We start from the raw sequence: 259,908 nt of genomic DNA, 5'->3' as shown, positions 1-259,908 counted from the left end.
GAGCCCATCAAGTGTTAAATCATATTAACGTCCCATTGCTCTCTCCCTTCTCCCCCTCCGTTCCCCAATTAACAGATTTCTCTAATAAAGTTGGCCACAACAGAAAGAGTGGTGTTTCAGGGGTTATATCACAGGACAGGCATCCAGGATGCTGGGTTACAAGCTCAGCTCCATTCCCAATTAGATTTGCTTCCCAGGAGGAGCCATTCAAACCCTTTGCAACCCCCCTTTCTTTGGGGCTTTCATTCCAGAAGGAAACCAGCCCCTTTGGAAATGCTGATAATTTCTGCATAGAACAGGTAGGGGATGCGAATACAGCCACTCTAATGAAAAGACATGAACTCTTTGAAAGAAAAGCAGAAATGCCCAATGAGGTCAGCTAGAATGCTCTCAGAGGGCCCAGGATATCTTGGGTGCCCAGTCAGCCTGGGTCCTCCTTTCCCAACATTCTGTTCATTTGTTTGTTTGGCTTATTTGCTTGTTTGGTAATACCTTTCCGTGGACCTTGTTTGTATATTAAAGCAAGATTGTTCATTCTTTTATTTGCCCCTTTCCCCCCAGACATTCTATACTCTTACATCAAAGGAGTTGTTTTGCCTATAATTATGTCTTTATGTACACAGAGGCTGGTTAATTACTGAGAAGGTGATGGATGCGTTGCCATTGAGACCTCCCCACCTTGCGTTGGGATGGGATGCTCTTCCCTCTGTCATGGACCATTTTGGCTCTCTTGGGTTCGTTAGTGTTGCTCTTCCTGCCTCATTTATTCCCCGCTCACCAGCCTTTTCTGCCTAAATCTATCACTCTTCCACCCTCTAGTTTTCCTTTGGACCTTGCCAAAATGTCCTAGTCAGGTTCTTTCTTGCTCTCTGCCCTGTGGTCTTTGTACTCAGACTTGGCAAACACCATGAAGAGCTCTTCTGTCCCCTCCCTTGTCACTTGAGTCCTAATTCTCACAGCTTTCCCAGTCACAGTTTTCCAGGGTACCTTTCCCCTTTGGAAAGGAAACATCCAGCAGTTAGATGAGGAACTGGCTCACAGCTCCTTCTCCTTGGAGGTCTGACTCTTGCCTTCATTTGTTAGAAAGGAGTGGCCCTGTAGAAAGCCCAAGAATAGAGGGTTAGGAACTGTAAGACACAAGCAGAATGGCAGGAGCAAGTGAGACTCTCTCCCACTGGCCTAAAAGTGCTGACCAGGCCTCCTCTAACCACTCCCCATACCCCCCACCACCACCCACACACTCACCAGTGGGTATAGACATGGGCAAGCAATAAGTAGCCTCCACCCTACAGTGGTGTTCACTGGGTGTCACCTGCTCCTGGAGGCATTATCTCAGCTCTCCTGGACTCTGCCCTCCTTTCTTCTAGAACTGTGAGTCTGGCAGTCTCTTCCTGGTTCAGCAGACTCCTGGGCTTCTCCTGTCCAACACCCAGTACTTAGAGGGCTCATTAGACTATGAGCTCATCAAGGGCAGGAAGCACGCCTTGCTCCTCCTAGAATCCCCAGGCCCTGGCACCTAGCACATGCATGGCACAATACTGGGGCTTAGGTCACGAGTCAAAGGCTTGAATGCCCTTCCCTGCCTGGTCAGAGCCTCGGTGCTGGCCGTTCATGGCTTCTTGCTCCAGTGGTGAGAAGAGGCATTTGATGCTGTCTGCAAAACTATTCCTGAGTCACTCACATTAAAGTTTAAATATCTAAATGCTGTCTCCGTGGGGAAGCCAGAAACCCATTGAGCCAGATGGTTGAGGTTCCATTACAAAAAAGTGCAGAGACTCAGCTGCCCTTTCCCCTGTCCTTACTGCTGGTGACAGATCTGGTGACAACATGGGTCTCCTGTGTTATAAGATGCCTCTAATGGAGAATTTTCAGGAATCACCAGGCGGTGAAGGCAGTGGCCTGAGACTAAATTAGAAGTCAGATGGAGCTTTTCTCACACCTCCCCCATTCTAGGGTGTCTTCTCAGTCTTTCAGGACCCGGTTCCTTTAACATCTCCTTATTTTTTAATTAATTCAGCAAAAGTTTCTAAATTTGTGTACATTAAAGTGGCAGGTATCAGTGACAGACTAGCTTAAATATGACTTTCCCTGGAGGCATTTGGAATTAAAGATGACCAGTGCCTTAAGCTTTAAGGAATAACATTCTAATGGTAAAATATTAGGCATCAAGAGATGAAAGGGCAAGGTAGTTTGCAAGTGGCAAAGGGTTTTCCTCCTGATTATTAGCTAGCTGAACTTGTATAAGTCACTTAACCTCTCAGATAATCCGTGTTATCATCGACGAAGTGGGAAGAACAATGCTTGCCTTGCTGAAGGGGTATACATGAAGAAACTTTTGAAACTGTAAAGAGTAGTGTGCGTGGCTGGGCGTGGTGGCTCATGCCTGTAATCCCAGCACTTTGGGAGGCTGAGGGGGGCGGATCACAAGGTCAGGAGTTTGAGACCAGCTTGGCCAAGATGGTGAAACCCCATCTCTACTAAAAATGCAAAAAAAATTAGCCAGGTATAGTGGCATGCACCTATAATCGCAGCTACTCGGGAGGCTGAGGCAGGAGAATTGCTTGAACCCGGGAAGCAGAGGTTGCAGTGAGCCGAGATCACACCACCGCACTCCAGCCTGGGCAACAGAGCTAGACTCTGTCTCAAAAAACAAAAAACAAAAACACAAAGGTTCGCATGTCAGGATAGAATCAGGCTACAAAAGTCCTGGAGGATTTTTAGGGAAAACAAAACCAAAAATGACAAGAAGATGGGAGAAGAAATTAGAAGACCAGGGCTTTGGGCCAACTCTTCTACTGAACTACTGTGTAATTTTGAATAAACAATCTCATCATCTGGTGCCTCAGTGTCCTTGCTGATGAAGAGGGTATTCCATTGCCACAGAGTCTGCCTCTCTCCACTATTCCAGAAAGCTTCATTAATTCATCTCTCCTATGTTCATGAATCACAGACTGGGATGTCACTGCCCAGAAGTATTTGGAACAGCATGGGAGAACCATTGTGACCACACCGAGCTGGTAAAATTCTAGCCCAAGGCAAAAAGATTGGCATTTTAGGTCACCCAATCTGCCTTATCTCTGGAAAAGACTGCTTCCCATTGGTTCTTTTTTGGAAAGAAAAAAAAGAAAGAAAGGAAAGTTGAAGTAGCCTCATTCCTAGTCTAGGGGCCCAGGACGCCTGGACTGAATAATCTGGAAGACAGCCCCCCACCCAACTTTGGAGGATATACAAAATCTGCTGCTTCTAGTTCCTGACCTTCTGCCTGGGCACCTGCCTACCACCCACCCTGTCCTCACCTCTGAAGTCTATGTTCTCTTTCTCTTTTTTCTGTCTCTCCTACCAGTAGCCTATAAGTTGTCCCTCTCCCTTTCCTTATCCAAAGCACAATTTTCATGGGTGAAAAAGTTGATGAGCACTGAAGTGAGTATGTTTATCAGGGATAACAGATCCAGGAGCACATACTCTACATATACGTTAATTCATTCCATCAGAGGATATTGAGAGTCTCCTGTGTGCCAGGCTTGTTCTAGGTGCAGGGACACAGCAGTGAGCAAACAGCCAAAACCTTCCAACCTCATAGGACTTATTTCATACCCAGGCATACACATGCAGATGCATATACAAAAGCAGGCCCCTTAACTGCTGTGTCTTTCAGATAATGAAATGTAAACTCAAAATTAGGACCAGAGTAGCAGGATTTATACAGAAGGACGACTATATATCCTCTCCACACACCACAGAAATAGTCATAAAAGTGAGGAATGGTTTGTTTTCATGTTTTCCTTTTCTTTCTCCTTCCTTATTCAGGAAATTAACTTTTGTTTGCATACAGCTGACCCTTTGCATGTTACCACAGTACCAAGGCTGGGCACGGTGACTTCAAGCCTATAATCCCAGCACTTTGGGAGGCTGAGGCGGGAGGATCACCTGAGGTCAGGAGTTCGAGACCAGTCTGGCCAACATGGTGAAACCCCATCTCTACTAAAAATATAAAATCAGCCAGGCATGGTGGTGCATGCCTGTAATCCCAGCTACTCAGGAGGCTGAGGCAGAGGTTGCAGTGAGCCAAGATCGTGCCGTTGCACTCCAGCATGGGTGACAAGAGTGAAACTCTATCTCAGACAAAACAAAACAGTATCAAGACACACTACCTCATGTATAGTTTAAAATTTTTCATGTCATTCTAATTCAGAATTCTGAAGATCTCACAGATATGTGTGCCTCGCCAAAGAGTCACGTCAAAACAACTGTCTGAAATTATAACCTACCTGGAAAAGTCAGAAACATAATCAGAGGCTATTTCCATATAACTACACCCTAAAAACACCCATCCCAGACAGGCAGGCACATGAGAATAACATGTTGGCATACAGTTGCAAGAACCTGCTCTAGACTTGGGATACTTATTGCATCACTGTGAAAGTAAAATTTAGTAGAAAATACCAAACAGGGAGACTAGAATTGGGAAATTCTTCTCCATTTCCTGTGTCATGTTTCACAGTCTTCAAAGATTTAGGCTCTATCAAATCCTAGACTAAACTGGTGTTAAAGGAAAGGTCTTCTCTTGGTAGCTTTATTCTTAAATTCTTTGGACATGGACACTTTTGAGTGCATTATAAACATGGGTAATATGGTCCCATATTGTCTTAGAGATGCTGTCATTATAAGAGCTAATATTTATAGCATGCTTAGTACAGGCACATCTCATTTTATCGTGCTTTGCTTTATTGCATTCCCAAGATGCTGCATTTTTCACAAATTGAAAATGGGTGCCAGTCCTGCATCGAGCAAGACTATTGGCGCCATTTTTCCAACAGCATGTGCTTGCTTTGTGTTTCTGTGTCACATTTTGATAATTCTCAAAATATTTCAAACTTTCAAATAATTATTGTATCTGTTATGGTGATCTGTGGTCAGTGATCTTTGATTTTACTATTGTAATGTTTGGGGCACCATGAACCACACCCACAAAAGATGGCAAACTTAATCAATAAATGTTGTGTGTATTCTGACTGCTCCACGGACCAGCTAGTCCCCCATTTCTTTCCTTCTGCTGGGGCCTCCCTATTACCTGAGACACAACAATATTAAAATTAGACCAATTAATAACCCTACAATGGCCAGAAAGTGTTCAAGTGAAAGGAAGAGTCACATGTATCTCATTTTAAATTAAAAGCTAGAAATGATTAACCTTAGAGACAAAGCCAAGATAGGTTGAAAGCTAGGCCTCTTGCACCAGTTAGCCAAGTTGTAAATGCAAATGAAAAGTTATTGAAGGAAATTAAAGGTGCTACTCCAGTGAACATGTCAATAATAAGAAAGTGAAACAGCTTTATGGGTGCTATGGAGAAAGTTTTTAGTGGTCTGGATAGAAGATCAAACCAGCCAGAACATTTCCTTAAGCCAAAGCCTAATCCAGAGCCCTAACTCTATTTGATTCTATAAAGGCTAACAGTAGTGACAAAACTACAGAAGAAAAGTTGGAAGCTAGCAGAGACTGGTTCACGAATTTAAGGAAAGAAGCCATCTCCATAATAACATAGCCATCTCCATAACATGTGGAAGCTGCAGCAAGTTATTGAGAAGATCCAGCTAAAATAATGGATAAAGATGGCTACATGAAACAACAGATTTTCTCTTTTTTTTTTTTTTTTTTGAGACGGAGTCTCGCTCTGTCGCCCAGGCTGGAGTGCAGTGGCCAGATCTCAGCTCACTGCAAGCTCCACCTCCCGGGTTCCCGCCATTCTCCTGCCTCAGCCTCCCGAGTAGCTGGGACCACAGGCGCCACCACCTCGCCCGGCTAATTTTTTGTGTTTTTAGTAGAGACGGGGTTTCACCGTGTTAGCCAGGATGGTCTCGATCTCCTGACCTTGTGATCCGCCCATCTCGGCCTCCCAAAGTGCTGGGATTACAGGCTTGAGCCACCGCGCCCGGCAAAACAACAGATTTTCAATGTGAATGAAACAGCCATCTATTGGAAGAAGATGCCATCTAGGACTTCCATAGCTAAAGAAGTCATAGAAAGAACAAGTCAATACCTGGCTTCAAAGCTTCGAAGGCCGGGCTGACTGTCTTGATAGAGACTGATGAGCTAATGCAGTTGGTAACTTTAAGTTGAATTCAGTGCTCATTTACTATTCTGAAAAGTCTAGGGACCTTAAGAATTATGCTAAATCTCTACATCTGTGCTCTATAAATGAAACAATAAAGCCTGGATAACAGCACGTCTGTTTACTGTTTTTGAGCCCACTGTTGAGACCTATTGCTCAGGAAAAAAAAAAAAAAAACATTCCTTTCAAAATATTGCTAATCATTGACAATACACCTGGTTATCCAAGAGCTCTGATGGAGATGTACAAGGAGATTAATATTATTTTCATGTCTGCTAATACAACATCTACTCTTCAGTTCATGGATCAAGGAGTAATTTCAACTTTCGAATCATTATTTCAGAAATATAATTCATAAGCCTGTATCTGCCACTGATCATGATTCTTCTGATGGATCTGGGCAAAGTAAATTGAAAACCTGCTGTAAAGTTTTCACCATTCTAGACTCCATTAAGAGTATTTGTGATTCATAAAAAGAGGTCAAAATATCAACATGACCAGGAGTTTGGAAGAAGTTGATTCTAATCCTCATGAATGACTTTGAGGGGTTCAAGACTTCAGTGAAAGAAGTAACTGTAGATGTGGTGGAAATAGCAAGGGAACTAGAATTAGAAGTGGAGCCTGAAGATGTGACTGAACTGCTGCAATCTCATGATCAAACTTGAACAGATGAGGAGTTGCTTCTTCTGGATAAGCAAAGAAAGTGGTTTCTTGAGAGTGAAACTACTGCTGGTGAAGATGCTGTGAACATTAATGAAATCACAACAAAGAATTTAGAATATTACATAAACTTAGTTCAAAAAGCTATGGCAGGGTTTAAGAGGTGACTCCAATTTTGAAAGAAGTTCTACTGAGGGTAAGGTGAAATCAAGCAGTAGCACATGCTACAGAAAAATCTTTTGTGAAAGGAAGAGTCAATCAATGCAACAAACTTTGCTGTTGTCTTATTTTAAGGAATTGCCACAGTCACTCCACGCTGATCACTCAGCAACCATCAACATCGAGGGAAGGCCCTCCACCAGCAAAAACATTATGACTCCCTGAAGGCTTAGATGATTGTTAGAATTTTTGAGCAATAAAGTTTCTTTCTTTTTTATTTTATTTTATTTATTTATTTATTTGAGGCAGAATTCTCATTCTATTGCCCAGGCTGGAATACAGGGTCATGATCTCAGCTCACTGCAACCTCCTCCTCCTGGGTTTAAGTGATTCTCCTGCTTCAGTCTCATGAGGAGCTGGGACTACAGGTGTACACCACCAAGCCTGGCTAATTTTTTTTTTTTTTTAGGAAAGACGGGGCTTTGCCATGTTGGCCAGGCTGGTCTTGAACTCCTGACCTCAGGTGATCCACCCACCTCGACCTCCTGAAGTGCTGGGATTAGAGGAGTGAGCCACTGTGCCTGGCCACAATAAAGTATTTTTAATTAAGGTTTGTGCATTTATGTTTTAGACATAATGCTATTGTACACTTAATAAAATACAGTATAATGTAAACATAACTTCTATATACACTGGGAAACCAAAAAATTCATGTAAGCGGCTTTATTGTGACATTTGTTTTATGAAGGTGGTCTGGAATCAAAACTCCAAAGTTGCAGTATCTCTAAGGTGTGTTGGTATTCCAGCACCCATACTCCATGCACAGTTTCATTTCACCGTCATACTCTCTCCATGACCTATTATCATCATTTCCTTTTTTTTTTTTTTTTTTTTTTTTTTTGAGACAGAGTCTCACTCTGTTGCCCAGGCTGGAGTGCAGTGGCGTGATCTCGGCTCACTGCAAGCTCTGCCTCCCGGGTTCACGCCATTCTCCTGCCTCAGCCTTCCGAGTAGCTGGGACCACAGCAGCCTACCACCTCGCCTGGCTAATTTTTTTTGTATATTTAGTAGAGACAGAGTTTCACCGTGTTAGCCAGGATGGTCTCAATTTCCTGACCTCGTGATCCGCCCGCCTCGGCCTTCCCAAAGTGCTGCGATTACAGGCGTGAGCCACCACACCCGGCCTATATCATTCCCATTTTACAGATGAAGAAATGGAGACTGAAGAAAACTAAATACCATGACCCAGATGGCATAGCTAGTAAGTGGTAGAGCTGGAGCTCTTCTTGGTCTCCAGCCTGAAATGGCAAGACGTTCCTTCTTCCTGCTTACAATGCACATATCTTCATTCAGTTCTGTACAGGCACCCATTGGTTGGGTATAAGTGTATGCAATCTTACTAATTGGGTTTATGTGCATAAAGGGGTACTGGTTCCAATCTAATCCTCATTAGATTGTAGATTACAATTTCTAGTAAAGGAAACTCGGATTCTCCCTTCCCAGTTTGTGAGTTCTTCTAGAGCATCCATGGCATCCCCTGCGTGGCCTAGCAAGCATCATGCATACAGTAGCTACCCAATAAGCATTGTTCAATTACTAGGAACTCCATACAGAGCCAGCCCAGGGAGTAGATAGCACCTCCAGTTATTTATCAGACATTACCAACCTCCCATGAGCACCAACAGTGACCTCTCACGGTGTCTGTCTTCCCCTTCACATGATCAGCCCCACTGCTGCCCTAGTGGGCAGACACTAGGCCATTATCCACAGAAGACCCTAAGAAAATGCATGCATTTGCTGCCCTGGACAGAGGTTGTGAAGCGGAGAGTAATGCATAAGTGCATTTGCAAGGACTGTGGATCGCATATGGCAGATTCTCAGCCTGTGCCTGTACATCAGAATCACTTGGGGATAGGATTGCCAAATTTTTCTAGCGAAAATACAGGATGCCCAGTTCATTTAAATCTGAAATAAACAACAAATCATGTTTTAGTATAAATATGGCCCATGTAATATTTGTGACATATTTATGCTAAAAAGTACTCATTGTCATTTGGAATTGAAATTTAACTGAGCGTCCTATATATTATCTGGCAACCTTAATTGGGAAACAACTGAGAATAATTAAATCGGAATCTCTTGAAATGCGGTCCAGATACTAACAATTTTAAAAGGCTTCCTAGGCTATTCTAGTGGGCAGTTGTGCTTGGGAATCACTGATAGAAGAGAGCTAAAATCTTGGAGATCATAGGAGGGAAAATGGGGTTTGGCCCAGAGTGGGCAACCCCTACGTAGGAAGGGAGTGGAGACATGTGACAAATGTCACCTACCCAAAGTTCTGCCTTCAGGGAGCTCTGCTGGGCCACATCCCAGAGACGAAGTCAGCCACAGTCAGAGTGGAGCTGGACTGTGCAGCCATCATGTTTTCAAGGTCACACCAGAGTGCCCAGTACCATCTCGAGGGAGCTCAGTGCCCTCCAAAGACATCAACCCTCCCACTAACCACCTCTATCCAGAAACAGCAAAGCCGGTATATGTCAAATTTCATTTCCTTTGTGTATGTGAGTTAAGCAGCCACCCAAATGTCTCCTGTGACTTGAGGAGCTCAGAGTGAAGTCCGTCTTGACAAGTCACACAACACAGGGTCCAAAGCTTGAAGTTTAGAGCCAGACAGAGATGGGTGAAAATTATATTTCTGTCATTTACTTAGGGGGTATATAAGCTTGGGCAAATTACATAATTCCTCTGAACCTCAGTTTTTCGTCTGCAAAATGGGAATGATAATTATACTTCCCTCACAAGATTATCATGAGAATCAAATGAGATAATGCCTATAAAATGCCTACTTGGTCCAGCGTCTGGCATGGACAAAGCGCTCAATAAGTAGTTGTTATTATTTTATTGCTGTTATCTTTCCCAGAGGTCCCCTACAGATCCTCCTCTCCCAACGTTTGGCAGCAGCAGGAGAGCAGGGGACATTGGTCCATGCAGGTGGGAGTGCAGTACTATAAAACCTGGAGCTCCTCAAGGAGTCCCTCTGCTGAACAGAATGTAGGCTCAGAACGCCCTGTTCCCATCTTTCAGCTTTTGAGGGAAACACATAGTCCAAGCCTGTTAAGATAGTATCACTCTTTAAAAAAAATTTTTTTTGAGACAGGGTCTCACTCTGTGGCCCAGGCTAGAATGCAATGGCACAATTATATTTCACTGCAGCCTCAAAATCCTGGGCTCAAGTAATCCTCCTGCCTCAGCCTCCTAAGTAGCTGGAACTACAGATGCAGCCACCACGCTTCCTGGAGATACATATATATATATATACACACACACATATTTATTTATTTATTGTAGAGACAGGGTCTCACTATGTTGTTGCCCAGGCTGGTCTCAAATTCCTGGGCTCAAGCAATCCTCCTTCCTCATCCTCCTAAAGTGGCGGGATTATAAGCTTGAGCCACCATGCCTAGCCAAAATAGCATTACTCATAGCATAAAGAAAAGGGCTGGGGTGGATAAAAGCGACCTGACTCCCTGATTTCCAGCTGTGACTTTGCCAATAACTTGTCATGACCTTAGGCAGGTCATTGCATCACTTAGGGTTCAGTCTCTTCATCTGTTTAATGAGTATGGGCCAGATGATCACTTCCATCCATAATACTCCTTGATAAGCTCCCTTATGGAAATTCTTGCCTTGACTTTACCGCCACCTTCCCCAGATAATTAATATTCTTTCCCTACCTATTCCCAGGGTTGCGAAGAGGAGAACTGGGGCTCACGCAGAGTTGTGGGTTTCCTGCCTTTTCTTCAGGTACATCTGTACATCTGTTTCACTGAAAAGTACAACATATGATCTTTAAGTTCTGTTTTCCCGTCAAAGAATGGAGAGAAACTTCTTAGCTCATTCCGTCTTTTGCCCATCTTTAAGATGAGCCCAAACTCACCCAGCACTGACCATTGTTGAAGTCCAGAGTACAAATAGAACTGAAATGCAAAAGGACTATTTTGAGGGTGTCATTCAAACGCTGAAGCCCCTCCCTGCTCACTGGAGCACCCTGGATGCACCTGTTCTTTTTCTCTTAGGTAATCCGTTCCTAATCCTTTTTCAAATTTCACCTGCCATTGAGAGTCCACTGTTGTCATTTTTGAAGGACAAAGCTGTTTTTCAAGTGATAACTGCATTGGCCATCTGTCTCCATTAACCATCCCCCACCCCATCCTCTTTCTCCAAATCCCCAAATAACTAAAATAATAGTGAAATAAAAGACAATATATTATCTGGTTGCAACACACAGCATTTTGTCCATGTTTGATCAGTATCAGGACGAACCTAAGGGCAAACATGGTACCAACAGAAAAGTTCTCTGGGTTTCCAGAAGTTTTCCTGCCACAGGGTTCAGAGCTGGATAAATAGCTGCCTCTCACCTCTAATGAAGAAAATCATTTTATTAGTGTGTAACCCAAGGAGAGGTTATGTTGCTTTTTTTTTTTTTTTAACAAGGCTATATAACTGGCTAACATTCATACACGGGTATTCTGAGAAAACGCCTGTCTCCATTAGGATTTGAGATAAAGTCTTAATCAAAGTGGTCGTGAACTCCTTTTGAAGCTGCACAGGAAATCTCTGGGAAACACAGTTAAAAAGACTCAGTTCAAAGGAAACTTCTTTATTCATAATATTCAGAGATTTGTTTCTGATTCGACTTTGGTCACTTGCTTTGCTGAAAGAAACATAATAGGAATTTAGGCCACATCTCCAGGAGATCAAATCTAAAAAGTGGGATGTGGGCTGCAGATACTTAATTTGGGGACATCACCAGCCACCAGTCGGAGTTTTGACATGGTAAAGCAAGACCCAACAGCTGGGCATTTTGGTGTTTTTGGGACAGCCACTCGGAGTGTAAAACTATCTTCCCTCTTTGAACTATGGAGATTTAACAACCTTTGATGGGGTTAATTTTACTGTGATAACAGATTTACCCAGAGAGGATGCTTGAATAACTCAGGCCTGATTAGCTCTCTGGAAAGATGGGCCCAAAATATCTCATGGAGACGTTCTATTAGCAAAGGATTTTGATCGCTTGAAAATGTTGATGAGTTACACTGAAAGTTGGAATGATACTGAAATTTTAGTGAGGTTTTGCTTCGGTTAAGAGGTGTAAATAAAAACGGGGCAGAAAGAATTTCTACTTTCAAAAAGAAGGGGTAGACATAGTTTTCTCTATTCCTCCTAAGCACAACCCCAAACCTTAGACATTATATATAAAACAAGCATAAGACAACTCTAAAAGGTGGAGAGAGAAAGGAAGACTGCCCAGAGATCTCAGAAGCCTAGGAACAACACAGTGATTAATTCTCTGGATTTTATGTTTGCCTTATATGTTCCAGGCTTAGAGCTGAAGAAGTCAGTAACCTGGACACTCTAAAAAGTGCAGAGGTTAAAACAATCTCAACAAAAGCCTATTCTCTCTAGCCAAAGGACCAGGAAAGGGACAGCCTAGCAAGACAAAAACTTTTAGATAATAACCACTCTACTCCAGCCAAGTACCACAGAGAAACTGTGACCCCACCCACGCTCTCACCAGCAAAGGCCAAGTGGGGAGCCTCAACTTTCACCCTAGCCAGGCTGTAATATGCCTTCCCCACTCCTCCACCAGAATGATGTCAGAGAAGGCAGAATAGGCGGCTATGACCTTCAATCTTACCAGCTGGTAATAAGGGCCCTCCCCCCTGTGATTAGTGGAGACCACAGGGGCGCTCCCATTCCTGCACAATTTAACAAAGTGCCCCCTCAGGTGTCCTTGGAGACCAACAAAGGAACTTGGATTTCTATCTCCACCTAGCAGTAACAAGGCAGTACCTTTTCTTCCCCTGCCATGGTGGTGTTAGAGAAAGCCACATGAAACAGAAGGTCTAAATAAAATGCAGAGCCTTATAACATAACAGGAAAATTTCCAGGTTTCCATAAAAAAAAAAAATCATTCATCATTCTAAGAACCAGCAAGATCTCGAACCAAATGAAAAAGACACTCAAAAGATGATGGGAGCAGGAGAGAGAATTGAGGAGATGTTGGCTAAAGGATAAAACTTCTATTAGGGCTGGGCATAGTGGTTCATCTCTGTAATCCCAGCATTTTGGGAGGCCAAGGCAGGCAGATCACCTTAGGTTAGGAGTTCAAGACTAGCCTGGACAACATGGTGAAACGCTGTCTCTACCAAAAATACAAGAATTAGCAGGGCATGGTGGTGCACACCTGTAATCCCAGCTTCTCGGGAGGCTGAGGCACAAGAATCGCTTGAACAGGGGAGGCGGAAGTTGCAATGAGCCAAGATCGTGCCACTGCATTCCAGCCCAGGCAACAGAGCAAGACTCTGTCTCAAAAAAAAAAAAATTTCAGTTAGACAGTTAGAATAAATTCAAGAAATCGATTTATAACATGGTGCTTATAGTTAATAGCAACATACTGCATACTTGAAAATTGCTAAGAGAGTAGATTTTATGTGTTCTCACCACAAAAGATGATAAATATATGAGATAATGAATATGTTAGTTCACTTGATTTGGTCATTCCACAATGTATACATATTGTGTATATATACATATATACAGAACATGTTGCACATTATAAATGTATACAACTTGTGTTTGTCAATTTTAAAAATAATTTAAAAATAGATGACAGTGCTTAGATGAAAGAGAAATAGCTACAATAAAATGCTTCAATGAATAATTACAAACATACTTGAAATATATGAATAAGGCCAGGCGCGGTGGCTCACGCCTGTAATCCCAGCACTTTGGGAGGCCGAGGCGGGCGGATCACGAGGTCAGGAGATCGAGACCATCCTGGCTAATACGGTGAAACCCCATCTCTACTAAAAATACAAAAAAATTAGCCGGACGTGGTGGTGCACTCCTGTAGTCCCAGCTACTCGGAGGCTGAGGCAGGAGAATGGCGTGAACCCGGGTGAGCCGGTTCACCGGCTTGCAGTGAGCCAAGATCGCACCACTGCACTCCAGCCTGGGCAACAAAGCAAGACTCCATCTCAAAAAAAAAAAAAAAAATATATATATATATATATGAATAAATAGAAAGTCTCAGCAAAAAAGGAAGATATAAAAAAGAACCAAATGGAAACTATAGAACTAAAAAGTATGATAACAAAAGTAAAAAGCTCAGTAGATAGGTTTAACAGCAGAATGGAGGAGGCAGAAGAAAGAAAAATGGAGCTGGAAGATGGAACAATGAAATTACTCAACTGGATAATTGAGACAAAAATAGACTGAAAAAAATGAGCAGAGCCTTATGGGACTATAACAAATGATTTAACATTCTTATCATTGGACTTTCAGAATGAGAGGAGAAAGACAGCAAGGCTGGAAAAGTATTTGAAGAAATAATGATTGAGAACTTCCCAAATTTGTCAAGAGATATAAAGTAGCCTAGTGAACCCCAAACAGAGTTAATCCAAATAAATTCATTCCAAGATACACCATAATTGAACTAAGCTTCTGATTCCAAGATACACCATAAACTAAGCTTCTGATTCCAAGATATACCATAAACTAAGCTTCTGAAAACTAATGACAAACTCTTGAAAGTAACTAAAGAAAAATTATACTTTATCTGTAGGGAAAAACAATTCAAGTGAGAGTACGTTTCTCATCAAAAACCATGGAAGCCATAAGGAAGTGGCACAATCTTTTTCAAGTGCTGAAACAGCTGTCACTTGAAAATCCTATGGCTACTGAAAATATCCTTCAGAGATGAAGAGAGTATCAGAACACATCAGATGAGGAAAGCTAAGAGAATTTGTCACCAGCAGACATACCCTAAATGAATGGCTTAAAAAGTTCTCTAAACAAGAAAGTAAATGATTTAAAAAAAAAAAAAAAAAAAGGAACTTTGAAACATCAGGAAGAAAGAACATGTAAGCGAAAATATATGTAGATATACTAAGTTTTCCTTCTCCTCTTGAATTTTTAAAATTATATGTTGATGGTGAAAGAAAATACAGCTGTCTGACATTGCTCTAAATGTATGTAGAGGAAATAGTTAAGATAATTATATCACAGGATATATAATCCTCTTAACTATATGGTATATATGGAAGATGGCAAAGAATGGAGGAGGATAAAGATAAGTAAACAGAGGTAAGGATACTGTGCTTCATATGAACTGGTAACGTGATGATATAAGTAGACTGTAATAAAACTCCATAAAAAGCTACACAAAGAGATACGCTCAAAAATACTGTAGAGAAATCAAAATAAAATTCTAAAAGATGAAAAACAGAAAACGGAACAAACAAAAAACAAAATATAAAATGGCAGAATTAAGTCTAACATATCATGAATTACATTAGATATAAATTGTAAAATACACTAATTAAAAGATAGAGATTGACAGAATGGATTTAAAAACATGACCAAACTTGCTGTCTACAAGAAACACTTGAGGCTGGGCATGGTGGCTCATGCCTGTAATCCCAGCACTTTAAGAGACCTAAGCAGGCCAATTGCTTGAGCTCAGAAGTTTGAGACCAGCCGGGGCAACATGGTTAAACCCAGTCTCTACAAAAAATACAAAAATTAGACAGGTATGGTGGTGCACGCCTGTAGTCCCAGCTACTTGGGAGACTGAGGTGGAAGAATTGCTTGAACCTAGAAGGTAGAGGCTGCAGTGAGCTGAGATCATGCCACTGCACTCCAGCCTCAGTGATAGAGTGAAATCCTGTCTCAAAAAAACCATAAAACAAAAAACAAACCACCTCACTTCAAATGTAACACTATAAGCAGTTTGGCAGTAAAAAGATGAAAAAAGATATATCGTGCAAGTATTAATCAAAGAAAAGCAGATATGGCTATTTGAATATCAGATAAAGTATACTTCAGAGGATAAAAAACACAAGAGACAGAACAGAATATAATAATAAAGGAGTCAATACATAAGGAAGATGTATCAGTCCTAAATGCACATGCACCAAACAACAGAGCTGCAAAACACATAAAGCTAAAACTGAAAAGAGATATAGATAAATTCAATATTATACTTGTAGATCTCAGTAATCTTATCTCAATAATTGATGGAACAGTTAGACAGAAAATCAGGATATATAGAAGAATTCAGTAGCATCTTCAACAAATATGATCTAATCAACATTTACTCAACACTTGACCCAACTCTAGCAGGATACACATTCTTTTCTTTCTTTTTTTTTTTTTTTTTTTTTTTTTTTTTTTTTTTTTGAGGCGGAGTCTCGCTCTGTCGCCCAGGCTGGAGTGCAGTGGCGCGATCTCGGCTCACTGCAAGCTCCGCCTCCCGGGTTCCCGCCATTCTCCTGCCTCAGCCTCCCGAGTAGCTGGGACTACAGACGCCGCCACCACGCCCGGCTAATTTTTTTGTATTTTTAGTGGAGACGGGGTTTCATTGTGTTAGCCAGGATGGTCTCGATCTCCTGACCTCGTGATCCGCCCGTCTCGGCCTCCCAAAGTGCTGGGATTACAGGCTTGAGCCACCGCGCCCGGCCTTTTTTTTTTTTTTTTTTTGAGACAGAGCCTTGCTCAGTCGCCCAGGCTGGAGTGCAGTAGGGCGATCTCGTCTCACTGCAAGCTCCGCCTCCCGGGTTCACGCCATTCTCCTGCCTCAGCCTCCCTAGTAGCTGGGACTACAGACGCCCGCCACTCCGCCACTATGCCCGACTAATTTCTTTTCTTTTCTTTCTTTTCTTTTTTTTTTTTTTTTTGTATTTTTAGTAGAGATGGGGTTTCACCTTGGTGGCCAGGGTGGTCTCGATCTCCTGACCTCGTGATCCGCCCGTCTCGGCCTCCCAAAGTGCTGGGATTACAGGCGTGAGCCACCGCTCATTCTTGAAAAGCCACACATTCTTTTCAAGTGGCCATGAGAGATACCAAGCTAGATCATATTCTGGGCTGCAAAAAAAGTTCAACAAATATAAAATCATAAGATCCTACAAAGCATGTTCTTCAACTATTATAGAATCAAACTAGAAATTAATAATAGAAAGATAACAATAAAATCTTCAAACACTTGCAAACTAAACAACACACTTCCATATAATCCATGAATCAAAGAGGAAGACACAAGGGAAAAGTAAAAATACATTGAACGGAATGAAAATTCAAATGCAATATATCAAAATTTGTGAGGAGAAGCTAAAACAGTACTGAAGGAAGTTTATAGCTCTAAATGAATACATCAGGAAAGAGGAAAGTCTGAGATCACAAGCTCTCACTTCACAAACCTAGAAAAAGAAGAACAAAATATCCCAAAGCAAGCAGTAGGAAGAAAATAATATAGGGTAGAAATAAAATTTAGAATACAAAATATAGAGAAAATCTACAAAATAAAGAGTTGTTTCTTTGAAAAAAATCAATAAAATTGACAAATTTTTTCTTTAGAGAAATGCTTAGGTACAAAACAACAAATAGCTCTGGACTAGTATGGTGAATATGACACAATGCTGATGAAAGATATCAAAGATAAGCTAAATAAATGAGAAACATACCATGTTAATGGATTGGAAGACTCAACATAGTAAAAATGTCAATTCTTCCTAAAAGGAGACACAGATTTAATACATTTTCTATCAAAATCCTGGAAAGATTTTTTGTAGATATGAACAAAATTATTCTAAAATTTATATGGAAAAGTAAATGAGTTAGAATAGCTAAAACAATTTTGAATTAAAAAGTATAAAGTGGTAGGTATCAATCTATTTGATTTCAAACCAGATTTTAAGACTTTGTGTGTATATAATATATATAGTCATGTGTCACTTAATGACAGAAATACTTCCTGAGAAATGAGTCATTGGGCAATTTCATAACTATGTGAACATCATAGAGTGCACGTACACAATCCTAGATATTATAGCCTACTACACACCTAGGCTATCTGGTACAGCCTATTGCTCCTGGGCTACAGACCTGTACAGACTGTTACTGTACTGAATATTATAGGTAATTGTAACATAATAGTAAATATTTGTGTATCTAAACATAGAAAAGTTACTGTAAAAACACAATATTATAATCTTACACCACCATCATATATGCAGTCCATGGTTGACCAAAATGTTATATGGTACATGAATATGCACATTTATTTATGTATGTATATAGACACACATATACACATGCATACTGGAGCCAGTAGCCACCCGCTATGTTTCGCAGCTACAGCTCTCCTGCACAGCAACAGTTTTGGTTTCCTTTGTTATGTATAGTAAATCTTGAAAATCTTGGCTGGGCTAGGTGGCTCAAGCCTGTAATTCCAGCACTTTGGGAGGCCGAGGCGGGTGGATCACAAGGTCAGGAAATCGAGACTATATTGGCTAACACGGTGAAACCCCGTCTGTACTAAAAATACAAAAAATTAGCGGGGCCTGGTGGCGGGCGCCTGTAGTCCCAGCCGCTCCGGAGGCTGAGGCAGGAGAAGGGCGTGAACCTGGCAGGCGGAGCTTGCAGTGAGCCGAGGTCGCGCCACTGCACTCCAGCCTGGGCGACAGAGCAAGACTCCGTCTCAAAAAAAAAAAGAAAAGAAAAGGAAAAGAAAAAGAAAAAGTAAAGAAAAGAAAATCTTGAGAATTGGCCGGGCGCGGCAGCTCATGCCTATAATCCCAGCACTTCGGGAGGCTGAGTTAGGCAGATCACTTGACTTCAGGAGTTGCAGACCAGCCTAGCCAAAAGGGTGAAATCTTGTCCCTACTAAAAATACAAAAATTAGCCGAAGGTGCTGGCACGTGCCTGTAGTCCCAGCTTCTTCGGAGGCAGAGGCAGGAGAATCGCTTGAACCCGGGAGGCAGAGGTTGCAATGAGGCGAGATTGCGGCACTTTGCAGCACTTCACTCCAGCCTGGGCAACAGAATGAGACTCTGCCTCGAAAGAAAGACAGAAAGACAGAAAGACAGAAAGAGAGAAAGAGAGAAAGAAAGAGAAAGAGAGAGAGAGAGAAAGAGGGAGGGAGGGAGGGAGGGAGGGAAGGAAGGAAGGAAGGAAGGAAGGAAGGAAGGAAGGAAGGAAGGAAGGAAGGAAGGAAGGAAGGAAGAAAATCAAGTAGATTTATGCACACACACAGAATAATCAAAACTGTGTGGTAGTGGCATATGAATAGACATGTAGATTAATAAGACAGTAAAGAATCTAGAAATAGACCAACACAAATATGCTCAGCTGATTTTTGACAAAGGTGCAAATGCAATTCAACGGAGGAAAGACAGACTTTTCTTTTAAACTTCTGTATATATACAGAAATTCTAGTCGTTCTCCAAAAGTATAAAAATAATTATTAAAATGAAACTGACCCTCCCAGGATAGCTTTTTCAATAAATGGTGCTGGAGTAATTGAGCATTATAGGAAAAAAAAAAGAGAGAGAGAGAGAACCTCAACTTAAGTCTCATACTTTTTATAAAAATTAACTCAAATGGATCACTGACTTATAGGTAAAACATAAAAATATAAAACTTCTGGAAACAAACATAGGAGAAAACTTTTAGGGTCTAGGGCTAGGCAAAGAGTTCACAGACGACATAAAAAGCATGATTCCTAAAAGGAAAAACTGATAAATTGAGTTCCATCAAAATTAAAAGTATTTCCTGTATGAAAGACCCTGTTAAGAGGATGAAAAGACCAGCTACAGACTGGGAGAAAATATTCGCAAACCACATATCTGACAAAGGACTAGTATCTGGAGTGTATAAAAATCTCTCTAACCTCAACGGTTAAAAAAAAGCAAACAATCCAACTAACATATAGGCAAAAGATGTGAAGAAACATTTCACAAAAGAAGGTATACAGATGGCAAATAAACACATGGAAAGATGTTCAACACAAATTAAAAACACAATGAGATAGCCATCATACGCCTATCAAAACAGCTAAAATAAAACAAAGTGACATCTGATGAGGATGTGGGGAAATGGAATCCTTCACACACTGCTGGTAGGAATGTAAAATGGTACAGTCACATGGTAAAACAGTTTGGCAGTTTCTTTTTCTTTTTTTTCTTTTTTTTTTTTTTGTAGCGGAGTGGCGGAGTGTTGCTGTGTCGCCCAGGCCAGAGTGCGGTGGTGTGGTCTCAGCTCACTGCAAGCTCCACCTCCCAGGTTCACGCCATTTTCCTGCCTCAGCCTCCCACTAATTTTGGGGTTGTTTTGTATTTTTAGTAGAGAGGGGGTTTCACCATGTTAGCCAGGATGGTCTCGATCTCCTGACCTCGTGATCCACCCGCCTCGACCTCCCAAAGTGCTGGGATTACAGGAGTGAGCCACCGCGCCCGGCCGGCAGTTTCTTTCAAAACTAAATATCCAACAATCATATGACCTGGCAATTGTAGTTTTGGCCATTTAACCAAGAGGAAGAAAAACTTGTGTTCATACAAAAATCTGTAAATGAACGTTTACAGTGGCTTTATCTGTAATCGCCAAAAACTGGAAACAACCCAGATGTCCTTCAACAGGTGAGTGGTTAAACAAACTGGTACATCCATAGCATGAGATGCTAGTCAGCATTGAAAAGGAATGAAATTCTGAAACAAACAACCTTCTGGATGAATCTCAAAGGAATTGCACTGAAAAGAAAAAGCTAATCCCAAAAGGTTACACACTACATGATTCCATTTCTATATCATCAGAAATACCATCCGACCCAGCAATCCCATTACAGGGTATATACCCAAAGCGTTATGAATCATTCTACTATAAAGACACATACACACGTATGTTTATTGCAGCACTATTTACAATTCCAAAGACTTGGAACCCACCCAAATGCCTATCCATGATAGACTGGCTCAAGAAAATGTGGCACATACACACCCTGTAATACTATGCAGCCATAAAACAGAATGAGTTCATGTCCTTTGCAGGGGCATGGGTGAAGCTGGAAGCCAGCACTCTCAGCAAACGAACACAGGAACAGAAAACCAAACACCACATGTTCTCACGCATAAGTGGGAGTTGAACAATGAGAACACATGGACACGGGGAGGGGAACAACACATATTGGGGCCTGTCAGGGGTTGGGGGCAAGGGGAGGGAGAGCATTAGGACAAATACCTAATGCATGCGGGGCTTAAAACCTAGATGACGGGTTGATAGGTGCAGCAAACCACCATGGCACATGTATACCTATGTAACAAACCTGCACGCTCTGCACATGTATCTCAGAACTTAAAATTTAAAAAAAAAAAAAAAGACATGATAAAATTAAAGAGATTAAGAACAGATTAGTGGCTGCCAGGGATTAAAGAGGGGATGGATGCAGAAGAGAAGAAGTAGGTGTGGCTATAAAAGGTCAACATGAGGAATCCTTGTGATGGAAATATTCTGTAGCTTAACTGTACGAAGTGTCAATATCCTGGTTGTGGTATTGTATGATAGCTTTGCAGGATTAGAGAACTGGGTAAAGGGTAGACAAGATCTATAATTATATCAAAATAAAAAGATTAATTAAAAATAGGGCAAGAAATAAACAGAAAGAAGGAATCAGAATTACCCTTGGAAGATATAACTATGTCCTCCACTCATAGGTGCCGAATATATATATATTTGTCAAAATATACCTTATTCCACTTCAACATGGGTAGCCTCTTGCCCAGAAACAAACTACAGTTATCTTACTGTGATATAAAATTTTAAAAAGAAAAAAAAATTCATTAGTGTTGTTTAGAGTTCCTCTAACACAAATGTTTGGTATAATATACTTATTCAGTATAACGTTCTTATATTCTAATAGTTGTCACTGTATGTTTTATTTACTTATTTTTATATATGCTTATATTCACTTTAATGGCATTTTCATAAAATATTGGTTGCAGCTAAAACACACACACGCACGCACAAGGCAGGAGCTGTCTTTTCTGCGCACTGTTGCCTTGGGTTGAAGTTCTCTTTTTCATGTGTCCCCCCGGTTCCCATTCACGTTTTTCCGGTGCAGCAGTGGTTTTGGTTTCCCTTGTTTTTTTCTCTTTTCCAAGCCTAACCAAAATGAGGTGGCCACGTGGCAGAGACCCAGTGTCTGCTCAGAAACAGAATCTAGCACGTGGTACTTGTCCGCACCATCACCCCAAGGAGATGTGACCAGGGAAAAGAAGGCCTGGCAATTGGTGGCATGTGTCTCTTTAAGAGAGTCTCTGGAAATGTCAGGGGCATCGGTCCCTGAGGGGCTGCAGATGAGATTCTGAGGCAACTGGAGTTTATTGCTCTCTCCTCTCCACTCCCCTCCCCTCCCTTTCAAGTCTTGTAGAACTCTGGCCATCTAGATTTCCATTAGTCTTTAAAGAAAAAAAAAAAAAGGCCGGGCGCGGTGGCTCAAGCCTGTAATCCCAGCACTTTGGGAGGCCGAGACGGGCGGATCACGAGGTCAGGAGATCGAGACCATCCCAACATGGGCTAACACGGTGAAACCCCATCTCCACTAAAAAATACAAAAAACTAGCCAGGCGAGGTGGCGGGCGCCTGTAGTCCCAACTACTCGGGAGGCTGAGGCAGGAGAATGGCGTGAACCCGGGAGGCGGAGCTTGCAGTGAGCCGAGATCCGGCCACTGCACTCCAGCCTGGGCGACAGAGTGAGACTCCGTCTCAAAAAAAAAAAAAAAAAAAAAAGACTTAAAAAATTTCATAATAAGTAAATAATCATTACAGAAATACAAAGATGAAAAAATTAGATACAGGCCAGGCGTGGTGGCTTACACTTGTAATCTCAGCACTTTGGAAAGCGGAGGTGGGTGGATCACCTGGGGTCAGGAGTTCAAGACCAGCCTGGCCAACATGGCGAAACCCCGTTTCTACTAAAAATAGAAAAAATTAGCCAGACGTGGTGGCAGATGCCTGTAATCCCAGCTACTCAGGAGGCTGAGGCAGGAGAATCACTTGGACCCAGGAGGCAGAGGTTGCAGTGAGCCGAGATGGCGCCACTGCACTCCAGCCTGGGCAATAAGGCAAGACTCCATCTCAAAAAAAAAAAAAAGAAAAGAAAAGAAAAAAGAAGATGATAAAAATTATCAAAATCCCAGTTGCTAGTGATAACATTTTTGGTGGATACATACACACAAACACCTATTTTCCCACTTAGACTCCTTGGTTTGTACCTCCCCAAACCTTCTGGGTAAAGTAAAAACATGTTATGTGAAAAAGCTGTGTTGCCATAATGCAGAAACATTCCACATAAGGCCCTGTATTACATGTTCTCCTAGCAAAGTCCTCTGTAAAAAAATGCTCTCCCTACCTACAAAGTGTGCATGTATGTATATTTTTTTCTTGAAAATTATATACCATACAGACAGTTTTGTAACCTCTTTTTTTTTCACTCAATAATGAATCATGAACATCTTTCCAGGTCAATAAGTATGCTTTTATGATATCTTAATGGCTGTACAATATTCCATTGTATGGCGGCACCAAAATTAATTTAACTATTTAACTAGTCTCCCAATGGTGGACAATTAAATTGTTTCCAGATATTTTTTGCTGCTGTAAACAATGTTCCAATAAATGTTCTATAGCAAAATCTTTGCCCTCATCCTTAATTATTTCCTTAGGAATCCTCCCTGAAAGAGAATAGCTGGATAGACATTTGTACATTGTTGAGGTTAAAGAAAGGTTTTATCCAATTGTCCTGGAGTTTATTTGCTCCCATCAGCTGTGTATGAAGATGTCTACTTCCTATCCCTTCTCCCCAACACACAGTGTCTTCATCACTTCAGTGTCATTCTAATTTTCAAGAAGCTGCCAATTAATTTGTGATTTGCTCTTAACATATGCATAAAGGTTTATGCTGATGACTCTCCCGTGACAATTGGCACTTTATTTTTAATTGTTTTATGTTTTATTTTTTGAGACTGAGTCTCGCTCTATTGTCCAGGCTGGAGTGCAGTGGCATGATCTTGGCTCACTGCAATCTCCACCTCCTGGGTTCAAGCAATTCTCGTGCCTCAGCCTTCCAAGGAGCTGGGATTACAGGCGCCCACCACCATAACTGGCTAATTTTCGTATTTTTAGTAGAGATGGAGTTTCACCATGTTGGCCAGGCTGGTCTCAAACTCCTGACCTCAAATGATCCACCCACCTTGGCCTCCCAAAGTGTTGGGATTATAGGCGTGAGCCACCATGCCTGGCCAGCAATTGGTACTTTAAACATGGGTGTCTGAGAAGGGTCGTGTGGCCTCTTTAGTGGACTATCCCTCTGTAACATCTGCATCTGGCACTAAGAGATCGGGTGTCCCTCAGCGACCACTGCCTCAGTAGATGATTTGCAGGGAGTACTTTACTCCCTCACCCCTTCGGGAAGAAATGATTCCACTAAAAACTGCTGAGCCCAAATCTGAGCAGTGCCAACCCCTAGGGACAGACCCAGGTCATCTCTTCTCAGACTTCCAGGTTCTCCACCTTCAGTGGTGGCAGTGCCCACTAGACCATCTCAGGTTTCAAATTCCAATTAGGAATCCCTGCACTTGCCACCTTCCCTCTTGTGAGACTTATCCAAAGCTGCAGGCAAGTGGCACTCAGTCCATATCACTGACTATCAGGCCAGTGCCTGGAGCCACATTGAGAGAAAACAGCATAGGTCTTGAAACAAGGGAGATGAGAATCTTGGGCCTCAACTTTCCAGCAGGGGCATCTGGGACATGGAATGAAACCTCTTCCCTCTTTATTTTATCTGTCTGGGCAGGAGGAAGAAGGGAATCCTGTTGCATATCTCTTTCAACCTAACAGGATTGGACAGTGAGAGAATGCGTGTGGGAAAGAAGACTTCAAACCCTCAGGACGTACTTACCTTGTGGTTACCACCATTGTTATCAATAGTAGCAGCTAACATGTACCAAGCCCTGACCGCTTTGGGCCAGACATATGTCACTTAACAAACATTAGCTCATTTAATCTTAGCAACAACTCTACCAGGTAAGTACTAGCATTGTCCCCATTTTACTGATAAGTAAACGAAGGCATGTAGCGGTCAAGAGATTGCCCGAATTCCATAGCTAGTCAGTGAGGGAGCTGAGAATCTTACCAGGGTGGTCTGAGCCTAGAGCCCATGTCCTTACCAATGTGTGGAATTGCCTTTGTAATAATCACAGTGACATCTGCCACTAGTCACTGAGCAGGGACTAGGTGCCTGGCACTGTGCTGAGAACTTGAAATGCAGAGTCTCGCTTAATCCTCTCCACCCCTGGTGAGGTGGGGATTACCGTCGCCAGTTTACAGATGAGTAAACTAAGGTCCTGACAGATTCGATGGCTTGTCCAGGGGCTAGGAGAGCCCTGGCGGTAATAGCTTATACACTGCTTCTCCAGCAGCCTGCGAAGCCCTGATCCGCCCTGACCACAGGACACGGAGGACAGCATCTGTGTACACTCTCCCCAGGACCCCTGGCAAACGACACCCCTCCCACTGCTCCCTGGCTTATCTCCTAATTAAGCATTTTGTCAGGGCAAGTGGCTTTTTGTCCTCAAAGCAGAATCCTCTTTCCTACAGAAAAGAGCAATTTCCCCCATGTCAAAGTTGCCAATATCTTTTCATTGTTGCTTCCTGGAGCCAGGACCCGGACGACACCATCAACAAGGTGGTTTCTTGCAGGGCCCCCAGCCCTCCCACTCACTCCAGCCTTCCCGGGGGCTTTGGACTTATCTTCAGGTACAGTGTTACCAGTTTTCAAAGCCGACAGGCTTGCTTTATTTCCACAAAAGAGAAGCTTTTAGGCCCTGACTAGATTTGGAGTGTCTGTCTTAACCAGGGCCAGAAGTAGCCTTCAAAGGCCGTGGAACTTCACCCTGCCGGGAGAGGGGCTCTGAGACCAGCCATGGTCTCTGGCTTCTTTTTCAAGATTCAAGTTAATTTTTACACATAAAAACATTTGAAATAACACAGAAATATATAAGATAGTGTAAAAAGTGTAATTCTCATTCATTCTGTTATACCCCCATACACGCACTACAGTCCTTCCAGATTTTTCCTTCCATGTTTGCATTTAGCTATGCAAACATTTAAAAAAAATTTTTTTTAGAGATAGGGTCTCACTATATTGCTCAGGCGAGCCTCAAACTCTTGGGCTCAAACAATCTTCCTGCCTCAGCCTTTTGGGTAGCTGGGATTACAGGCACTCACCACCATCTCTGGGATTTTAATCATTTTAACCTTACTTAATTAATTAATGTTTTCATCTATGCAAACATAGACATATAGGATTTTATAGATGTACACTTTTTTACATGCAGAAAATAATACAGTATACATTATGATTTGTTTCCCTACATAAAAATACATTTTCGAATGTATTTATATATGTATATATCTTTGTATTCTTCCCATCCTTTTGAATAGGCACATAGTGTTCAGTAGTATGGATGTGACTTTTCCCCCTCTATTTTATTTATTAAAATAGTTTCTTTTTTTAAAAAAAACAGATTCTTGCTCTGTTGCCCAGGCTGGAGGGCAGTGGCGTGATCTTAGCTCACAGCAACCTCTGCCCCCCAGGTTCAAGGAATTCTCCTGCCTCAGCCTCCCTGGTAACTGGGATTATAGGCATGCACTACCACGCCCAGCTAATTTTTGTATTTTTAGTAGATACGGGGTTTCCATGTTGGCCACGCTGGTCTCTAACTGCTGACCTCAAGTGATCCGCCCACCTCGGCCTCCCAAAGTGCTGGGATTACAGGCGTGAGCCACCATGTTCAGCCTAAAATCATTATTTATTTATTTATTTATTTGAGATGAGTCTCGCTCTGTCGCCCAGGCTAGAGTGCAGTGGCATGATCTTGGCTCACTGCAAGCTCTGCCTCCTAGGTTCAAGCGATTCTCCTGCCTCAGCCTCCTAAGTAGCTGGAATTACAGGCGTGTGCCACCACATCCGGCTAATTTTTTTTTTTTTTTCTTTTGAGACAGAGTCTCTCCCTGTCACCCAGGCTAGAATGCAGTGGTGCGATCTCAGATCACCGCAACCTCCGCCTCCAGGTTTCAAATGATTCTCCTGCCACAGCCTCCCCAGTAGCTGGGATTACAGGCGTGTGCCACCACACCCAGCAAATTTTTGTATCTTTAGTAGAGACGGGGTTTCACCATGTTGGTCAGGCTGGTCTTGAACTCCTGACCTTCTGATCCACCCACCTCAGCCTCCCAAAGTTCTGGGATTACAGGCATGAGCCACTGTGCCTGGCCTAATTTTTTTATTTTTAGTAGAGACGGGGTTTCACCATGTTGGTAAGGCTATTACTTATTTTTTGTAAAGAGAACGCACACATGGGAAGATGTGAGCTGTACAGAGGGGTGCCTAAAACAGTACCTGACAAATTGTAGCTCAATAACAATGAGATACCTTTTGTTTATTGACTCAATGAACAAAAGGTGTCTCTCTCTCACTCCTGGACTCCCACCACCCCGCCACCTGGTTTCCTGGGTATCCTTCCGGAGATATTCTCTGCACGCACAAGCATATCTCCAGTACCGTCTGTGATTTAGATACAGCCCTTTACCACCTCCCTCCCTCCTCCTATCCCCATGAGGATCGACCACGCTTTGAGAGTGGGAGACAACAGCCCACTCAGGAACTCCTCTGCTGGTCATCCCACAAGCAGTAGAATCAAGTCTGAAGAATCCTGGCTGAGTCAGGAATGGGGACCTGGGGGCTTTGGAGAGCTCCTCTTGGTGAGCTGTGAAGAGGATGGGCCCAGCCAGAAGATAGATGGGAAACCCTTCAGAAGGCTGATGCAACTGTTCAGGGGCAAGAAAAGGAGGGTCCCAATAAAGCTGGTGGTTTTGGAGATGGAGCAGGCAAGTTGTTTTGGAAGAAGATGTGGAGACGTTGAAAATGCTCTTTCTAAAAACCTACTGCAGAACAGAAGAAAAGACGGAGCTGAGGGAAGAGTTTGTTGTTGTTTGTTTGTTGATTTGTTTGTTTTGAGCCGGGGTCGCCCCCTGTTACCCAGGCTGGAGTGGAGTGGCAATCATAGCTCACTCCAGCCTGGAACTCCTGGGCTCAAGTGATCCTCCCACCTCAGCCTCCCATGTAGCTGTGACTACAGGTGCACACCACACCTGGCTTTTTTTTTTTTTTTTAAATAGAGAAGAGGTCATGCTATGTTGCCCAGCCTAGTCTCAAACTCCTGAACTCAAGCAATCCTCCCGCTTTGGCCTCCCAAAGTGTTGGGATTACAGATACGAACCACCACACCTGGCCAAGAGTTTTCTTATTTGCTTGTTGGTTGATCTTGTTTTATTTCTTTGGATGGTGAAGTGTAAGCGCAATTTTCGGCTGAGGGAACAAGACAGTGGACGAAAAAGGAGATTTTGAGGAAATAAAAGATTGAGCTGTATTATGTAATTCTTCAACTCAAAAGGCTTGTGTTTCCAGGGTCCCTCAGCTAAAGAATATCCTCATTTTCTTTCATTTTGCTCAAAACTTCCTGTTCTAAGATTAAACTTCACTGGAGGATAATTCTAAAGAATATTCATCTGATATCAGTTTCAGGAAAGGCGAGTTTATATATTGTATATAGATGTGTGTGTGTGTACATATATATAAAATTCGTAATCTTTTTTATTGGCTTCTTCAAAAATCTGAGCTAAAGGGCCAGGTGCAGTGGTTCAAGCCTGTAATACCAGCACTTTGGGAGGCTGAGGCACGCAGATCACTTGAAGCCAGTTCGAGACCAGCCTGGTCAACATGGCAAAACCCAGTCTCTACTAAAAATACAAAAAAATAGCTGGGCAAGGTGGTGAGCACCTGTAATCCCAGCTATGTGGGAGGCTGAGGCAGGAGAGTTGCTTGAACCCAGGAGGTGGGGGACACTGTGAGCCAAGATCAGGCCACTGCACTCCAACCTGGGCAACAGAGCAAGATACCATCTCAAAAAAAAAAAAAAAAAAAAAAAACAAGAAAAGACAAAAATCTGAGCTAAAGGTAACCCAAGCCCGCTAGTTGCAGAGCCACAATAACATCTCAGCCTGGCCAGGAACGGTGGCTCACACCTGTAATCCCAGCACTTTGGGAGGCCAAGGCAGGCAGATCACAAGGTCAGGAGTTTGAGACCAGCGTGGCCAATATGGTGAAACCCCATCTCTACTAAAAATACAAAACTTAGCCAGGTGCGGTGGTACACGCCTGTAGTCCCAGCTACTCAGGAGGCTGAGGCACAAGAATCACTTGAACCTGGGAGGCAGAGGTTGCAGTGAACCGAGATCGCACCACTGCGCTCCAGCCTGGGTGATAAAGCAAGACTCTGTCTCAAAATAAAAATAAAAATAATTAAAAAAAAATAACATCTCAACCTGATGACTGATATGCTTTATGAAACCATCACAACACCTTCCATTTCAGTAGGAAAAGCCCTGGAGTTGGAATTGGAGACCAGAGTTCAAGTCTCAGCTCTAAACACACATCTGCACTATGTGACCTTGAGCAGGTCACTCACTCTTGGAGTCTTGGCTTTCTTCTCTGTGACATGAAAATAACTATAATTCCTGTTTGCTTGCCTTGCAGTGTTGTTAAGAGAGAATCCGTTGGAACAGGGTTCCCAAAGGGCTGTGTAATTGGTAGAGCACCATACGATTATGGGGGTGTTATTATTATTTTTTCATAACCAGACACTTACTCTGTGATTTTTCCTGTACTCTCTTCCATCTGTAAGTGGAGAAAGGTGCTTTGGGCAAAGCCAGGTAAATCTGACCCGATCATCGGGAGGTGGAGAAGGTTCTGGCGATTGCTCCTCCTCCCCTTCCTCAGAAGGGCCCTGGCCTGGAGTTTCTGACCTACTGTGCTGGGTTCTCTGCCCCAGGTGGGAGGGGAGAAGTGAAGTGATGTGGTCAGTGTTGCAGATGTCAGCCCAGGGCCTGCACAGAGCACATTTCTCCAATATAGGGAATCTGAATCTGGGGACTGGTGGCCAGGGCTGGATTTTAGGAAGGTGACCATAATGCTGAGTTCAAACAAATGAACAAGTAGAAAGAAAAAGAAAGGAGAGAAGGCACTCCAAGTGGAAGGAACAGCAAATGCAAAGGCAAGGAGGTTTTTAGACATATAATAGGTTCGGGGCTGGGCGCGGTGGCTCACGCCTGTAATCCCAGCACTTTGCAAGGCCGAGGCCGGCGGATCACCTGAGGTCGAGAGTTCGAGAACAGCCTGACCAACGTGGAGAAACCCTGTCTCTACTAAAAATACAAAATCAGCCAGGCATGGTGGCGCATGCCTGTAATCCCAGCTAGGCAGGAGGCTGAGGCAGGAGAATCCCTTGAACCTGGGAGGTGGAGGTTGCAGTGAGCTGCGATCGCGCCATAGAAACTCCAGCATGGGCCGGGCGCGGTGGCTCAAGCCTGTAATCCCAGCACTTTGGGAGGCCGAGGCGGGTGGATCACGAGGTCAGGAGATCGAGACCATCCCTGGCTAACATGGTGAAACCCCGTCTCTACTAAAAATACAAAAAACTAGCCGGGCGTGGTGGTGGGCGCCTGTAGTCCCAGCTACTCGGAGGCTGAGGCAGGAGAATGGCGTAAACCCAGGAGGCGGAGCTTGCAGTGAGCCGAGATCTCGACACTGCACTCCAGCCTGGGCGACACAGCGAGACTCCGTCTCAAAAAAAAAAAAAAAAAAAGAAACTCCAGCATGGGCAAGAAGAGTGAAACTCTGTCTCACAGAAAAAAAAGAAAAGAAAAGAAATATGATAGGTTCGGGACCTTGAATGGGACAGCGAAATTCGCAAGACCGGCCAGCTCATACTCAAAAGCTCAGATTACATCTCAGTTTGTTCTTATCCAGCCTCGAGGTCCTATAGTCTGTGTCCCTGCCCCGGAGCATAACTCCACACACGTAGCGGAAGCCAGGGAGCTCCAACAGTTGGCCAGTCAACCTTGACTCCTTTTCCATAAAGGATTTGGGCTGCAGCTTCATCTCCTGAAATACATCTGCCTTGTGAACAGCCAGTCTGCCATGAAAGAGTTTCTCACTGAAGGCAATTTTGTCATTAGGAAAAAAAAAAAAAAAAAAGCCCCTGTCACCCCTTTCCTCTCCCAACTCCCTGACATGAGTCCGTGTCATTAGTTACTCGCTTCAGCAGTTTTATTATGGAAATGACATATTGAAATACAAATTGGGACGCGTACAGTATAATTACTAATACTGCATATTCATTTCCTCCCTTTGTTACTGTTGAGTCCCCATAAAGCCCTCTCCCCAGCCACGTCCCAGTCCTGTGTGCAGTGGCTTCTGTGTCTCTTTTCTTCTGAGGGCCAGGCGGGGCTGAGAGGGGAAATGCAGCCAGAGGAAGTACCTACCTTCCCCAGAAGGGCTATTTTTGTTACAATGCTGAGCTGACGCGGCAATCGGGGCCTCCGAGGTCCAAGGGCTTCCCAGCTCGTCCCAGACAAACAGCTCTCTGACTGAGCCAGACATGGAAAGTCCCAGCCAGGGGACGTTTTTAAAAAATTAAATGCACCAAAACAAGCATTTCCAGTGATATAAGGGCCAGTGGCCCGAGCTGGGCTATGCCATCCTCCAGGGCCCCTTCCCTCTCTTCCCTCGGCATCTTCTCAGGAGAAGGAGGTCACAGAAGCTGGGCAACTTGGGTGCCTATCAGGGTGGCACAGGCAGGCATTCAGTGCTGTGTAACCTACCCCATCTCCCTCAGCAGCCTTGGTGTCCGCCCCTCCCCGGGGGAGCATCATGTTGCAAATACTGTAGGCACAAGTGGCTAAGAGAGTGACTTCTGGGCTGTAATCTCAACTTTCTGCCACTTCACAGAGAGTGCTTCTTAGGGAAAATTTGCTTTGTCCCTTTGTAACTCAATAGCCCCACCTGTAAAGTGGGACTACTAGCAGTTTCCATCTCAAAAACGTTATTATTAGGATTAAATATTTTAATTTATGTTAAACATAAATATTAGTTTTTTTCCCCTTTGGCCAGCAGGAAACATTGCCTCGCCTGCTCCCCTGACCCTTGCCCCCAGCCTTCGGCCAGCAGTGACAGGTGGGCCAGTTGTGAGCTTAGGCCCCAAGAGGTCTTACCCACTCTGCTCTCTCCTGGAACTCTGTCTCTGCCTTGGGAACATGCCCAGGCTAGCCTGCAGGATGATAAGAGACTAAGTGAGGCAGAACTGAATCAGCCTCATTGTCCCAGCTGAGGCCCTAGATATGTGAGAAAGCACAGCCAAGGTCAACAAATCAACCTACAGATGACCAATAGCTGAACACAGGTGCACACACAAAGTTGTTCTAGACCAGAAGAACCACCACATCAACCCACAGACTCAAGAGCTAAAGACAAGTGAATTATTTTAAGCCACTACATTTTGCGGTGGTTTGTTACGTACAATAGCTAACTGATGCATATAGGAAGCTATTATTGTCCTTTCTCCCTCCTCTAGTACCTCCTGTCTATGTCTCTTGACCTACTGCCCATCTACACTGAAGTCCTAGGGACAAAGAGGTAGCAAAATATCAAGGCGAAAACATAGGCCCTGGAGTCAGACAGAGTTCAGGTCCCAGGCTGTGGCATGTACAGAGATGTGACTTTTCCCAAGTAATTTCTGTTCCATTATAGGGGAATAATAGTACCTATCAGGCAAAGTCATGGTAAGGATTGAATAACATAATGGACAGGGAAGAGTCTCCCACACAGTGAGTAACTCTCTCTTCTCTTTCCACAGAAGCTCAGAGTCTTACACATAAAATAGCATTCAACTGGCCAGGGATGGTGGCTCACGCCTGTTGAGAGGCCAAGGTGGGTGGATCACTTGAGGTCAGGAGTTTGAGACCAGCCTGGTCAACATGGTGAAACCCAGTCTTTACTAAAAAATATAAAAATTAGCTGGTCGTGGTGGCAGACGCCTGTAGTCCCAGCTACTCAGGGGGCTGAGGCAAGAGAATTGCTTGAACCTGGGAAGCAGAGGTTGCAGTGAGCGGCGATCATGCCACCACACTCCAGCCTCGGTGACAGAGCAAGACTCTGTTTCAAAAAGAAAAAAAAAAACTGACATTCAATCATGATGATTGAAATCATATTGTTTTATGACTAGGTTGAGCTGTTAAGCTCAGTTACCTGATATTCAAAAGAGAAGCCATAGGTCACAGCCTCCATTCAAAAGCACAATGGACGTGTTCTCCAATTAGCCAACGATGATCATCCAAATACCAGTAACAGAAATCCTTGGCATCTGCTTCTTATTTACAAAGCACTTTTCATATATTACATTGTTTAATTTCACAATGACTCTGTGGAGTCCCTTAGCATCAGCATTGTCTCCATTGTGTAGCCTCCAAGGAAATCACTGGGGTCAAGTGGTTTGCCCATTGATGCACAGCTGATAAGTGCCAGGGCAGAGACTCTAAGAGCCCATCCTGCCCCCACAGACCAGTTGTTACAGTGTTGAGGGCCTGTGAGGAGTCCCACTAATGGGACATAATCTCTCTTTTTCTGTTTATTGAATACATATAGCTTAACATGAAATGTTCTTGATCTCCTGGAAACACAATCAGACTTGACCTTGGCTCAGCACCGAGGCCTTTGACTTTTTCGGTCCAGGACCCTTTGTGCTGGGGTGAAGAACCACTCCTTGTCTTCATCACTCACAGGTCAGAAATAACCAGACCCGCTCAGTTCTAAAGGAGCGCTCTTCACGTGAAACTCTGCCGCTGATGTGTGGGCAGCCGGCCTCGTGTACTGGGCAGTCCTTCTTTCCATAATTCCTGGGAGGGTCTTTCTCCAACCACCATTGGACAATGTGTCCTGGCAGCCAAATCTGTTAAGGATTAGGGTATTTCCTAAAGAAAGATCGTCTATCTCTTTCTTTAAGGACAGTAAGAAAGACAGGGCTATCCCTCTGCAGTATCAGTCAGCAAAAGCATAGAGCGCTCGGGATGAGCAGATTTCTTTCCTGGGTGAGGTCAGGGGTTGAGAGGTGCACATAAGAAGTATGACATGTCATGGCCGGCCACAGTGGCTCACACTTATAATCCCAGGACTTTGGGAGGCTGAGGCAGGAGGATCACTTGAGTTCAGGAATTTGAGACCAGCCTGGGCAACTTAGGGAGGAGGCCCTGCCTGTAATTAAAAAGAAAGAAAGAAAGAAAGAAAGAAAGAAAGAAAGAAAGAAAGAAAGAAAGAAAGAAAGAAAGAAAGAAAGAATAGGAGTATGCAATGTCAAAGAAACAGCAAGTGCAATCCCTTTCTCCCATGAACTCAAAATCCAAAGGGGTTTTGGGGAAGCCATCCCCAGGATGTTGGTCAAAAGTTAAAAAGCTGTTTATATAAAGCTATAACAGCAAGATCCACAGTGATAAAAACTTGGAAATTGCCCAAATGTCCAACAAAAGAAAATAGTTAAGTACACTTGTTTTATTAAATTGATGGAATAGCACATTACTGTTATGAAAGATAATAAGGGGCCAGGCGCAGTGGCTCACGCTTGTAATCCCAGCACTTTGGGAGGCCGGGGCTGGTGGATCATGAGGTCGGGAGTTCGAGACCAGCCTGGCCAACACAGTGAAACCCTGTCTCTACTAAAACTACAAAAATTAGCTGGGAGTAGTGGCGGGTGCCTGTAATCCCAGCTACTTGGGAGGCTGAGGCAGGAGAATCACTTGAACCCGGGAGGCGGAGGTTGCAGTGAGCCAAGATTGTGCCACTACACTCCAGCCTAGACGATAGAGCAAGACTCTATCTGAAAAGAAAGAAAGAAAGAGAAAGAGACAGAAAGAGAAAGAAAGAAAGAAAGAAAAAAGAAAGAAAGAGAAAAAGAAAGAAAGAAAGAAAGAAAGAAAATAAGGAAGTTTTTGAGTTATGATGCCTTCTCCAAAGAAAAATAAAAGAGGTAAAATAATATTAAATAAAAAGGAAAGATAATACAGAAGTTTAAGTAGATCTGTGGAAAAGTACATATGAAACAATTTCAGGTAAATAAAGAATACAAAACAGTTTCCAAGCCTTGATTACACCTGTGTAAAATCGTATAAGCATAGTGACAATGACAGTAGGGGGACATCATAACATAAAAATAACAGTTGTTTTAAAGTAAATGGGCATTACTGTCATTTTTAGTCATGTTTGCTTAATATGCATGAGAAATCTTGAAGGTAGCAAGAGAGAGACGCGTGACATCTGGCTGTCAGAGCACTGCAAAACAGCAACAGTGCAGATTGGAAGAAAACAAGTGCACGGTAATGGGAAAAATCAGGAAAAGTTGTGGTCATTCGAGTTGGAACTTGAATGACTTCATGGTAGACAAATGCTCAGCTGGCACCCTGGAACTATTTCTGGGGACCCCAGAAATACAAAGTCAAACCAAAGAATGTGCAGCAGAACCTATGACAGAACTTCAGACACAGAGCCAGCATGCTGGGGGAGAGTTTTAGGGTGCAGGGCGGCCTCTTCCATGTCTTTCAAATCACATCAGGAACTTGGATGCCCACTAATCACATGAAAGACAGGTCCTTAAACTGTGGTCAAGTCATTCTGCGATGTTTAAAAACTATAAATAAGGCCGGACATGGTGGCTCACTCCTGTAATACCAGCACTTTGGGAAGCCGAGGGGGGCGGATCACTTGAGGTCAGGAGTTCAATACCAGCCTGGCCAACATGGTGTAACCCCCTCTCTACAAAAATACAAAAATTAGCCAGGCATGATGGTGGGTGTCTGTAATTCCAGCTACTTGGGAGGCTGAGGAGGGAGAATTGCTTGAACCCAGGAGAAAGAGGTTGCAGTGAGCCAAGATTGTGCCACTGCACTCCCGCCTAGGTGACAGAGCAAGACTTCATCTCAAAAAATATATATATGTGTGTGTGTGTATATATATTTATATGTGTGTGTGCGTGTATGTGTGTGTATATATATTTATATGTGTGTGTATGTGAGCGTGTATGTGTGTGTGTGTGTACTCTCAGACTAAAAGTAGATTTATTAGATGGGTTGAGTTTCAAGCTGTGCGGTTTAGGGTAAAGATGGTTTGTCGAGAGGATGGATGTGCTGGCTTCCTTTTGATCCCCAAAACATCCTACGTTGACCTTTCTGATAATAAAACGGCTTCTATGAAGCAAACTGGATGCACACTCATCTTCATTCTTTCCTTTTATTTTGTAATGTCTAATACATACATATAGATCCGTTGTTGCTTCCAACATCACATAGTGGCAATTTGCGCACAGTTCTAACTCTGAAACATGAGGTGTGACATCCTCCTCCGGGGAGAGGAAAGGTAAGGTTCACTCAGCCGTGATCTTAGGTGAGTCATTTCCCTTCAGATACTGCATCTATAAAGGCAAGGTTGGGCTCCCAGCGGACGACTGGGGTTCTCAGCTCAGAGCCTCAGGGAGTCGCTGGACCTGAAAGAAAAGGATGGTCTGCCCCCGACCAGGGGCAGCTGCCTTCCAACAAGCAGTCATTGCGAGACAGAGCCCAGCCCTTTGTGCAAATTACAGCAAGCCCTCCAGGAAAACAGTCTGGGTTTTTAGTGGTTTTTTTTCTGGTTTCATATTTTGACTCCTGATCTCCCATTTCTGTTAGAAAGTGTATAGTTCCTCAGTGCAGTGTGAGATAGAGGAAGTATTCTTTGTTAGCAGATTTTAAAAAATGTTTTTGGCCACTGATGGACCCAGCAGCCCACAAGGGCTACACAATAAATGGGCTGGGGAGGAAGAGAGAAAGGCGGGGATCCTCTCCAGGAAGGCCTGGGAGGACCACACATCAGGCTTAATTTCCCGGAGCCCAAATGCAAACAGAAAGAAAATCCACCCTGGGTTGTTTAAAGTCCCTGGCTCAAGGCTGTTAGGGAGAGGAAGGATCCCCTCCTGCAACCCACAGGCTGCTAGAAAACTTCTTCTTCGGCAAAGCCACACCCATTCCTGCCTCCAGGGTGTCCTCCTGCTACAAGTTGAGAGAAAAGGACAAGGAAACTGACCATCTCCTTCCGGGGGGGCAGCCGCCATGGCCGAGCCCAGGGTCATAAAGGGCTCAAGGGCAGCTCCAGGGTCGTCACTTCAACTGTACCATGTGAGCAGCTGCTCTGGGTTGGGGATGTGGCAGAGCCCAGCCCCTGGTCCAGAAACATTGATCTCTCCTCATTGACAAACAGCTGCTCCAGTCCCCCCACCAGGCTTTAGGCTCTAGGGGACATCGTGCGAAGCTCTGACGCCCAGGACATTAAACCAAATCTGTCACGGCTGTGGAGACCCGCTGGGGCTGGTGAAACCTTCCCATTTGTAGCGCAGGAGATCACAGTAGCAAAGGCTTGCAGGATACTTTCATATGGATTATCTTATTTATTCCTCAATGTAACCATGTGAAGTGGATATTCGTGTTTTTTTTTTTTCTTTCTTTCTTTCTTTTTTTAACAGACGAATAAACAGAGGCTTAGAGAGGTTAAGTGGTAGATGGGAGATCAGTGCCAAGGCAGTCTCTGCAAAGCCTGAGCACTTAACCTCTACATCACGGGAAGATACTGGGCTCCTCTCAGAGTTGCAAAAAATGCACAATGTCCTCCATCCCCTGAAGGCCATCCAATGGGACGTTTTCAGCCCTCTCTCTCTCTCCCTTCCTTCTGAAAAATGTGGAGTGGGGGCAGTTATTCCAGAGGCTTTGAGGTACAGGTTCAACACCAGGAGAGAGAAGGGAGCTGAGGAGGGGGTGGGTGAGAGAAGCAGATGCTCAGTGCAAGGAGGATGCTTGGGATCCAGCCACCTTGGCTGCCCTGTGACCCTCTTCCTGAGTATCTTGCTCCCCGTTTCTAACACATTCCAAAAGCTGTTTTGTGCTAGTGGCTATTGACTGCCATTAAGTCACCATCACAAACATTTTTACTAGGGGCCTTCTAGAAATAAAGATGTGACACTTTGGGTGATTTGTGGTGCCTGGAGGGTCTGAGGGGGAGAGTTCTACTGCGTTCTCAAATTGTACCTGGGAGGTTGCCACCCAGCCTTAAGAATTCTCATATTCAAAGGGAAGAAAAAAAAATATCGGGGAGAGGAGAGTAAGTGGGATGTGGTGCTGCCTTCAGATACCTGCAGGGCTGCCACAAAAAAGAGATTAGGAAGTGGGGCTTCAGAGGGCAGAGAGAATCCCCTTGGATATACATCTTAGAGAGGGAGATGTTCTTTTAACATAAGAAAGAACTACTTTCTCGCTGTTGTTGTTGTTGTCATTGTTATTCTAGCAACAGCCATTTCTGGAGGACAATGTCAAGTTGTATGCTAAGCACTTTTATCTACACTGGCTTAAGTAAACCTCTTGACCACCTGGGAAGTAGATGCCTGCAATTAATTACTGCCCCTAGATCACAGATGAGAAATTAAGTTCAGTGAAGTTAAGTAACTGGTTGAATGTGGCTGAGCTAGCACCTGGGAGAGCGGAGGTCCCTACCCGCTGCTGGTTCCAAAGTCCACACTCTTAACCATTAACTCCATCCTCACAACCTTGGGCAGCCAAAGGTGAGTTCCTCATTCCCAGAGGTATTCAAGAGATGCTATAACTTATTTGACACATGAATTGCTTAGATGCTTCTCCACCTCCAGATTCCAGGCCTCCCCCTCCAGAACCACAGCTGAACCTCCGGGGGCGGGCAGGCGGGGTGGTCCCCAGAGTTTGCTTTTAGCAAGCGCTAAGTAGGTGTGGGAGGCATGGCCTTAGGGAGCCCCCACTGAGAGGAAGCTCCACCCGATACTCTATCAGGGCTTCCGACTCCTGTGTGGCCTGAGATTTGGAGATTCTATTTTTAGGCAGGTCCTTCCTGAGCCACTGTGTCAGACTTTCTGGCACCTTCTGACGGCTCCAGGGCACCTGAGCTGTCTTCAGAGCCGCCCTGATGCCCCAGAGATACCTAGAGCAGGGCTGGGAGGAGCCCTGGGAGCCAGGAAAAAGCAGAGGAAAGCCACATTTGCCAGCTGAAGGGGAGGAGGTGAAGCTCGGAGGGTATTCAGTGATTCTCTCCACACCGAGGCTGAGAGGAGGGAGCCTGTCCTGGTTAAAACTCTCCCTTGCAGAGGAGAAGTTACCCGTTTGGAGACAGTGTGGATGGATGGAGAGAGGTTTTCGTGGACCATTCTCCCGACTGCTTTGGTGGATGGTGTTTTGGGAAGCTGGCAAAGGAGATATTATAGAGAAGTCTTGTCTTTTGGGAACCCCTGCTGCAGCAAAATGATGGTGATGGCTGCTGAGCCTTCACTGATGCTTGCCGGACGCTGTGCTGAGCACCCTAAATCCAGCCCCCTAGTTAACCCTCACAGAAGTCTCATGAAATGAGTGCCATGGTTGCTGTCAGTTTAAGGACGTGTTAATAGGCTTAGAGGGGTACAGTTAGTTATTTGTCCCCAGCCTGGCTGAAACTGACAGAGCTTTCAGAGCTCGTGGATGGGACTACTAGACTCTTAACCACCCCACGATCCTGCCTCTTGGGCCCCAAGAGAACGTCAATGTTTCTTAACCTCCTTTTGGAACATTGACTTTTGAAGATGTGCCAAAAGCTATTATTTTGTCAGCTAATGATCAGTAATATCTACTGCAGGCCAAGTGCTGTTCTAGGTGCTTTACATGTACTGATTCATTTAACCCTAGCAACAACCCATATGGTAAATATTCTCATTATCCCCATTTTGCAGATGAGAGAGCAGAGCCTCAGAGAGGTTGAGTTACTTGTGTCACTGGTTGTAAACTGGTATAGCCAGGTTTCAAACGTGGTGAGTGTGACTCCACAGTCCACGCCATTAACCATTATTAAGCACATGAGCGTACATGTGCATTTACACACACAGAGGCACAACTGTGTAGTCAATTTCAAGGGTTGTGTGACTCTCCTAAAATCCTATTTTGGGGTCCAGTTCCAGGTGAGCAACACTTCAGAAAGAAAAAAAAAAAAAACCTCAAAACAGGCCAGGTATAGTAGACCACACCTGTAATCCCAGGACTTTGGGAGGTTGAGGGGGGGAGTATTGCTTGAGCCCAGGAGTTCAAGAACAGCCTGGGCAACACAGCAAGACCCCATCTCTACCAAAAATTTAAAAATTAGCTTCACATGGTGGCATGCACCTGTAGTCCCAGTTATTCAGGTGGCTGAGGTGGGAGGGTCGCTTGAGTCCGGGAGGTCAAAGCTACAGTGAGCCGAGATTGTGCCACTGCACTTCAGCGTGGGCAACAGAGCAAGGACCTGTCTCACAATAAAAATGAAAGAATAAAATAAAAACTCAAGACTAATATTGGGGTTTACACTTCTGCAAAGACCACATGCTGGAAGAGGGAAGCCCCAGGCCAGGGGGTCTTTGGCCAGGCTGCTCTGGAGCCAACTTTTCCCCTTCACTAATTCCAGATTCTAGGGTCTGTCCCAGGCTAGGGAAGGGGCTGGCCTGTCCGCATCATCCGTTTGAAATGACCATGCTGTTGGGCCACTCGCCCCCCACCTGACCCCCTGCTCTGAAATTACTGGGTGGGCCGACATTTGCTTCTCCAGTAGAGTGTGAGCCAGGGATTGAGTCCAGGAAAGGTACCTGGGAGTGGAGCAGGTGAAGGAAGTTCTACAACTAGATCATGGTTTCTAGATTTTAGTTGACGTCAGAATTACCTGTTCAAACGCAGATTCCTGGGCCCCATCCTGAGGATTCTGATTGATTACAACCAAGGTGGAATTCAGGAATTGATGATTTATTTTATTTTATTTTATTTTATTGAGATGAAGTCTCACTCTGTCACCCAGGCTGGAGTGCAGTGGTGCGATCTCAGCTCACTGCAACCTGTGCCTCCCGGGTTCAAGGGATTCTCATGCCTCAGCCTCCCAAGTAGCTGGGATTACAGGCATGCGCCACCACGCCCAGCTAATTTTTGTACTTTTAGTAGAGACGGGGTTTCTCCATGTTGGCCAGGCAGGTCTCGGACTCCTGACCTCAGGTGATCCACCCACCTCAGCCTCCCAAAGTGCTGGGATTACAGGCGTGAGCCACCACGCCCAGCAAGAATTAGTGTTTTCAAATAAAGGTCACTACCGTTCCTGATAACATGGCCCATTGAGCAAGACTGGCTCAGAGTCCACATTGTCATCTCTGTTGATGGTTCTAGTCAAAAGGACTCTCAGTTAATTCTACTCATGTCTGGGGCCATGGCATCCATGTAGAATTCCAGAGGGGCGGGGGGCATCCTGGGTTTGTGAAATGAGCAGGGAGGAGAGGAGGAGGTGATCCCTGGAGCTGCTCTCTCCTGATTTTGAGCCAACTGCCCAGCGCTCAGTCAGGCGCCAGTCCTCCCCTTCAAGTGGTGGGATCTGCTGAGGGGCGCAAGGCTGAATTTATGACAAGACAGAGTCCCTGGCCTCAAGGGACACAGAGATTAGTTGCGAAGGTGGATGAGTCAACTGAGAAATGCCAGTGAAGCTGGGGCCTTTGAAGCCAGGGAATGAGGGAGCCAGGGCCCAGGGAGCAGGAAAGCAGAGAGTGTACATGTGCGCGAGGGTGGGGGATTCCAAGTGAGAGGCTGCAGGGAGTCCTGGGTGGGGGATAAAGGCCACCAGAGGGGGGCCTGGAAAGTAGGGTGACTAACTGACCTGGTTTGCCCGGGATGGAGGAGTTTCCTGGGATCAGGGCCATTCAGTGCAAAAATCAGGAGAAAATCTTAAGCAAAACCTACAGGGAAGGTAAGTTGAGGTCCCTTCAGAGGGCCCTGTGTGCTCTCCCAAGGCACAGAAGAGCCTCCCTGAACTCTTCATGACACTAGACTCTCTCTTTCTACCGAAGGAGGAGGTGACAGGAAGCTTGGGAGTCTGGGCAGAGACCTCTGCAGGTTTGGGGACTGCTTCCAAACGCTCAAAGCTATTTTACAAACCTTGATGGGCCCGTTGAAAGACACAGAAGGGTGGATCAGATCACTTCAAGCTTCAAGGAAACAGATGAGTTACACTACAAAGAAGCAGTGCGAGGAGCAGTGACTCAATTAGTTCTCATTAGCAGGGCGTGGTGGCACGCACCTGGAGTCCCGGTTGCTTGGGAGGCTGAGGTGGGAGGATTGCTCGAGCCCAGAAGGTCGAGGCTGCAGTGAGCCGTGATTGTGTACCACTGCATTCCAGCCTGGGTGACAGAGCAAAACCCTGCCTTGAAAAAAAAAAATTCTTAATTGAGCCCTTACTATGTGCCAGGACTGTGATAAATGTCTTGGAGAAACTGTGTTATTTAATCCTCATTACCTCCCTGGGAGGCAGATTTTATTACCCCCACTGAACAGATGAGAAAACAGAGGCACAGAGGGAGAAGCCCACTTGCCCAGAGTCAAACAGCTGGCAGTGGCTGTGCTGGAACTTTGACAAAGCACCCCTTAATAGAGAATCAATCAATCACTAATAGAGAATAAATAAATAAAGCTTCACAGGATATTTGCTCCAACTGGTCAATATGAAACTCCTCAAAGTTATTTATTTACTTATTTAGAGACAGGGTCTTGCTGTACTGCCTAGGCTGGAGTGCAGTGGTGTGATCAGAGCTCACTGCAACCTTGAAGTCCCAGGCTCAAGCGATCTTCCCACCTTGGCCTCCCAGGTAGCTGGGACCACAGGTGCATGCTATTACACCTATTAATTTTTAAATATTTTTGTAGAGATGGGTCCCACCCTGTTGCCCAGGCTGGTCTCAAACTCCTGGGCTCAAGTGATCCTCCCACCTCAGCCTCCTCAAGTGCTGGGATTACAGAAGTGTGCCCAGCCACTCCCTGAAGTTTTAAACAATACTCACCCATCACGGAGAATGAGAATCAGGGCAAGGAAAGGACTTATACCCACGCACAATGTTTTAAGAAAGAAAAACACAACGGCTGAAGAGAAATGTCCAAGAGTCAAAGTCAAAATGAGTTTTCAGAAGGGAAGGCATGGGAGTTGCATTCTGGATGTCTAAGTTGAACCTAGAAGCTTAAGCCCCAAAAACAATCCTGTTTTTCCCAGGGGGAAAGGTGCTTCTGGTCGGGAAGGCTGAGCAGCATTTGAAAAAAGAATGAAAGATCAGTTGCATTTCTGGGGCACATTGGGTAACAAAGGGGGCCTCTGTCATTCTCTGGGTCCAGTGAGGTGACACTGCTAATCCTAAAATCTGTCCTGCAATCACACAGCCAGAGAGAGGCCCCTGTCCCCAAAGCCCTCAGCGGGCGGTCCCACAGGTTCAGCTGGGAAAGTAGGGAAGCCCTCACGTGGTAATTTCCCTAGCACTGAAAGAGGAGCACTAGAGCAATCTCTTTTTGAATGTTTTGACTATAATCCACAGTAAGAAATACATTTTTCACCACAAACCAGGGCATACATGTGTGCATGTGTGCTTCACAAAGCAAAACTTACCCGTGTTAAATGCCATACCGTCTGTTATGTTCTGTTCTATCCCAATTCATTTGTTTTAAAGCTAGTTGTAACCTACTACATTGATTTCATTACCCACAAATGATTTATAGTCTGTAGTTTTAAAAACACCTAGCATTGTGAGCAGGGCCAGGGAAACTGAATAGGAGGTTAGAATGACAGGAATTTATATTGCAGTCATTATCTCTACCATTGTGCCTTTGAATAGTGGTTTGTGTTTACCCTACTTTCACCTAATAAGCACTTCTCAAACTGTGCTCCATGGGTTGTCTTTATTCCAGGAGAGTTTAATAGGTGTTTTCCTCCAAAGTGCTTCTGAGGTCAAACAAGTTTGGGAAAGGATGCATGGGATAGCCACATCTGGCATGTCCCGGTGCTGTTAGCATATTTAAGGCTCTGAGAAGGTCTGCAGTGAAGGTACCTGATTTCTTTCTCTCTCTTTCTTTCTTTCTTTCTTTCTTTCTTTCTTTCTTTCTTCCTTCCTTCCTTCCTTCCTTCCTTCCTTCCTTTCTTCTTTTTTTTTTGAGGCGGAGTCTCACTCTGTTGCTCAGGCTGCAGTGCAGTGGCGCCATCTCGGCTCACTGCAAGCTTCGCCTCCTGGGTTCACGCCATTCTCCTGCCTCAGCCTCCCGAGTAGCTGGGATTACAGGCACCCGCCACCACACCCTGCTAATTTTTTTGTATTTTTAGTAGAGATGGGGTTTCACTGTGTTAGCCAGGATGGTCTTGCTCTCCTGACCTCATGATCCACCCGCCTCAGCCTCCCAAAGTGTTGGGATTACAGGCATGAGCCACCGCGCCCGGCCTCTTTTTTTTTTTGAGATGGAGTTTCACTCTTGTTGCCCAGGCTGCAGTGCAATGGCATGATCTCAGCTCACTGTAACCTCTGCCTCCCCGGTTCAAGCAATTCTCCTGCCTCAGCCTCCCGAGTAGCTGGGATTACAGGCATGCGCCACCACACCCGGCTAATTTTGTATTTTTAGTGGAGACAGGGTTTCTCTATGTTGGTCAGGCTGGTCTCGAACTGCCAACCTCAGGTGGTCCGCCCACCTCGGCCTCCCAAAGTGCTGGGATTACAGGTGTGAGCCACTGCGCCCGGCCTCTGCTGCTTTCTTTTGTTAATTTTTGGAATATGCATTTATTTCTCTGGATACAAAAGAGACATGGGGATGTACGATAAACATTTCTCTCCTATCCCTTGCCAAATCACCCAGTTTCTCCCTGGAGTCAACCAAATGCACTAGTATCTAGTATCTATGCAAACACTCCTTTTCCCTACACACACACACACACACACACACACACACACGATAAACAAATTAACATACTTTGAACACTGTCTGCACCTTATTTTTATTTATTTATTTTTTTGAGACGGAGTCTCACTCCGTTGCCCAGGCTGGAGTGCAGTGGCCCTATGTTGGCTCACTGCAAGCTCCGCCTCCTGGATTCCAGTGATTCTCCTGCCTCAGCCTCCCGAGCAGCTGGACTACAGGCGCCCGCCACCACGCCTGGCTAATTTTTGTATTTTTTAGTGGAGACGGGGTTTCACCATATTGGCCAGGCTGGTCTCGAACTCCTGACCTCATGATCCACCCATCTTGGCCTCCCAAAGTACTGGGATTACAGGTGTGAGCCACTGTGCCTGGCCTCTGCACCTTATTTTTTAACTTAGTGATGGATCTTAGAGATCATTCCTCCTTAGTACATACAGAGCTTTCTCATCCTTTTTTTTTTTTAATTGTTATATATATTATGGCCCTTTATGAATGCAGCATAACTAGGCCCCCACTGATGAAGAGAGATTATCTCCAGGGCTTTTTGTTATGAACAATGCTGCGGAAGATAACCACACCCCTAAGTCAAGGGGCACATGTGTGCGTGTGTATGTAAAGTTCTAGAAGTGGAATTGCTGGGTCAAAGCACAGGCACTTCTTTAGGTGGTGCTGTGTACTGCCTGGTGCCCCTGCTCCGGCGGCTGGGATCCCAGGAAGAGACGAGGGTTTTTCCTTTCTCGTTGGATGTTTAATCCCAGCCAGTTTCACACATTGATACTGGACACAGGAAACATGAGGTTTAGTCCTGCCCTGTCTTTGCATGTGGATCTCCATTTGCACCAGCACCGTTTGTTGAAAAGACTCTTATTTTCACCATTGAATGGTCCTGGCATCCTGGTTGATAATTGATTGACAGCTGGGCATGGTGGCTCACGCCTATAAATCCCAGCACTTTGGGAGGTCGAAGTGGGAGGATTGCTTGAGCCCAGAAGATCAAGACCAGCCTGGACAACATAGTGAGACTCTGTTTTTATTTTTAAGAAAAAAAAAAAAAGAAAATCAATTGACTATAACTGTGAGAGTTATTTCTGGTTCCTCATTTCTATCCCATTAATCTCTATGTCTTTGTCTTTAGACAAGTACCACACTGTCTTAATTACTGTAGCTTTGTAGTAAGTTTTAAAGTTGAGAAGTGTGAATCCTCTATTTTTCTATTCAAAATTGTTTTGGCTATTCTGGGTTCCTTGCATTTCCACATGCATTTTACAAGCATTCCACATTCATTTGACCAGCTTATCAACTTCTGCAAAGAAGTCAGTTGGAATTTTGATAGGGATTGCATTGAATCTGCTACATCAATTTGGGGAATATTGCCATCTTAGCAATATTAAGGCTTCCAATTCACAACTATGGGATGTTGTTCTATTTATTTAGGTCTTCTTCAATTTCCTTCAACAATATTTTACAGTTTTGAATGTACACATCTTGTACTTCTGTTAAATTTATGCTTATGTACTTTATTCCTTTTGATACTACTAGATGTGAAATTGTTTTCTAAACTCTATTTTTGAATCTTTAGTTGCTAGTGTATGGATATACAATTACTTTTTATATGCAGATCTTATATTTTGAAATCTTACTGAACTTGTTTATTAGCTCTAACAGCCTGGTGTTTGCGGGTAGATATCTTAGTGTTTTCTATAAAAAGATTATTTGTCAACAGAGATAGTTTTACTTCTTCTTTTCCAAACTGGCCTTTTATTTCACTTTCTTGCCTAATTTCCCTGGCTAGCCTCTCCAGCACAATGTTGAATGAAGTGACAAGAGCAGATACCCTTGTCTTTTTCATGATCTTAGGGGAAAGCGTTCAGTCTTTTACCATTAATTATGATGTTAGTTGTTAACTACGCAATTTTAAGTTTTCTAGTGCTCACAATTTTAAAATGTAAGAGTAAATGGTAAAATTAATTTTACAGATAAATTGTATTTAACCCAATATATCAAAAATATTTCAACATGTAATTATTATAAAAATACTGGCCGGGCGCGGTGGCTCAAGCCTGTAATCCCAGCACTTTGGGAGGCCGAGACGGGCGGATCACGAGGTCAGGAGATCGAGACCATCCTGGCTAACACGGTGAAACCCCGTCTCTACTAAAAAATACAAAAAAATAGCCGGGTGAGGTGGCGGGCGCCTGTAGTCCCAGCTACTTGGGAGGCTGAGGCAGGAGAATGGCGCAAACCCGGGAGGCGGAGCTTGCAGTGAGCTGAGATCCGGCCACAGCACTCCAGCCTGGGCGACAGCGCGAGACTCCCTCTCAAAAAAAAAAAAAAAAAAAAAATATTAATGAGATATTCTACTTTGCATACTAAGCCTTTGAAATCTGATGTGTGTTTTATACTTTCAGCATATCTCGAACTCCTGACCTCAATTGATCCACCCACCTCAGCCTCTCAAAGTGCTAAGCCACTGTGCCTGGTCCTTTTAGCATATCTTCATTCAGAGTAGCTACCTTTTTGGAGGGGGAGCGCTGGGGAGTAGCTACATTTTAAATGCTATTCTCTGCTGTATTGGACAACACAGATCTGGAACGTGGCTGGCTCAAAACAAGAGGAGCTAATGTTTACTGAACACTTCTCATGGGCTAGGGACTCTTCTAAACTTTTTCATGTATCAACTAAATTAATCTTACAATGAGGAAGCTAAGGCATGGAGAGATTATATTACTTGCCTAAAATTGCCCAACTAGTGAAATAGCAGAGCTAGGATTCCAACCTGGGAAGTCAGACTTCAGAGCCTGAACTTTCTACTTTTAATAAATTTATGGAGATCTAATTCACATACCATATAATTCATTCATTTAAAATATACAATCAGACAGTTTTTAGTGCATTAACAGAGTCCTGCAACCATCACCACAATCAATCTTAGAACATTTCATCATCCCAGAAAGAGAGCCCATACCTGTTAGCAGTTACTCCCCATTTCCCCCCAACCCCTCAGTCCCATCTACTTCCATCTCTATAGATTCGCCTCTTCTGGGCATTTCATATAAATGGGGTTATATGATTTGTGGTCCTTTGTGGCTGGCTGGTTTCATTTAGCATAATGATTGCAAGGTTCGTCCCTGTTGTAGCATCTGTCAGCACTTCCATTACCTTTCATTGTCAAAAAATAGTCCATTGTATGGATAGATCAACCTTGTTGATCCATTCGTCAGCTGATGAACTGGGTTGTTTTCACTTTTTCAGTATTATGAATACTGCTGCTATGACCAAGCATGAGCAAGTTTTTGGATGGACATACATATTCATCTCTCTTGGATATACACCTGGGAGTGGAACTGCTGGATGATAGGGGAAATTAGAACGTATGTTTTTAATAGTTAGAGGAACTGCTAGACTGTTTTCCAAAGTGGCTGCGCTATGTTACCTTCCCACCAGCAGTGTATGGGCCTCCAGTTTCTCCACACCCTTGTCAACACTTGTTATTGTCTTTTTGTTTCTAGCCATCCCAGTGGGTATGAACTGGCCCAGAGCTTAAACTTTCAGCTGTTATTCTAGACCGGAAGCACTTAATGAACATGTGTTGAATGAATGAAAGAATAAACACATCTTGTCATTGTCCCTTGTGGGGCATTCTGAATAATGGAACAAGATGGCTCAAAACTTGCCAACAAGAAGCTTTAACAGAAGAGCAGGGTGTTTTCCTTTAAAATGGTGATCTGCTGGCTGGATCTGAGCCGCCTGAGGGGCATTTTAAATGTACAGATTCCCAGGCCCCATTCCCAGAGATTGATTTGGTAGGTAAGGTGGTGTCTGGGAATCTGTTTTTTTGTTTTGTTTTGTTTTTTTAAAGAAAGCGTCCTCAGATGATTCTGACATGCCACCAGGTTTGGGATCAGTCACCTAAAAGGGCATTTTGGAGTACAGTTCCTGTATTTGCAATAAGCCAGTCATGTAAGTGTCTGCCAGAAAAATAAGTCTGTGGGAAGAACTGCAGTGACACCTGGCTGAGTTTTGGAAGCCGAGGCCCTGCTCAGTGCTGCATTCCACATGATGGGGGCAAGAAGAAAAATAACAAGTAAGACTCGTTGAGAGCTTACTTCCTTCCATCTAAGTCTCTACATGCAATACCTCCTTTAATCTTCAAAACACCACCCTATGAGAAAGGTACTCTTAATGATTCCTTCTTTGCAGATGAAAACACTCAGTCTCAGAGGAATTAAGTTGCCCAAGGTCTCACAGCTCAGTCGAGTTAGGCTTGCAGCAAGGTCTGTCTGGCTCCCCTCGGCCGTTTTTCCTTCCTCGCCATTTCACTAGCCTTGAGGCACTCCCGGGATTCTGGAGGAGTCAGGACACAAATGAAAGTACGCAGTAGCTAGAAAGGTCAACCAGGTAAGAACAAGATGCCTGGTGGGGTGTGCAGACAGGTTACGGGTGAAGTATTAGGAAGGAGGAGGGGTGGGGGCTCAAACAGAGGAAAAAGAAGTGGTTCTTTGTGGCAGGGCCTTAGGACAATTGTTGCCAATTGTCCCCCAGCTGACCCAGCTCCTGCTGCATCACGAGCTTCCTCTGTCCCCTGTGCCTTCCACCAGTCTGGGTGCTAATTTGCACGCTGGCCTTGCTTGCCCCAGAATGCCTTTCCACCCACCCTCACCAGAGAGACTCAGATACAGCAAATATCCCTTAGATGCTTTCAGGTGTCATATCTCACTTAGACGCACTTTCAGATGAGGAAACTAAGGCTCAGAGACATTAAGTCACTTGCCTAAAATGCCACAGCAAATCAGTTGCAATACTGAGATTCAAACTTTATTTTTGACAACCTGATATGGTTTCAGTGTGTGCTCCTGCCCCCAGTTTTTGTGTTGAAGCCTAATCCCCAACGTGGAAGTATTAGGAGGCGAGGCCTTTGGGAGGTGATGTGGGTCATGAGGGCAGAAGCCTCATGGTGGGATTATGACCCTTATTATAAAAGAGGCCAGAGAGAGAGTCCTTGCCCCTTCCATGATGTGAGGACACAGCGAAAAGATGGCCATCTATTAGCCAGGAAATGGGTCACTACCAGACATGGAAACTATTAACCAGGAAGCAGCCAGGCTGGAGTGCAGTGGCACGATCTTGGCTCACTACAGCCTTGACCTCTGGGGCACAGATGATTCTCCCACCTCAGCCTCCCAAGTAGCTGGGACTACAGGCATGCACCATCATGACCAGCTCGTTTTTTGTATTTTTTGCAGAGATGGGGTTCTTGCTATGTTGCCCAGGCTGGTCTCAAACTCCTGGCTCAAGCGATTCTCCACCTCAGCCTCCCAAAGTGCTGGGATTACAGGCGTGAGCCACCGCACCCAGCCTTATTAGTGATTCTTAATTTGGGGTAAATTGTGGGGCCTTTTGGATCCTGTCAAAAGCTCCCTTCCCCGTGTTGTGAGCACACCTCTGTGCGTGTGTGGGGCTCACTCACAGAGCATGCGCAGGGCCGTGTTCACACACTGGTTAACATGCTCTGCTTTATTCGTGATTTGAGGGACCCCTCGCGGCAGTAGCAGTTCCACAAAAAACATATGAGAATCTCTCAAAGACAAAGGCAACTTAACGTACTGGTTTATCACAGGGGTGGGCTGCTTCTTCGCTGGCCCCCGGGGACCCGGAAACCATCAAAAGCTGAGGCTGGGAAACCCAGCTTCCTGCTTCTGGCCTCAATTCCCCACCGCTGTCACCACCATGACCACTAAAAATAAGACCAAACCCAGCCCACGCCCTCTCGAGGTCGTTCTCCTCATGATTTAGCTCCCTGCTTCCTGTTGATCTTTCAGGTTGTTTTATTTCACAGCCTCTGACTTCTGCTCACAGCCCACCAGGCATCTCCCCAGCATGAGCGGAAACAGTGTTTAACCAGAAAGAAAAGGGGAAGGTGGAGGTGGGAAGCCGCAGGGGACTGAGGGTCCATGTCCTGACTCTCTGCATCCACACTTGCACCCTCCACCCAGTGGCTGCCCCAGGGGACTCTGGTCCAGAGCCCATTCAAATGCTGCCAGGCGAGTTTGATGACTGCCTGCTCATAGGTTTTTGACAAATGTACTCAATCTCCCACCAATGGTTGTAGGGGTATGGAAGGCACAATCTCTATCCAGAATTATTCAATCACAAGAGGCGAGGACTGGGCCACACAGGACACAAAATCTCTGGAAGCAGTTGATGAGAAATGCCATTTGCCCCTTCCCATTTGTCTCCTGGACATTGAGGGTCATAGGCTCAGTTTTCTGATGTTGCCCCCAAATGCTTCTTCCAGCCATCCTTCCCCCGCCCCCCCCCCAGACAGAGTCTCTCTCTGTCGCCCAGGCTAAAGTGCAGTGGTGTGATCACAGCTCGATGCAGCCTTGACCTCCCAGGTTCAAGTGATCCTCCCACCTCAGCCTCCCTAGTAGCTGGGACTACAGGCGTGTGCCACTACACCTGGCTGATTTTTGTATTTCTTTGGTAGAGACGGGGTTTCGCCATTTTGCCCAGGCTGGTCTTGAACTCGTGGGCTTGGGTGATCTGCCCGCCTTGACCTCCCAAAGTCCTGGGATTACAGGTGTGAGGCACCATGGCTGGCCTCAGCCATAATTTCAGACTCCATCCCTCACAGGAGAGGTCCCTGGAGCCCTTCAGTAAAACCGAACTCCACCCTCTCCCAGTCTCCTGGCTGCCCTCTGCAATGTTTGTATTCGTCTTCTTTGCTAGATTGTGAACCCTTGGAGGGGCAAGAATGATCTCTTAATCACTCTTTTTAGAAATTTCACAACTAATAGATGTTTACTATGTGGAAATATTAGAAAATTCAGATGGCTTCCCCACCACCTCCCCAGAAAAAGGATAAAATGTACCCTGATGCCCAGCTGGGACCTGTAACATTTTGGTGATCTGTCCATTTTGCTTTTCTTTCTTTTTTTTTTTTTTTTTTTTTTTTTTTGGAGACGGAGTCTCACTCTGCCCCCCAGGCTGGAGTGCAGTGGCTGGATCTCGGCTCACTGCAAGCTCCGCCTCCAGGGTTTACGCCATTCTCCTGCCTCAGCCTCCCAAGTAGCTGGGACTACAGGCGCCCACCACCTCGCCCGGCTAGTTTTTTTGTATTTTTTTAGTAGAGACGGGGTTTCACCGTGTTAGCCAGGATGGTCTCGATCTCCTGACCTCGTGATCCACCCATCTCGGCCTCCCAAAGTGCTGGGATTACAGGTTTGAGCCACGGCGCCCGGCCGATCTGTCCATTTTCTTATGCAGACGCACACACACGCACGCACACACATGCACACGCATACACACGCACGCACACACATGCATGCGTGCACACACACACAAGGCATGCACACACACGTGCGCACACGCGCATGCACACACACGCACGCACACGTGCGCACGCACACACGCACATGCACCCACATAGATGCTCACACACTTGCACACACATGCACACACACATGCACACACATGCATACACACACGCACGCACACACGCACACACATGCATGCACACACACTCGCATGCACACACACACACGCACACACATAACAGAATGGAAATCAATACTCTATTTGGAGTCTATTACTCCTTTTTTAACTCTTCAATGATCTTAAAACATTTTCATACCAACATTTTGTATCATTGAAAATCACTGCAGAGTTGTCTATCAGTTGTATCACAGTTTTCTCAATAAGCCCCTATTGTTGGACATTTAGGTTATAGTCATTTTTTTGAGACAGGATCTCACTGAGGCTGGAGTGCAGTGGTACAAACATGGCTCACTGCAGCCTTGACCTCTTGGGCTCAAGCGATTCTCCCACCTCAGCCTCCCAAGTAACTGGGGCTACAGCCATATACCACCACGCCTGGCTATTTTTTTATTTTTTTATTTTTTTTTTATTTTATGGAAAGGAAGTCTCACTATGTTGCCCAGGCTGGTCTTGAATTCCTGGCCCAATTTTTTAAAAACAGCTTTGTTGGGATGTAATTCGCATACCATAAAATTCACCATTTTAGGGTGAACAATTCAGAGGTTTTTACTATATTTACAGAGTTCTGAAACCGTTACCATTATCTGATTTTAGAACATTTTCATCACACCCAAAAGAAACCCCACAGTCATTTCTGTCACTGCATTTACCCCACACCCTGAGGCCATGGGAATCCTTAATCTTCTTTCTGTGTTTATGGATTTTCACTTTTTTTTTTTTTTTTTTTTTTTTTTTTTGAGACAGAGTGTTGCTCTGTCTCCCAGGCTGGAGGTGCAGTGGCGCGATCTCGGCTCACTGCAACCTCTGCCTCCTGGGTTCCAGCAATTCTCCTGCCTCAGCCTCCCAAGTAGCTGGGATTATGGGCACCTGCCACCACGTCCAACTAATTTTTTGTATTTTTAGTAGAGACAGTGTTTTACCCCGTTGGCCAGGCTTGTCTCATCTCAAACTCCTGACCTCAAGTGATCCACCTGCCTCAGCCTCCCAAACTGCTGGGATAACAGGCATGAGCCATAGCACCTGGCTGATTTTTACTATTCTTGACATCTCAAGATATTCACATATAAATGAAATGTTACAATAGGCGTCTTCTTTCACTTAGCACAATGTTTTCACAGTTCACCATGTTGTAGCATGTATCAGTACTTCATTCCTTTCCATGGCTAAATAATATTCCTTGCATGCATATGCCACGTTTTGTTTATTCATTCATCAGTTGATGGACATGTGAGTTGCTTCCAGATTTTGGCTATTATGAATAATGCTGCTATGAACACTTGTGTGAACATTTTTACACGGACATATGTTTTCATTTCTCTTGGGTATATACTGAGTAGTAGAATTGCTGGGTCATATGGTAACTCTATGTTTAAGTTTTTGAGGAACTGCCAAACTGTTTTTCAAATATGGTTGTACCATTTTACATTCCCATTAGCAATGTATGAAGACTGGTTTCTCCACATCTTTGCCAACATGTTATTGCCCAGCAATTAACTTTTCATTCTGTACAGCACCCAGACACGTTTGTTGAATACAGGAACTGCTGAATCTGTGTTTGCTGGATTTATCATGCACTTCCCCTAAACAGAAACTTTTTGCATCTCTGAAATTCATTTACGTACTCTGTCCCCTAAAACGCCAAGCCAGATCCAGCCTCCACACTTGTAGTGGGGGAAGGTTTCATGAAGGAGGAGGCATTTGAGCTGGGAAATAGATGTAACAGGAAAACATGGATATAGGATCATAATTGATCTAGGATTGAATTCTGTTTAACCACTTGAGACTTGGTTTTACCACCTACTAAGTGGGGATAATAGTATCCATCTTATGAAATAATGCAAATAAAATGCTTAGCACAGTGACCGCCACATAGCAGGTCTCCTTCCTCCCCGGAGGATGAGAAGTTGGCTTTCAGATGAGCTGGGTAAGAACCTGTCAAGCGGAGAAAAGAGCATGTGCAATGGCCTGGTAGTGTGAAAGCAAGTGGCAGAATGAGGCGACTGGTGGGAGGGTAGCAACCAAGCCAGGAGGCAGATAAGGCCAGGGCACCAATGGACTCTCTCCCTGCAAAGGAAGTTGGATCTCATCTCTCACAAGTCATAGGCAACTAGGTGGTGAGTGACAGACCGTGATTTACATTTTAAAGAGCTCGCTCTCCAGCAGTGGGAGGCTGGACTGAGGGTTGAGACAGGGAGCAGTAAGACCAATAAGGGGGTCAATGAATTCATTGTTTAAATGAATTCAGGTGGGAAACCAGGGGATTAGACTGGGGCTGTGACAATGGCGATAGAAAAAGGAGCTGAATGGGAGAGAGGTTTCGGAGGTGGTGTCAATGGGCAATGGTGGCCACGTGGCCTATGAGTTACGGTCTGACAAGCTCTCTGTACACCTGCCAGGGAGGGAGGGCAGGGTGCTCTCCAAGTCACACCTTATTAAATCCTCACAACACCTCGGCAAGGAGGCACCCACTTTCCCAGTGACAGATCAAGAAACCGAGGCTCAAAGTAAGTAAGCAACTTGTCCAAAGTCATAAAGAGCAGGGATGAAGTTTGAATCCAGGTTTGTCTGCTTTCTTTCATCTTGGTGTCTCTCTGGGAAGGACTTAGCTGCACAGGAAAGTCTGGGATGGATTTGGACAGGGAGGGAGAGGAGGCAAAGTCAGTTATTTTTCATGGTGAGCAGCCTTGGTGTGATTGGCAGGTCAGAGCTCAGGGGATCCAGCTGAGGCCTGGAAGAGTTCTGTGAGGAGCCAAGGCAGAAATGTGGAAGTAAGATCATTTGTCCGACAGGAGGTTGGGATGTCTCCGATCATCTCTCTTCCTCAGGGTGCTGGGCACAGTAAGACGCCTTGGGAACAGAAGTGGGTTGAATGGAGTGACCATGCTGGCGTGAGGGTGGTACAGGGGCCCAGGCAGAGAGCAGGCAGTTTCCTTCCTCCTTCCCCATTCAGAACCCCATCCCGTGCTGGGAGTCTGGATCCTCTGGGTTTGGGACCATGCTGGAAGGGAGTGGAGGGTGTTCACAGGGCTGGTGGCCACAACCAGGCTCTCCCAAGCAGCCTTGAGCTTGTCCCTGAGCTCTGCCACCAGTGGGGCTGTTAGAGACCACAGCTCCTTGCAGGAAAACTCAACAGTCACACTGCAAGGAGCTGTCCCGGGGCCGCCGGCACAGGTGAGCTGAGAGCCGGTGTGGAGAGGGTGCGAGATCCCTCCGAACAAGTTGGGAGCTTGGATTCCTCTCCTGGTGCCTGGGGGAGGGGACGCCAGGCCCAGACTCTCAAGCTGCCAGGCCTCACACAGAAGGGGGAGCCCCTGGCTTCTCCTCTCCCCCAGGCCACACCTCTCATGGCCCCCTTCATGTGCACATTGGCCTTTGTCCACCAGGCCCTGCTCACTTGGCTTAAAGTTAGCAGAGGCCCAGATGGGGACATGGCAGGGAGCCATCTGGTCTTCTCCCAAGACTTTCAGCCCCCCACCCTCCCAATGCCTCAGCCTGCCTTGTCCCGACGACCCCCTGCTTCTCTCTCCCAAAGTCTTTATCCGTGTTTACTATCTGTCAATTAGGCGGCCTCAATACCCTGCACATGGAAAGCCAGTCAACCAAGCGTGGTAATCCCTCAGCCCCCTCCCCACGCCTCTTTCCCTCTGGGTTGGGGGAGAGGGCAGGAGGAGGAAGGCAGTTTGCAGTTTCTCCTCCAGTGAAAAGTGACCGTGGCATGGTCTCTCTGGTCAGCGTTTTCTCCCCCCCTGCAGACCCCTCCCAGGCCACAGCTGGAGTTGGGGGAGGTCGGGGTGAGGAGGGACGGCAGCAAGCAGGTACCTGTGAGTGAGGGGTGGGCAGGGGCAGAGGCATGGGGTGAGGCTGCCGTGAGACGCAGGCTCCTGACTGCCTCGGGGCTGGCTCGGTTCGCCTTTCCAGCTGGAAGAGTTCCAGGCCATGGACAGGTGTGTCTAGCGGCTCCTCCCCAAGGGAGGGCCAGGCTCAGCACATCTCTCTGGCCACTCGGAGACCTTCATCCACGTAGAAGGAAGAGGGAAAGAAAGAATGAAAGTGGAAGAGGAAGGAGACAGGGAGAGAGGTGCTGCAGGGGGACTGGGGACAGAGGACGTGTCCCAGGAGGGGCCTCTGTGCCCTCCAGGGACAGCATCTGGATGCCTGCCGTGGAGCCCTCCAGCCCTAGGCACCGACCCACACTCCCTTCATCCCAGCCTCAGCTCCAAGAAGAGGAGGGGCTCATCCTTGCAGCTGAGAACACTGAGCTCAGGGAAAACACTCGGCTGGTGCTTGGCAAAGCTTCTGGCTCCATGGTTCTTCCTCCCCCTCAGCCTCCATCACAGCCCAGTGCCTCCCCTACCAGGTGGGGAATCCACCTTCTTGCGGGACACAGGCAGTCTGATTTCAGGCTCCTGATTTGTTCTGGCAAAGCCTGTCTTGCTGCAGGAATCACATGAGCTGCCCTAACAGCTTCCCAGGGCGAGAGGGCCCAGGCTCCGTCCATCCCCAGGGAGGGGGTGGAGCACGGCAGAGAAACAGAAGAGCCACGGATTGGTGGTCACAAACTCTGAAAGGTGACTTTTCTCAGGAGAGACACAGTAGCTCAAAGGGCTCAGGAGTCAGAGACACCAGCCTTTGAGTCCTGAACCCCACTTACTGGCCACCAGTTGGAGCAAGATGTTAGCCTCCCCGTGCCTGCAGTTCCTCCCCCCTTAAGGCAGGGTAGGTGGTAATGGTGCCTACCCCGTGGGGCTGTCCTGGGAGGGCGATAGTCCAGGTAAAGCCTCCAGAGCCATGCCTTAGACTTGAGGGTGTCCCACACGTGCTGGTGGAATTGACCACTTTTGTACTTTCTCCCCCTAGGCTGACCTCTCCCAGGGCCCACGCATCACACCAGGCAAGACTTTTTTCATCTGCACACAACACGGACTGGCACTGACTCCCAGCTGCCCTCCAGGCAGGATGTGGACTCCCCCTGCTTTGTTCATCAATGTCAAATGTCCCAGGTCAAGTGAGGGATAAACCCCATCTAAGAGGACAGGAAAAATTCCGGTCAAATTGCTGGCCTTACAGCCAGCATGCAGGTCTGAGGGGAAGGCGGACAGCTGGCAGGGCAGCTAGTTTATAGTCTTGGTCCCCGCAGAGTCTCCCTTTATCCCAGTCAGTGGTGGCTCTGATCCATCCCATAAAGCCCCTACTCAGAGGGCAGCCTGCCCCACACGTGTGCTACTCCAGCCAGGGCGGGCCGAGACCTGGTCCTTCTATTTGAACTAACAACTTGGTGTCCCGGCCTGCTGATACCCTCTCAATATCTGTTACTTCTTTTTCTAGAGAGGGGTTGAGCACAGAGAGAGGGGTGGAGGGCCAAGTGGGGTGGGGTGGGAGCGGCGATGGGCTTCCAACACACAACCACACCCAGAGAGAAAGGCCCTGCTGTAAACCAGATTGTCATCTTTGGCAACCAATGGATGCTAGAGGTCTTAATGCCTTCCTCCACCTCAGAGTGTTTCATCAGAGTCTTCTTTTTTAGAAAATAATTTTTTTTTTAATAGAGACGAGGTCTCGCTATGTTGAGCAGGCTGGTGGAAATCCTGGCCTCAAGTGATCCATCCGCTTTGGCCTTCCAAAGTGCTGGGATAATAGGCATGAGCCACTGCGGCCAACCATAGTATTCTTTCAACCACAGACAGTAGACTTCCTATGAGGAATTCCAGGAAGTTGATGTTTTTCATCCTCTCCACCTTTATCAGAATGGATTTTAAGTCCCTTACAGACTGGCATGCTGGCTAACAGCTGTTGACCTGCTTCTTACTCCAGCTCTGGTTCCAACAATAACACTGGCTCCTCGAACCTCCAACCCAGGGAACGGTTTCTGCCAAGACAATGTGCCTTAGGAGCTGAGACTACCAGGGGACCAGAATTCCAGCAGTTCCCCAGGTATGAGCTCCCAGCAGAAGGGACAGTGTTGACTAGAGAAGCCATCAGAAAAGTTTGTTTTCTGGAAGGACAGGACTGGCTGATGCTGAGAAGGGAGGGGAGTAGGAGAGGCAGGAACTCTCAGCACAGACCCCAGCCACTCCACCTGTCACCCCAAAGAGCTGGTCATGCCCCGGATCACGTTCCATCTCCCAGTGGGGAAAGGCAGCCAGCCACCCTCAGAGGAAAGCGTCCATGTGGCCACCGATGGCAGGGAGAGCAGTGTGGGGAGAAATCTCTATTTGGAAGAGGAGACATAGTTGGGTGGGTGGTTCCCTGGCCTTATCAGGCCTCTGCAGTCCAGCATGGCACTGGGAGAGATGGGCCGTCCTATCTCTGCCCTGCTGGGCTTGGCTCAGTCCCCACTAGACGGAGGGCTTTGCCCTGTCACCCCTGCACTCCATGCCACCCTGCTTCGTTGACCCCACTGGCCTCCAGGCCGCAGCCAGCTGTAGTGGGAAGAGGAGTGGGCTGACTCTCAAAGTCAGGGGTGAGGACAGGCATGGCGCTGCCTGGACTGGGCAAATACTGGCAACGGCAGAAAGCAGGAGAGGTGCGTCGAAGGGGAGTTAAGATCCAGAACATTTAGAGACAAATTAAACAGCTCTTATAGAATTCACTCAGCTGGGGGTATTGATCACATTTCTCCCTGGTGGCAAAATGGACATGGCTTAGATAAGTCAAGGTAGCACGTACTTGGGAATGCTTTCCATTTTCCACTGAGGTAGGTGATGGCACAGCTGTGGCTTCAGGCTATGTGCTCGACATACTCTGACACTAGCGACGTGACCTCAGGCAAACCGTATCTCCACTTAGTCTCACCTTCCTCATCTGTAAAACTGAGAAAAAGTTTTCATGAAATTAAACCCAGGCCAGGCATGGTGGCTCACCGTTTAATTCCAGCACTTTGGGAAGCCAAGGTGGGCAGATCACTTGAGGTCAGGAGTTGGAGACCAGCCTGGCCAACGTGGTGAAATCCTGACTCTACTAAAAATACAAAAATTAGCTGAGAGTCGTGGCGCGTGCCTGTAGTCCCCAGCTACTCAGGAGGCTGAGACATGAGAATCGCTTGAACCCGGGAGGCAGAGGTTGCAGTGAGCTGAGATCGCACCGCTGCACTCCAGCCTGGGGGGACAGAGTGAGATCCTGTCAAAAAAAAAATAATAATAAACACAATAATGTGTGTGAAGTACACAGCCTAGGACACAGAAGGTACTCAGTCATTGTTCCTCCTGCTGAAAGTACCTTCCCATCACTTTCCAGTTGACTAATCTGATATTGAATAATGGATTATCATAACCCATGGTGGTTTTAAAACATGTTCATGTTTTTGACATTCCTTTCTTCGAAAGGTAGAAACTAGTGTCCCTCCCCTTGGATTTAGCTGAACTCAGTGACTTGCTTCTAATGATGAGAATGTGGCTGAAGTGCGAGTGTGTGTTACTGTGGTTTCTGCTTTGTTCTGCCTTGGATCGTCTGCTGCAGGGGCTGCCCTGTCGCGAGGGCACTCAAGCTGCCTGCGGAGAGGCCCATACGGGGAGCATCGAAGGTCCCACCAACAGCTGGCACCAACTTGCCAGCCATCTGGGAAGAAGACCCTCCAGTCCCAGTCAAGCTTGCAAATGGCTGTGGCTCTGGCTGATGTCTTAACTGCAACCTCTTGAAAGACTCCAAGCCAGAACGTTCCTAAATTTCTGACCCCCCAAGACTGTGAGATATATTAAATGTATATTGCTGTTTTAAGTTTCTAAGTTTTGGAGTGATTTGTTACATAGCAATAGATAACTAACATATATCCTATTGCCTTCCAAAACGGTTTTGAAACTGCATATAGGTAAAATCATAGCTTTAACTAAATGAAAAGCTATTAGAACAGGATTTAAAAGAAGACAGAGAAATAACAAATAGGGTAGGTATAGGGAGGAGTCTGGCTGTACTAGAAAACCTGGCTAAAGACAAAACATAGCTCTAGGCTCCATGCAAGCCAGGGCAAAAATGGAAGCTTGATGGGCCACAGTAAAACTTTTTGTGGTGGTGGTGGTGAATGAGGATGTGCATTTGACATGCGGGCCTTTAGGTAAATAGCATCACACGGTCTGGTGGGTGGTAACGTGCAGACACTCCGCCTACTGTAGATCAGACTGCGTGTTTGAAATGGTAAATACAGTAGTGCATACAGTTCACGTATAACCGTGCACCTTCTGCCAGTTTTCAGGAACTCCTGGCATCATAAAAATAGAAAAAATATATTAATATATACATACATATTCAAAAAATATAACTTTTAACATAGGTACTAGTTTTTGTTTTTTGTTTTTTTGAGACAGAGTCTTGCTCTGTTGCCCAGGCTGGAGTGCAGCGGCACGATCTCAGCTCACTGCAACATTTGCCTCCCAGGTTCAAGCGATTCTCCTGCCTCAGCTGCCTGAGTAGCTGGGATTACAGCTGCCCACTACCATGCCCAACTAATTTTTGTATTTTTAGTAGAGATGGGATTTTACCATGTCGGCCAGGCTGGTCTCAAACTCCTGACCTCAGGTGATCCGCCCGCCTCAGCCTCTCAAAGTGCTGGGGTTACAGGCGTGAGCCACCGCTCCCAGCTCATAGGTACTAGATTTTTTAAAAGGCATAAAAAGGTTGCTAGTGGAAAGAAAGTCTCCATTCCACCCATCCCTTACAGGTCAGTTTCCTTTCCCATGGCCAACCCTGTGTGATTTCTGACTTAGACTTCCAGGGATATTTTATACACATACAAGCAAGTCATGTAAATTGTTACCCCCTTCATTATACTATTATACTAATAGCAGCATACCACAGGCATTGTTCTGCACTGCGAGCTTTTTATTACTCCATATTGACATGACTCCAAGTAACATCTTCCCCTAATTATCACAATTTTTGATTTTCTGAGTTTCTACTGTTTCATTGTTCAACATTGAGAAATATAAAAAAGTTGATGGTGTGGCTCATGCCTGTAATCCCAGCACTTTGTGAGGCTGAGGCAGGAGGATCATTTGAGGCAAGGAGTTTGAGACAAGCCTGGGAAACATAGCCAGATCCCGTCTCTACCAAAAATATTAAAAAATTAGCTGGGCAAGGTGGCATGTGTCTGTAGTCCTAGCTACTCAGGAGGCTGAGGTGGGAGGACTGCTTGAGCCCAGGAGTTCGAAGCTGCTGTGAGCTATGACTGTGCCGATGCACCCCAGCCTGGGTGACAGGGAGTTCCTGTCTCTTAAAAAATTTATATATATATATATACATGCACACACTCATATACATACATGAGTTAATATATACATATACACACACGTAAGAGTTAAGAGAATAGGCCAGGCGCGGTGGCTCATGCCTGTAATCCCAGCACTTTGGGAGGCCGAGGTGGGCGGATCACGAGGTCAGGAGATTGAGACCATCCTGGTTAACATGGTGAAACCCCGTCTCTACTAAAAATACAAAAAAATTAGCCGAGCGTGGTGGTGGGTGGCTGTAGTCCCAGCTACTTGGGAGGCTGAAGCAGGAGAATGGCGTGAACCCGGGAGGTGGAGCTTGCAGTGAGCCGAGAACGTGCCACTGCACTCCAGCCTGGGCGACAGAGCGAGACTACATCTCAAAAAAATATATAAATATTTAAAAATTTTTTAAAAATAGACTTAAGACAATAAAGGCACTTGTAATTCCACCAAGAAATGACTGTTAAATCTATGCTGTTCAAGTGTGTTCTTTCCTGTCTTCCCCTTATAAATATGAATTTGTGTACTGCGTTTAATTTTCAAAGTAAAATTGGCACCAAAGTGTAGAAATAATTTTATAATCTGGCTTTTTTCCCCCATTTACTATACATACGTCCCCCCCTCCCCAACCATTATATTGTGAGTATAAATAGGGTTTTCTTTCTTTCTTTTTTTTTTTTTTTTTGAGACGGAGTTTCACTCTTGTTGCCCAGGCTGGAGTGCAGTGGCGCGATCTCAGCTTACCACAACTTCCGCCTCCCGGGTTCAAGTGATTCTCCTGTCTCAGCCTCCTGAGCAGCTGGGATTACAGGCATGTGCCACCACGCCCGGCTAATTTTGTATTTTTAGTAGAGATGGGGTTTCTCCATGTTGGTCAGCCTGGTCTCAAACTCCCGACCTCAGGTGATCCACCTGCCTTGACCTCCCAAAGTGCTGAGATTACAGGCGTGAGCCACCATGCCCGGCCATATGCAGGGTTTTCTTAATGTTCTGCCAGCGCGCAGGACCAACATGAACCTGCCTTTTCTGTGTCTGCTCCAGACTGCTGAGAACAGCTTGGTCTAACCTGTGACCAGAGCATCCCCAAGATGGAAAACTTGGTATCTGTAAGACACCAAGAAAACCGAAATTGTGAAGCATTAAGCTTGTTCATACAAGACTTTTCTAGATTTCCAAGATGAAATAGCCAGGGCCACACAGCCTTCAGATGACCAGCCCCCTGTGCCTCCTCAGCTTTCAAGGGCAATGAGAGCTACAAAATGTCCTTTCCACAACAGCCTGAAAGGCGGCTGCTTCCACTGAACACATCTTAGAACCATGACTTGTCTGCCATATTCCTCCAGGATTCTCCAGGAAGCTGTTTGCGGTCTAGGTATTCCCATTGATCTTGAAGCTGCTGCTCTAGACCATCTTTGTCTGAGGGGAGTCATCATAATATTTTCATCCATCACCTTCTCAAGGCACAAATCATACTTCCCAACAATGGGGTTTCTCACTGGAAAATAGTAAATTACATAACTTATCTGTCCATTACTCATCTTCTGTCCTTTTTCAAAGGCTAGAAAACTGGTCACAATTCAGCAAAGAATTCCATAAAGAATATGAATGACAATATTTCAAGTGGATAACTGTGAGAGATAAGCCAGTGATTGTTTAATCTGTCTCCTAATATGCATTCTCTTCTAGCAGATTGAGATAGAGAAAAGTGATAATACAAACAATACCAACATCAGTTGAGGGCTTCCTGATACTGGGGTCCATGCTAAGTTTTTTTTTGTATATTATAATCTTGCTTAATTCTTATTACAACCCTAAGAGTTTAGCATAATTATTATGCCCATTTCATAGAAAAGTGAAGAGGTAGGAATCAAACTCGGGTCTCTATGACTCTAGGGCAATAATGCTTTACTATTGGACAAAGAAAAAGAAATGCTACAACAATTGCAAATGTGGAAATTTCATGGTATTATTGGTATAATTGCTTAATGAGATAACATGTGAATATCATGTGTCATAGCTATTCTATCATCAAATGGAGTGGGAAAGAAAACACAAGCCCAGTATAATGTAATGTTTTATTTAACTGATGCCTGCTGTCCCTGGAGATCCACAGTAAACTAAGATGATGAATAAGACAGCAAGTATTTTTGGGAATCAGAGAAAGAGGAAGTATAAACTCTCAAGTTTGATTGCTTAGGTTTGAACCCCAGCTTTGACACTAACTATGTGATCTTGGGCAACTTCTCTAAGCTTTAGTTTTCTTCTCTGTAAAATGGAGATGATAACAATCTACCTCAGAAGTTTGTTGTATTAAATTAATGCATCAACTTAAACTACCTGGTGCTCAGTAAATTCTAGCTATTACATTTTACTCACAGAGTTAAAATGTGCCAACAACCTCTATCGATGACAGCAGCCCTCAGTTAAATAAACAATTAGTGAAGATCCAACGGACAATACATGAATCAGAAAACCACACTACTGATCAGAATAGTGAAAGTGTGCTATCACTATTCATTTTATCAGCATACTTGTAGTAGGATTTGCTAAGACCAGCACCCAGTCTTTTATCCTTTTCACATTCCCAAAGTTATCCTTGGCTACCTAAAAGAAGCAACACTGTGGTGCTCTGGAAGGCCCTCGGCACCCTAGATTAGCGAATGCCAGTGGGGGTGCCAACTCTTTCTCACCTAGAAGCCACTTTAGCCATGAGAGAAAGTTGGGGAAGGCTTCTGCGACATTGCTACAAGCTCTAATACCTGATTTTCCTACCAGCTGGAGAGAAGGCTGCACTCAGTGAATAACCTGGCATAACAGAAACAGACTTGAGTCTGAATCCACTTATTAAGTGGTGAAATGAGAAAAATTCCTTACCCTCTCTCTAAACCTGTTTCCCCCTTTGGTGGAGATAACCATACAGTGCAGGATTGAGGATTAAATGAGATAATGTAATTAAAACATGTAGTACAAAGCCTACATGGTAGGCACTTGATAAACTGTAGTTATTATTATTATTAGCTTTATAGATCAGACTAATGGCTCCAAGGATTTTCACCGAGCCACTTCCTGACTTTCACTATTTAAGATATATGAGATTATCTTTCTGCTATGTACATGTTACTAACATGTCACCAACATCAACAGTGTTGTCCATTGTGAGCAACAGAAATGCAGAATCTATTTTTGGCCAAGGATGGTGAAGGACAAAAAGATGAACAAGGTATGTACAGTCCCTGCTTTCCCAGAGCTTACATCTTGTAGGGGAGACAGATGCATAATCAATAATGCTTACAAGACAGGCTAAGCATGATCCTAAAGTGCTACTGGAGTTTGGTAAGGGAAGAAGTCATTTTGATGAAAGGAAACATCCTTTATCAGTGTGCCCAGATGGAGAAGGGTGCCTGGAGAGCTAAGGCGGTCACTGGGAGAGTATATGCCTTCTGCCGGGTACCCAAGTTGGGGAAGATGGGGACGGAAAGAGGGCCTGCTTGCCAAGTGACAGGGCTAGGTGTTCTATGGACAATTGTGGGAGTAGATGACTGGATGACTCATACAGCTGGCTCCTGAGTCCCCTAGATGATGACAGATCGCAGCTCCTACACGTACGGTCCTAAGGAAGCCATTCTCTCCAGAAGCAGGTTGGAGGAGTGAACTGAGAGGTCATTATTTGGGCAGATGTGGCAAGACAAATCAGAGGCCTCTGACTCAGTGGCAAATGGCTATTGCCACAACCAGAGGGTTATGGAGGATGCCATGTGGAATCGAAGGTGTTTTGCCAGTATAAAATCATACCCTCATTTTTTATAGGAGGAGGAAACACAGACCACTGTCTTTGATTCTCTTCTATCCAATTAGTGTTCTTGAGGTGCATCTCATAGTGACTCCTGATAAGAGGGTGGTGGGGTCGGGGGTGGGGAAGGGCAGACATCACTGGTGATAAATTTTCCTATAGTGAAACTGCCTCCAGATAGGAAAATTAGTTCACAGGAAACATGGGGCCATCTTCACAGCGTTTCAGTAGCACTTGGCCTTTGCTTATTCATCTTTGCTAGTCCTCAGGTAGGTTCTGGTGTGAAATACTAACTCATTCCTGCAGCCACTCTTACATGGCTGTCTTGTTATCACACAGGGTTGCTTTCATTGTAAAAGCCAGATCAGGGCCCGTCCCTGTCTCTGCAGTGCGCCTCTCCCACAATGACTAGGGCCACTTGACCGGCTTACCTGGCTTTGGTGTCCAGGACTAGTCCTAATGAGGCCAGCAGAACTGAGGTAGCTCTGGCTCCTGGCTCTGGGACTCACTCAGCACCAAGCCAAGCCTGTCCCCAGGCCAGTCGTGACCTTGTCTTGGCTCTGAGCACTGCCTGGCTCCCGGGATTCTGAGCAGTATTGTGCACCTCAGTTCTGATAACAGGATTCCCATCTGTCATTTTCCTTCTATCCGAGTTCTTGTCTCGAAGAACTGCTAACTATACCCAGGCCCCTTAAGCCTGAAGTCCTGCCATGATCTTGCCATTACCCCACAGGAAGTAGCGGAAGCGCTGCTCTTAGAGCTTAGCCTGCGGCTGGCACTCTTACACATGCTACTGGGCCTCTGCCGCCCTGCTTTCTTACTCCGGAATCCTGACTGGGACTCCCTCTTCCCTGATGCAGACCATTTACCAGACTACGCTTTTGGCTGATGGCTGTGTTCTCCAGGCTCCATGTTTCACTGGCTGGGCTGGGCTTCCTACTAGCTCTCCAGCTCAAGCTCTTCCCCAAGTGCCTGATTTTGCTCAGTGAGTGGGTAGAATTCCCGAGCTAGCCCCACCCAGCCTGCCCTGTTCCTCTGCAGTTAATTGAGCCATGCTCAGCTTGGCTTTGGCAAGTACATGTGCATATACCCTTGCTCAATATTAATTTAAAGGTCAAAATGGAGACACACGACCATACTTACATACCAAAACATTTCATAGTATGTTCTAAAGTAAAACACTATTTTAAAAATAATTTAAAAACAAAACATCTCAATTATCACAGAGTATATTTTAAACTAAATAATTTACAAGGCTTAAGATACCCAAACGTCTGGGTGCAGTGAGTCTTACCCCCTCCCTGCGATGTGGACCAGTAGATAATATTCGGGATACAGTCTTGGTTGTCCTGATAGCCTCAAATGACCTTTATTTCAGTTGAAACAATTGAAGCCAACATTTCCAAAACAGAAATCAGGTAGGAAGAAATGTTGAACTTTAACTCCTTAGTCCAGCAAACACCTTTGGAAGAGATTGCCTGTGCATGCCAACAAGCTGGCTGTATCTACATGTTCTCTCATAAAACTAGGAGCTCATCTACTCTGAAGTCAAAGTCTAGCAAACCAGTTGCCACTGAATCCAACCTCTACAGCATTACTCAACAGGAAAGGGGTGAGTTATAGCATGCAACAACTACTTCCTCCCTAGCTCCTGCTTGGTGAAAATCTTCAGAAGCTATTGCTTTTGGAAAAAAAAAACCATTAGTTTAGATCTTGACTGTCTATGAAAGAAAATAGTAAAGGAAGGACAGAACACAACCGGAAAACCATTGAGAAGAGTCTAGCAGCACTGTAGCTCCAGGTCCAGGCTGGGGACTGTCACTATATTTGTTCTATAAACCCAGGAAAGATAAGTCAGGAGTACCAGAAGGAAATCCAAAAGAGCCTGCCTTTTTTTTTTTTTTTTTTTTGAGATGGAGTCTTGCTCTGTTGCCAGGCTGGAGTGCAGTGGCGCAGTCTCGGCTCACTGCAACCTCTGCCTCCTGGGTTCAAGCAATTCTTATGCCTCAGCCTCCCGAGTAGCTGGGACTACAGGCATGCACCACCATGCCTAGCTAATTTTTGTATTTTTAGAAGAGAGGAGGTTTCACCACGGTGGCCAAGATGGTCTCAATCCCCTGATCTCATGATCCGCCCGCCTCGGCCTCCCAATGTGCTGGGATTACTTGGACCTGGCTGACTCTGCCTCTTAAGGCCTGCATTGTGCTGGGTGCAGTGGCTCACGCCTGTAATTCCAGCACTTTGGGGGGCCGAGGCAGGTGGATCACCTGTCGGGAGTTCGAGACCAGCCTGGCCAATATGGTGAACACTCGTCTCTACTAAAAATACAAAACATTAACCGGGCGTGGGGGTGGGCATCTGTAATCCCAGCTACTTGGGAGACTGAGGCGGGAGAATCGCTTGAACCCGGGAAGCGGAGGATGCAGTGAGTCGAGATCATGCCACTGCACTTCAGCCTCGGCGCGACGGTGAGACTCTGTCTCAAAGAAAAAAATAATAAAGCCTGCATTTTATAACTGTACTACTTCCTCATTTCCATCCCCATCTACTAGGATATGTTATATTGCTTTGGGATATCCAAGTTTTTCTAAAAACTTTCAAGTCTAAGTATCAATCTGAAGGGACATTGTTTGGTCTAAGAAGTCCAAATAACACTCTGCCACGATCTTTCTATAGGGCTCACATATTTATCAGCTTTTTGAGTGCGAGTCTAATATAGACAATGAGGAAAATCTTGTCTATAAGTCCTTTTATCTGGTGCTGCAAGTTTGTACTACATATTGATTCTGCCATTTCATAAACACTTTCAAAAAAATCCTAGAGTTTCTTAGAAATTTAATATTCTTCAATACACATTCAAATTAGATGAATACAATCAATGCTATTAAAGCATGTTGGTTAGCAAGAAACAAGTATTTTGCCTAGTGACAGCAGTCATATACCACTGGAGAGGTTTTCTTACCATCAGAAGCAAGGTCAGGACTGGCTCTGGAGAATGACAAAACTGTTTGTGTAAAAACAAAATCTAGAAACAAAAAGGCAAGTTAATAACTTTCAAAGGCTGGGCATGGTGGCTCACACCTGTAATCCCAGCATTTTGGGAGGCCAAGGCAGGTGGATCGCCTGAGGTCAGGAGTTCAAGACCAGCCTGGACAACATGGTGAAACCCCATCTCTACTAAAAATACAAAAATTAGCCAGGTGTGGTGGTGGGCACCTGTAATCCCAGCTACTTGGGAGGCTGAGGCGGGAGAATCACTTGAACCCAGAAGGCGGAGGTTGCAGTGAGTCGAGATTGTACCACTGCGTTCCAGCCCGGGCACAGAGTGAGACTCCATCTCAGAAAACAAACAAACAAAACAACAACAAGAAAAACCCCTTCACCATAGCTTCAGTACAAAGACTTACCCAACCAGAAATTATACAGGCCTTAAAAATAATTGTGGGCCAGGCCTACTTTGGGAGGGTGAAAATTGTGTATCATGGCAGCTCTGAGTCCGTGGAGTCGACATCACGAACAAGGATCTCCTTCCCGAGTTGAAAAAATTTACAGACAAGAATTATTGTTGGATTTAACTGGTGGCAGACATGTCCAAGGAATATTGCAGGGATTTGATCCCTTTATGAATCTTTTGATTGATGGATGTGTGGAGATGGCAACTAGTGGGTAACAAAATGATATTCCTCATGGTGATATGAGGAAATTGTATCGTGTTAGAAGCCTTGGGATGAGTATAAATCAAGGCTGTTTTGCAGATAAATCCACAACCTCTCCCCAAAGGGCCTATTTTACCATGATGTAAAAATTGGGTCATGTGTATTTTTATATTAAACTTTTTGTTAAATAAAAAAGAATTGTGGACTGGATATATATCCATCTATTTTTCTGCTGGATAAAAAAAACTTTTTTTTTTTTTTTTTTTTTTTGCTACAGGAGTATCAAAATGTGCCCGTTTGTCACTTTAAGTGTAAATGGCATTTAAATTAGAGGTTCCAACAGTAAAGAAATTAGCAACTTGAGACAATACTATAAAGACTTACGGAGCATCTAAAAACTTGAAATTTTAGGAATTATTGAGAAATATTAATTAGGCTTGGTCTTGTAATGTGTTTCTCTAAACTGTTCCTGTAATAAAGTTTTAAACATCACAATTTGCAGTAAACTTTAGAAAATGTATCTATTTTATCTATTCCTAGGTTATTCCCTGATGGGTTTCCAAGGAAAACTGTGGTATGAAAAGCATGAAATACAGACTTGAAGACCTTTTCTTGCATCCGGGCTTAGCCCCCTCCATGAAATGTATGACATTAGGTAAGCACCAGCTCTCAGAAGGGTAATTCTTAGAAAGTCAGAACAAGATAACCAGGCTGTAAGGAACAAATAATCTGGTATCTATAAACTTTCCTCAACCTTAGACTGCACCTAGCAATGCATAATCAAAAGAGTTCTAAATCAAGCCCAGATACTTAAAGGAGTTCCCTCAATGAACTAAAACTAAATTTGGATCCAGTATTGCCCCCTAATGGTCAGCTCTTAGAAATGAAACCCCTTTGAAAGTAAGAGTATGCAGGCCGGGCGCGGTGGCTCACGCCTGTAATCCCAGCACTTTGGGAGGCCGAGGCGGGCGGATCACAAGGTCAGGAGATCGAGACCACGGTGAAACCCCGTCTCTACTAAAAATACAAAAAATTAGCCGGGCGCGGTTGTGGGCGCCTGTAGTCCCAGTTACTCGGGAGGCTGAGGCAGGAGAATGGCGTGAACCCGGGAGGCGGAGCTTGCAGTGAGCCGAGATCGCGCCACTGCACTCCAGCCTGGACGACAGAGCGAGACTCCGTCTCAAAAAAAAAAAAAAAGAAAGTAAGAGTATGCAAATTCAGGGTTTTTTTCTATCACGTTTCCCCAAAAGGCTTGTACATTAGATTTTTCTCCAAGACAGACCATCTTCAATTACATTCACTTAAATAAAATTGTAAATACAGGATATTTCTGATCTTTAAATTGACTTCTGTAACTAGATTAAGCTACCTTTTCTGGTTTTAAAACCATTTGCCTTAGAATGTCTCTCCTGTTTCCAATAATGGAAATCAAGAAAAGAAAAAGGGCTTCTTCTCAAGTCTCTGCTGCACCTTAAGCAAATGTATGATACCTTGTCTTCCAGGTGTCATGGTGAAAATTAAAGAGCTGGTTCTTCATCCTAAAGGATGCTCTCACCACCCCTGCTTCTCAGGTATCCACTAATTTCTTCACTCTTGAGGTGACTTGTTAGGGAAAAAAGTCTTCCAAAGCAAAAGTCAATGTTTGATCCCAAATCTACTTATATCAAAATACAAGTTCACCATGGCTTAACTTACAGTCCAAACTAAAGATAACTAACTGCCTCTTCCTCTACAAAGATGTACTGCAGCCACACAGGGTCTGGCACACAGATGGCATAATTACAGAAGTCTGAATCTCTGTGGGTGGAATCCTATCACCTACTTTTCATCTTCTACAAGCCTTAGTTTCATTACCTACAAAATGGGGATATTATCATCTACTTTGTTGGGATACTGGGAAGGCCAAATGAAGTCATATGAAAAGCATTTAGCCTAACGTTTGGTACACAGAAGGCATCAACAAAAAAAATTATCAGTTAACTCCTTGGTAAAAAAAAAATGTCAATTATTGAAGGAGGCATTATCTTGCCACTCACAGGTATGAAAACTCTGAGGTGTCACATCCTATCACAGCCTCTGAGAGCACACAACAACTTTCTATGTGTTCTCCACTGTGGGTGATATCTGTAATGGGACCTGCTAAGGAAACAAAGTCGAGAACAATCTGAGGCAAAGAAGCAACAGAGGAAATGCCTTCTCTTTCAAGTTCTGGATATTTCACAACAAACATGGTGCCTACAGACTAAATAGGGAAGTTGAGTGCGAGGACTGGAAACATTGGATTGTTAGATCTATTACTCCCTCTAGTGGCCACAAACAAGACTGCTTTTTTTCAAAATCCCATTTTGGCCAAGATTGCAACTTGGATATGTGTATGTACCACACTTGAGTTTGAAAAAAAATAACCAGTTTGTATTTTCTGCCTATGTGGGGGAAAAAAGGGGCCTGATGTTAAGAGAAGCCAATGGTGTCACAAATTTTATCAGTTTGGTTCTTTTTATTCCCTGCTGAATGAAAATACTAATCAATGGAAGAAAAGGTACATGCTAACTTTTGTGCTATATTGACTCTCAAGTGAGAACTGAAGATAATCGTCTTTGTTGCTTTATGAAAAGGAATTTTGAAATGAGCATCTTTCTAAAATAGCAAGTTTTTACCACAGGGTTATTTACAAGCCAAGGTAATAATTAAATATGCCCAAGACTATGACTATTTTTCTCTGACCAAACCCTTCATTTTTATAATGGGTAATTACAGTAAAAACTTCAATTAACCACAGCCCTCAATTAACATGTTATCCTCCTCTTGTACTGTATTTTTAGAACAAAGTAGAAAAATAATCACAAGAAATTATTCATATGACAGATTTAGTTTGAAAATCTTCTAGATGGGTTATCTAAGGAAGAAAACAGAAAAATCACATTCACACCATAATATATAAAAAACACCTATATATAAATGATATATATAACTATATATCTATATCTATCTATCTATACATATATATACACAACTAGATAACAGCTGGAAGGGAATATAATTTTTAAAAATGTAAATATGGGCCAGGCGTGGTGGCTCACGTCTATAATCCTAATGATTTGAAAGGCTGAGGCAAGATTATCACTTGAATCCAGGACAACACGGTGAGTTCCTGTCTAAACAAAAAGCAAATAGCTGGGTGTGGTGGTGCATGCCTGTAGTCCAAGCTACTTGGGAGGCTAAAGAAGGAAGACCACTTGAGCCCAGGAGTTTGAGGTTGCAGTGAGCTATGATCACACCACTGCACTCCAGCCTGGGCAACCATCTCAAAAAGGAAAGAAGGCTGGGCGCGGTGGTTTACTGCCTGTAATCCCAGCACTTTGGGAGGCCGAGGCGGGTGGATTGTTTGAAGTCAGGAGTTCAGGACCAGCCTGACCAACATGACAAAACTCTGTCTCTACTAAAAATACAAAAATTAGCTGGGCATGCTGGCACACACCTGCAATCCCAGCTACTCGACAGGGTGAGGCAGGAGAATTGCTTGAACCTGGGAGGCGGAGGAGGTTGCAGTGAACCAAGTTTGTGCCACTGCACACCAGACTGGACAAGAGTGAGACTGTCTCCAAAAAAAAAAAAAAGTGAATGTGGTGAAATTGTAAACTATTTTTTACTCTTTCTGCTGTTTTTCTGTTACATCGTTATTTGTACAACAAATACATTAAAAATCAAAGACAGAGGTACATATCTTGCAACATGTATTCTACATTAATACAGGCCACCATACCCTATTATCAAGACCAAAAATAGGTCTTTTAGGGAATATCTCCTCCAACATACGCTGAAACAAGACAGGTTTTGTATATATATAATTTTCAACTAATTTGAAAATATATTTACCACGATATTCTTTATTCAGAAGCATCAATAACTTAACCTGTGAATGGAAACCTCATGATACAAGTCTGTATATTTAAAATACTGTTTATTTGTGATTTAACATTAATTAGCATTACATCTAAGAGCAATATCAGATAACATTTATACATTTTTCCACAGGACACAGAGGTTCATTGGCTCATTCTTTATGCCAAAGCAAGTAAATAGAGGCATTAGCAAAAGGTGCAATAGTTCACTGTTGTGTTTAAAAAATATTTATGCACATTGCATTCATTTAGATATATGTATTTTCAAAAAGTTATGGAAAAGCATAGTTCACAGGTTACTGTCTCTACATACATCGTAATACAACATAAATGATGTAGAACATTAAAAAAATCTTCCAATAGAGAGTTAAGCAACTGAAAGTTTCCACCAAGAGATTAAAACACTGATTCCAGTAGTTATTGAGATCTAGAATGACATTTCCAGGCTCTGGCTCAACTCCGCATTATCATATGCACGCAGTCAAACAGAGCCAGCTCCAAAACACACTGTAATCAATGTAATTTTTTGCATGCCAACTCACCCTCAAGAAACACTTTGAATTATTTTTACCCACTGATCATTCTGGATCATTGATTTTGCATCGAACTGACATCACTTGGGTGAAAGGGAAAAAGCCTATATTAAGCCTAGGTTTAAATTTGTATTTACATTAAAAAGAAAGTTAACTGAAAAGATTTTTTTAAATCTGTAAAAATCAAGAAGTGGTACTTTTCTTATTTGTGGGATTAGACCTGCTGATTTCTTCTAGTGCTGCCCTCTAAAAATACACAAGGTTAGAAAGATTTGATCCTTTTAAAACTCAAATATCAACCAAGAAAGACATTGCTTTTGGCAGAGAAACAGAATTTTAGAAATTTGGGACATGTTTCCAACAAATCACACTTTGTATCCTATCGTGAATATGAGTCACTATCAAACTAGAATTCTTCTTTTCACATCCCATCTTTTGTTCCCTTAATTTTTCACTTTCCCCTTCATTCTTTTTCATTTGGCTACCTTATGAGACTTTTCTTTACTCATTAGCAATACTAAGAGAAAAATACAGTATAAGATTCAAATATGAATCTAGATGTACCTTTATATGCTCTAATCCTGTTTTGACACCAGGTCCCTGGATTCTTGAGTTATATTTAAGTATATTCAGTACCAAGCAGCCTTAAGTATGCTCTACTGTGAAAAGACTGGCTAATATGCTTAGGACACTTTTATACTGAATGGTATACAAACATCAACATACAAAAATTGTGGTTTTTTTGCCAGAGTAAACTAAATAACCCATGTTATGTGTACAAAATCCCCTTTGTTGAAAAATAAGGGGCTTTCTAAACTAATAAAAAAGGAAGTTTTCAAAAATTATAGTTTATTAAAACAACTTTTTTGGCAAACAAAGTTACTTCAGGTGAGGAAATTTTATACTGTGAATAAAATTCCAAATGAATCTTTTCTTAAAACTTTTTAAAAAATTATGTGCCAGTGTATACTAATGCTATAGATTCTTGTCTTAGAAGCTTTTAAAGCATTCTGTTAATGCCCATTGAAACAATGGGACTCCAAAAATACAGTCAATAATCATGACAAAAAATTATAATCTGATTAACCAAGTGAAGCAAGTATTGAGAAATAAAAATTCTCACTTGCTCACTGGCAATTTCTTTCTAACAGATATTATGGAGAAGGCCTGAAGTAATTCAGACAGATATCTGTTTACGGTGAATTATAATAATACTTCATGAGGGCAGAGCTAATTAAAACTAGTAATTGCTTAAAATTCAAAGCCATTTTTGGACATATAAAATGAGAGATGAATCTGAAAGTTTTTATTTTGTAAAACCTCTTTCCAGTTCTTAAAGTCCAGTTTGCTATATCCCCCAATCTGATCTACCATTGCATATTAATGATCAACTTAAATGTGGTATTTAAATGTGCAATGTCACATTGTTATAATAATAATTATAAAAAGACTTTACTTAGGCCTCAACTTTCTCCTTTTTTTTGTTCTTTTTCAGAAAAGAAGGAGTGCGGAATTTCTTCTTTTTCTTGGTCGGCGATTTTGAAGGGGAGCCTTCAGGTGACAGGACTTCTTCGATTTTCTCTGGAGACTTAATAGTAATCTCGACGTTTTCTATGGTTGTACTTGTGGTTAACCTACTTACTCGCTTAGCAAGCTCATCTTCAACATCATGCATATCATCCTTGCCATTTACTACCATAACAGGCACTTCCATGGAGATGAAGCTCTTGGAAAACAGCTCATGGTTTTCTATGAAAGGGGAGGGTTTTTGGGGGGTTATTTTACATACTTAACATTTTTGCTTTACTTTACAAAACTGAAATATTTTAGCAATGTAGTAAGGCATTACTTTAATTCCAATGAAGACAGATCATTATTTTAATAAACTGTAATTAGCAAGAAGCTAATTTTCTTTAATGATATAAAGGGGAAACGAACAAAGTTGTTAAAGCAAAGAGCAAAAGCTAGATAATCCCAGTTAGATGAAATGACAGTTTCATTGTAAATCAAATCAGCATAAATGAGGAAGACAACATATTTTTCTTTAGTTTTGGGATCATTTGGCAATCAATACTGAAAAATATTTCATGCTGTTGATTGGGACATGTTTATTTTAATTCCACAAATTCTTAAGAACTATGAGTTGCCAAAATTCAGATTAAGGTAAATCAATATAAATGTTGAACAAAAGTAGTGCCCCATTTTTAATGATATAAAATATGCAATTATTGGGAGATTTAAGTAAAATACGGAAAACTTACTGTGATGAGGTGTTCAACATCCTCACATGAAAACAAAACACAGAGGCACAGACTCAAGACTAACTCAGTGAATGCTATGAGGGAAATTACATTGAGTACCTTCTAATTTTTCAGGGACATTTTGCGGTGACTGAGTTTGAGACTGAATTTGTGAAACAGATGAAGCATCATCTGAGAGTAATTCCTGCTCAGCATCTGTTGGATAAGAGTTTAGTTAAAAGCCATGCAAAACAAAAACAAAGCAGCATATGATTTTAGGGAGGTTAGTGCATATATCAAATGCCCGCATACACAGAGATGATAAATTCTTCAGCAGTGAGCTGAGCATGCTAACAGCTATCCCATATATCCATAATTACATATTAAGAGGAGGTTAATGTGTTAACATTTCTGGCTGCTAATAGTTATTTTATATACAAGTTACAAAAGATGCACAGCTACTGGCAGCCCAGGGAAATGGTATGTCGCATGTAGCTTTTGCTAGCATTAGAAAACCAAAGCATACTGCACAGCCAGATGAAAAGAATTATAAAGTCTCACCAATGATGCTACATTAATGAGGCAGAATGCTTCATGGAATTTTTGAACAATATTTAATTTGTGATTCTTGTCAGAGCAATGTTACTGAGCTAATTCATAAGTCATAATAAATGTGGAAGAAACAACTTAGAAAGTTATATAAAAAAGGTGATGGTTCTAGAGTGCAACATTTGTTACCTGGCATCTTTAGGCTTTCAAAAAACAAGAGATTAAAGAGGGACATTTTACAAAATATGAAAAAAAGACAAAGTTCCCAACTTTATGTTAGAGTAAACAAATTCAATAACACCACTTAGAAAATTTAGTATAATTACATTAATGAGTCAGGATGACTCCCTTTTGTGACAAAGGCACAAAAAACTTCCTCGGATGATCCAGATGTCATTAGTTCTTCCTACATGGTATCTAACATGGACAAAAATTCATTAACTATTGGCTTGTTTTGCTTTGCATAAAAATTTCAACTATGTGTTGTGGATGCTCTAAAGCAGAGGCTCTTAACCCTCTTTTTGGGTGACAGGCTTCTTGTTCCTGACCCTGAACCCTCCCCTCCCTAAATGTGTATCTTAAACAATTAAGCATATATTTTTCAGGTGGCTCATGGACTGCCTGAAGTTTATCCAAAGACTCAAGATAGAGAACTCCTACTAGCAAGAATCTCTTATTCCAGAGAAAAAGGGAGCTAGTAGTCAATTGTTTAAGATGTTTTCATTAACAAGTCTTAAATATAATCCTAACAATCTACTTACTAAGGGTTCCGAAGCTAGAAAACTCAACCTACTAGAGTGTCCGTGTGCTTAAGGAAAGTCACATGAAAATTTTAGCAGTTAGTTTTAAATTTTGAAGTGACAATGTTAGCACCTCGAGATAACCAGAAATAGAGATTTTACAAAGCATCAAAACTACATACTTATCACTCTATAATTATTTAAAATTAAGAGAGTTAAAAAGCCACATACTTATGAAATGTATAAATCCATTAATTTATCTACATCTACTTTGGCTAGTAATTCTTTACTCATCTGGGAATCTCGCTTTCTAGAAGATTTTATTATAAAATAGTAGCATTCAGATTGTTTTATTTTTCTTTTTTTTTTGAGACAGGGTCTCTCTCTGCTGCCTAGGCTGGAATGCAGTGGTGCGATCTCAGCTCACTGCAATCTCTGCCTTCCAGGTTCAAGTGATTCTCCTGCCTCAGCCTCCTGAGTAGCTAGGACTACAGGCATGCACTACTATGCCCAGCTAATTTTTTGTATTTTTTAATAGAGATGGAGTTTCACCACGTTGGCCAGGCTGGTCTCAAACTCCTGACCTCAAGCAATCTGCCTGCCTTGGTCTCCCAAAGTGCTGGGATTACAGGCGCGAGCCATGGCGCCCAGCCACACTGAATATAAAGATTAACTAACCTTCTAAGCCTTGTTGTTTACGTTCGATTGTCTTCTTATACTCTTCAAGTTCTCCTTCTGTAAGATGACTAAATGGGTTAGGAGGAGCCGGTGGGCCATGATCATCATCTTCAAACTGCATAGTCTTACAGAGAAAAAATAAAAATAGATTCATTACCAAGAGTTTTATTTATGTATCTATCCATCCATCCATCTATATACACACAAATTCACATATGATGTTTGTGAAGCCTTATTTCACAACAATCCTAAGAAATGCAAGGTAACATGCTTTGTTTAAAATGTTCTTGTAAGATTAATGCTCTTAAACTACTGATCCAATTGACTAAAATTGCCAGTGATATTTCCTCAATAAGCCTGTATAAGTAAATTTTATAATAATTTTTAAACACCATTATGCCAAGTTTTAATAAGCTTCACATAAAAAAAAAACTTGAAAAAAAAAAAGAATTGCTCCATTTCAAAGACCTTTGTAAAAAAGGCTTACAGAAATGAAACTGTACCAAAAGTAGTTCTTTAAATTTGTTACGAAAATAAGCTTGTAACTGTTTTCTCCAGGAAAGGAAATAATGAGAATTTCAGTTGCACTTGGCATATGGAACCCATATATTTATTTTTCATCCCTCCCAAAACCCCACTAAAATGATAGTAAAGGAATAGAAAAAAGAAAAAAAAAAAAAAAGGATGCAAATGAGAAGCATGCTTATTTGCCCTGAAGAGGTCTGGTAAGGCCCAGAAACTAGAGGCAATAGGTACCATAGAAGGTGGTGGTAAGGAAAAGGTGAAAAGAGAGAAACAAGTTAAAAGTCTGAATAAGAAACAGATTCCCAGGTTCCCTTCCCTATTCCACAGAGCAAAACATTTCCCTCTCTCTCATCTCTGCAGAATATCAGAGGCTTAAGAAAGAAAAACTAACTAGGGGACACAAAATACAGTTGCAGGCTCCTAGAATGACGGTTGGAAACTGGCAGGAGACTGGAGTTCTTTTCCAGATAAACGAAATAGTCCCAGATAAAAGAATTACAGAGAATAATGTTTGGGGATTCCCCAGAGAAACAACCTGGTCCACATCCAATCACCCTACAATGAAGCTCACCAATCCTCGAGCTCTGTATATATCCAGAGCTTCTGATAGGCTTTAATGTCTCATTTTTCCATATAAACAGACATAGCCAACTCAGAATAGACAAAGACAAGAAAGGCAAATAAAGAAAATTTAAAATTGATACCCTTGGAGCAATAAGAGAAAGTGTAAAGATTAGGATGTTGTTAAAAAGGAACATTCATGGAATACGAACTCCTAAAAATAAAAAAAGTTGGCTGGGCGAGGTGGCTCATGCCTGTAATCCCAGCACTTTGGGAGGCCGAGGCAGGTGGATCACTAGGTCAGGATATCAAAACCATCCTGGCTAACACAGTGAAACCCTGTCTCTACTGAAAATAAAACAAACATTAGCCGGGTGTGGTGACAGGCGCCTGTAGTCCCAGCTACTCAGGAGGCTGAGGCAGGAGAGTGGCGTGAACCCAGGAGGCAGAGCTTGCAGTGAGCCAAGACTGCACCACTGCACTCCAGCCTGGGCGACAGTGCAAGACTCCATCTCAAAAAAATAAATATAAATAAATAAGATAAAATAAATTTAAAAAGTTAACATCAAAATAAAAAATTAAAAGGGTTAGAAAACATCAGGAAGGTCTCCCAGAAAGTAGGATACAAAGATAAAGGTACAGCAAGTAGGAGTGAAAAGAAAAAAATCAGAAGCTCAAAGAGGCCCAACATTCAAACTAACATAATATACTGGCAGAAAAAGAAATGGGAAGAAAACACTCTTGAAGAAACACTTAATAAAAACATCCAGAACTGAAGGACATGACTCTGTAGACTGAAAAGGGTTACTAATTACTTAGAAAAAAGACTAAAAAGAGATCTATGAAGCACACAATCATAAAATTTCAGAACAGCAGATATGCAGAAAAGCTCTAAAAGCAAAAACAAAACAAAACAAAAACACCTAAACAAAAGTTCAGGAATTCCAATGCCTTCCTACTTCAACAACAAAATAAGGGACAGAATGATGCTTTTCATGTTTCAAGGGAAAATTATTTCTAAACTATTCTATATCCATTATATGCACATTTGAAGGTAGAATAAAGGCATTTCAGACTGTTACCGCCTATGTATCCTTTTCTCAGAAAGCTGAGGGTGTGTTCTATGGTAAAGGAGGAAATCAAGAAAGCAGGAGACACAAGGTATAGGAAACTAAATTTAATGTAGATCAGCAGCACAGGAATCTTCCAGATGAACCTGTGCAGCTGGCCTGAGAGCAACCAATTTAGATTTGGATTAGAATGAAGGGGGGCTGGAACATAGAGATTACCTGTTGCCTTTCACCACATGGAAAATAATACTAGGACGGATTTTATGTTATTTTTAATTTTTTTTGAGACGGAGTCTCGCTCTGTCACCAGGCTGGAGTACAGTGGCGCAATCTTGGCTCACTGCAACCTCCGCCTCGTGGGTTCCAGCGATTCTCCTGCCTCAGCCTCCTGAGTATCTGAGACTACAGGTGCCTGCCACCACGCTCAGCTAATTTTTTTATTTTCAGTAAAGACAGGGTTTTACCATGTTGGCTAGGATGGTCTTGATCTCTTGACCTCGTGATCTGCCCGCCTCGGCCTCCCAAAGTGCTGGGATTACAGGCGTGAGCCACCACGCCCAGCTTGGACTTTATAATTCTGTTAAAAAGTTTGGGAAGAACTAAGCCAATGTACCCCAAATAATAAGCCAATGACAAAAAGGCAAGGTGAGGGTAGGGAGGGGTAACTTATGTAAGAAAGGAAATACTACCTGGCTCAGTAGCAAACATGTAGTAATATAAATAATGAAAGCTGATCTAACACACACACACACGAAAAAAACTGATGTGTCCTTACTGGGAGAATGGGGAGAGGGAAAAAGGGAAGCATTGTATAAACAGGATAAATCCCCATCTTTCAAAAATATTTCATTAATTCTAAGATGAACTTTTTCCATCTGTGAAATTGGGAATCATCTTATGGCTTCCTACAATTATAACTGGCCATGTTTTTTCTCTTTTAGTGACATGTATAACAATGGTATTTCTTACAATGGGTAACACAGATTTGGTGAAAAATAGTCCAGGTCTAAAACTGATAGATCAAGAAAAAGCAGAAGATGCTCTTTAGAAACATCAAAGTAGGACCAGGAGCAGTGGTTTATACCTGTAATCCCGATACTCCAGGAGGTCAAGGCTGGAGGATCACCTGAAGCCAGGTGTTCACGACTATCCTGGGCAACAGAGTGAGACCTCATCTCAACTAACTTACTAGAAACATCAAAGTAAACATTAGAAGCAATGAAAAGAACAGAAAGTCGCTGTATCTGGAAACTGGGAATTATGGGTGGCATTTTAAATCTTGTGGGTTGACTTTTTGTGCTTATATTAACCTTAGTAAAAATAAATATTCATGTTTAAAAATCAATGAAATTAATGTGGTAGATCAAAAACAAAGATCATATTGCTTCATAAACTTACAGGAGGTGGCTTATCCACAACAATTCCAGCAAGCAACTGAGATTGTGGTCCTGCTGTTTTCAAGTCATATCGATTTTGTTCCCGAATCTGAATTGAAAAACAATTCAATACAAATTTCTTGAGGGCAACTAGGCAGATGACCTTTGTTTTATCTTTTCATAAAAGCTTACTACTTGACATTTCCAGAGTGAGAGTCTCTTCCATTCCCACCTTCATGAAGACCTCTTTTACCATCCTAACAGCTCGTATTAGTCTCCTCCACTCTTCCTGGTAAGTGATTTCCTTTCGTCTTAGGTTGTTAGAGAACTGCATTTTCCCCTAATAGCAGGGTTCTCTAAGGCAGAAATATGTTTAATACATCTTCCCCATGTAGCCTGTTCACCAATTACTAGCACAGAGCTGGAGGCATTCAATATAAGCTAAAATTATACTGAATTAAATTACAAATACTTCTGTATTCAAACTTCTAAGTTTGACATTAACCAGATTCAATCACTTGTGATTTAAACATAAAACAATTAAAATGTCTCCCCTGGCTATAGAAGACCATGTCTTACCTTATTTCTCTTTTCTAGTACCTCATTCGGGTTTGTGTTTAAAGGAACAAACTGATTTGGATCTTCAATTTTGATAGGTGTTCCACCACTAACTTTAGATGAGTCTTCTGCTTTCATCCACTAAAGAATCAAAAATTTTCTAAAATGAAGCTTTGTGTTAAGAAAATATTAGTAGATTGCTAGATAACTGCTTATAGTCTCAAGAGGGGCATTGCCAATGTTTAAATAATTTCACTCAGAAATATCTTAGTGGTGGGCCGGGCGCGGTGGCTCAAGCCTGTAATCCCAGCACTTTGGGAGGCCGAGACGGGCGGATCACGAGGTCAGGAGATCGAGACCATCCTGGCTAACACGGTGAAACCCCGTCTCTACTAAAAAAATACAAAAAACTAGCCGGGCGAGGTGGCAGGCGCCTGTAATCCCAGCTACAAGGGAGGCTGAGGCAGGAGAATGGCGTAAACCCGGGAGGCGGAGCTTGCAGTGAGCTGAGATCCGGCCACAGCACTCCAGCCTGGGCGACAGAGCGAGACTCCGTCTCAAAAAAAAAAAAGAAATATCTTAGTGGTGAATTAGTTTCATCTTATACTAGTTCCAAAAGGCTAAAAATCAGCATTCACTTAAAAAATAAATGCCATTATGATTCACACAAATATTCAATTATACTGCTAATTAAACTTTCTCCTGTCAAGTGAAAACACGATGCTGAAGCTACTTCAAGCACAGAGAGCATGATCTCACATTCACTCACATTCAGTGTTCTGTCTTCTTCATTGAAGACAGAAGTTGGATGAATATGGCCAAGAAGTCAAAACAAAAAAACAAAAAAAACCCTTAAGAAATATCTTAAGATTTAGTTTATCAGACTTCACTTTTTATTTTTGGCTGACAGAAAAGGCCAAGCCCTAATCAGCATTTTATAATGGGGATAATCTGGTATATAATAGCAAAATAGAATCATAGGGTTGGAAGGAGCTTACATAATTTTTTTCATTTACCCCATATTATAATCCTTAAAGAAAGCAAATCTCAGCCGGGCATGGTGGCTCAAGCCTGTAATCCCAGCACTTTGGGAGGCCGAGATGGGCAGATCACGAGGTCAGGAGATCAAGACCATCCTGGCTAACATGGTGAAACCCCGTCTCTACCAAAAAATACAAAAAAAAAAACTAGCCGGGCAAGGTGGCGGGTGCCTGTAGTCCCAGCTACTCGGGAGGCTGAGGCAGGAGAATGGCGTGAACCCGGGAGACGGAACTTGCAGTGAGCTGAGATCCGGCCACTGTACTCCAGCCTGGGCGACAGAGCGAGACTCTGTCTCAAAAAAAAAAAAAAAAAAGCAAGCAAATCTCGATCAAGATTAATGATGGCTAACCATCAATCTCTGTCAACAAAATGAATTCTGAGAAACCAATGAGTTTATGTTCTTTTACTGGGAGGCAAGAAATCTTACAGACTACAGAAAAGACATTCTGATGCCTAGGTATTTTCGTATTGAATGCCATTAGTTTATACAAGATGAACTAATTCTGAATATCTAGAGCTGTGGTGTCCAATCTTTTGACTTCCCTGGGCCACGCTGGAAGAAGAACTGTCTTGGGCCACATATAAAATACACTAACACTAATGACAGCTGATTAGCTTAAAAAAAAAAATCACAAAAAATTCTCATAATGTTTTAATAAAGTTTACAAATTTGTGTTAAGCTGCATCCAAAGCCATCCTGGGCCATGGATTGGACAAGCTTGACCTAGAGAATGTTTGGTGGTATGCACTCCAAAACCAAACCAAACCAAATCTAATGCAAACTTCTGAAAAAGATAAAATAACCCATTTCTCTACCCTACAAGATCTTGCCTAAGGGTAGCTATATGTGCAGTGATTCATGCAGCTTTGGTACAATTAGGTATTGATAACTTTTATAGTTTTAATTCACTGGTGAATTAAACTACTGGTGTAGTTTAACAGAAACTACAAAGCAGTATCATGTAGTGAGCAAGAACTGGGCTCAAGAGTCAGACTGTCTTCATGCAAATCCCGAGTTTACCATTAAAACATGATTAATTAACCCTTTTTGCCTTGGTTTTCTCATCTATAAAACAGACAGAAAAACAGCATCATTCATATTAGGAGAATTAAATGATATGATCTGTGTATGGCACTTAGAAGAGTGCCTTGCACAAAGTTAAAGCCAGATAAGTGACAGTAATATTTTTAATATTTTATTTTCCAAATATTTTCAATATAGAACATTCAATTCTTGAGTAACTAGGCAAAATATTTAGTAAAGGCAAACTATGTAAAATACTGGCATACCGTGATTTTGGTTCGGGGACTGGTTTCTCCGTTCCGAGACTCCTCAGGCACATTCACTTTCATGTAAGTATTTGGTGAGTTCAGCCATCTTGTTTTTTCACGCTGTTGCCTCTGTGCCATGTATTTGAGAGGAGAGAGTGGCACCGTATCGTCTTCAAAGGAAAAGGCAGTCACAGTTGCTGGGATTTCCACATCACTCTTGTGCCTAGGCTTCTCTCGAATGAGAGGATGCCTGTAAGCATAGCCTGTTCTATACCCCTGAGGGAGGGAAAAACCACATTTAAAGCATTAAACGTGTATCAACAACAGCATTTGGATCCTAATTCCTTATACAAATGATTTAAAAGACTCCTTTGCTGAAAAACAAAGAAAAAAGCATCCTTCCAAACACCACATAACTCTCACGTAACACTAGAGTTGAAATTACGCAAATTTCAAGACCCAGTTAAAGCTGATTACAGCTGATATTGCAATTTCCACTCACACAACTGTTCCTGACAAAGAACAGTTTTAAGTTGCTGACCAGAAGTGCTTTTCTGCCTATAAACCTGTTTTTGGGAAGCAAATCTCAGTGCTCATTTAAGTCTTTGTTCCTAGGTCTGAAGGTAGTCAGCCTTCTGAGCCTTCACGGAAGAGAGTAAAATCTAAGATAACATTTGCCAAACCATACATCTTTTAAGGGGTCACTATCCAAAATATATAGGGAACTCAAAAAATAGCAAGAAAAGAACCCAATTAAAAAGTGGGCAAAGGATCTGAATAAACATTTCTCAAAAGAAGACATACAAATGGTCAACAAGTATATTAAAACATCACTAATCAAGAAAATGCAAATTAAAGCATGAGATATCATGTCCTATCTGTTAGAATCGCTATTATAAAAAAGATGAAAGACAACAAGCATTAGAATGTAGGAAGAAAGGGACCCTTTGCACACTGTTGGTAGCAATATAAATTAGTACAGCCATTGGGGAAAACAGTACGGAGGTTCCTCATACAATTAAAAATAAAACTACCATATGACCCAGCAGTCTCACTACCAGATACATATCCAAAGGAAATGTAAGCAGTATGTCAAAGAGGTATCTGCACTCTCATGTTAGGTACAGCATTATTCACAATAGCCCAGATATGGAATCATCCTAAGTGTCCACTGATGGATGGGATATCAATGTTGTACATATAACACAATGGAATACTATTCAGCTTTAAAAAAGAAATTCTGTCAAATGTGACAACATGGATGAACCTCGAGGACATTATATTAAATGAAATAAACCAGGCATAGAAAGACAAATACCCCCAGGCCGGGCGCGGTGGCTCAAGCCTGTAATCCCAGCACTTTGGGAGGCCGAGGCGGGCGGATCACGAGGTCAGGAGATCGAGACCATCCTGGCTAACACGGTGAAACCCCGTCTCTACTAAAAATACAAAAAACTAGCCGGGCGCGGTGGCGGGCGCATGTAGTCCCAGCTACTCGGGAGGCTGAGGCAGGAGAATGGCGTAAACCCGGGAGGCGGAGCTTGCAGTGAGCTGAGATCCGGCCACTGCACTCCAGCCTGGGTGACAGAGCAAGACTCCGTCTCAAAAAAAAAAAAAAAAAAAAAAAAAAAAAAAAGAAAGACAAATACCCCCATGATCTCACTTATATACAGAATCTTAAAAAGTTAAAAAAATATTAGCCAGGCATGGTGGCACACACCAATGGTCCCAGCTACACAGGAGGCTGAGGTGTAAGAATGGTTTGAGCCCAGCAGGTTGAGGCTGCAAGTGAGCCCTGATTGTGTCACGGCACTCCAAGCAAGATCCTGCCTCCAACAACCACAACCACAACAACAACAACAAAAGTTGAACTCATAAAAGTAGAGTAGAATAGTGGTTCCTAGGAAGTGGGGGTGGGGAGATGTTGATCAAAGGATACAAAATGTCAGTTAGACAGGAGGAAAAAGTTCAAGAGTTATATACTATGGTGACTATGGTTAATAACAATATATTGTAATCTTGAAAAAAAAAAAAAAAACTAGGCCGGGCACGGTGGCTCAAGCCTGTAATCCCAGCACTTTGGGAGGCCGAGACAGGCGGATCACAAAGTCAGGAGATCGAGACCATCCTGGCTAACACGGTGAAACCCTGTCTCTACTAAAAAAATACAAAAAACTAGCCGGGCAAGGTGGCGGGCGCCTGTAGTCCCAGCTACTTGGGAGGCTGAGGCAGGAGAATGGCGTGAACCTGGGAGGCGGAGCTTGCAGTGAGCTGAGATCTGGCCACTGCACTCCAGCCTGGGCGGCAGAGCGAGACTCCGTCTCAAAAAAACCCAAAAAGGACATTTTAAGTTCTGTTTAATTCTCAAAGGTGTGGTTAAATCACACTGAAATGCTTTCCTAGGGCCAAACTCAGCTTCTGGAGGAGTATGGAGCATGTTCTACAAAAATGGAAGCATCTGCTCTTGAATCTGAAGACATTAAATCCAAGTTTTATTTCAATTGTGCAACGTACCAAGTTGTCCAGAGTCCTCATAAGCCCTTCAAACTCAATTTCGCCAACCTTCCATTTTTGATGGGAAACCATATTCACACCTCCTCCACCAGACGCTGCTATAGTGTAAGTGAAAGCTTTATACTTCTGAAAGTCCAGTATGTGGAGATTGTCCACTCCACCTGCTCCCGCTAGGGCCCGCACCTGTAATCAATGGTAAAATATACAGAGATACAAAACTATAAAGACTGTAATGAGTATTTTACTTTCAAAAAGGCACAATTTCAATTTGACAAATACGTATAATACTTGCTCAGGCTACTAACAACAAAGACAAGATGACACTCTTGTGCCAGCAGACAGCTGAAGTATCTTTTCCACCTATCTGAAAAAGAAACTTTCCAAGACTCTGATCCTCCCTGATGGAAAACACATTTAGAGCCATACCTCTTAATATTTTTTTATTTATTTATTTTTTTTTTTTTTGAGACGGAGTCTCGCTCTGTAGCCCAGGCTGGAGTGCAGTGGCCGGATCTCAGCTCACTGCAAGTTCCGCCTCCCAGGTTCACGCCATTCTCCAGCCTCAGCCTCCCGAGTAGCTGGGACTACAGGCGCTGCCACCTCGCCCGGCTATTTTTTGTATTTCTTAGTAGAGACGGGGTTTCACCGTGTTAGCCAGGATGGTCTCGATCTCCTGACCTCGTGATCCGCCCATCTCGGCCTCCCAAAGTGCTGGGATTACAGGCTTGAGCCACCGCGCCCGGCCTTAATATATTTTAAGCAACTGAAATCTGTTGCCAAATTTTAAATTTCTTTTCTTGAAGTTTCCCCAGGGTTATCCAGTTAATACTTTTGCTAAAAGTTATAATTTTAAGGGAATACAAAAACACCGTACTTTGAATTTAAACATATTTAGGCAGAAGCCATCGGCTCATTATCTTAATTTAATTAAGTTTTTCATAGCCCCATTTGACAAGAGGAGGAGGAGCCATCAAAGCAAAAAAGAAGTTGATTGTTAGGACAAGTTAATGTTGCTAAAAAAAGGTTTTGTTGTTTTTTTCTCCCCGTTTCTTGTGGCTCTTCCAATAAATTAAGATTATTACCATTTGCTTCATGAGAATCTGCTTTATTTATTTGTTTATTTATTGAGACGGAGACTCGCTCTTGTTGCCCAGGCTGGAGTACAATAGCACGATCTCAGCTCACTGCAACCTCTGCCTCCCGAGTGGCTGGGATTACAGGCACCTGCTAATTTTGTATTTTAGTAGAGATGGGGTTTCTCCATGTTGGTCAGGCTGGTCTCGAACTACTGACCTAAGGTGATCCACCCGCCTCGGCCTCCCAAAGTGCTGGGATTATAGGTGTGAGCCACCACGCCCGGCCAAATCTGCTTGATTTAGAGAAAATTAGGGCCTTTAAATACATTCAGCATCTCTGATGAAAAAAGTGGTTAATAAATATCCAACCTCTCATCATAATGAGGTTGTGGAAGTGTTGAAAACTGCAATTTCATAAAACTTCTGGCCCTAGTTAAACTTTTTACAAAAGTGACCACAGCACATTTGATTCTTGATTTGCAGCTGTTTTTCTTTCTTAATTAGCACCATCACTAGAGGGTGAAAACAGAGAAATATACAATTGTACTAACTTTTTTTTCTTTTTTTTTTTTTTGAGACGGAGTCTGGCTCTGTCGCCCAGGCTGGAGTGCTGTGGCTGGATCTCAGCTCACTGCAAGCTCCGCCTCCCGGGTTTACACCATTCTCCTGCCTCAGCCTCCCGAGTAGCTGGGACTACAGACGCCCGCCACCTCGCCCGGCTAGTTTTTTGTATTTTTTAGTAGAGACAGGGTTTCACCGTGTTAGCCAGGATGGTCTCGATCTCCTGACCTCGTGATCCGCCCGTCTCGGCCTCCCAAAGTGCTGGGATTACAGGCTTGAGCCACCGCGCCCGGCCCACAATTGTACTAACTTAAAAAGCAGGATTGTAGGGATAATGATGTTTATGAGACCCTTAGATTGAATGTGAGAAAATTTTAATTTCCTTTACTTCTATTTTCAATTCAAGAGATAACTGAGTTGACAACCCTCTCTACATAAGTAGAGCAGAACTTCTCTTAAAAGACAAAAAGCCACTAACTAATACATATTTGGAAATAAGTACACAAAATCCAACTAAACAAGCAAACAACAAAGAATTAAAAAGGGGGAATAATGTTTCCTACCTGAATCTCACAGGCTAGCTGCACATTAAAAATATAATGAAAAGCCTCCTCAATTGTTTCTCCAAGTGCAACCACACCATGATTCCTGAGTACCAGCACCTAAAATAGAATGCCCACAGCAATCACTTGAAATAACTGGCATAGCTCACACTGTTTTCATCAACAGCAGCAGCAACAAAAATATCTCTTTAGACAAACTCTATGACATACCTTACAACTTGGCCCCAGAACTTTCTGCAGCTGAATTCTCTCCTCCTGTTCTTCAAGCGACCCTTGGTAGTCATAATAGGCAACATCTCCCAGAATAAGAGACTCTTGAGAAATGGGAAGGATCCCACATTTCATGGAGGATACCTATTTGGTTTGGCCCATACCAAGATAACACATTTCGTTACTACATACATTTTCTTTTTTTTTTTTTTTTTTTTTTTTTGAGACGGAGTCTCGCTCTGTCGCCCAGGCTGGAGTGCAGTGGCGCGATCTCGGCTCACTGCAAGCTCCGCCTCCCGGGTTCACGCCATTCTCCTGCCTCAGCCTCCCGAGTAACTGGGACTACAGGCGCCCACAACCGCGCCCGGCTAATTTTTTGTATTTTTAGTAGAGACGGGGTTTCACCATGGTCTCGATCTCCTGACCTTGTGATCCGCCCGCCTCGGCCTCCCAAAGTGCTGGGATTACAGGCGTGAGCCACCACGCCCGGCTACTACATACATTTTCATAGGAACCTGATTGTCTGGTCAGGTCAGGAAAGCACTGGCCTATTCACTGTGTTCACCATTGCAGCCCACTTTCCACTTTATTCACTTCCCACTTTGTTTCTTACACACACACACACAAAGGACTTAGGGAATACAACTCAACTTAAATGCTGTGTCAAATATTATGAAAGAAGTTTTGCTCTAAAAAACTCAATGACCCAATTTTCAAACTGGTTAGTTTTAAAATCCAAATGCCTAGAATGGTAGCATTTGGTTCCAAGGGCCTTTCACTTTCTGGTTATGCAGATTATTATATCAAATATGATTTTGAAAAGCAGATAGTAAAGCATCCTGTTGAGAAAGCCACAAAAATAATACATCTTCCAGAGTCACTGTCAGTTTTGGCCTTTCATTGACTTACAGCTGCTGTTGCAAGGGTATGGATGTGTATCACACACTTAACATCAGGACGTGTTGAATAGATTGCAGCATGGGGACTGAATCCTGTATGGTCAATTTTCAAATTGGTACTTCCCTGGTCAACCACTTCTCCTATTATATTGACTTTTACCTAGAAAAAATCAGAAAAACATATTTAACTGGTACATATGTATCAAAGTTTGTGTTTCACAAGCTAAACCGGGGGTAGCAAACCTTTTTGTAAAAGGCCAGATAGTAAACATTTCGGACTTCGTGGGCCTCTGCTGCAATTATTCAAATCTGCAGCTGCAGTACAAAAGCAGCCATAAACAATCTGTAAGTTAGCAGGTACAGCTTTGTTCCCATAAAACTTTATTTATAAAACAGGTGCAACAAAACTTAGTACTTGGCAAGAAGTAGTTTCCAAGAAACTGAGAACTTAAGCTCTTCATTGGAGGTCTGAACAAGTCTGGCATGTATAGAATTGGCTAGAAAACTTCTATTTGCTAACATTACAGCAAGCACCCAGAACCAAAGTAGCTCCTGTCACTCTGTAAGCTGGTGACAGTGGCTAGGAGTACAATCATGGAAAAGATAAAATACTAAGAAGGTCAGATCCTATATTCTTACCAACTGAACTTTGTTTAAATCTAGCTATGAACATTGTGTGTGTGTGTGCGTGTGTGTGTGTGTGTGTTTAAGATGGAGTCTTGCCCTGTCGCCCAGGCTGGAGTGCAACGGTGTGTTCTTGGCTCACTGCATCCTCTGCCTCGTGGGTTCAAGCGATTCTCCTGCCTCAGCCTCCCGAGTAGCTGGGATTACAGGCGTGTGCCACCACACCCAGCTAATTTTTTCTATCTTTAGTAGAAATGGGGTTTCACCATGTTGGCCAGACTGGTCTTGAACTCCTGACCTCGTGATCCACCTGCCTCAGCCTCCCAAGTGCTGGGATTACAGGCGTGAGCCACCGCGCCTGGCCGTGTGTGTGTGTGTGTTTTTTAAGACAAATTTCTGAATGTATAGGGTGGAAAAAAAAATCAAGATTCCCTTCAAAACATAGAAAACTGGTAAGACCAACTCATTTATTAGTCTCTTCAATTACACTACTCTCTAAAACTTTTCTTTAAAACAACAACATAGTTCAAATTCCCTTCACTGTTCACTAGTAAATGTTTTTCCATCCATACCTTCTTATTCTGTCCTGTACTAAAAGCTAAAAACTGTCAGAAAAGCAGAAGAAAGCTCAGAAAAAGCAACACAGGAATGGAAAATTATACCAAATTGGAGGCTGTAGCTTCAGAAAAAGATAGGCCTCTGGGAATTATTATAATGTGGTCTTGCTCCTTACTTATTCTTACCTGGAAAAAAAAAAACCAACAACAGGGAATTACTATGAAGTGGTCTATATTTTGCAGTGGAAACATAACTACAAATATATTTACAATGACTAATTGTGAGAGATCAGGAAAAAAAAAAAAAACCCAACAAAGCAAAAATTAAAGGTCTACAACATGAAACTCCTAAAGTTTCCCTCAAGTACTTGCTTAAAAATTCTGACTTTAATTTCTTATTTACTGGACTTATAAAAGTGCTATTTTGGGCCTCTAAGATTATTTAGGGTCAGCTATGTTCATGGAAAATAAATGCTAATATTATTCAAGCCAATATGGCAATGATTATAACCTTAATTTATAACTTGGAAGTTAAGGCAAAATGGGCAAAGGAAAGCAAACAGTATCTCTTCCTAGGAAGGAATTAAAATACAGATGGAAGGTGGAAATGAAGAAAGGTTCTCTGTGGACTGCATCTATACCATTTCCATTGTACAGTATTTTAATACTCTTTTGCTTCCAAATAGCATCTTTTTCCAAGTGTGGCAAAATAAAAATATGATGGTGAATGGCAAGAATATATTTAAAAAATAAAGACCAGGGAGGAAATTTCCCTGACCTCCTCTATCTTCCTTGCCTCAAATGCTTATAAAGCCACTGATCCACTGATGCTCAGACATAATTATCATGGAGAGGGACAATTTTGACAGAAGGATTTCTTCCTGGATAGATTCTACACTTGGTCTGAACCAAAGGAACAACACAGATAGTAAGGGGAGAAGAAAGGTGGGGGAACTGTAGCCTCTCCCTTGGGAATAAGGTTTAAATCAGTATTTGGCTGCGATCTAGCATACTAGGTTTAGAGAATAAGTCTGAAAACTGGACTTCCAGGTAAAGGTAAGAAAAGTATAGTTGCCTGCTAGTTGGAATTTTTTCAAAAAGGAATTGAAAGCTGAAGAACTCACTGAGATATAGGTATTTGCCAGGTGTGCCCATCCAAACAAGTCTACAAGTCTGTACAGGCTGGCAAGTTTACAGCGAGTAAGTTTTTCTCCCTTCACATATGAGGATGTATCTGCACCAGGAAGGTCATTGATAGGTGTGACCATGCCAAGACCTAAAAGAACAAAAAATGTGGAGAGAGATACAAGTCATGCAATCCCTTACCTGGAAATTAGTTGCCAGGAAGTAGCCTGCATCTGGGAGTATCCCAGCCTTGTATATAATGATCTGAAATTTATCAGCCCATACAGTATTTTATTAGCTTATTCTCCTTCAGAGAGGTACACTGAGAGTAAAATAAGTATCAGCTATCTTTGATTGCTTAGTAAAAGTTGCTTCATCTAGTGCTTGCTAAGGAGTGACTATATCAAAGGCTCACACCACTGGGGAAAAATTGTTACATATATCTCCAAGGGTAAAACTGTTAAATACTGAAGTTATTGCTAGTTTTATGATGAAAAGACCTCAACAGAAAGCTACTTTTCTATTATCTCTCTTGACTTTTATTCAAACACACAAAAAAATTTGAGATGGAAAATAATGCATGCAAATAGTAGTATGATTTCTGTCCTACTGAAGATCTTGAAGGTCTCTGATGATCTAATTGCCAAGTTCAACTGTTACCAAGTTCAACTTTTGCTCAGTCTTCATTCTCCTTGACCTTTTTACAGCTTAACACAATTTACACTGCCTCATTCCTAGAACTCTTCTCCAGGCCCATGCGATACTATCTCAGATCTCTTGTTCCTTGTCCACCTGCTTTTCTCCAAGTTCATCTGTTTCCTTTGCCCAACTGTGGCTCTTTCCCAAAGCTCAGTCCTCCACTATGTTCTTTCTCATTTTACATTTCCCTGCAAAAACATTACAGACTCTTGAGCCTCCCTACTGTTATTTTTGTGTAGACGACTCACTCCCTGGTCTTTAGTTCTGATCAGCTCCTCCTCCCCATTTTCCAGCCTGCTTCTCTTTTCTTTTTTTTTTTTTTTTGAGATGGAGTTTTGCCCTTGTTATCCAGGATGGAGTGCAATGGCGTGATCTCAGTTCACCGCAACCTCCGCCTCCCGGGTTCAAAGCAATTCTCCTGCCTCAGCCTCCTGAGTAGCTGGGATTACAGGCATATGTCACCATGCCCAGCTAATTTAGTAGTTTTAGTAGAGATGGGGTTTTTCCTTGTTGGTCAGGGTGGTCTCGAACTCCTGACCTCAGATGATAGATGATCCACCCGCCTTGGCCTCCCAAAGTGGTGGGATTATAGGCCTAGGCCACTGTGCCTGGCCCCAGCCTTTTTTTTTTTTTTTTTTTTTTAAGAGGCAGGGTCTCACTCTGTCCCCCGGGCTGCAGTGCAGTGGTGTGATCATGGTTCACTGCAGCCTTGAACTCCTAGGCTCAAGCAAGCCTTCCACCTCAGCCTCCTGAGTAGCTATGACTACAGGGCACGCTGCCACACCTGGCTAATTTTTTAATTTTTTAGTGGAGACAGGGTCTCACTATGTTGCCCAGGCTGGTCTTGAACTCCTGGCCTCCAGTGATCCTCCTGCCTTGGCCTCCCAAAGTGCTAGGATTATAGGCATAAGCCACTGTGCCCAGCCTAGCCTGCCATTTCTTACTGCCTACAACACAATAACATCAAAATTAAAAGGGTCTAAAGGTGATTTTATCTTCTCTCTCCTGGTTTTTCTTACCTTCTCTCTTCTCTTTACTTTGCTTCTAATATTGATATTACCATTCCTGTAGGCTCAAACTGTAAGTAACCTCTACCTCTTAACCTCTCCCGGGTTACCATATATAATTTGCCACCACATTCCATGACTGTTTTCTTCATAAGGTCCCTCGTTGTCCACACTTGAGTTCAGCCCTTAACTCATGCCCTGCAATAAGCCTCATTCTTGTCCTTGGCTGTAGCCCCTTTCTTTGTAAATTCATTATGCATAAAGCCATTGAGTTTTCCAAAGCACTGCTTTTAACCTGAGAATATGAGCAAGAACTTTTAAAGAGAATATTTCAATGTAAAACCTTTTAATTTTGAGATGTTCTGAAGTAATTTGAATAGTTTTAATATATAAGCCACACAAAATAGTATAATTTCTGACAAAATTTTAGAGTCAGTCATTAACCTGTCTCCTACTCTCCCCGTAACTTTCCAACTTCCGCTTTTCACAACACAACGTTAAGTATTTCAGGCAACTGGTTGCTATTTCCTGACCTCCGAACAGTGGCACACGGCTTTCCTCCTGCCGTGCCTTTGCACATTCCAGTCAGCAGGCCAAGGTCTCCTGTAGCTCCTTGTTCCCGCCATGGAATCCAGGACACTTGCAGGGCAGCTTCTTTTACTATTTCTGTCTTCTCTGACTAGTCTTCCTCTTTGAGCTTTTGAGGTTTTCTCTTTGGAATCTTTTGTCAGCCCATACCCTCTTGTATGATTATTTAATCAATGTCCACGCTTTGAGTACTATTTCTCTATGTCTATTTGCCAAATGTTTCTCCTAAGCTGACTGCATTTCCAATTGCTGCAATGTCTTGGCAATGCAAATGGAGCATGCCCAAAGTTGAACTTCCTCCATTTCCCAAGCCAAACTAGATCTCCAACTCTGGACTATTCTATTTTTGTTAATAGTACTATGAAATCTCCCAGTTCATTCTTCACACAGAAAATATAGTGGTCTTTTAAAATCATCCTTCTGCTTAAAATGGCTTCCCATCAAAGTTAGGAATAAAACCCAAACTTCCAAATCCAACTGTGATATGATTTATATCCAGCCACATTAAAATCAGATTATTTTAGAAAATAGAGACAAGCGTGGCCTGGTGCAGAGGCTCATGCCTGTAATCCCAGCACTTTGGGAGGCTGAGGTGGGCGGATCACAAGGTCAGGAGTTCGAGACCAGCCTGACCAACATGGTGAAACCCCGTCTCTACTAAAAATACAAAAAATTAGCCAGGCATGGTGGCATGCACCTGTAATCCCAGCTATTCAGGAGGCTGAGGCAGGAGAATCACTTGAGCCTGGGAGGCAGAGGTTGCAGTGAGCCGAGATCAGGCCACTGTATTCCAACCTAGGTGACAGAGCAAGACTCTTGTCTCAAAACAAACAAACAAACAAACACGAACAACAACAACAAAAAAAAACAAAAATAGAGACAAAGTTTTCACTTTGTTGCTAGGCTGGTCTCGAACTCCTGGACTCAAGCATTTCTCCCACCTCAGCCTCCCATGTGGCTGGGACTACTGACACATGCCACAGGTCCCAGCGCAGACCATGTCTTATATCATCTTATAATCTGTATAAAGTGTAGTAAATGCCTGGTTGATATGAAAAGGTAGGAGGTTCTAACACTATGTTACTCTAAGTATTAGATGTTATAAACTTAAGAACTGAACCTGAGCAGAATATGTTGCTAGAGATGTACACTGTTCCAAAGTGGAAGTAAAATTATAATGTTTAAAACTCTGCAAAACTGACATACTGAGGGGAGGTGAAGAAAAACCCGAGAAAGAATTGGCCATGATGTAATCTGCAATCTGTTGTAATGCTAGTAATCCAGTTGGGTTGTGGCCTTTCTTCATCTGTTCCTGAATAAGGCATTCCAAGTCTTCCCGAAAGGCCTGTAATACACAAAAATAACGACTGAGCAAGCATATCTCACTTGCAGCAGAATGGCCCAAAAGTAACTTGCTCCGATACAATCAATCTTTCCCCCATCCCTCTTCTGAATAGCTTTTACCTGTACTATTTAAAAACAAATATAAAACACAAAACAATAAAACCAAAGCACTGGAAGAAGCAGCAAGAAGCTTGCTTTAAGGGGGAGGAACCACTAGGCATTCTTAATGTCAATGAAAATGAGATATTGTAGTATCTATACTAGACAGGCACAGATACAACTCCTCTTATTAATATACAATTCAAGCACCAAGAAACTGCTGTAAAAAACGGTGACCCACTCCTTGCTTACCTGAGACAGAGTCCCCAGCCGGGCACGGTGGCTCACGCCTGTAATCCCAGCACTTTGGGAGACCGAGGCGGGCGGATCACCTGAGGTCGGGAGTTGGAGACCAGCCTGACCAACATGGAGAAACCTGTCTCTACTAAAAATACAAAATTAGCCAGGCATGCTGGTGCATGCCTGTAATCCCAGCTACTTGGGAGGCTGAGGCAGGAGAATAGCTTGAACTTGGAAGGAGGAGGCATGCAGTGAGCCAAGATCGTGCCATTGCACTCCAGCCTGGGCAATGAGAGCGAAACTCCGTCTCAAAAAAAACAAAAAAACGAAACAAAACAAAACAAAAAGACAGAGTCCCCATGTGAATGGGGCACAACTTTGAATACAGAGTGACTCAATGGCAAAAGTTTTCACTGAGACATACTAAATCATCATTTCTATTTTATTATTTCCATGGCAATTCCTTAGCTCCATAAACTCTGAAAACAAATTAATAAGAGTTGAGTTCTAATTACTCTTCTGCAACACTGTGATACATGGCAGTTTTTTAATGGAACTTTGGGTTCCATATGTTCCTATTCTGGAGTTCTGTATCTTTTTGGGGGTGGGTTGGGGTGAGATAGTGGCAGAAACAGTATTTATATGGATCAAAATCCTGAACATTAAGAGAACGCCCCTATTCCAGTAATCCTCAAGTTACTAATATGGTTCATCATCTGAAACTTCTCCCAGTCCTTCGCATCACAAATAGTTGGTTCTGACTTTCCATCAAACCCAACTGACACTTATTTTAATAAGTCTGTCATTTGTTCTCTTGCTCATGTCTATTTCATTTTAAAGATGAAGGCTCTTGCAACGTAAGTCACTTAACCCTTGCTCTTCCATTTGAGATCAGCTACTTATGTAGCAGGATGCCCTGCCAGAAATTAAGTTCCATTTCCCCCACTTTGCCTAAGAGGGAGAAGGCAGAAAATTATTCTGGAATCGCTACCTCCAAGAAGGGTAGGTATGAATACCTGGGAGATAAAAAACCTCCTTTAGAAGAGTGAATCTCTTTTGAGTCACTGACAGTGGTCTGCCTCATGAGGGTAGGAATAAAATCTCCTGGAGTCTCTGCTTAGATGGAGCCTTTCTGAGAGAGTTTCCCAGAGGTCTAGGAAACTTTTTTTTTTTTTCCTCGCTCTGTTGCCCAGATTGGAGTGCAGTGGCATAATCTTAGCTCACTGCAACCTCCACCTCCTGGGTTCAAGTGATTCTTCTATCTCAGCCTCCCAAGTAGCTGGGATTATAGGTGTGCACCACCATGCCTGGCTAATTTTTGTATTTTTAGTAGAGATGGGGTTTCACCATGTTGGTGAGGTTGGTCTCAAACTCCTGTCCTCAAGTGATCCACCCGTCTTGGCTGCCCAAAGTGGTGGGATTACAGATGTGAGCCACCATGTTCCTCCAGGAACTTTTTTAAAAAAAAAAATAGCATAGGAACACATGGTGGTAAGGGGAAATGTGGCTCTAAAGGTATGAGGTGGTAGATGTTAGGACCAGTTCTGATTCAGTGTTTGCAGTGCACTTAGAACAATAATTGAGAGGTTTCCATGATGTGAACTCTAAGAACTGGGTGCTAATAGTTGTAATATTGGGTGCTCAACCATAAGGGACCATGGAACATCCTAACTGAGCTTAGCACAGGAAGATCCTTCCCTGATGCACTGTGGTGGCCTGCACAAGCATCTGGGTCAACAGTGAACCTATAGCTCCTATTGAACAGTTTTAAGACTGGTTTTCAACATTCTATCATGGGGAAGGGAAGTACAATAGCAGTGGTGGGCTGAACAGACTCTAGTGTGTCTCCCTCACATACATATATACAGATGCATGATTACACGACCCACACCCATCTTGGATATGGAGGCCACTGATGAACCTAGTCAGTGTAAGTCACTAAAGTTCTGGAAGAATTCAAAGAAAAGCAGAAATTCCAAGAGAAAGATGGTGTACTTTCTGCTAATAAGGCAAGTGGATATTTGAGTGATTAATTTTTAAAAATACTCATTGTGACCACATTTGAATCCTAAGTTCATGGAGCAGTTTATGCAAGTTAAATATGGCTTTTCTTTTTACAAATTCAAAGCTTGTTAAGTATAAATCATTCACATAATATAAGTTGAAAAACATCTGGTTCTACTGACTGTATCTAGTTCATTTAAATATACAATTTAAATCAGAAAAACTGTCCTGTAAAATATCCTCTACAAAGACATACTTCATTTATCAGAAAACTCCATTAGGGAGTTTTCTTGTTCATCCAAGACTCTGTGAAGATAAGATGGCTAAGAGCTGTATACAAGATAGATGGACACCTTCATACAGATAAGTAACGTAACTATTTTACCATGCTTAAGGCTGAAAGGAAAAAATCTTCCAGATATCCTCATTTATCTTTTAAGTACAGAAAACTTCTGGACACATGGCAACAGGCCAGTCTGCTCTTCTGGAACTCTATCTTCCCTTCAGAACTAAACTATTTAAATTTTTCTCAGTTCAAAGTAGTTATAACCAATATTCTTTGATTCAGTTTTAAAAACCCAAAATTAATGATACCTACTATGTGTATCACTCATTACATATATTACAATAGCTTTGAAAAGTAGGCATTATCTATTTTATTAAATGTCTTGCACCTTTCTTCCAGGAAAAATTTAAGGCAACTTCTATAGATTAAAATGCTACAAAAAAACATATAGGTAAGAAAAATAAAGCTGAAGAGAGAATAAGCATAAGGAGGGTAGATGGAGCCAGGAATGAGGTTAAGATACAAAGTGAATGCCATAAAATTGTATGCATTTGCTAGAGATGGAACAAATTTTATCTCAACTCTGGCAGCCAACACAAATTAAGACAGCCTGCTCAGTGTACTGATTCACAATGGTTTTTAGATTAAAAAAAAAAAAAAAACAACCAAGTGCTCAAGAGAATCACAACTATTTATAAAACTGGTGAGAAATTTCTACTGGGTAGTATGAGAAAGTTAAAAAAGAAAGGTTGAAAACTTGTTCATGGACATACAGCTAGTAAATGAGAGAGGCAAGGACACAGGTCCAATGCTCTTTTTACATTAGTGAAATGCTTTCTTCATTACCATATATCCCACAATATGTGAGTACCATTCTAAAACCTTTGGGATAGCTATGGTGTCATAGAGGCATGTATAAGCCCTTCTGAAATCAAATTAAAAATAAGAGGGAAAATACGAATGTCTCCTTCAAAGCTGACGAATAGCTTCTACGCAGTACAGGTTAAAAAAAAACAACAGTTTTCAAAGTATATGAAATCTCCCCAGCCTTTTTTACAGTTCACAGTGCTTCAACAGATAAGAATTCTTCCAGTGCAAAAAAGGTTTAATATGTTGTCATGAACATTTATAACTCATTTTTACATGTTTCAAATGTTTCTGAAATATTGTTCAGATAATTACCTAAGTCTTACAACAGTAAGTGTAAAAATTACTAATATAAGACTAATATAAAAAATGACTAATATAATTACTAATTTCAGCTGATTTTTAAAATTTATCAGTAAATTTATTGAGCTTTCATTAAAATATTAAGATAAAAATTTTATTTATCTTTGAGATGGGTAATCATATTTTTACTAAAGTTCAATGTTAGTAATCCTTTATAGTTGATTCATTTGAGTCTCGCCACAAAGCCCTGAGATAGGCAATGACTTGCTTGAGGTTACAAAGCTAATAAGTAAATGGAATAAAGATTCAAATCTGGAACCCTCAACTGGGCACAGGATCTTTTCCTAATTTTAATCAGAGTTGGGTTGTATCTCTGAAACCAAAGTAGCAGGAATGTTGTGATCTGAAATGTTGAGTAAACCTCTTAGGCTAGATTAGAGCATTAGATTGCAATGGTAGATAAAGCAAAAATACATATATAGAGTGGCAGATTATGGTGATCCTGGAATACCAGGTTAAGTACTTGCCCTCTTGTAGCTAAGAAATCATCAAAGCATAATGAGAAACTTAATTTCTAATCACGGTGGTGAGGCCACATACTGTGCTTGTCAGATTAGCCAACAGTTCCCTGGAGTTTCCACTAAAGAAGAGTTGGGTTAGAAGATCAAACAACATATACACAAAACCATGGCATAAACTATGTCTTCTTTCTCAGATACAGAAGAGCATAGAAGAGGAGGCAGTGGTAGTTGTTAAATTTTGTGAAGATGAATAAACCAGAATGCCAGCAGGGTGACAGATTCAAGACCTTCAAAAACCAAAATATAGTCTAAGGAATTAAAATCTTCAAAGTGTTGCCACAAAAGCATAACGTACTTCAAATTAGCAATAAATACATAATTTCCAAAAAATAGTTGCCTACTACGTGCTACATGCTGTACTGCATGCTCTTATTTTAATTGTCACAACCGTGTAAGGTATTTTCCCCATTTTACCAACAAGGAAACTGAAGCTGAAGTTCAATGAGCTTCCTAATGTCACATAGCTAGTAAGTGGTAGGCAAAGCAAAATTTGAACCCAGATCCAAAACAAACACTTTCATTAAAAAATTGTGTAAACAAAATGGGCAATGACGAGAAAATGTACTGACTCCTAACCTAGGTCAAAATGGCTTGGTACTGCAAAATTTCCATAGTCTGCTGCTATGTAATTTTTTCGCCATTACTACCTCATGCTTTAGCCTATGAGGTTCATGCAGCATTCTCTGATCGCAACTTGCACTTCTCGAGCCCTGCTGGATCTCCTTCGTCCAATGGAAGTATTGACTTCCACTGTTCTTCTTCCTAATGAATTATTTCCTTTATTCAACACATCATAAATGCTACCTTCTCCTTGAAGTTACCTAATCATCCAAGTTAGGAGGAATCTCTGTATTTTTTCTCTTCTGCACTTCACTGTGAATGTTTCCCCATACTATACTTAGGGTACCTATTGTATGACTGTGATTGTTTAACTATTTTCCTACTCTGCTATACCATATTATCTGAGGACTGAAACTGTGTCTGTCACATTTCTAGATTCTCCCTGAGTGTGTAGTTCAGTGCTCAATTAATACTAAGTTAGAGTTTCTTTTCATTTTCCTAGATACAAAGAAAGTGAAGAATTTGATCTCAATCTGGATTCAGTTAAGGTAGCAAAGATCCATTTCATAGGTTATTAGCTAGAAAACAGTCTTATCAGTCTATTACTTGAATGAGAAATCCTTCCTGTGTAATTAGTCCTGCCCATAATCTACTAGGTAAGATTTATTTTCTTTAAATAAGAAATTCATCATCATTGAATGTTATAAACTTTTAAAAAGCCATTTAATTCTTCAACTCAAACAAAATTCTACTCGAAAACTTAATTTGCCCCCAGAACATTATAGTTTGAACAGCTCTTCAAACACAGGTCCAAAAAGTATGGGAAAAAAATCACTAGGTGAAAAGCAAAACGTTTAAGTTAGAGACAGGGTGCCTTAAAAGCCTTATCTGAATCTCACACCCTTTTATTTTATATATCTATCAATGTTGAGGGAGTGAGGCTATAAACTTTGAATTAATAAAGTATGGACAAAAATGAACTTCTAAAAATGTCAAATATTCAGAGATTTAAGATTCATGTAGGCTAAGAATACACTTTAAGTACTCATATATTCCAGAATACTATAATCCAAAAGTAGAATTCACTTGAGGTGTCACATTTTAACGCTCTGTATCCGGTCAGAACTTTCAGGAGAAAGTGGCAGGAGATAAAATATTTAAGTCACAGAAAAGAGAACCAATTTGAGTTTGTAAGAAAACCTCACCTGATAAAATTATTTCAATTAATGCTAAAAAAAACAAAAAAACTCCATGTTGGCTGATTTATCAGTAATGTCTAACTTACACTCAGATAATAACACTGATAAATATTGGAGACATCAGAGATGAATTTTAAATATCCACATCTGGATGTTTTACCTCAAAATTACTAGAGAGGAAAATTGGGGCAAAAAGTAAAAAAAAAAAAAAAAAAAAAAAAAAAGATTTACAGATTTGCTGCTCCCAAGGCACCCTATAATTATGTTATTAGAGCTCTCCTAAAGCAGAATTAGGAGCATAACAAACTTAGTTAGAATTCCTCCATTAAGAAATGTACTCATTTGGAACTAGAATACCACTGGCCCTGCTGAAAGGAGAAAAAACAAATAAACCATATTTTCTTCTGGATGGTCTTTCTCCTATATCTAAGTCTTAATTAACATGAAGTTAAAGGTTAGAATATTTTTCTTGAAGCTGTGTACAACAGAAATGTAAATAAAGAATATCTGCATCTTAAACTTCTCAACTGACCACAGATCATGGTGACTTTTGACCAATTATTTGAATTAAGGAACACTGTTAACACTCAGGCCTTACTTCCAGTGATATCCTAAAATGTATATGGCTTTGACGTTTCTCCTTGCATCAAAATAAGCTTGCAGCAGTATGCATTGCCCTGTTATTAAAAGCTATTAGTATGTCATGTGCCCAGGCTACCACCACATACACTCCTGTTATTTTTCAGAATAACACTGCACATTTGTGTCAACCAGTCTAAACTGCTTCTCATGGTGGTAAGGCTTACGAAGCCCAGCAACTGTTTTCCTTATTAAGCAGTCAAGTTCAGTAGGAGACTGTTGGACAATATTCAAATGTTTAATGTTTCAAAGCCCACCCAGCTATTCACTATCCGTTTATCCATGCATTCAGAATTTAATAACTCTCTTGTGTTCAATGTGCTATTGCTTAGTTTTTCAACTTATATGCTTCTTTAACTTTGAAAAGGCATCACTTAATTCCAAGAGTTTGTCCTGGACACTTCATTTTGAGAAAAGGGGATAAATTACAACTTAAGGTCTCCACAGACGTTATATACGAGTACAGCGGACACAGAGAACTTGTGGATTTTCTCTACTGCAACAAAATTTCAAGCCAAATTAATTTACCAAGTGGTATTTGATTTCTAAGATAAATATTTTATTTAAAAATTTAAATATGATAAAAAGGTTGTGAAATTCCTAGAAATAAGTAATACCTGAGGGCCAGCATAAGAAAAATTGTTATTTTCTCAGCTCAAGGCAAAAAGGGGTGATTTTTGTCATCCAAATTTACATTTACACCAAAATGTCTTGTGATTATAAACTCTTCTAGGCTGTGTTGAATTAACTTGAGCATCAGGCTTTGAAGATAAGATGATATAAAAACATATAGGCAGAATTTGTTGTCATTGAATGCTATAAGTTGTACAGCCTAGTGATTACAGGTGTGAGCTTTGGAGTTTAAATTCTGACCACATCATTTAACTAAGCTGTAAAACTTCAGCAAGTTATTTAATGTCTCTAAGTTTCAGTTTACGCATCTGTAACCTAGGCATCTTAATACTTCTTTAACTGAATTGCTTTGAGGATTAAAGACACATAATAGGTGCTTGGCACATAGTACGTGTTTAATAAAAAAGTATTATATTTTGCTTTTATTAATTTCTCTCCTGATTTCCCTTCTACCTAAATTAACTGAGAATTTTAAATAGAAGGTGTACAAATTTGTCACTTACAAACATGAATTAGTAAAATCTGATTTTAATCTTTATTGGTTATGGATTTTGTCTAACAGAGTGAATCCCAATATTTACAGAGGACTCACAAAATTTTTAAAAGAATTATATCAGCAGAAACACTGTAAGCTTGGGCTGAAAGGAACAAAGACAGTATAAAAGGAAAAGGGGCCTTTGGACCCCTAAAACTTCTGTAAGAAGAAAGCAGATTAAGAAAAACACAAAGTGGCAAACACAGGTTACCTTTCAAGAAAAAGGAGGATGATTTAGACAGTGCAACCAAGAACCTAGTGATCAGAGCCAAGCACCAGGGAGGTTCAGTCCTGGTAAACAGCAGGACTGAGTCCTAATCAAAAAACTTCCAAACATTTGTCCAGATGGATTTACAATTGCTTTCGACCAGTGACTCCTTTGTATCTCCCAATTTTCTCCTTTTTGAAGAGGAATGTCTATAGCAGCTATCTTATGCCCTCTCCTGCCACTGGGGAGCAGATAACATGAATCTTTATTTCACAGATCAATAGATTGACAGGACCTGTACTTAAGGTTCTACACCCTGAGGAGGATCATCTGCAGCTGGACCACATTTAGATGAGATTCTAGATTCAAGCTAATGTTGCAGTGGGACAAGACTTTTTAGGAGGTGCTAGGAGAAGATGAGTGTATTTTGCATGTAGGAGGAAGAAAAATAAATTGTAGCGGAAGGACTGCAGCTCCTTTAAAATAAATTGTGACCTGCCAGGCATGGTGGCACATACCTGTAGTCCCAGCTACTCAAGAGGCTGAGTGAGGCAAGAGGATTGCTTGAGCACAGGATTTTGTGTGCTATGATTGTGCCTGTTAACAGCCACTGTGCACTAGCCTGAGCAACAGAGTAAGACCCTGTCTCTAAATAGTAACCAGAGAGTAGACAATTCTCTCCTCAAAAGATGGAGCTTAATTTCTCTCCCCTGGAGCATAGGGAGAATTAAATGACTCACTTCTAACTAATAAATACGGTAGAAGTGATAGTGTGTGATGTCTGAGATTAGTTCTAAAGCAGCACTGCAGGCTGCTCTCTCTTGGATCCTTGCTCTGGGGAAGAACACTCAAGCAGCTTTAGAAAAGGTCCACATGGCAAGGAATGGTGGTCTTTTGCCAACAGCATGTGAGTGATCCATCTTCAGAGTGGATACTCCAGCCCCAGTAAAGCCTTCAAATGACAGCAGCCCTGGCTAACATATTGACTGCAACTTCATCAGAGAACTTGAGCCAGCTAAACTGTCCTAAACTTCTGACCCACAGAAATGGTGAGATAATGAATGCTTGTTTTAAGCTGCTAAATTCTGGAATAATCTGTTATTTTAGCAGTAGATAACTAACACAAGCCACCAAGCATCACTTCCCTTGGTGAAGTTTCTGTTGCATTAAAAGAAACTTAAAAATCACTGTCCTAAAATATGGCAGGAAGACAAAATGTATACACTTTCCTAAGTCTTTCACAAAGAAGATTTTAAATTCATTAGCCAAGATCTAGGAAAAAAAATATCAACTTTTAATTATTTTAAATCTCAGCCTTCTTTGTACCTCTCTGGGCAGAAAATGATCACTCTTGTTAAGTGAATAAGGAAATGATAAACTATGTGTTTGCCCTTTCACAGTATTTCATCAAGTTCCCCAAGGCATAAGTAAAATTGCTACTTTTAGGTCAATTTACAGATAGAAATACTAAGTATAAAAAATTATTCTACTTAACATTGTGCACCTTTAGTGTAATGGGTAAACTATAAGACAAAAACCCTGGCATAAAAATGGAGTTTAGTACTTTTTTTCATTTAAACTCTACAGTTAGAATTCAGTGGTCTTCTTTGAGATACTTCCTAAAGAAATCTCAATATTTAACAACTTTAACCAAAACTGAAACTTCATTTCATTCTTTCAGTTACTATATGCTATCTGTTACTACAATCATTTTACAATCATTTGGTTGATAAGTTCTTTAAAAAATTTTTTTGAGACAGAGTCTTGCTCTGTCATCCAGGCTGGAGTGCCATGGTGTGATCACAGCTCATTGTAGCCTTGATTTACTGGGCTCAAGTAATCCTTTCACCTCCTAAGTATGAGACACAGACTCACACCACCACACTCTACTAATTTTTTAATTTCTTGCAGAGACCGGGTCTCACTATGTTGCCCAGGCTCGTCTCAAACTCCTGGGCTCAAGCAATCCTCTCACCTTGGCATCCTAAAGTGCTGGGATTACAACAGGCATGAGCCACCATTTCCGGTCTAGTAAGGTAGTTCTTAAAAATGGGGTTTCTTCAGAGAAGGAAACAAATCTATTTTGATCTAAATAATTAATGTGCTCTTCAAGTCTTTATAAACCTAGACGCTCAAGTTTGCATAAAGTAAGGCACTGAACATTTACTCTCTCATCATGACTTTTCTGATGAATCTTCCCATTTGGAAAGAGTTTCTTTAAAGTGGGCACTATAAAAAAAATAAAATTACACAAAGCTTACATTGTTCTTATAACTTGTACTTCTATGCTTTCACCAAGGCCACTGATATGGGAGAATTAATTACTCACAGTTGATTTCCCCTTTGGTTCTGGGCTCACCTCTATGATTAAATTCACAAGGACATAACAAAAATGATTTACCAGGGCTACTTCAGGCAGCTCTATGCCTTGGTGCTAACTTTGACACCCAAGTTGGAAACCTAATATAGCCCTAACCTAGGCATCATGTATCTGTGTGTTGAACTCTGTCTTAGGGGTGCATGATCTTCATTATGCATAAAGTTACGAATTCACTTTGCATTTTAAATCAAGCTGTTCTCTCATTTTCCATAATGTATTAATACATTTCCACTAAGGTTTTGTAAGAAAACAGATCACTTGAATATGATTCACAAAGTCTGAGTATTGCTGTGCAGACAGGATTTTCGGCTTGAGTTGAATTTTTTTTTTTTTGAGACAAGGTCTCACTCTGTGGTCCAGGGTGGAATGCAGTGGCATGATCATGGCTCACTGCAGCCTTGACCTTTTGGGCTCAAGTGATCTTCCTGCCTCAGCCTCCCAGGAGTAGCTGGGACTACATGTGCACACCACTACACCCAGTTACTTTTTAAATTTTTTTGTAAAGAGAAGGATTCACTATACTGCCTAGGCTGGTTTCAAACTCCTGTGCTCAAGTGATCCTCCTGCCTTGGCTTCCCAAAATGCTGGGATTACACATGTGAGCCACTGAGCCTGGCCTATAATCCACTTTTAATTTAGTTAATTTAGTGTGTATGCACATGTGCCTGCAGTAGGCATATGTAATATTAGGCTGCCAAATCACAGACTTCCTCAAAAACCTTAAGTCTTATGCTGCTCTGAGTGTCAAGGTACCCAAAGGAAGAAGAAAATAGTGCATGGGATATACCTAACTTATTTATTGGTCCCTATGACTTGAGTCATGCCTTTCTTCTCTTTACATATTCAGTCTGAATTGGGTGTCCCTGAATTAAGTAAAATCGTTTATCCTCCTTTAATAAAGAGCTATACCCAGAAAACACAAAATTTAAACCACCAAACACAATACTAGTTTGTCGTTAAGGCTCTGTTGTTAAGACTGGAAGCAACCAGTCGCCACTCTCCTCCACCCCTCTTTTAACCTGAGGGTAGTTTCAGAAACCTTCTACCTTATTATACTAATATTTCTAAAGAGGGAGGAAAATTACAGCCTTCTAATTCAACTCACAGGACTTTGCAGGATCTGAGTAACTCGTTTCCTCTGCTCCATCATGTTGAAGTCTTGTCGTAGATCAGGAGACATATTCCTCTCCCTAATGTATTCTGGGTCATTTTCATTGATGCGGTCAAAATATCTCTCTTTGTGAGGAATGCTGGGAGGAGGGGGAGTGGTAATCACGCCTTGGCTGGCATCTGAGCTCATGTTTTAAGTCTGTGGATTACTCTTGTTATCTGCATTAATAAACACAAAGAAGGACATTCATGATAAATTCATTAAATTCAAAATTTACATGGGTGAAGCAGAACTTTTACATTTTGCCCTCAGAGTAACAGGTGCAACTTTGAAAAGTAGCTTCTCAAAAATATTAGAACAATTTTTTATTCTTATAAAAAGATCTTAGGGCCAGGCACGGTGGCTCAAGCCTGTAATCCCAGCACTTTGGGAGGCTGAGACGGGTGGATCACGAGGTCAGGAGATCGAGACCATCCTGGCTAATACGGTGAAACCCCGTCTCTACTAAAAAAATACCAAAAACTAGCCGGGTGAGGTGGCGGGCGCCTGTAGTCCCAGCTACTCGGGAGGCTGAGGCAGGAGAATGGCGTGAACCTGGGAGGCGGAGCTTGCAGTGAGCTGACATCCGGCCACTGCACTCCAGCCTGGGCGGCAGAGCGAGACTCCGTCTCAAAAAAAAAAAAAAAAAAACAACAACAAAAAAGATCTTAGATTATAACGCTTGATTGGAAATTGATACTTTCAGAGCTAACAGAAACTTATGGTTCAATCATGTTAATGTCACCAACTGTGTGGTTTTTTTTTTTTTTTCTTTTTTGAGATGGAGTCTCACTCTGTCACCCAAGCTGGAGTGCAGTGATGTGATCTCTGCTCACTGCAACCTGTGCCTCCCGGGTTCAAGAGATTCTCCTGCCTCAGCCTCCCGAGTAGTTGGGGCTATAGGCATGTGCCACCACGCCCAGCTAATTTTTGAATTGTTTTTAGTAGAGATGGGGTTTCACCATATTGACCATGCTGCTCTCGAACTCCTGACCTCGTGATCTGCCCACCTCAGCCTCCCAAAGTGTTGGGATTACAGGCATGAGCCACTGTGCCCAGCTGCGCTGAAGTGATCCTCCTGCCTTGGCCTCCCAAAGCGGTAAGATTACAGGGCATGAGCTTCTGTGCCTAGCCCCCAACTCTTATTTTTAATACCACATATGCAAAGGCATACTTTCTAAGTATTTCAGAGTAATAGGAACTAGTACAAACCAGTATGAATTACATTGGGAAAAAAATAGTCTTCAATAACAGTCTTTGAAAATGCTTCAAAGAACAAATTTTTAAAAAGTAGTTATAAAACTTGTGAACACTAAGGGTTTCCCTCTGATGTAGCCTTTGGCCATGCAGATTAGAAACAAAGTATCATGTTGGGAGCCGTGGTGGCCCAGGCCGGTTGCCCTGGCACTCTGGGAGGCGAGGCTACACATTTGAAGCCAACCTGGTCAACACTGATTAAAAAAAAAAAAAAAAAAAAAGAAACAAAGTATCATGTATATACAAAATTCTAGTTTTAAAAATTTTATGCAAATATTTATGCAACAACTATTCAACATGCATATTTAAAAAACATTAGGTTCAAGATACAAATAGATGAAATACTCTAGAATGGTGGCTTTCAAACATTTGATATTGTATTCACATACAAACATATAAGATACATAACTGAAATAAATTAATGACATACTTCCCCTTACTACGTGGTACATTCCGGTATTTTCTATTTTAATCTATTTCATTTTAATAAACGCTAGTCAAATAGATTCATGATCCACTAATGGGTTGTGACCCACAGCTTGAAAAACAATGCCCTAGAAGTTATGGTCAGGTAGGAAACGGAAGGGAGAAGGGGTAGGAAATGCTAATTGAGAATGAATATATGCCAGAGAGGAGAGTAAGACTGATTTTTTTGAAGAAATATTGTAGCTTATTACATATTTCTTTACGTGTTAATATTTTTAAAATAGTACTCTTACAGTAAATCACATTTTTGCATTTTTTTTTTTAATAGAGTTTAGGCTGGGCATGGTGGCTCATGCTTATAATCCCAGCATTTTGGGAGACTGAGGTGGGAGGATCACTTGAGCCCAGGAGTTCCAGATCATCCTGGGCAACATAGTGAAACCCTGTCTCTACAAAATAAATTGAAAAAAAAAAAAAAGCCGTATGTGTTGGCAGGCACCTGTAGTCCTATAGTCCTAGCTACTCAGGAGGTGGAGGTGGGAGGATTCCTTGAGCCCAGGAGGTTGAGGCTGCAGTGAGCCATGATCACACCACTGCATTCCAATCTGGGCGATGGGTGAGGCAAAAAAGTTTCTGTATTCAGGTCGGGCACAGTGGCTCATGCCCATAATCCCAGCACTGTGGGAGGCCAAGGCGGGCAGATCACAAGGTCAGGAGTTCGAGACTAGCCTGGCCAACATAGTGAAAGACCGCATTTACTAAAAATACAAAAAATTAGTCGGGCGTGGTGGCAGGTGCCTGTAATCCCAGCTACTTGGGAGGCTGAGGCAGGAGAATCGCTTGAACCCGGGAGGCGGAAGTTGCAGTGAGCTGAGATCATGCCATTGCACTCCAGCCTGGGTGACAGAGTGAGACTCCATCTCAAAAAAACAAACAAACAAACAAAAAACAAAACAAAACAAAAAAAATTCTGTATTCATGCAAAAATAGTTTACAATTTGCTTTAAGAAATATGGGTGTTAAAAGAACTTTAGCCAGTCACAGATAAAATGTTACAATTATCTGCTTAGTTTAGATAGAAGGCTTTGCAAATAGCACAATGTCTACCCATTTAAAACACATCAATGTCAGCACTGCAGAAAGATAAAAACATTTTCAAGCTCTCTGAGGATATTACAAAGGACTGTTTATGACTCTATGAATTACATACCTAAAAGCACATTTTTGGGGGAGGATTTTTGAAAATAAGCACCTATTAAACAGATACTCTAAACACAGAGCCACTTAAAGATACTGCCAATGATTACGTTTCTATCCAGTCCCTCAACCATCCAACCCCTAGGATTATTATTCACAGGTAAGAATATTTCTGCAATGTTTCAGTATATTCAACCATTTCAAAGCAGAACTGCAGAAGACTATGTTACTCTGAATCAAATCAATTGACTGCGCCTTAAATTGAGGATCATTCTACAAAACTGGCCAGTACTCTTCAATCATGTCAAGGCTGGGCGCGGTGGCTCACGCCTGTAATCCCAGCACTTTGGGAGGCCAAGGCGGGCGGATCACGAGGTCAGGAGATTGAGACCATCCTGGCTAACACAGTGAAACCCCATCTCTACTAAAAATACAAAAAAAATTAGCTGGGCGTGGTGGCGGGCGCCTGTAGTCCCAGCTACTCGGGAGGCTGAGGCAGGAGAAGGGCGTGAACCCGGGAGGCGTAGCTTGCAGTGAGCTGAGATCGTGCCACTGCACTCCAGCCTGGGCGACAGAGTGAGACTCTGTCTCAAAAAAAAAAAAAACAAAAGAAAAGAAAAAAAAAGAAAAATAAAGACTAAGGAACTGCTCCAGATTAAAAAGACAAAGGAGACTAAGACGTGACAATTAAAGGCAACATGTAATCTTGGATCAGATCCTAGACCAGGAAAAGGACATTAGTAGACAATTGGTGAAATTTAAATAGAATCTGTAAATTTGATAATGGTATTTACATCAATGTTAATTTCCTGAACCTGATAATTACAACGTGGTTATGGAAGATATTATCATTTAGGGAATCTGGGTAAAGGACAAACAGGAATTCTTTCACTATTTTTGCCATCTCTTTTGTAAGTCTGAAATGATTTCAAAACAAAGCAAAAAAAAATCAAAAACATATACATAAACATTAATCCAATATAAAACAAATTGAATCTCAACACAAAGGAAAATATTAATACCACAATTTTCAGGGCCCTCCTGAATTTTATAGTACAGCATGTTCTTTCCTCACCTAAGAATTTTTTTTGTTTTTTTTTTTTGGAGACAGAGTCTCGCTCTGTTGTCCAGGCTGGAGTGCAGTGGCCGGATCTCAGTTCACTGCAAGCTCCGCCGCCCGGGTTTACGCCATTCTCCTGCCTCAGTCTCCCTAGTAGCTGGGACTACAGGCGCCCGCCACCTTGCCCGGCTAGTTTTTTGTATCTTTTAGTAGAGATGGGGTTTCACTGTGTTAGCCAGGATGGTCTCGATCTCCTGACCTCGTGATCCGCCCGTCTCGGCCTCCCAGCGATTACTGACTGGGATTATAGCCTGTAGTCCCAGCTATTTGGGAGGCTGAGGCAGGAGAATGGCGTGGACCCGGGAGGCGGAGGTTGCAGTGAGCCCAGATCGCACCACTGCACTCCAGCCTGGACGACAGAGCCAGAGACTGTCAAAAAAAAAAAAAGAATATTATACAAATGAAAATATGCAATATAGAAAACCTTTGGGGATTGGCTTTTTTCACTCAGCATCACTTACTGAAGATTTACAGAGGCTGTCGTATCAATAATTTGTTCCTTTTCACTGTTGAATGCTATTCTATGGTATGGCTGTATCATTTGTTTAATCATTTGCCCACTGAAAGACGACTGGTTATTTCCAGTATTTGACTATTATGTAATTATAGCATATTTTTTCATTACTAGCAAAAAGTAGAAACAACCCAAACATCAACTGATAAACACAAAATATTCTGTCATATGGTAATCCAGAAAGTGGAATATTACATAGCAGTAAAAGGAAATGGAATACTGATATGTGCTTCAACATGTATGAACCTTGAAACATTGTAAGTGAAAGAAGCTAGTCACCAAGGACCACATATTGTATGACTCCATTTATATGAAATGTTTAGAAGAGGCAAACCTATAGAGGTAGAAAACAGATTAGTAGCTGCCTAGCGCTATAGGAAAATGAACATGTTCTAAAATTATTGTGGTGATAGCTGTACAACTCTGTGACTATATTAAAAACTACTGAATTATATACTTTATATGGGCAAATTGCATGGTATGTGAATTATCTCCATAAAATGGTTATTTTAAAAATCCAATCTGAGAAGCCACTGACCACCTTGTAAGCTTGGGAATGGGGACTATCTTGTAAGTCCTCACAGTGGAAGAGAACTCCATAAATGGGGGCTGAATTAAGTTACTTTACTATATCACAACTCCTTCCAAATAAATCTGGTTTGCATTATTTCTAAGCTGGGAATAGTAAAAACAATCTTTTGAAAAGAAGTTACTACTTATAAAAAAATCTTTCCAAACTTAAAATTCTTGGCAGTTTGAACAGCTTTCTCTAGAATAAGCAAAGAGATGGTTGTACTTTCAAGTACTAGACCTATTGTTTCACACTTAAAAGAATAATCAAAGACATGCCAAGACCTCAAAGCAGCATATTTGGTTAAAAAACAAAACAACAAATGCTATTTTAGTTTTTCTTGATGAAAGTTACTATGAAATTGTAAAGTTAGTTGAAATTCTAGAAAACAACTTAGACCCTACACAAACTATGACAAGCTACCATCCTTAGATCAACTAGTGAAATTTTCTTCATTTTAAGTTCAAAAGACATGAGCTACTTTTAAATGCTAGCCAAAATTTTATACACAACTGACATGGAAATCGACAGATCTGAAAACTTGAAGCAGACATAGATAAAAATGAAGAAAAATGGGAGGAAAAAACTCAAATGAACATGGCATTGAGCAGCACTGAGTAATACAGATGGCACTAAGTGCGCAAATGGAGAAAAATTTAATTATCCCACAAAGTACTAGGATCTTATTCCTAAAGGCTGTTGATTTTATATGAGCTTCTCTTGAAATATTTCAGACTAGATTCAACGATTACTTTTTACAGAGAGGAAACTATACTCAGTGGTGTTGAGTGACTTTTCTAAAGTTACATTGTTCAAATATCATATTATAAAATCATAATAATGATGTTTATTAGCATTACCATGTCATCCAGATTGCCCCATAATCAAAATTTACTCCTTCAATGAAATTTAAGAAAGAAAACAGGCCTATCACACCATGTTTATGTATGTAAGAAGGGCTAAAACTCTAGTGCTTGTCATAGACTTAATGGTCTATTTGCCTAGCATGCACAGAAAAATAGATGTACAAGTGGGGTAGTTGTATAATGGCGGTTTATTTGACCTAAATACCAAAGGGACAAGTTTTAAGTAACTACATCATTAAATATTAAAAAGTACCCATTAACATTTTATCAATACGGTATTCCCCTCAACTGCAGTTTCAGTTACCTGTGGTCAACCACTGTTCAAAAATAGGCGAGTACAGTACAATAAGATTTTGAGATAGAGGGAAAGACCACATTCATATAACTTTATATTTTTCATACATACATACACACACCCACACACCATAAAGACACTTGGTATCTTTGCCAAAACATATAAATAAGATGCATAAAGACAAAGACTATTAAGAGATGGGCAGACCAAGAAGTCGATGAGGCAGGCAGATAAATGGTATAATAAAATATCATGGAACATTCCACACAACTTTGAGTTCCAAACAAAAAGGAACTACACGCAAGGTAAGGACCGTTAAATTGGCTCAAGTCCATCTGAAAAGGAGACTATGTTGGCTATTGATCAGTATCTAGGAAGTCCTAACTCTTTACCTGACAGATGACCACTATGTCTTAATTAGAAGCTATTGACAAAATGACATTGACTGTGCTCTGGGTAATAATAAATTGTATTTAAGTTTTACTTTTGTTTCTAAAGCTAATTTAGCATCATATTAAAAGAATTGAGGGCTTTATTATGAAACAAAGAAAACAGAAAAAGATTCTGTTGGGACCTAAAGAGTTAAGACAAGTATAAAACATCAACTGAATGAGTGGTAATTGAAATTGTTCTAAGATAGATACTAAATAGAAATGCATGTATACATAAACATATCTAAACTACAAAATCAGTAATTTAATGAAACGTTTTAAAGCAATCACAGAATTTCAGGTACTATGCTCTACACAGATTATCTCATTTAATATCCTTTACAACTCTGGCCAGGTGTGGTGGCTCATGCCTGTAATCCCAGCACTTTGGGAGGTCAAGGTGGGCGGATCACTTGAGGTCAGGAGTTGGAGACCAGCCTGGCAAATATGGTGAAACCCCATCTCTACTAAAAATGCAAAAATTAGCCGGGCATGGTGGCATGCATCTGCAATCCCAGCTACCCAGAGGCTGGAGCAGGAGAATTGCTTGAACCCAGGAGGTGGAGGTTGCAATAAGCCAAGATTGCACCACTACACACCAGCATGGGTGACAGAGTGAGACTCTGTGCCCCCAACCTCGAAGAAAAATCCTTCACAACTCTATGAAAAGGTGACCAGTATCCCCAACTTTATAGATAAGAAAACTGAGGATTTTTTTTTCCAGTTTTAAAAACAAATTGTAGTTAAATCATACAACATAATGTTTCCCCACACCTTTTATGTTAGGTTCAGGGGGTACATGAGCAGCTCTGTTACATGGGTAAATTGTATGTCATTGGGGTTTGGTGTACAAATGATTTCATAAGCCAAGTAAGTGAGCAAAGGACCCGACAGGTAGTTTTTCCACCTTCACCTTCACCTTCTTCCTACCCTCCCCATTCAAGTAGGCCCAGTGTCTATTGTTCCCACCTTTGTGTCCATGTGTATTCAATGTTTAGTTACCATTACAGGTGAGAACATGCAGTATTTGGTTTTCTGTTCCTGTGTTAATAATGCTTAGGGTAATGGCCTCCAGCTGCATCAATGTGGCTGCAAAGGACAAGATTCCTTTTTTTTTTTTTTTAACTGCTGCATATTATTCCATGGTATATATGTACCAAATTTTCTTCATCCAGACTACTGTTATGGATATCTAGGTAGTTGATTCCATGTCTTTGCTATTGTGGATAATGCTGCAATGAACGTACTTGTACTTGTGTCTTTTTGGTAGAATAATTTTTATTCCTTTGGGTATATATTGAGTAATGGGACTGCTGGGTCAAATGGTAGCTCTGTTTTAAATTCTGTGAGAAACCTTCACGCTGGCTGCACAGCAGTGTATAAGTGTTCCCTCTTCTCTACAACCTCGCCAATATCTGTTATTTTCTGACATTTTAGTAACAGTCATCCTGACTGGTATGAGAAGGTATCTCCCTGTGGTTTTGATTTGCACTTCCCTGATGATTAGCAATGTTGAGTATTTTTCCATATGCGTGTTGGCTGTGTGTATGTCTTCTGAGAAGTGGAGGTTCATGGCCTTTGACTATTTTTTTACGGGGTTGTTTACCTGTTGGGTTAAGTTCTTTATAAACTCTGGATATTATATCCAGATGTATAGTTTTGGATGTACAGTTTGTAAATATTTTCTACCATTCTGCAGGTTGTCTGTTTTCTATGTTGACAGTTTATTTTGCCGTGCAGAAGTCTAATTACGTCGTACTAGTTTTTGTTTCTTCGTAATTGCTTTTGGAGACTTCATTGTGAAATCCAGGTTTTCTCCTAGAGTTTATAGTTTTAGGTCTCACATGTAAGTCTTTGATCCATCTTGAGTTGAATTTTGTATATGGTGAAAGGAAGGGGTCCAGTTTCAATCTTCTGCATATGATGGCTAGTCAATTATCCCAGCACCATTTATTGAATAGGGAATTCTTTCCCCATTGCTTGTTATTGTTGACTCTGTCAAAGATCAGACGGTTGTAGGTGTGCGGCTTTATTTCTGGGTTCTCTAACCTGTTCCATTGGTCTATGTGTCTGTTTTTGAACCAGTACCATGCTGTTTTAGTTTCTGCATCTTGTAGTATAAAAATTGAGGTTTAATAATTTGTCTCAGATTACCAAAGGTTCTTCACAAATAAGGAAATTCCTCATGGTTATAGATCTTGACAGGCATGGTGGAGTTAGCCAAAAAAGATGAGATGGCTCAAAGGACTATCATATCCTAGAGATATATCTAGCCATTAGATCACTGCCTTTATTTGGGGGAAGGGGGCTGAAAATATTATATCGCAATATTCAACACAAAGTGGAAATAGTAAATATTCTAAAAGTAGCAATAAAATTTGCACAAAGTCTTCCATGGCTATCAAACCTACACATGCGGAAACCTACCTACCTCTCTGGCCTATTGCCGGAATTGTCAGATTGATCCATATCATTCTTAAATTTCTGAACCTCCTTTTAGTTCTTTTGAAATGACTTCTGTTATCTTTAAAATGAGACTAAATTCTAAACCTCAACATAAAGTCCAGCAAACAATAAATCTGTAGTTGTTTAGTAAAAGTTAGGACTGAGCCTTAGTTTAAAATCCAACTTAAAGTCAAGAGAAAAAAACCCCACAACAATAACAAAATAGTAACAGCAACCCACTGTGGTACTAAATGTTCTGTACTTAATGTTTTATAAATAAAAATATGATACTAATTAATATAAACTCTTAGCAAACATGAGTTTCCCTGTGATTGTACAATTGAAACAAAGCAGTTAGATGTAGTCATAACACATACATTGTTCATAATGTAAATGCAGAACAGTAAGTAAAAAAACGTTGAGTAGGGGTTGGGCACGGTGGCTCACGCCTGTAATCCCAGCACTTTGGAAGGTCAAAGTAGGCGGACTGCCTGAGCTCAGGAGTTCAAGATAAGCCTTGGCAACATGGTGAAACCCCATCTCTACTAAAAATACAAAACATTAGCAGGGCGTGGTCATACATGCTTATAGTCCCAGCTACTCGGAGGCCGAAGCATGAGAATCGCTTGAACCCAGGAGGCGAAGGGTGCCGTGAGCTGAGATCACGCCACTGCACTCCAGCCTGGGCGACAGAGCGAGACTCTGTCTGCCAAAAAAGTCAAGTAGGTGCTTGTTATGTCAACATAATCATTCAACAGGGTGACTCAAAGACTAAAGACAGAGTTGGACAATGCTGAGGATCAATCTAACCTCTGTATCACTAAAGTACCAATACTTGATGAAGGATATTTTATTGATCTACATTACCTGTTAAAAGGAACAGTGAGGCAAACAGATTTCTTTTTTTTTTTTTTTTTGAGACAGAGTCTCACACCGTCACCCAGGCTGGAGTGCAGTGGCGCCATCTCGGCTCACTGCAAGCTCCACCTCCCAGGTTTACGCCATTCTTCTGCCTCAGCCTCCCGAGTATCTGGGATTACAGGCACCTGCCACCACCTCATTTTTTGTATTTTTAGTAGAGACGGGGTTTCACCATGTTAGCCAGGATGGTCTCGATCTCCTGACCTTATAATCCGCCCGCCTCAGCCTCCCAAAGTGCTGGGATCACAGGCGTGAGCCACCGCGCCCAGCCTAGGCAAACAGATTTCTGTACTTGAGGTCATGGTAGGGTTTGGGAGAGGGAGAGAGATAAGTTACTTGCTTAGACATTGGTAGAGGTGAAAATAACATTCACTGGCAACTTGAAACAAAAATCTTTATTAAAATGAGGTCAAATTTACCAATTACAATGGCCATACAAGGGGCAGGGTTACAAAGCTGAAAACATGTATAGAAAGTTCAGAGAAAGTATTACTTCAAGTCCAACCTCAATCATTAATCAGTATCTAACATTAACTTGACTTGTTCCCAACATAAACCATTTGGAAAAGTAAATACGAAACTGATTTTATACATATATCTCATATATTATAAACATATATCATATATACATTGTGTGTACATACATACATATATATATATGTATTCCTATAAAATGTGTAAAACAATCAACCACAGAAAGGCAATCCCTCAAGTATCTTACAGAATCCAAAGACACATGGCCTTGGTGCACCTTTACTCTCCTTTCTACAAAATATGATGAACATTCTATATACATTCCCTTAGTCACCATTTGTCTTCAACACGGAGTTTTGAAAAATGGTTGAGAAAACAAAAGAAGGGTTCCCCACCCCACAGCCCCACCCCCTCCTTAGAGAAAGCTGACAGAGACTAGTGGACTGATTACTTGGATGTGCGTCTCAGACATTTAGTTTCTGTTGGGTTCCCTGCTATTAGAGAAAATTTCAAAATTGAGATCCAGGAAACTATCCAAAACTTGACAGCTCATGATAAATGAGAGGTTTTAAAAAGAGGAATCACCAGAAATTATTATTTTTAAATAAACAGTCATTGCTCTCAATTTCAGGAGATATCTTAAGTCTTTCACTCTTATTTGGTAGTCTTTCCAGGCAAAAAGTATTTTTTTTTAAAAGAAACATCAACTCTCACATACTTTGTACTTTACTGCATACCCAACTCTACAAATCTCAGTGAATCTTTTGTAAAATGAATATTCAAATCAAATAATACAGGAAATTTAACTTCCCCAAATTTTAATCTTACATCTACCTATTTCACAAGATGAAATTAGATTTTAACTGAAGAAATGCAAATAATCCAACAAAGCTTATTATTTAAAATGAGCTGAGTCTGCAAAATAAATATGCACTGAAAACTCTAGTCTAGGAAATCGATTCGTTACCATGGACCATATTTCTGGGTTCCATTCCTAATACAGTCATTGTGACATGCCATGGTGGGGGAAAGGGAGGGATGGAAAGGCACAAAAAAATGAGACAAAGTTCCTTATTTTAAAAATTGGAGGAAAATACACAAAAAAATATTAAAGAACCACAGGGTGTAAGTACCAAGAGTTCATTTTGATATACTATTTCAGATATTCAAGCTAAAGATTTTTGGCTTTCATAACTTATAAAATACAGCTGCAAAAGTCAATCCAAAAGCTGTAGGTAACTCAACACACTGTAACTGCAAAGCAGTCTGATTTGAAGGAGGCGTTTCTGCCTTCAGATTTTGGCTGCTAAGGAACATTTCAAGATCATCAAAACTTGATCTGTTTTCTTTATGAAATGCCTAATATTGTGCCACAAAAATGCATCTTATTAAGTGCAGAAAATTACTTTCAAAAATACTTTTTGGTTATAACCTGCCACGTTAGCAACTGGTTAATGGTTTTAAGTGGAAGTTCACAAAAAGAGATTTTTATCAATCTCAGATATCTGTTTCTTAAAACGGATTTGTCAAAAACCAGCTTTTTCAAATGAATCATCTTTTAGATCTAGAGATTGACATTCAGCCATACTACCATACTACACTGGTTGAATAGTGTCTTCCCTAAAAATTCATGTCCCCACAAGCTCAGAATGTGGCCTATTTGAAAATAAGGTTTGTAGATCAAATTAAGATGAGATCATACTGGGTTAGGGTGAGTACTAAATCCAATGATGGGTATCTTTATAAGAGGAAAGTGAAAGAGATGTGGACACAGAGTAACAGAGAAGACACACAAGAAGAAAAAAGACCTGTGATGACAGGGTAGAGATTGAACTGATGCAGCACAAGCCTAGGGACCAAGCTGCAAGCTGGGAACCACAAGAAGCCTGGGGAGGGGCATGGAACAGATTTTTCCCTCAGACCCCTCAGAAAGAACCAATCCTGCCAACACCTTGATTTTGGACCTCTGGCCTCCAGAACTGTAAGAGAACAGATCTGTTGTTTTTAGCCACTGGAATTGCAGTACTTTGTTACAGCAGTTCTAGGAAACTAACACATATACTGTTCCAATGGAATTTCCATCCTAATATCTATTTTTGAAAGCATTTTACCATCAACAGTGTGAATAGATAGCACACCTTTGTAGAATCCATGTCAGCTCTTCAGAAATAACAAATTGTCAAAACACTAACCTGAACAAGACATCTGATATACACAAGTACAATGCAAAATTCTGGTTTTCCATAACGGCAGGTCCTTTGCCAACTACCCTGTCAGTGTTTCCAAGGAAATCTAAAGCAAGAAAAATATGAACATTCTTATCACATCAGATGAACAAAAATTTCTTTGTAAAACTGAAGAATCATAATGAAGGACAATGACAAATTAAATATGCAGTGGGTCTACTGCTTCCATCATAGCGGAAACACTGTTAAAGCAGTTACTAAAGCAAAATACTATAGAATATATTTTTACTTAAGCAAAGATGGACTTAAAAGCCACTTGCTCAGGGCCAAGTGTGGTAGCTCACACCTGTAATCCTAGCAATTTGAGAGGCCAAAGCAGGTGGATCACCTGAGGACAGGAGTTCAAGACCAGCCTGGCCAACATCCCTAACTAAACCCCATCCCTACTAAAAATACAAAACTTAGCCAGGCGTGGTGGTGGGCGCCTGTAATCCCAGCTACTTGGAAGGCTAAGGCAGGAGAATTGCTGGAACCTGGGAGGCAGAGGTTGCAGTGAGCTGAGACGGCGTGCCACTGCACTCCAGCCTGGGCAAACAGAGCCAGACTCAGTCTCAAAAAAATGAAAAAAAAAAAAAAAAAAAAAAGCCACTTCTCAGGTGAGTGGGTTTCTTGCCATGTGTACATATATGCTGCATTTCTGCTATTCTACTCACATTGGAGACCACCGAACCCACACCTTGCAGGTTCATGCCAGGCTCTGGGACCCTTGGATTATGAGAAACCCTAATAAATTAGTTTAGTATTTCAGCATCAAGTCAGTCTTGCTGTTGTTCCCATTCTGATGTTTGACTTTCATTTGAATCTTGTGTACTAGTTTGTTGTGACACTGATGTAAAGAACTACCTGAGACTACATATTTTATAAAGAAAATCGGTTTAATTTACCACAGTTCCACAGGCTGTACAGGAAGCTTGGCTGGAGAGGCCTCAGGAAACTTACAATCATGGCAGAAGGGTGAAGGGGAAGCAAGCACATCTTCACATGGTGGCAGGAGAGCAAGTGAGTGAAGGAGGAGGTGCTACATATACACTTAACCAACAAGATCTTGTGAGAACCCTATCATGAGACAGCACTAGGGGGATGGGACTAAACTATTAGAAACCACCCTCATGATCCAATCAACTCCTGCCAGACCCCACCTCCAACACTTGAGATCACAATTTAATATGAGATTTGGATGGGGACACAAAGCCAAACCATACTAAGCCTGTTTTTTGTTGCTGTTTTGGGGACAGAGTCTCACTCTGTCCCCAGGCTGGAGTGCAGTGGCGTGATCTTGGCTGTGATCTCCACTTTCTGGGTTCAAGCTATTCTCCTGCCTCTGCCTCCCAAGTAGCTGGGACTACAGGCACGTGACACCATGCCCAGCTAATTTTTGTATATTTTTGTATAGAGATGAGGTTTCACACTGTTGGCCAGGATGGTCTCGATCTCCTGACCTTGTGATCCACCTGCCTTGGCCTCCGAAAGTGCTAGGATTACAGATGTGAGCTACTGTGCCCAGCTTTTTTTTTGGGACAGAGTTTCACTCTTTGTCACCGAGGCTGGAGTGCAATGGTGTGATCTCGGCTTACGACAACTTCCACCGCCCAGGTTCAAGCGATTCTCATGCTTCAGCCTCTCGAGTAGCTGGGATTACGGGCTTGCACCACCATGCCCAGCTAATTTTGTATTTTTAGTAGAGAAGGGGTTTCTCCATGTTGGTCAGCCTGGTCTCTAACTCCCGACCTCAGTGATCCACCCACTTTGGCCTCCCAAAGTGCTGGGATTACAGGCGTGAGCCACCATGCCCGGCCCAAGTCTGTTTCTTAATCATTAAACTCTGAGCCACTCCACTCACTCTCAAGCAGCCTAATTTACTTTCTTGTTTCTCTATCAGGTAACTTCAAATACTTTTACAATTGAAGGTCTATGCCTGAACCCTGGGGCCCACATCTCAGTCTTAGACCCTTCTATCATTTGCCACTGTTCCCTGAGGTCACCTGATAGCTCACATCTTTGCATATGGCAGTAGATCTCTGAAGCCATGCAGATCTCCCTGGTACTGACTGGATCTGGACTTCTACCAAGTGCTGCTCTTTGCCAAAAATTTCCTGTCCCTAAACTCTGCCTATGTGCTACAGTTTGACACCTACTAAATCTCACTCATATTGACTGTTGACATACCTGGACTCATTCCTATTGCCCATTTCTGGGGATCTGCTCCCGACTGCTTACCTGGATTCCAGGTTCTTTGTCAGGTGTATTCAGCCAGTCCAACTCCATTACAGAGACCATCCTTTTTAGTTTTTTTTTTTGAGACTGAGTCTCACTCTGTCACCCAGGCTGGAGTGCAATGGCATGATCTCAGCTCACTGCAACCTCCGCCTCCCAGCTTCAAGTGATTCTCCCTGCCTCAAACTCCCAAGTAGCTGGGATTACAGGTGCCCACCACCATGCCCAGCTAATTTTTGTATTTTTAGTAGAGACAGGGTTTTGCCATGTTGGGTAGGCTGGTTTCGAACTCCTGACCTCAGATGGTCCACCCGCCTCAGCTTCCCAAAGCACTAGCATTACAAGCGTGAACCGCTCCGCCTGGTCTCCTTCTTACTATTTGAACGTGTGTGTTTTTTCATTAAACTACATTGGAATAAATACACTTTTATGTGGAAAGAGTGGACATAATCAGTAAAATATCCAATATTTCTTGAACACCTACTATTGTCTGATATTGTTTTAAAAAGTAGCATGTTTTAACTCATTTCACCCTCACAAAACCCTGTTAGAGGTAGGTGTTAATATCTCCATTTTACAGGCAAGGAAGCAAGCACACAGGTTACTTGTCCAAGGTCACACAAGAACTGTATTGTGGAGCTTAGATATAAATTCAAGTAGACTAGTTCCAGATCCGCGTTCTTAACGAGCACACTCTATTACAACTCTACTACCCTCACTCCCAAAGATGTTTTCAAATTTTGAGTCATTTCAAACCTACATCTGTTAAGATTCTTTGGCTAAATATTTTTAACTCCTCCCCAACCCCAGCCTCAAATCTAAGTTCCCACCTCTAATGCAAACCCTTTAACAAAACATGTATTTTCAGAGATTGAATTTTCTTAAAATGAAGTTTATATGAACATAAATACATAAACAATAAACCTAAAAATCCTGGCACTTAGGATTTTGCTTATTAAATCAATACTCAGTAAAATCCCCTCGGTATTTGCCAAATTAAATCTTCAACAAACTGTAATCCAAACTATAATAATGAACTTTAGAAAAAGGGAGGGCCCCTCTAGATCCTGGTATCCAGATTATATATGCCCCATTATTTCATTTTGAACTGTGTTGGACATTAACTGCCATGCAAGCTTGTGTGTGCATTTAAAGAGGTCTCAGCTCTGTCCTGATAAAACAGGATTTAGCTTTGAAAAGTAGGCCTAGATGATATGAGTAAGAATTCTAAAAATGTATGCATACATTGATATTTTATGACACAAACTAATTCATATCAAAAAAAGGAGGGGAATTAAAATTATTTCTAACATGAAGAAACTGGAAATAACGAGAAGATAAAGAGACAACAACCCAAGTCTCCAGTCCACTGCTGGAAACTGAACTCTCAATACAAAGAGAAAATCTGGAAAAAGACCTGAGAAGTCCAATATCAAATTCGGAAAAAGAGAAAACATTAAATTCATTCACTATTTAATTTATGGAGGAAAGTTTATCAAAAACAACAGAAATGCAGATTTTAAAAGAACGAAGAATAACTTTCATACCTTTGTTAGGACTGTAGAGAAACAAAACACTGCTTTGTAAATACAAATAGGAACTCTTCCAACAAGAGTTGTTTTCCCTGATATTACCTAATGAGAGCCAAAAGAGGAAGAGTATCCTTAGACTCTAAAGGTGTTAGAGCTTAAAAGGATGTAAGATATTACCAAATCTTATTCTCCTCATTTCTTACACGGAGAAAGGCAGAACAGGTCCTAAGAGAGAGTGGTGTGTCCCAAGCTCCTCAATTTATCTTACCCAATACTTTTCACTTTATCTAGATTAGAATGAGATACGTAAGACTGTAGACCTTATGATCTGTTGATATAAGAAAAATTTAAAACATGAACTGCACTTAGAAATGTATTTAACTGAAGATTTTGTTAAGAAAACACATTTCAGGTGCTACTGTACATTACATAAACTATTAACTTTTATTTTTTAAAGCCAGGTAATGTCCTGTTACAATTTCTTGATTTTAAGGGGTCTGTAGGTATGTGTTCATGATTAAAACACAAAACATTTTGTTGGTGTTATTTCCATAACAATCTAAAGCAATTTTTACTATTTTAAAATAATGAGAGTGCTTTTCTTTCAAGCTTTCATGGTAATTCACTAAGAAGAGTAAAACTTCATGACTCAGCTTTTTGTGCCCACTCACACATGCCTAAAAGGTCCACTGAAATTGCTTGCTATATTTTAAATTCCAGCTTGAAGTAGGACTCTTGTTTTTCTGAGGCTCACAAAGACTAGACTCACAACTTAGTTCTATAGTGTCTATTTAGCTGGACTTAAAGCCTACATCAAGTACTTTATTGTCAAATAAAAAGCTATCTATGAGGAGCTTAGTAACTTAAGTAGCTCTCCAGAGTTTGGTAAATATTTTGTGTCTACTTTTGATCTCTATTGTCTAGGAAAGGTTCTGTCAAGTTGTAAAGTGCTAGAAAGTGTTGTTTTAAACTTTTAAAAGGTAGTAAGAGTACTACAACTCTGGGATCCTTGGTTGCAACAAAGAAGCACAAAGTCAACTACTATAAGTTTTCCAAAACCACCATTTCCTCAGACCCTCCCCCAAGGAAATAAAAGAGCATCCAGGAAGTCTCATCTTTAAAAAAAATACCTAGCTATCAGCCTGGGGCTTCTAAAATTCAGGCCCTGAAAAAAGGATAGGAAAGACCTCAAAGTCTATCCCTATTAGGTTTAGAGGGAAATGACTCTTCCTAATAAAAGCCATCCATCCCCCTGATTGTTGCTTTGCTCACCATATTTCTTACACATTTGGACTGTTTTCCCCTCTCATCTCCATCCATCCATCCATCCATCCATCCAATATTTGTCCATACTTTGAATTCTTATTCAAAAGCCAACCCCTTCCATGGTGACTTTCCTAAGTTCCTCCATCTTAGCTCTCCCTGCAACCTTAGTGCTCAAAGCACTTTGTCATAGTCTGTACTGTCTTTTAATTATTTGAGTATGTCTGTCGGCTCCAAGTAACTGGGTCAACATTTTTTCTTTTCTTTACTGTCCACTTAGAGTTACTCAATAAGGGTTTATTAACTCAGTGAGGTGAGTAAGGCTATTAACTCATAAAACCCCCATTCTCTACTTGTCTTAGAATAAACCAGGGCAGGGAATCTAGAGCAAACTTTGAAAACTGGGTTATTCGTGGTTTGATAAGACTGGCCAAGTATCCAAGATGGTTAAGGTAATGAATATTGTGACCTGAATATGAAATGTCTTAAGCTGACTGAAAAGTAATTACACAAAAAAGTGTGAAAGTATGAGAAGAGCATTATTGGTATCTGGAAATATTTAAAATAAGTAAATACATACATAAAACAGCAATTTCTAAAAATATATATTTACCGCCATGTTTTGAGACCAGGTACAAATAATGATACAAAAACGTTATCTTCAAACACCAAAGAAACTACTGATCCAATCAATCAGCAAACCCTAATTCAGGTGTTAGGAAAAGGTTGTGAAGACTACATAAGGCACAGCTCTGATTCCTGCCCTTAAGGACTTTGCAGTTTATTAATAATTGTGGAGAGAAGTAAACCGAGTAAGCTATCTCGTAAGACAGTTTAATGTTTTATAGGAGAACTTGAATTCGTGGCTTCCAAAACTCAAAATAGGCCTTTAAATAGACATTTTTCATACCCAAAAGGTATGTTTAAAATAATTCATTCTTATCTAAGGACAGGAAGTGTGTAGAGTAAGCCTGCAAAAGGTCATCACCACTATTAAAGCATTTTTTTTTTCTGATCTTTTTAACTGTCATGACTTTTATGCCCAACAGTTACTGATGGTCAAATGTATTCTGAAGCTCAGCCAAAGCTTTTTTTTTTTTTTTTTAGAGTGATACTCAAAACAAAGCAAATATTGGCTTAGTCATGACACTTGTTGTTCTAAAACGTTAATAGCCTATTGTTCACTGTGGTTGTCTCAACAAGATAATACATTGAAAAACAGCATTTCCTGATAGGAAGTGAATTCCCACTGTGTGTCACAGGACCCTAGCCAAATGCTGGGCTCCAAAGGAGAAATAGCAGTGCCTTCTGGGACTGTGTAGAGACTTCCCCCACGCTAGTTTAAAATGTCTGTTTCAGCTCAAACTACAATCTGACTGATTTTGCTACCATAGGACTGTTTTCCTAAAACGGCTTCAAATGCTTTAGACAACGTTTGTTCAACATCCTGTAGACAGCAGCATCCTGTATATTTCTAACTATGAAGAATTTCCTTAGTTATACATGCCACAATGGATGGGGTAATTTGACAAAGAAGCCATCAGGATGTATCTTCAAAACAGTATGTGACCATTTTCAAGCGTGGTTTCATATAAGCAATTGTTAAAAAAATCATAATATATGAAGCACAACAATTGCAACAGATTTTCGCATTTCACACATCAGATATGTTTTAGTAGACAAAAATTTAGGCTCAATTAATTAGTCCAAGCACCACAGCATTATTTAAGAGTTCAATTAGTGAGAAACTGATGTCACCAGCAGACCCTCATACAGAAGTGGAGAAGTGCCTCCAAAGTAACTGACACTGTACTAAGACATTAAGACCTCCTTTTTAAACACTGAAAACATACTTTTCATCTATTTTCACAGATATGAATTTAAATATTTTTGTTGTTGTTGCCAAGTTCCAATCACCAGTGGATATTAGAAAGCTTCAACAATGCAAAAAACAGGAGCAGTTGTCATTTTAGTGGATTCTAAGCAAGACTGTCCAAGTTACCCAGGTATTCCCAGCATTTAATTCAGTGCTTAGCTGCTAGAAGGTCTTCGATACATTTTGCTAAGTGGAACTGTATGTCAAAAAATGTGTATGAAAATTAACAAGGAATACTAATAATTATCTAGCATTTTTTGAATAATGAATAATACCTCAGATTATAGAAAAGTATATTCAAGGTATATTAAGCCTTCTGCCAAGAAGTTAAGGTAACCACCACACAAACATACAAAACTCTCCTACCTTCTAGCCAAGAAAATGTCTTTATCTTCCAGTTGTAATTACACAAATCAAATGAAGTTCTTACATCATTTTATCATTAGAACAGCTGTCATTTGATTGAATTATGAGACTAAAACTGTGAAAAAGGCAATGCTAGGCAATGGTAAACATCGTATGTGTGATGCAGCAAAAATGACTGCTTTTGTTACTTTATAACTTTGCCATGTAACTTTGTAACTTTGCTGGCAGGATATATTTCACCTCTAAAGCAGCTTCCTCAGCATCAAATTTGAAAACTTTAGTTAAGTAATGTCAGTTTTGGCATTTAAGGAAACAAGGAGATGGATTAAAGGGCTAGAATGTGCAAACAGTTTAAACAAGAAACCTGAAGCCGAGTTTCAAAGCTCTAGGATTACTTCTGAATGGTCGGACTCACTGAAAATTATAAGGATCCATTTTAAAAACAAACATAACCTCACAATCTTCTTCCTCAAGTATTCAAGTTTGATAAAAAGGATTTGCTTTTAATTCTGGAATGGGTTTGATACTTTTGAAATTGACTTTTTAGAAAAGAATAGTTTATATAAAATATAGAATGATATTCAACTTTCCTTTTTTACATTCTTAAACTTTAAACTGGCTTAGACCATATGGAAGGTCAAATAAATTACAGACCACACAATATATATAAAAGATGTTTTTAATTTAAATATGAGAAACTTCATATAATTTGGGTTATCCAGTTTAAATCAATATTCCAACAAAAATACTACACAAATATTGAAGTTGAAAGGGACATTAAAACTCATCTACTTCAAACCTCTCATTTTATAGATGGTAAAACTGAGGATTCAAGGAGGTCAGGTGACCCAATCCCACATCCAAGTTACCCGACTTTGAACCCAATGTTCTTTCACTATTCTGCTGAGAAATGACTTCCTCCTAGGGCAGTTCTCACCCACCCCCACCCAAGAATGCCTGGGATAGTGCCGCCTACTTTTGGAGCCCTAGTCTGATAAACAGAAGTTGGTGAGGGAATTTTCCCTTTCCACACATCACTATTATACCTTCTCTATAGTACCCAAGTTCTGGGTTCTGTCCCAAAACGGAGGTAGGAGAAGACTCATAGCATAAGTACCTCTGATGGAGAGGGGATGGGAACAAACTTGGAAATGATCCAGATATCCATCGAAGGAGGAATAACTGAGTTACATTACATCCATCCACACAATAAAGTACTATAAAGCCATTAAAAAGAATGAAGTAGGTTGGGTGCAGTGGCTCATGCCTGCAATCCCAGCACTTTGGGAGGCTGAGGCAGGGGGATCACTTGAGGTCAGGAGTTCAAGACCAGCCCGGCCAACATGGTGAAACCCCAACTCTACTAAAAGTACAAAAATTAGCCGAGCTGTAATCCCAGCTACTCGGGAGGCTGAGGCAGGAGAATTGCTTGAACCCAGGAGGCAGAGGTTGCAGTGAGCCAAGATTGTGCCACTACACTCCAACCTAGGCGACAGAGCAAGACTCTGTCTCAAAAAAAAAAAAAAAAAAAAAGGAAAAAAGTAGATACATAATGGTATGCATGGTATAATTTTATATGGATTAAAAAGCTGTTCAGGTAGATCACTCACACACACACACACTCTCCTCTGTCTCTCTCTCTCTCCCATCGACATTTTTTTGAAAAATAAATTCCCCTCTGGGGAGTGGTGCTGAGGGATTAGGCTGGGAAAAACATTTTGTCACATGCCCTTTTATATTATTTCATCTTTTTACCATATTCATTTTTTAGTAAAATTACCTTTTAAAAGTACATTAAAGCAGAGAAAGGAAATTCCGTGGAGCTCTGGGAGACAACTCTGGTGATGAAGATAAAGACAGGGTTTATCAATGGTAATTTGACACTCTGTATCTAATGTACATGACACATTATATCTAGTTCTCTAGAAAAGCCTTCTCAATGCTTTTCATGTCATGGTATGTGTATTAGTTCTCACTAATAGGGTATGCATAAATAAGACAAAGCTTGTATAGCAGACTGGAGTAAACGAGAGGGAGACTGAGGGGGCAGATGCACAGGGCTTGGTAAAAAATATTCCATTTTCTTTATATTATGTACCTAGGAAAAGACAGAGTATTACTGGAGATATTAACTAAGATTTTCTATTAAAGTTCCAAATAAAAATCTATTTAAAAATCTTCTAATTTCAATATTTAACAGCAAATTCACTGGCAAGCTTTGCTCCAGCACAACTGTAAGAGTCGAAGTTTAACTGTATTCCTCCAGAGTTCAAAGGGACAGTACGTTGTAACCAATATTTTTTGAAATGAAACATAACAGATAACAGTGTTTTCTGTGTTGTAAGAGAAATTTATTTCAGAGATTTAAAGTGGTTCGTATGTGTCATGGTTGGCTCATGATGCAAAATATACTGAAAAAAGTTTGAAAGCCACTTTTACCCAAGGCTTCACAACTAATAGCTGTACACTAAATAGCCAATGTTCAAGGAAAGGTCCACGAAAACACTTGTGGCAGGAGGTTGGCCTAATTTCAACTTGAAAATGCTGATGAGATGTTTTATATAGCTAGTTCTACTACTCAGATATGAAAAAGTAAATTTCAAAATTTCTGACAGACACAACTTCTTACAGTAAAGCTTTAGTTTTCATGTCATTTATAAGAATGACTGAGTTAACATCCAACCATTTTTCTCTCAATTCTAGTATATTCCCTTTAGCATTTCTGGAATAGTCTGGTGTCTTTACAAAGAAAATTAAGAGTACTCAAAGCTAGAAAAGATCTTACAAGAGGCTAACCCAAATTCCTAATTGTATAGGTGAAGAAACTAATATCCAAAGAGGTAAATCAGTCTCTTGAATCCCAGGTTAGTGCTTTTTGCTATGATACCATACCTGTGCTTTATTCTTACATCCTTATGAAGTTAGAAGACAGCTAAATCCGATTACTACCGGATTTAGTAGTAAAAAAGAGGAAGTAAAAAAGAGGAAGCTGAAGCAAGGAGATGCTAAGAAGTCTTAGTTCAAAAAGGATGACACAATGTCACCTCTGCAAGCTTTACAGAAATTAGTCATTTTCAACATTCAGCTTTGATTTCAAGGGAGGCAGTTGTTCAATTTGCTTGCACCAAATGAGTGTCTACCCAAAGTGTACACATGACCACACACCAGAGTGTACAGATAACACAAAACACAGCCTCTCCCTCCACATGCCCACTTCAGTCAGTGAATAATTGAATACTCCAAAGGCATTTAAAACTCAGGTACAAACAGAAATTCAGTGTGTGAGGAGAAAAAAAGGTCAGACAGACCCCAGTTGCAAAGAAAAAAACTGCTGAACATGGACCTCAATGAACAACAATAATTCTCCTATAGTTCAACTCACCATTCACGTCACAAACTCTAGAAAGAACACAGAGGCATGGAACTGATGAGGCATGGAACAGAACTTTGGGCTACAGCCTGCCCCAACTCTTCTGACAAATACCCAACGGCAACAGGACAAAGCATCATTATGACAGAAATAAAAGGCTCTTTAGATGCTGCCTTTTTTTTTAATTCAATGAACCCACTCTTACACACAAAGTTCATGTCACGATGTCTCGAAACACAGTATTGCCAGATTATGCTATTAACGGGTCCAATAAATTCAGTATAAAACACCATTTCAAGCATGTTTAAGTTAAATAACTAGCACATTTGGGAGAATACTATTTTCCTTCATTTGAACAGTAAATGTCATCCCCAAAATCGTTAAAACTAACAATTCAGTAAACTGTTTAAGAAAGGGGGGAAAAAAAAGCAGACAAGTGAACTAAAAGAAAAAAACCTTAGTTGAATGATAAAGCCAGAAGCTCCTCCCAAAGAATATTGCATGTTACTAGTGGCTGGCACAAAGCTTAACCATCTATCTTATCTGTGTTTCCCCTTAAGCTGTGAGCAATCAGTATTACAATAGACAATCCATTACTTACAAAAAAATTGAAGTGCTGTACATTTCTTAAGCTGGTTTTTGTGTGGCAATTCTGTTGCAATACTGCCCTAAAAATGAACTTTGTTTTAAAGAGCAAGATATCCACAGTCGATGTGGTTACAGCAAGGGTGGAGCTCACTCTGGGGGAAACAACACACCCAGGCCGACTTCAGTGAGAGCAAACTGCACATTAATATTGTCACACATTTTCAGAGCCTCAGAGTCACAATTAATTGATTAGTCCTCCTAAAAAAGTTGGGGGGAGTTCATGTTTGAAGATCAGCTTTCCTGCCTTGAAGTAAAATATATTCTCATTTCTTGTTTGTGAAGAAAGTAAAGATAAAATAAAATGCAAGACAGATCACACAGTTCAACCAACAGAATGTTAGATGGAAGTGGAGTACTATAAAGGAAGTCCAACCATGCCAACTTCTAAGTTTAGCAACAGCAGCTTTTACATATCTCAAGGTGTCAGAAGCTTTGCTCATTCTAAAACATTACTTCAGCCAGTTACCAGAGGTCCTGAACATTAACACAAATTACCTCTTTCTCTCCTCACCAGTGCTCTAGTTCTCCTAAGAATGCACAAATAATAAAAACATTTTATTATCAACTAGCAATAGGTCCCTTCAAAATAAGATGTCATTTATGGAGTTGCTTTGGTAGAATATTGAAATGTACATGTAAAGAAGAAAATTATTTATTATGCATACCATATTTTTAATACCCCCTTTTTCAATAATTTTGTAGGAATTTTATTTTTAAAAGTTTTCCACAGTATGTATAAATACTGTATAAATATCTTCAACAGTATCTAAAATAATTTATCAGTTACTGAAACTATTATCAAACATCTGATAATTAGTCAAAGTGATTTTAACCAATACTATTTTCTGTATATGCATATTCAGAAACACAACCAAGAGTTATTTTTAATTGAATTCCTATAATCATAAAATTAAAGTTTGAGTAAAAGAAGCACATGAAAAAAGTATATAATTGCTTACATAGAATTTAAAATGAGCAATGGAAAAGGATTTGAGAGAACACCAGGAAAATATTATTTTTAATGATGCATGTTGTCACGTTACTCTAGCCAAGAGCTACTCTCTCACATTGGAACAATAAATCAGTTTGGAGTATTGAACATTTCAATATTTTGAGAGATGGCTTAGAACATCCTCTCTCAGGACCCTAGTGAGGGGCTGTTGATTGATCTTGCCTTTGTTGGATTATGAGGTCACTCTTGCCACATGACAAATTAACCATTCCAACATACTCTTCTCATAGTCCAACTGCCTGATTTATTTTTTCAACCATCAATGTAATTATGAATCACCTGCTGCCATCTCTTAGCTCTTCCTCATCTCCCCCTCAAACTAACAATTCAAAGTTACCAGTTGGTTATTATAGTAGAAGAATCCTGTCTTGATACTTTTTGGATTTGCACTGGCAGAATGTGTTTTCAAGTCAAACTTCACTTTCACAGCTGCAAAGGAAATGACAAGAGAAGAAAAACACAGCCAATATATATCAGCAATTAATTCCATCCACAACTGCCCAGCTGTTTGTGCATGGAAGAATCAGTCTGTTTCCTTTCGGGGCTTTCACCACTGAAAATTGATACTGCACATTCAGAGACACAAGCTGTTTGTAACATGTCAGGAATGTGCGCAAGATCACACAGAGTTGAAGAGACAAAATGAAATCCAGAACTAGTTTTCTTGGGACTTGCCAGTATTATTTCATAGTAAAACACACACACACACACACACACACACACACACACACACACACACACACGCACCCCAATCACAGAGCAAAACACATAAAAAATATTCTCCCTTCTGAATATTACCCTTCCAATAAAGGAGAAAATCTGCCAATAATATCAGATTTAGTATCAAGAATAGACACTCTGATTTATTGGCATAGACAAGGTGTGACATTCTTAGGAATCCACATGCTCTATGTTAAATCCAGCCAATACTGTGGACTACACAGCTACTTGCCCAATGTGTAGTTAGTCCCTTTAAAAAATCCTTATAAATGTGAAAGTTGTTGGGAACCAATGCTTTCACCACAGTCATGCAGAAAAGCAAGTTTTTCTTGGTTAGTCCTGATACTATTTGGCACTCACATACATGCCTGTTTTAGGGATTCATGTAAATTTACAGATCCAATCTTCTAGGGTAACTTTGAAGCAATGAAATTTCTCCTTCCCTCCCCCCTAACTCTGTTTTGTGGATTTTAAATAAAAATACTATACTGAGTGCCAGAGGCTTAACAACTGAAGTACGGGCTTGCATGCAACTCATGAAGTGTGCTATCCCCCTTCTCTCCCTGTCCTCCAATTCCAATTTTATTTCAAATATTTGTTTGATTTAAATTGTGTAAAACGTCATTTTTTAATATTGTATTTTCAATACATGACTTGCCATTATTGTTATGAAAGTCAGCGAAAAAAGATGGCATTTTAAAAACAAAATAATTGAAAACATATTTTAGCTTTGTTTAAGAAAAAAAAAAAGAGGAAATGAGGTAGCTCCATGACTGAATTCATTGTCCTAAGGGCCTTCCCCTTCCCCTTTTGCCCTCCAATCAACATCAGCTGTACAAGAGTTCACGCACTCCTAAAACCTGTACATTCTCAAATACAACATAGATAGGACACCCACTCTGGGCACCACTAAGGTCTAGGGCTTGATAAATGAAGAGAAGACAAACTGTCTACTCCAAATAGGGGAGTAAAAGAAACATTCCGTAAGTTTCCAAATGGAGATGTTTTCAAGTGCCAGAAATCAAACCAGCACAATGAGAAGCTGTCTCCAACTAAAGTGCTATGAATCCTGAAGTCATGAAGTTTGATTTGTTAAGGAACTACTAGGCATCTCAAACATGTGGTAGACTAAAATTAAAGCACAAAACCAAAAAAAGGGCTTTTCCTTTTGAACAAACATCATCTGGTCAAGGATATATCGGGTTGGGGGAGGGGAGGGGAGGGGAGGAGGGGAAAGGAGGAGAGGAGTTTAACTTTTGGCTGATGGTGACACCAACTTCTAGAAACGTGGTATAACTATTAGTGACTTAAAACAGCCACAGAGATGAGCTTTGCTTGGCAAGCTTCAGCTCTGTGGGACATTCAGTCTAGCTTGAAATGTCTATGGGAAGTAACCTCTGGCTAAGAAAAAAAGGTCTAAACTGTTTAAATCAGGTTACTTAAATTCATGTTAGTCTGGGGTGGGGAAGCTGGCTGCTTCCATTGGTTCCTCTACTCAGCTGGGATCACCTTTGTATTCCAAAAGATAGCACAGAGCTTAGAGCTTAGCCCACTGAAACCATCCCTAAGTGTGGAATGGTTATGCCTGAGTAATAGGCATTTAGTTATGATTAAAAACAAAACAACTAAGGATGAACACTCTCCAAAAAGGAAAGCAAAATGACAGAAAAATAGGGGGCAAGGAGATGATCAGAGTAAAATGCATGAAATATTAAAAAGATTAAAAACCAACTGTGTAAACTTGCGTGTCCTCAGAGATCTAAATGCTGCTAAGCAGTTAAAATGCCACTGGAATAATTCAGACTGCTACGCAGTGCACTTTACATACTTATTCCATGAACTTCCAGAGCAACCCTATCGGTAGTTACTATTATGATGCCTCCTTTACAGATAAGAAAACTAGGGCCAGGCGCGGTGGCTCACGCCTGTAATCCCAGCACTTTGGGAGGCCGAGGCAGGCAGATCACGAGGTCAGGAGATCGAGATCATCCTGGCTAATGCAGTGAAACCCCGTCTCTACTAAAAAAAATACAAAAAAATTAGCTGGGCGTGGTGGCGGGCACCTGTAGTCCCAGCTACTCGGGAGGCTGAGGCAGGAGAATGGAGTGAACCTGGGAGGCGGAGCTTGCAGTGAGCCAAGATCACACCACTGTAATCCAGCCTGGGCGACAGAGCGAGACTCCGTCTCAAAATAAATAAATAAAAATAAATAAGTAATATACATGGTAAATAATGTCCCTTGCCTATTTAATATTTGATAGATGGTTATTTGTTAAAACGGGTAATCCAAGACTTAAAAAGGAAGAATTATAGAAAAGGCAATGTTGGGGATAAGTGAAATATGGTTAATGTTCAAAATAGGCTTTTTCTGGATAAAAAATGTACACGACATAACCTACAATGATTGATAAGTTCATCTTATTAAAGCTGAGGTTGAAATTCAGTAAGTCATTAGGTCTAAAGATTAGGCATGATCCCCATTTAAAACAAAAATTAACTAAACTAGTGAGGTTGTATTGTATCTCCAAGGTTGCCAAACTAGAGGTAGAAAGACATAATATGGCTTTGACTCTATTGATGGCTAAGAGTTCTGAAAACTATGCATTTTATTAACACCTCCTGAAGACACAGACTACATGAAAAAGAAAAAAGCACAGAATAAAAAGTGAAGAATAAATCTATTTGTGCCTTAAATCTGCAATCATGAATAATTTGTTTTGGGAAAAAGTTCTACAACGGAACAGAAAACAAGTAAAAACAAAATGAAATATAGCCACAATATACAAAATATTCATGACACATGCAATTTGTTTTTACTTTCTAAATCTTTGAGGTATAACTTTTAACTGTGGTAAGAATACATAACATGAGATCTACCCTCTTAAATTTAAGTATACATTAGTGTTGATTATAAGTACAATGTTCTACAGCAGACCTAAAGAGCCTTTTTATTTTGTTGGACTGAAACCCTCCCCCCTGCAATTTGTTAAAAATGTTACTTTTGCTTTGAGCTGTTCCATCCAAGGATACGGGGCTCTGTAGGCATTTTTAAATTGCTTTTTCCAACTATGAGACATCTCTTTACTTGGAAAAATATGTTTTAAGTTTCAAATACTTTACCCAGTAAAAGCCATTCCCCCAATTTTTTTTTTAACTTGGGAAATTTAAGTATTTATCAATGATGTTTCTAAAATTATCCTCCAAAACCAAATTCAAGCACTTAGCTTCAAACACTGCTGTTGGATAGGTAGGAGGCACAGCTGGCTCCTCCCAGCCCCCTACTCCCCCTCAAAAAAAAAATCACAAAAAACTAAAAACAAAACAAAAAAAACACATGATGTGTAGGCCTACTAACAATCTCAGCCTCTCTGAGATCTAGCTCTAGAGCTTGTGTTGCCTGTATATGACAAGAGCCACATCCCACCCTCAAAAATTAATGCTTTAAGGGTCCTCAGATATGATAAGTAAGCTTTTTCCAAGACAGGCCGAGAGACAGGTTTGGATATCTGCACCCCTACCCCCCAAATCTTTGTCCTTCAACCCCCGCATAACTCTGCCTGCCTTAAAGTATCTTAATGTGTTTTTCCACTCGATGGTTGATAGATTTGCTATATACTCAGTAGCATGATAGGTGTAATGAAAACAAAAACAAAACTAGTCTGTAAATGTATCTCTTCTGTACATTTTAGAGGGATTTCAGTTTATAGAATCATACATACTGCTCCCAAACATTAGTGAAGTGTAGAGTATCAATTTATTCTCTGCAACCTACAGCTGTACTGATCACATGATCTACTTTGATTTTAGATTTTTTTAAATTTATATTTAAATTCTAAGTTGGTAAATCAATTCACCAATTATTTCTTTTCTACTTTTTTCTTAAACACATTTATTCTACTAACGATTCATTCCCGAACTATTACATGCTACAATTGAACAGGTAGCACGTTAGAAAATAAGAAATGAATACGACACTGTCTCTGACCCTAAAATACTAGCAATTTAGTGGGTTGGGGCAGGGGAGAGGGAGAGACAATTGTAGCACACTCTATCTTGTAATAGATATACTACAGATTCAGAGAAAGGAGCCTATTTGAAAGGTTATAGGGCAAGTTACCCTGGAGCTTGGTCTAAAAGGAATGAGCATATATGGGGTGAAGAGGAGAAAGATTACAGAAAGACAATATATGTTTTAATAAACTTTTAACACATAGCTTTACTTTAAATAAAAGTATCACAGATTACAACTAATACAAAAGGGAAATCAAAATTGCCACTGGCTAACAGTTTACAGTGATTTGTAAAATTTAAGCTACAGGAAGCCTACAATCTATTAGCCAACCACACAGTTTTGTGTCATGTGCTTTTGCTTTCACTCTACTCTTCTGACTTGCATGCTAAGAAAAGAAACTCAAAAGCCATTTATATTCTTTTTTAAACAATGCTTGTTCTTACACTGAGTTAACCAATGACTTAGAAGTAATTAAGACTAATTATCCTGAAAGCCAGTCAAACTGTAATCTGACACCACGTCACCATGAAAAGAGGCATAAGAATGTTCTAGGTTAATACTAAGGTCAGTAAAATTCCATGGTCAACGTGGCACTATAGTATACTATACCCTATGGGCTCAAATCCTTAAAGACATCAAGTATAAGCAAGGTAGATTTAACGGGAAAGGATGGGAAGGGGGAGGGGAACACAGCAACTAATAAGCATTATGTTTTGTAAGGCACTTAAGTTCTGAGGTTCACTGGCCCAGAAAGTTGTTGATATATGAGAAAGGTTACTTTTGTGGATTGAAAAATGGGCTAAGGTGATTAAATATACTTAAAGCTAAAAGGGATGATATGTTAAATTGCTGAGACTGGGTCACTCACTTGATCAACTTATTATTGATGAGAAAATGCCACAGGGTTAATGTTTAAGATGCTTCCACATCGAAGTACAAATAAATAACAAATCTTCCATTTTTATGAAGAATATGCAGATCATTTATAGCATATACAATCATCACAAACTGAGAGGAAAAACCCTTTAAAACGGAGAAATTAAGGTAGGATTATTTATGTAAATTATTTAAAGATTCCTTGCCAGGTTCTTTTAAATAGTAATCGCGCCTGCATTTAACCATGTTATATTGAGATACAGGCAACTTTTTTTTTTAAGACAGGGTCCCACTCTGTTGCCCAGGCTGGGTACAGTGGCATGATCATGGCTCACTGCAGCCACAACCTCCCCAGGCTCAAATGATCCTCCCAGCTCAGCCTCCTAAGTAGCTGGGATCACAGGCTCACATGACCACACCCAGCTAATTTTTCTATTTTTTGCAGAGACAAGGTCTCATCATGTTGCCCAGGCTGATCTCAAACTCCTGCGCTCAAGCGATTCAGCTCCCTCAGCTTCCCAAAGTGCTGGGATTATAGGAATGAGCCACCATGCCCAGCCACTAGCCAACTTTCTAGAAGCACATACTTTATATAAAGCAAGGCCTATAATTTATGTACTTTATACTAATGAATTCACACCTACAACATCAAAACTTTTAACAAAAAAGAAAAAAACCCTCTTGCCTTTCAGAACATTCACTTCAGGAGTTTAATCCTGGAGTAGGAAATCCTCAGTGAATTCTTTGGACAGTATATATGTACACCCATCCCTAGGTATCCATCAGGGTTTAGTTCCAGGACCTCCCATGGCCACCAAAATCCAGGATGCTCAAGTCTCTGATATAAAATGAAGTGGTATTTGCATAAAACCTTTGTACTTCCTCCTGTATACTTTAAATCATCTCTACATTACTTATAATGCCTAATACAATGTAAATGCTATGTAAGTAGTTGTTATTCTGTATTTTTACTCTAATATTTTCAATCTGCGGTTGGTTGAATCTGAGAATGTGAAACCCTCAGAAATGGAGGGCCAACTGTAACTTCCTCAGAATATTCAGAGAAAAGGAGGAGAGTGGAAAAGCTCATGACAATTGCTTCTGAATCTCTGAGAAGGAAAGTGACAGGAGGAGTACAAAAACTGGGTGGAAGGGGGAAAAGGAGGAGCTAAGAAAGCAGATGAACAGACAATATAGGAAGCCAAGGATGACATGAGATAAGGTGATCAAGTAACTGTGGCAGCCAGAAGAGGCTGGGCCACACCCATAGAGAGCTACGTGGCTTATTTCAAGGGGGTGGAAACTGAGCAAGTGAACAATTTTGGTTTTGTTTAACTGAAAGGTTGCACAATCCTGTAAATGGGGGAAGGAAAAGGGGTGTTTTTCCAGTCTAGAGAAAGTTAGGATAAATAGCTATCACTTTAAAAAATATTAAACAGAGAAGTAATACCTAAATCATTCATAGGAATATGAAAAAACAAAGCAAATCAAAGCAAAAATCATCTGGCATTGTTAGTATTTTAGAAAAGTAATGTATACCTTATACATGAAAATGAAAAACTGAGAACCTTGAGGAAAGATATATAAACTCTGTGTAAACCCAGAACATTACTTATTGACGGTCATAATGAAGCTTTTTATCCTGTGGACTACGCCATCCTTCAAACTACAAGATCCCCATAAAGTACACTGACAGGAATTTTCGGGTACGTGGATCAGTGTAAGGTTCTTCCTCACTCCAACTTTAAATTTGGCAGCTTACAGAAATAATTCTCAGTGGCTGGATTCTTAAAACTTACTCCAAGATAAGCAATACTGTGACTCCTGTGGGCTATTTCCAAGTTATTAATCTGAAACAGTTCTCAACCCCTTTAAACTCATTCCTACTGGTCCAATATAATAAATGATATGATGCTTTAAATAAAAAGGGGAGGTGGAGGGAAGAAAGAAGGCCCAAGTTAGCACCTTTGAAGTTGCTTTAAAGTTTTAAAAAACTGCAAATGAGAAGTAATAACATAATATACATTTATTATATTTTTCAATCATGTGGCTAGAAACTACAGAAAGAATTTTAGAAGGGCTTTCTTCCAGATGCAAATTACTTTGTTTGATTTCACGTTTAACAGCTACTGCCTTTACTACACTCTAGGAAATGAAAATTGAAAAAAAAAGTGAGGTATTTCAAGTTTTTTTATAGATGATTTATTAATCAAATCTATTTTCTAAGCATTAATATCTTCCTACAGGAATTTTTTTAAAAGGCACTATACATTCAAAAAGTGTTTGCTTTCACCATAATACAAAAGTCAAGGTGTGCTTGCTAAACCAGAAAGCAATCAGTGCACCTAGACCCGTGTTCTTAACACAATCAGAACAGAGCAACCAAGTGTAGCTTTAACATTTTGGCTTATCAGTTTATAAACAAAAATTTGTAGCTAGAGTTCAAAGAGGGATCTAAATATACAAACCTCTCTCAACATAATGTCATTATATAGATCACACCATTAGTAAGAAATGCTCATGGAAATACTCTTATTTTAGAATTTTCAAAAAATTCTAGACAATTATATCTCAAAGAAATATAAGCCGCTTAAAATTTACAAAAGAATTTCGAGTCATAGTCAATAACTAGAAACCAGGTTTTCTTCAAGTCACAAGTTGTGGACTAGGCTTACAGAAGTCTGTAACAGACTTCCATAAGATGGGGAGTTGTTACAGAGAACTACACACACACAAAAAAACCAGAATGTTGAAGGGTTCATTCTCAGTTAAAAGGTTGACCAAAAAGAAAAAAAAAAAAATCTATCCCTTAACAGACAGAATTAAAAACCCAAATCAAGGGCCGGGCATGGTGGTTGTAATCCCAGCACTTTGGGAGGCCGAGGAGGGTGGATCACGAGGTCAGGAAATCGAGACCATCCTGGCTAACACAGTGAAACCCCGTCTCTACTAAAAATACAAAAATTAGCTGGGTGTGGTGGCACACACCTGTAGTCCCAGCTACTCGGGAGGCTGAGACAGGAGAATCGCTTGAACCTCGGAGGTGGAGGTTGCAGTGCGTCAAGATCGTGCCATTGCCCTCCAGCCTGGGTAACAGAAAGAGACTCCATCTCAAAAACAAACAACACCCAAATCAAAAATCTTTATCTGTTTTTTCCAGAACACTGACTGGAAAAAGTCTCCCTTGCTAATCTGTAACAACAGGCCTACACTCACAAAGATTTTAGATTTGGGTTTACACACCAGCATGATCCAGAAAACCCCAAGTCAAGAAAGAAACATGAAGTGCTCTTCATGTTTCAAAACCTTTAAAGATAAAATTAGATGCATGAGAAAGGAAGATGCTATAAAGACTGGCAGATTTTAAGGACTACTGAATAATTAAAAAAACTTAATGGATTAAACAGTACATAAGACCCAACTGGAAAGAGTAAACTGGAATACAGACTTGAAAAAACCAGCCAGAACGAAGCACAGAGACAAAGAAACAGAATATACAGAAGAGAGGCTAAAAGAAGTCGGGCATGGTGGCTCACGTCTGTAATCCCACCACTTTGGGAGGCTGAGACAGGTGGATCATTTAAGGTCAGGAGTTCGAGACCAGCCTGGCCAAAATGGTGAGACCTCGTCTCTACTAAAAACACAAAAATTAGCCAGGCATGGTGGCACACACCTGTAATTCTAGCTACTCAGGAGGCTAAGGCAGGAGGATCACTTGAACCTGGGAGGCAGAGGGTGCAGTGAGCCGAGATTGAGCCACTGCACTCCAGCCTGGGCAACAGAGTAAGATTCTTTCTCAAAAAGAGAGAGAGAGAGAGAGGCTAAGAAAAATGAGAGAGAGAGACAGACAGACAGACAGACACACACACACACACACTAAGAGACTTTAGTAAAGTCCAACATACCAAAGTTCCTGAAGCGAAAATAGAGAGATCAGGGGAGATACTCAAGGAAATCATGGCTAGAGACTTTTTGTAGAGTGGTCCAGGGACAGATTGGCTACAAAGGACTGACAATTAAACCTGCAACAGACTTCAAAAGAAAACAAAATAAAAGTAATGAGACAAAGAAATATATTCAAATTGCTGGGAGAAGATGTCAGTCTAGGAATTGTATATCTAACAAAACTATCTTTGGAGAATAAGAGTAAAATGCAACACTGTCTCACTAAAAAATTTTATAAACTTACTAAAGGAACTTTTAAAGGGCAAATTCCAGGAAGAAAGAAATTAAAACTGGAAGGGCAGGCTGGGATGAAAGAAACAACAGTGGGTGAAGAAATCTGTAATTTTTTTTTTTTTTTTCTGAAACAGGGTCTTGCTCTGTCGCCTAGGTTAGGGTGCAGTGGCAAGATCTCAGCTCACTGCAACCTCTGCCTCCCAGGTTCAAGCGATTCTCCCACTTCAGTCTCCCGCATAGCTGGGACTACAGGTTTGCGCCACCACCCCTGGCTAATTTTTATATTTTTTGTAGAGATAAGGTTTTGCCATGTTGCCCAGGCTGGGAAACACGTAATTTTAAAAATACTATATAAAACAATAGCAATAACAAATGCAGGTGGTTAAAAACAAGGTGAACTCATATCCCGGTTACTAATAGCATATAAGATAAGAATAGAAAATAAGAGTGTTTTAAGATCCTTGCATTGTTCAGAAGAAGAGATAGCTATTAACTTCAGATTTAAGAATGGATGTTAACATTTAAGATAATCCAGAATATATCTTTTTAAACTGAGATCAATAATAAAAATAACCCAATTTTTCTATTAGTAAAAGACGTGAACAGCACTTTGCAAAAGAACATCCAAAAAACCAGTAAGTACATTAAGAAGTGCACATCATCATTAGTTATAAGGGAAATAAAAATTAAAGCCATAATGAGATACCACTATCTACCTACCAGTATGGCTAAAATGAAAACAGAAACAAAAAACTGTTAATATCAAGTATTGGCAAGGATGTGGAACATCTGAAACTCAAGTTGTGTCAATTAGTACAAATACTTTGGGAAACTGGCCTTATCTGCAAAAGTGGGAGACACACATGCCCTGTAAGCCAGCCACTCCTCTCCCAGAAATACACACTCAGAAGAGTTGCATGGATATGAACACAAAAACCATACAACAAGGATGTTCATGGCAGAATTATTTTTAATAGATGCAAACTGGAAAAATCTGAATGACCATCATTTAAATGAATTATTTTATGTTCATAGAGAATGAATTACTGTTACATTTAACAACATAGACAAATCCCACAGGAAAAAAATGCTGGGCAAAAGAAGCTGGAGACAAAAGAGTAGATATTGAATGATTCCATGTATATAAAATCCTGAAACAGGCAACACTACTCTATGGTATTCAAAACTAAATTTTGAATTTAGAATATGGTATGTTCAAAACTAAATTATGTCAGGATTATGGCTACCTTGCAGAGAGCAGGGAAATGCCTGAGAATCCAGAGCAGGGTATTGCTAGCATTCTAGTTCTTGACTCAGATGGGTTACACATGGTGTTCACTATATATATATATCAAGATGTACTCATCAAGATGTACTGTATGATTTCTGTACTTTTCTATATATATGTTAAACTTGCATTTAAAAGTTTATCCAAAAAAATTAAGTGATTTCAAAGAACGAAAAGCTTCCTCTCTTTCTATAGCAAGAACTTATAACTTGATGCCATTGTTTCTGTTGGTTAGCTTAGCTCTCTGGAGACACTGTTAAATCCTCTTTCTCACAAAACCAAAGCATTTTCATATCCAATTTCTTATCAGAAGTAATCTAAGTTCTCCTATATGAGCTGTATACATACTCCTATACAAAATATAAATGATCCATATAATATCAACTACTTAGCATGGAGGCGTAATACAGAAATTCAAGAAAATTTAGGTCTCAAATCAGTATACTACTTACTCTGCTTCTCCACCTCAACAATACAATGGATTTAAATATATAGTGCAGCATAAATTATCACAATGTTCAATCATTGTGGCCAACAGCAGTGTTACAGTATTAATGCATTCTGTTGTCTGAATTCAACAGCTTCTCCCGTCTTCAACTCCTGATGCCATTTTTCAATGATAAGAAACATTAACAACACATTCACAAAACACTTAAAATCTAAATTAGGCCTTCTAGTCATTAAATGAAGACATTGTTCAAAACTGTATTATGTAAAATGAAAACAAAAACCTGCATGTAACCACTAACCCACAACAAATAATTAAGAAGTATTTTTTCCCTTAATCACAATCTTTTTGCTGGGCAGAGATAATCAGAACAGATCCTGAAATATCTGTTCAAGACTAACACATTTCAGGGTTACACAATCTTGCCCTATCCAATCTTGTCCTAAGAGAATTTTCTGAATTCTCAGTGTAAGAGAAATTTTATATCCATGTTATGCTACTTTTGCCTAATACTGTTTTATCTCATAGTTTAAGAATCTGATAGAGAATGTGATATGGAAACATATCTGCTGATAGAATGCTACTTTCTGATACGTTATTTAAGAGCAAAGGCTGGAAGATCCCTAGAAAAAACTAATTTTGTCTTCTTCACTAACTTATTAAAATCGGTTACCATTTTGAAAATTTTGGGGGTACATTTCACACTTTCAAATACATAAAGGTAGGTTTGTATTATTTTATAGACAGGGTCTTGCTCTGTTGCCCAGGTGGGAGTGCAGTGGTGCGATAACAGCTCATTGCAGCCCTGACCCTCCTGGGCTCAAGCAATCCTCCCATCTCAGCCACCTAAGTAGCTGGGACCACAGGTACACACCATTACGCAAGCTAATTTTTTTTTTTTTTGGAGATGGAGTTTCACTCTTGTTGCTTAGGCTGGAGTGCAATGGCACAATCTCGGCTGACCACAACCTCCATCTTCCGGGTTCAAGCAATTCTCCTGCCTCAGTCTCCCGGGTAGCTGGGATTACAGGCATGTGCCACCACACCCAGCTAATTTTGTATTTTTTTTTTAGTAGACACAGGGTCTCTCCATGTTCATCAGGCTGGTCTTGAACTCCTGACCTCAGGTGATCCACCCACCTTGGCCTCCCAAAGTGCTGGGATTACAGGCGTGAGCCACTGCACCCAGCCTCAATTTTTTATTTTTTGTAGAGATGGAGTCTCCTCCTGTTGCCCAGGCTAGCCTCGAACTCCTGGGCCCAAGTGATCCTCCTGCCTTGGAACCCCAAAGTGTTGGGATTATAGGTGTGAGCCACCATGCCTGGCCAATTTGCATTAACAGTAAAAATCTAGTAGTCAGCAGAACTAGGTTCTAGTGCCAGTTCTAGCTCTGATTTTAACTCACACAATGATTTTGGTTAAGTTACTCAAGTCTTTCTAGGCCTCACCTTGCTCAAGTGAAAATGAGAGGACTGAATTAGATGCCCTTTGAAGATTTCATACAATTCTAATATCCTATAACAGGTCTAGTGAAGAATGTATCTCAGACTAGAAATTTACAAGGATGGTTATGGTACCCAGATAAAGATCATACAGCAATACAAAAGAAAAGCAAATATCCCTTAATTATTCAGTCCATTTGTTAAGTTAGGTCTCCGTGCAAATGGACATTCCTTCCTCTACAAGCACCTGGATTTCATCTATTTCAGCACTTATGTGCACTGTAGAAGTGTTTATGAAGTACAGTACCTATTTGCTTTATACCTTGGCAAAAGCACTTCTTGAAGATGCTATCATTCTGCTTTCCCAAAGGAAAGCTGACTCTAGTCAATCCTCTCTCATTTAGACTTTCAACATCAATTAGCATTAAGGGGACACACACAGAAACCACCACCCCACCCTCCCCCACCCCCCACCCGCCGCTGCCAAAAAAAAAAAAAAGACTGACAACACTTTTCCAGGCTGCACTACACCAATAAAAGTGTCATTGAGTAAGTCAATCCATAAGCCCCTCTCTAGTACATACATTGTCAGGAAGCCATCAGCATTACCTGTGTCTACTTTGGCTGTCATTTAAGGCTCTGCTGGATGAGCCTCACCATCTGGAACACCATGGCTTCATCTTTCTAAATCAAACAGCTCAGCTGGCTTACCTCCTTCTCATCTTTCATATTATATAGTGTTGGGTCTTTCAGAGTAATAGGCACTAATACAATGAGAGGGACAACAGAGTCGTAGCACAAAGCTCAGGCTCAGTGAATGTCAAATACAGCCAAAAGGACCTTAAAGGTCATCTAGTACAATTCTTTCTTTTCACTTGAGAATTCAGAGGTGCCCAACGTCACTATCTAAGGCCATACAGAATGTGCATATCCTAACTTCGTGCTAGTACTCTTTCTACTTTATAAAATTTAAAGTTGCCTCTCAGGAAAGAATGCTTACATTGGAATCCACCTCCTATGGAGCACGGTAATTGTCATTCCTCTGTATCAACAATGAAACACCCACTTCAAATGAGATGAGATACTCAAAAACTTCTTCAAGTTCTGTCTGTCCAAATGTCAAAAACTGAATCTGTGCTAATATACACAATCTACTAGTATATTAGGCTCAGACAGAGTGCAAAATCCCAAGGAAGGAAGTAGTTTATATTGTTCCAGTGGCAAAGATTTTTAGGATAGTGAGATGAAAGAAATGTCCTGAAGTTGTCCTCGGGCTTTGAGAGAGAATAAAATGGTGGAATGGTTAGAACACAGAGCAAGCATTGGATTCTTTATAAAGAAATTGTGTGATTTGCAAAGAAATAAGACAACTGCTTCAATTATAACACTAGGCTAAAATATCCAAGTGCTTTACCTTCTTGTAAAAATTTATTCAGAGGAGGGTTTTCCTTGTCATTTAGTTTTTGCAGCACACACATCCCATATTTAATCCACTATCTGCCTACAACCTAGTATTTAGCTATTATTCACATTCTCTTTTTTTTTTTTTTTTTTTTTTTTTTTGAGACTGAGTCTGGCTCTGTCGCCCAGGCTGGAGTGCAGTGGCCGGATCTCAGCTCACTGCAAGCTCCGCCTCTCGGGTTTACGCCATTCTCCTGCCTCAGCCTCCGGAGTAGCTGGGACCACAGGCGCCCGCCACCTCGCCCGGCTAGTTTTTTGTATTTTTTAGTAGAGACGGGGTTTCACCGTGTTAGCCAGGATGGTCTCGATCTCCTGACCTTGTGATCCGCCCGTCTCAGCCTCCCAAAGTGCTGGGATTACAGGCTTGAGCCACCGCGCCCGGCTATTATTCACATTCTCATGTGGGCATATATCCAACCTCGTACTCCATCAAACACTGGAATAAACGTCAATATATTAGGAAATTAGAAAAACGAAATGAACAGGAGGGAAAGCAAATACATTTTCACACAAAGTACAGGATACAGCTGTGATCTGTCAAGCTTACAAGACTGTCTCCTTAGCTAACAGCAAAGCTACAGGACTATCCTCTCAGCTGAACAGGAAGTCGCAGTCTAAAAAATAAAAATGTTCCCAAGCCTCAACTCTATTCCCTTCACTTCACATTTCTAGCACACATTCACCCTTTGACCAGGCCTGTATAATACACCCATTCAAGTAGCCTTGATGAGGTGTCAGCAAGTCTATGGATGAGAAGTACTTTGAGAGTCCACAGAATAACCTTTAATCATGATGTCCCTAATTAAAAGCCATGTGAGACTAATGTGTTTGGTTGTACTCTTCAGAATAAACAGGTTGTATCCAGAAAGACAAAACCAGCTTTGGCCTTTAAGAAATCCGTAGTTGTATGAATGATTTTTATTTTTTATTTTTTCTGAGACGGAGTTTCGCTCTGTCACCCAGGCTGGAGTGCAGTGGCACCATCTTGGCTCACTGCAACCTCCGCCTGCTGGGTTCAAGCAATTCTTCTGCCTCAGCCTCCTGAGTAGCTGGGACTACAGGTGCGAGCTACCACGCCCGGCTAATTTTTGTATTTTTGATAGAGACGGGGTTGTCACCATATAGGCCAGGCTGTTCTCGAACTCCTGACCTCATGGTCCACCTGCCTCAGCCTCCCAAAGTGCTGGGATTACAGGTGTGAGCCACCGCACCCGGCCTATTTAATTATTTTTGAGATGGAGTCTTGCTCACTTTGTCACCCAGGCTGGAGTGCAGCGGCGCACACTCAGCTCACTGCAACCTCCACCTCCTGGGTTCAAGCGATTCTCCTGCCTCAGTCTCCCGAGTAGCTGAGATTACAAGCATGTGCCACCATGCCCAGCAAATTTTTGTATTTTTAGTTTAGACAGGATTTCACCATTTTGGCCAGGCTGGTCTCAAACTCCCGACTTCAAGTGATTCACCTGCCTCAGCCTCCCCAAGTGCTGGGATTACAGGCATGAGCCACTGCACCCGGCCTATATAGGTGATCTTTAGTTTTCCATTTCTGAAAGTGTTTCCATGGTACCGAAATATAACTAAAAAAACAGAATTTCCTTTATCTTTCATAGGATACCACGTCAGCTAACAGACAAGGCACCTAACCCAGGCCCAAGGCAATGAAGGTGAAAAGAGAGCACTTCACAATGGATCTAATGTAATTTTTAAGTGATTTATAAATTAAATGTCACTTATAAACTATAATTTTAAAAGATGAGAGTCAAGGAAAGAAGGAAGACAGTATTGTAGGCACTGGGAAAAATTTTGCAACCAATGATAATTTAACAGTAATATGGCAGATCCTTCCTATAGTTCTACTTTAAAATGGATTTGCGATACTGAAAAGAATCATGAGCTAGACACTTAGATGCTGATTAGAGGTGCCCAGGTACATCAGCAGATCATATTCCAAATGACAGTTCAACATACATAAAAGGCTCAATACAAAGGAAATAGTGACATCCTCCAATGGTGTGTTTAGAAAAGAGAGGAGGTGGTGAGCATTTTTTCCCCAAGAAAATGCTATAGAATTATTTTCAAATTAATACTCCTTTCAATGTCTTGATTTCCCAGCTTACCCTTTACATCAGAGGAGAGCACAGTAGTGTTGCCACAGTCCTCAAAAAGTACTATTACCATGGGTATGATACACAAAGAACAGAGCTAACTCTCAAACAGGAAGTCACCATCTTGTCAATCAGATGGTACACATTAGAAATGGAAAGATCAGCAATATAGGGAAAGCAATAAAGAACATGTAGAATCGAGGGAAGGAATTCTGAGATCTTGCCCTTTTTCACAGGCAGCTCCACAATTTATGAACAGCTGGGAAATTTCCTGTTCACAGGAAAAGGATGACTTCTTAGTTCACATTAAAGTGGAAACAACAAAAACTGACTGCATCACACAGAAAAAAGGTGTTTCCTGAAAAAAGGAGAGGCAGAGTGCTGCCTTTCTTTGCAAAAGAAATCGCCCCCTCAAAATATACACCACACAAACCCAAAGTACAAAGGAAAAGCAAAATAACATGGATATGGCAAGCCAAAAAAAAAAAAAAAAAATCTTGGCCGGGCGCGGTGGCTCAAGCCTGTAATCCCAGCACTTTGGGAGGCCAGGACGAGCGGATCACGAGGTCAGGAGACCGAGACCATCCTGGTTAACACGGTGAAACCCCATCTCTACTGAAAAATACAAAAAAAAAAACAACTAGCTGGGCGAGGTGGCGGGCGCCTGTAGTCCCAGCTACTCGGGAGGCTGAGGCAGGAGAACGGCGCAAACCAGGGAGGCGGAGCTTGCAGTGAGCTGAGATCCGGCCACTGTACTCTAGCCTGGGTGACAGAGCGAGACTCCGTCTCAAAAAAAAAAAAAAATCTTCAGGAGATAAAGGAGAAAATAACTAAATCAAAGAAATATTTCATGGTAACAGTTAGCTTCAGTGGGAAAATCATTTTGTCCCTGTGGGTTATTTTAAATGCAAATATGCATAAGGGAAATGATAGCATATTCCCACTTGATATTCATGCAAAGATTTTTATCTATAATTTTTGAAAATGATTATCTAGCATCAGTTTTTCTGCATACATACACAAAAGAATCCATACTTCATCACTAACTTATCATTAGCTCCTATAGATTATTTCAGAGAATCAATGCTTATTCTTTTTTTTTTTTTTTTTTTTTTTTTTTTTTTTTTGAGACGGAGTCTCGCTCTGTCACCCAGGCTGGAGTGCAGTGGCCAGATCTCAGCTCACTGCAAGCTCCGCCTCCCGGGTTTACGCCATTCTCCTGCCTCAGCCTCCCGAGTAGCTGGGACTACAGGCGCCTGCCACCTCGCCCGGCTAAGTTTTTTTTTGTATTTTTAGTAGAGACGGGGTTTTACTGTGTTAGCCAGGATGGTCTCGATCTCCTGACCTCGTGATCCGCCCGTCTCGGCCTCCCAAAGTGCTGGGATTACAGGCTTGAGCCACCGCGCCCGGCCCAATGCTTATTCTTTATAGTGTTTCTTAAGAAGTATATTCTTTCACTGCAACAAAAAATATTTGTTGAGTGCCTACTGTTTACCATTTTACATGCCGGGGGCTCAGTGGAGAACAAGCTCCCTGCCTTCCTGGAGTTTTACCTAGTTTTGTTTTATTGACTAGAGCAGTGGTTTTCAAACTTTACTGCAAATTAGAATCAGATGAAGAGCTTTAAGAAAATCCCAGTACCCAGACTGCACCCACACCATTTAAATCAAAATCTCACCAGTGAGACCTAGACATCAATAAATCTTGAAGCACCAAGTGACTCCAAAGAACAATAATGTTTGAGTACAGGCAGATCTAAAGCATTAGTTCCTGGCTAAGAGTGGCAGCTTAGCCCATAATACCAGCGCTTTGGGAGGCCCAGGCAGGAGGACTGATTGAGGCCGGAAGTTTGAAAGCATTAGTTCTCAACTTTGGTCTTTGAAAAAACACCTCTTGGTCAGTTAAACTGTTTTCCTGCATCTTTAAGGAAGAAGAATTTTCCAGAACTACTAAGAAAAATTACTGGCAACTATTTTTAGATAACTAACAATATAATATATTCAATGCAGAGAAGAGTTAGTTGTCATATAATAGTCAATTATAAAAGTGCAGAGTGGGGTAGAGAAAGCATTGATAGGGGGAGAATTGGGGGTATGAAAAAATGCACTGGGTCACTAACCCCAGCCCATCTCTTATCCACAAGGCATCAAAATATTTTGCAACCTAAGGAACTCTTGAGGAAATAATTGGAAACTCTTAAGAACCTAGAGTTTCCCTATATCACTGACCACAGGAATCCAAAGAACTTTCTAATAAAGACATGGGTCTAGAAAGAACCAAAACTAATCTAATTATAATCCCATCTTCCCATTAGTATAGCCACTGCCCAAATAGTCCCTGTGATGGCTAAAGAACACCAATAAAAAGAAAGGAGTTTTTCCTTTGCTCCAGGTGCATGGTAAGGGTATTTTTGAGGAAGGTGAGATTAAAAAGTAACTTCAAGTTTTACTTGGTATAGAGATCTTAGAATTTAAATTTGTGCCAATTGTTTCAAATTCAATACTTTAAGGAATTCATTCAGTGTTGACTAGACAAATCTGATTTGCCCATTTCCTTCTATTAACTTAGAGCAAATTAATACTCTAAACCACAAAATTAATTTTTCACTTTCTACTCTAAGTCCTGTAATTATTTTGTAAAAAATTCCATTTATTTCCCAAGCATAAGGAAAGGTATTTTCCTACTTCTAAAAATTATTAATGCCTACTACTATTTGTGATAGGGAGAAAAAACCCTTACTTCGGCTGTGCTGTCATCTTCAAAACAGTTTTAATTCCCAATATAAAAGGGGGTTGATACTAATTCTCTTAATCTTTGCTAGTTTTCAATTGCACTTTCCTGCTTTTGTAAATATTATGTTTATGCCTAAAATTAATCATTAAAGGAATTAGTTGATTAGAAAACATGCCATGCAATGTAAGAACAGAAAGTCTGCAAATGCAAAATGAAAGTAACTCTAGTATGCAATTTATTCATGGAACTAAAGATAATATACATTTGAGCATCATCAGAACCTGTTGTGAGTTATGTCAGTTTGAGGATTAAGGCTTTCCCTAAACCCAAGAGCCTAGGAAGGGTAGCAGTGATGCAGCTAGTTATCTCATTAAGAACACTGGAATTGTGATGTGATTTCAGTTGTCTTTGCTGACTTATAAAAATCTGCTTGCAATACAACAGCCTTTAGGTCACAAACTCATACATATGCTACCACAGGGATTATATAATAGTCTGCACATTTAGCTAAGCCAAAAGATTTCATAGTGGTTAGCATGGATTTATGTTTCATTTGACCATTACTGTCTTACTCCATTGAGAACATTTGTATAATGAGCTTTATGTCATTTAATAAACCATGCAAAGAAAGTCTTGATTAGAAGGAGCTGTGTAATCTCTTTCTATCAGCATAATGTCTTCAAGTTCATAATGCACTTTTACATCCTTTATTTCATTTTATGCTCAAAACAACTTTTAAAAATCATAGCTCCATTACACAGACTAAGATCCGTACTGTGGCTTAGAGAAGTTAAGGGATTTACTCAAGGACACAGAGTTACTAAGTTGCTGAGTTAGGACAGGAATCAAAGTCTCTGATGCCTGCCTCTCTGTTAGACAATTGAGCTGCCATAGTTACTCACTTATACTTTATTCATTTTTGTTTTAATCTGGGCTTTTCTTAGAAAAAAAAATCAAGGCAAAATAAGATATTAATATTGTAAATATTCATTAAAAGCTGAATCTGAGATAACACTATCACCAAATAACTTATGCTATGAAACTCAGCAACCCATGTTTTTTATCAGCTGCCAAATATGGAACACTGAACTCAGTACTTATCCAAAAACATGCCTATTTCTCAGCAAATTAATGTTCAGGAAGTACCACATGTAATATTTCTGAAATTAAGGGTAATAGCGATAAGCAGCTGAGCGGCTTATGTAAACAGACTGGTTTACCACTGTTTTCTAAGGTCATGCAATACCATAATTCAGAACACCTGGGCAAGAAGTTCAACAGTTCAATAAAATATTTGAGTAACTGCCCATATGTTTCTATCATAACTTATTCCTGTTTCTTGTCTGATAATTTTTCCAGATTGACATGTCAACCAAGAAAGATTTCAGCAGCATTAAAACAGCTAATATTATTGGGCACTTACTAGAGGTAAACACTTTACATGAATTTCACTTAAGAATGAGAAAACTGCTGGGTGTGGTGGCTCACGCCTGTAATCCCAGCACTTTGGCAGGCGGATCATGAGGTCAGGAGTTTGAGACCTGCCTGGCCAACATGGAGAACCTGTCTGTGGTAAAGAAACAAAAAATTTGCCAGGCATAGTGGTGCGTGCCTGTAATCCCAGCTACTCGGGAGGCTGAGGCAGGAGAATCACTTGAACCCGGGAGGTGGAGGCTGCAGTGAGCTGAGATCGTGCCATTGCACTCCAGCCTGGGCAATGTGGCGAGACATCTCAAAAAAAAAAAAAAAAAAAAAAAAAAAAAAACCAGGAATGAGAAAACTGGCTTTCTCCCAAGATATTGCAGCTAGTTAAGTGACAGTCCCAGATTATCAATCTAGGGCTTCTAATTCTAAACGTCATACTCCCTGTATTACACACAAATAATAGCAGTATTATCTGATTATCTGATAGCACTAAAATATTTTGTGACTCAGATTTATGGCTCTTAATCCTTTTTTTTTTTTTTTTTTTTTTTTTGAGACGGAGTCTTGCTCAGTTGCCCAGGCTGGAGTGCAGTGGCGCAATCTCGGCTCACTGCAAGCTCCGCCTCCCAGGTTCACGTCATTCTCCTGCCTCAGCCTCCCAAGTAGCTGGGACTACCGCCGCCACGCCCGGCTAATTTTTTGCATTTTTAGTAGAGACGGGGTTCCACCGTGTTAGCCAGGATGGTCTCAATATCCTGACCTCATGTTCCATCCATATGGCTCTTAATCTTTATACAACATTCTTGATTTCTGCAAATGTATTATAAAAGTAACACATATTCAATATTTACATGCCATTCCCCCAAAATAAATTTTAATCAAAGTCAGGTACATCTTTCATACATTTTCTCAGCATATATAAACAGAAACTTTCTTGTTCATACTTTTAAAAATCTATTATATTGCATATTCTGTTCTACAGCTTAGTTTTCAGAAATTCATAGTGGACATTAGTCAGCACACATCAAATGACCTCATTCTTTCAATGGTTGCTGTGCATGATTATGGCACGCACATCTTCCGTTTCCTGGTCGGTTTGTTTTCTTTTCATTACCAATTCTGCTATATATAATAAACATCTTCGTACATAGAACTTTGAATTTTTTGGAACTAAAATGTAAATTTCTAGAAACATAACTGACAAGTCAAGGGGTAGGTACATTTAACCTCTAACAAATTGCTTTCCATAAAAATTAAACTTATTAATACTTTTATCACCAGTGTGTACATGAGAATTGGAGTTTTCTTTTCTAGGGGAATTTTTTTTTTTTTTGAGACAGAGTCTCGCTCTGTCGCCCAGGCTGGAGTGCAGTGGTGCAATCTCCGCTCACTGCAAGCTCTGCCTCCCAGGTTCACGCCATTCTCCTGCCTCAGCCTCCCGTGTAGCTGGGACTACAGGCGCCCGCCACCGTGCCAGGCTAATTTTTTGTATTTTTAGTAGAGACGGGGTTTCACCGTGTTAGCCGGGATGGTCTCGATCTCCTGACCTCGTGATCCGCCCGTCTCGGCCTCCCAAAGTGCTGGGATTACAGGCGTGAGCCACCGGGCCCAGCCTTCTAGGGGAATTTTACCTACTCTTATTTTACCTATTGATGAGAACAATAATCCTCAAGGGAAATGAATCAGTCATTCTATTAACTTCAAAGTGAAAATTAAGACTGCTGATGGTTACTAAAGGTTCCAATTACTATTTTTTTAAAGTTAAAAATATGAACAAAACCAAGCTATAAAAAGTTCGTAACACAAGTACAACCTGTGAGAGAAAATGTCCTACTTTAAGTTTATTCACAGAAAAATAATAGTCTTGGGTATTTCAGCATATATACTAGATTCCTAATGAGTATTACTAGAAATGCAGACATAAAATTTAAACACAGTGACCTTTATAGAATCCAGACAGTTTCTAACAGTTACAACCAAAAAGATACACTGAGAAATGTTCAATGAAAAGTAAAAAGCTATTTTATATTCCATTATCATTTGCCACAACAACAACAAAACCCACATTATACCCAAGCAGAAACTGGCATTATGTAAATTCATCTACTTGAAAGTGAATCCAAGAGTATTCTTTTTATTACTATTGAACTAAATGTGAAAATATAGACAGATCACTATGGTAAATTGTTCAGCTGATTTTTCCCCATTCTGCTATGATCTTATGCTCTCAGCCATCTGGCTTGTATTTACTGTACTACTGGGAAGCTGTATTTGCTCACTAACAAAAGTAAAACTCTATTTTTCCTATTGTGTTTGCATAGTTATTCCCATGTGTTTGTTTTTTTCCATTTTCTAAACTAGGTATTTTGCCCACCTCAGGACAAACTCTTGAAGGCCTCATTATTATTTATATCTTAACAGAACATACTATATTTATGGTTGTTCTGCACTCCGTTTGAACAATGATTTCTTCAAGCTCTAAGGAAATTCACCTTTTCTACTTCAACTTCTGCAAACCTGTCTTTGAATGGACCTTAGTTCCTTTCATTTGAGTCACTCACTTACTTTCCTTATTATCAAATATAACCTCTAAAATGGTTTTCAGGCTTAAAAATAAAACTATTCACTTATTTACGTTTTTTATATAAGCTATTTGTCAAAATAACCACGTATCTTCATGCACAGAAGGAGCCTGCAGTTTAAGAAAGCTAATGTTTTACCCTAAACATTTGTTAGCATAGACCATCGGTCCCCAACTTTTTTGGCACCAGGGAAGACAATTTTTCCACAGACTGGGGGTGGGGGATAGGGGAGAAGGGGGATGGTTTCCCAATGAAACTGTGGCTCTGATTATCAGGCACTATATTCTCATAAGGAGTACGCAACTTAGATTCCTCGAACGTGTAGTTCACAACAGGGTTCAGGCCCCTATGAGAGTCTAGTGCTACCACTAATCTGACAGCAGATGGAGCTCAGGTGGTTACCCTCGCCTGCTGCATAGCCCCATTCCTAACAGGTACTGGTCTGGGGCCCAGGGAATGGGAACCCCTGGCAGGGACCATTAGGCTGAAGCAAATATCTTATGAGCAGTGATTCTTTGGTGTTTTCCTCAAGAGGGAGGGGGTACCTACTTCTTACTTTCCAGGTAGACAGAGGTGATATGAAAGATCTCTCTATAAAAGAACATTATTGGTACAATTTTTTTTCAATTCACTTATAAGTAATACCTGTACATAATAAACAATTCAGTAGTACAGAAAAAGCCAAACTGGGCTGGGCAGGAAGGCTCACACCTGTAATCTCAGCACCTTGGGAAGCTGAGACAGCATCTTGGGAAGCCTAGGAGCCTGAGACTACTAGCCTGGGCAACATGGCAAGACCTTGTCTCTAGAAAAAAAAAAATTTTAACTTAGGCATGATGGCATGGGCCTGTGGTCCCAGCTACTTGGGAGGCTGGGTTGGAGGATCGCTTGAACCCAGGAGGTTGAGGCTGCAGTGAGCCATGTTCGTGCCACTACACTTCAGCCTGGGCAACAAAGCAAGACTCTGTCTCAAGAATAAGTAAATAAATAAAAACACAACTGTAAAAAGGAATCTATACAATTAAGTTAGTCTTCCTCTCAACCTTGAACTCCTTGTTTCTATGCATTTCCTGTTTTTACAAAAATTGGAGAATGCACACTTCTCTATATCTTGCTTTGTTTTACTTAATGGTATATCCTAGAATGTGTTCTATTTCAGGACTTAGAGAGCCATCTAACTTATTTTTAAATGGTTGCACAGTATTCCGTTGTAGGGATATATCGCTATTTAGCAAATTCCCTACAACAGGCATATCGATTTTTCCCTAATATTTCACTATTATAATCATGCACTTGTATATACCTCTTTGCAAATATTTATATAAATTTTGTATTATGTTTAACTTTTAGAGGAACCACTGTATAGTTTTTCCATAGCAATTGTACCATTTTACATTCCCAGCAGCAATTTCTAATTTCTCCACATCCTCATTAACATTTTAAATTTTGGTAAAGTTCAATTATCTATTTTTCCTGTTGTTGCCTGTTTTTTGGTGTCACATCCAAGAAATCATTCCCAAATCTGATGTCATGAAGATTTCCCTCTGGTTTCTTCTAAGAGTCTCATGGTTTTAGCTCTTTATTTAGGTTTTTGATCCATTTTATTTTTGTATGTTGTACAAGGGTCTTACTTCATTTTTTTGCATGAGGACATTTGGTTTTCCCAGCACTATTTCTTGAAAAAGACCATCTTCTCCCCCTTGAATGGTGTTGGCACCCTTGTCAAAAAATCAATTGACTGTATATGTGAGAGCTACTTTCTGGGACAATATTAATTTTGATAATGGCAAATTGCCCTCCAAACACCAACTTATACTCCCACTGATATGAGAGCGTTCACTTTCCACATCATCCAACCACATTTGAGAGCAATATAATATGGCTTGATGTATTAGTACATTTTCACGCTGCTAATAAAAACATACCTGAGACTGGGTAATTTATAAAGGCATGGTGGCTCATGCCTGTAATCCCAGCACTTTGGGAGGCTGAGGTGGGCGGATCACTTGAGGTTGGGAGTTCAAGACCAGCCTAGCCAACAGGGTAAAACCCTGTCTCTACTAAAATAGGAATATTAGCTTGGTGTGGTGGTGCACACCTGTAATCCCAGCTACTTGGGAGGCTGAGGCAGGAGAATTGCTTGAACCCAGGAGGCGGAGGTTGCATTGAGCTGAGATTGCGCCACTATACTCCAGCCTGGGCAACAGAGCAAGACTCCGCCTCAGGAAAAAAAAAAAATAGAAGTTTAATGGAGTCACAGTTCCACATAGCTGGGGAAGACTCACAACCATGGTGGAAGGCGAAAGCCATGTCTTATATGGTGGCAGACAAGAGAGAATGAGAGCCAAGTCAAAGGGGTTCTGAAATCCCTTATAAAATCATTAGATCTCAGACTTAAGTCACTACACAAGAACAGTATGAGGGAAACTGCTCCCATGATTCAATTATCTCCCAGCAGGTCCCTCCTACAGCACATGGGAATTATGGGAGTTACAATTCAAGATGAGTTGTGGGTGGGGACACAGCCAAGCCATATCATTCCACCCCTGGCCCCTTCAAATCTCATGTCCTAATATTTCAAAACCTATCATGCCTTTCCAACAGTCCCCCAAAGTCTTAACTCATTTCAGCATTAACTCAAAGTCCACAGTCCAAAGTCTCATCTGAGACAAGGCCAGTCCCTTCTGCCTATGAGCCTACAAAATCAAAAGCAGGTTAGTTACTTCCTAGATACAGTGGGGGTCCAGGCATTGCGTAAATATAGCTGTTCCAAATGGGCGAAACTGACCAAAACAAAGGGGCTACAGACCTCATGTAAGTCCAAAATCCAACAGGGCAGTCAAATCTTAAAGTTCCACCGGGCGCGGTGGCTCAAGCCTGTAATCCCAGCACTTTGGGAGGCCGACACGGGCGGATCACGAGGTCAGGAGATGGAGACCATCCTGGCTAACATGGTGAAACCCCGTCTCTACTAAAAAATACAAAAAAATAGCCGGGTGAGGTGGCGGGCGCCTGTAGTCCCAGCTACTCGGGAGGCTGAGGCAGGAGAATGGCGTAAACCCGGGAGGCGGAGCTTGCAGTGAGCTGAGATCCGGCCACTGCACTCCAGCCCGGGCAACAGAGTGAGACTCCGTCTCAAAAAAAAAAAAAAAAAAAAAAAAATCTTAAAGTTCCAAAATGATCTCCTTTGACTACAAATCTCACAACCAGGTCATGCTGATGCAAGAGGCAAGGTTCCTATTATCTGGAGCAGCTCCACCCCTGTGGCTTTGCAGGGTACAGCACCACCCTGGCTGCTTTCACAGGCTGGCATTGAGTGTCTGCGGCTTTTCCAGGCGCACAGTGCAAGCTGTCAGTGGATCTACCATTCTGGGGTCTGGAGGACAGTGGCTCTCTTCTCACAGATCCACTAGGCAGCACCCCAGTGGGAACTCTATGTGGGGGCTTCAACCCCACATTTCCCCGTATTTCCCTTCTGCACTGCTCTAGCAGAGGTTCTCCATGAGGTCCCCAGCCCTGCAGCAAACTTCTCTTTCCATACGTTCTCTGAAATCTAAGTGGAGGTTCCCAAACCTCAATTCTTGACTTCTGTGCACCCACAGGCTCAAAACCATGTGGAAGCTGCAGCTGCCAAGGCTTGGGGCTTGCACCCTCTGAGGCCATGGCCTGAGCTGTAACTTGGCCCCTTTTAGCCATGGCTAGAGTGATTGGGACACAAGGCACCAGGTCCCTAAGGTTGCACACAGCAGGGGAACTCTCAGCCCAGTCCACGAAACCATTTTTTTCCTCCATGCCTCCAGGCCTGTGATGGGAGGGGCTGGCACAAAGTTTTCTGACATGCCCTGGAAACATTTTCCCCATTGTTTTGGTGATTACATTTTCCACATTGTTTTGGCGATGAACTTTTGGCTCCTCATCACTTATGCAAATTTCTGCAGCCAGCCTGAATTTCTCCCTCAGAAAATGGGTTTTCCTTTTCTATCACATCATCAGGCTGCAAGTTTTCCAAACTTTTATGCTGTTTCCCTTTCAAAACTGAATGCTTCTAACAGCACCCAAGTCACCTCTTGAATGCTTTTCTGCTTAGAAATTTCTTCTGCCAGATACCCTAAATCATCTTTCTCAAGTTCAAAGTTCCACAGATCTTGGGCAGGAGCAAAATGCTGGCAGTCTCTTTGCTAAAACGCAGCAAGAGTTATCTTTACTCCAGTTCCCACCAAGTTCCTAATCCCCATCTAAGACCACCTCAGCCTAAATTTCATTGTCCATATCATTGTCAGCATTTTGGTGAAAGTCATTCAACAAGTCTTTAGGAAGTTCCAAACTTTCCTACATTTTCCTGTCTTCATCCGAGCCCTCCAAACGGTTCCAACCTCTGCCTGTTACCCAGTTCCAAAGGAGCTTCCACAGTTTTGGGTATCTTTACAGTAGCACCCCATTCCTGGTGACAATTTACTGTATTAGTCCATTTCATGTTGCTGATAAAGATATACCCAAGGCTGGGTAGTTCATAAAGAAAAAGATTTATGGACTCACAGTTCCACTTGGGTGGGGAGGCCTCACAATCATGGTGGAAGGGGAAAGGCATGTCTTACAAGGTGGCAGACGAGAGAATGAGAGTCAAACAAAAGGGGAAACCCCTTACAAAATCATCAGATCTCGTGAGACTTATTCACTACCACAAGAACAGTATGAGGGAAACTGCCCCCATGATTTAGTTATCGCCCACTGGGACCCTCCCACAACACATGGGAATTATGGGAGCTACAATTCAACATGAGATTTGGGTGGGGACACAGCCACACCATATTACTTGAGAAAGGATACATTACTTATTATACTTAGCTAAATCTCTTCAAAGTATAGTAATATGTCTGTTTCTAATGGGATAGTGGTTCTCATCAGTTGAGTTGGATTTTAAACATGCTCATTTTTTACCTTACCAGCTGAAGTCACTCCCAAGATATTCTGAGGATACATATTAAACTATTTCTTTTTCCCACAGATAATTCTCTAGAATTTACATTTTTTAAATTTGTGCTTCTGTGAAACTATCTCGCTTCTCATTTTGCAACACAGACTTTTTCCTGTAACTGTCTTATTTTCCTGAGATATATAATAAGTAGCATGACAAGTTTCTCTCTATATTAGTCCCCAAATACTTAAGGTTCAAAGAAGAATATTACAAGATAGTATTTGCACAAATTTCCATTTATAAAATAGTTCTTATTTAGGGATATGTTAAAAAATTATCTAGGCCTCAACCTACAGAGGTTCTGATTTAGAAGACCTGGAATGGGACCCAGACATATATATTTGGAAAATGCTAGCACTTGATTTTAATAGATTTCCCCACTTAAGAACCACCAGAACTCATTTGATCATCATGACAATTCTATGTACTAATTCTGTGTTATAGTATGCATTTACAGATGAGCAATCTGAGGCTGAGAGAGCCAAGTAACTTGCCCAAAGTCATATACTAGAAGCCAAGTCTCCAACTGTAAGTACATTACGTAAAACTGTCTAAGCCTAACATTACTCAGATGGTTGCTAAAAGTGTGTTAATTCGGTAAATCTACTTTGTAAATTGTAAGTTACCTATATTATTGAGTTTTAAACATATAAATCATCTATTAATAGCATGACTTTTACACCGGCCCTAAAGGTAAATAGAAAGATAATTAATAATATTTATTTAGCTACTGTTTACTAGCTATCTGTATTGTTCAGGGCACATTAGAATAGCATCGCTTTTAAAATACCTAGCACAAAGAGTGATCTGGTGGAAATTCCATTCCACTGTCTTTGGGGTGAAAAATACTACGTCTCAGTAGTCAGCACTTGTGACCCTTTGGGCTTATAGTAGACATCACTCCAGAATCACTGGACTTCAGCACTGCTTCAATACAAACTTCATAAAACCAAAAAAAGGGACAAAACTATCCTGGATTATGACAGTATTTATGTAAAGTGTTATCCTTTTTCGATTTCAAGCCAAATATTTCCAAACCAGTATTTCGTGCTTAGCAGCTACTATTTTTAAAGCACTTATTATGTACAAGGCATCATGCTAAGTGATTTATTTAATACTCACCACTACCTTAGTGAGGCAACTATTACCTCCATCTTGTAGATGAGGAAAACAAGACTTAGAAAAGTTTAGTAACTTCCCTAAAGTGACAACAATGGGTAGAATTTGAATACCCTTGCTCTTGTAACTTTGCTTTCCATTTAGCCTATACATTTATGTACATTATATAAAAATTTCACTTTAGATGAGATTTTATATCCTTCAAAGCTTTTGATCCTCAAAATTACTATGTCCTCTGTAGGCTATTCCACCACAGCCTGCAAATAAGTTTTTAAAGTCAATATTCTTGATCACTGAGCCAAGATTAATCATTACTAAGCCAGTGCATGCCATTTGCTGAAAAGCTGAAATACATGATTAATTAAAAATATTAAATGTGACCCAGTGAAACTCTAAAGTAGAAAAATATGCATTCTATGTTTTCCCCTCAATGTTTTAATAACTACTTTATTAAATATTTATATGAATAAAATTAATTTAAATTATCTTGGTATGAGTATACTTTAGACAAAGAACAAAATCAAATTGCTTTACCATTACTGGAAACTTCCTCATGAAATAACTGGATAATAGAAATTGAAGCAGTACTTATTTATATTTATCAGGAGAATTCAATTTGGTTCCCAAGCCTAAGTAGTAAAAAAAACTGATGGAAAAAAAAAAAAAGAGTACCAGACAAAACTCAGTTATCAATAAGACTACTAATATTTTATTAGTGTGCTAATTCTTTTTCTAGATAACACCAAAATCCACATTCCATGTTATTAGACTATTTCTTGATTAAAGATAGCATTATTTTAATTGAAATACATTTTATTTTAAAAATCGTGAGTGGTTTTTTTGGTAAAAAGATTTAGGATTATTTCTCAGCTCACTGAACATTTACTTCCAAACACCTCTAAGTTACTTGAGCAAGACTGACTGACAAACATGAACAATAAAGGCTTTACTTGCACTAGGAAAGCCCCCTGAATGCCTGGGCTCTTTGTCATCTCCTGGCTGCCTTACCACCACTGCCCTCGCTGACACCCTCCCCTCACCCAACTAGTATAGAATAGAATGTTTAAAGTAACTAGTAGTTATTCTAATAAAATTGTGCTCCAAATCACCTTATCTTTCTTAATGTGGCACTAGTTTATCCAGAGAATAGGTGGCTGTCTTCTGAATTACAGCAAGTTCAAATAACACTATTTAAAAAGTAAAACTATAGAAATACTTACCTACAAAGACCTAATCACAAAGTTTATTTCTAAAGAAATATGCTTCTCCTTTTACAACAGATAAAGTCATAAAATCTTCCAGAAGGGGATTTTTATCTGGAAAAGGAATTTCTTAATACAGGGTCATGGATCCCAAGAGACACTACAAACTTTAGAATATTTTATTTGAATTCTCTCAAATATAAAAAATTACCTACACATTTTTTGGGGGGAGAATCCGTGGCCTTCCTTAGTTCTTACAGGGGGTCTATGATCCCAAAAGAATTTTAAAAGTAATCTAACTAGCCTGGGAGTTTTAAGTACTGGTTTTGTTGCTACATGCCTATCAGCTGTGATGTTATCTATTGCAAGTAACTTGTTGATTAATTATGAAAATTTCTGAACTAGTTGCTTTTTAAATATATAACAGAGCAGACCCAAGGTTACTGTTAAAATAGCATAGTTCTCAATTTCTGGCATTTCTTGTATGACAGAGAACCACAGCAGTGGAAATTGCCCATAATTCTAAGCACGTCTGTGGAAATGTGACTGTGAACATCCTATGTCACACATAATCTAGAAGAAAAAAGTTTGAGAACTGCTGGTTTGAACCAACCCTTTCATTTTACAGATGAGGAAACAGGCTCAAAGATGTTAAACCATTTCTTTGAAGTCACAAAGGGGTCTGGTACTTTATTCAATGTAACCTCAAGCAGGGCTGGGATTGAAATGGATCCCTACACTGGCATTTTTAGTCTGGATTGTGGCTATAAAAAGGATGATTTTATACCCTGGTATTCAACAAAGTTCTATCCCTGGGGTACTTCTCTCACTCTGCACATTCACCTTGGACAACCTCATCTGCCTCCCACAACTTCAACTGTCAATTCTCCTGTTATTAATTCGCAGATCTGTTATTTACAGTCCTGTCAAACTTCTAGCGTGTGCTCCAGATCCCTATGTCCAACTGCCTACTTAAAATCTCCTGCTGTGGTCTGCTGTTCAAGTCTCAACCTTCAAATATTGAAAAATCGAACTCTTATCACCCACATATTCTTCCAAAGACAGAGAGACAGCGAGGGAGACAGTGAGAGACACAGCATGAGCAAGAGATACAGCGTGAGCGAGACAGGGACAGAGAGACAGAGAGAGAGAGACAGGCAGAAAGAGAGCACGAGCGAGAGAGAGCACGAGCGAGAGAGAGCACGAGTGAGCCAGCTCTTTGTTCCAGTTTTCTTTCTCCGTGCCAGAAACTAGGCACTTCTTTAACCCGACCTTCAACTCCATCATTCCTTCTGTTTTACCATTTTTCCTTTCAGGAAAAGTCTCTTCCTCTCTACCTGAGTCCACTGATTCATTTCAGGCACTCATTCTCTCTCTCTCTCCTGGAATACTTTAGTAATCTCTTTACCTTCAACCTTGCTTCTCTCAGTCCACTCAATACTGTTGCCAAAGGAGGATTTTTAAAACACAGATCTGACCACATCACTCCACTTCTTTTTTTTTTTTTTTTTTTTGAGACAGAGTCTCGCTCTGTCGCCCAGGCTGGAGTGCAGTGGCGCGATATCGGCTCACTGCAAGCTCCACCTCCCGGGTTCACGCCATTCTCCCGCCTCAGCCTCTGAGTAGCTGGGACTACAGGCGCCCGCCACCACGCCCGGCTAGTTTTTTGTATTTTTAGTAGAGACGGGGTTTCATCATGTTAGCCAGGATGATCTCGATCTCCTGACCTCGTGATCCACCCGCCTCGGCCTCCCAAAGTGCTGGGATTACAGGCTTGAGCCACCGCGCCCGGCACTCCACTTCTTATACATCCTTCATTGGCTCCCTATTTCCCACAGAAAAAAGTCCAAATTCCAGAACATGGTATGTAAATGTCTCCATGGTATAATCTCTGCTATAAAACTATCTGCTTTATACTGCAATGGAATAGTGAGTACTTACATATGCAATTAAGTACTCCTAATTATGGATGATAATCATCAAAAATTACTGGGTACATATATTAATTGGCCAAACTAAATTTGTGCTGTGTGATCCTGCCAGTGTCAATCTGTTCAATCACGTTTCAGGTAAACTGGCCTATTAATCACCTTCCAGTATTGGCAAAGGTTTTACATAATCTATCTCCACTAGGTTGATAAGAAAGCTGCATCACATGTTCCACTAAGTATATTCTCTCCCAAACCTCATTCAAACTAGCAATGTCTTATCATATCTTTATGAGGTAAAGATTGGAAATCTGAAAAAAAACCTAACTTTCTTAATGATTTACCTAACAACAGCATTAGTATTCGCAGCAGGCAATCTCTAAGAAGAAGTCCCTAACCATCCTATCCTCCTGGTATTCACAACCATGTGTAGTCCCTTCTCGCGTTGTATCACAGTTGGTCTGAGAGAGCAATAGCAATAGGGGCAGAAGTGGTGGTATATTTACAAGATGAGATTATTTTTAAAACTGGCTTCCGGCCGGGCGTGGTGGCTCACGCCTGTAATCCCAGCACTTTGGGAGGCCAAGGCGGGCGGATCACGAGGTCAGGAGATCGAGACCATCCTGGCTAACACGGTGAAACCCCGTCTCTACTGAAAATACAAAAAATTAGCCAGGCGTGGTAGCAGGCGCCTGTAGTCACAGCTACTCGGGAGGCTGAGGCAGAAGAATGGCGTGAACCTGGAAGGTGGAGTTTGCAGTGAGCCGAGATCGCACCACCATGCTCCAGCCTGGTCGACAGAGCGAGACTCCGTCTCAAAAAAAAAAAAAAAACTGGCTTCCATCTTGGGTCCTCCCCATCCTTCTACTTGTTCCAAGGGAAGCCTGCTGCCACATCTTAAGAACACTCAGATGACCCTGTGATGAGGCTCGCTTAGAAAGGAACTGAGGCTCTCCACCATAAGCTCATGAGGAACTATGGCATGCCAACAACCAAGAGCGAAGTTAGAGGCAGCTTCTCCATCCCCAGTCAAGCCTTGAAATGACTGAAGCCCCAAGCCAGCAGCTTGACTGCAACATCATAAAACATCCTGAGCCAGAACCCAGCAAAGCTGCTCTTAGATTCCTGATCCACAGAAACTGTGAGATAATAAACGTTTGTTGTCTAAAGCTGCTTAGTTTGGGGGTAATTTGTTATGTAGCAATAGATAAGTAATACAGTATTTTATGGTTTTGCTTTTTTCTTTAAACAGGGTGCTCACTGTATGCTTTCCTACTGGAAATAACTTCAGCCGACAGTTTCTAATAGCTTCACTTTGATATGCATAATTAGCATTAACTTCAAAAGGCAATTCTCCTAGATTACATCCAGGTGGCTGGGACTCTCTGCCACTGCATCATGCCTCAAGGGCAGGGCCATACTCCTTCCTCGTTAGTCCCTCCACCTAAATTACAGCCCTGAACACTTTTTTTTTTTTTCACTTCACCAAATCAATCTCTTCTCCAATCAGTTCCTGAGTGCTTAAATTGGGGTAGGAGAACTTTTAAGTCAGAAGGTCTTGAAGGATGGGAGGAGGTGGTAGCGGAGTAATTGAGTGGGGCAAGCAACAGCATGATTACTCTGGAAGGAGAAGAGTTAGGAAGTTCAAAGTCAGAAGCAATGTGTAAGATAAGAGAGAGGGTCTGGTGAGAGTGGGCTTAAATATGATTCATACTCATTGTTACCATTAAAAACTACAGAAACATTTCTGAAGAGTTTCTGAAAAGTTAAAAATCACCACAAATCTGCCAATGCCGAGATAATTGCTAGGAAACACTGTGGTAATATCCTCCAAACACATATAAAGGTATCTATTCACGTATACATGTACATTCATGTAATGAATTTTTCATATTACACATATTATAGCCTATCATTTACTGTAACATCTTTCTAAGCAAATAAATATCATTGTTAATGGCTGTGTTATATTCTAATGTTGTATAATGTGTGTAGTTATTAACACTTATTTGACCAGCCTCTTTCAAACATGTCCAGTTTTTTCTAGTCTTTACTAGTTTACAAATATAATTTTCGTCCTTATGCATATAACTTTTCACATTTGGACTCTGTAGGTAAATTCTTTGGAGTAGAATTATCGAGTCAATGAATACATTTTAACACATGTATGTATATGTGTGACCCTTCAGAAACAGTGCATCAAGACAATGTGCTTTTAAAGAGCAGCTAAAAGAGTGCTTTTATAGTAGACAGGCTTTCGTATCTGTTTAAAAAGAACAGTTAATAATAAGACAGACTGTAAGGGCTGCATAATATTCTAATAATACTTAATGATTAAGGACAAATGTTAAACAAATGTTTTAATAAAACAGCACAGAAAATTGTTTTTACACTGCTGTCCCAGATTTGAGCTCTAGTTCTTAAAACCTACTATGGATTCTTCCAAGGTCTCTCCTTTTTTACAGGCTGGCTGCAAAAGATCCAAGATGCAAGGCAGAATTCAAAGGCTCTCGGGCATGGAAGCCACCAGATGAATTAGCCTGGGTCCACAAACCCTCTTCTACCCCCACCTAGTCCACACTGAACTATATATAAGTGGAAAATAAGTCACTGAATTCTGGAGATGTTAATAAGCATAGATAACCTACCTTAATATAAGAGACTATCTCTGGGTGGTGGTTTACTGCTAATTTTTATCTACCAATTTGTTGCTGTATTTTCCAATTTTTTTTTTTTTTTTTTTTTTTTGAGATGGAGTTTTGCTCTTGTTGCGCAGGCTGCAGTGCAATGGCACCATCTCGGCTCACCACAACCTCTGCCCCCCGGGTTCAAGCAATTCTCCTGCCTCAGCCTCCCGAGTAGCTGGGATTACAGACATGCGCCATCACGCCCGGCTAATTTTGTATTTTTTAGTAGAGACGGGGTTTCTGCATGTTGATCTGGCTGGTCTCCAACTCCCGACCCTCAAGTGATCTGCCTGCCTCAGCCTCCCAAAGTGCTGGGATTATGGGCGTGAGCCACAGCACCCAGCCTGTATTTTCCAAATATCTTATGAGTTTATGCTGTTTTTACAATCAGAAACAAACATACATAAAAATAGTGCTGAATGCAGTGTATGTTATGATATGGCAGTGTTTTCTTTAAATTTATACAAATTTTAAATCACCAAAACATGACTTTTAAAATAAATATTATATACAGTTAGCATAAATATTATATACAGTTAATTTTTTTTTTTTTGAGACTGAGTCTCGCTCTGTTGCCCAGGCAAGAGCTCAGTAGTGAGATCTCAGCTCAATGCAACCTCCGTCTCCCAGATTCAAGCGATTCTCCTGCCTCAGCTTTCCAAGTAGCTATGACTACAGGTGCATGCTACCGTGCCTGGCTAGTTTTTATATTTTCAGTAGAGATGGGGTTTCACCATGTTGGCCAGGCTGGTCTCAAATTCCTGAACTCAAGTGATCCGCCCGCCTCGGCCTCCCAAAGTGCTGGGATTATAGGCATGAGTCACCTGCCTGGCCTATACAACTTAAGAAGCTGAACTGTGTGGCTAGTCACTACGTGACTGTGTCACAAAATTTCATGCCAACATTAAAGAACAGCAGGAACCCATGGTAAGACTGTAACACTGGTCAACTGATATGTGTTTAACTGGCTGTAAGACTTCAGGCAAGTCCAGGAAATGTTCCATTTCCTACCATATAAAATGAGAAAGCTGAACTAGAAAACCTCTGAGGTCTATGGTCAATTCTTTCCAACTAGTATTTTCTTTCTTATTATATACCCAGTGCTCCCAGAATGCTCCATCTCCTAGAAAACCCACCTCTTACCCTCAGAAATTAGAACCTGACCACTTACGGGAAGCAAAAAGCACTAGTCTACTTAACCATGGCCCAGGTAAAAACAGGCTGTATTTTTTTGTGGCTAAAACAGTGGCTACTTGAAGAGGAATATGCAAAAGATGTTTCTCCTCACCTAACATCTAACTCCAGAAGGCTACTCTAACACTACTTTCTACTGCTGGGGAAACGACCTGCACACTCCTCTATGAAACGCTATCCCCATGCCTTAAACAGCCAATATATATTTAGAAGATTACCTATATGACACCTCAGAGAGTGAAAGCATCCACTTAAATATTGAAATGTGATCATTTAAAAAAAAGAAAGAAGCAGAAGAAGGCGGCCGGGCGCAGTGGCTCATGCCTGCAATCCCAGCACTTTCGGAGGCCGAGGCGGGTGGATCACGAAGACAGGAGATCGAGACTGTCCTGGCTACCATGGTGAAACCCCATCTCTACTAAAAATACAAAACTTAGCCAGGTGTGGTGGCAGGCGCCTGTAGTCCCAGCTACTCGGGAGGCTGAGGCAGGAGAATGGCATGAACCTGGGAGGTGGAGCTTGAGATCACGCCACTGCACTCCAGCCTGGGCGACAGAGCAAGACTCCGTCTCAAGAAAAAACAAAAAAAGACACTTTCTAAACCATCTAAGGGGATTATCACATGAGAAATACAACTTGGAGAAGGTATGAACAATTCCAAAACTGGTAAAGATATTCTAAGTTATAATAATGAAACTGGACTCCATGGTAAAATGCTGCCTCACTGTAGATGAAACCAGTGTAGGAAAAGCTAATAAGAAAAGAGCTTTTGAGACAGTCCACAACAGATGACAGGTTTTTTTGTTTTTTGAGACGGAGTCTCGTACTGTCGCCCAGGCTGGAGTGCAATGGCATGACCGCAGCTCACTGTAACCCCTGCCTCCCGGGTTCAAGCGATTCTCCTGCCTCAGCCTCCCAAGTAGCTGGGATTACAGGCATCAGCCACCATACCGGATCATTTTTTGTACTTTTAGTAGAGACGAGTTTCATCATGTTGACCAGGCTGGTCTCAAACTACTGACCTCAGGTGATCTGCCTGCCTCGGCCTCCCAAAGCATTGGGATTACAGGCATGAGCCACCGCGCCCGGCAAATGATAGGCTTCAATGGGGATAGTGGTGGCATAAGAGACAAGAAAAGAGAAAATTCAAAGAGACTTCTTAGTCTAAAAAAAAAAACACTGAGTCTCAAACTTGGTCTCAAACCAATAGCATCACCTGGTAACTTGTTAGAATGCAAATTATTGGGCCTTACTTCAGACTTAAAGACAAAATGTGGGGTGTGGCCTAGCAATGTATGGTTTAACAAGCCCTCCAGGTACTCCAATGCATGCTAAAGTCTGAGTACCACTAGTCTAAAAGAAATTATACTATTACTGGTAGTAGACTGGAGAGAGGGTCAAACTACAGGCAGCTAACAAAGCGCCACAAGTGCAATTTCTGTTTAGTCAGCAAGTCTAGCTTGGATTTAGAGCTTTTAATGGCACTTCTGTTGCTGGGCAGTTGCTTCCTGATGGAGTCAGTTATCACTCTAATGATTAGGCTTCCTCAGCTAGCAATATCCTTCAGAATAAAGGCTGTTCTAGTGAGTTTACTCCCTTTACCTGTAATTTCTTTAAAACATGGGATGCAGATAGGTGGGGTTGGAGACAGAGCAGAGGGTGGAAAGGGAATATCAATGAAGCTACAGCAGCAAGGGGGCGCTGAGATGATGATAAGAAATGGATGAGCTAATTGCCTTACAGATCTTGTACCATCTAACGAAACCCTAAGGACAAAAAGTTTATTTTATATTTCTTTTTTTTTTTTTTTTTTTTTTTTTTTTTTTTGAGACGGAGTCTCGCTCTGTCGCCCAGGCTGGAGTGCAGTGGCCGGATCTCAGCTCACTGCAAGCTCCGCCTCCCGGGTTTACGCCATTCTCCTGCCTCAGCCTCCCGAGTAGCTGGGACTACAGGCGCCCGCCACCGCGCCCGGCTAAGTTTTTTTTGTATTTTTTAGTAGAGACGGGGTTTCACGGTGTCAGCCAGGATGGTCTCAATCTCCTGACCTCGTGATCCGCCCGTCTCGGCCTCCCAAAGTGCTGGGATTACAGGCTTGAGCCACCGCGCCCGGCCTATTTTATATTTCAATATGAAAGAATCCCTCTCTCAGAATTCCACTTGGTGTCTGATAGTCTGGTTATAAATACTACTTAGCATTAAACATGCCATTTTTATTTATTCAGCAAATGGTAAGCCAAAGCTAATAAAATGGTCTCCCAAATGCAACTGAAAAAACTGATGATTTGCTTTGAGGGTTAATGGCAAAGAACTATTTTTCTGGTAGGTTACATGTATATATTACATGTTCCAAAATCTGAAACATGGCTAGTTAATCTTTTTTGGTTTAATTTACTTAATTTATGCATTGGCTTACATTTAGAAGCTTGTCTATACTTAGTATTTCCTATTACTCACAAAATGACACAATTTTCCAGTTCTACAACCTGGGGATGATTCAGGATTCACATTTAGATATAACGTTTTTTAAGAAACATTCTCGGATGTCATTTTTAAGGAATTCATGGAAAGCAAAGAAATGTTTAAAACCGGCCGGGCGCGGTGGCTCAAGCCTGTAATCCCAGCACTTTGGGAGGCCGAGACGGGCGGATCACTAGGTCAGGAGATCGAGACCATCCTGGCTAACACGGTGAAACCCCGTCTCTACTAAAAAATACAAAAAACTAGCCGGGCGAGGTGGTGGGCGCCTGTAGTCCCAGCTACTCAGGAGGCTGAGACAGGAGAATGGCCCGAACCCGGGAGGCGGAGCTTGCAGTGAGCTGAGATCCGGCCACTGCACTCCAGCCTGGGCGACAGGGCGAGACTCCGTCTCAAAAAAAAAAAAAAAAAAAAAAAAAAAAAAAAAAAAAGAAATGTTTAAAACCCTTGATATATATTCAGGTTAGAGAATATAAATAGTAGACTGGTATACATAAGTAATTTGCTTATCTTTACAGTATCATTGTCTAGGTTGAAAGTCTCAAAACCTCATTTAATATAACTGATTACACGGCAGTATCTTGGATTATTGAAATCTTTGGTTTTTCCCTTTAGTTCAAATGAGAATTATAGACTAGTTTAATTGCTACTAAAACATTTATCTTACAGTTGAATTTAAAATAATTATATTTTATTTTATTAATGAAAAAATATAATTTTAAATTATAAAATAGCTTGCTAAAGAAATTATCTGGTTTATCAAAAAATGTAATTTTTTGAAACAAAAGGAAAATTATATTTACAAAATATCAAAATGCCCCAAGATATATGTCAAAATCCATTCAAAGACATACTCCATAGAAATTAACATTTCTATGTAAAATGACCTTATGAATACTGATTTTTAAAACAAAAGCATTATATCCCCTAGGCTGAGATATCTGTAACTAGAGAGACCGATTTCTGTGGTCTAGTGACATACTTGAGACACACTGAGTTTTAACAAAACAAGGTAAACCCTGTACTTAATTGCAGTACTTCTCAGTCTTTGCTCTGCTAAGGTACAATATGAACCTTTAAGAGATGGTACAGAAAGTAGTTTCCCAAACACATTTGGCACTATTTATCCTGAGAAATCTCTTAGAACTGATGATCTACATTAGCGGGAAATGCAGATGAGTTAATCCTAATAAACACTGCAGGCAACTAGCAAATTATAGTCCCAGAGACTCAAAATAGAAATTAAAAGCAGCTGAGTATAGCACAATGACTTTATTGTCCCTGCTATTTATTGTTTACAAGAATGCACAAAGTATTTGCACTATATACATAATACTTGTACTATATACATTTTAATATAGCACTTACGATAATTTTAAAATTAAAAATTAACTGGTTTTTAAGTAACTATACTTCAAGAACACTGCTCCCTCTATGAAATCCCATTCCCCAGAAACGGGCCCATCTGATTAGTACAGCTGATCTGCCAGCTGGATGGATCCCAAGTAAATTTCAAACCAGCACTTGGCAAAATATTCCTGTACCCTGCATTTTACATGGAACACAAACTAAAGATGCATTCTGGGACTGCCCTGAGAACCAAACAATTGTATGGCAACATGAACATATTCAGTTTATCCTCTTTATATTAAATTTGCTAGATGACCAATTTAAACAATACTTCAAATGCTGTGCTTGATTTCTGCTTACATCTATTCTGTTATTAGTCTGTTGGCATCTAACACTGGATCAGAAAAGACTGCCATCTGGTAGTTATAGCAACCCTTCACTAACTTGGTCAGAAGTTGAAGACCATAAGCCTCAAAGAAATGCAAACCAAGTTTATTACTATGAATATATCAAAATCTTCTTTTTGTAAAGCCATTCAACAGGGTTTTTCATTCAAAGAGAAACACTGTGCTCACACACATTATATAATCGACCTACAAAAGTCAGGTTTTAAAGGAGTTAAAGGATGAATGATTAAATTAAATGAGTAATTAGGTCCACATTCCCCTCACCCACAAGGCTGCCACTGTCTCTTTTATAAAGCCTAGGGATGAGAGCCAAATTGGCCCTATTTAAATTGGCTATTTAACTCTAACTTCTCTTAATCATAATGTGTGTGTTCTTGGGTACAAATTTTTTCCTCTCGATAAAGTTGTTGGTAGGCAATACTTTAGATGAAGAGAAATAATTAACAGTATAAAAACAATAACATGTATACAGCATATAAGCACGCACAAAGTGTTTTCAAACTTAACATGATCTTAATCAGGAAGGAAAGCCTGAGAAGTATTAATAGAATGAGATTATTTCAGATTCTACACTTCCCTAAGGTTACACAGTTAGGGTAACGGTAGAGTTGAGAAAGCTGAATCCACACCACCTAGTTAGAAATTATCTTTCTGGTATATCATACTCTCTTTCCTGAAAGAGTATTTTACAGTTTACATAGCTCTTAGTATTATAAATATAATATGCACGTACATGTATAAATACTTTGCACTCTGAATTTGCCCAAGTATCCCTGCTGCCCACTTCCCCAGTCTGGTTTTACTCCCTTTTTCCTTTTTTGTCCTTCCTTTTCTCTCCTTATCTTTCCAAAGTCACCACCACTTGCTTGAGCCTGAACGAAGGTAGAAGTGGATGAGTGAATGCAGGAGCCACCCTTTAAGAGCATTCATGATTTGTGATCACATCTATTCTAACTTAGAGACTAGCATGCCAACACACGGACTATTTTCCCGAGCTCTCATTCTTAACGCAACAATGTCAAGGACATGGCCATTAAGAGATGACCTAGGATTATATAACACTTATCCAGCTTAATATGCTTATTCTATCCCATTATTTTACTTCAACCCTCTTTGTCTATAAAAATCCCTTTCCTTATATGGCCAGTCTCTGAAGTCCAAGATTTGATAGTCCTGGCATTTAGCAAAGGAGACTCTTCTTGTATCTCTTCCTGAAGGCATCTGAAACATTTTTTGTGATTGATTTTCCAGGTGGGAAAGATGCTCTTTCATAGGTTTGATCTATACTGTTCAACTGGCTGCCAATAAGATTAAATCGCTTGGAAGTTGTTAAGAGGGGAAACTTTAAATGTTCTTGCCACACACAAAAAAATAATAATAATAAGTTTTGAGGTAATACATATGTCAGTTAGACTGATTTATGCATTCTCATAAATCACATTCCAAAACCTTATGTTCTAAATGTATACATATTCCAAATCATGTTTTAGATAATACATACATGTAACTTTTGTCAGTTTTAAAAAGTTACTTAAAAAAAAAAAAGCTTATGTCTCTTCATTAACATCTAGGCCACTCACTAGGTACTAGGTAGGGTAGGAGGGTGGCACATTAAAGTCATCCACCAAGACAAAGGAAAACAACTTAAGAATCCTAAGTATTGATCAGTCAACACCATTTGCCAAGAAACTCCTTTATAAACAGTACTCTGCTTCATACTAAAAGACACACGTAGGAAATGAAAACATAGGGGAGTATAATACAGCTGAAAGAACACTGGTTCTAGAACAAGGCTGACTTGGGTTGGAATTCCATGCTGCCACCTACTAGCTGCCACTTACCCAGGGCAAAGTCACAATGTATCTGAATCTGTTTCTTCATAATTTATAATATAAATCCTGTGGAACTGATGTGAGGATTCATGATTTTACGTAAAGTACCTAGCACAGTACCTTGTACATGACAGGTTGTCCAATGGATAGTAGCCATACATTTATTTTTTATTTTGTTTTTATTTTTTGAAGGACAGAGTTTTGCTCTTGTTGCCCAGGCTGGAGTGCAATGGCACGATCTCGGCTCACTGCAACCTCCACCTCCGGGTTCAAGCAATTCTCCTGCCTCAGTCTCCTGAGTACCTGGGATTACAGGCATGTGCCATCATGCCCAGCTAATTTTGTATTTTTAGTACAGTGTTTCTTCAGGTTGGTCAGCTGGTCTCGAACTCCCGACCTCAGGTGATCTGCCTGCCTCGGTCTCCCAAAGTGCTGGGATTATAGGTGTGAGCCACCGCCGCTGGACTTATAAATTTATTTTTATCACCTGTTTTCAAGAAGCTAGTCAGGAGTTAGCAACCATTAAAGCTAGTGGGTGGAGCAAGTCGTTTGGTTTTTTTTAAACTTCATCAATGGGAGAGTTAGAGAAGGAGTAGAGGTTGCTTGTAGGCAATAGCTCTTAAAACAGCACTGTAATACAAATTGGCCCAGCCAAGTCAGCTGGAATAGCTGTAGCTAATGTAATCAATATAAAAAAAGTTATTTCATGTTCTTTTTTTGTACTAGGTCTTTGAAATATGTATATTTTTATAATTATAGCACATCTCAATTAGGACTAGCCACATTTCAAGTGATAAACAGCCACACACAGCTAGTGGTTACCATAATGACAGTGGAACTCTATAATTCTGGCACCAAGCCTGGGCCCATTCCAAAGAATCTACCCTAATACCCATTTCACAGGTTAGCCTAGATCCATGCCACTTAAAAATCTCAAATATCTAGGTTACCAAGAGAATCTAGTTGCTTAAATTACTATAAAACACCTGTATATCAAAAGCTCACAGTCAGCTTGACATACATATACACAAGTATATAACTAGTAATAGCTGTCAGAAGGTTTCAGAAATTGGTGGAGCAATGCCAATCACATAATAATCAATACTTTCTTGGTTGTCTATTAGTAGAGTATATTCCAATCAGGTCAGCAATCTTCAAAATTCCACAAACCTGAAAGAACTTTTAATAAATAAGACTCCTCAAAAGTGTTACTAAAATAAAGTACAAGTCTGGGCAATTTTTAAAGGCCAATAATAACTTTAAAAATTCTTTATCTCTGATTTTTCAGGGTATTCCATGCATTTGGACAATCACACCTTTAGTTAAATTTGTTAAAAACTCAACTAAACTGTAAGCAACTTTCAATCAGGTAAGAAAAGTCTTGTCATATGGTTTGCTTTTTTGCAATTCAAAAAATACTTTCAAAGTACATAAAGTGCAACCAGATGCTACTGGCAAGAAAACTGGATTTTTCAAATGTGACCAATTTCCAAGAACATTACGACAGATGAGGCCTACACATTGGTAAGCTTAAAGCTTTGGAAAGCCCTTGTCTAATCATCCATTCAGAACTCTCCATGCTTTCCCACTTTTCAATATTTCAAATTTTCAAATAAATATCTCAAAATATATAGCAAATCATAAGTATGACACATATAGGAGGACTTCTCCTTAACAGATTCAGAACACACTGTTACATAGCTAATGTCACAGAAAGTACAAATTAACGTTAACGCTGGAACAAGAACAATATGCCATTTGCATTATAACAAATGTAGTCGCCAAGTGGCTGTTTTCTTCCATTTAGAGACGTTTTCCTTAGTTCCAATTAATACAAGTTTATAATCATCACAACAATCTATTACTCCGTATATTAAACTTGCAAAGTAGACATAAAATGTTTAAATTCCAAATTGCAATAACCACTGTGATAAAATTTTTAAAGAAATGGAAAGTGAGCCGGGAGCAGTGGCTCACGCCTGTAATTCCAGCACTTTTGGGAGGCCAAGGCGAGTGGGTCACCTGAGGTCGCGAGTTCGAGACTAGCCTGACCAACATGTAGAAACACCGTATCTACTAAAAATCCAAAATTAGTTGGGCATGGTGGCGCATGCCTGTAATCCCAGCTACTCAGGAGGCTGAGGCAGGAGAATTGCTTGAACCCGGGAGGTGGAGGTCGCAGTGAGCCGAGATAGTGCCATTGCACTCCAGCCTGGGAAACAAGCGCAAAACCCCGTTTCAAAAAAAAAAAAAAAAAAGAAATGGAAAGTGATGAATTTGTATCATACGTAGGGAAGGATGAAAAGTTAATTGTGATTTTTCTCTTAACTGAAACAAATTCAGAAACATTTACTAATGTTATTAATGGTATAAGCACATGGAAATAAAATTAGCAAAACTCATTTCTTTCTATTTAAACAATGCAGAGTATGAATGATTCTACATCACTAATTTCTGAACTTTTCAGATAAAAGTACTGAATTAAAATCTCAACCACAATGCTTAGAGACTCATTTGCTCAGGTCAAACACTGAGTCCCAATTTTGTAAATGGGCTATTTATTTTTTCTTTTGAGACGGAATCTCACTCTGTTGCCCAGGCTGGAATGCAATGGCGCAATGGTGCGATGTCCGCTCACTTCAATCTCCGCCTCCCGGTTCAAGCAATCCTCCCTGCCTCAGCCTCCTGAGTAGCTGGGATTACAGGCGCCTGCCACCACACCCACCTAATTTTTGTATTTTTAGTAGAGACGAGGTTTCACCATGTTGGCCAGGTTGGTCTCGAACTCCTGACCTCAGGTGATCCATCAGCCTCCCAAAGTGCTAGGATTACAGGTGTGAGCCACTGCGCCCAGCCAAGCTGTTTATTTAATATACTTCTACATTCATTTTAGGCTTTTCTCCTCTCTTTTCCTCTCATAAGGGGAGATGGGGGTCAGGGATGTAAATAAGCAGCAAGCATTTATTCAATACATATTTATTGAGCACCTACTATGTACCAAATATTATCCATATTACACACTTTACGTATGTCATCTCATATAACCCTCATAGCAACTTGAGAAGTATTTAACCCCCATTCTATATAGGAAGAAAATAAAAAGGCTCAGAGAAGGTAATTAACTTGTTTAAGGCCAGCAGGATTTTAAAATCTGAAGTCAAAACCTGTCCCAACTTTTCTTCCCCCACAACCTTTTCTACCCAAGCTCTCCTCTCACTTAAGCATAACCAACTGAACCTGCCCTCTGAAGTTTTCATTCAGTAAAAGCTGCATTTTTTCAGTACTAGCTTTTGCCTATCACATAAAGCACAAATGGTTAAAACACACCCAAGAATGATTTAATGTGTTTTTTTCCTTTCTGAAGTGTCTCATTTTCCATTCAATTACAGAGGGAGTATACAAAGAAATGGCAAGACTTTAGTTTCCCAAGAAAAACTGCTAGTGGAGGAGTTCTCACCCGAGGGGGCATAAAAGACAAAGATGTTCCAGGGATATGCTATCCAATTTGATAGCCACTAGTCACAGGTGACTACTGAGAACCTGAAATGTGGCTAGTATGAATTAAGATGTGCTAAGTGTAAAATACAGACAGGATTGAGCAAAAAATTTTTATGCTGATTACATGTTGAAATTGTATTTTAAATATATTAGGTTAAATCAAATATATTGAAACTAATTTCACACCGTTTCTTTAAAACTTTTTTAATGTGGCTATTAGAACATTTTAAATTACATATGTGGCTCATATTTTGGAGTGGAGAGAACAGTACTATTTAGGGCCTTCCTATGAGACTTCAAATTATACCAAGCAGGTAGTTCTAGCTACTCAACCTATACAAAAGGCATTGCTGAACAGAAGGCCTAATCCTTATGATTACAACTCTTGATAGCTCACTAGATTTTCTCTTAAAAGAAAAACACTTTGGGAGGAACCCACGTTATTACTCTGATCAGAAATAACAAACAAATTCTTACAGTAATAAACCAAACTAATGCAGTCTTCTCCCTCATTCCCCCATCTTAAAAGCCATCTTTCCAATTTTTGGTTTCATATACTTTCATGAACATATTTTACTGCTTAAGAATTATGCAAGATATTAGGATCTTCATTCTAAATACTGATTTTAAGTACAGAAGACTAGAAAAGGTATAGTTAGCATCTGCTGATTTTAGGACCCATCTAGAAGATACTACTACTTCCAATACATTACCAAAATCCAATGGTATTCTTAATGATTTGGTTCTCATTAAAATGAAGAACCCAAACTTTCAGGTAATTGAAGTTTCAGCTTAACTGACATTTTATTCTCTATAAACCAAAATCTCAGGCAAAGGCACCACAAGTTTAAAAAAAAATCAATCATTAACTTAAAAGAAATATTACATGGTTTTTATAAAAACCGACCTACAAGATTTTTAATATGAATATTGTCACCAGGAAACACAGCCAGACCCCAACCAGTTTAAATCAATGTAAAACATTAAATCCAAAATTCTCAAGTACCTTGACCTTGTACCTGGTCCTATTAAAATTGACTTTAAAGTACAATCGGCCAGGTGCGATGGCTCACGTCTGTAATCCCAGCACTTTGGGAGGCCGAGGTGGGCTGATCACCTGAGGTCGGGAGTTCAAGACCAGCCTGACAAAAATGAAGAAACCCCATCTCTTCTAAAAATAGAAAATTAGCCGGGCGTGGTGGCGCATATAATCCCAGCTAACTCAGGAGGCTGAGGCAGGAGAATTGCTTGAACCGGGAGGCAGAGGTTGCGGTGAGCCGAGATCATGCCACTGCACTCCAGCCTGGGCAACAAGAGTGAAACTCCATTTCAAAAACAAAAGAAGAAAACTGGGGTTATAAGTTCTATAATCTATTTCACTCAAATGACCTAAAACTATTCCTTTTCACTGGAGAAGTGGAACTGTTTCTCATTTAAATACATTCCTTTCCAAAAGAAAATGGAATGTCAAGGCAGCCAAATACATCCAGTCTGAATTTTCAATATAATGTTCCTAAACATGTCAGAAACATTTACCATGTACATGACTTGCTTCAGTGGTGAGTACACTAAAATTGGAACAATATACAGAAGATCAGTGTGGCTTCTACTAAGAAAACAAGAAAGTTCCTGACACATTACAGATTTTGGAAAAAACTTCACAAAAGTTTCCCAAATTCAATAAATTTTTTTTTTTCTTTTTTAAGGAAAAGGAAAAAACAGGTACCTTGAAAAGAAGTCTCAAATCTGAGAGACTGGGGTCTCTCATCGTGTCCAAACCCTGCTCTAGGGAAGGTCAGGTGGAATTCTGACAAAACCCTTCACCCCAGAATTTCATGAATGGAGATAAGATGGCTTGTAATAAAGTGAAAAAGCACTGGACAGAGGCAGGAATCTCAGTTGTGAGTCTAGATCTGCCACAAGCAACATGTTGCCTTAAACACAGTACTTCCTTTAACCAGACTTGGTTCTTCATTCATAAAATGAGGTAAGGTTTCCACAATTCTATGAATCTAGATTCTATCACCCTCTCCCTCTTTATTCCTATTTGCTTCTCCTTTAAAGTTTACAGAGAATTTCTACTTCTATTCATATAACAGAAAGTCTGATTTTACACAAAGGCATAATTTTAGCACGTGAAGAAACTTGCAAGTCTAGAGACCCCTTCCTTCTATTACTAGGGGACTTGCTTTTAATTGAACCATGGAGGCAGAAGTTGGCTACCACCACTCTGAGGATTCCCATCTCTCCCATAAATATCGAACTTCTCCTCCCCGCCAAAGTCACAGAATTTGCACAGCTTGGGGAGCTGTGCTCCTGTCTCAACTCCAGGGGCTTGAATGTCAAACAGATAACTGTAGCTGAATAATACAGACCTATACAGAGAGTTTAAAATTTAATCTTGATTAGGTATAATAAGTAATTTTGTTATCCAAAACCTTAGTCTTAAAACAATTTTTTTTTTTTTTTTTTTTTTTTTGAGACAGAGTCTCGCTCTGTAGCCCGGGCTGGAGTGCAGTGGCCGGATCTCAGCTCACTGCAAGCTCCGCCTCCCAGGTTCACGCCATTCTCCTGCCTCAGCCTCCCGAGTAGCTGGGACTACAGGCGCCCGCCACCTCGCCCGGCTAGTTTTTTGTATTTTTTAGTAGAGACGGGGTTTCACAGTGTTCGCCAGGATGGTCTCGATCTCCTGACCTCGTGATCCACCCGTCTCGGCCTCCCAAAGTGCTGGGATTACAGGCTTGAGCCACCGCGCCCGGCCAAAACAATTTTTTAAATTAAAAAAGTATTATTTATATTATGGTATGAGTGAAAGATTATTACAGCTACCACCTCCTACTTTCCATACCTCTGCCTTAGTGGAAGGGAAGCTAAGAAAGGAAATGTTTTAATAAAATCAGACAATGGATCCAGAAACCGCATCTAGGAGAAAAACTCAGGTGGTTCTTTCCCCAGGTTTTTCTGAGCCTAAAGCTATTTCTTATGCAGCAATTCATTTGCCAGGTGTAGGCAGGCCAAGTCTTGGTTCAGGAATTTTAAAATAAACAATGAAAAACATTTCTGAACTAATGTACATGAAAAGACAGCCGGGTGCAGTGGCTCACACCTGTAATCCCAGCACTTTGGGAGGCCGAGGTGGGTGGATCACTTGAGGCCAGAAATTTAAAAGCAGCCTGGCCAACATGGCGAAATCCCTACTCTATTAAAAATACAAAAAAATTAGCCAGGAATGGTGGTGCATGCCTGTAACTCCAGCTATTCAGGAGGCTGAGGCACGAGAATCCCCTTGAACCCACTGCACTCTTGACTGGGTGATGGAGTGAGACTCGGTCTCCAAAAAAACAAAGAAAAGAAAAGAGGAGGAAACTTGAGTGGTTTGGGGGTGACAACTTACTTTTCACTGTATATTCTTTTGTGCCTTATTTTGTTCCATGTCCTTATATTTCTTAATCAAAATTTCAAGTATTTAAAAAATAAAATGGATTTTATAAAAATTTGATTCAAATAGTAAGCTTAACTTTGAAACCAAGTTAATAAAATCATTCTTGCTTTTAAAAAACTCAGTGCTTTTCACTGATTTTCATTTTACTAAGAATTACTTTTGAGTAAGTTATTTTAAACATCTAACACTTAAAAATTTTAAGCATGAAAATTTTACATTGAAATAATCCAGAAGTTCTGTCAAATTCAGCATTTTCTCCCACCCATTTATAAAATCACTATGTCCTAATATAAAGCCCTGTATTAAATATCTCATCACAAGGAGCTACAAACAAAAATGGTCTACTTTGCCTGTAACAAAGCTACTGGAGGAGCCAAATCATCTTGTTTCACCATGCAAATGTGCAAAAAGTCTTACTGGATTGGATTCTCCACTAAATTCACATAGCAAAAATAATTCTGCATGTGATTTTTTTTTTTGGTAATAATTTACTATAGGTGCTTACTCTATATTTACTTTTGAAGTTCCAAGATAAACCACCATGTTATTAAGGGGAAGCCAAGATGACACAATGACTTCCTGTAATGACAACATGCAATATTTGATACTGAAAAGCCCAATGCCTTCAATTCTTTTATTTCATTGTACAACAGTTCTGTTTACAATTTCAACTTTTATTTTAGTTTCAGGGTGTACCTGTGCAGGTTTGTTACATGGGTATATTGTGGGATGCTGAGGTTTAGGGTACGAATGATCCTATCACCCAGGAAGTGAGCATTGTGCTGGCTGGTTTTTGTGTGTGTGTGTGTGTAAGATGGAGTCTTGCTCTGTTGCCCAGGCTAGAGTGCAGTGGCGCCATCTCGGCTCACTGCAAGCTCCACCTCCCGGGTTCACGCCATTCTCCTGCCTCAGTCTCCTGGGTAGCTGGGACTGCAGGCGCCTGCCACCACAACCGGCTATTTTTTGTATTTTTAGTAGAGACGGGGTTTCACCGTGTTAGCCAGGATCCGATCTCCTGACCTCGTGATCCGCCCGCCTCGGCCTCCCAAAGTGCTTGGATTACAGGCGTGAGCCACTGCACCTGTGCCGGACAGTTTTTCAGCCCTTATCCCCTCCCTCTCTTCTGCCTCTAGTAGTCCCCAGTGTCGACTGCTCTGTCTTTATGTCCACGTGTACCCAATGTTTAGCTCCCACTTTAAGTGAGAACATGTGGTATTTGGTTTTCTGTTCCTGTGTTAATTTGCATGGGATAATACAATGCACAAAAGTTTAAAATTAAATGCAAAAACACAGCATAGGGCAAGCACCTTCATTTGGAAACAAAAAGATTATTCTTTAGCCAAAATGATGACTATTCAACAACTTCCAAATTCACAAATGAAAACAAATTCAAAGATTCGACGACTGGATAATACTTGAGCAGTAAAGCAGATTAAGAACTAGTCAAGTTTCTAAAATGTTTATGTTTGGGAAGAAAAATATACCTTCAAGACTTGCTGAATCTACTTCATTTCTAAGCAGTACAAGCGTTATCTTTCCTCTGTCATAAATCAGAGCATTGGAAATGGAGTCAAATGCCACATTTAGATTTCAACCCTCGGTGACTAAATATTTCTTGAGCCTCTCCATTGTTCAGCAAGTTGCACAGATTTCTGCCTCCAAAATGTCCCATTCCTTCCTGTCTTCGTCTATTCAGGCTGCTATAATAGAATACTATGGACTGGGTAGCTTATACTATAGCAACAAACATTTATTTCTCATAGTTCGGAAGCCCGAGAAGTCTAAGATCAAGACACTGGCAGACTCAGTGTCTGGTAAAGGCCAGTTTCCTTGTTCATAGATAGTTGTCATCCTGCTTGTCATCACATGGAGGAAGGAGTGAGGGTGCTCTCTGGGGTCTCTTTTATAAGGGCACTAATCCCTTATAATCACTTCCCAAAGGCCCCACCTCCAAATACCATCACACATCAAATACCATTCTCTTTCTAATCTCAAAGCCATGGCCTTAGTTCATTTGCTTATCTCTAAATGCCTCCTAACCTCTTTGCCAACACACTCTTTCTCTGTAGTGACCTTCTTCACACCACCAAATCTCAGACACATTTGATTATGCTTCTTATCAACTGAAAGAGGTGCCACAGAATAAAATTTAAATTTCTTAAAGTAGCACCCAGGGCCTGCATGATCTGGTCCTCTCAACCTCACCATTCCTCCTTCCTCTCCCATCATATCCATCCCACAGACTTACATGGCTTTGCATATTCTAGTATTATGGCCTATAATTTACCCTCCTCCCCAACAGCTGAAATGCTACTGGATCCTCTAAAGCTCAAGTCAAATGCCACTCTCCTCCCTGAATTGTTTTCTCCCCAGTGAGAGATTTCCCTTCTCTGTGCCCACCTGTACTTCCTTTGAATTGTTGCTATAGTATAGTTCTCAGGTTTGTGTTGGAGTCTGTTAACTTACAAAAATGTCTATCTTCACCACTAAGGTTTTTGTCTGGTTCACATATGCTTCCCTTAAAATACTGAAAACTTATCAAGCTATGAATATGGCAGCCATTCAAATAATATGGACCACTCTTTTCTACAAGTTTTCATTCTAATAAAGAAAATTTTATATATATATCCAAAATAAAATTAGGAGGTGAATTTTATGGTATGTGAATTATATCTCAAAAAAATAACTCTAGGGTAAGTGGTATATGAAAGGTAATTTAGAAATTCTTTTAGCCAACCCAGTACCATCCTCTTTGATGGTTCTGTTTTTTTATGAAGGTAAATATAACTTTGGATTAGCTAAAAAAAAAAATTGGGAATTGATTATTCCATATTTTAAAATTATAGATATGGAGAAAAAAGTAGACCATCTTTATTGCTTAACACCTAATAAACTTATTCAAAAGACAGTTCCTACTCTCTGAAACCCATGGAAAGGATCATCATAGAGGTTTCTTCAGCTTCTCTAGATCATCCTCCACAAAATCAAGTGTTAAAAAAAATTAGACTCACCCATTAGTTATGAAGTATAGGATCACAAACCACCTCCTGATTTCTACCTGGACAAGAAAAGCATCTTAACCTGGCCTCTTTAAGCAAAGCAGGCTGAATTAGGTTGAGTGCGGTAATTCTTGTTTCACCCAACTTTCTACTGGGAAAACAGTTCTGTTTCAGAAATAAGGTCCACATAAGTTATTTTAGTTATTCTTCTATACATCTGAATGTGCTCATACAGATTTTTTCCTGGTATTTTTAAAAACTTGAGACATAATTCACATACCATAAAATTTACTAATTGTACATTTCAGTGGTTTTCAGTATATTCACAATGTTGCACAACCATCACCACTATGTAGTTCCAGAACTTTTTCATCACCTTTCCTTTTCAAAAGGAAACCTAGTACCCATTAAGCTTCCACCCCCCATTTCCCCCTTCCTGCAGCTCCTGACAACCACTCATCTCCTTTCTGTCTCTATAAATGTCTACTCTAGACATTTCATGTAAGTGGAACCATATAATATGCGGCCTTGTGTATCTGGCTTTTTTACTTAGCATGTTTTCAAGGTTCATTTATAATATAAAATGCATCAGTACTTCATTCCTTTTTATGACTGCATAATATCCCACTGTACGGATACCGCATTTGTCTATGCATTTGTCAGTTGATAGGCATATGGGTTGCTTCCATTTTTTGGCTATTATGAATAATGTTGCTATGGTCACTGGTGTACAAGTTTTTTGTGGGAACACGTTTCCAATTCTCTTGGGTATATACCTATAAGAAGTGCTGGATCATAAACTGTTACCATTTTTATCCACGTTAACTCCGAGGAACAGCCAGATTGTTCCATTTTTAAAGGGCAGTAACAACACTATTTTTATTTTCACATTTTGATTAAAATAAAATTGTTCAATCCCTAGAGAAAACGGTTTCCTTTAGGACTAAGTGTCCTTAGCAGTTAAAGTAAATTCAAGGTTTTATAAGATAAATTAAATCCCTTCAAAGCATAAAGATATATAGAAATACCTCAAACCCATATTAGAGCAAAGCTTATTCTAGTCATCAAAGGGATTAAATATGCATCCATTTAAAAAATGGAGAAGGGGCCGGGCACAGTGGCTCACACCTGTAATCCCAGCACTTTGCAAGGCCGAGGTGGGCAGATCACGAGGTCAGGAGATCGAGACCATCCTGGCCAACACAGTGAAACCCCGTCTCTACTAAAAATACAAGAAAAAAAAAATTAGCTGGGCGTGGCGGCGGGTGCCTGTAGTTGCAGCTACTCGGGAGGCTGAGGCAGGATAATGGCGTGAACCTGGGAGGCAGAGCTTGCAGTGAGCTGAGATGGTGCCACTGCACTCCAGCCTGGGCGACAGAGCGAGACTCCGTCTCAAGAAAAAAAAAAAAAAAAAGAGAAGGAAAATGACAACTCCCAGGCCGGGCGCGGTGGCTCAAGCCTGTAATCCCAGCACTTTGGGAGGCCGAGACGGGCGGATCACGAGGTCAGGAGATCAAGACCATCCTGGCTAACACGGTGAAACCCCGTCTCTACTAAAAATACAAAAAATTAGCCAGGCGTGGTGGCGGGCGCCTGTAGTCCCAGCTACTCGGAGGCTGAGGCGGGAGAATGGCGTGAACCCGGGAGGCGGAGCTTGCAGTGAGCCGAGATCGCGCCACTGCACTCCAGCCTGGGAGACACAGCGAGACTCCGCCTCAAAAAAAAAAAAAAAAACAACAACAACAAAAAAAAGAAAATGACAACTCCCAAGTTTATATAGTCAGCCTATAATTATGCACTGATCTCTCCTCATAGCAACTTCCAAATAGATGTCTAATAGACATTTCAAATGAATGACTCAAACTGAACTCTTACTCTCTCCCATTCTCCAAACTGCTCCTCCTTTTTGCCTAGTTTTGCCTAGGCCCAAAACCTTGGTGTCAAGTTTGATTCCTCTCTCTCAACATATACCCCCATATTCTAGTTAGAAAATCCTATTGATTCTATCTTTAAAATATATCCAGAATCCAATAAATTCTCACCACCTCTACCAGATACATCTCTCACCAAGAGTATTCCATTGACCTCCTAAGTAGTCTCCCTGTATCTACACTTGCTCACTATGGTCTAGTCTCAAAACACAGCCAAAAGAAAACCTTTAAAACATATGTCAGATTGTGCCACACCTCTGTTTGAAGCTATCCAGTGGATTCCCATTACCCCCACCTCAATTCTGCTTCATCCATGCCAGTTATGCTTGGGCCTCAGGGCCTTTGGTTTCTTGCTTTCTCTGCCTGCAATGTTCTTCCCCCCAGACATCCATCCACATGCATGCTCTCTCACCTTCTTCAAGTTTTTGCCCACAGGTCACCTTCTCTGTGAGGACCTTTCCTGGCTGCTATTTAAGTCTGCAATTACCCCCAAACACTCCCTTAGTCTTCCTTCCCTGCTCTATATTGCTCCATAACATTTATCACTAACATGACATATACTTTATTTCTATTTACTCCCAAGAATATAAACTCCATTAGGGCAGGAGGTTTTGTCTGTTTTGCGTACTGTCAAATTCCCAGCACTTAGAACAGAACCTGACACATAATAATTGCTCAATAAATATTTGAATGAATAAATGAATAAAGGATGCACTGAGTTGCTCAAAAAAATAAGGGCTAAACAGGTCACAAACAAATATTTATGAGGAACTAGTATTACTACATCTAACTTTCAGATGAGAGTGGAAAGCATTTATGGAAAAAGATACCACAATGTTTCTACAGTTTGCTCTAGGAGAAGTTGCTATTCCTGCTCATTTCATGTATTTTGGAAAGAATCTGTCCTTTGCCAAAGCCTCTTAGCTTCCGGACAGCTGAAACAAACGCTGGGAGTTGACAAGCTCCTGGGGTAATGATGTCCTTCTCTTAAGTGCCACATATACATAGAGCCAAGGATTTTCATGGTCTTCAATCTTCTATTAGCCCCATTCCCAGGATCTTCACACAGTACAATCAGGTTTCTTGGCCACTCTCCAAGTAAACCTACAAACTGGTGAACTCAGCTTCTTCAGAAACATAATCACAGCACCTTCAAGCACAGATGAATCCGTATTTTATATAAAAGAAAACTAAAGAAAACAAAGTTACTTGTTCAAAATGTCTTGAATAGAGTTACACTAAGTATTTTTCAAATAGTGAGGGATAAACATGACAAGTCTGAGTGAGAGAACTGAGACACTTTGGAACAAACCTTCTAAAATCTGAAAACAGACAATGTTATTTTACAAAAATTTTAAGTGAAATGGTCATATCTCATATCAACTCAATCCATCCATCATCCACATATTAGATTTAAAAGTTATATTAACAGACATTGACAGAATATGCTCTAGCATTAGGCAAACAAAGTAAATGATAGACAAATACAGATTTTTAAAAATGTACACCTCTTCCCCAAAATGAGGCCTTCCTTGTCTAATGTTGGGAATGATGAGAATTCCTAAAGTCTTTCTGTTAATACTAACTTTCCTAAGCATTACTGCCTTCAAAACAGAAGTATACGGATATTCCTATAAAACCAGTAATTTTCATATTGAGTTAAGAGGGAGCACTGTTAAAAGACTACATGTGACCACCACCGCCACTCCATCCCCTCCCCTCACTCCTGCCATATTCTAATGTATTTCCTAGGGAGGCCAGTCCTTGGCACCATTACAAATAAGTCTTCGCCGTAGCCATTAAATGCCTTATAGTGGCAAGCTACTGTGAACCACTATTATAAACTATCTCCCATTGTGCTACAGAAAAAAGAATCATTTTCATGGACGTAATTTTTGGCCAAAATCCTTTCCATCTTCTCCACTTAATGAAATCTTAACTCCTTAAAGGTCCATCCTTGTTCTTTCCTGTGAGGCCTTTTCTGACCACTCCATCTCTTTTCTTCTTCTTTTTCTTTTTTTTGAGATGAAGCCTCACTCTTGTCACCCAGGCTGGAGTGCAATGGCACGATCTCAGCTCACTGCAACCTCCACCTCCCAGGTTCAAGCAATTCTCCTGCCTCAGCCTCCTCCCAAGTAGCTGGGATTACAGGCACCTGCCACCACGCCTGGCTAATTTTTGTATTTTTAGTAGAGATGGGGTTTCACCATGTTGGCCATGCTAGTCTTGAACTCCTGACCTCGAGGGATTCGCCCACCTCGGCCTCCCAAAGTGCTGGGATTACAGGTGTGAGCCACCGCGCCCAGCCCACTCCATCTCTTTTCTTGACCAGTTGACCTGTAGCATTTGTTTTCTGTATCTGTCATCTGGCATTCATCACACAGTGGCAAGTAACATCTTTTGCATTGTCTTAGTTATTGCTGACCATTCCTATGTTTGACTGGAAAGTCACAGTCTCAACGAGTGATGTATCTCAGCCTATGGGGATTTTCTGGAAGACACATATTAAAGTATAATTCCTTACAGATAAAGGAGAAGGGCAGAAGCCCTAAGGGTGACTGGGTTAAGAATACACAGCACAATCATCACTGAACTGCAATTTTAGAAGCTTTTGGTTATACCAAAACAATGATCCCCAACCTTTTTAAACAAGATACCTTTTATGGTCAAAACGTGTTAACAAACTAGACCATTACTCATAATAATAGTCAGGTATTAAATATCCCTTAATTTAAAGAATACATGGATTCAATGAAGTTTTAGTACATACATGTAAGGTATGGTACTTATTCAGTATACAGAACGTACTTGGTATGTACAAAAAGTTGAGGTTTCCCCAGGACCTCAGGCTGGCACATGGTTTAATTTTATTGTACTGTGGACATGGATTATTATTGCCATATTGAAAAGCACTACCACCTAAAAATATTTAGGAGGAAGTAATATACATATATTATATATATAAAAAACAAATCCCCACTCTCCTACAAAAAATAAACCCAGCCTGGCCGGGCGCGGTGGCTCAAGCCTGTAATCCCAGCACTTTGGGAGGCCGAGGCGGGCGGATCACAAGGTCAGGAGATCGAGACCACAGTGAAACCCCGTCTCTACTAAAAATACAAAAAATTAGCCGGGCGCGGTGGCGGGCGCCTGTAGTCCCAGCCACTCAGGAGGCTGAGGCAGGAGAATGGCGGGAACCCGGGAGGCGGAGCTTGCAGTGAGCCGAGATCGCGCCACTGCACTCCAGCCTGGGCAACAGCGTGAGACTCCGTCTCAAAAAAATAAAAAATAAAAAAAAAAAAATAAACCCAGCCAAAAAACTCTTCAGTAACTCCTCCCATGAAGGGTATATTTTAAGCACATGCCCCAATGTGAAACAATTCACTTCATGTTTCACTAATAAACTTTTCTTGTGGTTTTAAATATAGCAGAAGGAACAAACGTTAACATAGACAAAATCAAATAGAAAACATTTGGAAGTTCATCTCATGTATACGTCCTGATTCTAGTGAAATCTCAATCCTATTTACCCATTTTACCACTCTCTTAAAAACAACAACAATAACAAAAAAACCAAGAACCCCAGCATCAGTATTTTCCAGCCAAGGCAAAAATATCATTCTAATCTTGGTTCAACTCTTCTGTGCAGCCGCCAACAAAAATAAACATAAATAAATCAGCAGTATAGCACAGTGCTTAAGGGTATTAGCCCTGACCTCAAATCTTGGCTCTGTCCTTTATTAACAGTATGATCTTGGGCAAGTTACTTCACTAAACTTTGGATAATTTACGTGGAGTGCTTAAAATGATCCTTGGCAGGTTTTAAAGGCTAATAAAAATAGTTACTAATTAAGTAATTATATATAATAGATACAAATATATAACAATCAAGTGTATTTTTATGGCAACAATTTCGAAGCTTCCTTTCAATTCATATTTTCAAAGTTCTTTCTTGTCTGGCTTTGACAAGCCTATTCCAGATACCTTAAACCTCCAACTGACCTATAACTAGTTCTACTACCTCTAGTTCTTTTTTTTTTTTTTTTTTGAGACAGAGACTGGCTCTGTCGCCAGGCTGGAGCGCAGTGGCGCGATCTCGGCTCACTAAAACCTCCGCGGTTCAAGTGATTCTCCTGCCTCAGCCTCCCAAGTAGCTGGGACTACAGATGTGCGCCACAACGCCCAGCTAATTTTTGTATTTTTAGTAGAGACGGTTTCACCATGTTGCCCAGGATGGTCTCGATCTCTTGACCTTGTGATCCACCAGCCTCGGCCTCCCAAAGTGCTGGGATTAGAGGCGTGAGCCACCACACCCAGCCATACTACCTCCAGTTCTACCCATGGCTGCTACTACAGAAAGATTTTGGAAAACAGGGAAAGAAAAAACAAAAACCAGGAAACCACTACCATACACCAAAACAACAAAATCTACTTTGAAACAGTGAATTTAATCAAGTAGGAATCATTGCCTTAGAAAATGAGACAAAAAGCGCAGGAGAAAAAAAATCGAAGTATTCAAGTATTCTTAAAATCCTTACCTCCAGTTAGGCAAATGGTTTGTTTGCTGATTCTAAGTCCAAGCAGATTTGAACATCATTATTGTCTGCAGGAGCCATCAATAACCAACCAGACCTGCTATTGAAAGACTTCTCTCATTAAAATAATTTTCTTTACCACTTAATTTCACCACTACTCGGCTGTTTTTAATATAAGACCCAACAACTTCTTAAGGTTTCTCTTTTCCCATGCATTCCAACAAGTACTGAATTAGTTCATCATCATGTGTTTAGGCCTCCTGCTGGGAAGCATAATTAAAATTAAGCAGGCAACAATTCCACTTGGTATTAAGATCCTGTCAAATCCTCCAAATGAAGCTGGGCCTGGTTTCTCCAGGAACTGGCTGAGAGTTCTGTAAGGAAAACAGGAGCTGCTCAACTTGATGCTGGCCATTCAGTAGATGGCACTCTTCCCTTTGAGCCCAAATTAAACAGCCCCAAGAAGTATGTTCTGTTACATTCAGGTGTGACACAAAGCAGGGGTTCTCTCTTCAAAGCACTTAACTGATAGTCCCAATCCCTCCTGAAATGCTGATTGGTCAAGGCAGACACTCTAAAAGAGCACAGGGACGTTTAGATTATAAGACATCAAACAATATAAAATCATCTAACTTAAGTGATTACCAATTAATCAGCTTCTCAGAGGTTATTACTATCTCAAGCAAATACACCGTTCTTATTCAGGCATAAAATGTTCCTTCCCTATTATATTCTGCTATGACAGCCTTTTTGTGGCTAGTGACCAGACCCTCGGTCTATCACATGTTTTACTAAGGTATTTAGTGATGGCAAAGTGCTTAGAGAACTACGATTTTATCATTATCAACATTCACCATGACAGATGAAGTAAAGGATGTTTTACTTTCAGCGTTTTTAACTGAAATAAAAGTGATGCCCACTTAAAAAAAAAATCAAACATTCTAATACGAAAATCACTGATCTAGTTTTGCAACAAGTATTTTTAAAGTAATGAATTTCTAATTCATTGATAACATGTACTTTACTCTAATAAATAATAGCTTCCAATTATTAAATGTTGAGTAAGGTTTGTCACACTTCTATTTTGAAAATCTTTATTTGAAATTTAAGAAGCAGACAGTTGTGGAGAAAGAAAAAAATTCCTTTTAGTGCAACCTCCAGTTGAAAGCTAAAATTTTAAGCAATCAGATAGAATTCACCTTAAAAATTCTACCTTCCCATCCTGGCCAACATGGTGAAACCCCATCTCTACTAAAAATACAAAAAATTAGCTGGGCATGGTGGCGCATGCCTGTAATCCCAGCTACTCGGGAAGTTGAGGCAGGAGAATCACTTGAACCAGGGAGTTGGAGGTTGCACTGAGCAGAGATCATGCCACTGCACTCTAGCCTGGCGACAATGCAAGACTCCGTTTCAAAAAAAATTCTACCTTCCCTTAGGAAAGTGAACTCAACTCTGACAATAAAAACTATAAAAGGCCACGTGCGATGGCTCACGTCTGTAATCCCAGCACTTTGGGAGGCCGAGGCAGGTGGATCACCTAAGGTCGGGAGATCGAGACCAGCCTGACCAACATGGAGAAACCCCCATCTCTACTAAAAATACAAAATGAGTCAGGCGTGGTGGCGTATGCCTGTAATCCCAGATAGGAAGGCTGAAGCAGGAGAATAGCTTGAACCCGGGAGGCAGAGGTTGTGGTGAGCTGAGAATCGCGCCATTGCACTTCAGCCTGGGCAACAATAGTAAAAAAACTCTGTCTCAAAAGAAAAAAAAAAAAACAATAAAAGACAGGCAAAGTAAGAGGTATACTGTTTTTACCTTTAAAAAGTTGGCTGTGGAAGGCCAGGCACAGTGGCTCATGCCTGTAATTCCAGCACTTTGGGAGGCCAAGGCAGGCACATCACGAGGTCAGGAGATCAAGACCATCCTGACTAACATGGTGAAACCCCATCTCTACTAAAAATACAAAAAAATTAGCCGGGCGAGGTGGCGGGCACCTGTAGTCTCAGCTACTTGGGAAGCTGAAGCAGGAGAATGGCGTGAACCCAGGAGGTGGAGCTTGCAGTGAGCGGAGATTGTGCCACTGCACTCCAGCCTGGGAGACAGAGCGAGACTCCACCTCAAAAAAAAAAAGAAGAAAAAAGTTGGCTGTGGAAATAAGGAATACGAACAATGCATCAACTTCATTGCAAATCCCTTTCTACCTCCCATTTGTGCAGCTCAGGCAATGAAGCATTCCACTCATCCAAGGCACTTATGCCCAATCACAACTCCATTTGAGTTCTGACCATTGCCCTTTTCCAATCACTTCCTTAGATATTAAAAGGCTGATCTTTTAGAATTTTTTTTGTCATGTATTAAGATAAATGAGAAGAGAAGTCACAATGTAGCTAACAACTGCTCACTCTAACTTCTTAGGGCGTAAAAGTGGAGTGTTCTTAAAAGTTCCTGGGGAGGCCCTGACTTCCAAATATGCTTCCTTAGATATAGCAAGTAAGCCTAACTATCTTCTCCAGCAGGATGAGTAAACCCATCATTCTGCTATAGCATTTAGTCATTCTAGCAAATCAAAAGATGATAGATGAGGATACTGTATGGAAAAGGAAAACGGAAATGCTGTCCTTGCTAGGGATGAGCTGAGCCATTGTGGAAGAACTGCACAGAAACACTGCTGATGGTGATGAAGACATACACCGAGTTCCCATGATACTAAAAACTCAGTACCTCTCCAACCTGATTGCTTTTACATTGTTTGAGTTCCACCTCCTCTAGCAGGTAACCAACAAACAGCCATGGGAGCAGAGTTAAACAGACTGTCACTCACATCAGCACTCTCCTCTTCCATTACATCTAAAAAGGTGAGCACTTCCCTTGGTGAGGGAGGGGAAAGAAATCACAAGAATAAATTTAAAGAGGTATGGGAGCTTAAAACAATAATTTCATGTATATTACCTGGAGTTAGGTTATCCTGCTTAATCCATTGCTTGCATTAACATATCTGTGATTACTGTTATTTTATTGTTTCATTAATATAGTATACTTCTTGAGACACTGGTTTTAAAGACATTATGTTACTGTCCTTAAATTTCTCAGAAGTGTTTTTACCCCCTAGCTGGTTGAGGGAAATGTTTATCCTATGGAAATCGCATATGCCCACTGCAGAAAAAATGAGTTTCATAACCCTAGATTAAAACCATAGCCTTGGCCGGGTGCAGTGGCTCACACCTGTAGTCCCAGCACTTCGGGTGGCCAACTGGGGAGGATCACCTGAGGGTCAGGAGTTCAAGACCAGCCTGGCCAACATGACGAAACCCCATCTCTACTAAAAATAAAAAAATGAGCTGGGCGTGGTGGCAGGCACCTGTAATCCCAGCTACTCAGGAGGCTGAGACAGAACAATCACTTGAACCCAGAAGGTAGAGGCTGCAGTGAGCCGAGATCACACCACTGCCCTCCTGCCTGGATGACAGAGAGAGACTCCATCTCAAAACAAAACAAAACAAAACAAAAAAAACCATAGCCTTGAAGAGACAGTCATCTTAAATGCCAGTTAATGTACTGCGTACAAACCTATCTCCTCAGGCCCATTTTCATTGAAAGAAAAAAAAAAGTAAACATAACATATGGTGCTGATGCAGATCAGTCTGACATCAAATAAAGGCTCAATTTAGATCTAACCTTATCTTAAAGATATAAACAAGGCCTGTGGCTCACGCCTGTAGTCCCAGCTACCTGGGAGGCTGAGGTGGGAGGATGGCTTGAGCCCAGGAGTTCGAGACCAGCCTGGGCAACAAAGTGAGAGCTGTCTCAAAAATATAAAAAAAGAAAAAAAAAAAAGATAAACATATGCCAAAGCCTATACATCTTGTACAATAACGGTTCAGCTTTTAGCAGAGTTAAACTAAGCAATATTATCTTCAAGAAATAAACTTACAAGAACAGTAAGCCTTTTAAAATCAAAGATAGGTTTCATCCATTTTATACCTTTTGGTGATCATGCTACTATTATTTGGATTATGCTAGACAACTCTGAAAGCCACATTCATTCTTTAAGGTTTCTAGGATACTCTAAATTTATTCCTTCAGTGCAGTTAAGTAATGTCCTAGAAGCCTGAAAGGGATTTTTAATGCAGCTTTTCAAACATACTCAACCAAAAACAGTTTAAGGAAACAAGAGGCTCTGATTCTCATTATCTGTGCTACCATCTAATACTTTAAGTTGAATAGTACTTTTTAAATATTTAACATGTTTTCAACTGTGCAATTAATTCAATTTTGAACTTTAAAACTGGTCCAGATATTCAGCAACATTAAAATACACATGAAATAAATAAAAGATCCACAAACCGTTTTTCTCCAACACTTTTTTTCCCATATAAAGGTATTACTCTATGCATACTGTTGGTACTCAATAAATATTAATACACTAGGTGAATAATTTCTAACTTTACCTAAAAGGAAGAGAATCCCTCAAGTAGCATGGTTTGACATACACATACATACACACACACGTCCATAATTAGCAACTGCTAGAATAAAAAATGATTATATTAATCTAAGGGATAACAGACTTTTTCTTTCAAGCAACAGCCAAGGAAAGACTTCTAACCTGTACGTTTTAGAGAGGATTTTTGATATATACAATCCATTACAGTAAAAAAAATTAACAGTAAAAATTTGAGACTATCTTGGCATTTGGCCAAGAGAACTGAATCTCCGGCAGAACCTGAAAGACCTCATAACAATCTCACCTATAAATACTCTGGCATGGACCCCGAGTTCAAACTATAGAGTATTAACAAAGACACAATGTACTAAGGTACTCATTTTGAATCTCAATGACATGACAATCTATGACTGTCCAATTAATTTTAAATTGGGTTTAAATAATTTCAAATAGGTCTATGTTTAAAAGGAAGAACAGCACTCGATTAGATATTTAAAGTTTTTTTAAAAATTCAAGCTCTACATATTTAATATTTTCAAAGGACTCTGAAAAGCACTAATTATAACAAAAACAGTGTTTAGTGTGAGAAACAGATTAGTAACCTGTGTCTTCAATAAAGCTTGCACTTTGTCAATTCAACGCATGCTTGTTTTTTTGTTTGTTTTTTTTTGAGACGGAGTCTTGCTCTGTCGCCCAGGCTGGAGTGCAGTGGCGCGATCTCGGCTCACTGCAAGCTCCGCCTCCCGGGTTCACGCCATTCTCCTGCCTCAGTCTCCCAAGTAGCTGGGACTACAGGCGCCCGCCACCACACCCAGCTAATTTTTTGTATTTTTAGTAGAGACGAGGTTTCACCGTGTTAGCCAGGATGGTCTCGATCTCCTGACCTCATGATCCGCCCGCCTCGGCCTCCCAAAGTGCTGGGATTACAGGCGTGAGCCACCGCGCCCGGCATTTTTTTCCTAACATTACATTGCACTAAGTTGTCAAAGGACATATCATCTATCTACAATGATTCTAAACATTACTTAAAACAGCTCCTAATTTAGTTTATAATTAATTTGTTTGACATATCAACTACAATGGTGAAGCAGCAACACACAGTTCCTTGAGGAATGTGAATGACAAAGTATAAGCCACAAGTTAAATTTTTCCATTTACGGTTCATTTTAGGAAGCAACTCAGGTGGTATTTAGAACAAACAAGTTAAAAATTTATCTCAGGTTGATATGATGTTGGTAATCAGAAGGGTGATAAGGTTTACTGATTTACTGCAGAACTGGAATCTCCAATGGAAATTAGTGCCCTCTGGGCCACCTGGGGCCCTACATAGCTGGTAAGCTTAAAAAAAAAAAAGACTTTAGTATCTTTAGTAATTAGAAAGACAGCATGCTCTAGCACAAACTCCAGCACCCTAAACACATGTCATATATCAAAAGAGAATACTCTTTCAACGTCAAAAGGTGACTGTATTTAATGCAGGTTAACCATCACTCTTTAGATTTAAGCACAACTTGGTGGTATTAATACCAGAGGATGTGGTTAAACAAGACAAGAGCACCTGATAGTCTTGGGAATACCATGAAGACTTCTCATTGGTTTGCAATCATTTCCATGAGCTCAATAGCAACAAGGGGCAGTGGTTACATGGGCTCACTCTGGGTTCAGAACCAACCTGTGTCACCTAATATCACTACACCTTGGGGAGATACTTATCCTCTCCATCCCTCTGTTTAGTCACTGGGTTGCTGGAAGGACTAAGTAAATTAAATCATATAAAACTCTTAGTGCCTGGCACAGAGGTTAGGCACACAAATATTGGCTATCACAAACATCTGCTGAGTCTTCACATGCTGGGTAGCATGATATAACAGCCTTCAAAAAGATATGTCACTTTATATACTGATAATGATAAACACATAAAGCACTGAGTACAAACCTTATTCAAAGCACTTTACACATAACTCAGTTAAGCTAAAGTTCTGATGTGACTGTTCCCCAACACACTACACAGTTTGTTCAGAGCCGGGTTTCTATGCTTTTATGTGATTTCTTCCCTCAAACACTTCTTATACTCTGATGACATGCATACATGCCGCCCAGTACTGCTAACCAACTGCTTTGAAACGGGAAAGATCAATCAGCTAACCACCTGTAGGCTTACATGTGACAAAAACACTCAGACATGATAGCACTACTCCAGGAAGTCTCAAAACCTCAGAAGTTGGGCACCACCCTGTATCTAGGTTTTAGGATTGTGTTTAGGAGTCGGGCTGTTGCTGATGTTATGTTCTCTTGGTCTCAAAAGACATTCTGCTTTTACAAAGACCAGATCTACACTTTAAACATAATTGAGCAGAATTCACATTCATCCCAGCATAATATTGAAAAAAGGAGACAGCAAAGTGTATAATTTTCTCCCTTTCAGTCAATGCTTGAAACTTACATTCCGAAAATACAATCCTTCTATCAATGCAAACTATTTCCCAAGTGTCATATGATCAACTATGTCAAATGTTTACCAAACATTTCCTGACATCATATACGTAAAATGTAGCAATATATTGAATGTCTCATAACCAACTAAAAACGCCTTCAAATTATGTTTAACATTCAACATAGATACACCCGTTTCTTCTTTAAAAACTATTACCAACATGCCAGCACTTCTGAGCACCTTAAGTGTTAGCACAGACTGAACTCTCCAGAAAGATGAAGAGTTAAATGTAGCGGCCTTTATTTTATCCTGGTCCTCCTTCCATAAAGTTAATCTGCTCCATTTAAGCAAAGGAAAATGAGTTATAATGCAAGGACAATATAATGGAGACTTCGATATGAAAACTTTCTACAAATGCTCCATTTATAATGTTCCAGTTATTTATAGGGATAGGTAACTTAACCCTATAAATTTTACATTGTTCGAGTTCCACCTCTAGCAGGTAACCAACAAACAGCCATGGGAGCAAGTATTTATAGGGTTAAGTTAATGGGTTGGTCGCATAACTTAATTACACAAATATTTTTAACAGTCAAATATTTAACTTAAAAACGCCAAATTGCACTGTACTCTTATTTTTTTTAATCTCTAAAAACACTCTCACTAGGAGTCTTCTGAAGCCAAAATTAGGAACGTACCCGGCACTATGCAGTCAGAAGCCATTCCAAGAAAAGCTACCATTTAACACTGCTAAATCTAAAATGCTACATAATTCAACGTAAACGTGCACGCACGTGTGTGTAGCTAGTCCCATACCCCAGAATCTTATCAATTCCTTCCCCAAACTTGCATATAATCCTCCCTCAAAGCCTCTTGGTTAAGTTAAATTCCTTAACACTCTACCAGGTTAATTGCAACAGCACATGTGCCAAGGAAATTAGTGGTTTTCCTTGCGCTCCCATTTTCAACGGGCACCTACTTGCAATTAAATCTCTGCAACAAAAAAGTTCACCTGAGGCCGTTCTTGCCATTTTAAAAGAGGCCCAGATTATGCTACCTGTCTGTGGTCTTGCCTGAGCTATAATAGCATACCTCCAAAGAGGCTGGACGTGCCCCAAACACCGGCACACCAGACCTGCTGCCAACTTTGCTTGTCACCCCTAGCAGGAAGCTCAACCTAACATGTATACGTTTGTAGGGGTGGCGTGTTTGTGTGTATGTATGTCTGTGTCGGGGGGTGGGGAAGCGGATTACAGGAGAAAGGTGACTGAACACTTCCAACTTGTAACAGAAGTTGTGTTTGTTTTTAATGAGGAAAAAAAACTAAAACCAACATTCTCTCTTTCCTCCACCTTTTTTCCAAGTGCAGGAACCTCCTACTCCCCTGGAGTGCACCTTCAGGGCTTAAGGTCCCCGGGGTCACCTAAGCTATCAGCTAGCATCTGATTTTAGCACTCCTCGCCTTCCTAGGAAAAACCAGAGGACGCGCAAAGCGTCGGGCCCACACAGCGGCGCCGCAGGCCGCGCACCGCCGCCCCCAGACCCTCCTCCGCAGGTACGCTCCCCGCCGGCCTGTCGGAGGTCCCCACTCCCACCCCGGAAAAGGGTTCACCTGAGGCCGCAGAGACAGCCAATGAGAAGTCCCCTCGGCCCCGCCAGCCGCCGCTCCCCACCCCCGCGCGACCCCCGGTAGCGTCCCCGCTGCCAGCCCCCGCGCGGGTGCCCGCGTCCCGGCCTGGAGGAGAGGCAGGACGACGGCGCCTCCTCTCCCCGCAGGATTACCTCGCAGCGCGCAGCCGGCTTTGTGTTTCCCCTCCCTCCTTCTCCGCAGCCGCCCGGGCTGCAGCAGCCGCCGGATCCACCGCTGCCGCCGCCTCTTAAGCGCCGCAGAGCCCCAAAGGGTAGGGCGGGAGAAGGGGAGGGGGCTTGAGGAGGGAGGGACCTGGACGCCTAGCCCTGTGCAGCAGGAAGCGGCGACACCTGGGATGCCGACGCCTCTAGCTCTTGCTCTGTGTTTTTAAAAAAATCTAATTTAAACCTCTCTTCTTTCCCTCCCGCCCCTCACACTGGCGACCGTTACGGGCTGGCGGCTGGCGCTCTGGCGGGACTAGCCGAGCGCCCCTCGAGCGTCCCTTGGTCCCGCCCCCTAACGCCCCGCCCCTAGTTCCCCAAGCACCCTCCCCGGTCACGCCCCCAAGGTCCGCCCCTCGCAGCCCCCGACGCCTCTGGCCCCGCCTCTCAGACTCCGTAGCGTCCCGGCCCCGCCTCCTCAAGGCTTCTCCTCTGGCAGCCCCGAGCTCTCTCTGGCCCCGCCCCGAGCGCCCCTCGAGAGCCCTGGCCCCGCCCCCGCAGCTCCCTCCGCTCCCTCAAGCGCTAAGTCCGTGAAGCCGCGGCGGTGGGGGCCTGCAGGCCCGGCAGTCGGGAGGGCCTGGTTCGGGGCGGCTGCCTGGCGCCTCTTCAACGTCCTCCTCCGGCTGTGCAGCTCGAATCCACAGCGTCCCCGGAGGGCCAGAGGGGGAAACGACCCCGACAGAAATCCGACCGCGAAGGGGAGGAGGGGCGCCTCGGAAATGTCTCCCGCCTTAAATGAGCGAGCCCCCCACTCCTACTCCCGAGGCTGAGCCGCCGCTTTGAGTCAGCCTCGGCCGCCCACACTGGCTGCTGGGGCTTTAGGGGAAAGCCACTGCAAAGGTTCAACCTCCGCACGCCCCCCGTGGGGCCTGGACTTTGCTCTCAGCACAGCTGCCTTCGCGGGCGCCTAGTCCCCACAGCCCCTGCTTCACCTACACACGGGGGGAGGGCAGGGGCTCTCGCTTCTGCTCCATTTGGACCCCTCGAGAGTCTTCACTCCCACTTTGGCTCCCGGCCTCTGAACCTTATGAGAGCTCACTTCTTTGAGGCAAGAAGTCGAGGCATCGCCAAGAACCTTCAAAATGAATGCGGGGCCGGGCAAACTTTGCAACACGCAATTGCAGGGCTGTGGATCCATCCACAGGTGACACCGGGCCGCCCACCCCCGTCGCCCAGACATGTTTCTCACCTCAACCTATTCTCGAAATAGACCTCCCAGCGGTGCACACTTTTCTCTGCCACCCACAACTTCCACGTCCCTCCTGCACCAGTACACTTGCAAGCACACCCCTCCGAGCGCCATTCTAGTGATTCACGGTCCCTTGGGCCAACCCCACCCTAACACACACAGCAAACTTCATTCCCCACCCTTATCTCCCTTCGTTTCCAAGGCACTGGCGACAATCCACTTCATTTCCTTTCCTCATCTGCAGACTCGTCCCCCTCAAATACCTCACGCCATCCCCCTCATCTTCATCCCCTCCCTCCTCCCTAAAAATGTGCTAATTAAAATGTAGTTTCCTCTTCCCACATATGAAGTGTGGAAAATGAATCTTGTCTTGGCACAAACTGTGATGTATTTATCGTTTTCTCTCTCCACTGGACTAAGGCTGTAGAAATTTTAGTCTACCACCATCTCCCATTTGCTCAAAAATCCAACCATGCCATATTATTTTTAAATAATCTTAACGAATCGTGGGGAAGTCTTCCTAGTTTGGGGGAGAAAATTGTTTAGAAGATGCTCAGCCTGACATATTATTTGGCATTTAAAAATATCTGCAGTATTTGAGAGAGATATTGGGAGTGGCTGGATATTTTCTTGCATTTAAAAAGCAAAAAAAAAAAAATGAAAAGCTTTGCATGCATCAAGGTTAGCCTTTTTATGAATAGCAAAAAAAGTATCCTAAGGGCACCTATCAGAATATAGTCCCCACTATATTTTGCTAGTCACAAATCTAGACACCCCCACCACCACCAAAGGAAGACAAATTAACAAAATCCATTTTAAGCATGTCTGGTGAACAGTCTTTTCCATGATCATTCCTTTTCTAACAGTTTCTGGACAAAATAGATAGATCTCCTTACCCACCGAAGATCCAAAGCTTCCTTCTAACCAGGGTAGTAGACGTACGTGTCTGTGTCTTCTGTTCTCTAGGTGTGGATTCTGCAATGCTGCACAGAAACCCACTGCAGCCTCAGACCAACAGCAGCAGCAGCGGCGGCGGCGGCGGCAGCAGCAACAGCAGCATTAGCAGCAGCAGCTTCTCTCAATGCTGAGTAGTAAAGTGTTTGACTTAGTAGACTCTACAATTACCATTAGGCGCTTGCTTATAAGAGAGGAGGCGGAATCTTTCTTAAAGGAATGGGTTTTGTTTTTCCTCTCTAGTATTGCTTCATAAGAGGCAGAGAGGGTGGAATCAGAGAGTTTTGTGGACTGAGTAAATCAGTACAGCTGTGGGAGGTCAAGGTTAAAAATAACTGGGTGATTGAGGAATGGAGGCAGTGATTTTAGTGTAAGTCAATGAAATGTTAGAAGCACCAGTTTTAAAGAGCCCTGCTAATTTCAAATATTGGGGTTAGTGGCAACATAAAGTTGTATGCCTTGAAACTGATTAGTAATTTGTGCAAATATTTAATTTTCAATAATTGTACTAAAATAATAACTATGTAAAGGAAAGTTATTTAGTATTTAATACAAGAATAAAAAGGAAAATGAAGTAAAACTCATTTATGTGACTAGAAGCAATGGATTCAAGTCCTACCTATAAGCATACTTGGAACTTCAGTGAATACCAGTATTAGAAAATATATTATTGACAGATTTCAATGTGTGCTCATGTGTTATAAAAATTACAATATTACATATTGAAAAAACAAAATATATTTAAAATAATTTTTGGATAATAGCACAGTATTGTGCTATTTCAGTGGCAATTCAAAAGTCAGCAAAATTAAGAAACACAAGTGGATTAACTGAATCTAAGCGCATATGAATCTACTATTTACACTATTAAAATGTGTCGTGTCCATATGAGAATCTGCATTATAACCTTACATTTTTTCTTTATAATATTATTTGATTTAAGCACTGACCAGCTATGTTTTTTTCTAAGTAAAGGAAGAGGTGTGATCTCAAAATATGAATAGAAAAAAATACAGAAAATATTCTGCCATTGATTTTCTTTGCACAGCTTTTGTTAATTATGGACCCGTGTAATCTTGAACAAGTAAGTAACCTTATTTGGTTCTTAGTTCTCTGTTTTGTAAAGTGAGGAAGTTGGATTGAAATTTTCCAGGGTCTGGCTGGGCATGGTGGCTCACGCCTATAATCCCAGCACTTTGGGAGGCTGAGGCAGGTGGGTCACGAGGTCAAGAGATTGAGACCATCCTGTCCAACATAGTGAAACCCTGTCTCTACTAAAAATACAAAAATTAGCCGGACATGGTGATGTGTGCCTGTAGTCCCAGCTACTTGGGAGGCTGAAGCAGGAGAATCGCTTGAACCCGGGAGGTGGAGGTTGCAGTAAGCCAAGATCATACCACTGCACTCCAGCCTGGCAACAGAGCAAGACACCATCTCGAAAAAAAAAAAATACAAAAGAATTTCCCAGGGTCCTTTAGCATTCCAAAATAGTATGATTTTATGACATTCATATGTGTATATTTTTGTCACTGAATGTAAGTATGTCTCACTCCAAATTACTTTTTCTGAAAATTTGGATTAAAAGTAAATCTTTATTTTAAATGCTTAACCAGAGTATGTTAGTTGCCACTATTCTGAAATATTTTGGCAATTTATTTTGTAAAGTAAATAAACTTAATTTTATCTGATTATGATTTTGTATCCAACTATGACCAATTTCCCTGAAGTAGGACCCTAATATATTGTTAAGGATACCAAGTGACTGAAGTACTATAATGTATGTTCAGTAATAACTAAAACATATTTTAAAACTGTAGCATTTGTAGGATGGTAGAGGTAAAACAGATTTTAGAGCTTACCTACTCCAACCCTGTTGTTTTACATGTAGAAAACATGGAAACCTGGAGAAACAAAATGGGGACAGTGTTAGGGACAGAACTAGGATTAATTATGAGTCTCCACTCTTCACACACAGAAGGCAAATAAACTATGCATGAACATACACAGTTTCATATACCCACTCTGGGGGCTGAGCAGGACCTGTCACAACAAAAACAAGTAGTTTCAGGCCAGGCGCGGTGGCTCACACCTGTAATCCCAGCATTTTAGGAGGCTGACATAGACCCATCACTTGAGGTCAGGAGTTCGAGACCAGTCTGGCCAACATGGTGAAATCCCATCTCTACTAAAAATACAAAAATTAGCTGGGCATAGTGGTAGGTGCCTGTAATCCCAGATACTCGGGAGGTTGAGGCAGGAGAATCACTTGAACCTGGGAGGCAGAGGTTGCAGTGAGCCGAGATTGTACCACTGCACTCCAGCCTGGGCAACAGAGCAAGACTCTGTCTCAAAAGACAAAACAACAACAAGTAGTTGCAGTCACTGATACTATTTATGTACGTATAAACTAAAGGAATATATCAAACAACTACTTATAATGTAAGTATGAGCGAATTTTGCCTTCAAATTTGGAGATGTTTGTATTAGAAAGTGAAGAAACCTGTCCAGGGGGATGTTGAGAGAAAAAAAAATGACCTTTGGGGAAACCCATAACCCATTAGCAAACTCATGCTTGTCTTCTATTCAAATGACAGGGCCTTCAGCTACTCTGGTGGTCGTTTCCTTGCATCCATGGGTGCCTCTGTTTCCGTTGTCTACATCTGCAAGCATGCCTGCCAAGAGGAATGCTTCATTTTGGAGTCAGGCAGGGGAAAGTATTGTAGCGACTTATTTCTGGCCTTTAGAGATGCTTTCTGGATATTGAAAACTTTGGGCTAGACACTAACGTTTTTCCCTTAAATCTTCACTCAGTATGCCTGGTAAAGAGCCTGGTACTAACCTAAACCCAGTCTACCTAGTTTCAAGGAAGCATTAGAGTTAAAAATCTGTATTATGTTGTATGACACAGCAAACTTGGTTTTTTGTGTACCTGGCAGGAACTTTATCACCTTGGTGTGTTTTTTTTTTTTTTTTTTAGTCTCGCTCTGTTGCCCAGGCTGGAGTGCAGTGGCGCGATGTCAGCTCACTGCAATCTCTGCCTGCTGGGTTCAAGCAATTCTCCTGCCTCAGCCTCCTGTGTAGCTGGGACTACAGGCACGTGCCACCATGCCCAGCTAATTTTATGTATTTTTAGTAGACACAGGGTTTCACCGTTTAAGCCAGGATGGTCTCCATCTCCTGACCTTGTGATCCACCTGCCTCGGCCTCCCAAAGTGCTGGATTACAGGTGTGAGCCACCGCACTCAGCCTCAATTTTTTTTTTTTTTAATGCCTCCGACAGGGAGAGAATTAAAAGAAATTAGTTGCCCAGTTTCCTTCATCTGTTTTTGTTTTCCTTGCTTCTCTGCAAGGAGGGCTTTTTATTTCATCTACCAGGTGGTATTGAACAACGAATAAAACAGTGATTATTTGTATAATTCAAAGCATTCCTCCACACCCTCTCCCCACAAATTGAATGCATTTCTTTACCTCTTCCCAAAGTGCTCAGCAGTCTCTTATATAAAGGCACTTAATAGATACTTTAAAAAATGAATACACAATTTAATGAATGAATTGCTCCCAACATATCCAGAAACTGATTACAAAGTGTTTTTGTTTGTTTTTAATTTGCATTGTCCAAAACAACTGACTCCATTCTCTACCTCCCTTTCCTAACACAGTCATGATCTAACAGAAACAATCTCTTTTCTGAAGAGCTCTTTAGACATGCCTGATTTGTATTCTCCAATTAAATTGTAGCCACAAATCTCAACAGGAACTCTGCGGAGATCAAGCAGTAGCAGAGGCACTTTCTGCCAAGAAAACACAGGCTTCAGTTTCAAAATTCTGGTGTTCCAGTTCTAGATGTAACACCAACTGGTTATGTGACCTTAAACAAGTTTCTCGACATGCTTGTGTCTCAGTTTAGCTATCTTTTAAGTGGTGGCAGTGGTGGATTATAAGACCTGCTGTACCTACTTCATAGGGTTGTTGTGAAGTTCAAATGAGATAATAAATGTAAAAATGCTTTGAACTTTTCAAAGCACTATGTAAATATAAAGTATTATTATAGGCAAATGTATTTAAAATCAATTATCTAGTTCAAGGGACTTCACCCTAAACAACCTGTTTTACTACTTGTTTCAGAAAGCAAACAGGTTTATCTTTCTTCCTCTTTCTAAACACACACACACACACACACACACACACACACACACACACACACACACACCCTTACTGTTACCAATTTAACAACTTCTCAGCTTTGAGGATTTTCCCTTGGGTTGGGAAATAAGCATATGCCATTTGAATATGAAGAGCCAAGAATTTATAGAATCGTCTCCCTATCCCACCCCTCAGAATTTACCTTTTTAAAGCTCTCAGACAGAAAAGTAAACTTAATGAAGCACAACAGCCTTTTCAAACTATGTAATGTTATGTATTTAATCAGTGGAGTTAGATGAGCCATTCATTTGAAACTTGGCCATGCTACATACATTTTGATCACCCTTTTATGCCAAGCCAGTCTGGAAAGTACTTGGGGAACAAGGCAGGGAGGACTGACATGGAATTCATGCTAATGAGTTCTTCATTCCCCAAGGAGATATAATCAGGGCAATATTCAAGGATTCATCAACATATTTTGTTGGTACTATGTGACCTATATGGTTTATTTTAAAGGAATTAACCTCAGCTAAATATCTGAAAGATCTTTATACAACTGTTTAGGTAATCAAGCCTGATAAATTTCTGAAACTTTAATGAAATATCACCCTTTAGGGTCCTCTTTTTTTTAAGTGTTTATTCTCATTTATTCATTTTCTATTTGGTAACTTAAAATCATCATGGCTAAATAAATATGCAAACAACTGCTACAAATAAGAAACTCCTAATGGTAGGCCCACTCATATATAGGACATAAAAACTCACATAAACTCAACTTAAGAGTCACTAGTTTCCGGCTGGGCGCGGTGGCTCTCGCCTGTAATCCCAGCACTTTGGGAGGCCAAGGTGGGTGGATCACAAGGTCAGGAGATCAAGACCATCCTGGCTAACACGGTGAAACCCCGTCTGTACTAAAAATACAAAAAAATTAGCCGGGTGCGGTGGCGGCACCTGTAGTCCCAGCTACTCGAGAGGCTGAGGCAGGAGAATGGCGTGAACCCCAGAGGCGGAGCTTGCAGTGAGCCGAGATTGTGCCACTGCACTCCAGCCTGGGTGACAGAGCGAGACTCCATCTCAGAAAAAAAAAAAGAGTCACTAGTTTCTTTTTGTTTGTGTTTAAGACAGAGTCTTACTGTGACCTCCGCCTCCTGGGTTCAAGCATTTCTCCTGCCTCAGCCTCCTGAGTAGCTGGGATTACAGGTGCCTGCCACCATACCTGGCTAATTTTTGTATTTTTAGTAGAGACGAGGTTTCACCATGTTGGCCAGGGTGGTCTTGAACTCCTGGCCTCAGGCGATCTGCCTGCCTCAGCCTCCCAAAGTGCTGGGATTATAGGGGTGAGCCACCACACCGAGCCAAGAATCACTAGGTTTCTATGTAGAAAAACTTTAAAATGAATGCAAAGAATGCAATTGCTATGTGAAACCTAAAATACATTAGTTGCATATACATCTTTTCATCACACGGTCATATGCCTTCACACTTTAGCTACGAATCTCTGGTATATTACATGATCTTAAAACCAGGTGTTTTACTCCTTTTGACAGTATTTCTAGAAAGTAATCAAGAACTACCTCCACTAGAACCATTTGGAGTGTTTCCTAAAATACTGATTCATAGGCTCTACTCCAAATTTACTGAATTAAGTATTTTAGGATGAGTCCCTGGGTTGAGACTTTTCTTTTTTTAATCTGAATAAAGAAGAGGATTGAGGACTTTTTAAGCACCCCAAGTGATTGTCATGTACCACCAGTTTGATCACAGCTATCCTATAGAAACAATGCACTGTGTAGACAGAATTTCAGAGACATGAGTAAAATGTGGATGGCCCCCTTTTCATTATGTGAAAGAGATTCAGATAAGGACAAAACTGGCTACACCTTTTCTGCTGCATAAATGTGTGCAAAATATTTAACCTGAGTCCTAGTATCTTTTTTCTTTTTTCTTTTTTTTTTTTTTTTTTTTTTGAGACAGAGTCTTACTCTGTCTCCCAGGCTGGGGTGCAGTGGTGTGATTTCAGCTCACCACAACTTCAATCTTCCAGGCTCAAGCGATCCTCCCACCTCAGCCTTCCTGGTAGCTGGGACTACAGGTGTGGATCACTATGCCTGACTAACTTTTGTGTTTTTTGTGGAGACAGGGTTTTGCCATGTTACCCAGGCTGGTCTTGAACTACTGGGCTCAAGTGACCCACTCACCTTGGCCTCCCAAAGTGCTGGGACTACAGGTGTGAGCCAACATACCCAGCCCCTGGTATCTTAATCTGTAATATAATACCTGTTTGACATTGTTGTGAGGATTAAATGATGTAACATGTGGAGAGCTTCTAATGCCTGACACCATATGGAATTTAAATATGTGTTTATTCTCTCACTCCTTGTTCAAAAATTAGTTTCCAGGTGCATTCTTCTTGTCTAGTGATCTTAGTATGTTTGGTAGAGTAATGTGAACTAGTAATTTAATGATAGCTAAAATTTTGAGTTGTTAAAACATACCAGTACTGAATGTCTTGTATGTGTTACTTCTTTTTTTTTTTTTTTGAGACGGAGTCTCCCTCTGTTGCCCAGGCCCAGGCTGGAGTGCAGTGGTGCAATCTCGGCTCACTGCAAGCTCCGCCTCCCGGGTTCACACCATTCTCCTGCCTCAGCCTCCCGTGTAGCTGGGACTACAGGTGCCTGCCACTACACCCGGCTAATTTTTTTGTATTTTTAGTAGAGACGGGGTTTCACCGTGTTAGCCAGGATGGTCTCAATCTCCTGACCTCGTGATCCGCCCATCTCGGCCTCCCAAAGTACTGGGATTACAGGCGTGAGCCACCGCACCCGGCTATATGTGTTATTTCATCTCACACCTACAATAACCCTTAAAGGTAGATACTACTGTATTATTATTTTCATTGTACAGACTAAGGAACTGAGCCTTGGTGAGGATAAGTAACTTGCCCAGGATCTCAAAGCATAGAATTAACACTGCTGGGGTTCAAACCCAGGCTTTCTGACGCCAGAGCCTAACAGTTCATCATGCTGTATGTTCTGTACATTCTCTAAGTGCTTAGATTCTAAAATATGAGCCAGTTTCTTGGGAAGAGTAAGCAACTGCAAAAGTGGAGTTTATAAACATAACTGAAATATTGACAAATGAATGTCATAATTTCCCTATTTTAGAAGCCTTTACTGGTTGCTCGTAACAGAGTGTGGCACATAGTAGGTGCTCAAAAGTACTTGCTGAATGAATGAATGGAAGGGACAGGTTGCATCAGCACACTATTTAAGCAGCTGACAGATCCAAACTCAAGTTTTCACACAAAAATTGCAGACTGAATTGATCTGATTTTTCAGACCAGCTTATATTCTGACATAATGCAAATCACTAACTCTCAGAGCTATAAATCATCTTATTATTTACAGCAGATAGTTCTTGAGCATGTGTTATGAACAGCACACTAGTCTGGTAGTGGAAGGATTATTTTAAAAAACCTTAAGGTGCCAGGTGCGGTGACTCATGCCTGTAATCCCAACACTTTGGGAGGCCAAGGCGGGCAGATCACCTGAGGTCAGGAGTTCAAGACCAGCCTGGCCAACATGGTGAAACCCCGTCTCTACTAAAAATACAAAAATTAGCTGGGCATGATAGTGCATGCCTGTAATTCCAGCTACTTGGGAGACTGAGGAAGGGGAATCGCTTGAATCCAGGAGGCGGAGGTTGCAGTGAGCCGAGATCGCACCATTGTACTCCAGCCTGGGTGTCACAGTGAGACTCTGTCTCAAAAAAAAAAAAGAAAAAAAAAAACCTTAGGACATAGCTTATGGCCTCAATATCTAACTGGGAAATGAAACGCAAATATATGAAACAACTAGATTGCAGAATTATTTCATATAACAAATGTAAAACTCCTAGGAAATGCTAAATGTTCAATAAATAACTGCCTTCTTATCAATATTTTTATTTTAATAATTAAGATACAATGATAGTTTTATCAATAATGAGGAGAAATAATATTTGTTATAGCTACGATTTAAAGAGTGATTATGTGCCAAGCACTATGCTTGAAGTTTATGATACATTTAATCATGATATCAGTCCCACTAAATCAGTATCATTTATCCTATTTTTCAAATGAGGAAACTGAGGCTCAGAGAGGTTAAATAATTTGCCCAAGGCACATATTTTGTAAGTATAATATACCAGAGTCAGGGAATAAGAGAATCCAAAAGGAATCATGGAAGATAGAGGTCAATTCCTGCTGGAGAAAACAGGGAGGATGTCTGTGAGTCAGAAGAGCAGAACTTTGATGGAGAAAAGAGGAGGAGGAGGCCTTTAGGTGATGGCAGTGGCAGGAGGAAGTGTATGTATGTGAGCTTTCTGAGACAGGTCCCACAGTGCTTTGCTCAGGCTCATGCTCATTATGAATGCACAACTTAGGTCTCTTCATTGAACACGGACAGCAAAATATAAAGTGTGTTGGTAGAACAGCAAACAAATCTGTTTGCCTGGAGTAGAGAGTTTGTGTAGGGCAAATTTAGAATGTACGTAGTCCCCAAACCCTGAAACACCCAGCCTTCATTTACTGAGAGCTTGTTTAAAGTCGCCCCACTTCCAGTTACTGTCCATTAATTCCCTCAGTTATTTTCACTCATTAAGGCAATAGTATTCGTTGAACTCCTGCTATGTGCCAGGCACTCTTCTGGGTGGTAGAGACAAAGCAGTGAACAAAATGGACTGGATAAAAATCCCTGTATTCATGAAGCTTTGATTGTACTGAGAAAACAACAGATGTTAACATGTAAACAAATCAATAAATAAGGTGATTTCAGATGCTAAATGCTAAGAAGAAAGTAAAATAGGCCATTGACAATGACTGGGGGGCAGGGGGTTACCGCTTTAATTAGGATGGATGAAGAAGTTGTCTTTGAGGATATGACATTTGAGCTGAGACCTGAATGATCTGTAGTTGGCAGCTGGAGAGACAGGTAAGGTCTCTTACCTTCAAAGGTCATGAGGCAGGAACAAGTTTGGTATGACTGAGGGATTGAGGGAAAGGCATGGTGGTCGAACACGGTGACTGAGGGAGAGAGGCCCAAGACAGGAGAGCTGGGTGGGGGCCGGATCATGTGGGTCTGGCAGATCACAGTGAGGAGTTTGACTATCAGAAGGTTTTAAGCAAAGGAAGGTTACAGTCTCGTTTGCATTTTTGAAATTTCCTGGCTGCTATGTGCAGAATGAACACTAGAGAGATGTGACTAGGGACTGGGAAGCTAGTTAGGAAGACATTAAAGTCATCCCGACAAGAGGAAATGGGGTCTGGTTGTAGGGGTAGCTGTGGAGAAGAGAAGTGAAAGGTCTTGCGTATATTTTAGAGACTTCTTGATGGAGTACATGAGGTGAGTGCAGAAAAGGAGAGAAAGAGAGGACTCAATCCAGAGTGATCTCCAAAGCCTTTGACCTTAATGTCTTGGGGGATGGTGGTACCATTATCTGAGACAGAGAAGACTTGAGAAGAAGTAGTATAACAGAAAAAAGTGAGCCCTTGCGCTAAGTTTGAGATTACCCTCTTTCTTCAGAGTACAAACTCCACTCTATAATTATTTTGTTAATTAATTTTGTTGTACTTATTTATCATTAATTTCCTCCCCATAGGAATCTTCAAAAGAGCAAGAACTTTATCTTGTTCATTGCTGTATTCCCTAGTACAGTCTAGAGTCTAGAACATTGATTGTCACAGAGTATATACCCAATAAATATTGGGATTTGTTGAGACTGGTTCAGTAGTTCTCAAATTTTAGTGTGCATGAAAACCACCTGGGTTGAGATGATTATTAAAAGTTTAGCATCAGCCCCCATCTTAACCCCTCCCTATCAAAACTGTTCTGTAGTAGGTCTGGTGTTGCACTCTGGAAACTGCATATTTAACCAGCACTGTAGGTATGCAGTGGACTACAAGCTAAAGCAGTGGTTTAGACGTATCAGTGTTCATTCAAATATTTGCCTCAGAAACTACATTTCAGTGGCATCTGTGTAAAAGACCACAAAGCATGGCTTTAAGAATTCAATGGAGTTCCCAAATATAGTCAGATCATACAGTGTGATTTAAAAGCTTTTGGGAGAAAAGCAGCGAAAGAATCCTTGAGTCCCTTCTGTCTCATTTGACTTATAGACTGTCGTTGTGAAGGGGTCCTTCAGAAGGATTCACCATTGAAGAAAAATGGCTACCTAAGTGCAGGGATTTCAAGAGCAGCAACAGCCTTCTCTGACCATATCTCCAAAGTATCCCTATTTACAGTTCTGTGAAATTCCTTTACTTGGTGATTATAGTCAATGTATGTTTTTGTTTGCACAGCACTCCTTCCCTTTTCCAGTAAGAGTGCCCCAATATTCCTTTGGAGCCTTTTTTCACCTCATTGCCGCAGCTTGGCACCCCGCCCTTTTCTGAGATAAGGGTTGACCCCATGCTGAACCAAACAGATAATCTCTCCCTAGCATTTGAATCTTGAGTAGTAACACAAAGATTTAAGATCAGAATTCCACTCAAAGGAGGTCCTGGAAGAAAATGAGATTAGATACTGCTACAAAGACCTCATAAAACCCACTTAGCTCCCGTCTTTACAAGACCTGATTCTTCAGCTTTCTCTTCAATTCTGTGAGCTCTGTGCCTTATTCTTCCAATAAATTCCTGCTTTGCTTAAGTTAGAGTGACCTCAGTTGTTTGAAATATAATCTATGGCATAGCAATAAAAACCTTGTGATCTACAATTAGAGGCAAAGCTTTCAAAACAAATCCTTCCTGGGAGTAGTAACACATTAACCTAAATTCTCACTACAGTGTAAATGTATGATCGCAGAGCCTGAACAGCACAATTCATTGAGGCAGAAGAGAGTGAAGAGTTCCATGGCTTGACATTAGTCCCACCACTGAGGTAGGAAGGAAAGTTTACACATGATTTAAATACCTTGCTGCAAACTCTCTACACTTTTATTTCATAGTTTCTACTAAGCCCTCCCAGATACTGCATTTCTACCTTCAGACTAAACTTTCAGAGCAAGGCTTTCCAAAGCAGGGCATAATTACTAGGACACATAAACCTAAGACATTAATTTATGAACATGAGAATTCATAACATTAAATTTAGTTCTCATTTCCTTCTCTGGCCCCAGGGGAAAAGGAGGAACATCCTGTCCTTTTAATCATTTGAATTAAATCCTAGTCATTTGTTGACCTTCCTCCTTCCCCCATTTTTTTTTTTTTCTTTGAGATGGAGTTTTACTCTTGTTGCCCAGGCTGGAGTGCAATGGCACGATCTCGGCTCACCACAACCTCCACCTCCTAGGTTCAAGTGAATCTCCTGCCTCAGCCTCCCTAGTAGCTGGGATTACAGGCATGTGCCACCACGACCAGCTAATTTTGTATTTTTAGTAAAGACGGGGTTTCTCCATGTTGGTCAGGCTGGTCTTGAACTCCCAACCTCAGGTGATCCACCCACCTCGGCCTCCCAAAGTGCTGGGACTACAGGCATGAGCCACCATGCCCGGCCTTTCCCCCATTTTTAAAAAGACTTATAACTCTTTAAAACACTAAGAAATTAATGACTTACCTCATGTCTTATGCACAATATCTTCCTAACAAGACAAGTTTCTCACAGTCTCATTCACAAGATTACTGAAACTAAAGTCACAACAGAAAGCATACTGAACAAAGCCAGCGGGAGTTCTGGGTGTAAGCCACACCCAGGGAGAGATAACAAGCATGTTATAGTTTAACAAGAGTAATAAAAATGAAATCTAATCACTTGCAGATTATATACAGTATAAATAGAGATCAAGTTGTAAAAGCCAGTCTAGTTAATATTTTTTATTTTTAATAGTGGTTGGTATTTGTGAAAATTAAACATAACAAAATTCGGATATAAAACAATATTGATTCTGCATGGCCAATCATTTTCATTTCAAATGGGGGTGGAGAAAAATCACCATTCTTCTTATTAAAACATAATAGTATTACTAACGTTTGCTGAACACTCACTATGTGCCAGGTACAATGTTAAGTGCTTTTTAATGTCGATTGTTTCATTTAATACACCTCCATGAGGTATTGCCCTAATATACCTATTTAGAAACAGTGGAACTAAGGCACTGAGAGGGTAAGTAATTTGCCCAAGATCAAAGAGCAGGTAAATAGCAGTGGTTGGGTTTTGAATCCAGGTAATGTTAGACATACCTGACAGTGATAACTTGACTTGTGCATACCCTGAGAATGATCCTACATCGCAGATGCATCCGAATGTGGGTTCAGAATTCTGAGCTAAGAAATCCAAGAGTGGCCAAATCAGGGATCTATTCCTTATAAGGACCATCTGAGCCCCCATCCTGTCCAGTGGAATGAAGGCTGTACAGGGGATAGAGGCCCTTTGTTTTGGGTTAAATGAAGGTTGCCAAGTGGAGATTTTAGGCGCAGGGAGTTAAGCGAAAATGCTATATAAACTGCATGCTTTTTTTCAAGCGGTTTTCATACCCAGCCCACTGCCACTGGCCTCTCTCCTCTGTAAAACCCCATGTCTCATGTTCTGGCTCTGAGTCTCTTCTTTGGCCTCTTGAACATGGTGCCATTCCCATTGCAGTCTATAGGAGTTCAGCACACCAGGCAACAAAACGGCTTGAGTCTGGGCTATCAGCCCCTTCTCTTTACCGCCTTCCAACATTGTTTGGCCAATTAGTGAAACAGCACCTGGTCTTTGCTTCTGCCTGTACTTGAGGCCCTTCTAATCCTCACTTTGAATGTTTAAAAATTACATTAGGAAAACTACCTGAACCAGGTAATCAAAGTTAAAAGGCTTTCCAGGAGTCAAAATGCTTGGATGTTAATTGTTAACTCAATGATAAGTCTTTCTAGCAGCCTTTACAAAAATTTACTTATCCAGACTTTACATTAAGTTAAATAGTAAGGATTTAGGGATCCAATCAAAGTCTCTAAATGCATGAGCAAGGCCTTCAGTTTTCAAAAGCAGTTTATACTTTGTTACAGTGAATTTGGGATGAGGAGGTGGATGGCATTCTCTCTCAGAAAGGTGAGTTATTTTTCTGATAGTTGGTTTCACTTCTCTGCCAGGGAAGTAACTGAGAAACCAGACCGGGACTTGTATCTGCGACCTGGCATGGAGTGTAGGTGCCACATATATCAAACAGCTTACTCTTCAACATTCAGGGGCTCTTCAAATACAGTGTAAATTTTCTGAGCCAGTCTCCCTGAAGTCTGGCCATGACCCAACATGCTTCAGTCCAGAAGGTGGTAGGTAGTTTCTGGAAGACCCTTCATTTTTTTTTTCTTTTCCATGAAATGGGATAATAGAATTCATACAACCCTGACTGCTTTTTTTTTTTTTTTTTTTTGAGACAGAGTCTAGCTCTGACGCCCAGGCTGGAGTACAGTGGCGCTATCTCGGCTCACTGCAAGCTCCGCCTCCCAGGTTCACACCATTCTCCTGCCTCAGCCTCCCAAGTAGCTGGGACTACAGGCACCCACCACCACGCCCAGCTAATTTTTTTTTTTTTGTATTTTTGGTAGAGACGGGGTTTCACCGTGTTAGCCAGGATGGTCTCGATCTCCTGACCTCGTGATCCACCTGCCTCGGCCTCCGAAAGTGCTGGGATTACAGGTGTGAGCCACCACGCCCGGCAGCCCTGACTGCTTTTAAAAAGATTGCCAGAGTTTTTACTGGACGTACCTGTGGTTGGGATGGCTTTTGTATTTTTGAGGAATATTTTAGTCCTCTTTCTCCATGCTATTGCTTTCTTTCTATATAGCACCAGTACTTTTATTACTAGATGAGAAATTCAAAGCATTAAAAAATGTAGGGTGATGTAGGGTGACGCCAAATGGTCCTGCGCTAGACTGCCCTTGTGCCTTTGTTCTTGGAAGAGATAGGAAGAGAAAATAAAAGCATAACACTCTCTGCCCTAATCCTGTATTTGTTTAAGGTATCAAGGCAGAACCTACAAAAACAAACAAGTGACTAAAGGGATTCAAGATAATACAGACAAGATGGAAGAAAATCTAAAAACTTAGAAGTAGGTGTTTTCTTGTGGAAAGGTCAGTAGAAGAGTCACTACTATGCTTGGGGTCTGCACTAATTAGTTGTGGACTTGAACAAATCCCTTAATGATTCTAAACTTCTGTATCCCTATCTGTAAAATGGATATAGGAGTCAAAGTATACATATGTAGACTTGGAAGAGGACTGATCTAGCCTCTGACCCACTGCAGAAATATAATTTACATTATTCCTGCCAGATAACCCATCATCCAATCTCCCATGAAAAGTGATTCATCTTCTTATGTTCCTTATGCTGAGCTAAGTTCTGCATCTCAGCACCTCCATTCATTGATCTTGATTCTTTTCTATGAAGTTCTGAGTTGGCAACTTGGATGGCAAGAGAAACAACAGAGTACAATGGAAAGAAAATCAGGTGAATCTGAGTCTGGACCCCATCTTGAGCACTTTACTGGATTTGAAATCTTGACCAAATTGCATCAGTTCTGTAAGGCATCTATCTGATGGATATATTGCAACTTACCCAACAAGTTTATTGGGAGGATTAGAAATAATTTCTAGGGCAGGCATGGTGGCTCAGCCTGTAATTCCAGCACTTTGAGAGGCCAAGGCGGGCGGATCACGAGGTCAGGAGATCGAGACCATCCTGGCTAACAGGGGGAAACCCCGTCTCTACTAAAAAATACAAAAAATTAGCTGGGCATGGTGGCAGGTGCCTGTAGTTCCAGCTACTCGGGAGGCTGAGGCAGGAGAATGGCGTGAACCCGGGAGGTGGAGCTTGCAGTGAGCCAAGATCGGGCCACTGCACTCCAGCCTGGGTGACAGAGAAAGACTCCGTCTCTAAATAAATAAATAAATAAATAAAGTCTATAAAATGCCTTCACATAGAGAGTGCTTGGTAAAATTACAATTAAGAATTCTTTTCTGGGCAGGCGCGGTGGCTCACGCCTAATCCCAGTGCTTTGAGAGGCCAAGGCGGGCGGATCATGAGGTCAGGAGATCAAGACCATCCTGGCTAACATGGTGAAACCCCATCTCTATTAAAAGTACAAAAAAATTAGCCGAGTGTGGTGGCGCATGCCTGTAGTCCCAGCTACTGGGGAGGCTGAGGCAGGAGAATGGCGTGAACATGCCGAAATTGCACCACTGCACTCCAGCCTGGGTGACAGAGCGAGACTCCGTCACAAAAAAAAAAAAAAAAAAAGAATTCTTTTCTTAGAATAAAGTCAGTATTTCTTGGGGCCTGAGCTGTTTATGGCATGATTTCAGGTTCCTGTTATGATGATTTGTTCTGAAATGTTCTCAACTTTTCCCTTGTTCCTGTTTCAAATAAATAACCACTTTCTGTATAGTGCCTTGGATTTTCCTTCTCAGTAAAACCACCTGTTCTTTTGAGAAGGAAGCTTAAACAGGGACTTAATGAAGCTGTATGCAAGTATATGCTAACTAGTTAGAAAAAAATCCATAGTGGAAGTAGAATTTGATCTTTGCAGCATGAGAGGCTTCTGAAATAAAGGATAGTTTGGAAAGGAGTTCAGATGTGCTCTGGGATAAGAGATTGTCGTAATGCAGGAAACATGCTAACTTTACTAAAGTGAAAGGAATTCCATGAGTTTAGGAGTGAGATAACCCAGAGCTGCGGACCTCACAGTCATTTGAAACTTCACAGAAAGTTTCCGTAGGAACAGAAGCTTTAAACATCTCTTTTTGAACTTGGCCATAAGTATCAAAAATTAAAACATGTGACTCTTTGACTAAAAAACTCCATGGTAATGAAGTTACAGTGCAGAAATTTTTGTATGAACATTTAAACAAGATAGTTACAAGGATGTTCACTGCCAGGTGGTTTCCAATGTCAAACAAACAAAACAACAGTGACAACAACAATCTAAAGCTTTCAATAGGAGAATAGTAAAAACAATGATAATGGATCCATAAAATGGAATACTATACAGCCTTGATGAAACATGATGTTAACCTGGTATGATGTCCACGATATATTGTTGAGGAAAAAAGTAGGTTGTAGACCACTATACGATGAGCTATATTTGTAACTATGTATCTATGTATGCATGGGCGTGTGCATACATTTATGTGAGCATATAGATATAAATATATGGTGTATGTATTTAGAAAAAAGTTTGGAAATCTATACGTAAAACTGTTAACAGTAGTTAATTCTGAAGGGTGGGATTAGGAGAAAGAGAGATTTTCATTTTTTGCTTTAAATGTTTGGATATTTGAGTGCTTTTACATGTGCAAATATTATTTGTGTAATTTCAAAAAACAGTAAAATAAGAATAGGTAAATTCACAAACATATGTTTAAGCACTTGGTTACCTTTTTTCAGAAAGTTCAGGAGTCCTCACTTGGAGAATACCTTTTTAAAGGAAATAAATAAGTTAATATGTTTCCTTTGGATAAAAGTCAGAACTGAAAGACCATCTGGTTTTATACCCTAGAAAGACCCTCACCTATCTAAGCCCTCAAGACAAGGAAGGAATCTGGAATCCCTGACATCTAGGGTTCCTTTATATCCCTCCACATCTTCCTTTGGATCTCAGATAAGGCAAAATGCCCTAACTGGCCTATGACCATTGTGAGTGTTTTTCTTGAAAGGAAGTGAGACTTGGTCATCGCATAATTTCCCACAAAAAACCTGATGTGTGCACTTGGAGGTTAGTACTGGTTACAGTGAATAAAGCTCTGTGGCCCAGGAGCTTGCCTGCTAAAGCTGGGCACTGCAAACATCTATCATCTAACATTTGCCAGATGCCAGTTCATTTGATTAAAGAACAGTGTTAATGAGCACTTGAGCTTAATTTTTTTCAAGGAGCCAAATTGCCTTATGCAAAGAAATATTCAACAACCTCCCTGCATCACTAATTCCAGTCAGTTGCTTCTTGAAATTGTTCCACTAGTTGTAAAAATTAGTGGAGTAGAGCGTGTAGTTGGTTACGTTTATCCATTTGTTCATTCATTTATTCATTTATCTCTTCATTCAATTGTCAGCAGTAAACATAGAAGTTAGCAGTCAGCTGGGGGCTTAGGGGTCAGAAACATTGGAGTTTAAAGTCCTGCCCTGACACTTACTGGCTATAAAATCATGGCAATCTATGTAACCTATCCGAGTCTTTATTTTCTCATCAATAAAATGGAGGCAGTAATCAAAAGGCTGTCGTGAGGATTTAAGAACATTTAAAGTACCTAGCATAGAACCTGGCACATATTACATGCTCGGTAAAAGTTAGCTATTGTCATTCATGAGTTTGTCATTCAAAAAATATTTGAGCACCTACTCTGTGCCAAGTTTTGTGCCAAATTCTGAATTTTTAATATGGTTAAGACATGATCCTTGCTTTTAAGGGGGTTAAGTCTAGGTGAGAGGTTATTAACCTAATAGAATTCAGAGGCTTCTTGAATTTGGATGGGGAAAAACAATCACATGTCTATTTCCACTAACCTCTAACTAAAATTTTACATTTCCTTCCATTGTAAATGTATTCACCAAAGCACAGAAGTACTCACAATATGTGTGACTTTGTTACCAAGAGAAATTATAGATATTTTCTTTTTTTTTTTTTTTTTTTTTTTTTTGAGGTGGAGTTTCACTCTGTCACCCAGGCTGGAGTGCAGGGGCGTGATCTCGGCTCACTGCAACCTCCACCTCCTGAGTTCAAGCGATTCTCCTGCCTCAGCCACCCGAGTAGCTAGGATAATAGGCACGTGCCACCACACCTGGCTAATTTTTTTTTTTTTTTTTTTTTTTTTTTTTTTTTTTGAGACGGAGTCTTGCTCTGTCACCCAGGCTGGAGTGCAGTGGCCGGATCTCAGCTCACTGCAAGCTCCGCCTCCCGTGTTTACGCCATTCTCCTGCCTCAGCCTCCCAAGTAGCTGGGACTACAGGCGCCCGCCACCTCGCCCGGCTATTTTTTTGTATTTTTTAGTAGAGATGGGGTTTCACCGTGTTAGCCGGGATCGTCTCTCGATCTCCTGACCTCGTGATCCGCCCATCTCGGCCTCCCAAAGTGCTGGGATTACAGGCTTGAGCCACCGCGCCCGGCCTCAATTTTTTATATTTTTAGTAGAGACAGGGTTTCACCATATTGGCCAGGCTGGTCTCGAACTCCTGACCTTGTGATCCACCAACTTCGGCCTCCCAAAGTGCTAGGATTACAGGCGTGAGCCACCGCGCCTGGCCCATGAAATCATAGATATTTTCATAGCATGTGATAGTTTGGCAGAAATTTTAAAATGTCATTTATGCACATCATAACTTTGAAATTATAATAGTTATTAGACTCACTGCTAGATGTAGAAATTGTGTTAATGAAGCACGTATGTAATTATATCTGTAACATTTTTGTATTTTGAAAGCTGTACATTTCTTTTGTGTTCCTATGTATTTATTTTAAAGTGTTCTGAAATGAGTACATATATTTACTGTATTACATGTATGAGGATGTTTATAATAGCACTATTCATTAGATAAAAAACTGAAAACAAAGTAAATGTCCATCAATAGAAGAATGAATAAATCACCAGTGGTATAATCATGCAATGAAATACCACCCAGAGATGAGAATGAATAAACAATTGCTACATTCAGCAACATGGATGAATCTCACAAACATAGGCTTAAGCAAAAGAAACCAGACACAAAAGAGAACATACTATATTTTTCCATTTACATAAAGTTTGAAAACAGACTAATTTCAAAATAGTTTACTTTTTTGTGGGGTGGTGGCTGGGAAAAGGGAGCTTTGGGGTTAGCTAATTATTGATTCAAATGCTAGTAATATGAATATATTCAGTTTGTACAAGTTCATTGAGCTGTACATGATTTATGTACTTACAGTTGTAAAAACTTACTTTAGATAATCACTTGAATCTGGGAGGTGGAGGTTGCAGTGAGCCAAGATTGTGCCACTGCACTCCAGCCTGGGTGACAGAGTGAGACTCCGTCTCAAAAAACAACAAATAAACCAGGCGCGGTGGCTCACGCCTGTAATCCCAGCACTTTGGGAGGCTGAGGTGGGTGAATCACAAGGTCAAGAGATGGAGACCATCCTGGCCAACATGGTGAAACCCCGTCTCTACTAAAAATACAAAAAAAATTTAGCTGGGCGTGGTTGCAGGTGCCTGTAGTCCCAGCGACTTGGGGAGGCTGAGGCAGGAGAATCACTTGAACCTGGGAGAAAGAGGTTTCAGTGAGCCAAGATTGTGCCACTGCACTCCAGCCTGGTGAGAGAGTGAGACTCTGTCTCAAAACAACAACAACAACAAACAAACAAACAACTTACTTTTAAAAGGAGATCCAGGCCGGGTACATTGGCTCCTGCCTGTAATCCCAGCACTTTGGGAGGCCGAGGCAGGCTGACTGCCTGAGGTCAGGAGCTTGATACCAGCCTGGCCAACATGGTGAAACCCTGTCTCTACCAAAAATACACAAATTAACCGAGTGTGGTGGCGGGTGCCTGTATTCCCAGCTACTTGGGAGGGAGGCTGAGACAGGAGAATCGCTTGAACCCAGGAGGAGGAGGTTGCAGTGCGCCAAGACCGGGGCCACTGCACTCCAGCCGGGGTAACAAGAGTGAAACTCTGTGTCAAAAAAAAAAAAAAGGAGATCCATAGACTTCCCGAGTCTGCCAAAGGGGTTCATGGCACGGAAATGATTAAGAACTTCTGATCCAGATAGAGAGATAAATCCAGAGAAATTACTATAATACAATGTGTTATACACAGCCTGGTTTTCCAGGCCATTCCTGATCCCTGTATTCTAATCCTATTGGCCCATTAAGTATAACTCATACTTTTCAGAGCATGCATCTTGTTATATATGTAGGAAAAATAGGAAAGGAAATACAAAATAAGAGGAGTCAGGAAGAAATCTCGTGGAGTAGGTGATATTTGAGTGGAGCCTCAAAGAATAAGTCAACTTTCACTTGAAGAGCTTGCTGGCAAAGTGAGCATCAGGAGAAAATGGGAAGCATGCTGTGTTTGGAGAACATCAGGTGATCTGGTGTGGCTGGTTCATAGGGCAGATAATTGCTGGGGGGAATGAGTAGGAGATATGAGAATGACTGTGTATTATGCTAAGGGAAATTGGCCATTGTTTTTTGTTTGTCTATACTTTTTTATTGACAGAATAGATATAGAGAAGAGTGACCCAAACATAAGAGTACAGCTGGATGGATTTGCATAAACTGAACCTATCTATTTTTCTAGTACTCAGATCATGAAATGGGACATTAACAACCTATCAGAAACCCCTTTCGTGCTCCCTGCCAATCACTACTGCTCCACATCCCTGCCAAGTGGAATCACTATCCTGACTTCTAACCCCATAGACTGGTTTTCTAACCATTATGAACTAAACATATTGTTTAATCCTTGAACAACTCTGAGATGGAATTTATATCCATTTTACAGCTTTAATGTGTGTACTTTTTTTGTGTCTGGCTTCTTTCACTCATATTTATAAGTGAAATGGAATGTCCTTGCCTGTGGTTATAGATTGTTACCACCTAAGTTTTAAGCAAGGGAGTAGTATGGGCTGACCTCTGGGTTAGAAAAGCCCCTTTAGCAGCTTTGAGGAGGGTAGAATAGAAAGACAAGAAGACCCATGGAAGGAGTTAGAGAAATAATCCACACAAGAGATGATGAGGACTGAACCAGAGCCCAAGCAGTGGGAGTAGAGAAGGGGTGGACAGATCAGAGCTCTGGAGAAGCAATTCAAAACATGTGTTCCATTTACAGTGTCCTTCAGACACAGAGGAGAACACTCAGCTGAATGCTCAGAACCCAAGCAACATTAATTGACCATGGCATTAGTTTGGGTGCTTTTCAAGATTTAAATGAAACAAGCTACATCCCTCTGAGAGTCTATTGTCATAGATGACAGGGATGTGACAGAAAAAGCTAACACAATGTGGATGAATGATGGTGTCCCTTGAGACTTTAATGACCTCAAATGTTGGAAGAGTTTTGCAGCAGATTTCTTTTTCTTACATATATTTTGAGTAGCAGAGTTTCAACATAAAATTTAGGTTAGTAAGGAAAACAAAACCAGGATTGAAGAGAAAACAGGGGTAGGGAAGAGTTTTAGCAGAGAGTTGAGAGGGATGAGGCTGTGAGTGGGTACGCAGTACAGACAGAGGGGAGATGGCTGGTGAAGCATGAAGTGGGAACTCATTCTGCATCTATCTTAATCTCACGCATCTCAAACTTGAGTGTACATATCTCTGAAAGCATGTCAGGAGGAACTAGAGCCACCCAATAATATAGTACATTTTGTTGGAATGTTCATTTCATCCTAGGACTGAGGAGAAGGATTCCATTTATATGGAAACAAACAATATGTTATGGAGTAGATTGCAAACTTCATGTGAAGTTTTAAGATAAAACATAAGACTTTAAGTATATTCCTAGCAAATGCTTTTTTTGGCCTTCAGCCGCAATGCCTCCCTTGCGATTAGGTAAAATCCAGAAGAAAAGTTTTGCAAAATCTCATCTCCGTCACTTTTGACTCCGTGCTCTACTCTATGCTGCTAGGACCTACACTGAGCTCTTTTCCAGACTGTCATGTTACTCATTCAGCAACATTCCTTCCTTTCTTTACTCACTCATTCCAAACATGTTAAGTAAGGGCCTGCCCTATTGTAGGACCTGGGAGACAGTTTTCTCCTGTACAATACTGTAAGCTCCAGAAAGGACTCTGCCTTAAAAGAAAACATTTAGAATCCCTACAACATTTGTCAAAACTTGCACATATTAAATGTTTTATAAATGTTTGTTGACATAAAATGAAATGGGATATTTGCCAAATCTTTGCAAAAACTCAGAGAGGAATTAGGAGAGTGACAATAAAGAGGAGAGAAAGGTATGAATATACGTGAACTGCTAACCATTATGAACTAAACATATTGTTTAATCCTTGAACAACTCTGAGATATAATTTATATCCATTTTACAGCCAAGGAAACTCAGGCTGAGAATGAATAAAGTAACATATTTGAAGCAACACAACTAGTATCAGAGTACAGATTCAATCCCAGCTTTGTCTGGTACTCAGGTCCATGGAGAATATCTATAGAAATGTAAAATGCATGTCTCTTTTGACCCAATAATTCTAGGACTTTATCCTCTAAATACAATCAAATAAGGGTTAAAGATACAAACACAAGGATGCTCATTTTGGTGCTAATTGCTAATTGTGCCACCACGCCCAGCTAATTTTTGTGTTTTTAGTAGTGACAGGGTTTCACCATGTTGACCAGCCTTGTCTCGAATGCCTGACCTCAAGTGATCCACCCCATTTGGCCTCCCAAAGTGCTGGGATTACAGGGGTGAGCCACCACTCCCAGCCAAAGTAAACTTAAATGTGAGTATGTATTACTTTTATAATATAAAAGCAAACAAGTTACTAAAATTAAATGAAAATGAAGCCTGCACTTAGATTTAAGTCTTTGATCTATCTTGAGTTGATTTTTATATAAGGTAAGAGATAAGGATCCAGTTTCATTCTCCTACAGGTGGCTTGCCAATTATCCCAGCATCATTTGTTGAATAGCGTGTCCTTTCCCCACTTTATGTTTTTGTTTGCTTTGTCAAAGATCAGTTGGCTGTAGGTATTTGACTTTATTTCTTGGTTCTCTATTCTGTTCCATTAGTCTATGTGCCTATTTTTATACCAGTACCATGCTGTTTTTGGTGACTATGGCCTTATCATATAGTTTGAAATCAGGTAATGTGATGCTTCCAGATTTGTTCTTTTTGCTTAGTTTTGCTTTGGCTATGTGGGCTCTTTTCTGGTTCCATATTAATTTTAAGATTGTTTTATCTAGTTCTGTGAAGAATGATAGTGGTATTTTGATGAGAATTGCACTGAATTTGTAGATTGCTTTTGGCAGTATGGTCATTATCACAATATTGATTTTACCCATCCATGAGCATGAGATGTTGATCCATTTGTTTGTGTCATCTATGATTTCTTTCAGCAGTATTTTGTAGTTTTCCTTGTATAGGTCTTTCACCTCCTTGGTTAGGTATATTCCTAAGTATTTAATTTTTTGCAGCTATTGTAAAAGGAGTTGAGATCTTGATTTCTCAGCTTGGTTGCTGTTGCCTGAAACTATACAAATTCTAGAAGATAACATCAGAAAAAACTTTCTAGACATTGGCTTAGGCAAGGACTTCATGACCAAGAACCCAAAAGCAAATGCAATAAAAACAAAGATAAATAGCTGGGACTTAATTAAACTAAAGAGCTTTGCATGGCAAAAGGAGCAGTCAACAGAGTAAACAGACAACCCACAGAGTGGGAGAAAATCTTTGCAATCTATACATCTGACAAAGAACTAATATCCGGAATCTATGATGAACTCAAACAAATTAACAAGAGAAAAAAAGAAAAACAATCCCATCAAAATGTGGGCTAAGGACATGAATAGACAATTCACAAAAGAAGATATACAAATGACCAACAAGCATTTGAAAAAATGCTCATCACTCATGATCAGGGAAATGCAAATCAAAACCACAACGTGATACTACCTTACTTCTGCAAGAATGGCCATAATAAAAAAATCTATACTTCTGCACTGCTAGTGGGAATGTAAACTAGTATAACCACTATCAAAAACAGTGGAGATTCCTTTAAAAACTAAAAGTAGAACTACCATTTGATCCAGCAATCCCACTACTGGATATCTAACCAGAGAAAAGAAGTCATTATACAAAAAAGATACTTGCACATGCATGTTTATAGCACAATTCACAATTGCAAAATCATGGAACCAATTCAGATACCCATCAATCAATGAGTGGATAAAGAAACTTTGGTATATATATCAAAGATATATAAACTGTGATATATATATCATATATAGATATATCCTATATATCATATATAATATATATCCTATATATCATATATAATATATATCCTATATATCATATATAATATATATCCTATATATCATATATCACATATATATCATATCAATATCATAGATATATGATGGAATACTACTCAGCCATATAAAGGAATGAATTAATGGCTTTCAAAGCAACCTGGATGGGATCTGAGACTATTATTGTAAGTGAAGTTACTCAGGAATGAAAAACTGAACATCGTATGTTCTCACTCATAAGTGGGAGCTAAACTATGAGGCTGCAAAAGCATAAGAATGACACAGTAGACTTTGAGGACTCAGGGGGAAAGGGTGGGAAGGGGGTGAGGGATAAAATACTATGAATCGGGTTTGGTGTATACTGCTTGGGTGATGGGCGCACTAAAATCTCACAAATCACCACTAAAGAACTTACTCGTGTAACCAAATATCACCTGTTCCCAAAAAACTTTGGAAATAAAAAATTTAAAAAAGAAAGAAAGAAAAGAAAGCTTGCACATATTTTAACACACCATGGGGCCAGGCACGGTGGCTTATGCCTGTAATTCCAGCATTTTGGGAGGCTGAGGCAGGCAGATCACTCAAGATCAGGAGTTCAAGTCCAGCCTCACCAACCCGGCGAAACCCCGTCTCTACTAAAAACACAAAAATTAGCCAGGCATGGTGGTTCATACCTGTAATCCCAGCTACTCAGGGGGCTAAGGTAGGAGAATCACTTGACCCCATCAGGTGGAGGTAGCAGTGAGCCAAGATGGCGCCACTGCACTCCAGCCTGGGCAACAGAGCAAAATTCTGTCTCAAACAAACAAACAAACAAACAAAAAATCCACCATGGTGCATGGGGTGGGAGCCTAGAGTGGCAGGGAAACTTTGGAGGGAAGAGAGCTGGCTACTTCTAAGTTGAAAAAAAGCAGAAGGCGCTAAGAGGCAAAGGAATCGAGAAAGGGAAATGGTGGTGTTAATGAAGCTCATATCAAGGCAATGATTGTTATTTATTTTTGGCTTAAACAATAGAAATGTATTGTTTCACAGTTCTGAAGGCTGGAAATCTGAGATCAAGGTGTGGGCAGGGTTTTCTCAGGGCTGTAGGGAAGAATCTGTTCTATGCTTCTCCCCTAGCTTCTGAGGGATTGCTGCCCATCTTTGGCATTCCTTGGCTTGTAGATCTCTGCCTTCATGGCGTTCTCTCTGTGTATGTGACTGTGTCCAAATTTCCCCTTTTTGTAAGGACATCAGTCATCTTGAATTGGAGGCTCACCCTACTCCACTATGACTTCATTGTAACTTAAATCCACAATTACCCTGTTTTCAAATAAGGTCACATTCTGAGTTATGGGGGTTAGGGCTTCAACATGTAAAATTTTTTTAGGAGAGGAACACAGTTTAACTCATAAAGGTAGGTAAAAAAATTGGGGGGAACTTGTGTCACAAGCAAGGATTTGAACTTCTAGAATTTTGGTTTGTCCATTTAAAAGATAACCATTTTTTTCCCTGTGAAATCAACAGAGTCATTTCTAAGTGTTAGTCAAAATCATAACTTATGCAAAGGAACTCTAGGGATATTGACAAAACTGGAAGGGTAGATATCTCTAGCCGACTGGAGATCAATATGAGCCAAGAGGAAACTTGACAAATTCAGGGGAACATTCAGGTAAATATTTCGTCTCGGTTGTTCACTGTCTATTTACACTGCCTTAAGCTGGTGCTTTTGGCAGACTTAGTGCCCTGAGATTTCAACAGTGAACCTTCACAACTATGACCGAGAAGCATGCTAAGACTAATGAGACTATTCTAAATAACTATTTAGGCTGGGTGTGGTGGCTCACACCTATATCCAGCAATTTGGGAGGCCAAGGCAGGCAGATTACTTGAGCCCAGGAGTTCCAGACCAGCCTGCACAATGTGGCAAAACCATCTCTACTAAAAATACAAAAATGAGCCAGGCGTGGTGGCACACGCCTGTAGTCCCAGCTACTCAGCAGGCTAAGGAGGGAGGATTGCTTCAGCCTGAAAGATCAAGGCTGCAGTGAGCTGCGATTGCGCCATCGCACTCTTGCCTGGGCAACAGTGTAAGACCCTGAATCGAAATACAATAAATAATAAAATAAAATAGAACAAAACTGTTTAAAACAGTGAGACTATTTAACACAAACTGTACAGGATGCATTCTCCCCTGCCTCCCCATCTCTCTTTCTCTCTCCCTCTTATTAAAAAAAAAATTTTTAATGTTTAACTGTGGTAAAAATCGACATAACATAAAATTTATCATCTTACCCTATTTTTTAAGTGTAGAGTTCAGTATTACTAAGGATATTCACACTGTTGTGCAACCAATCTCCAGAGCTTTATTATCTTGCAAACCTGAAATTCGATTCTCCTTAAACACCAACTCGCCATTTCCCTCTCCCTCCAGCCCCTGGCAACAACCATTGTACTTTCTATTTCTATGAATTTGGCTTGTCTAGATACCTCATATAAGTATAATAATACAATATTTCTCTCTTTTTGTGACTGGTTTATTTCACTCAGCTTAATGTCCTCAAGGTTCATCCATGTTATAACATGCGTCAGAATTTCCTTTCTTTTTCAAGCTGAATAATATGCACATTTTGTTTATCCACTCATCTGTCAAAGGACATTTGGGTTGCTGTTGTGAATAATGCTGCTATGAACATTGCTGTACAAATATATCTTCAAGATCCTGCTTTCAATTCTTTTGGATAAATACCCAAAAACAGGATTGCTGAATCATATGGTAATTCTTTTGTAATTTTTTGAAGAGCTGCCATACTATTCCAATGTTTTTAAATTGCGATCTACTCATTGCTCAGTTAGAAAGATAGAAAGCAAGAAGGTGGCTGTTTCTCAATATATAAATCACATAAAACCCAAGGAAGTGAGCTTGTCATCAGTAGAATCAAGAGATTTTTAAAAGAACTCTGTGATATCTAAAGCAAACGTAGGAGCATGCTTTAGGCTGTTCTCCTGGGAAGTGGAGAAGAAAAAGCAATTGCTGACTAAGCTGAGTGAGGAGCTAAGTATTTTCTGCTGGGAAATATTTATCTGTTTGGTGCAGTTGCAAGTTCTGGGGAGTGTCCTTATTAGAAAACAGCTGATAATTCCAGGAAAACTTGGAAGAATCACCATGGTGATGAAGAGTGACCCAATTAAAGTATAAAGCCTATTGTGAGTTGAGCTTTAAAAGATACTTGTATAAAAGTTTCTCTTTCATGTTGCATTGGACGTAAAATATGATATAAGGTAATATTATTATTATTATCTCCATTCCTCCTGCTGCCTGATGGACTGAGGGGGACCCTAGGACACCTTTAGAGGCTGGTCCTGACTTGACTTCTCCTTAGCTACATGACTTTGACAGGCCACTCAACCTCTGCAGTCTCAGAGGGTTGATCTAAAGAGCCTCTAAAGTCTCATTAGTATGCGGGTTTACTTCTATGGGTATATAATTGTTTTGGCTCCTTTTTGTTTATTACTCATTTTCTCTAGAACTTGGCTACTGAGCAAAATCACCACATCAGACACAGTGGAGAAGGAGGAAATAAGCCAAGATGTGCTAATGGACAAACACAATAGCAAAGTCCATGTGCTAAAGCTGCTTCTCCTTATTGCTTTTCTTCGACCTCAGGAGCATGGGGTTGAGTAAATCATACTTGTGGGTTCATGCATCCTTTCATCATTAGGCTGGATAAGGCCTCTCTCTGTTTAATTTTACTATATTCTTTTCTTTTCTTTTCTTTTTCTTTTGCGGGGGGAACAGAGTCTCACTATGTTGCTCAGGCTGGAGTGCAATGGCACAATCTCAGCTCATTGCAACTTCTGCCTCCTGGGTTCAAGCAATTCTCCTGCCTCAGCCTCCTGAGTAGATGAGATTATGGGTGTGTGCCACCATGCCCAGCTAATTTTTGTATTTTTAGTAGAGATGGGGTTTCACTCTATTGGCCAGGCTTGTCTCCAACTCCTGACCTCGTGATCCATCCACCTTGGCCTCCCAAAGTGCTGACCTGGCCTAATTTTACACTGGACCTGGCCTAATTTTACTATATTATTTTCTTCTCCTTCATCTCCCATCCCCTTTCCCACTTCCAGGTGCTGTGCTTGTGGTATAAATGGACTATCTTATTTAATTCTAATGACAACACTGGAGTAGACAATGTAGACAATGCTGTCATCCCCATTTTACATATGGAGAAACTGAGGCTTAAGGAGGCTAAAGGGAAGAGGCAGAATATCAAACTAATCAGACAGATCCAGAATCCACCCTCCTAAACACCACAGAAGCTAATCAAGAAAACTGATTTAAAATACAACTTGTCTCTAAGTTATTCTGAATTGTCTGTAGGACACCTCTCCCCCATTATTCAAAGGAAATATTAACAAATCTATTTTGAGGCACTTTGTTTCTCTTCATCCATATTTGCAGGACATTATCACCAGAGACAGTTTCAAAAAACTGGGATGATAGTCTCTTTGGATTTCCTTTTCCTCTGTTCCATTTCTTTTGCAAAACTTGAAGCTATAATTGTCAACTTGTGCCTTGTCTCTATTGCTTGCTGGGGACATAATTGAAATGATGTAAAACAGCATTTCTCCTCCTTAAACAGAACACCTGTCCACTCCCATCGTACTCTTTCTGCATCTCATTTATAAGAAGAAGATTGTTGATGGGCAGAATATGCTACTGAAGTGATGTTTCTCCCCTATGGGAGAGAAACATGAATAGGGCAGAGATTTATAATAGGATGAGGTGTGTGCCACCTTCAAGGTAAAGCCACACGAATTGATGTTTACCTAAAGGGATGGCCATTCCTGGTAGTCTTAGCACAACTTAATATGTGATGGGACAAGATTGTTAGCATTGACTGCATTTTGTTTGTGAACCCTGGTGGGAGGGGAGGAAAACCCTCAGGGGAGATGCAGAGATAGGAGTGGTAAAGGGCTTGTTTGACTAGGAGAGTTCTTTCCAGGGAGCTCTGAGGATGGATTACCAGGCTGGGGAGGTCAGATCATAGAGAGAGGGACCATAAAATTAATAATAATAATAATGTTGTGGATGATGATAATAATGTCAGTCTCTACTGAAGGCTTACTGTGTGTCAGATGCTGGATTATAGTACTTTATATTCATTATCTTATTTAGTCTTCTTAACAACTTTAGATAGATACTATTATGGGGACCTGAAGTAGATATTATTACAATCTCTATTTTACAGTGGAGGTAACTGAGGCTTAGAGAGGTTAAATCACGTAGCCAGGTCAAGATCGCGTAGCCAGCAACAACTCATTTGTCCATGCTTTTACCAGCACACTCACAGAGCCAGTGAGCTTTGGATGCAAGGAATAAGGTGAGGAGAGAACGGGAAAATGCCTTTTGAAGGGGATAATTGAAAGGGCCACAGTGGGATTGTGTGAAGGGCCCAGGTTTGATCACGTGGTTCAGAGTTTGACTCAAATAGGAAGAAAGAAAGCATCAGGTTGGTCCCTTTGGGTGAGAGATGGGTGAAACTGCTTAAAGAATCCAGACCAGAGCCACACCCTGCCTTTAGAATCATCTCTTCACTATTTTCCACCCAATTTTAAGGCCATGTTGTTATATAATTTGGTTATGACAGCCAGAGACAATTTTCTGCTTGAAACAATTAGTCATATTTTAGGTTGGATAGGTTTGACTTAGTAAATCTTTCTTCAAGTGAGCATTTTATTAATTATAGAAAGGGCTTGGAAAGACATCCTTTCAAATAACAGAATCAAACCCTTTCTCTAAGAGAGGAATCCCTAAGCCTTACTGGATCTTGCACAAAAATCATATACCATCCCACAGCTAAATTCATTTAGAATCCCACCAGAACATTCTAATGCAATTTTTATGAAGTGTCTTTTATTTTGTACTTGCTCACTCTGTAACAAATGAGTCATTGATTTTCAAAAAATTTTAAATGTATCCAGAGGGTTTTTTTTTTCCCGTTTTTGTTTTGAACAGCCATTCAGAAGCCAAAACCAGTAACCCTAAGTTCTTCTAGCTGCTTTGCTGTAAAGATAGCTTTCCTCTGAATTGATCGTAGTGGTTGCTTTGACAAGAACGAACCACTTTCTTTTTTTAAAAAAATTTTTAATATTTTATTTTAAGTTCCAGGATACACGTGCAGTACATGCAGGTTTGTTACATAGGTAAACGTGTGCCATGGTGGTTTGCTGCACCTATCAACCCATCACCTAGGTATTAAGCCCTGCATGTGTTAGCTATTTATCCTGATGCTCTCCTGCTACAGGCCCCAGTGTGTGTTGTTCCCCTCCCTGTGTCCATGTGTTCTCATTGAAGAATGAACAACTTTCAACCAGCCAAATTGCTGAGATGTGAAAGGAGTACTTTACAAGTCTTTCTAAAATGTTGTCCAGCAATTATGTTTTAATATTTGTGTGTTATGTTCGGGGAAGGCCTGAAAACAACAATAAAAGTGGAACTGTAGGGACAATCCCAGCTTTCTTTGTGATCATGAGGTATTCTAATCTAGAGTTCCTTTGTGAGTTTAAGTAGGAAAGCCGATGGGAGCCTCACCATACAGCTGAGGTCGGGTACAGTAATCCCCTGATGACTAGTCAAAGACAGATTCACTCGATGCCAATGTTTTTTTCTATCATTCAAGAGTGGCCAAGGAGACCAAAGGTGGGAGTCAGAATTCACTAGAGTTTTCAACAAAGCATTCCAATAAATTAAAAACACAAACAACTTTTGTTAGAATTGTTTGGTGATGCTGGTTGGTTACAGCGCCCTCATGTGTCTCAGCATGGTAGTGTCATTTTAGGGCTTTCCAAGGGCAAGAGACACTCTTCTAATCATTAGACCAATGCTATTGAACGGAGTCCTTTTTCTCCAAGTTTGTTTCTAGGGTCACAAATAGACTTCTTTCTTCTTTCGGTGTTAGTTTGAATCTCCAGTGTGATTATAATTTTTATTAGAAGCTGTAAACATAAACTATCTCATTTTCCACAGTCTGTTTCTGTGCATGCTCGATAAATGCTTGCTGAATTCGAGCTTATTTAAATGTCAATTCCTGCCAAAAAGTGAAAATAGCCCAAATGCCCCACTGGGGAATCAATGAACAAATTGTGGCACATCCATACAATAGAATACTACTTAGTAATAAAAGGGAAAGAACTAACTGATATGCAGCAACAAAAGGTTGTAAATCATAAGGTTCTACTTATGTGACATTTTGGAATCAGACAGATATCAGATCAGCAGCAGCCACAGGGCGGGGGAAATATGGGGGGATGCAAAGGGGTATTAGGGAACTTTTCGGGGAGATGGAAATGTTCTTTATCTTACGTGATGTTGGTGACTACATACATTGGTCAGAACTTATCAAACTGGCAATAGTGGTATAATGATGAGTATAGCTGCTTTCCAAAACTCATTGAATTGTGCACTGAAAAAGGGTAAAATTCACTGTATGTAAATGATACCTCAGTAAGCCTCATAAAAACTTTCAGTTCCTTAAAAAATTATCATGGATTTCTTCCAGAGTGCTAAACACCAACCCCTCTGGGCTGGCTTCCTTTTCTTTGCCTATCTGAAAAAGACGCCACGATTGAACTCTTAGAATCTGCAAGTTCCAGCCCAATTCAAAGTCCCAATGGGGCCAGACTGCATTCCAAACAGTCTGCTCCCCGCCTCTGCCATTATACCAGAGACGGTGTATGCAGTGACACAGTCTCTGTAGCCTTTGGATACTGAAAAGGAAAACATCAAAGTTCCAGGCCAGTGCTAGCCCTGCCACCAACAAGCACAAGCCCCTTGAGGAGAAATGAGATCTGGGCCCTGAAGGCAAATTCATACTGTCAGTTTGCTGGCTCTCCTCCGTGAAGGACAACAACCACGGTTCCTGGGCAGAAGCTGTGCTTTGCACAGATCATTTATTAACCACTTGACTGAATGTTCTGCCCCAGGCAGTGCCCAATATCTGATTCTGGAAAACAGCTTTGGTTCCCGCAGCTCCCAAGATGTTCTACCTACCCTCATTCCCTATGATGGTAACCTACAAATGTTGATACAGGCCAGTGGTTCTTAAACTTCACTGGGTTCAGGAATCACCTAAGGAGTGTATTTTCTAAATGTCAGTTCCCAGTCTTCACTTGCACTCTGAGATTCTAGTGTAATAAGCCTGGGAGAAGTTTCTGGAAATTCCATTTTAGAAAAGCACCTCCGATGATTCTGATGCAGGAGGTCTAAGGCTCACACTTTAAAATATGATGATCTGAGGCCTGGAAAAGTTCATATACCATCTAGGCTTTTGTTTTCACTTGAAATAGTTGAAAAATTAATTCATTGGAAACATCTGACCTATCAAGTGTTTGAGTAACACAGTGATTAACAGTGGGGCTCTGGAGTGGGGTTCCTGGGTTCAAAGTCCACCTATACCTTTTATTATCCATGAGGCTTTAGACAGGTTACTTAATCTCTTCACAGCATGTATGTAAGAGGAAGTAGGATCAAATGAGCTAACACTTACAAAGCACTCAGAGTGACTGCCAGTAAGCATTAGATAAACATCATTATTATTCTGTCCAGATCAATAAAGACTGAAGGAAATATTGCAAACCATGAACAAAGAAAGATAACTTCAAAGAGCTTTTCATTTAAAGCTTGGACATCTCTAAATACCTCAAATGGTAGAGGGAAACGTAGCCACTTGATGTATGCCAAGTTTCCTACATTCCAAATTTCTTTGCCCTGTTTTACATATTAAAAATATAAGCTGAACAAATATGCAAGCTGAACTTAGCAGTACTCCTTTTCTTTGATTAAGGAGCTTATGACAACTCACATATCTCAGCTTGCTCATCTTTATAAGTTATCCATAATATTTGGTGCTTCTGAAAGATGCATCAGAATCGTGTGTAGAACTTCTGGAAAGAACAAATTTTGACTCAGTAGAGACTGGAGTGGGGCCTAGGGAATCTGAATTTCTAAAAAGCTCTCTCCATGATTTGACTGTACATTCCAGGTAGAGAACTACCATTACAGGTGAAAGCTGGGATAATGTACCTTGCTTGAAAACAGAAGAAACAGAGACAAAACATGTTAAATACTTTGCCCCAATGTCATTCAGCAAATCATTTGCAGCAGCAGGAGTTGGATTTTTGTCAGTAATTCCAGGGGCCACTATATTAGTACTTTCCATTATGGCTTATACAGTGTAAGCTCTTTGTATAGGGTAGATTAAGCATAGCACATTTTTACTCCTTTATTTGCTTATGAAATAATATTCTGATCTGAATATGTAGGAACTTCAGAACTGCTGATCTGGGATTCTGAATTCCTTTCAGATTCTACCTCTTGCCCTCTTAGCCACATATCCCCATTTACTGATTATCTCCATTAAATCCCTGGAAGTGTAAAGGAGAGATGGCTCATGCAGTGCTTGGATCAAATCCCTGTGGGAAATAAGATCATGTGCTCAAGGATTGTTCTTCCCCATTCTTGTAGCATAAGGACCACAGCTTCATCATGATCAAATCTGAGATAAATTAGTACATAAATCCAGGAAAATGAGGATCGCATAAGATCATGAATCTAAGAATATTATCTTATAAATTACTGACTCATAAATCACTGGGGCATGAATCACACGGATATCAAAAAAGCCATTCTAGTGGCTGAAGGCAGTGGCATTTTGGTGGCCTCTACACTGGGTTGAGATTTTTGTGGATTCCCTTCTCATTTGGGAAATATGTGCAACCTATGAAGTCCCTCAGAAGCCATTTTCCTTAATGTATTATCAGAGAAGAAAATCTGTTAAAGTCTGTCATGGGGAGGTGGGTGGCCACCAATCAAGTGAAATCATTCTGCTGAACTTGAGCCAGGGAACCAAATTGGGGCAGTATCATTTTGCATGCAAGATGGCCCAGCAGGCTGGAATCCCTGCCTGCAGACCTTCACACATCACCAACTTCTTGCTAATAAAACAGACCCCATTATTTAGTTACTTCTTGGCATCCACTGGCTGCTTCCCTTTCAGACTTTCTGTTGCCCATATTTCAATATCCTGCCTTTGCATTCTCCTCCTGCTCTTGTTAAAATACTGTTTCTTTCTTTTTCTTTTCTTCTTCTTCTTTGAAAGAAAAAAAAATCTCTTTTAATCAGATAGCTCCTGCTGGCATGAGCCGTCAGAGGTATTCATTTCAGTGGACTGTGGCCTTATGCTGCATTACCTTGGCAACAAGATTTAGAGGCAAAGCCCTGGCCTTGAACTTGTCAGAGTCTCCAACGATGTGAACTCAGCACATACTACTCTCTAGCATATCAAGTTGTCATGCCAACCCCTAACAATAAAACCCATCTCTGTCTTCTAGGGTTTTAATTCAATAACTTTTCAAATTGGTTCCTTCTGTAATTCAATTGGTCTGGAAATGTAATATATGAACGTGCGCGTGTGTGTGTGTGCACGCTGTGTTTAACCAGTCACTAATGGCCTTCCACTAAAAGACTGGAGATTGGAAATGCAATATAGGTCAAAAGTTCATCAAAAAGCAAAGAGAACCAGTGCTGGATCTTACAAAAGAAGCCTGAAAATTTGGAAATCCTGACAAAGAGGTAACTAAATGAAGCCTCAAGAGCTGACTTCTGCCCTCAGATATATGCACATGACTTCCATTGGCACCTGTGCATAGCACATTTGATACTCAGAGTAGCTGTTCCCCCGTACATATTTAGAACTCCTTTAGTTTTGAATATACAACCAACTTCTATTTCTTAAAAGCATTCCTATTTTTATATTTACATTTCATTTTCCTCTAAACCAGAAAGCTCTATAAGAACCTGTCCCTTTGAAAGACTCTTAATCGGCCGGGCGCGGTGGCTCAAGCCTGTAATCCCAGCACTTTGGGAGGCCGAGATGGGCGGATCACGAGGTCAGGAGATCGAGACCATCCTGGCTAACACGGTGAAACCCTGTCTCTACTAAGAAATACAAAAAATAGCCAGGCGAGGTGGCAGCGCCTGTAGTCCCAGCTACTCGGGAGGCTGAGGCTGGAGAATGGCGTGAACCCGGGAGGCGGAGCTTGCAGTGAGCTGAGATCCGGCCACTGCACTCCAGCCTGGGCTACAGAGCGAGACTCCGTCTCAAAAAAAAAAAAAAAAAAAAAAAAAAAGAAAGACTCTTAATCTTCTAAGGACATTCAAACAGGGATTGCATGGAGTCTAGGGGCTGAAGTAACCTGGGCTCAGGGTTTCTCAAACTTGTGTGTTTCAATGCCTGCCTATCCTTGTGCCAACTCTGTGATTATTTGCTCATTGTTTTTCTCCTTTAATTGACATGTTTTAATACATTTAGAGAGGGAACTTTATATCATTGGTCTGATACTCTGCTTTTTAGACCCTCTGCCCCTAGGGGCATAGTTCTCTCTTAGTTTTCAATAATTAACATGTATAGGGTTGTCAGTGTGCTAGCTGATGACCACTAAAAATACTTTTTGTGTATAACTCGTTTAATCTTCACAAACATCACAGCAAACCTTTGAAGCAGGTAATTATTTTTATCATCACAGCTTCACAGAGGAGAAAACAAAGATACAGAGAAGTTAGGCAGCATATCCACAGTCCCACAGCTAGTATAAGTAAGGACTGAGTTTCAAACCCTGCAGCCTAGTTCTAGAGTCTCAACTCAGAATACTGCTTTACTGGATTCTGGCTGATTGTGTGAGCCTGTCTGCAAAGTTTTATGCAGGAAGCATTGATTACCTAAAATTGCAAATTTCTTGAAGGCAGAGACCGTCTTTAACACTTCCATCTCTCTCTTAGTACCTACTTGAGTACCTTTCACATAATAGTTGCTTAGAAATACGCTCAGCTTGTGAAAGAGTGATCTGGGAGAATCCTAGAATACCAAATTCAAAGCCACTTTTAAAAATCTAGTTTTGTATAAGTTGGAATGAAAGGGGTTATCTTCACCTCTAAACCACACATATATAAGTTCTTCTGTGGAACAAATTCGTTGATGTTAAAGGCCATGTTTGGTGGTGTGATGGATATTTTCTGTTGGCACCCCCTACCCCGGCCCAACCCAGAGACACTTTCCACCCTTCCCCACTATGCCCTCTGCCCTGGGCACCTGACCTTTACCAACTGGAATTTCCTGCTTTCTGGCTTTGCATTGGGTTGGGAGGCACTGGCTGGAGAATGAGAGAAAGGTTGGATTATTTATTCCTGTAGCTCACTGTTTGCCAAGACACCGTTTGGTAATGCTTTTTTTTTTGAGACGGAGTCTCGCTGTGTCACCCAGGCTGGAGTGCAGTGGCCGGATCTCAGCTCACTGCAAGCTCCGCCTCCCGGGTTCACGCCATTCTCCTGCCTCAGCCTCCGAGTAGCTGGGACTACAGGCGCCCGCCACCACGCCCGGCTAGTTTTTTGTATTTTTAGTAGAGACGGGGTTTCACCATGTTAGCCAGGATGGTCTCGATCTCCTGACTTCGTGATCCACCCGCCTCGGCCTTCCAAAGTACTGGGATTACAGGCTTGAGCCACCGCGCCCGGCCTTTTTTTTTTTTTTTTTTTTTTTTGAGACAAAGTTTCGCTCTTGTTGCCCAGGCTGGAGTGCAATGGCGCGATTTCAGCTCACCGCAACCTCCGCCTCCCGGGTTCAAGCGATTCTCCTGCCTCAGCCTCCCGAGTAGCTGGGATTACAGGCATGTGCCACCACCCCGGCTAATTTTGTATTTTTAGTAGAGACAGGGTTTCTCCATGTTGGTCAGGCTGGTCTTGAACTACCGACCTCAGGTGATCCACCTGCCTCGGCCTCCCAAAGTGCTGGGATTACAAGCGTGAGCCACCGCGCCCGGCGGTAATGCTTTCTTCTACCTAAGACCATTGGTTCTACTGCATAGCCCTCTCCTACAGCTACAGCTCTTGCTGGTATGGAAACAACTTCCTGCTGGTACTAGTTCCAGGGCACTTCACTATTCCTTACTGGTGTCCTCCTGTAAGTCTAACTGAACTTTTATTAATAGTCTCTTCAATAAATGTATCATTTGTCTCCTGACAGGATCCTGGCTTTTAACACTTGTCATCTGGCCAAGTGCTTCTCAAATATTAATGGACATGAGAATCACTTACAGATCTTGTTAATATCCAGATTCTTATTCAGAGGACTGGGGTGGGATCTGAAATTCTACATTTCTAACAAGCTCCCAGGCTAACGGATGCTCCATAGGTCACACTTCTGGTAAGAGTGATCTAGTAAGCCGGGCGTGGTGGCTCAAGCCTGTAATCCCAGCACTTTGGGAGGCCGAGGCGGGCGGATCACAAGGTCAGGAGATCGAGACCACAGTGAAACCCCGTCTCTACTAAAAATACAAAAAATTAGCCGGGCGCGGTGGCGGGCACCTGTAGTCCCAGCTACTCAGGAGGCTGAGGCAGGAGAATGGCGGGAACCCGGGAGGCGGAGCTTGCAGTGAGCCGAGATCGCGCCACTGCACTCCAGCCTGGGCAACAGCGTGAGACTCCGTCTCAAAAAAAAAAAAAAAAAAAAAAAAAAGAAAAAAAAAAATGAGTGATCTAGTAGATGGTCTCTAGTTGTCACTGGACAGGTGTTTTCAGTTGAATTAAAGAATGGCTAAATGAATGCCTTCGATGCAATGCTGCATTCAATACTGGTGAAGGAAGCCACACCTTCACGCCACACCTATCTTGTAATAACTTACCCCTGAGGTCCACAACAGGGCTGCAGCAGACCCACCTGGTCACACCATAAAGTTCACAGCTGCTTGGACACCTGTATCTTTGCTTTTCTCATTGGCACAGCCACCCTGGTGATTCTCATCATTTTCAGTTAATACTGTTTATTAAAAACAGCAACTACCATATCTAACTTCCTAGAAATTGAATTCACACACACAGGTATTTTTTTCTTCAGAGGTGAAAGCAAAACTGATTACTTTCAACATCAGAATCGATTGCCCCTGAGGGACAATCCTTGCTGAGTGAAAGGCGGGAGAGAAATTCATGGCTTGCCAAATAGTAAGCTGTATTTACTCAGATTCTGTATAGTCTTGTACAAACAGGCTCTATGTGCAAAGGCAAAGTTAAACTCCAAGGGATCATTCAAAACAAGACCCAGTTCATGGCAAACTCCACCTACCTGTGCTTGTAAGCAAATCAAGCTGTCAGGAGATCTGAATTCCCTTTTACGTTTAGCTGACCAACAGACGATTTTTGAACACAAACTAAGTGCCAGATACTACATCTCTTTGTAGGACATGATTATGTACAAAGTAAAATGTTATTAATTTCAAATGTAAATATACTGAATATTGTGATAATTCAGGCAGATGCTGACCTGTATTTGACTATTTCACTAATCATGCAAAAAAGATTTACCGGCCGGGCGCGGTGGCTCAAGCCTGTAATCTCAGCACTTTGGGAGGCCGAGACGGGCAGGCCACGAGGTCAGGAGATCGAGACCATCCTGGCTAACCCAGTGAAACCCCGTCTCTACTAAAAAATACAAAAAAAGGCCGGGCGCGGTGGCTCAAGCCTGTAATCCCAGCACTTTGGGAGGCCGAGACGGGTGGATCACGAGGTCAGGAGATCGAGACCATCCTGGCTAACACGGTGAAACTCCGTCTCTACTAAAAAAATACAAAAAAATAGCCGGGCGAGGTAGCGGGCGCCTGTAGTCCCAGCTACTCGGGAGGCTGAGGCAGGAGAATGGCGTGAACCCGGGAGGCAGAGCTTGCAGTGAGCTGAGATCTGGCCACTGCACTCTAGCCTGGGCGACAGAGCGAGACTCCGTCTCAAAAAAAAAAAAAAATCTACTTAAGAGAATAAATGATTTTCAAGACCTCTCAAGTGGTCTTGAAAGGTACATTTAGGGTTTTTTGTTTTTTTTGTTTTTTAATCCCGGCCCTTGGGAGGCTGAGGCAGGAGGTTTCCTTGAGGCTAGTTCAAGACCAACCTGGGCAACAAAGCAAGACCCCATTCTGGGATTACAGGAATGAGCCACCGTATCTGGCCCCACATTTAGGTTTTGAGAACGGAGACACTAGTTGATTGATTAATAATGTTGATTGTTGTGCTAATTAAAAAACATTCTTCTAAATGTAATGTGATATTCCAGATTGCATCCTGGAACAGGAAACTGAAATATGGATAAAAATAAAATGTCAAGTTTAGTCTGTAGTAATGTACCAAAGTTGGCTTCTGAGTTTTGGCAAACATACCATGGTAATATTAAGATGCTAACATTAAAAAAAAAATCTGGGTGAAAGGTATATGCTAACTCTCCGGGCTAGCTATGCAAATTTTCTGTAGCTGTAAAATTATTCCAAAATTTAAAAGTTTATTAAAAATTCTTACACATTCATAAAATGTGATTCTCCAAGAATCCCTACTAACAACAATAGAAGCTATTTAGTGAAAGATACCCTACTTGGCACAATGCCAAGTGCCTTATACATTTGTTCACAACAACATTATGAAGTAGGTATGTATGGGGTTTTTTTTGAGATGGAGTCTCGTTCTTTGCCCAGGCTGGAGTGCAGTGGCGCAATCTCAGGTCACCGCAACCTCCGCCATCCAGGTTCAAGCGATTTTCCTGCCTCAGCCTCGTGAGTAGCTGGGATTACAGGCATGCACCACCACGCCCAGCTAATTTTTGTATTTTTAGTAGAGACGGGGTTTCACCATGTTGGCCAGGCTGGTCTCAAACTCCTGACCTCAAGTGATTCTCCCGCCTCAGCCTCCCAAAGTGCTGGGATTACAGACGTGAGCCACCGCCCTGGCCGGGAAGGTTATTATCTTTAATTTGCAAATAAGGAAACTATAGCTCACAGTGATAAAGTGCCCCAAGACACACAGATACTAATTAATCCATAGAGTTAGGATGTGACAAGGCCTGTCTAACCCTACAGCCTGGGCTCTCAGCAGTTCCACAGCTACACTGTCTTGCCTCTTCTAGCTTGAGTTTCTCTGTAAGAAAGAGTCGATCGCGCCACTGCACTCCAGCCTGGGTGACAGAGCCAGACTCCGTCTCAAAAAAAAAAAAAAAAAAGAGTCATTACTTATGCAGATTGGCCCTCATCTTTCTTCTGAATTGGTGAAACATGTGAACCCAATTGTCTGCACTATACCTTTAAGTAAACCGCAGCATGATTTTAAAATAACGAAGTTTAATAGAAGGGCAAATCCCTCACATTTCTGCTTTGTTAAACTGGGCCTCAGTTCTCCAGAAGGAGGGGGCAGGGAGAGACCTCTCTTCCAAGGAATGCTCTCAGAGCTAAGCAACTGGCCCTTTCCCCTTGGCTTCTCTTATTTTGCCCATCATGTGTTGGGATGCTGGGCCTGATGCCCAGGATTCTCCCAGAACTTTCCAGCTGGGCTTTGGCCGTAGATGGCTTACTCAGAAATGGAAAAAGGTAGCATGCTACAGCACGGTGCGTGGTTCAGGGTCAAGACAGCCAATTCTTTATGCAGAAAGAGAACTGGATCCCTTGACTGAAGAGGTCCTGGAATGCTCTCTATCCTGCTGGTGCAGCAAGGCTCCTGTGATCACCTAATTTGTGTTAAATGCAGCACACCGTTTGTCACGGGCACACAGTCTGGGTTCACAGCTCCTCAAAGTTTTGCTGAGATACATCCTTAGCACATTCCACGTGTCTCTGCAGCCCACCTGGGGTCTGGCTCACTTTAACTCATCATTCATTCATTTGTAAAGGGACAAAAATTATTACCCAGCAGGGTTCCCACCCTTTCCACCCCGCTGTTGACAGCCAAAGAGGATTGTGAATTTGTGAATTGTTTCTGCCCTCTGAGAAGGATTCTGTCTTCTAGACCAATGGTTCTTTGGGCTTTCTTGGGATAGAATCAGAGAGGAAGTGGGGAGAGGAGGAAGACGTGAACGAACTAGCGAGAAAGAGTCTTTGGAGAAGATTGGTGGGCGGCTGCTTTCGTGAGAGAAGCACAAGAACAACCGCAGAATATGAGTGGAGTCCTTGAGAAAGAAGTAGGACTTAAAGAAATATCCCTCTTCCCGGTAGAATCCCTCCACGGTGTTCAGAAAATGCAGATAAAGGAACAGAAAGATCTTCTTTTTGCTTGCCACACAGTATTTCTTTGACTTAGAACGCCTGCCTGCTCCGAGACTGAAGCACACAGTGCAGAGCTTCAACAAGGATGCACGTGTTCAGCACCAACCGCCTCCTCTCCTCGCCAGCCGCTGCGCCAGCCCTGCTGCCGGCTCTGATCTCTGCCCGTAACACTCCGCTGAGCTCTGTGGCTGAATCTTCCAACTGCCAAAGTCAATGAGCACTTCCAGTCCTTATCTAAAGTCACCTCTCTGCAGCTCTTTTCTGTTGCCAGCTGTCTTAGCCGCACCCCACGTACTGATAATCCATCAAGTTCAAGGTTCCAGGTGCTTTCTATTCATTATTTATTCACTCCTCACAACTTCAGGAAGGAGATTTTATTTCTCACCCCACCTTCAGTTTTGCTAAATGAGGAAACTGGCTCAGAGAAACCAGCAACTTATCTGAATTCTTGGAACTAGAAAATAACAGAACTAGATCTTAAGCTCAAACCCATTTGAGTCCGAAACCCTTTTACTATTTTTTAATAAGTAATTATGTATTATTATGATACTACATTATATCACAATAATATAATCTTAAAATTATTATTATTCATTGGTATTATGACACTGGCTTTAGCTTTCAGATTTCATGGACTAGAAAAAAAAGGTAAAAACATTTTTGGGGCTCTGGTTTGGGGCTGCCAAATATGCGTGTATGTGTGTGATTTTGTGGGGGGGGGGGTGTGTGTGTGCAGTCGTTAAGGCATTTTTAAAAATACTCAACTATAGGCCGGGCGCGGTGGCTCAAGCCTGTAATCCCAGCACTTTGGGAGGCCGAGACGGGCGGATCACGAGGTCAGGAGATCGAGACCATCCTGGTTAATACGGTGAAACCCCGTCTCTACTAAAAAGTACAAAAAACTAGCCGGGCAAGGTGGCGGGCGCCTGTAGTCCCAGCTACTCGGGAGGCTGAGGCAGGAGAATGGCGTGAACCCGGGAGGTGGAGCTTGCAGTGAGCTGAGATCTGGCCACTGCACTCCAGCCTGGGCGACAGAGCGAGACTCCGTCTCAAAAAAAAAAAAAAAAAAAAAAATACTCAACTATAATATATCATCACTGTCATTTAATTTTATAAAATTCCCCAAATGGACTGATATAGAAGTACCTCCACAATATATTGTTAAGGAAGATGCTACCTGCTTAATTAGAAATGAGTTCTACAGATTTATCTCCTTGAATAAGCATTTTTTGAAGAAAAAGAAATCAGTAACTGTTTTGGGATGGGAAGGAGGCTTCCCACATAGTCAAGGTAGGAGGCTTTTGAACATTCTAAATTTTGTGCAAGGGGTATCAGGTACTAACAATTGAAAAAATAAACACATAAATTGGGAATACATCTCTAAAAGAAGAGCTATTTTAGGACCTCAAGGAATATATGGCTAAAATAATCACAAAATCATTTGAGTGAATTAACTTTGTCCTTGTTTTTCCCATTTTGACATGCTTTGGTGGGAAGCTGCTCAGGGCCTGACTGTAGCCTGCAGGCTGACCCTGCGTTAGGCCAGGTTCTCACTATCTGCCCCCTAGGAATATATGAAGGTGGTGGTGTCCTAAAGCATTCCTGTGCGCATAAACAGAGGTATCTCTTTTTGTGGTACCTTCTAGGTACCCAAAACTCTAAACAAGTTTCCCAGTATTAGAGTATAAATAAAAGAGTTGGGCCTGGCCGGAGCCAGCGGCCTGGATTTGAGCAGTTCTCATCCCAATGCAAGTTCTTGAGCTTGGCTGTGCTTCAGAATCACCTGGTAGTTTGTTTAAATAGCATCTTCCTAGAGACTGTGTCAAACTCTGCATTTTGAACAAGTGTCCCACAGACTATTCTGAGAAACCTGAATAGCTCGGGCTGTATATCCTGTCAGACTGAGGATGATGACTAAGTTTTTTTTTTTTTTTGAGACGGAGTCTTGCTCTGTCACCCAGGCTGGAGTGCAGTGGCCGGATCTCAGCCCACTGCAAGCTCCTCCTCTCGGGTTCACGCCATTCTCCTGCCTCAGCCTCCCCAGTAGCTGGGACTACAGGCACCCGCCACTTCGCCCGGCTAGTTTTTTTTTTGTATTTTTTAGTAGAGACGGGGTTTCACCGTGTTAGCCAGGATGGTCTCGATCTCCTGACCTCATGATCCGCCCCTCTCGGCCTCCCAAAGTGCTGGGATTACAGGCTTGAGCCACCGCGCCCGGCCGATGACTAAGTTTTAATACTAATCCTAGAATTTCCTGGAGAAAAAGAGGCCCTCAGATCAGTGACAGTCAAAAGTCAAACAGACCATTTCCCCTCCCCCGCCACACCAGAGGTCAAACAGGATGTGTCTCAGATGGAGTCCGCTGATGCAAACAGGATCTGGAGAGAAATAGCAATTTTTCCTTTTCACTCTGAGCCTCACTCTGAGCAGTTCCGGAAACAGTCCTGATTAGAGCATAATTGGTTTGGACTCCGCTAGCAGAGCAGCCAGGCACCTTCCCGCACTGAGCAGGCTGTGCGGCATCATCTGACTCTTTACTGCATTAAAAACAATGTGATATGACATGTGCTGGTCTCCTAACAACATTTGCAAACTCAGTAAGATTATAGAGTCAATGCCTGTACCAACCATACTTTAGAGAAACAGCAGGACATTTCTACCCAGCCCCCAACAACAGCAAACAAACTGGAGACATTTTAGTTGCATAAATACGTACTGGTCACACAGGATTTGGGGTCTTTTGCTGGCCAGGAAATGATCATGTATTACTTTCAAAGCTGAATCAGTGATTCCAGTTTAAACAAGGATTCTAAACAGTTTGCTTTTTTGCTCTTCTCCATAGCACACATCATAGAGTGACTGTAATTCAAATTTATCAGGGATTGAAAAGACAAACCAAATAAACAAAAAACCCATCATACCAGAAGGCTGGGAGGAAATGAATTGAGTCAGAGAAGAATTCCAGTAGGGACTTTTTGGTCAGCGTGCTAGACTCCTTTCTTTCATGGAGTTGTTTCCTCTTTTTGCCCCAGTCTAAGTCAAGACCCCACTGAACTGCAAATGGGCCCCCAACCAGCAAAGTAATTAACTGCTACTCTGAGCCATCTCTTAGACGTACATCATAAATTTAACTCTCTGAATTTACTGTTTCCAAAATGAGGTGAACGCAATCCAGTTATCTGGAGAAGTGAGAATACCAAATGTGCTATACACATATTATCTGTGACTTTATAAGAAAGCACAGATATTCTGTCGTAAAATATTCACATGTGTAAAACGCTTATTTATGCTTTATCTCCAAATGACTTAATTCTGCTTCTTTTCCATTTCATTGTGTTTTATGTAGACCTAAAACAGGGATCTTTTATACTTTAACAAAACCCTTAATATTCGGTTAGATCCTACTTTGGTTCTTTCTCTGAGATAAAAATAAATGCATCTTTGACAACTTTTATTTAAGCCTTTGTACTATGAAAAATTTTAAGCATCATATATGAAAGTACAGGAAATATTATAATGCTCTCCAAGCTCAAAGTTGCCAATTTTTTGGCCAATCCCCAGCCTCCATTCCCAGATTATTTTTAAGAAAATGCACAGCATCGTATCACTTCATCTGCAAATGTTCAATATGTAGCTCTAAAAGATAAAGATTCTTTTAACGGCTGGCTGCGGTGGCTCAAGCCTGTCATCCCAGCACTTTGGGAGGCTGAGGTGGGTGGATCACTTGAGGCCAGGAGTTTCAGACCAGCCTGGCTAACATGGCGAAACCTCTCCTCTACTAAAAATTAAAAAAATTAGCTGGGCATGGTGGTGCATGCCTGTAATCCCAGCCACCTGGGAGGCTGATGCAAGAGAATCGCTTGAACCTGGGAGGCGGAGGTTGCAGTGAGCTGAGATGGTGCCACTGCACTCTAGCCTGGGCAACAGAGCAAGACTCCATCTCAAAGAAAAATTATTTAAAAAATATATACTATTCTTAGCCGGGCGCGGTGGCTCAAGCCTGTAATCCCAGCACTTTGGGAGGCTGAGACGGGCGGATCACAAGGTCAGGAGATCGAGACCATCCTGGCTAACACGGTGAAACCCCGTCTCTACTAAAAAATACAAAAAGCTAGCCGGGCGAGGTGGCGGGCGCCTGTAGTCCCAGCTACTCGGGAGGCTGAGGCAGGAGAATGGCGTGAACCCGGGAGGCGGAGCTTGCAGTGAGCTGAGATCCGGCCACTGCACTCCAGCCCGGGTGACAGAGCGAGACTCCGTCTCAAAAAAAAAAAAAAAAAAAAAAAATATATATATATATATACTATTCTTACACTAAAAAAAGTAACATTACTTCTTTAATATCAACAAGTATCCAGTCATCTACTGATTTTTAAGCAGAAACCTTACAGAAAATCATGTTGATGAAAATCCAAGGATTCCTGAATTGCTACAGGAACTGTGTGATCTCTCCCCCAAAACCCCCTCCAAGGCAGGGATGCTTAAGAATCAGATGCACAAAAGTTCTTTCAAGGACTTGAGACTGAACTCACGTGTCGAAACCTCCCCGGCTGCGGAGACAGGGTTGGACTCTCCAGCACTGTTGACTTTGGTCTGGATGTTTATCCATTCATTTTTCAGACCTCCAGTCGCTTGTTTATTTTGGCCATCCCTTTCCAGCCTGAGACTTCCCACACCCTGCCATCTGGCACCCTCTCTGGTTTCATTCCCACAGCCTCAGCTCCGAGCAGAAGCCTCAGCGGAAACAGATCCAGCAAAAGGTCCTGAGCGCTGGGTCCATGCTTCTGTGCCCAAGTCCTCCCGCAGGAGAGAAGGGGCAAAAGGAACTTTTGGAGGGGATCCTCAAGGTTCATTACCAAGAGAGTACAACTCTCTTTATTGCCAATCGATACATAGTCAATAAATATCTTAGTGCCTTGGTGAATGTTATCTCGTTGTGATAAGCTTAGAAATGAGGTGCAATGATGGATATTAATTGTCAGAACTATCCCTGCTGTTTCCCTTAAAAAAGAATCATGTCGGGCCGGGCGCGGTGGCTCATGCCTGTAATCCCAGCACTTTGGGAGGCCGAGGCAGGTGGATCATGAGGTCAAGAGATCGAGACCATCCTGGACAACATGGTGAAACCCCGTCTCTACTAAAAATACAAAAATTAGCCAGCGTGGTGGCGGGTGCCTGTAGTCCCAGCTGCTCCGGAGGCTGAGGCAGGAGAATCACTTGAACCCGAGAGGCAGAGGTTGCAGTGAGCTGAGATCGCGCCACTGCACTCCAGCCTGGTGACAGAGCGAGACTCCGTCACACACGCACAAAAAATAAAAATAAAATAAATTAAAAAAAAGAATCATGTCACCGAATATTCAACTTGTATCCCAAGACCTGTCAGTTGCTCTAGCCACAAGAGCAAATGTTTAAGCTATGAGGACGACAAGTTAATTTCGATTAACAGAGCATTTTTATTGTAAACAAGATTTTGCATTAATCCCAAGCAAAGTGAAGCAGCTAGGTAAGTCTACCTACCACATCCCAAAAAGGCCTTCCACTTTCTTGCTGTCCTGGGAATCTTCCCTGACTGGTCACATTTATCAGTCCTTGAAGGCCTACTGAACACTCAGGCCAAAGAGCTCCCCCTCAAAGTTCCATCAGAACGATACAACCTCCACTACCACCACAACAATGTCTACCATTTCCTGAGAACTTACCATGTGCTGGGCACCTTGCCACTCCCTTAACGTATAACCTACTTTATTTTTTTTAATTTTTGGCGACAGGTCTCACTCTGTTGCCCAGGCTGGAATGCAGTGGTGTGATTTCAGCTCACTGCAGCCTTGACCTCCTGGGCTCAAGCGATCCTCCCACATCCACCTCCCAAGTAGCTGGGACTACACGCGCATCCCACCATGCCTGGCTAATTTTTGTATTTTTGTTGTTGTTGTTGTTGTTGTTGTTGAGATGGGGTTTCACCATGTTGCCCAGGCTGGTTTCGAACTCCTGAGCTCAAGAGATCCACCTGCCTCAGTCTCCCAAAGTGCTGGATTTATAGGCATAAGCCACCACACCCAGCCATGTATTACCTACTTTAATCCTTACCACAGTTCCGGGAGGAAAGCACTACTAGCACCATTATTTTATAAGTGAGGAGAATAAGGAGAGATTAGGTAAACACCCAAGGGGTAAGGACGGTAAATGACAGTGCTGGGCTATGTGGCTTAGAGTGTCTCCCCTCAATCTTGAAGCTACATTGCCTTAAAAAAAATATTTGACCTTGCATTGTCAGTGACATATTTATGTACATGTTTTTGGACCCTCTCCTTGACATGGTAGACATAAGGTATTTAGCCTAGTGTCTGGCAGTAAGTGCTTGGTGCTTGATAAATGTTGGCCATTATTGTTGTTGTTGTTGGTATCAGTAATTATTGGTGGTGTGGCCCAGGACAGTCTCACCTCCGCAATACTGTTGCAGTTGCAGAAGCATAAGAATCTGGCCTTACTGGTGCCAGATTTGGCAAATAAAAATATAGGATGCAATACTTAAGATGTATTTATACTAATATTTTTTTGTTGTTTATCTGAAATTCAGTGTTAACGAGGCATCCTGTATTTTATCTGGCAACCATCGTCGAGAATCTTAATAGCAATCAAGAGAGATGAGCACAGCACTATGGAGCAAGAACAACGTTCCCTGCTAAGCCATATGGTGCTGATTAGCAGTGTTGCAGGATTTCTGAGAAGGGAGGGCACAATGCGAACTGGGCAACCAGAGAAGGCTTCATAAAGGAGGTGGGATTCCCAGTCTAGTAGAGTGGGATTTTAAAGGTTTCTGGGCTATAGAAGGGGTTAGTGGAAACAGCAATAGACTAAGTGATTTCTAAAATGTGCTTATTATGGAAATAAATTCATAGGAACAAAGCTGAAAGAAAGGGATGATACCCCTATATGTGTTTTTTTTTTTTTTTTTTTTTTTTTAACATCTGGGTCTTGCTTTGATGTAAGTTGGTATTGAAAGTACATAAGGCCAGGCCTGTAATCCTAGCACTTTGGGAGTTTGAGGAGGGCGGATCACCTGAGGTCAGAAGTTCGAGAGCAGCCTGACCAACATGGTGAAGCCTCATCTCTACGGGAAAAAGAAAAAAAAAATTAGCTGGGCATGGTGGTGCATGCCTGTAATCTCAGCTACTTGGGAGGCTGAGGCAGAAGAATTGCTTGAACCCAGGAGGCAGAGATTGCAGTGAGCCGAGATCGTGCCATTGCACTCCAGCCTGGGCAACAACATTGAAAATCCATCTTGGCTGGGTGCGGTGGCACACGCCTGTAATCTCAGAACTTTGGGAGGCCAAGACAAGCGGATTACCTGAGGTCGGGAGTTCAAGACCAGTCTGACCAAAATGAGGAAACCCCGTCTCTACTAAAAATACAAAATTAGCCTGGCGTGGTGATGCCTGCTTGTAATTCTAGCTACTTGGGAGGCTGAGGCAGGAGAATCACTTGAACCCAGGAGGTGCAGATTGCAGTGAGCCGAGATCGTGCCATTGCACTCCAGCCTGGGAAACAAGAGCGAAACTCTGTCTCAAAAGAAAATCCATCTCAAAAAAAAAGAAAGAAAGAAAGTGCATAAGACAATGAGCTGTCCGTGACATTAACCTAAATTGGCCCAAGCAACACAGTTGCTACAAGGCTAGAGGCTTCGTCATTCCTGGTCTCTTGTTAGCAGAAGTGGAATAAGCACAGATTTAACTTCTGAAGCCCACCAGGCCCCAGGGAGAAGCAGTTGAGGTGTGCTGAGGAATAGGATAAGTCTGAGCTTTGTTAGAGAAAAGAAAATGGGACATATCTGCTGTCAAGGTGCTGCCCTAATCGTCTCACGTGGAGATGTGAAGTCAGAGAGATCGGCATAATGCATTGCATGGATAGAGCAGCCATCCCATGCCTTTATGTGTTAGGCACTGTAAATACTTGATATAATTTAATTCTCATAGTACTCATATTTTATATTGTTATCCTTATTTTGTAAAAATGGAAACAGAGGCTCAAAGAGCGGTTCATTCACTGTTGGTCACCCAGCTAGCAAGTGGCAGAGCCAGGATTCAAATTTAGGTCTGCCAGATTTCAGATCCTGTTCCTTCTCTCCTTCACCACCCTGACATGAGCCAGTTTTCTGCCAGTCACCTTTAAAGAAACATTCTTCTTGTCCTCCGCTTAAGGGACAAGGACTATGTTCTCATCCCCAGTGATAGATTTCTTGTGGTTCAGATTGGTAACCCGATTACTCCTGGGTACTCAGGGTTTCCTATCAATAGCGGGGCATGTCAGCGGGGCATGTCAGCAAGCCTTCTTTTTCATCCTCCTGTCCTTAGGAGGGCAAATTCTCCCCTGAGACATGCCTCCTAGATCCCTAGGCGTCTTTTACTGGACTGCTAGGTGAGTCCTCAGTACCACCAAAGCCCCCTAAGACACTGCAGTCTCTTTGTGACTCGAGAGGCCCCATTTTCCCCCAGGCCCTCTGTGGTTTTTTTTTTTTTTTTTTTTTTTTTTTGAGACGGAGTCTCACGCTGTTGCCCAGGCTGGAGTGCAGTGGCGCGATCTCGGCTCACTGCAAGCTCCGCCTCCCGGGTTCCCGCCATTCTCCTGCCTCAGCCTCCTGAGTAGCTGGGACTACAGGCGCCCGCCACCTCGCCCGGCTAATTTTTTGTATTTTTTTTAGTAGAGACGGGGTTTCACTGTGGTCTCGATCTCCTGACCTTGTGATCCGCCCGCCTCGGCCTCCCAAAGTGCTGGGATTACAGGCTTGAGCCACCGCGCCTGGCCGGCCCTCTGTGTTTGGTGTCTCCACCAAAGAAAGGAAAGGAACAAAAAACCCATCTAATTAAAATAACTTTCCAGGTGGAGGGAACAAAATCCAGGCAGATTACTGCTCAGGGCAGGCTACCCACTAGCTTTTGCAAAAGTCTAGAAGGAGCCCACTTATGGCACAGAGTAGAGGGAAAGACACTTAAAACTGTAAAAAGCAAAATGTTGTTAAAGGGCTATGAAAACAATCTATCTAATTTATTGGAACATGTTTTTCTAGCAGCTTTGAGTTGGAGCTGTGATTGCCTCCTGCAGGGATTTGTGACCTCATCCTTCCTCCCCCACCCTCCCCAAATGTAACTATAGGGTTTTCCCGTCATAACCTGACATATGGTTTGCAGCAGGAAGTGTGAAATCCCAGGAATGAGTAGAGACTCAGGTTTCAGACTCTAGAGGGACTCAGGTGAGCTACAAGGAATGGCCTTTGTTTCATATAAAAACAGAGTTGAAAAGAGAGTGGTTGGTGACCTCCTGGTTTGGAATGAGGTAATTAATTCTCCAGAAACTCCCACCAGTTTCCTGGGCAACAAAATCAATGTGGTGTTGCAAGAAAAACTGGGAATAATAAATTGGTTAAAATTACAGATTTCGTTAAAAAAAAAAATACAGACTTCTTCCTTACTAACCCAAATATAAAACAAAACAAAACAATTCCAACACACACACACACACACGCTCCCTCTTTACCCTTTCACTCACCTTCACTCTTTAAAAAAAAAAATTAAGTTTATTCCTATCTAAATATTATCATACTTGAGAAGATAAGAGAAAGGTGGATGAAATCCCATGCAGAATTGTACACAGAACAAGACAGGTTTTGAATATTTTTTTTTTTTTTTTTTTTTTTTTTTGAGACGGAGTCTCGCTCTGTCGCCCAGGCTGGAGTGCAGTGGCCAGATCTCAGCTCACTGCAAGCTCCGCCTCCCGGGTTCCCGCCATTCTCCTGCCTCAGCCTCCCGAGTAGCTGGGACCACAGGCGCCGCCACCTCGCCCGGCTAATTTTTTGTGTTTTTAGTAGAGACGGGGTTTCGCCGTGTTAGCCAGGATGGTCTCGATCTCCTGACCTTGTGATCCGCCCGTCTCGGCCTCCCAAAGTGCTGGGATTACAGGCTTGAGCCACCGCGCCCGGCCTTTGAATATTTTTTAGGCCAAATATTCTCACAGAGTGGGGTGATGGTAGGGTCAGCATATAATATCAGAATTCCTGGGGGTGTCATAGGGAGGGGGCCAGTATGAGGTCTCTGTTTATCAAAAAGCAATTAAGATTTCTTTTTTAAAAGACTGGGAAACTGCTTAGGCTGCCTTAGCTTTTTATCCATTTCAAAACCAAGTACAGTTTTTGTTTTGTTTTGTTTTGTTTTGTGATGACTAATTTAAGAACTAGGTGAATGGCGAGGTCTTCTCAGAAATCCTACTTATAGCATTTTCTGAAATCCTACTTGAAATCAAAGTCTATTTTTTTTCCCCCTCGCCTTCTCCCTGGGCAGCTGGGAATCTCTCATTCCATGACCTGAGAACACAGACTCCACAGTCAAACTGCCTGGGTTTTACCCTGGCTCTCTCTCCCTGCCATTTCTCATCAATTTAAGATACTGTTGCTGTAAGATGAAATATTATTTTAAGCATCATCAAAAAAGAAAAAATGTGGTTAATTAAATTATGACACAATGCTAACATGCCATCAATTGCAGGACACATTCTAATTTCAATGATGTTAAAATGTGACAAAAATTATTTTAGAATTGATGAACTATGGTATTTGTTTAGGAAATTTAATCTTTCCCTAACTTAACATCTCTCTATTTCATCTTTTCATTTAAAACATGGGAATAATAAGCGCAGGACGCGGTGGCTCACGCCTGTAATCCCAGCACTTTGGGAGGCCGAGGTGGGCAGGTCACAAGGTCAGGAGATCGAGACCATCCTGGCTAACACAGTGAAACCCTCTCTCTACTAAAAATACAAAAGATTAGCCGGGTGTGGTGGTGGGCGCCTGTAGTCCCAGCTACTCAGGAGGCTGAGGCAGGAGAATGGAGTGAACGCGGAGGCGGAGCTTGCAGTGAGCCAAGATGGCGCCACTGCACTCCAGCCTGGGCCACAGAGCAAGACTCGGTCTCAAAAAAAAACAAAAAACAAAAAAGAGAACAATAATGTACCTACCTCAGGGTTATTGTGAGGATTCAAGAGTCGGTTCATGTAAAATGCTCAGAACATTCCTTGGAACATAGTAAGTGCTTAATTAGCTATTGTTATTATTCACTATATCCCACTCAAATCGACAAATACTTGCTCAGTTGAAGTGTGGAGGTTTTCCTGGTTGTCATTCTACTGGGGAAAAAAACAGCACAGTAACACCCACATATTGCAAACCATGATTTTAGAGAAATAAAAGCAGGCCAAATTGGGAGGATGGTAACAGATCGTTCCTCTCTGCCTTGGTCTCTGGGTGAGTTTTTCAAGTACACCCTGGTTCCCACAGAAAAGCGTCTGGCTCCTCTGGTGATTGTTCTGTTATGGGAAAAGGTTTTGCATTCATGATGCTCTTGTGGATTATTTTTGCCAAGTTTTTTGTTGCTCTAAGCACTTCCTGGAGCCACCCCAGCCATAGGAGGATTCTGACCTCAGAGGGGGATGCCAGGCGGGGTTTGATGCAAACAATCCATGCTGTGCATGGGCCAGATGGTTCCACACAGCAAACACTGTTATTTCATTCACAAAAAAGTCAAAAACAAGCTGATTTCACCATTTTAGGCCTAACGAACGGAAAAGTGAACAACGCTTTCTTGATAGGCAGGCCCATCTTGATGTAACTCAGTTTTGCAAATAGATGAATATAGGTGCAAATGAGAATTCCCAAAGTAACTGCTGGCTAGATGTAGATGGCTCCGAAATAAAACCCACAAGGGCAAGGCTCCAACTCCACATATGTTTTCCAGTCTCTTGGAAACTTTTGCATTTTGTTGTTGTCCTTAGCCTTCTGCTATCCCTAACTTCCTCCCAAGGTTATTGAAGAAATAGATATTTGGATGACTCGAATGTGATCTAGCTGGCACAGATTTAAAGACACATGGCTGTTTTTGCACCCAACCAAGTTTGATCAAAAAAGAAACTGCGTGGGAGTTGGCACACTGGGGCTTAGGATATCTAGATCCAGAGTTTGAAAAAGCACAGGACTGGGTTTAGGAGGCCTAAGTCCTTGCCATCTTTTGGGTGATTCAGGTATCACTTTTCACCATACTCTTTTCATCTATACTCTATAGATAAGGAATCTAAGGACCAGTTCTTAGATTCCTTACCTATAGAGTATCTCCTAGCCCTACATCTCTATGAGTAAGGAATTTTGTAAACAGTTCAGTCTGTTGGGCATCTTTAAACACCCCACGATGGTTAATTTTATGTTTCAGCTGTCTAGGCTATGGTCTCAGTTGTTTGGTCAGACACTACTCTAGATGTTGCTGTGAAGGTATTTTGTAGATGTGGTTAACATTCATAATCAGTTGACTGTAAGTAAAGTGGATGACCCTGCATAATGCAGGGGAGCCTCATCCAATCCAGTTGAAGGCTTTCAGAGTAACAACTGAGGGATCCTGGGGAAGAAGAAATTCTGCCTCTAGGCTGCAACATAGAAATCCTGCCTGTGTTGAAATTCTGTTGGCCTGCTCTAAAATTTTAGGCAGAAGCCTGCAATACCACTCTCATTTGAATTTCCAGTCTGCTAGCATGCTCTATGAATTTCAGACTTGCCAGCCTCCACAATTGCATGAGCCAATTTAAAAAAAAAAAAAAATCGGCCGGGCGCGGTGGCTCAAGCCTGTAATCCCAGCACTTTGGGAGGCCGAGACGGGCGGATCACGAGGTCAGGAGATCGAGACCACGCTGGCTAACCCGGTGAAACCCCGTCTCTACTAAAAAAAAAATACAAAAAACTAGCCGGGCGAGGTGGCGGGCGCCTGTAGTCCCAGCTACTCGGGAGGCTGAGGCAGGAGAATGGCATAAGCCCGGGAGGTGGAGCTTGCAGTGAGCTGAGATCCGGCCACTGCACTCCAGCTTGGGCAACAGAGCGAGACTCTGTCTCAAAATAAAATAAAATAAATCTCTCTTTTTCTCTCTGCTACAGCCATTTGCCCTGACTCACCTTGCACTTGACCTCCCTACCTGACCTTCTCAGTTCTGGTTTATTTTTCTGTGTTTGCCTCACCCCTCAGCTCTGTATTTCTAGCTTCAACCTTGTGCTTTTCACCTAGATGACCATTATTTAAACTTTCTCTTTGGCCTTGGCTACCATTTATTTCCCTGAATAAAACTTCCTCTGATCTTCCTCCAACTCCGAGACTTCACAGATCGACCCAGAGGGACCTGGATAGGTATGAGTGAGTATGATTGAGCTCAGCTTGGTGCGGGCATGACTGTTTACATGCTCACAGCCTCCAGGGCTTCTGTGTTTCGGTGCTTCCATGGCTTACAGCATTCTTGTCCTACATACCTCTGCTCAGAAACCACTTCCTCTATACAGCATTCCGATACTTTCACAAAGGGTTAAAAAACAGCAGGACTCATTTCTACCTCCTGGATGTTGAATTTCTTATTCATGTCACAGGAGACATGTGGTTACAAGAGGACATGTTTGTTAATTAAACGGGAGTGTGTATAATCGCCCTTATTCACAAGGGTGATTTTTAAAAATACGGGTGTGTGTGTGTGTGTGGTTTCTTCACAGCAAATGTTCGCAAAGCTCTTGGAGATCCACGGAAAGAGGTTGCTTGGCCAACTCCAATAATTATTAGAAATACAGACTTTGCTGTTGTTGGCTGTACTCTAGAAGACTCTTATCATAAACAAGTGCTTGCATTTATAAGGGGCACTGTACAGGAAGTCTAGGGTGTATTATGACTTCAATGCATTGCCTGTCTGTAAAGAGTCCTATATATGGTCTCAGTCTGCAGTGTGTTTAAGACATTTAGACATTTTCCTCTCCGTTGTACTCTAGTGGAATCAGGCTGAGCTTGTGTTATATAACACCACCGTCCCACTCTGTAATGAGCAACTTCTAAGGAGGAGGCAGCAGGAGGAACAAAGCCACCTGGCCTTTGCCAACCTCTCCAGGCTCTGCCAGTGCACCTGCAGAGAGCTCCGAGAGCTCGGCCTGGAAGAGAGACTAGTTATTATGTTTCATTGCATGAGATGACACAGTGCCTTTCCAAGACAGGCCGGACTGAAAAAATCTCTGCCTTTGTTTCTTGGCCAAATTTTATCCAGGGTCTCCCAAGACTTAGGGAATCATTAAGCAGCTGCCTCATTGAACCCCTGCCTTTCACTCTCACCTCACCTGCTTTCAGAAATTTGATCGACTCAGACAGAAACATGAAATATTCATTAGAAGTTCCCAGTGAGCAGTGTCTCAAGAGCTTGCAGGGCTAAACTGGGGAAGTGTCACATGTTGGTTTTACGCCTCAGTAGCACTTGCGCATGGTCCGTGTCCGACCCATCGGTGTACTAAATCAGACTGAAGTTTCATCACTATGCTTTGAGTATAAGACAAATATCACTCCCTCTCACATTGCCTGCTATTGCTAGAGTAGGAGAAGTTATCAATTAGGGCCCTTTCTGTTGGGACAGGAAACCCAATTCAAATTGGTTTAGGTGAAGAATAAACCGTATTGAATCAATCAACGAAAAAGCCCAAGGCTAGCTGGCTTCAGGAGTGGCTGGCTTCAAGGCTCAAATGAGGTCATCAGGCCTTGGTCTCTCTCCATCTCTAGGCTCTGCCTTCTGTTTGATTGGCTTCATTTTAAGCCTCCATGTGGTGGGCCCCGGTAGTTCCAAACTCCCCCTTGTGGTGGCAAGATGGCAGCAACAGTTCCAGCCTCCGTAGTATAAAGCAGGGGTCAACACATTTTTTTCCATCAAAGTGCCAGATAGGAAAGATTTTAGGCTTTGTGGACTATGTGGTTTCTGTTGCAGCTACTCAGCTCTGCTATTATAGTGTGAAAACAGCCATAGATAATACATAAATGAATGAGCATGGCTGTGTTTCAATAAAACTTTATTTACAAAAACAGACAGTGGGCAGGATTCAGTCTGCCAACTGTAGCTTGCCTAGCCCTGTTAACTATGTGGAGTTGTTGTTGGAAAATGGCTGCTCGGCTGGGGATGTACCTTCTGGCTTCTCTTGTAATTGGGTATGGCCATATGACTGAGTTCTTGCTGAAAGAACCTAGGTGGAAGTTATGTGGACCCTTTCTAGGTCAAAACTTGTAATAAACAGGTATGCCCGTTCGCATTATTTACCTTCTGCAGCTGAATGCAGATGATGAAGAAATTTTCAGAGTGGCAGAGGCACAAGATAAGGGAGTCTGGTTCCTGAATCACTGTGTGGAGTGGATCCATTTAATGACCAAGAACAACTGCCTCAGACTGTTACATGGGAAGGAAATAAATTTCTATTGTGTTTGAGTCACTATACATTTTTGATTTATTTTCAACAGCAGTTTACTTACCTTAAGTAGTAAAGAAGTCAGTGTCAGAAAGAGTGCTGATGTATGAAATAATCATAATATGTGGCACTCAGTAGTTGTGCTATGGGAAGCAAGAAAACAGAATAGGCTGCAAAAATGGTGACCTGTGTTATGCCATGGTAAAATAGTTCTTAAAACTATTTGGGGGCCGGGCGCGGTGGCTCAAGCCTGTAATCCCAGCACTTTGGGAGGCCGAGACGGGCGGATCATGAGGTCAGGAGATCAAGACCATCCTGGCTAGCACGGTGAAACCCCGTCTCTACTAAAAAATACAAAAAACTAGCCGGGCGAGGTGGCGGGCGCCTGTAGTCCCAGCTAATGTAGTCCCAGCTACTCGGGAGGCTGAGGCAGGAGAATGGCGTAAACCCGGGAGGCGGAGCTTGCAGTGAGCTGAGATCCAGCCACTGCACTCCAGCCTGGGCGACAGAGAGAGACTCCATCTCAAAAAACAAAACAAAACAAAACAAAAAACTATTTGGAAGACCAAGCAAACATATGCTGTCCCTGTAACTCTAGGGAAAGTCATTATAAAGAGATAGAACATTAGTGTGTGTTATAGTTGAGTTATTTGCTGCGTATCACACGTTATTACTAGAAAAATACATTCCCTGGCAATAATTCGCCAGTTTATAAGCAGAAACAAAAGAGAATAAAGTGTCCCCAAATTTGAAAAAGCCTATTGATTCTGGACACCCAACTGGAAATAAAACACAAGCCCAATTGCCCTCCTCTAAAAAAAAAAAAAAAAAACTTTGAGGGGAGAAAAGCCCATTAAGAAATCTCAGTTAAATGTAAAAACTCAATCGTGGAGCAAAGGGCTCCTTTCCACCCAAATCTATTGTTCAGATGGTCTCAAGGTGGCTGCCATTAAATTGAGAGAAATCTATGGAGACAAGAAAGAAAATAATTTGGGCTTCAGAACTAGGTCTAGGAAAGAACTTTGGGTGTGGTTACTGGCACTTGGAATTTACTGGAAACAAATAAATGAGAAACTTTCTATTTTTGAGGGAATTGTATTACAAAAAAAAAAAAATCACAAGCTTGGATGAAATAATCTTTGACTGGTTAAGCTTTACCCTTCCATCCTAAATTTGTATGAGCAGAAAGTGAGCTGTGTTAAATAAAATTTACAGGAGGCTGTTGGCTTGGACTGAGCTCCTGCACTGGGCCCAGCAGATTAAATCTAAATGGAGTCACTCATGCTAAAGTTCCACATCACCAAACTGAAATTAAGTTGTTTATGTGAACTTCCAAAAAATCAGGAGGGAGAAAGGGATAACAGTTAAATCCCCCAGCAGGCCAGTTTTAGCCAATGTAAGAAAGTCCCCTCTGCACCAGCCTGGGCAACAAAGTGAGACCCTGTCTCTACAAAAAATAAAAAATTAGCCAGGCATGGTGGTGCACATTTGTAGTCCCAGCTACTTGTGAGGCTGAGGTGAGTG

At 41.4% G+C, this 259,908-nt stretch overlaps 2 protein-coding genes and 1 long non-coding RNA gene across 26 annotated transcripts; 1 reads left to right on the top strand and 2 right to left on the bottom strand.

Moving 5' to 3' along the window:
• Positions 1-53,186: 53,186 nt before the first annotated feature.
• Positions 53,187-66,745, bottom strand: LOC144331346 (uncharacterized). Its single transcript, XR_013398408.1, has 2 exons — positions 66,289-66,745; positions 53,187-58,813 (listed from the first exon to the last, which is right to left on the bottom strand). It is a non-coding gene; the product is annotated as an uncharacterized LOC144331346 (long non-coding RNA).
• Positions 56,222-60,509, top strand: LOC144331345 (uncharacterized). Of its 2 annotated transcripts, XR_013398407.1 has the most exons (4): positions 56,222-56,361; positions 56,862-57,004; positions 57,816-57,935; positions 59,460-60,509. XR_013398407.1 is itself a non-coding variant. In XM_077947494.1 (3 exons), the coding sequence occupies exons 1-3, from the start codon at positions 56,961-56,963 to the stop codon at positions 59,614-59,616; spliced, it is 321 nt and encodes a 106-aa protein (XP_077803620.1). In that variant the 5' UTR covers positions 56,871-56,960; the 3' UTR covers positions 59,617-60,509. The 2 variants fall into 2 exon arrangements, 1 of the variants encoding a protein (XP_077803620.1); XM_077947494.1 differs by lacking the exon at positions 56,222-56,361 and having other exon boundaries at positions 56,871-57,004.
• Positions 66,746-72,594: 5,849 nt separating the features above from the next.
• On the bottom strand, positions 72,595-202,074 carry ADD3 (adducin 3). 23 transcript variants are annotated; one of them, XM_077947481.1, is made up of 16 exons: positions 201,854-202,074; positions 119,857-119,956; positions 107,103-107,326; positions 95,325-95,463; positions 91,824-91,975; positions 90,805-90,885; positions 89,529-89,678; positions 88,620-88,763; positions 88,410-88,508; positions 86,210-86,392; positions 83,714-83,971; positions 81,404-81,523; positions 80,847-80,933; positions 77,293-77,416; positions 75,446-75,541; positions 72,595-74,834 (listed from the first exon to the last, which is right to left on the bottom strand). In XM_077947481.1, the coding sequence occupies exons 3-16, from the start codon at positions 107,295-107,297 to the stop codon at positions 74,542-74,544; spliced, it is 2,121 nt and encodes a 706-aa protein (XP_077803607.1). In that variant the 5' UTR covers positions 107,298-107,326; positions 119,857-119,956; positions 201,854-202,074; the 3' UTR covers positions 72,595-74,541. The 23 variants fall into 23 exon arrangements, with proteins under 23 accessions (XP_077803607.1, XP_077803605.1, XP_077803606.1 ...); XM_077947479.1 differs by lacking the exons at positions 119,857-119,956; positions 201,854-202,074 and adding exons at positions 191,040-191,136; positions 199,700-200,017; XM_077947480.1 differs by lacking the exon at positions 201,854-202,074 and adding an exon at positions 199,700-200,017.
• Positions 202,075-259,908: the final 57,834 nt, after the last annotated feature.

This window comes from Macaca mulatta, chromosome 9, assembly GCF_049350105.2.
Source record: "Macaca mulatta isolate MMU2019108-1 chromosome 9, T2T-MMU8v2.0, whole genome shotgun sequence".
NCBI classification, from domain to species: Eukaryota; Metazoa; Chordata; class Mammalia; order Primates; family Cercopithecidae; genus Macaca; species Macaca mulatta.
Note: the sequence above shows the minus strand (reverse complement) of the source record. Positions and strands in the feature narration are given on the sequence as shown.

Bases quoted from the DNA above. Each gene is read 5' to 3' on its own strand.
- LOC144331345 (XM_077947494.1), top strand. From the start codon at position 56,961: ATGTGGACTCCCCCTGCTTTGTTCATCAATGTCAAATGTCCCAG. The intron at 57,005-57,815 runs GTCAAGTGAGGG...TTCTTACTCCAG, and splicing joins ATCAATGTCAAATGTCCCAG to CTCTGGTTCCAACAATAACA. The intron at 57,936-59,459 runs GTATGAGCTCCC...CGTCTGCTGCAG, and splicing joins GAATTCCAGCAGTTCCCCAG to GGGCTGCCCTGTCGCGAGGG.
- ADD3 (XM_077947481.1), bottom strand. From the start codon at position 107,297: ATGAGCTCAGATGCCAGCCAAGGCGTGATTACCACTCCCCCTCCTCCC. The intron at 90,886-91,823 runs GTGAGTTCTTCA...TTTTTTTTCCAG, and splicing joins TGGCAAATACCTATATCTCA to GTAAGAATAAGTAAGGAGCA. The intron at 75,542-77,292 runs GTTAGTTAATCT...CTTATCCAACAG, and splicing joins TAAACAACAAGGCTTAGAAG to ATGCTGAGCAGGAATTACTC.